This window comes from Haliotis rufescens, unplaced genomic scaffold, assembly GCF_023055435.1.
Source record: "Haliotis rufescens isolate VD_foot unplaced genomic scaffold, xgHalRufe1.0.p SCAF_14, whole genome shotgun sequence".
Lineage (NCBI taxonomy): Eukaryota > Metazoa > Mollusca > Gastropoda > Lepetellida > Haliotidae > Haliotis > Haliotis rufescens.
The window spans coordinates 28,985,670-29,198,503 of NW_025963824.1; the positions used below are offsets into that span (position 1 = coordinate 28,985,670).

General features: G+C 43.9%; 6 protein-coding genes and 1 long non-coding RNA gene across 9 annotated transcripts; 2 read left to right on the plus strand and 5 right to left on the minus strand.

The window, feature by feature from the left end:
* Nucleotides 1-4,113: 4,113 nt before the first annotated feature.
* LOC124152659 lies at nucleotides 4,114-15,687 on the minus strand. Its single transcript, XM_046525690.2, has 3 exons — nucleotides 15,615-15,687; nucleotides 6,047-9,717; nucleotides 4,114-4,198 (listed from the first exon to the last, which is right to left on the minus strand). The coding sequence occupies exon 2, from the start codon at nucleotides 9,711-9,713 to the stop codon at nucleotides 6,054-6,056; it is 3,660 nt and encodes a 1,219-aa protein (XP_046381646.2). The 5' UTR covers nucleotides 9,714-9,717; nucleotides 15,615-15,687; the 3' UTR covers nucleotides 4,114-4,198; nucleotides 6,047-6,053.
* A 12,869-nt stretch (nucleotides 15,688-28,556) lies between these two features.
* On the minus strand, nucleotides 28,557-43,342 carry LOC124152705 (galactoside alpha-(1,2)-fucosyltransferase 1-like). 2 transcript variants are annotated; one of them, XM_046525739.2, is made up of 2 exons: nucleotides 43,230-43,342; nucleotides 28,557-29,873 (listed from the first exon to the last, which is right to left on the minus strand). In XM_046525739.2, exon 2 carries the CDS (start codon nucleotides 29,809-29,811, stop codon nucleotides 28,786-28,788), a length of 1,026 nt encoding a protein of 341 aa, XP_046381695.2. In that variant the 5' UTR covers nucleotides 29,812-29,873; nucleotides 43,230-43,342; the 3' UTR covers nucleotides 28,557-28,785. The 2 variants fall into 2 exon arrangements, with proteins under 2 accessions (XP_046381695.2, XP_046381693.2); XM_046525737.2 differs by lacking the exon at nucleotides 43,230-43,342 and adding an exon at nucleotides 33,818-33,921.
* Nucleotides 43,343-60,720: 17,378 nt separating this feature from the next.
* Nucleotides 60,721-88,335, minus strand: LOC124152681. The gene is made up of 8 exons (XM_046525712.2): nucleotides 88,214-88,335; nucleotides 85,807-85,845; nucleotides 73,722-73,901; nucleotides 72,294-72,500; nucleotides 69,395-69,545; nucleotides 65,293-65,420; nucleotides 61,879-62,035; nucleotides 60,721-60,919 (listed from the first exon to the last, which is right to left on the minus strand). The coding sequence occupies exons 1-8, from the start codon at nucleotides 88,251-88,253 to the stop codon at nucleotides 60,829-60,831; spliced, it is 993 nt and encodes a 330-aa protein (XP_046381668.2). The 5' UTR covers nucleotides 88,254-88,335; the 3' UTR covers nucleotides 60,721-60,828.
* Nucleotides 88,336-97,353: 9,018 nt separating this feature from the next.
* Nucleotides 97,354-112,402, plus strand: LOC124152697 (ras-related protein RHN1-like). Its single transcript, XM_048395245.1, has 7 exons — nucleotides 97,354-97,530; nucleotides 98,774-98,870; nucleotides 102,416-102,485; nucleotides 103,192-103,285; nucleotides 103,458-103,487; nucleotides 106,539-106,664; nucleotides 109,104-112,402. Exons 1-7 carry the CDS (start codon nucleotides 97,467-97,469, stop codon nucleotides 109,283-109,285), a joined length of 663 nt encoding a protein of 220 aa, XP_048251202.1. The 5' UTR covers nucleotides 97,354-97,466; the 3' UTR covers nucleotides 109,286-112,402.
* An 8,592-nt stretch (nucleotides 112,403-120,994) lies between these two features.
* Nucleotides 120,995-125,258, minus strand: LOC124152696 (40S ribosomal protein S27-like). Its single transcript, XM_046525725.2, has 4 exons — nucleotides 125,103-125,258; nucleotides 123,793-123,901; nucleotides 122,046-122,156; nucleotides 120,995-121,119 (listed from the first exon to the last, which is right to left on the minus strand). The coding sequence occupies exons 1-4, from the start codon at nucleotides 125,106-125,108 to the stop codon at nucleotides 121,091-121,093; spliced, it is 255 nt and encodes an 84-aa protein (XP_046381681.1). The 5' UTR covers nucleotides 125,109-125,258; the 3' UTR covers nucleotides 120,995-121,090.
* Nucleotides 125,259-130,832: 5,574 nt separating this feature from the next.
* LOC124152695 (ras-related protein Rab-8B-like) lies at nucleotides 130,833-154,972 on the plus strand. 2 transcript variants are annotated; one of them, XM_046525724.2, is made up of 7 exons: nucleotides 130,833-130,975; nucleotides 145,197-145,257; nucleotides 146,095-146,155; nucleotides 146,704-146,781; nucleotides 147,340-147,429; nucleotides 149,911-150,027; nucleotides 150,807-154,972. In XM_046525724.2, the coding sequence occupies exons 1-7, from the start codon at nucleotides 130,861-130,863 to the stop codon at nucleotides 150,897-150,899; spliced, it is 615 nt and encodes a 204-aa protein (XP_046381680.1). In that variant the 5' UTR covers nucleotides 130,833-130,860; the 3' UTR covers nucleotides 150,900-154,972. The 2 variants fall into 2 exon arrangements, with proteins under 2 accessions (XP_046381680.1, XP_046381679.1); XM_046525723.2 differs by lacking the exon at nucleotides 130,833-130,975 and adding an exon at nucleotides 139,304-139,467.
* Nucleotides 154,973-160,421: 5,449 nt separating this feature from the next.
* LOC124152694 lies at nucleotides 160,422-162,121 on the minus strand. The gene is made up of 2 exons (XR_007220628.1): nucleotides 161,984-162,121; nucleotides 160,422-161,751 (listed from the first exon to the last, which is right to left on the minus strand). It is a non-coding gene; the product is annotated as an uncharacterized LOC124152694 (long non-coding RNA).
* Between the last annotated feature and the right edge of the window lie 50,713 nt (nucleotides 162,122-212,834).

Consider the following 212,834-nt stretch of genomic DNA (forward strand, 5'->3'; position numbering starts at 1 on the left):
AGTGTTATAAAATGCTCAAAAAGAAAATAGACTAAGTGTCTGGCACCAGTGACCGATAAAATGTCCGGTTGTTAAAAACAATTTCTTATTGATTCAATTGACACTTCCAATTTTAATTTGGAAATGTGCTTCAAAAAATTCTCTTCAAAAAGAAGTAGGACATACTCAGAAATAACTTATAATTTCAAAAATGTTAAGAAAGGTTATTTTTTTGTAATGGTTGTATTATAAAAATGAACGAATTGGAACAAATTACCATCGATTGTGACTGGAGATTCTTAAGACGATCTTGAAGGACGCTAGGGGTAAGATGGGAAATTTCAAAGTTAACTTTTTTACATCAGTGGTGCGTAATATCGTCACGATTAGTCAAGCAATCATTCACTCGACGAGGTATATCATATACTGCGTATGAGTCTTCCTGTGGTAAACTGAGGGAGATTGTCCCACTTCTCTTGGAGCGCCTGGCCAAGTTCAGCCAACGAAGTCAGAGCCCTACACGTCTTCTTATCATGTCCCAGACCTGTTCAAAGGGGAAATGGTCTGGGTTCATTGCTACACATAGTATTCTATGGGTGTTGTGCTGCTGCATTGACGACTCGTGTCCTGAAAGACAAAACGTCGACCACCACGCCTTGCAAACGGTCCAACAAAGGTTGTCAGTATGCTGTTCCGATAGTTCTGTCCAGTGACCCTTCCTTGCACAAAAGAGAGTGGGGTTCGCTCAGTCATAGTGATGCCAAGCCACACCACAACCGATCAACCGCCAAATGTGTCATGAGGTCTCAGGTTGACAATGGATTGACCTTCATTTCGAAGTCGCCAAACACAACCACGTCTGACAAGGATTTTGGTTTGGTTTGGTTTGTTGTTTAACGCCGCACTCGGAAATATTTCAGCTATATGACGGCGTCTGTAAATAATCGAGTCCAGACAATCCAGTGATTGACATCATGAACATCGATCCACGCAATTGGAATTGATGACATGCTTCAACAAAGTCAGCGAGCCTGACCACCCGATCCCGTTAGTCGCCTTTTACGACAAGCATTGTCACCTTTTACGGCAAGCAAGGGTTGCTGAAGACCTATTCTACCCCGGATCTTCACGGGTCGCCTGTCAAGGAAGTGTTAAGTGGGTCTGAAAACATGGCACGTGAACAGCAGTTTCGGCGTTGTTTACACCAGTGACATCTGCTAGGAATCTGACCATTTGTAAGGGAGTGGACAACACCTGTCCGTCGGTCACGGAGATGAGCTGCATTGTCCTGAGAATCCATTATACATGTATATTTTCTTTTCATGAAGAATATATTAAACATATTTAGATTTCATGAAATGTATATTCCTACCATTTCATATATTATGTTGCTTGTGCAGCAATTGCCAGTGGTTGCACTGGCCAATTACCAACCTTTATATTGTCTGTATGTTAACCCTGGTAACCTCACAGCCAATGAAAGGCTGATGTTATTTAATTATAGCTAGGCTATTTGTCTCTTCAAGCAAAATGAATACAAATTGGTCAGTTTCCAGATCTAGAATGGGTGTGAAATGATCTGCCACGTCGGCGATATTTGAAACTTTAATTGTATATGCCATGTTGGCAATATGTGAACTTTGTTCAACAAATTGAGTACAATGAGTACCTGCCCCTCTCTTCAAAACAGTGTCTTTCTTTCAGAGGAGCATCCTCCATCGTATCCGCTCCCTGGTCAACTAATCCATGTCCAAGTCTACCCGCCCAACTCTTCAAAACAGTGTCTTCATTCAGAGGAGCATCTTCCGTCGTATCTGCGCCCTGGTCAACCAATCAATGATCACTTCTACCCGCCCCTCGGGTAGCCTAGTGGTTAAAGCGGTCGCTCGTCACGCTGAAGACCCAGGTTTGATTCCCGACATGGGTACAATGAGTGAAGCCCATTTCGGGTTTCCCCCGCCGTGATATTGCTGGAGTATTGCTAAAAGCGGCGTTAAACCCAACTCACTCACTCACTCTACCCGCCCATCTCTTCAAAACAGTGTCTTCGTTCAGAGGAGCATCCTCCATCGTAGCAGTGCCTTGGTCAACTAATCCATGTCCAATTCTACCCGCTCCTCCCTATACCTTTTCCCTCTCTTCACACTTGTTTATAGCAACAAAACCCTTTCCATATCCAATAGACACGTATATATATATACGTTTTTGCACTGGTTATTTGTAACGTAAACATCTGATAGTCTCTTTACGATAACAGTAATACCACAATTCCCGAATTAATATTCACATTCATAATCTCACATCAATAATGCACATTTATCAAATTTCATTATACATATTCAAGGGTTTGTCAGTATTTAATTTGATGCATGTGCAGTATAGGATCAGAGCTTGTTTCTATGTTATAATGCTGTCAAAATATCATTTGCTTGTGCTTTGATTGATCTGTTGTTAATGGAAAGTACACTGGTGCCAGTGGAACCTCACGGGGGCGGACGAGAAGACGGAACTTGTCATCATCGAAGGCAATCTCACAGCACAATGCTACATTGACAATATCTTGCGGCCAGTGGTTCTTCCTTTCATCCAGCGTCAACAACGGACAGTGTTCCAACAAGATAACGCCACACCCATAAAGCCCCCATTACTAGAGACTTCCTTAACGCCAACAACGTGACTGTCCTGCCGTGGCCAGCTCGACCACCAGATCTGTCACCCATAGAACATCTCTGGAACCAGCTGGGGCGTCGTTTTCGGAAACGTCAACATCCTCCCTTCACGAGACAAGCGTTGATCGTTGCCCTCCGTGAGGAATGGAATCGGATACCTGCAGTCGATGTGAGGACGCTTGTCTACTCAGTTCGACGCCGCATTTGAAGATGCATTGCTGCTCATGGAGGTCATATCCCGTATTGAACGGTCTGGGCCGTCGTCACCTTAAAGTTGTAACCAATGTTGTTGATCGAATACTGGACGAATGACCCCTTGTCAAGAAATGTCCCTGTTGGAGGTCAAGGACTTTGTTGTTGAATTAGTAAATTCGCATTTTACTGTTCTGAATGATGAATTTCTACCATACAATTGTTATTGCTGCTTCAAATTGCGTTGGTTATATTTAATCCTAGAAATATCGTTGGTAGCGTTTCTTTTGGCCGTCGGTTTAGTATGAATGCTGGTGCCTGCGTTTCTGTAGAGGGTTCATATGAATATAATACAAAATAATTCAGTAGGTGTATACAGTGACATTCTCAAAACGATAGATAATAGTACGCCATGTGTGTCCTACCGTGATATCTGTTGTAGTTACAACACAGACATTTGAATGAGAGGACAGTACACTGGTGAACGTAAACTGAGAGGATCACTGAATATCAGTTAAGACACCAGGTGTTCGCGAAAAGGGTAATCTGGTCATCTATTGTACCTGTCGTAGCCTTGAGTGACATCCACTGCATTGCCATCTTTGTTAATTTGGTTTCTATACACTTTAGCTCACCTGATTATATAATGTTCTTTTATCGAAAGCAATTAGCTCACCTGATTATATAATGTCGTTTTAACAAAAGCAATAGTAATTAGCTCACCTGATTATATACTGTTGTTTTAACAAAAGCAATAGTAAATATCTCCCCTGATTATGTAAAGTTGTTTTAACAAAGCAATTGTTATTAGCTCACCTGATTATATAATGTTTCAACTAAAGCAATAGTAATTAGCTCACCTGATTATGTAATGTTTTAACAAAAGCAACGGTTAATTGATTAATATCTCAATATCGACTCTCAATAAGGATTTATCTACACTGTTTTTAAATATATTACTCAAACAAAAAGCACACATTCGCTTTTTCATACATTTCAAGAGTTTTTAGGTGCGTAACTACAGATATTCCAAACATCAATTTCAGTTAATCTATCGTACAGAAACAACGGCCAAAACCATGTCAAATATTGTTTTTTAGCTCACACGGAATTGGGCAGATATATGTACTGTGACAACACCCCAGCGTTCAATGAGTGAGTGCGTTGGGTTTAATTCCGCTGTCAACGGTATTTCCTTATTCAATATATGTTACGTTTCTACAACCAAAACCGAAATAATTCGAATGAAGGAAAGAATAATACCAACCATTTATTGTGCACAATGCTTTATTGGGTAGATAATTCACTGTGAGCCCAATGTTTTGGGTTTTTTCTATTGCTGTTTGTCATCCATCATTCTGAAATAGAATAGAAATAGAAATTATATCCAAAGAGGACTGAGAAAATAGAGATAACGTTATGTTACGCTTCATGTCAATCTAAAACATGCCATCATTTGAACTGATCTCAAAATGGGAGGGCGTGGGATGATAATAGGGACGTATATAATGGTACTATATACGAACTGTACTATGGCCTGACGGGGCGGTCGGGTAGCCTAGTGGTTAAAGCGTTCGCTCGTCGCGACGAAGACCCGGGTTCGATTCCCGACATGGGTACAATGTGTGAAGCCCATTTCTGGTGTCCCCCGCCGTGATATTGCTGGAATATTGCTAAAAGCGGCGTAAAACCATACTCACTCACTCACTATGGCCTGACAAAGAAGGAGGTAGATACCACAAGCAGTGTTTAAAATACCCGCTTGCCCGACCGCCCAAGACAGCCTGTTTTGCTGACGGACTTTCAGTTTTGAAAAGTTGCACGCCGGATGATCGGGAGTTAAAGTTACTAAAATGACAATCCGACAGATAATTGTTAGTTTCTGAGAACTTACATTAAACAGTATTATTCTTATCTTTACTCCTTTGTTACTTGTGTTCTTTAGTGTAGAAAATACTGGACAGGCACTTATATTTTTTGGAATTTTATACACTGTCACAAGGCGATGCTACATGTTGCAGCCAGTGGGATAAAACCTAAAGAGGGACGCATAAAACCTCATGTACCCCGAGTGATCCTGCTACAACGATTTATCTTACCGACATTTTAAAAATACATGACATGCCAGAAGTATAACAAATTCAAAATTGATAGAAAACAGCTGTTTGATAGAACTGAGGTTAACGTGTGCTATGTCACGTGACTTTCATTGACTCGGAAAAAGCGTGCGGCTTTTTGTTTCGAAGCGAGGTTTAGTGGGATTTATTCTCCCTCTCAGGAGTCGAGGTACAGCATGTCTTCTTCGTGGCGGGGTATAAGAAATATATTCTCCCACTGAGAATTTTTTTTCCCTCCAAGGCGGGATACATAGTATTTTATCAAGATCACGCGGGCTAATCAGATCTCATCATTCTGACACGGAGGTATGGTAAAACGTTATATTACATCATGTTTATTTGTGTAGAAATACAGTCAACCAGGGACCTAATTAGTCCTACTACTATACATGAACGGCAGAAAGGTTCATACATTTTTAAAAATATACGATACATTTTCGCATAAAATACAATTTTCATTATTCACCTTGATTTCTAATTCTCAATATCACACAGACACAACAAGGATAATTAGCAAAAAGCCAAGGTAAACTTTTTCACATTGTTTGTAAGACAAACCTCAATCAACAATCTTGTGAGATGTTCATTATTTTACACCCAAGCCACATTTTAAATCATCCTCTTTTGGTATTTGCACCAAATAAGATAAGCATATTTGAAAAAACGTTGACTTTCATCACCTTAACATGGTTTGTAAATCTTTGTCAAAGCAACTTTGTAGATGTGTTCAAAGAAAATCAAAGTCTACTACAAGCGTGTGTGACCACTTTTCGTGGCGTGTTTCCGTTGGGTTTGTTTGTTTGTTGTTTAACGCCGCACTCTGGACCAGACAATCCAGTGATTGACACCATGAGCATCGATCTACGCCATTGGAATACGATAACATGCATCAACCAAATCAGCCAGTCTGATAACCCGATCCAGTGCGTCGCCTCTAACGACAAGCATAGTCACCTTTTACAGCAAGCATGGGTTGCTGAAGACCTATTCTACCCCTGATCTTCACGGGTATGATACAGTTGTCCCTGCAATGACGGCCGTCGAGAGACAACTCCAAGTCAACCCCAAGGATAAAGAACATCCAATTACCTTAGTGTTACGCTTTGTACACAAGATCGGCCATCTTGGCTACAACGTCCGTGTCAACAATTCCACCTCCATAGCCACCGTAGGCCTCTCTCTTTACCAAGGCAGCTTCGTGCACAGGATCGTCCACCATCTTGGCTACAACGTCTGTGTCAACAATTCCACCTCCAAAGCCACCGCCACTCGCTCTCTTTACCAAGGCAGCTTCGTGCACAGGATCGTCCACCATCTTGACTACAACGTCCGTGTCAACAATTCCACCTCCATAGCCATCGTAAGCCTCTCTCTTTACCAAGGCAGCTTCGTGCACAGGATCGTCCAGCATCTTGGCTACAACGTCCGTGTCAACAATTCCACCTCGAGAGCCACCGCTACCCTCTCTCTTTACCAAGGCAGCTTCGTGCACAGGATCGTCCAGCATCTTGGCTACAACGTCCGTGTCAACAATTCCACCTCGAGAGCCACCGCTACCCTCTCTCTTTACCAAGGCAGCTTCGCGCACAGGATCGTCCAGCATCTTGGCTACAACGTCCGTGTCAACAATTCCACCTCGAGAGCCACCGCTACCCTCTCTCTTTACCAAGGCAGCTTCGTGCACAGGATCGTCCAGCATCTTGGCTACAACGTCCGTGTCAACAATTCCACCTCGAGAGCCACCGCTACCCTCTCTCTTTACCAAGGCAGCTTCGTGCACAGGATCGTCCAGCATCTTGGCTACAACGTCCGTGTCAACAATTCCACCTCGAGAGCCACCGCTACCCTCTCTCTTTACCAAGGCAGCTTCGCGCACAGGATCGTCCAGCATCTTGGCTACAACGTCCGTGTCAACAATTCCACCTCGAGAGCCACCGCTACCCTCTCTCTTTACCAAGGCAGCTTCGTGCACAGGATCGTCCAGCATCTTGGCTACAACGTCCGTGTCAACAATTCCACCTCGAGAGCCACCGCTACCCTCTCTCTTTACCAAGGCAGCTTCGTGCACAGGATCGTCCAGCATCTTGGCTACAACGTCCGTGTCAACAATTCCACCTCGAGAGCCACCGCTACCCTCTCTCTTTACCAAGGCAGCTTCGTGCACAGGATCGTCCAGCATCTTGGCTACAACGTCCGTGTCAACAATTCCACCTCGAAAGCCACCGCTACCCTCTCTCTTTACCAAGGCAGCTTCGCGCACAGGATCGTCCACCATCTTGGCTACAACGTCCGTGTCAACAATTCCACCTCGAGAGCCACCGCTACCCTCTCTCTTTACCAAGGCAGCTTCGTGCACAGGATCGTCCAGCATCTTGGCTACAACGTCCGTGTCAACAATTCCACCTCGAGAGCCACCGCTACCCTCTCTCTTTACCAAGGCAGCTTCGTGCACAGGATCGTCCAGCATCTTGGCTACAACGTCCGTGTCAACAATTCCACCTCGAGAGCCACCGCTACCCTCTCTCTTTACCAAGGCAGCTTCGTGCACAGGATCGTCCAGCATCTTGGCTACAACGTCCGTGTCAACAATTCCACCTCGAGAGCCACCGCTACCCTCTCTCTTTACCAAGGCAGCTTCGCGCACAGGATCGTCCAGCATCTTGGCTACAACGTCCGTGTCAACAATTCCACCTCGAGAGCCACCGCTACCCTCTCTCTTTACCAAGGCAGCTTCGCGCACAGGATCGTCCAGCATCTTGGCTACAACGTCCGTGTCAACAATTCCACCTCGAGAGCCACCGCTACCCTCTCTCTTTACCAAGGCAGCTTCGTGCACAGGATCGTCCAGCATCTTGGCTACAACGTCCGTGTCAACAATTCCACCTCGAGAGCCACCGCTACCCTCTCTCTTTACCAAGGCAGCTTCGTGCACAGGATCGTCCAGCATCTTGGCTACAACGTCCGTGTCAACAATTCCACCTCGAGAGCCACCGCTACCCTCTCTCTTTACCAAGGCAGCTTCGCGCACAGGATCGTCCAGCATCTTGGCTACAACGTCCGTGTCAACAATTCCACCTCGAGAGCCACCGCTACCCTCTCTCTTTACCAAGGCAGCTTCGTGCACAGGATCGTCCAGCATCTTGGCTACAACGTCCGTGTCAACAATTCCACCTCGAGAGCCACCGCTACCCTCTCTCTTTACCAAGGCAGCTTCGTGCACAGGATCGTCCAGCATCTTGGCTACAACGTCCGTGTCAACAATTCCACCTCGAGAGCCACCGCTACCCTCTCTCTTTACCAAGGCAGCTTCGTGCACAGGATCGTCCAGCATCTTGGCTACAACGTCCGTGTCAACAATTCCACCTCGAGAGCCACCGCTACCCTCTCTCTTTACCAAGGCAGCTTCGCGCACAGGATCGTCCAGCATCTTGGCTACAACGTCCGTGTCAACAATTCCACCTCGAGAGCCACCGCTACCCTCTCTCTTTACCAAGGCAGCTTCGTGCACAGGATCGTCCAGCATCTTGGCTACAACGTCCGTGTCAACAATTCCACCTCGAGAGCCACCGCTACCCTCTCTCTTTACCAAGGCAGCTTCGTGCACAGGATCGTCCAGCATCTTGGCTACAACGTCCGTGTCAACAATTCCACCTCGAGAGCCACCGCTACCCTCTCTCTTTACCAAGGCAGCTTCGTGCACAGGATCGTCCAGCATCTTGGCTACAACGTCCGTGTCAACAATTCCACCTCGAGAGCCACCGCTACCCTCTCTCTTTACCAAGGCAGCTTCGCGCACAGGATCGTCCAGCATCTTGGCTACAACGTCCGTGTCAACAATTCCACCTCGAGAGCCACCGCTACCCTCTCTCTTTACCAAGGCAGCTTCGTGCACAGGATCGTCCAGCATCTTGGCTACAACGTCCGTGTCAACAATTCCACCTCGAGAGCCACCGCTACCCTCTCTCTTTACCAAGGCAGCTTCGTGCACAGGATCGTCCAGCATCTTGGCTACAACGTCCGTGTCAACAATTCCACCTCGAGAGCCACCGCTACCCTCTCTCTTTACCAAGGCAGCTTCGCGCACAGGATCGTCCAGCATCTTGGCTACAACGTCCGTGTCAACAATTCCACCTCGAGAGCCACCGCTACCCTCTCTCTTTACCAAGGCAGCTTCGTGCACAGGATCGTCCAGCATCTTGGCTACAACGTCCGTGTCAACAATTCCACCTCGAGAGCCACCGCTACCCTCTCTCTTTACCAAGGCAGCTTCGTGCACAGGATCGTCCAGCATCTTGGCTACAACGTCCGTGTCAACAATTCCACCTCGAGAGCCACCGCTACCCTCTCTCTTTACCAAGGCAGCTTCGTGCACAGGATCGTCCACCATCTTGGCTACAACGTCCGTGTCAACAATTCCACCTCGAGAGCCACCGCTACCCTCTCTCTTTACCAAGGCAGCTTTGTGCACAGGATCGTCCACCATCTTGGCTACAACGTCCGTGAGAACAATTCCACCTCGAGAGCCACCGCTACCCTCTCTCTTTACCAAGCCAGCTTCGTGCACAGGATCGTCCACCATCTTGGCTACAACGTCCGTGTCAACAATTCCACCTCGAGAGCCACCGCTACCCTCTCTCTTTACCAAGGCAGCTTCGTGCACAGGATCGTCCAGCATCTTGGCTACAACGTCCGTGTCAACCAATCTACCTGCTCGTCCACCGGCAATTACGATCACTATGAGTATAATGTATCGCATTTTGCTGAAAACAACAAACATCCGAGTTGTTAATCCTAGCATATCTTTTTATGATGTGCTATACACTGAAATAAATTAAAACAACAAAACAGTTCCAAAATTAAAAATCACGTCTAATGCTGAAAGCAGAGACCATCCTATGCTAAAAGCAGAGACCATCCTATGCTAAAAGCAGCGACCATCCTATGCTAAAAGCAGAGACCATCCTATGCTAAAAGCAGAGACCGACCTATGCTAAAAGCAGAGACCGACCTATGCTAAAAGCAGAGACCATCCTATGCTAAAAGCAGCGACCATCCTATGCTAAAAGCAGAGACCTTCCTATGCTAAAAGCAGAGACCATCCTATGCTAAAAGCAGCGACCATCCTATGCTAAAAGCAGAGACCATCCCATGCTAAAAGCAGCGACCATCCTATGCTAAAAGCAGCGACCATCCTATACTAAAAGCAGAGACCATCCTATGCTAAAAACAGCGACCATCCTATGCTAAAAGCAGAGACCATCCTATGATAAAAGCAGCGACCATCCTATGATAAAAGCAGCGACCATCCTATGCTAAAAGCAGAGACCATCCTATGCTAAAGGCAGCGACCATCCTATGCTAAAGCAGCGACCATCCTATGCTAAAAGCAGCGACCATCCTATGCTAAAAGCAGAGACCTTCCTATGCTAAAAGCAGAGACCATCCTATGCTAAAAGCAGCGACCATCCTATGCTAAAAGCAGAGACCATCCTATGCTAAAAGCAGAGACCATCCTATGCTAAAAGCAGAGACCTTCCTATGCTAAAAGCAGAGACCATCCTATGATAAAAGGAGCGACCATCCTATGCTAAAAGTAGAGACCATCCTATGCTAAAAGCAGCGACCATCCTATGCTAAAAGCAGAGACCATCCTATGCTAAAAGCAGCGACCATCCTATGCTAAAAGCAGCGACCATCCTATACTAAAAGCAGAGACCATCCTATGCTAAAAGCAGCGACCATCCTATGATAAAAGCAGAGACCATCCTATGATAAAAGCAGCGACCATCCTATGCTAAAGGCAGCGACCATCCTATGCTAAAGCAGCGACCATCCTATGCTAAAAGCAGCGACCATCCTATGCTAAAAGCAGACACCATTCTATGCTTAAAGCAGCGACCATCCTACGCTAAAAGCAGAGACCATCCTATGCTAAAAGCTGCGACCATCCTATGATAAAAGCAGCGACCATCCTATGCTAAAAGCAGAGACTATCCTATGCTAAAAGCAGAGACCATTCATGCTAAAAGCAGAGACCATCCTATGTTAAAAGCAGGACCATCCTATGCTAAAAGCAGCGACCATCCTATGCTAAAAGCAGAGACCATCCTATGCTAAAAGCAGCGACCATCCTATGCTAAAAGCAGAGACCTTCCTATGCTAAAAGCAGAGACCATCCTATGCTAAAAGCAGCGACCATCCTATGCTAAAAGCAGACACCATTCTATGCTTAAAGCAGCGACCATCCTATGCTAAAAGTAGCGACCATCCTATGCTAAAAGCAGAGACCATCCTATGCTAAAAGCAGCGACCATCCTATGCTAAAAGCAGAGACCATCCTATGCTAAAAGCAGCGACCATCCTATGCTAAAAGCAGAGACCATCCTATGATAAAAGCAGAGACCATCCTATGCTAAAAGCAGAGACCTTCCTATGCTAAAAGCAGAGACCATCCTATGCTAAAAGCAGCGACCATCCTATGCTAAAGCAGCGACTATCCTATGCTAAAAGCAGAGACCATCCTATGCTAAAAGCAGCGACCATCCTATGCTAAAGCAGCGACCATCCTGTGCTAAAAGCAGAGACCATCCTATGCTAAAAGCAGAGACCATACTATGCTAAAAGCAGAGACCATCCTATGCTAAAAGCAGAGACCATCCTATGCTAAAAGCAGCGACCATCCTATGCTAAAAGCAGAGACCATCCTATGCTAAAAGCAGCGACCATCCTATGCTAAAAGCAGCGACCATCCTATGCTAAAAGCAGAGACCATCCTATCCTAAAAGCAGAGACCATCCTATGCTAAAGCAGCGACCATCCTATGCTAAAAGCAGAGACAATCCTATGCTAAAGCAGCGACCATCCTATGCTAAAAGCAGAGACCATCCTATGCTAAAAGCAGCGACCACCCTATGCTAAAAGCAGCGACGATCCTATGCTAAAAGCAGCGACCATCCTATGCTAAAAGCAGCGACCATCCTATGCTAAAAGCAGCGACCATCCTATGCTAAAAGCAGCGACCATCCTATGCTAAAAGCAGAGACCATCCTATGCTTAAAGCAGACACCATTCTATGCTTAAAGCAGCGACCATCCTATGCTAAAAGCAGCGACCATCCTATGCTTAAAGCAGACACCATTCTATGCTTAAAGCAGACACCATTCTATGCTTAAAGCAGCGACCATCCTATGCTAAAAGCAGCGACCATCCTATGCTAAAAGCAGAGACCATCCTATGCTAAAAGCAGCGACCATCCTATGCTAAAAGCAGAGACAATCCTATGCTAAAGCAGCGACCATCCTATGCTAAAAGCAGAGACCATCCTATGCTAAAAGCAGCGACCACCCTATGCTAAAAGCAGCGACGATCCTATGCTAAAAGCAGCGACCATCCTATGCTAAAAGCAGCGACCATCCTATGCTAAAAGCAGAGACCATCCTATGCCTAAAAGCAGCGACCATCCTATGCTCAAAGCAGAGACCATCCTATGCTAAAAGCAGCGACCATCCTATGCTAAAAGCAGAGACCATCCTATGCTAAAAGCAGCGACCACCCTATGCTAAAGCAGCGACCATCCTGTGCTAAAAGCAGAGACCATCCTATGCTAAAAGCAGAGACCATACTATGCTAAAAGCAGAGACCGACCTATGCTAAAAGCAGAGACCATCCTATGCTAAAAGCAGCGACCATCCTATGCTAAAAGCAGAGACCATCCTATGCTAAAAGCAGCGACCATCCTATGCTAAAGCAGCGACCATCCTGTGCTAAAAGCAGAGACCATCCTATGCTAAAAGCAGAGACCATACTATGCTAAAAGCAGAGACCATCCTATGCTAAAAGCAGAGACCATCCTATGCTAAAAGCAGCGACCATCCTATGCTAAAAGCAGAGACCATCCTATGCTAAAAGCAGCGACCATCCTATGCTAAAAGCAGCGACCATCCTATGCTAAAAGCAGAGACCATCCTATCCTAAAAGCAGAGACCATCCTATGCTAAAGCAGCGACCATCCTATGCTAAAAGCAGAGACAATCCTATGCTAAAGCAGCGACCATCCTATGCTAAAAGCAGAGACCATCCTATGCTAAAAGCAGCGACCACCCTATGCTAAAAGCAGCGACGATCCTATGCTAAAAGCAGCGACCATCCTATGCTAAAAGCAGCGACCATCCTATGCTAAAAGCAGCGACCATCCTATGCTAAAAGCAGCGACCATCCTATGCTAAAAGCAGAGACCATCCTATGCTTAAAGCAGACACCATTCTATGCTTAAAGCAGCGACCATCCTATGCTAAAAGCAGCGACCATCCTATGCTTAAAGCAGACACCATTCTATGCTTAAAGCAGACACCATTCTATGCTTAAAGCAGCGACCATCCTATGCTAAAAGCAGCGACCATCCTATGCTAAAAGCAGAGACCATCCTATGCTAAAAGCAGCGACCATCCTATGCTAAAAGCAGAGACAATCCTATGCTAAAGCAGCGACCATCCTATGCTAAAAGCAGAGACCATCCTATGCTAAAAGCAGCGACCACCCTATGCTAAAAGCAGCGACGATCCTATGCTAAAAGCAGCGACCATCCTATGCTAAAAGCAGCGACCATCCTATGCTAAAAGCAGAGACCATCCTATGCCTAAAAGCAGCGACCATCCTATGCTCAAAGCAGAGACCATCCTATGCTAAAAGCAGCGACCATCCTATGCTAAAAGCAGAGACCATCCTATGCTAAAAGCAGCGACCACCCTATGCTAAAGCAGCGACCATCCTGTGCTAAAAGCAGAGACCATCCTATGCTAAAAGCAGAGACCATACTATGCTAAAAGCAGAGACCGACCTATGCTAAAAGCAGAGACCATCCTATGCTAAAAGCAGCGACCATCCTATGCTAAAAGCAGAGACCATCCTATGCTTAAAGCAGCGACCATCCTATGCTAAAAGCAGAGACGACCTATGCTAAAAGCAGAGACCATCCTATGCTTGAAGCAGAGACCATCCTATGCTTAAAGCAGAGACCGACCTATGCTAAAAGTAGAGACCACCCTATGCTAAAAGCAGCGACCATCCTATGCTAAAAGCAGAGACCATCCTATGCTAAAAGCAGAGACCATCCTATGCTAAAAGCAGAGACCATCCTATGCTAAAAGGGGGCGGTCGGGTAGCCTAGTGGTTGAAGCGTTCGCTCGTCACGCCGAAGACCCGGGTTCGATTCCCGACATGGGTACAATGTACATGGGTACAATGTGTGAAGCCGTGATATTGCTGGAATAATTGCTAAAAGCGGCGTAAAACCATATTCACTCACTCACTCACTATGTTAAAAGCAGAGACAATTGTACGATTTCGACAACATCATGAGAGTGTGTGTGGGCGGAAGGCCGAGACTGGTTGTTGTCTTGGGTTGACATTCTATATTTACTTGAACTGGGGCGATATTTCTGCTGGTGGACTAAAGTCCCGAGTTTTGTCATAATCTCAGTAGCATTTATCTATGCTACGTCAACTTAAAAAAAAATGGTTGGCCGAGACTTTAAAACTACGCCACACTGGGTTGCAAGACGAATATATTTCTTAACGGTTTCCTCTACTTGTAGTGAGTGAGTGAGTGAGTTTGGTTTTACGCCGCTTTTAGCAATATTCCAGCAATATCACGGCGGGGGACACCAGAAATGGGCTTCACACATTGTACCCATGTCGGGATTCGGACCCGTGTCTTCGGCGTGACGAGCGAACGCTTTAACCACTAGGCTACCCGACCGCCCCTCCTTTACTTATAAGCAGCAGAATCTCTGCACATGTAAAAAACATACGTAATTCACAATTAACGTATCGTTTTTGTTAGGTTCAACAAAATCAGTAAATGCACTATCGTTTCACTGGGTTTTCTGGTTCATCGATCACTTGATTGTCTGGTTTGTTTACAGGCCGCCGTCGGGTGTCAGGGGTCCTGCTGTGTTGCGTCAGGCAACAAATACTTACTTTTTTATGCAAGTTGTGTGATGTTTGTTTGTTTGTTGTTTAACGCCGCACTCAGCAATATTCCAGATATATGACGGCGGTCTGTAAATAATCGAGTCTGGACCAGACAATCCAGTGATTAAAATCATGAGCATCGATCCACGCAAATGGGACTGATGACATGTATCAACCAAGTCAACGAGCCTGACCACCCGATCCCGTTAGTCGCCTTTTACGACAAGCATAGTTGCCTTTTACGGCAAGCATGGGTTGCTGAAGACCTATTCTTCACGTGAACGACAGGTGATGTCGGTAGGGCAGGACATACGTACACCTGGTGACGTCACAAATTTTCAGTGGTCCATGCCCAGTTGGTTCAGTACACGTGTTCGTCATCACTTGTGTGCTATTTGTTATTCTTACTGAATATTTGGCTTCATCCAATTATCGGTATGCTACTTGTTAAATATTACCGGTTGTCTGTTACCTTAATCATTATGTTGATCTGCTGCTTATCACATTTCATGCAGATATGGGGCGGTCGGGTAGCCTAGTGGTTAAAGCGTTCGCTCGTCACGCCGAAAAACCAGGTTCGATTCCCGACAATGTGTGAAGCCCATTTCTGGTGTCCCCCGCCGTGATATTGCAGGAATATTGCTAAAAGCGGCGTAAAACCATACTCACTCACCTACTTACTCACCAACTCCTAGAATGCCAATCCAAACCTTGTTAGGTGATTGTAGTTCTTCAGAACGAAGAATAGTTTCCAGTAGTATTTATACATGGAACATGTAGTCTTTGATGTCATCATTACATGTTCACCTAACAACGTAGTACAACTTACGCTGTGGACATAACATTATTAAACTATTTACAGTCCACCAATGTTAATATTCATATCTGCAATCTCACATCACATTTTCAAACATATATACTCAACTTTGCTGGTTTTTCTTTTGATGAACTGCGATGTTTTCCATTTGAACGTCAAATCTTGTTTCGTCATTATTGATGTTTAATATTACCTATGCATGTTCTAAAGAACATTAAGATCATTATCAACGATGCATAATGAATGTTGAATATCAGATATATTATCTCTTGTGAAGTGCTTTAATGTCGTGATCTGATGTCACTATCATTATTATCATTCATTATCTTTATTATTAAAGAAATATGAATTAAGTACCTTTGATGGAATTCTGCAACCTGTGGCAACATTGTTGCAAAACTCTTTGCGTCATATAAACAAGGTACATATACATATATCTGCTATGCTTTTTCTGAATATTTTATGTATGCCTTTGTTACTGAATCCGTATATTTTGAAGTTTTGTCACAAAATAAAAAATGATGATATTGTACTAAAAAAGACTTTAAGAGTAATGTATACCCTGTTCTAACACCTAGTTTCTTTGATGTTTAATGGATTGAGTGAGAGAGATTAGACTTCCTTTGATCCATTGTTAATATAGCACTCCTCTTATAAAATGTAATGAAACATCAGAAATATTGATAAATCTATTATATAAAAGCGACAATATCCTTTCCATATTCATAAGAAGTCGTACGATTTCGGCTACATCATGAGCATGTGTTTATGAATCACTGTCAAACAGCGATGACACGAGGTATTCGCGGAAATGTGGGCGTATCCTGCACCACCAGTAGCACCTGTCCAATGCCATTATGGCTATTGCTAGGATTTGTTTGGCAGGGGATTTGGATAGGTTTTATCTCATGTTGATGTGAAACACGCCTGTTAAGCATATAATTCTATGAACAAAAATAGCACAAACATTAATTTAAACAACTAAGAATTGAACGTCAGTTTCCATAGGTTCATTGAAGTGTGAACGATTTCAAAGCGGATGTGAACCTCCGAGCTTGCGACTTTCAATTCTTATAATTTCCTACTTTGTAGTTTATTGGTCCCACAGAATAATATCGTAACAATGTTTGCTTTAAGTTAAGTTCTGGCATTGTGGTCTTGGAGTTTATCTAAATGTTATTAATAAAGACATTTCTGCACATTTTACAGTGTGTAATCAACTTGATAATGTAGCTCATTTTTTATTGCATTGCCAAAAGAATGTTAATCAGCGTAAGGCAATGGTGGAGGCACTAACAGTTCTCAATATTGACTTCTCATTGTCTGGTATTTTGTTCTAGGAATATTGTTCACCATGATGTTCAGAATGTCATTCTCGCTTATATTAAAGCGTGTACGTGGCAGTTTTGATACTTTATAAAATATCCAGGTACTTAGCAAACCTGTATTATGGTCAAGGTGTAAATGGGCCAAGTTGCCCTAATACCTATAAAACATTTTACTAATCAATCTGGTTTCGTGGAAGAACATTGCAACAATGTTGTTTTGTCGGTATTTGCCGACTCTCGGTCACATACGTTTCCATTCGTCAGCACTCGCCCCTTTCCGTCACCACTCGCCCCTTTCCGTCACCACTCGCCCCTTTCCGTAACCTGCAAGAAGACTCACCCACAGGAGTCCGTATCTAAAAATAGACACCCTCATGCATATTCATGACCATCTCCACACGCGAGCCCGAGGGTGTCTATTTTTAGATACGGACTCCTGTGACTCACCCCCCCCTCGATGAATGTTATGTGCGAAAATACGAAAAACCAATCAGAATGGGCGTACGATTTCAAGTTCCTCGTCAAAGAATCCCTCAGAAATATTTCTTTTTTCTACATATGTCTTGCATCTAAAAATATACCCAAGACACAGCTAAATGTGGTCAATCATACTGTATAATTCCGCATGTCCCGATGTGATTTAAATTGCATCTGAAATATATATAATATATGGGGAAATATATGTTTACCATTAGGCAACAGGTACATCGTAAATATCTCCATTCTTTTACATATTACTAATTCACTACTGACTACAGCATGTTTTGAAATCTAAATTTCGGATATTTACTCAGAGAAATGAGTTTCAAAAATAGCATATTATAGTGATCACGAGTATCTGTCTTTTATGAAATCACCAATGATCATTCCGATAACCCTAGAATCCTTCAGGAATGTTTTGGAAAATACGCAAACACGAACGCCGAAGTGAACTTTCCGCCATATTGGATAGTGTTTACAAAATCGTGTTTCAGGTACACCGGTTATGAGGCGCCTGTAACATCACGTATATTTCAAACTTAGCTGCGATACACACATCCTTGAATTCCTCATACATTTTAAAATCAAATGGCCAATGGTCTTTGACACAAGTATGAAGTGGCTAGATGAAATCAAGCAAAATAAGACTTAGTTAGGTGTGAAAACGAACGCTGTGCTCGAAAAACTGCACTTGTTTGAAATGTAAACAAAGCAAAATACAGATTTTACACAGTGTAGCATTTTCTCCTATTTTGAACTAACCATTCGTCTGTTAATTTGTTCAAGATATTGGCTCAACATTTTCAAAATATGCATGGGAAGAGAATTAGGGAATTTAAAATAGATACATTGCAATGATTTGATATTTTCAGCAGAACTTGTCAAAGTTACCGTCCTGTGTGACGCCATGACTGACGCAAAATCACGCACAACGACAACGGTATTTATAGAATTTCTGACGATTTCGGTTTGTTTCCATGAAAGTTATAACAACAAATAACAGTACATAGATTGTCAGAATGTTTCTGATTACTTACATGCCACATTTATGTATATATGATCCCTGAATAAACGAAAGTCCACTCGTAAATCCCGCGTACTGTGGACCGTGAACACGCCATTTTGTAAAAGTCGGTCACAGATAGTGATGTCATACGTCAACATTGTTGTACATATTTGGTAATTTCTTTGAGGTGAAGGTCGTTGAATGAGAGTGCACATGATCATTGTGTCATGCTGTTTACAGTTTCAGTTATGATGTAGATTTTGCATATCTTTTATACATTTTTTCACACAATTAATTTCACTTTAGATATTTGTCAATGTTCAAAATGATATACGTAAATATAGGCCACAACATGTATGAACGAACCTTTGATAATCTCCTGTTTGTTTGAACATTGATTACAATAACAATTGATAGTTTTTTAGTGTCGAATACGATATTTCTTTCCTTTGGACAAGTGTTACAAGATGAACTGTAAATGCAACTGCAGCATATTTTTTGGGATGTGTAATAATCAATATATATTATAAGTTCATATAACCAATGTCCATAAATAGCCGTTTAATTTTATTTCATAAGTAAAACTGAATATAACAATTACTTTAACAAAATGGATAATATTTTTCGTTAAAATATATGCACACATTTCTGAAAGAATTGTCTTGGTCTTGGAAAATATTTTTATGTCGTTTGATACACAGAACAGTGATATCTAACGATTCGCAATTTAAGGTGCGCTGTTACGACGTAAATTGTAATAAAAAGGTAAATTGTAATACTTGCAGCAAATTGTAATAATTTTGACGTAAATTGTAATAACAACGTAAATTGTAATAATATTTGACGTAAAGAGGAAACACGGAAAACCTGTCAATTTCTTTATGTGTCATTTGACAAAAATGCCAAAACCTATAACAACAACATAGACGGAATGTACAGAAGTCTTGTTTGTTAGAGAAAAAGTTAAGAAAAGAAGGTAAACTTTGAAAAGTACGATTGCTGTCACAGTGTCGGAATGAATGACCCGACTTGACCCAGATATGAGAAGGCCGAAACCAGGAATGCCAAGAGAACCGGCGTTACAGTTTAATCCGGACAACAAGTTTAATGAACATCGTGTGTGATTTGAGACAAGTGTCACTGATGGGAAACATGTGCATGTGGGATTTCAGGAGGATTTGTCAAACGCGGAGTGGACACAGTCAGATGACGGGAGTTTGTTGATATTTTGATGTGATTCATAGGCTAATGGTCGAATACCTGTTGATAGACTAACACGGTATCTGGAGACTTGGTGCTAAGCTGCCCGCAGTCACGGAGTTCATTTAGTTCAATATCGGACACAGGATCAGCTCGCTGGGGTAAGTTTTCTTTTCCTTGTATTTTTAATTTTTTTTGTTTTGATTTCAAAACCTCTCCGAGTTCAGCAAAGTGCATCGATTTCGCAACCAGATGCTGGTAATCATGTCGCTAAGGTAACACTCTATGCTACCCTTGATCTCCTTCAAAGTAGACAGTTCGAATTCTGAACTGTCTGATGTGCATGCCGAAATGATAAATTTGCAAATAATAGTGTTTAGTTGCACCTTTCCTGTGTCATTAACCCTCATAGTCATATGGTCCCCGGACATCAGTCAGCCTGCAGACGTCGCGGTTACGAAAAACGTATACATGCATTGTATAAAAAAGTGTCACGTTCTTATTTCTTCACACAACATTACAAAATTGTACGAAATAGTGTATCTTTATGATATCTTTCGGAAAGTCTAAATGTTGTGGCAAAATGAATTTGTTTTTATTCTCATGCCATCGTTGAAAGTGTGAGTAGTCATATTTTTCGTGTTTTTCTTAGCTGTATACATTTGTGAACTAAGTTCATGTCAACTTGTCAAGTTTAGTCTTTTTCATTGTGTTTTTATTTTCATTGGCAGTTATCGATGTCGTCATCGTTCACAAAGGCAAACCTGTCTATACAAAGTCCGGTTTTTGGATTCGGGTGGTCGAAAAATTCATCAAACAGCAAGCCCTCTAACACAGACGCAAACCAGGACTTGGTGGTGATGATCTCGGCGCCCTAGAAACAGTTTCGGGCAACATCACAATCTGAATCTTGGAACTTCAATCTGGCCATATGCAGTTTTGACAACAAAGACATTAAAATTGTTCAGAGGTTGAATTATACGAATAACTTTTCATGTCAGTCAGATCTCCGTCCGCTTTAACGAGGTCATTTACTTTGACAGGTCTCAAATGGCCAGCCATGTTTGTTTACAAACGGGGACGTAGTTTTGGTTTTTACTGTAAAATGAAAATCATGTGAAATAAATGAAAAAAATGATAATGTGAAATCATGTTGTTAATATGAAACTATGTGTCTTGTCTTAAAAATCTCGAATCAGTGAGATTGTAGCACGTAAAACATCTGAAGGGAAAGGCGTGGATTTGTGAATGAATCTGATGAGAAAAAAATAGTTCCGTTGTCCAATGAAAATTGATCTTTGTTCCACTGGCCAATCAGCTTCGAGAATCACTAATTGCACACTGTGCAAATATCAAAAAGTTATTAGACTGCATATTTGAGCCCATATGGGTAATAAACAGCTTTATTACACCTTGTGTAATACCAAAACGCGTGCTTATGTACTCTCGGAACACGTTTCACGAACAAATATTGAAAGCTCTCAACATCCCTTTGCGTATTCCACGACATTGTGTGTGGAGATGATAGATCACTGGGAGGAGCTTATGCACACTCGATGACCCCAGCAACCTTGTTGCTAGGCTGACGTCACATGGCATTGTTTCGCCGATGGATCTTGCAACAAAATTCAACAAATTACGTCATCGGGTATTGTGACGTGATTGTAAACTTTGAGGTGCAAGGCCCCGTTCCACAAGGCGATCGTACTCTAGCGCAACGACAGTCGTTAGTCTAAGTTAAATTATGTGAGTTGTGATAGCCCTAGCACTACGATCATTTTGTGGGACGAACGCCTGAATTCTAAAGGTGGACCATTGTATGATATTAAATTCATACGTTTCAACTTTTGACGTGTTTGAAGTATTATTCTGTTAAACTCAATTGGATTATGCCATGGATCGTATAGGTGTCAGCCTATTTACACTCAACAGTATAATTCTAAAAACATTATAAATGACAAGTAATAAATAAAATACTAAACTCGCTCTCGTGTAAAACCAATTTTATGAAACTCGTGAATAGTTGTGGTATCTGACTCGCTTTCGCTCGTCAGATACCAGAACTATTCACTCGTTTCATAAAATTGGTATTACACGGGAGCTCGTTTAGTATTCTATATTTACGTGAATAAGTATACAGTTGGGGAAAATATGTTTTTCTGACCACTCAGGTCATATTATTTCTTGTGAACAAGGATTTTGTCTGAAAATATGTACGTGTATGTGACATGGGTGCATAATCAAAATTCACCGTTATTCGCTTGGTGCTCAAACATGGCAGAAAAGGGCCGAGAAGAGCGGTAGCCACTTTACAAATCTCGCAATATTTCGCAATCCCTAGCATTGTATAAAGTATGAGTTACACGATGTTAAAGCTAAGATGATTGGGGTGATGATGGTTATAGTTTTGACTTTGCGCACTCAGTGTTTGATATCAAAATTTACAGTTTAAAAAGGGCATTTTCTCGGGACCATGTATGATCCCCTGGCACTATGCGGGTGTGAAAAGTGAGGGACCATATATGAGGGTTAACTTATACCAGTGTCATAAAACAAATAACAGGTTGTAATATGATAAATATGAAAGCATAACAAATGGGTTTCATTAACAATTATTTATTATGAAGATCATGTCACTGATTTGCTGACGTGGCAATTCATCTTGTACAGTGAGTGAGTATGGTTTTACGCCGCTTTTAGCAATATTCCAGCAATATCACGGCGGGGGACACCAGAATTGGGCTTCACACATTGTACCCATGTCGGGAATCGAACCTGGGTCTTTGGCGTGACAAGCGAACGCTTTAACCACTAGGCTACCCGACCGCCCTCATCGTGTACAGACAGCTTGCTATATCTTATCCGTAACTGCACCTCCTGAAATAGAAGACAGAATATTAATCAAACGACGGTTAAAGATAAAACACTGGTATGTCAATGTGGTCAATGTCTCCGATCGTACGGAACTTTATTGCATCGTGGCGATCTATGAACATGGTTTGTTTGTTGTTTTACACCGCACTCAGCAATATTCCTGCTCTTTGATGGTGGTGTGTAAATATTAGTGTCTGGACCAGACAATCCAGTGATTGGCATCATGAGCAGCGATTCACGCAATTGGGATCGATGACACGCATCATCCAAGTCAGCGAGCCTGACCACCCGATCCCGTTAGTCGCCTCTCACGACAAGCATAGTCGCCTTTTAGGTCAAGCATGGGTTGCTGAAGACCTATTCTATCCCGGGTCTTCACGGTGGTGTCAAGTACACAGGTGTTATGCAAATATAAGATAGCTACGCGATAAATCGCAAAGAATAAATAAGAACGAAGCGTGGTTTATGTCACGGAAAAACATTGTTCTTTCATAACGTCTTTTCAGGAGGGGGCACGGGTGGCCGAGTCGTCTAAAGCGCCGCGTGTGACCAACTCGTGTTATTCCGGGACAAGCCGAATAGCGACTCGTGCCCCTCTCATGGCCATTTTTACGACCGGGTTCCGTCTTAGCGCAAACGGGGATACCTAAAACAATTGTTTACTCGTTGCGTAATGGCGCACATATATTTCCCCATATATTATATATATTTCAGATGCAATTTAAAGCCCATCGGGACATGCGGAATTATACAGTATGATTGACCACATTTAACTGTGTCTTGGGTATATTTTCAGATGCAAGAAATATGTAAAATCAAAAAATATTTCTGAAGGATTCTTTGATCAACAACTTGAAATCATACGCGCATTCTGATTGGTTTGTCGTATTTTCGCACATAACATTCATCGATAGGGGGACGAGTCTTCTTGCAGGTTACGGAAAGGGGTGAGTGGAACAGTTCCGATACAAATAATTTAAAAACTCCGTGGAAGTGTGCCGGACTTCTGATTTTGTTGCCCAGAACAATGGTGCGGACATAATATAAATTCAGCTGATATATCAAAGAAACCGCAAAATTTAGAGTGACCGATTGTTTGTCCGATATGCAAAGCACGGCGCTAATTGACTTTTTTTATAGGCTACCATTGCATATTGTACTGCCACGCTATTGTGTACTGCCATTGTAATTGTCGTGCAGAAATTTGTATTGATTTGTAAACCTAGATAAATTTGTAATACATTAAAATTGTGTTGATTGTAAAACTCTTTTTGGTTGTTTCTTGGTTTCACACTAAATTCTTTTACGTACAGATTCCTGGGTTAACATATTATTCAATTTAGGGATCGAAACGTAAAATTAGCAATTATCCCAGTAGTTTATCCAGATTCCCTATGGTTAATTCTGACTCGATCGCCGAATGACAAGGGCGACGCCATGTTTGTAAAAACCTTTGATATTTGCATTTCTATCAGCATATGACCATAACGGATATCGTTTTTATCCGTTGGCTTTATCCTGCCGAGAAGCCTGCCCATTATATGATACATATGGAATATTAATTTAGATACAGCCTATTTAGATACTACTATTAAATAGAAATTGATAGTAAGCAGCTACCTTTGCAACATCGTAGAATACCTACAAGCTGAGCTGGCAAGGTCGGGATACGTGTGTCTCATGTATTCAAAATGAATATATATAACACATACGAAGACAACTCGCAAAAAGAGTGATTAGAGTCTCTAAAGTACATGAGACGTTTATTCATAAATAGGTAAAAGCATTGCATTGCATTGCATGAATCACAAGTAATTTGTTATAATATTCATACATATTCCAATTTTATCCAAGAAACCAATCGCAAATATTAAATGTCATTTTGATAATATAGATGTGTACCTTCCAAGAAACTGGCTGGAATGACAATACAAAGTAGACAAAGTAGACACAATTTATGGATAACAACTTCTTTAATACTGTAAAAAGCGACGTTTCCGTGTAGATCCTTATACCGTTGTCAAGAAGGACTCTTGAGTCTACACCGAAACGTCGCTTTTAACAGTTTTAAAGAAGTTGTTATCCATAAATTGTGTCTTCTTTATCATCCGTCAACTTCTAAGTAATACTTATCAAACAATTCATTTAATAGTCATGACAAAAGTGTGACAAAGACATCTTGACCAAATCCACTCAAATCTGACCGCTGGTACTGGACAATGGTAGCAAGAATTTGTCCACACGAAAACAAAACAAAAATTGAAGATGATGTCAGTGTGTTCCGAGAGAAAAAGAAATTAAATAAAAAACAATCATCAATCTCATATCTTAGTTCTCACTGCCGCTAAACAAACATCTGAGGACATCCCATTACGGGTCACGTCAGACCGGCCTTTTGCGAACCCTGACCGACCAATGGAATTACTGACAAGAAGTCGACATTAGCCAATCAGAAGGCAGCTTTCTCGTGCTTTACGGGACTAATTTCAAATTGGCGACTACGCTTCGAAACATATTTTGACAAATTCTCGCATCGCTTTTTTACAAATTTGAAACCTGAACAAAAGAACATTCCCGAATGGCTAATACATGGTCTAGATTGTATAGATTCAGTCGTTAAGATCGTAACTATCGTTCGGAATACCCCGTTTTAAAGTTTTCGAGGCTGCATGATGAGAAATCACATTCCGACTGTCGCTTTCATGATCTGGTAAGCGACGCTCCGATTGGTCGGATGAAAGGTCGTCCTGACGTGACCCCTAATGGGATGTCTTCAGATCTTTGTTTAGCAGTAGCGAGAACTAAGATCTGATTTTAATTAGATTGAACAATCATAAACAACAATAAGTTATAACAAGTTATTGCCAGGCAATAAGAAAATCGGATCTGGCGGCATTCTGATTTAGGATTAGTTTGACTTATACCATATGTTCTCGTGTGTTGCCAGGTGAAGAATTGCCTTGCTTTTTCATGTGTTTGTGACGTGTGCCACCGGTCGGGGGTACGCTCACCTTTTCCCGAACACCCAGTACCTCACCACATGATGGTGACACACGGACACACGATGGTGACACATGGACACTTGATGGTGACACATGGACACACGATGGTGACACATGGACACACGATGGTGACACATGGACACTTGATGTTGACACATGGACACACGATGGTGACACATGGACACATGATGTTGACACACGGACACACGATGGTGACACATGGACACTTGATGGTGACACATGGACACATGATGTTGACACACGGACACACGATGGTGACACATGGACACTTGATGGTGACACACGGACACACGATGGTGACACACGGACACACGATGGTGACACATGGACACTTGAAGGTGACACATGATATAGTAGGTATTGAACCACTGGTCTTCTATGAATATGTAATACGTCGCTATTATTTATATAACGGTAAACATAAACGTGAAAGGGGAACTAAGCATTCGGTTATAAAATAGGAGGGATTGTAATTTGGAAGGATAGTAATAACTGCATAGCAAATCCGTTAAGGCGAGATGTGACCCCCGCCTCATACGGCAGCGTGGAATGTATACTCCCCATGGAGCCGAGAATGACATATGACCGATCCAGGTAATAATAAGGTAGCTACATGACGGCAGTCTGTAATTAATCGAGTCTGGACCCGACATTCCGGTGATTGATATCATGAATATCGATCCACGCAATTGGTTTCCTTGTACCAATGCCGTCAAAAGTAAGGTACCCTAGTAATTGGCATTTGGGAAATGAAGTACATGTGCGAAGTCAGCGAAGCTGATCTCCCCATCCTTTTTGTCGCCTTTTACGGAAAGCAAGGGTTGCTTGAGACCTATTCTAACCCGGGTATTCACCGGTCCCATATATATGGAATAAAGGCTCGCGTAAAACCATTTTTACTTATAATATACGAAAATAGGAAAACACATTCAGCAAATAATCTCATTATCTGTCAGTGCAGTCTTCAGTATGAGAATGGTACTGCTTTACTGGAGGGCAAACATACTGTCCTACCATAAGAAGACCGGACAAGAGCAGCATGACTTCAGTCACAAGAATAGGTCCAGATGTTGGCAGCTTTCCTTCCCACCCGATCACTTTGCGCTTGGTTGTATAGACTACGCTGCGTTGTAACCAGCAGTATTAATGATATTATTGGCGTGAAAATTTAGGATTGAAACTTTTCTAGTCCAGACCCCAGTGCAAAGCGATCTTCGGCTCTCGTTTTGTTTGTTTGTCTTTGTTTGTGCTCATCAGTATACAAGCTATATGACAGCTGCCTGCAAATAATCCGATTATGGACCAGACAAACCAGTGATTGATATCGTTAGCAACATCTTACAATTCTAACTCGGAATCTCCGCGAGTGTACAACGACAGAGTCGTTAGGCCCAAATCGTAAGAGTGGCTGAGCGCTGAGATCGTTGCTCAAATTTGTGTCGTTGTTCCTCTTGGATAGGTTAATATTTTGGGACCTATTTGACTATTTGAGACACCCCTCGAAGATCCGCGTTAGAATTGGTCTTCAGCAACCTATGCTTGTACCCCCGTGAAGATCCGCGTTAGAATTGGTCTTCAGCAACCTATGCTTGTACCCCCGTGAAGATCCGCGTTAGAATTGGTCTTCAGCAACCTATGCTTGTACCCCCGTGAAGATCCGCATTAGAATTGGTCTTCAGCAACCTATGCTTGTACCCCCGTGAAGATCCGGGTTAGAATTGGTCTTCAGCAACCTATGCTTGTACCCCCGTGAAGATCCGCGTTAGAATTGGTCTTCAGCAACCTATGCTTGTACCCCCGTGAAGACCCGCGTTAGAATTGGTCTTCAGCAACCTATGCTTGTACCTCCGTGAAGATCCGCGTTAGAATTGGTCTTCAGCAACCTATGCTTGTACCTCCGTGAATATCCGGGTTAGAATTGGTCTTCAGCAACCTATGCTTGTACCCCCGTGAAGATCCGCGTTAGAATTGGTCTTCAGCAACCTATGCTTGTCCTAAGAAGCGCCCAGTGGGAACGGGTCGTCATGCACTCTGACTTAGTAGGTGCATGTTGCTGTATTCAAATGACGTAGATCGATGCTCATGATGTCAATCACTGGATTGTCTGGTCCAAACTCGATTATGTACAAGTCGCCGTCAAAGAGCTGGAATATTGCTGAGTGCTGCGTTAAACAACAAACAAACAAATAAATTGAAAACACATGTGTTATGTTTCGATAGTAACAGTTATCACGACAAGGATGTAGCTTCAGTATCAGATCACAAACTCTCGACCCATCTTCCCCCAATACATGTTCATGTTATGGGTAATTGCTCACTCCTGCTATGGGAACACGAGTCCACCACAGTTTCCAAGTTGCCGTAGTCTGCTATGCAGAGTTGCGTCCCTTTGTTTGTGCGACGATTTACAGATCATGGGTTGGAATTCAAGATTCATCCTGGTTTGTGACACTGGTACGTCAGCATCGTGGATTTAACTTGAAACAGAACCCAACTCGCAGCTTCCGTTTTTCCTCTCAAGCTAACACGCTGTGATAAAAACTGAAATACTGTTTAAAGGGTCATTAAAAGAAGTCACTCACTCACCCATCCACATTCCCTCACTCACTCAACCACTCACTCACCAACACTGACTGACTCACTCACTCACCCCCGCACCCTCACTCACTCAACCACTCACTCACTCACCCACTCTGAGAGGTGAGATGAAATGGGGTTTAACGTCGCGTCCAAGATTATTGCACTTATATAGCGACGTGCATGTACGTGTCTCTGTGTGTGTGGCTGCTTGCACTAGTCCGGACTGATGCCGATTTATAGTGCTAGCTCACTGAGATACCATGCCGCAGTTTAACATGAATACCCCACTCAGACACAGTATACTGACTCCGAGCCGACCAGTCCTTGTTTTAGCCCCTTAATGCCGAGCGCCAGACAGGGTAACAACAAGTACCATCTTTTAACGTCTTTTGGTATGACGCTCTCCAGGCGGACGCTCCACCACTAGACCACGGAGGCAGTCTTCACCCACTCTGACTCATTCACCAAAACTGACTGACAGACTCACTCAACCACTCAACCACTCACGCACCAACACCCCACGCTCGCTCACTCACTCACTCACTCACTCACTCCATCCCGATCCAGGACGGAGGGAAGTAATCAGAGGCTACATACTGAGTTGCCAACCACGTGCCATTTTTCGGAAAGTTCTTGTAATAGATCGTCTCCCCTCCGGCCAGCCACGCCCCCCACCACCCGTAGGTCCCCGTGGAGATGATGCTGTGGTTGCAGCTACTCAGCGTCGCCAGGTCGACGTTTTCATTCTTATGAAGAAACTCCACGTCCTTTTCCTTCCCAAACTGAGTCCTACCCCAATTTATATCATCAGAACACACAATGAATAAAGGGTCTTTCAACTTGCTTCTAAAATACGCCATTGCCTTTTTGAAATACGTCGCGGGGGCAACGGTATAACCCCTTTTGGCAGATACAGGAACTCCCATGTCACCACGCCGGATGTGAACTCCGACCTTTGGACGACCTTTACCTTTAGCCTCGAGTTGAGCAAAATAGTCTCTGACAGGTGTGCGAATGTTCTCCTTGAACGTAAACTCTTTTCTCACGATGTCGACGACGTCTGCAAAGTATCGCCACGACTGGTAATACCCACCGAGCCTCCAGCTCAAGTCTCTTCGCATTGTCTCGACGCAAGGGTCGTAGGAAGCAGCTGCCTTCTCAAAATACACCGGCAGGTTTGTGTATTGGGTTTGCGATATGTGCGACAGCTCGAATGTTTTCGCCAGGTTCTCGTTCTGAAACACATACGGCGTAAAACCATGCCGATGCGCCAAGCCCATCAATGCAGCATACTGGAACATCTTGTTGCCAAGACGACCGACACCGGCCAGCACCACAACCTTGGGTGACACATTCCCAGTAAGCGAGACGGAGACTGTACTGGTCAATATTGTCCTTGACGGGGATGGATCATTCAAAGTTTCATTGCTGCTGTCGGTCAGATTCCCAATGTTGCCCCCTGCGATGACCATGTGGGATTGGGGCAGACCGCGCATGAGCCAGAGAATCGGAAGTCCGGTGGAAAACAGGACCAGTGCGCATGTCATTCTCACCAGCAACTGTCTGACCTTCATCGTGACATTGACGGTATATCATGACCTTGACCTTAGGGTTGGCTCGTTCTTGTCAGGCGTACCTATTAAATACAAAACATGTGATAATATACCGAAAATAACACTTTGAATTAAAACATCCTCGAACACAAATGGTAGAGATATATTAGTTGGTTGGTTTGTTGTTTACGCCGCACTCAGCAATATTCCAGCTTATGACGGCGGTCTGTAAATAATCGAATCTGGACCAGACAATCCAGTGATTGACATCATGAGCATCGATCCACGCAATTGGGATCGTGACATGCATCAACCAAGTCAGCGAGCCTGACCACTCGATCCCGTTAGTCGCCTTTAACGACAAGCATAGTCTCCCTTTACGGCAAGAATGGGTTGCTATATTAAGTTGAGTGAAGTTTATGTCTTGGTTAATGTTTGTTTTCGATGCATTCAGGATACCAAGCCTCCGTTCCACGTAAAATCTATGTTAAAGTTACGTTGTGGTAGGGGGCCCAGCTACTTCTAAATACTCGACTCAGGGTCAGGCAAACGAGTGGCTGATGTCATGAACAACTTTCCACGCCATGCAATAAGAACCTTTAGTTTTACTATATAACTGATAGTGTTATTATGCAATAAATCGTTCCGATAAAATTGGTATCACGATCCGATAAGTATGCAAATGAGGTACCAATCAGAAACTACTTTAAAGATCCATACATTGAGGACGAACTCTCTACTTGTTCAATAACCCATTCACCAACAAGCTAAGTTTTACGCAGTTTTATAAATTCTGAAAAAATGAACCTTTTGCGATAATTACGGTCGTGGGGCACTGGGCTGACATCTCTCTTTGCAATCTAAGGGAGTTGTATGAATCTAGTACTCAATTGTCTACTCCATGGTGTAAAATGAAAGATCGATTTGAAATAAAGAAAGTTCTAAATGTTGTCTAAGTAAAGTTTTACTAACGACAAGTACTCCAATGTGTAGCCACTTTTTATCCTACACCGATATAAATACAGTAAACTACGGTTATAACGAACACGCTTATAACGAACTGACGGATATAACGAACTTACTTTTTTGGTCCCGACTGTTTGCTGTAGTTATGCTGTATATATGCTTATAACGAACTACGGTTATAACGAACTAAAATTAGCAGTCCCCTTGAGCTCGTTATAACCGTACTTTACTGTACGTGCGACGAAATGTTTTGTTTATCAGCTTTGTGGGAGCTGTGATCGAACAAAAGAATGCCTTTTTTCCTGAACGACAAAGCGTGCACAACCTCAATTCCGTATCCTCTGCCCTTCATTGTCGTAATTTGACACTTCTGATTGAGGTTATGTATTACGAGATTCTTTCGATACGAAAATTTACTTTTTGTATGTGGCGAAAATCAATTTTCCGCTCAATCTCATTAAAATCAGATCTTAGTTCTCGCTACCGCTAAACAAAGATCTGAGGACATCCCATTACGGGTCACGTCAGCACGACCTTTCATCCAACCAATCAGAGCGTGGCTTACCAGATCCTGAAAGTGACAGTCGGAATGGGTTTTCTAGTCATGCAACCTCGATATATTTATCACAGGGTATTCCGAACGACAGTTACGGGTTTTATGATTATATCCATACAATCTAGGCCATCTATAAGCCATCCCAGAATGTTGTTTTGGTCCGTTTTAATTTTTTTTAATCGAAAATACGTTAAAATATGTTTCGAAGCGTCGTCGCCAGTTTGAAACCAGTGCCGTAAAGCTCGAGATAGCTGCCTTCTGATTGGCAAATGTCGAATACTTATCAGTCATTTCATTGGTCATCTGTATCTCACAGTAAACACACAATCTCCACTACTCTCTATCTCACAGTAAACGCACAGTCTCCACTACTCTGTATCTCACAGTAAACACACAGTCTCCACTACTCTGTATCTCACAGTAAACACACAGTCCCCACTACTCTCTATCTCACAGTAAACACACAGTCTCCACTACTCTGTATCTCACAGTAAACACACAGTCTCCACTACTCTGTATCTCACAGTAAACACACAGTCTCCACTACTCTGTATCTCACAATAAACACACAGTCTCCACTACTCTGTATCTCACAGTAAACACACAGTCCCCACTACTCTGTATCTCACAGCAAACACACAGTCTCCACTACTCTGCATCACACGGTAAACACACAGTCCCCACTACTTTGTATCTCACAGTAACACGGTCTCCACTACTCTGTATCTCACAGCAAACACACAGTCTCCACTACTCTCTATCTCACAGTAAACACACAGTCTCCACTACTCTGTATCTCACAGCAAACACACAGTCCCACTACTCTGTATCTCACAGTAAACACACAGTCTCTACTACTCTGTATCTCACAGCAAACACACAGTCCCCACTACTCTGTATCTCACAGCAAACACAGTCTCTACTACTCTGTATCTCACAGCAAACACACAATCCCCACTACTCTGTATCTCACAGTAAACACACAGTCTCCACTACTCTTTATCTCACAGTAAACACACAGTCCCCACTACTCTCTATCTCACAGTAAACACACAGTCTCCACTACTCTGTATCTCACAGTAAACACACAGTCTCCACTACTCTGTATCTCACAGTAAACACACAGTCTCCACTACTCTGTATCTCACAGTAAACACACAGTCCCCACTACTCTGTATCTCACAGCAAACACACAGTCTCCACTACTCTGCATCACACGGTAAACACACAGTCCCCACTACTTTGTATCTCACAGTAACACAGTCTCCACTACTCTGTATCTCACAGCAAACACACAGTCTCCACTACTCTGTATCTCACAGTAAACACACAGTCTCCACTACTCTGTATCTCACAGCAAACACACAGTCCCACTACTCTGTATCTCACAGTAAACACACAGTCTCTACTACTCTGTATCTCACAGCAAACACAAAGTCCCCACTACTCTGTATCTCACAGCAAACACAGTCTCTACTACTCTGTATCTCACAGCAAACACACAGTCCCACTACTCTGTATCTCACAGTAAACACACAGTCGCCACTACTCTGTATCTCACAGCAAACACAGTCTCTACTACTATGTATCTCACAGCAAACACACAGTCCCCACTACTCTGTATCTCACAGCAAACACACAGTCGCCACTACTCTGTATCTCACAGCAAACACAGTCTCCACTACCCTGTATCTCACAGTAAACACACAGTCCCCACTACTCTGTATCTCACAGTAAACACACAGTCTCCACTACTCTGTATCTCACAGTAAACACACAATCCCCACTACTCTGTATCTCACAGTAAACACACAGTCGCCACTACTCTGTATCTCACAGCAAACACACAGTCGCCACTACTCTGTATCTCACAGCAAACACAGTCTCCACTACCCTGTATCTCACAGTAAACACACAGTCTCCACTACTCTGTATCTCACAGTAAACACACAGTCCCCACTACTCTGTATCTCACAGTAAACACACAATCCCCACTACTCTGTATCTCACAGCAAACACAGTCTCTACTACTATGTATCTCACAGTAAACACACAATCCCCACTACTCTGTATCTCACAGTAAACACACAGTCGCCACTACTCTGTATCTCACAGCAAACACAGTCTCTACTACTATGTATCTCACAGTAAACACACAATCCCCACTACTCTGTATCTCACAGTAAACACACAGTCCCCACTACTCTGTATCTCACAGTAAACACACAATCCCCACTACTCTGTATCTCACAGTAAACACGGTCTCCACTACTCATCCTGTCTCTGACTTAACTCCCAGCCGACTCTTGATTTCGTGACTGGTTTCGCTACCCCAATCCCGGATCCATCTGCCGCATGTACAGGCTGCAATGGACGCGGTCCTCGAGCAAATAACAGTTATCACGTGGTACACTTGGGCAGTTTTAAAACGAGCAAGTTTAACAGAAACACACACGGAGCAATAAAAATCACTTTAACACCAAGTTAAAATGTCGACACACATACCTTCTCCCTAGCCACCCGCACCCGACACCAACCCTGACCTCTCACACTGGCCTCTCCTGACAGGTAGGACTCCGTCTCACTGTTTATATTGCAAACGCTTCAGAGAGTTTCTATGCGGCTCTCTTTGCTTGGGTGCACAAAGAAGCTTATCAACTGGGAGCTCCGGTGAATGCTTTTTGAATTCGTCAACCACACGGGAAACCAGTTTTAAAAAGTCGCAAATGTTTACAATAATAGTCCAGGCGAAAGTTTGCGTCAGTAAATGTAACCCCACGAATGTGTAAACTCTTGAGTCGCACATTCCTAGATGGCAACGTTTTTTTATATATATTCTTTTCCAAATGTTGACAACAGATTTGTACAAATATTGACGAAGATTTTAGTGCGACCTCAAGTGTATGTGAACTTGCTGGTTGACTGGGCGGTATTGTCATCACACATTATAAGTAGTCTGTGTAAATTGTTAATTCATAAATATGCACCTTCCCATGTTAAGGGCGTTAACTGACAATACAAGTTTCCACGGACCCCATAGTGAGTTAAAGGGCAAGTTCACACGGAAATTAACCTATTAACCTAGAAGTGTCATAGACAAAAATATAAAAATATCACAATTAATTAACATATTTTTCGCATTAAAACGATTAATATTTTTCACATTTACCAAGTGTTCTATTTCCACAACAAAAACACCATGGCTTATGCCCCTTGCAATATGACGTCATTGGTGCCAATTGATAAACATTATGACGCCATCATGCTTTGTTAGAGCCGCTTCACGTGGTGTAGGTCTAGGTGTGTGATTCTAGCGTCTCAGATGCCAGCCAGCATAGTGTTATGCTGAGTCACCACTGCGCCGAAGTGTGTCGTAGGCCATGTTGTTTTACCGCAAACTTGTACTTGATATCTTTTGCGTTGAGAATAGACAGGGACCCAGTTGAATTGGCACCAATTACGTCATAATCTAAGGGGGATAACTCAGGCCTGTTTAGCTCGAAAAACGAAGGCCTCATAACGGCATATCATTTTCACACTATTGTGAGCTTCCTACTTTCACTGTGAAAAAAATGAGTGTATATTTTCAAACACAGATACCAAATTATTCTAAAATTGCGTTTTGTTTAGAAAAAGAAAGAAAGTGATTTTTGCGTGTACACTTCCCCTTTAACTCCCTTGTCTCGGAAAGGTGTTGAATATGCGACTTAATGTCATGATGTGCGTATACAGTAAACTACGGTTGTAACGAACACGCTTATAACGAAATGACGGATATAAGGAACTTACTTTTTTGGTCCCGACAATTTGCTGTATATATGCTTATAACGAACTACGGTTATAACAAACTAAAAATAGTAGTCCCTTTGATTTGTTTTAACCGTAGTTTACTGTTTAGGTTTTTGAAGGGCATTTAGAAGTGATACACATAAGGAAGAGAATATAAGGATGTCAAATTATATATTATAAGTAACTCATCGTTTCGGAGTATATGCTTACATTCACCTGATGAAGGAGTAAGCATATACTCCGAAACGTTGTGTCCCTCATAATAAAGAAGTTGACATCCATTTATTCTCTTCCTTATGTGCATATATAGACTTCGCCGAATTATGAATGGTATTTTATGTGTCTGTGAGTCTCAATTGCTGGTAATTAATGGAATGAATTCACAAGTTATATTGCGTGTATCGATGCTCATGATGTCAATCACTGGATTGGCTGGTCCAGACACGATAATTTACAGACCGCCGTCATATAGCTGGAATATTGCTGAGTGTGGCGTTAAACCAGAAACAGACAAACAAAACACAAGTTTTAACTCGGCTCCTGATATTTTTTCACACAATCCAGTGATTGACAGCATGCGCTCGATCCACGCAATTGGGATCGATGACTTGCATCATCCAAGTCAGCCAGCCTGACCACCCGATCCCGTTAGTCGCTTCTTACGACAAGCATAGTCGCCTTTTACGCCTACAAATGTTGGTAGTAAGAGTTCCGCCCTAACTTATAGACGCATGGAATCGAATCTTGTGAACGACTAGTTTCAAGGCGTGACTGTACGCTAAGATACGTTGTGGATACAGGTTCGGTCTGGACTGTGTGGACACCGAAACATTAATTCTACGTAATTAGCCTCGTTGTCATGGTGACCGATTTGAGACAGCCTCTGTCTGCATGACAAAAGGCTAATTACCATGCAGCCATGACATGTACATGTCTAGAATCACTTAATTTCCATTAATACAAAATGCTAATCCCATTTGTTAATCCCCATTGTATTTGTCCATTGACTCCAAGTCACCCTGAACGTGTTGTGAGGCTCTCTCATTATTACTGTTATAAATTAATCCTTTCCAGGTGACCTTGGCTATATTAGCCTTGGTCCTGAGACGACAATCTCATATCTCCAAGCAACGTCAGTCCCACACGCTATAGCCATGCCCGCAACACAAGGAGTTCAATTGACCTCACAATTGGCACCAGCAATCTCGCCTCACATTGCCAATGGCAAGTCCGTGATGACACTTTTGGAAGCAACCGCCTTCCTATAGTCAGCGACCGCCTCCGTGGTCTAGTGGTAGAGCGTCCGCCTGTAGAGCGGAAGGTCCGGGGTTCGATCCCCGGCCGCGTCATACCAAAAGACGTTAAAAGATGGGACTTGTTGTATCCCTGTCTGGCGCTCGGCATTAAGGGGCTAAAACAAGGACTGGTCGGCTCGGAGTCAGTATACTGTGTCTGAGAGGGGTACTCATGTTAAAACTGCGGCATGGTTTCTCAGTGAGCTAGCACTATAAATCGGCATCAGTCCGGACTAGTACAAGCAGCCTCACAAACACACACACGTACATGCACGTCGCTATATAAATATAATAATCTTGGACGCGACGTTAAACCCCAATTCACCTCACCTCCTATACTCACCTACATAGGTTGCCAACCTCAATTAGAGGAACAGCCCAATCCTCAGCCCACATGGGTCTATGCAAAGGCCGATTGGCCCAGATTCAGGAAGGAATGTATATCCTTCAAATCCTCAGTAATTGCCTCGGATAATCCCGATCGTTTTTGCCAAAATCTCACCTCAGCAATTAATGCCGCAGCTGAAAAATCAATTCCAAAAAAACACAAAACTGGCAAAACTCCGGTACCATGGTGGAACAGGGAAATAGCAAAAGCTAGGCGAGTGAGAAAGAAAGCCCTAAATAGGTCAAAAAGGGATACACCAGCCTTCGCCCCTGATCAGGTAGCCAGGATAAAAGTAAGACACCTCATAGACGATTCTCAAAAAGAGTCATGTCAGACCGACTGCAAATCTCTAAATGTAAAAAACAAAATGCTAAAACAGTCTGGAGCAAAATACACGGAATCGGGGTAAGTCTTAACCTATAAAAAATCCCAAGATAGAAACGCGCATACAGTCAAATAAAAGGCCAACATTCTAGCGGAGCACTTCTCATCTGTCAGCAGCAACAATAATTGCAGCAAAGAATTCAAACAGGAAAAAATTATTTTGCCTACGATATTAAAACAGCCACAAATCAAGCATCTGGTATACCGTATGCCATTTACTGGGACAGTTTGATGATGCAATACAACATAAAAAAAGGCACTGCACCTGGTCTTGACACAAGCAGTTACGAGATATGGAAAAACCTACCTGATCAAACCGAAAGCTTACTCACTTAGTTGTATAACTCGATATGGCCCAAAGAAGAAGTCCCAAAAGTATGGAAACATGCTGCAGTTATCCCGTTTCTAAAGCAAGTGAAAGATGAAGCCCTACTTAACTCTTAACGACCGAGGGGCGGTCGGGTAGCCTAGTGGTTAAAGCGTTCGCTCGTCACGCCGAAGACCCGGGTTCGATTCCCGACATGGGTACAATGTGTGAAGCCCATTTCTGGTGTCCCCCGTCGTGATATTGCTGGATTATTGCTAGAAGCGGCATAAAATCAAACTCACTCACTCACTTATCGACCGATCTCACTTCAAACATGTGCAAAGCTATTGAAGCCATGGCTACAAAGAGGCTCATGCATCACCTTGAAACTGGTAACCACATCAAACCTGACCAAAGTGGCTTCAGGATGGGACATTCGTGTCTAGATCATATCCTAAGACTGGCAAATGAAATAACCAAAGTTCAATTAAGCAGACAATACATAGCTTCTGAGCAAAGCCTTCGACATGGTATGGCATGACGGACTCCTCACAAAACTTGCTCAAAATGGAGTAGAAGGTAACATGGCAAACGTCATTGACAGCTTCCTGCACGACAGGTCGCTATCAGGTTAAACAGGGATCAATCAATCTGATCCTATGCCACAGGACAATGGCACGCCGCAAGGCAGCATTAAAAGCTCAATCCTGTTTAACAACATGATCAATGATCTATTAGATAATGTCAACTCTCCTACCCAAACTTCTCAATTCGCTGATGACGGAGCAATATGAGTAAAGCACAGAGATATTTCACAAATCCAAACAAAAACTCCAGTAAGTCCTGGACGGAGTAGATCAATGGTGCAATGACTGGGGTTAAACCCTTTTAAGTGAAAACAAACTGGGGGAGTTCTATTCAAATGCAGGGGGAAAGCGTGTTTAGATTCATTTCAAGTTAATTAAACAAAATTACATGAGTCTGATTTGTGATTTGCAAGTTTCGTAACAGGGTGAAAAATTCCAGTATTCTTATCAAGTATCGAGTAGCATTCATAGGACCCGTGAAGATCCGGGGTCTTCAGCAACCCATGCTTGCCGTAAAAGGCGGCTATGCTTGTCGTAAGAGGCGACAAACGGGATCGGGTGGTCAGGCTCGCTGACTTGGTTGATGCAAGTCATCGTATCTCAGTTGCGTGGATCGATGCTCGTGTTGTCAATATCTGGATTGTCTGGTCCAGACTCGATTATTGACAGACCGCCGTCATATAGCTTGAATATTGCTGAGTGCGGCGTTAAACAACAAACAAACAAACAAAACTTCCAAACATCCGCCAATATCAGATACTGTTTGTATGAGAACACTTCCAAACAATCAGTCTTCTTAGACATTCATGTACCGGCAATAAAGTCCATTTTGGGGATTCGCACCACGGACCTTCTGGTCGGAGGTCGAACGCCTTGTCCACATGGCCAAAGAAGCCAGCAAGCTGATGAGGTAGGGATGGTATCCCAAGTGGGAGGACACACGCGCCCTGCCTCACAGGGATATCCCTATCAAACATTGACAAGTATAGAACGACAACAGTGTCATTCCGACATGCAATCAAAGTCACACAGATCGCGTATCGCCATGTCGTGAGGGAGTTGATCGAGATGCAGCTGATATATGACCCACATTTCACGTCTCTGTCTCCCTACATTCATTGTGAAGTTCAGATTACAGGATCAAGTGCATGGACATGACTGTGAATTGTGAGACGCACTCACAAGGACGACGCCTATTAAGGGAACATCTCAAAAGTCCGATGCTGGATATATATCCTTTTCGTTTCGAGATTTACCCCGCAGATTCATAAAACTTACCTTTATTTTTATTCTAATGTGTATGTAAAAATGTGTTGTTATATTTAGAGTTTTTAACTAAGTAATTGGATTTGGTTAACACGGCTTCAAACAATGCTTCATAACATCCCGTATCAGAAGGATGCAGGAACAGACAGCCTCATCAGACGGAAGTCATGGACATTTGAACTCATTGTTTACTGGTACTTTAAAAATACATTTGAGGTCAAACACAATTGAGATGAACCTAGATTAACTCTTTTAATTATCTATATAAAAAACATGCTGTTTTATTCAACACGTCTTTTTATTGGAGGTTAAATTGTTTAACTTAAATGTAAGGCAGTGTTCGTTACCACTGAATGCGTCCCATCCAAGCCATTCCACATCCACATTGTTTTGTCTACAAACCAAACTTGTATGATGTGTTTGAGTGAGTGAGTTGGGTTAAACGCCGCTTTTAACAGTATTAGTTATTTCACGGCGTGGCTGCTTAATGTGGTGCAGGTCTCAGACGTTTACCACTTCGGTGAAACCCACGAGAACGGGATGGTGCTGACAAACCTAAAAACATAATCGTGGCGAACTGGGATTCGAACCCACAATCATAGGTTTCTGGCGAAGGGACGCAACTCTGCACAGCGAATCGCGGCGCCTTAGAAGACACATGGCGATCATCACCGAGGAACGTTGACGTCAAACGCATTATGACGTCACAGCACAGTTGTATCCTGGCCGGTCCCATTCCTCCTGGTGGGTCTCAATTATAGAATGTCACCGCCACAGAATAATCAGCCTCGATGATGCGCCGGAACAGATTCCATTTAACGAGACAAAATAGCGGTGACAATTATACGAATGGGTTAGACATGACACCAGGCATTCGCGAAATAAACCAATGAAGACGAAAGAATCTTCGATGAAACTACATCTGTATAATCTACAGCACCTGGAAGTATCACCGCCCTGTATTTTGTATAATCTACATCACCTGGAAGTATCACTGCCCTGTATTTTGTATAATCTACAGCACCTGGAAGTATCACCGCCCTGTATTTTGTATAATCTACAGCACCTGGACGTATCACTGCCCTGTATTTTGTATAATCTACAGCACCTGGAAGTATCACTGCCCTGTATTCTGTATAATCTACAGCACCTGGACGTATCACCGCCCTGTATTTTGTATATTCTACAGCACCTGGAAGTATCACTGCCCTGTATTCTGTATAATCTACAGCACCTGGGAGTATCACCGCCCTGTATTTTGTATATTCTACAGCACCTGGAAGTATCACCGCCCTGTATTCTGTATAATCTACAGCACCTGGGAGTATCACCGCCCTGTATTTTGTATATTCTACAGCACCTTGACGTATCACTGCCCTGTATTCTGTATATTCTACAGTACCTGGACGTATCACTGCCCTGTATTTTGTATATTCTACAGCACCTGGAAGTATCACTGTCCTGTATTCTGTATAATCTACAGCACCTGGACGTATCACCGCCCTGTATTCTGTATAATCTACAGTACCTTGACGTATCACTGCCCTGTATTCTGTATAATCTACAGCTTCTGGAAGTATCACTGCCCTGTATTCTGTATAATCTACAGCACCTGGAAGTATCACTGCCCTGTATTCTGTATAAGCTACAGCACCTGGACGTATCACTGCCCTGTATTCTGTATAATCTACAGCAACTGGACGTATCACTGCCCTGTATTCTGTATAATCTACAGCACCTGGATGTATCACTGCCCTGTATTCTGTATAATCTACAGCACCTGGACGTATCACTGCCCTGTATTCTGTATAATCTACAGCACCTGGGCGTATCACTGCCCTGTATTCTGTATAATCTACAGCACATGGACGTATCACTGCCCTGTATTCTGTATAATCTACAGTACCTGGACGTATCACTGCCCTGTATTCTGTATAATCTACAGCACCTGGACGTATCACTGCCCTGTATTCTGTATAATCTACAGCACATGGACGTATCACTGCCCTGTATTCTGCATAATCTACAGCACCTGGACGTATTACTGCCCTGTATTCTGTATAATCTACAGTACCTTGATGTATCACGGCCCTGTATTTTGTATATTCTACAGCACCTGGGCGTATTACTGCCCTGTATTCTGTATAATCTACAGCAGCGGGGGTGAGTGAATGAGTCAGTAAATGTAAGTGAGTGTTTGGGTGAGTAAGTGAGTGAGTGTTTTGGTGAGTGGTTGTTTGAGTGGACGGGTTAGTGAGTGGGTAAGAGGGTTTTGGGCTGGGTGGTTGGGTTGTCGAGTGAGTGAGTGAGTAAATAAGTGTAGTTTGTAGTTTGTATGAAGATGCTAACGGTTTGTCAGCACCACATCCGTGCTCGTGCGATTTAACCAAAGTGGTAAACGTTACAGAAGACCTGCATCACCTCGGGCTTTCCTCCCACATCAGGCTGACACGCCTTGACATACCATCTTCCCGAGGAAAGGGAGTTAACTGACTGTAAAAGTCCAGTTTCCACCCTTGCCGAACGAGGCTCGAATGCCGCAGATACATTTTGGCTGGACTAAAAAGTCTATGTATAGTCCAATCAAAATCTCCCGACGAATTAGACATCCGGTTCGTCAACAACGTGGAGTTTCGAGAGTTTCGAGATTTCGATCGACTGCAGAATTTGCAAAGCATGTGTTCCGTCATCTGGGTGTCGACAGATATTTTCCTTATCTTTTCATGTTTTTAATCAAAATGCACAAATGTTTTGATCACTTCGCGATTATCGATCAGATCGTCTTGACAGGGCACTGTCCTTTTTGTTTGAAGCAAATGCAAGTGATGTGAGAGGTGGAATCTGATTGGTCATTAGGAGGGACATAGAAGGGACATAACTCGTAATAGCGCTGGTGGCACTACGATCGAGCCACGAAATTCTAAAGGTGGAAACTGGACTTTTGTTGCCAGTTTACGCCCTTGCCTCGGGAAGATGTTAAAATACTGCGTAAAGCGACGTTAAACGCTCATTCACTCACTCATGACCGTCAATGTGTGATTATGATTGTATCCAAGGCCCGCATCGAAACTGGATTTGACCACGGCGCTATTGTAAACGATTAATGTGTCCGGGTCAAATAGTTTCCAGAGGAAAGAATATTCAGAAGGGAAAATATTCCAGTGTCAGTAAGATACTAGCTGTTGAAATAATACCCTTGGCAAATATTCCCAATAGATTTTTACCTAGGATATTGCTTTCCCTGGACAGAATCTCAAGTAGGGAATAAATATCCTATTACACTTAAATCCCCAGGCGTAAGCCAACGCCCCGAGATCTTAGGGTAGGTTGTTAACCGTATAACACATAGATGTAACAAGCCTTGGTTCACACTAAATAACCTTACCTAACCTATGGGCTAGATATGATATAACAATGGGGTATGTATCACACCATCAGTCGTTGGGCCGACAACCGCCTCCGTGGTCTAGTGGTAGAGCGTCCGCCTGTAGAGCGGAAGGTCCGGGGTTCGATCCCCGGCCGCGTCATACCAAAAGACGTTAAAAGATGGTACTTGTTGTTACCCTGTGTGGCGCTCGGCATTAAGGGGCTAAAACAAGGACTGGTCGGCTCGGAGTCAGTATACTGTGTCTGAGAGGGGTATTCATGTTAAACTGCGGCATGGTATCTCAGTGAGCTAGCACTCTAAATCGGCATCAGTCTGAACTAGTACAATCAGCCACACAAACACACACACGTACATGCACGTCGCTATATAAGTGCAATAATCTTGGACGCGACGTTAAACCCCATTTCACTTCACCGTTGGACCGACAACATGCACGGCTGAACCCTCGCGACGACGTGGTAGCGTCAGTATAAAATATCCACACACAAACTTTTAAACTGAAATAAGTCTTACCCCGACATGGCGTCACATCTCCACACTGCCCTGTTCCTCAACGTGTGATCATTTCCTTGTTTTAATAATACACCGGACATGACAGTCTGAACATGATCGGCACGTCACTTAATCACACAGACTTCAGGGGACGTAACTGCTGTAGGTGTGACTACACTGTTATAAGTCCTCGTGGTCTGCACAGCGTAACATCAGATCAGAAGAAGAGAGTAAGGACAAAAGAAAGGGATTATTTTGATCGTTTATAGAACGCAGTGTTGGCTCAGTGCTGGGCAGTGGTTTATTTTAGGTTTAATGTTTGAACTTGGGTATTGCGGCACGTATTCAGGTTGAGATACGCGCTCGCGGCCGCCCATTGTGTTGCAGTACCGTAGTGGCTGTAATAACACTGACGCTGAGTGAGTGAGTGAGTTGCTTTTAACGCCGCTTTCAACAGTACTCCAGTTATATCACGGCGTGTCAGCTTAATGTGGGAGGAAAGCCCGAAGTGATGCAGGCCTCAGACGTTTACCACTTCGGTGAACCCACGAGCACGGGTATGGTGCTGACACAACTAAAAACATAATCGGGTCGAACCGGGATTCGAACCAACAATCATAGGTTTCTGGCGTGCCCAAGAGACGCAACTCTGCACAGCGAATCGCGGTGCCTTGGACGACTTGGCCACCCTGCACCCTCACTGAGACTGAGTTTTACAAGTATTACAGCAAATATTTAGAATGTGAATCATGTTTAAAAAGTTATTTAATTGCGATCTAGTTTTAGAAATTACTACAGCCTCGAGCCTGCGGACGAATAAGGCGTTTCACAAAGAAATCCGAATATAAACCAGCAACGCTTCAACTACTGACAAACAATGGGGTTCTGTCGGATTGTTTGTTTGTTTGTTTGTTGTTTAACGCCGCACTCAGCAATATTCCAGCTATATGACGGCGGTCTGTAAATAATCGAGTCTGGACCAGACAATCCAGTGATTGATTTCATGAGCATCAATACACGCAACTGGGATCGATGACATGCATCAACCAAGTCACATATAAGTGTGAAGAGTGAGTGAGTATGGTTTTACACCGCTGTTAGCAATATTCCAGCAATATCACGGCGGGGGACACCAGAAATGGTCTTCACACATTTTACCCATGTCGGGATTCGAACCCGGGTCTACGGCGTGATGAGCGAACGCTTTAACCACTAGGCTACCCGACCGCCCCTTAAGTGTGAAGAGAAAATAGATACAAAAAGGGAAATATGTCCGCCCGTTGCATCTGCTTCACATGTTGCCCAGGTTAGGGCAACCTAACCCTAACATTAAGTCTTAGCGGTGTATCACGAAGCTATCCTATATACACAAATATAAGACAGCTGCGCGATAAATCGCAAAGAGCAATGAAGAACGAAGCGTGGTTTATTTCACTATAAAATAGTGTTCTATCATGACGTCTTTTCTGGAGATTGGAACATGCGCACGCAACGTGATGGCGTCGTATGTTTGACGACGTTTTATTTTAGAGGCGAGTGTCTTGTGAGTGGTTCGCCATAGATGTGGCAGGGCATCGCAGATAAACGCGATGGCAAAACGACCGCATCCAAAACCGGTATTGGGAGAAAAGGCATTGGTTATCGACATGAGGATTGTGAGACTATGCGGGACATACCCACAGGTGCATAAAATGGACTTGCCCGACGTTGCCGAAGTCGGATTCTATTGAGGGAATCAATAGCGCCACCCATGGTTTATTCTCCCTGCAGTGTCACACTCGTTATTAATTAAGTGGTATCTTGAATAAAATTTATATAATACATTGCAAACATGAGTCCAGATATACAATGAACACTTCTTATAAACAAATGTGAGGTGAGGTGAAATGGGGTTTAACGCTGCGTCCAAGATTATTACACTTATATAGCGACGTGCATGCACGTGTCTCTGTGTGTGTGGCTGCTTGTAATAATCCAGACTGATGCCGATTTATAGTGCTAGCTCACTGAGATACCATGCCGCAGTTTAACATGAATACCCCACTCAGACACAGTATACTGACTCCGAGCCGACCAGTCCTTGTTTTAAGCCCTTTAATGCCGAGCGCCAGACAGGGCCAGACAGGGTAACAACAAGTACCATTTTTAACTTTTGGTACCTTCCCCTCTCCGGGCGGACGCTCTACCATGGCCATTAGGCCACGGAGGCGGTCAATCAACACATGTAGTGTTATGACAGGACTTACTCTTTGCCGGTCAGGTCCATTCTCACATGGCCACGCGGATGATTTGTAAAATCCTACGATTTGGGGTTCGTGCTCATGGATTTCACCTCTGTGGTACATTTCTGAAACTTGCATCACTTCGGGCTTTCCTCCCACATCAATCTGACACGCCGTGATATAACTGGAATACTGTTCAAAACGGCGTTATAACTGTCCAAGAGCGTACGTTTTGCTCTCGAATGGTACCTCGGGGTCATGACGGAAGACAAAACTCAGGGGTGAAGTTTAAGACGACAGCAGCCATGTTTATTGTTGATGGGTTAAAATAAGTCGAATAATAATAACGTGACAGAACGCGACCCCGGCGAATGTTTCCGGAGCGGAGACCCGCTCTGTCACACAGGCAGGAAGTCGGACGGCGATTCTTCATCGTCGATGTAGTCGTCGGTGAGAAGGCGGCCGCAGCCAACGGCACGACCAGCCCTGCAATCCGTCCGCTTCTGACGATGACCTGGGCCCGTATACCTGGTTGACAAGGTCAGTCAGGTTTTGTAGATAGGTATAAGGTAGTAGTAGTCAGAGCTCCAGACAACGTTTTGAGCAATTGAGTTTTTACTCGAAGGTTTCTATTTTAATTGGGTTATTGCATTTTTCATTGGGTTACCAATATTTTTTCACTTATCTATTCATCATTCTATAAGGTTTTTCCCAAAATGAGTAAACATTTTTAGATTTAAAAGAAATAAAATGTTTTAGATGTATACAACGGTTCTAACTATAGGCTTGACTCGGAAAGTAAATTTGCTTCTAATATTGTTTCGGAAATTAGCTCTGTTGTACGCATGCTGAAAAAGCTCAATTGGGTATTTACGCGTGTTGTTTTTATACATTTGAGTTTTTCATTTAATGCATTCGTTTCTGTACGCAAGTTAATTGAAAATAATTGGGTTTTGAATATTTTTTTTATTTTTGATGGTGGTGGTGGTGGTTGATGGTTGTGTGTGTGTGTGTGTGTGTGGGGGGGGGGGTATTTTACGCAAATACGCAGCTAGCCCTGCAGTAAGTACTACACAATGTTGACTGTGCAGAGTTACGTCCCTTTGGCACGCCAGAAACTTATGATTGTGGGTTCGAATCCCGGTTTGCCCCGATTATGGTTCTAGGTTTGTCAGCACCATTCCCGTGCTCGTGGGTTTCACCGAAGTGGTAAACGTCTGAGACCTGCATCACTTCGAGCTTTCCTCCCACATTAAGCTGACACGCCGCGATATAACTGGAATATTGTTAAAAGCGGCGTTAAACCCAACTCACTCTTTCACTCACTACACAATGTGGGGTCAAGGTCAGTGACCTATGTAAGTGTACATACGTTATATCCAGCGACGTGAGTGGGTGTTAAATGACGTTTGTAGATAGCGCTGGGAAATAAGGGTCCTGTCCGGATGGGGCTTATGATTAGGGGGATACGCCGAATGTTTGCTGTATACATTAAACAGACAAAGGAGATAGAATTTCGGTACACTTTAAAAAAATATTGAAACAATTAGGTTCTTTAGATAATTAAGTTTCATATAAAAGTATTGATATGGTTTGCACTATAACGTTACCAACTGATTATCATATGGATAAAGTTCATGGTAGTATTGATATCTCATATAGATACCACGCGTACTTATATAATAGCACATGCAAAGGTGAGGTGAAATGGGGTCTAACGTTAAACGTCGCGTCCAAGGTTATTGCACTTAAAGCAACGTACATGCACGCGTGTGTGTGTGGATGCTTGTACTAGTCCGGACTGATGCCGGTTTACAGTGCTAGCTCACTGAGATACCAGTTTAACATGGATACCCCACTCAGACACAGTATACTGACAGTCCTTGTTTTAGCCCTTTAATGTCGCCATACAAGGTAACAACAAGTACCACCTTTTAACGTCTTTTGGTATGGATCGAGCCCCGGACCTTTCGCTCTCCGGGCGGACGCTCTACCATTAGTTCACGGAGGCGGTCCACATGCAAACCACACCTAAAGTACATAATTGGCATAGCGCGTGGGCAAGATGTGGATAACATGTGTATAGCACACTGGTGATAAACCAACTCGAAGTGTCCTGGATGACACATACACCAGGGGAAAGGTTGAGCACCGCATGAGATAATGAATTATATTATGTCACCGTTATTGCAGTGGTGATCACGAGAAGACCCGTGAAGATCCGGGATGGAATAGGTCTTCAGCAACCCATGCTTGCCGTAAAAGGCGACTATGCTTGTCGTAAGAGGCGACTAACGGGATCGGGTGGTCAGGCTCGCTGACTTGGTTGATGATGCATGTCATCGTATCTCAATTGTGTGGATTGATGCTTATGATGTCAATCACTGGATTGTCTGGTCCCGACTCGATTATTTACAGACCGCCGTCATATAGCTGGAATATTGCTGAGTGCGGCGTTAAACAACAAACCAACCAACTACATGCGTGGATCAATGGCATGTCATCAATCACTGGCTGTCTGGTCCAGACTCGATTATTTACAGACCGCCGTCACACAGCTGGAATATTGATGAGTGCAACAAACAAACAAACAAACAAAGGTTTCGTCTGGCATGGTGTTTATTACGACGGACTGTTAATCTGAGAACCTGGTGGAAACTCTATTGGTTCCTGCTAATGTCATGGATGGACGACCGAGGGTTTGGAGGCACAGGAATACGGCCTATACACCCAGAGATGGCTAACTGTTCCTGATGGGTTAGTTCTAGGGCTGGGGCGAGTCCAAATTTACTACCCAGGTACCCACCACCCTATTACCCGACCCTACCCGGGTACCCGCTGTAGATATTTAGAGATATGTACAAACTGTCCGATTTGGAAACGTTTGACCGCAGCACTGGCAAAATGTATTTAGATACACGTGTAAAACGATCTGGTCATGCATACACTGAGGTTTACTGAATGAAGTTTTATCTTTATTCAAACATATAGTCAGAAGGAATTGGTGCATTGTCAGAAAGAAATGGGAACATTAGTGACTTATAGTGTAACCATAGAGCTTTAGATAGCCTTTGTCATTAAACATTATATCACCTGACCAACCACGGGTCCGGGTAGTACTGTGGGTACCCGGGTCCTACTCAGGACCCACCCGACCCGAGTACCCGAGTTACCCGTCCAAGCCCTAATATTATCATATGTACTCAGACGCAGTGGATTCTCCCTCTCCTATCTCCCATTGGTGTGTTAGGTCCAGTGAGTGAGTGAGCATGGTTTTACGCCGACTTTAGCACTATTCCAGCAATATCGCGACTGGGGACACCAGAATTGGGCTTCACATATTGTACTCGAGAATCGAACCCGGGTCTTCGTCGTGACGAGCGAAAGCTTTAACCACTAGGCTACCCGACCGACCCTGATGGGTCAGCGCCAAAACATCATGATATACGAAGATGCAAATTCAGGATAACCTCGCCCTTAGTGTGTGGGGAACACCTGGCGTTATCACTGAGTGATTCATCCATATAATTGTCCCTGTTATTTTTGTGTTTAACGCACAATGAAATATGTTACGTCGGATAATAAAGACCATTACGTCAGAAACCTGATATTGTGGGTTCGAATCCCGGTTCGTCCCGAATATGTTTCTTGGTTTGTCAGCACCATAAACGTGCTTGTTGGTTTCACCAAAGTGGTAAACGTTAGATTAGCTTGGGCTTTCCTCCCCCAGTAAGCTGACACGCCGTTATATAACTGGAATAATGTTCAAATAGACGTTAAACCAAACTTACTCACTCACTCACTCACTCACCCCCCCCCCCCCCCCCCCCCCATCCACTCACTCACTGACTCACCCATCCATCCACCTACCCACTCACTCACTCACTCACCCACAACACCAAAAAACCACTCACTCACTCACTCACTCACTTTCTCACTCACACACACACACCCTCCACCCACTCACTCACTGACTCACCCATCCATCCACCTACCCACTCACTCACTCACTCACCCACAACACCAAAAAACCACTCACTCACCCACCCACCCACCCACCCACTCACTCACTCACTCACTCACTCACCCACCAACCCACCCACCCACTCACTCACTCACTCACTCACCCACCCAAACACCCACCCACCCACTCACTCACTCACTCACTCACTCACTCACCCAAACACCCACCCACCCACTCACTCACTCACTCAAACACCCACCCACCCACCCACTCACTCACTCACCCAAACTCACTCACTCACTCACTCACTCACTCACTCACTCACTCACTCACCAACCCACCAACCCACCAACCCACCAACCCACCCACTCACTCACTCACTCACTGCAAACCGGAGCTCGCTAAGCTGATAACGTACGGTATTTCTCACAGGAAGAGTGCGGGGCCAGATATACAGGTCTGAGTGTTTGTCGTGTTGTTGACACAGGGTTATCAACACGCACCACACACCGGTACAATCGACGTTAAGCGGCTAAATAACCTATAACCGGGTGTGTCCTCGGCTGACATAGGACCCAGCAACTGGCTGTGGAGATCGAACTGATAAATGAACAAATACATTTTTTCATCAACGAAATATTTGTTGTGAAGGCCTCGCCACCTGATTAGTGACATGCATGAATGGATTCACGAAATTCGCCCTGTCCCTGTCTGAGTTGGGGATGATGGTCCCGACGTCATATTGAAATAATATGGAATGGTTCATAGCTTAAGGTCTTGCTTGTTGACCACCTCCGCGGAAGGTCCGGGGTTCGATCCCCGACCGCGTCAAGACGTTAAAAGATGGTACTTGTTGTTACCCTGTCTGGCGTTCGGCATTAAGGGGCTTAAACAAGGACTGGTCGGCTCGGAGTCAGTATACTGTGTCTGAGTGGGGTATTCATGTTAAACTGCGGCATGGTATCTCAGTGGGCTAGCACTATAAATCGGCATCAGTCCGGACTAGTACAAGCAGCCACACACACATACACGTGCATGCACGTCGCTATATAAGTGCAATAATCTTGGACGCGACGTTAAACCCAATTTCACCTCACCTCACCTTCACCAAGAAAAAACTAAAAAACTGATAGTATGACACATGTTTGACTATTCAACACTACACAATACAGGTAAAGCCGTACTTGAAAGAGTAATTTTGATAGTTTATTCTTTGTACCTTCATTGGCGTCCCTCGTGGTTAAAGATCCCGTTAACCACGCACAACCTCCGGGTGGCCGTGGCCTGGTATGTCAGGGGGACATCACGCCCGGGGTATCGCGATACAATGCCCGTCTGTGACTTATGATGTTCTTAATATCTTTTTCAGGGGATGATACCTGTTTGTATGAGGATAAATGATCCGGACCCATTCACCAATATACCAACCAGTGACAACTTCAGCACAGGACCAGATAACATCGTTTTGGCCTGAAACCCGACAGGACAGCGTAGGGAAAGGGGACATGAGATATGGGTGTTAAAGGTGTGATCAACGTTGCGGGAGACACAGAGATCTGGGTGTTGCTATGGGCGTGGTCAACGTGGTGTTTATGTCTGCGTATGTGTGTTTGCCCTCCAGGCAGACGCACTATCCACTATCCCACATAGGCGACAAAGGGATCGAACTACCAACCTTCGACCCTCAAGGCAGACGCACTATCCACTATCCCACATAGGCGACCAAGGGATCGAACTACCAACTTTCCACCCTCAAGGCAGACGCACTATCCACTATCCCACTTAGGCGAACAAGGGATCGAACTACCAACCTCCCGTCCTCCAGGCAGACGCACTATCCACTATCACACATAGGCGACCAAGGGATCGAACTACCAACCTTCCGCCCTCCAGCCAGACGCACTATCCACTATCCACTATCCACTAGTACAATGCCTATACAACATGCAGCGCGTGTATCTAATGTTCATCGATTAACATAACAAAATAACTTCCGGGTTAGAATTGATTCCCAGTAACCTGAGCTTGTCGTACGAAGCTTGATGAATTGTTTGATCACGTGTCATCATAACCCGACGTCGTGGGTAGTTGCTCAGTATCATAGCATCAAAGACAAGATTGCCTGGTCCAGACTGGGGTATTTACAGCTGGAATAGAGCTGACTGCAGCGTTAATGAACAATCAAACCAAAATAGGTCACACAAAAGTACAAACGAAGACCCCTGCACACCTGTAACGTGATCACACAGCTGTCGCACATATGATATGACTAATGACTCTGAGTTAAGCTGCCGTCAGTTGTATGTGACACTGTGTAAACTAATAAATATGTGAGTTGTAATGGCTACATTACACTGAGATAAGATAAATTAATGTGGCAGAATTTCTACATTCAACAAGGACAACATAATAATACTTATTTTATTGATTTTAAATTAATTCTAAATGCCTTGATGGACCTGCTAGACACTTTCTCCGCGATTTTTACTTCAAGGGGCGTTAGGGGCGGTCGTGTAGCGTGGTTGTTAAAGCGTTCGCTCGTCATGCCGAAGACCCGGGTTCGATTCCCGACATGGGTACAATGTGTGAAGCCTATTTCCCCCGCCGTGATATTGCTGGAATATTGCTAAAAGCGGCGTAAAACCAAACTCAATCACTCACTCACTCACCCAAGGGACATTATGGTCGAGAATAATTATCATGATTTTCAAGAGAGGGGCAAATTCTTTGTTGATCTGTCACGCCAAAATTAATAGCATCTGCTGAAAGCTAAGATACGACTTGCCCTAAAAAGATGTATGTGTCACGTTGGTTCCATGTATTTGCGTTACTAAGCACATGTACACCTGGACAAAAGCTGAGCACCAGCCATTCAATGTTTTCCTATTTTCTGATCTTCCATGTAGCTTTGGAAAGTACAGTAAACTACGGTTAAAACGAACTCAAAGGGACCACTTTATTTTAGTTCGTTATAACCGTAGTTCGTTATCAGCAGATATACAGCATAACTACAGCAAATAGTCGGACAAAAAAGTTTGTTTTATCCGTCAGTTCGTTATAAGCGTGTTCGTTATAAACGTTGTTTACTGTATCTTATGACATTGGACTTGATATATCACCACTACCTGCTCACTAGTCAACACAAAACCGCTGCTCCCAGCTACCTCTGCGACCTGCTCCCTGCCTACCGTGTTCTGGAGAGCTTCTACTTGAAGTCCTCAGATGAACACTTAAACCATAGGGCGTCAGATATTTCAGCTCATGAACCTCCAGAGACGTTCCTCTTATCGCAAGAATGTCCCTTTGCCCCGGGAAAATGTCGTAATAAGGTTCCTTTGCCCCGGAAAATTATCGTAATAATGGCCCTTTGCCCCGGGAAATTAACGTAATAATGGCCCTTTGCCCCGGGAAATTATCGTAATAATGGCCCTTTGCCCCGGGAAATTAACGTAATAATTTTTCTTTTGCCCTGGGAAATTATCGTAATATTGTTCCTTTGCGCGGGAAATTATCGTAATAATGTCCCTTTGCCGCGGGAAATTATCGTAATAATGTCCCTCTGCCCTGGGATCTGTAGTAAACTGACGTCCACAAGAAACTTTACCAGAGTTTGAAATCACTCTTGCTCAAAAGCAACAAAACATACATGCATGAAGTAAAGTGTATTGAGAAGATCAATATATCAACATAATCAACAATGAAAATGACAACCATACCGCGACCGAGAATGACGTCAGAGCCCCCCAAAGTTTGGTGTGGTACAAAACTCGAGCTTTCAGAATCATGGACAATAGGCAGAGTACATAAACAATCGCTCACGTTCAATAACAAGTCATAAGTAGCGTGTGTGACCACCAAATGCCTCAATACACGCAAAACTCTTCGACGCACAGAAACAATCAGTCGTCTGATGAGGTCACACTCATACAGAATCGACTTTCGTCAGTGAAGACAACCCTCTGCCAGTCACGTCGTTGCCAACGTCGTACAGTCCGGGCCCATCTCAATCGCAGACGACGATGTTGCTGTCCTCTGTATAGTCTAAAAGCCCTGATTCCATGAGCCCTGAGTCTCCTGGCCACTGTCTGTCGACCTGTGACCTAAGGCATTTGTTGCCGATGACGTCACTGTCAGGAAGCGATTTCGGAGGTGCAAGGTACGCAAGTACCGGTCATCATGGGGGTGGTCACCCTGGGTCCTGCCTGTTCTTGGCCTGTCAGCGGTCCGCGCTGTCTGTCTGTAACGTTGCATCAAGTTGGTAACGGCAACACGGGAGCAACCGAAGGTTCGTGCAATATGGACGTGGGTGGCTCCCATCTATACCATACCCAAGGCTCGTTCACGTTGTTCGACTGTGAGTCGTGGCATTTCTTTTGTGTTTTTGTATCACTGTGGATGTCTGACTTGCCGTTGCAATCGTTTTATACCCTTACCCGCACGTGCATTTGCAATTGTCCTTGGTGCACGTGTTTTTACACTTTTTCGCGTGTTATTTCACAAACATCTCAATTAACATTTTCTGCATACACTATTGTTGTATTTAGGTTATGTGTTTTAGATAGACTTCATCGAAAAAAAATTTATACTTTGTCTTAAATTTATATTTTCAGTTGGTAAAGTTTCTTTTGGACGTCAGTTTATGTTCCTCTGTCAACGAATATCCTGTACAATGTTCCTAAATCATGTTTGTCTACAAATCGATCCATGGGCTATCCCCAGTATACCTCCAGGAACTCACTGCCCTTTAGCAACCTGGCCGAACACTGAGATCTGCAAACAAAATACAGCTTGCTGTTCCACCAACCAGCAGAACAACATATGGCGACAGAACCTTCCGAAAAGCAGGTGCAACTCTATGGAATGCATCTGCCAATTGATGTCAGGGGATCTGAAGATGTCAACACCTTTAGATATAAACTCAAGACCATCTTCTTCAAAAGATCATACGACTGAGCGCTCTTGAGCAGGCAGTATGTCTGGATAAGTAGCGCTATATAAATGCGTACTTTAATTAATTAATAATATAATTAAAAAGTTTTCTTACATGCCAGCTCTAAAATTAGGAACATTTTGCAGAATATCCTGTAGCACAGATGGACAAATAAAGCCGTAACGAATGAAGAATAAACATGTTTCCAAAGTTTATTAAAATTAGATACATTATTATCATGGTATGATGTACACTTTTTTCATATTATATTGAAATTGAACACGATCGGTCGAACTTTTGCAAGCCAAGACTTTCATACAGTTTTGGCCCTCACTCAGTGAAGGTTCATAATCACATATGGACCCTTGAAGATTCGGGGAAGAATAGATCTTCAGCAACCCATGCTTGCCGTAAAAGACGACTATGCTTGTCGTAAGAGGCGACTAACGGGATCGGGTGGCCAGGTTCGGTGCCTTGGTTGATGAATGTCATCATGCCCCAATTGCGTGGATCGATGCACATGATGTCAATCACTGGATTGTCTGGTCCCGACTCGATCATTTACAGACCGCCGTCATATAGATGGAATATTCATGAGTGCGGCACAGGATGCCACAGGGACATATATGTCCTTCCTCTACAACCCTCACTTTGAAGTCGAATAAAATTCAAAATACATCACCCACACAAATACACTTCACAGTTTTGAATAAGGTGGGAAATTCCCTGTTCTGTGTTATCATCCACTGCCATTTTAGGCCAAGCAAAATTATTGAAAATGACCTCTGAAAATTAGGTACATCGTAAATGTCGCCATTTTTTACACATTACTAAATCACCACTCACGGCGTTATTTACAGCATGTTTTGAAATCTAAATTTAGGATATTTACTCGGAGAAATGAATTTCAAAAATAGTATATTAGTGATCACGGGTATCTGTCTTTTATGAAATCACCAATGATCATTCCAAAACGTCTCCGATAACCCGAGAATCGTTTCGAATGTTTTGGAAAATAAGCAAAAACGAACGCCGAAGTGAACTTTCCGCCATATTGGCTAGTGTTTACAAAATCACGTTTCAGGTACACCGGTTATGAGGCGCCTGTAACATCGCGTATATTTCAAACTTAGCTGCCATACACACATCCTTGAATTCCTCATATATTTTAGAAACAAATGACCAATAGTCTTTGTCACCAATACAAAGTGGCTGGATGAAATCAAGCAAAATATGTTAGGTGTGAAAACGAACGCTGTGCTCGAAAAACTGCACTTGTTTGAAATGTAAACAAAGCAAAATACAGATTTTACACAGTGTAGCATTTTCTCCTATTTTGAGCTATCCATTCGTCTAATCTTTCAAGACATTGGCTCAACATTTTCAGAATATGCACGGGAAGAGAAAAGTAGGAAAAATTAGGGTATTCAAAATAGATACATTGCAATGATTTGATATTTTCAACAGATACTGTCAAAGTTACCGTCCTGTGTGACGCCATGACTGACGCAAAATCACGCACAACGACAACGGTATTTATCGGAATTTCTGCCTATTTCGGTTCTTTTCAATGAAGATTATAACAACAAATAACAGTACATAGATTGTCAGAATGTTTCTGACTACTTACATGTCACATTTATGTATATACGATCCCTGAATCAACGAAAGTCCCCTCGTAAAATCCCACGCACTGTTGACAGTGAACACGCCATTTTGTAAAAGTGGGTCACAGGTAGTGATGTCATACGTCAACATTGTTGTACATATTTGGTAATTTCTTTGAGGCGAAGGTCCTTGAATGAGAGTGCACACGATCATTGTAACATGCTTTTTACAGTTTCAGTTATGATGTAGATTTTGCATATGTTTTATACATTTTTTCACACAATTAATCTCCCTTTGGATATTTGTCAATGTTCAAAATGATATCATATGCAAATATAAGCCACAACATGTATGAACGAACCTTTGGTAATCTCCTGTTTGTTTGAACATTGTTTACATAACAATTGATAGGTTTTTAGTGTCGAATACGATATTTCTTTCCTTTGGACAAGTGTTACAAGATGAAGCGTAAAGGTAAACTGCAGCATGTACGTATTTCTTGGGATGTGTAATAGTCAATGTCATAAGTTCATACAACCAATGTCTTTGAAGAGCTGTTTCATTTTATTTTATAACTAAAACTGAATAGATCTATGTTACTTTAACAAAATGGATAATATTTTTCGTAAAAAGATATGCACACATTTCTGAAAGAATTGTCTTGGTCTTGGAATTTTTTTTTTTTTTTTTTTTTTGTCGTTTGATACACAGAGCCGCGATAGCTAACGATTCGCCAGGTGCGTGTTAGCCACAAACAATTTACGAATTATTCCTCTTGTTTTGCATTATATAATCAATGGGTTCATTCTTTTTTCAATATTATGATCACAGGATATAAAACTGTTCACTTTATTTCTCCAGGAATTGTAAAATGTATAAAATTAAACCCATGCCAAGTACCCTAGCTGTTGGTTCAACCGTATACGATTATCCTGATAATTCTATACCAATAGAGCTTTCTTCGCATCTTTTAGTGTGTAATTCTGAGACGAGGTGAAGAGAAATAATAACAATATCTGTCCAATATTGAATATAATTTGGTTGTTTTGAAATATTCTTTTGGGTATTTCATTACGTAAATTGATGCCAAACAGGTGCGTGTCTTGTCCAATTAAGACACACGATAAACTAGCTAATTGTTTACATATTCAAGACATTATTTAATTGGTGAAAGCAGTCATTTTATGTTGTGTAGAAAAAGCGTCAAATTACGTTTTACACATCGAGATTTTCCATATCTTGAACGAAAATTAGGGGAGATATATATTAATCAAAATACCAGAGTCATCTTTCTCCGAGTTTATCAAAGACATAAAAACAGCCATGACGTCAAATAGAACGGTGTTATTGTTTTGGGTTATTTCATTACATTTGATGATAAGGCTAGTGCTCCATTAATAATGGTGCAACATTAGTCAAATTACACTTACACATTCAGGAGAATGTTGGAATCTAAGGACTAAGTTATAGGTTAGATAGGGCCATCCATTTCTCTTTTACCACTTTTTTATGAAGCACGATTTCATCATTTCTTATGGGTTTTATTTTACAACTAAACGTATACAGTTTCTTTATCGATATTTGTGTTGGAATAGTTTGGTTCCTCGTGAACAAAACACCACGAAAATATATTATCCTTACCCACAGTTAATTCTCACCAAGTGACCTGAGTTACAATAAACTAGTGCTAAGCTTAGCGGAGTTATGCCCCCTTTTCTTTGTGCGTGTGTAACCTCTCTGTCGCCTTTTGACGTCATAGAGAAAAATCAGTTTTCGTCATTTACGGCAAGCTATTTTTGGCATTGCATGTTTGTCGTTATACATGCGCATATAACTCCATTTGGTATATAGTTATGCCGTTCAGATATTAGGCAGTATTTTGTTCGCTCACAGATTCCGTAAAGCTTGTAAATAAAAAAAATTCGTCGCACAGTACTTTTATCGGTGTACGATAAAAAGCGGAGAAATTTACTGTTTTTCAAGGTAGAAAAAATTCTCGGGCAACACTTAGAAGTGTATTTTTTTTAAAACCGGTTCAATATTTGCAGTTCACTTTACACCATCAAATAGGAAATTTAATATTCTCCACCTCTGCGTATTTTTATAGCCAGAGGTAGATCCAGTGCCGCGTGAGCGCAATTCTCGTACAACCTTCACTTTTCCGATCTTAGGAAAATGTGCGTCAGAAAAAAAACTCGGCATCCAGAGGGTTTAACAACAAACAAACAAAACATTACACTGGAGGGAATTCCCTTTAAGCTAACCAGTGTCATCGTGCCCAGGACCTTTTAGCACAATTCATGCATATTCGTCGTCCAAACCACCCTTCGAGGCCGAAAGCTAAGAAGGAATGAAACAGCAAACGCGCAGGCTCTCTCGCGTGTTTGTTTCGCTCGCCTGGGTTCTACAAATTTCATGGTTTTGGTTCTGGTTCGTTACAGTCTGGAGTTCAGACATCCGCCTTGCTGGTAGCACTTTTTTTGTTCTGTTTGTTGACACATTCATTTTGCATTACAACAGGGCGGCCACATGCTTCGTGAATGACAGCAATCCTGGTGACGTCGTGACCTATGACCTCCCACATGTGACCTATGACCTATGACATCAACACTATCGTAAACACCAGGTTGTAAAAACGTGACTGCTGTCGATCAACCAGAGCCCGAGAGGCGAGATTAGATCTCATCGCGTGGCCCTGGTTTCCCATATTTGTATGGAGAGTGGATATTGTTTTCTGCTACAGCTGCAAAACCAGATATTATAGCTAAAATGGATAGACTTATCATAAAAACGCCCGCATGTTATCAGAAATGAGCAGGCCACTGTCACTTGATAATGCCCTCATATTACTTGACGATGGGCCATTATCACGCCCGTTGCTAGGTGACGTCATAGGATAGGGAAAGGTGACGTAACGTTCAATAGTGATGTCATCTGGTTTGTTCTATGACGTTTCCATATTTGTAAAAGTGGATCAGTGACATTCGTGTTGATTGCAGTAAATGTTTCAAAATCGAAATTGTTGTTTCTTTTTATTTGATAACAAATTCTATCCATTTTAGCTATAATAACGGTAGACCTCGGTCTTTTCAACTGCCCTCCTTCGTCGGGCAGTTAATGGAAGACATCGGGCTTCTGCAATTGCTAACTGCCCTGAACCCTTATATTATTTAACTAAATCTAAGACCCTAAAGCCTCTTGCAACAATATATTTTTGTGGCAGACAATTCATTTCTAACCACCCCAAACGTAATTATTATTGTTAAGTATTTTCTCAGACTATTCATTTTTTCGACAAATGCCATGCATCAAGCACTATGAACACTAGTCATTCAGATAGCTGTAATTTGGTCTTGCATGTCTCAGAGTATCTGGTTATCCACAGCTCATATCCCTGGGGTGCCGAATATGTCTTCAGACAAGGTCAAGGTCAAGGCTGAAGGGATGCCCGTAGCTCCCTACTGGCCAACTCATATCCGTAGAGTGGCGAATATGTCTTCAGACAAGGACAGAAAAACAGGGATGCAGGTAGCTCCCAACTGGCCGACTCAGATATGGTTAAATCTCCTCTTTCATGATCAGCTATTTGTGACCCAACTGAATGGGAAGCTGTTATACTCCTCTTGCCCAGAGGACGTACATCAAACAAGACATTTCAGCTAATGGTGTGCCACTTGTCAGACCAGCCTTGCCTGCGAAAAAGTTATCAGACTACAGACATTATCATGAAGTACTCACATTAACCCTAACCCTAACCCTAACCCTAACCCTAACCCTAACAATGACCCTAGCCCTAACGATGACCCTCACTAAAATCCTAACCTTGACCGACATTATCATGAAGTGCTGGAGGGACGGAACCCAAAATCAGGACCAATCTATCCAAATAGGAACTGCAGTTACTCTCTTCACAGCACCTCTAGGAGAAGGATTTAACTTCCCAGCTGAATTTGCCCACAGTGGACCTGGCTATAGTGCTGTTATCACTGCGAGGAGTGCACTGTCACACACACACACACACACACACACACACACACACACACACACACACACACACACACACACACACACACACACACACACACACACACACACACACACGTTTATCTATGTTGAACGTGACAGTAAACCCCATTTAACCTCACCTCACCTCACCTCACCTCACCTCACCTCACCTCACCTCACCTCACCATATGGTTGAGACAGGCCGCCTTCCGCGGAGTCTACAGTCGTGTGCCACAAATGTCACAGATAAATCATACATTTCCGTAGAAAGTAGAATGTTTGAAAAATGGCACCCCAGACGTTTCTTATTATGGAAATGGTGGTCTATTGGTCACGGGAAGACACAGCCAAGTCACTGTACTGTAGACTGAGACAACAAGGTGAGTAATTCTGTGCCTAAAGTTTTGAGGTAACCCCTTTTGACGCCCCTCCGTGCATCTTTAAACAACGTCTTTATGTGGACATCTACAGTAAACTACGGTTATAACGAACTCAAAGGACCACTAATTTTAGTTCGTAATAACCGTAGTTCGTTATAGGCATATATAAAGCATTTATACAACACATGGTCGGGACTTAAAAATAAGTTCGTTATATAGGTCAGTTCGTTATAAGCGAGTTCGTTATAAACGTACTTTACTGTACATTAAGACGTAACTTTTGAGGTGTCATTTTTCAAACCATCTATGTGCGGACTAACCCCCGACCTTCCGCTCTCCGGGCGGCCGCTCAACCAAGGTCTCAACAATATTGGCAAAAATAAATATATTTTGAATGGATAAACTCTCTGAACGAGGTGGACGTTTATTCAAATGCAGGAAAAACGATGGTTACAGCTCATTGTGAACGGTCCATTCTTCTCGCTTTGCCGATTTTGCCGACGGAAATCGTTTAACACTTTCCATAAGGTTCGATGCTGAAGGCGGACCTGACTCCAAATGACTTTTCCAACGACCCGTCCAACAGTCTTATTTCGACCATGCTGCAAAGTAATAATAATGCGAGTTTATTCTGGTCTGTCTTTGATGAGCATCAGTGTTGACTGCAAATACTGGGTTAGTGAGAGAGTTGGGGTTAACGCCACTTTTATAAGTATTCCAGTTATATCACAGCATGTCAGCTTAACGTGGGAGGAAAGCCCGAAGTGATGCAGGTCTTAGACTTGTTTCTACTTCGGTGAAACCCACGGGCACGAGTATGGTGCTGACAAACCTAGAAACATAATCTGGGTGAAACGGGATACGGTTTCTGGCGTGACCAATTTATGCAACTCTGCAAATATGAATCACACTGATCCTGTATAATCCCAAAGTGACCCATGTATAAGCCAATTAGATGCTGTTATGGTTTGGTGTTGAGTTTTAATTCAAACCCGTTGTATACTGGTGTCGCAAACCCCTTTACAAGCGAACTAACACATCCAATAAAGAATCGGGCCGGGGAGGCCGGGATTTTGTCTGGAGATAGGATGCTATTTCAGCTGCAGCTGTAATACCAGATATTTTCTAATTAGTGCTATGAGCCTGAATGGGTTTTCTAAAAGAAAAACACGTTGCAACAATGACATTTGTGTGGCAGACTGTTGAAAAAAAGAAAGAAATAGTCTGCCACACAAATGTCATTGTTGCAACGTGTTTTTCATAATTATCTTTTTCAAGAATTTTCCGTGACGATATATTTTCTTCGATAAAATCACCTCTAGCAGGACCACTAGGTCTGTAAATGATCGAGTCGGGACAATCCAATGATTGACATCATGAGCATCGATCCACGCAATTGGGATACGATGACATGCATCAACAAAATCAGCGAGCCACCTGATCCCGATAGTTGCCTCTTACGACAAGCTTAGTCGCCTTTTACGGCAAGTATGGGTTGCTGAAGACCTATTCTACCCCGGGTCTTCACAGATCCCGTATAACAAGTACAGCGGCATCTTACCCGGCTCTGATGTCATAGATTTTGTTGTTGTAGGCACAAAGGGCTGTTACATAGGGAAAACCGGCCATGATCAGGCCCTCTTCCTCGTCGTGACCTTCCTCGTGGCCGATCTCATGCCTGTAGAGGCCAGAGATTGTGTTGTAAATCAGTTCATTCTCTGAAACAAAGGGAGCACATGTTATACCAGACAAAGTAGAACTATAGCGACCAAACCCTAGAAATGTATGCATAAAGCAGAGTCGATTGTACGATTCCGACTATATCATGAGCATGTGTTTATGAATCACTACAAAAAAGTCATGATACAAGTATTCGTGAATACGTGAGTGTATCCTGCTCGACCGGTGGCACCCGTAACAAACACATGCAAAGGCAAGTCACTTGTTCAGCTAAAAAAATGGGAACATATGGTACAAGTCAAAATAGGGAATTGCCCCGACATCATTTTTGTCACTGATGCGTCGAATTTGGAAACAAGAGTCGTATGGCGCTCTTTGAAATGCACACGCATGTGCTGGCATGGCTTCCTAGAAACAAGGTGACCTCATGTTGTATTGGACAAAGAAGACAAACAAGACCTACAACAGGACTGTGCTGGAATGGCTTCCTAGAAACAAGGTGACTGCATGTTGTATTGGACAAAGAAGACAAACAAGACCTACAAGAGGACTGTGCTGGCATTGCTTCCTAGAAACAAGGTGACTGCATGTTGTATTGAACAAAGAAGACAAACAAGACCTACAAGAGGACTGTGCTGGCATTGCTTCCTAGAAACAAGGGGACCTCATGTTGTATTGAACAAAGAAGACAAACAAGACCTACAACAGGACTGTGCTGGCATTGCTTCCTAGAAACAAGGTGACCTCATGTTGTATTGAACAAAGAAGACAAACAAGACCAACAACAGGACTGTGCTGACATTGCTTCCTAGAAACAAGGTGACCGCATGTTGTATTGGACAAAGAAGACAAACAAGACCTACAAGAGGACTGTGCTGGAATGGCTTCCTAGAAACAAGGTGACCGCATGTTGTATTGGACAAAGAAGACAAACAAGACCTACAAGAGGACTGTGCTGGCATTGTTTCCTAGAAACAAGGTGACCGCATGTTGTATTGGACAAAGAAGACAAACAAGACCTACAAGAGGACTGTGCTGACATGGCTTCCCTGAAACAAGATGACCGCATGTTGTATTGAACAAAGAAGACAAACAAGACCTACAAGATGGCTGTGCTGGCATTGCTTCCCTGGAACAAGGTGACCGCATGTTGTATTGGACAAAGAAGACAAACAAGACCTACAAGAGGACTGTGCTGGAATTGCCTCGATGAAACAAGGTGACCGCATGTTGTATTGGACAAAGAAGACAAACAAGACCTACAAGAGGACTGTGCTGGAATTGCCTCGATGAAACAAGGTGACTGCATGTTGTATTGGACAAAGAAGACAAACAAGACCTACAAGAGGACTGTGCTGGAATTGCCTCGATGAAACAAGGTGACCGCATGTTGTATTGGACAAAGAAGACAAACAAGACCAACAACAGGACTGTGCTGGAATTGCCTCGATGAAACAAGGTGACCGCATGTTGTATTGGACAAAGAAGACAAACAAGACCTACAAGAGGACTGTGCTGGAATTGCCTCGATGAAACAAGGTGACCGCATGTTATATTGGACAAAGAAGGCAAACAAGACCTACAAGAGGACTGTGCTGGAATTGCCTCGATGAAACAAGGTGACCGCATGTTGTATTGGACAAAGAAGACAAACAAGACCTACAAGAGGACTGTGCTGGAATTGCTTCCCTGAAACAAGGTGACTGCATGTTGTATTGGACAAAGAAGACAAACAAGACCTACAAGAGGACTGTGCTGACATTGCTTCCCTAGCACAAGGTGACCGCATGTTGTATTAGACAAAGAAGACAAACAAGACCTACACGATGGCTGTGCTGGAATTGCTTCACTGAAACAAGGTGACCGTATGTTGCATTGGACAAAGAAGACAAACAAGACCTACAAGAGGACTGTGCTGGCAGTGCTTCCTAGAAACAAGGTGACCGCATGTTGTATTGGACAAAGAAGACAAACAAGACCTATAAGGTGGCTGTGCTGGAATTGCTTCACTGAAACAAGATGACCGCATGTTGTATTGGACAAAGAAAACAAACAAGACCTACGCGATGGCTGTGCTGGAATTGCTTCCTAGAAACAAGGTGACTGCATGTTGTATTGGACAAAGAAGACAAACAAGACCTACAAGATGACTGTGCTGACATTGCTTCCTAGAAACAAGGTGACTGCATGTTGTATTGGACAAAGAAGACAAACAAGACCTAAAAGATGGCTGTGCTGGCATTGCTTCCCTGAAACAAGGTGACCGCATGTTGTATTGGACAAAGAAGACAAACAAGACCTACAAGAGGACTGTGCTGGAATTGCTTCCCTGAAACAAAGTGACAGCATGTTGTATTGGACAAAGAAAATAAACAAGACCTACAATATGACTGTGTTGCTTGAAAAGAAATGTTGATGGAAAAAATATGTTTGTAAGCCAACTAACAATCAATAAGTTTTGATTTTTTGTCATTAAATGATGAAGTTATATGTTTTGTTGTTTGCTCATAAGAATATGTGCCATGATATAACCATGCATTAACTGTGGAGGATTAGAATCAAGTACTGTTGGATTTTAAAATGTGCCTAGATTTTTAAAATAATGTTGCTTCATTGAGTTGGAAAAACAAATTTTCTGCCACAAAATTGACATTTTTGGAATAGTTTTACCTGTACCCGACTAAAAGTATGTAGGCTCCATACGAAATCCCAGGTAAACACATTCTATAATTATCAAAACAATATTTCCGCAATTGTACATTTTTTTATTTCAATACAACCCCAATTATATTTCTCTCTCTGTCAGAAGGTAATGAATGAAGCTGCTATAAAATGCAACCCAAAAGGTGTCCTTGGAAAGCTTGGGGTTTGCAGGGGACGAAAAGAATAGGCCATTCCTTTGCTAGTTTTTTTTTGTCAGGAGAAACGTCTGTCCAGTGAATAGCTATGACATTGATTAAAAATCTGGAGGGCCGAGTCATCTAAGGCGTCAGAAACCTATGACTGTGTTCGCCTCTGATTCTGTTTCTAGGTCTGTCAGCACCATACTCAGGGGTTTCGACGAAATGGGAAACGTCAAAGATCAGCACCACTTGGGGCTTTGCTCCCAAATCAGGTTGCTACGGAATACTGTTAAACCCAGCTCTCTCAGTCACTCCCTCACTCCAGATTATTGCCAGCTCAAAATCCGTTTGTTTCTCTTCTCCTCAAATGATCTGAGACCGCCATCGCAGACCTTGATATGATTTAAATTCGGTTCAAAGCGGCTGCGTTAACACGCTACCCACTCACTCACCATTAACGTTTAAGGCGAGGTGGTCGGGTGGCCCGTTAACTTCGATGCTGGACACAGTTATCGGGTCATCACTTGGGTTGAAGCTGTACACGGCATCCTCGCCATTGCCTACCAGGTAGTACAGCTGTCTGCAAAAGTAGAGGTTAACTGCATCAGACAGGGCAGCACTGTGTCAGCACTGTATCAGCACTGTATCAGTACTGTATCAGTACTGCATCAGACAAGGCAGCACTGTATCAGCACTGTATCAGCACTGTATCAGCATTGTATCAGCACTGTATCAACACTGTATCAGACAGGGCAGCACTGTATCGGCACTGTATCAGCACTGTATCAACACTGTATCAGACAGGGCAGCACTGTATCAGTACTGCATCAGACAAGGCAGCACTGTATCAGTACTGCATCAGACAGGGCAGCACTGTATCAGTACTGTATCAGCACTGTATCAGCACTGTATCAGTACTGTATCAGTACTGCATCAGACAAGGCAGCACTGTATCAGCGCTGTATCAGCACTGTATCAACACTGTATCAGACAGGGCAGCACTGTATCAGTACTGCATCAGACAAGGCAGCACTGTATCAGTACTGCATCAGACAGGGCAGCACTGTATCAGCACTGTATCAGCACTGTATCAGCACTGTATCAGTACTGTATCAGTACTGCATCAGACAAGGATGCACTGTATCAGCACTGTATCAACACTGAATCAGCACTGTATCAGACAGGGCAGCACTGTATCAGTACTGTATCAGTACTGTATCAGCACTGTATCAGCACTGTATCAACACTGTATCAGCACTGTATCAGTACTGTATCAGCACTGTATCAGCACTGCATCAACACTGTATCAGCACTGTATCAGTACTGTATCAGTACTGTATCAGCACTGTATCAGCACTGTATCAGCACTGTATCAACACTGTATCAGCACTGTATCAACACTGTATCAGCACTGTATCAGTACTGTATCAGCACTGTATCAGCACTTTATCAGCACTTTATCAGTACTGTATCAGCACTGTATCAGCACTGTATCAACACTGTATCAGCACTGTATCAGCACTGTATCAGCACTGTATCAGCACTGTATCAACACTGTATCAGCACTGTATCAACACTGTATCAGCATTGTATCAGTACTGTATCAGCACTGCATAAGACAGGGCAGCACTGTATCAGCACTGTATCAACACTGTATCAGCACTGTATCAACACTGTATCAGCATTGTATCAGTACTGTATCAGACAGGGCAGCACTGTATCAGCACTGTATCAGCACTGTATCAACACTGTATCAGCACTGTATCAACACTGTATCAGCATTGTATCAGCACTGTATCAGTACTGTATCAACACTGCATCAGACAGGGCAGCACTGTATCAGTACTGTATCAGCACTGTATCAGCACTTTATCAGCACTTTATCAGTACTGTATCAGCACTGTATCAGCACTGTATCAACACTGTATCAGCACTGTATCAGCACTGTATCAGCACTGTATCAGCACTGTATCAACACTGTATCAGCACTGTATCAACACTGTATCAGCACTGTATCAACACTGTATCAGCACTGTATCAGCACTGTATCAGCACTGTATCAACACTGTATCAGCACTGTATCAGCACTGTATCAGCACTGTATCAACACTGTATCAGCACTGTATCAACACTGTATCAACACTGTATCAGCATTGTATCAGTACTGTATCAGCACTGCATAAGACAGGGCAGCACTGTATCAGCACTGTATCAACACTGTATCAGCACTGTATCAACACTGTATCAGCATTGTATCAGCACTGTATCAGTACTGTATCAACACTGCATCAGACAGGGCAGCACTGTATCAGTACTGTATCAGCACTGTATCAGCACTTTATCAGCACTTTATCAGCACTGTATCAGCACTGTATCAGCATTGTATCAGCACTGTATCAGCACTGCATCAGACAGGGCAGCACTGTATCAGTACTGTATCAGCACTGTATCAGCACTGTATCAGCACTGTATCAGTACTGTATCAGTACTGTATCAGGACTGTATCAGCACTTTATCAGTACTGTATCAGTACTGTATCAGTACTGTATTAGTACTGTATCAGCACTGTATCAGCACTGTATCAGCACTGTATCAGCACTGTCAGCACTGTATCAGTACTGTATCAGTACTGTATTAGTACTGTATTAGTACTGTATCAGTACTGTATCAGCACTGTATCAGCACTGTGTCAGCACTGTATCAGTACTGTATTAGTACTTTATCAATCAATGTGTAAACTCCGTCAATGTGTGCAATGACTGAAATTTTCACTAAGGCAGTTTTCATAACGCCTAAATATTTCAGTCCGTCAACAATTATTTGTCCCTTTGTGATAGTATTATAACGAATTTCAAACTTTATTTTCTCTTTTTCATCAACCAGTGACGGAAAATGACAGGATTAAAATAAAAAGGAAGTCAGTGTATTCTTTTTTACTTGTATGTCTTCTAATCCGGCATATTTAGTCTATTGCTATACTTTTAGCCCATTGAACTTTAATAACATTTAGTCAATCTGACGGGAAAATATTTTACGCATTGACTGTAATATACCAAGTGGAAATTCAACGCTAGAATATGTCGACAGTAACATATGCTTGTCGTGCGAGGCGAGAAAATGGTTCATGTCCCGACTGCGTGGGACGTTGTTCATAATATCAACCACTATTCTGACCGGGGGCTGGGTGGCCCAGTAGTCTCAAGAGCCTTAACACGATCTCCTCAGTTGCTTCCCTTACCCGTGCTTGGATCCGCTGATTGTGGCTTCTGATTTACCAAAATCCTTCAATTTGGTCAATCAGCACGATGCTCGTGGGTTTCATCAACGTGATTTATACCACATAAACCATCCTCATATCGTATATATGGTATATAATACCTTGGTGAAACGCACGAGCATCACTTCACGTTTTCCTCTCACATAAAGCTGACAGGCTGCTATGGTTGAGGAAAGAGAGGAGTACACCTAACTCATTCACTTACCCCCCTAGAACGCCTCCGTGGTCTAATGGTGGAGCGTCCGCCCGGAGAGCGGAAGGTCCGGGGTTCGATCCCCGACCGCGTCATACAAAATGACGTTAAAAGATGGTACTTGTTGTTACCCTGTCTGGCGCTCGGCATTTACGGGCTTAAACAAGGACTGGTCGGCTCACCTCACCTCACCTTACCCCCCTAAGCCTTGAAGATGTTGGGGGCGGTCGGGTAGCCTAGTGGTTAAAGCGTTCGCTCGTCACGCCGAAGACCCGGGTTCGATTCCCGATATGGGTACAATGTGTGAAGCCCATTTCTGGTGTCACCCGCCGTGATATTGCTGGAATGTTGCTAAAGGCGGCGTAAAACCAAACTCACTCACTCACTCACTTGAAGATCTGGGTTAGAAATGGTCTTCAGAAACCCATTCTTGTAAGAGCCGACAAACGGGATCGGTTTGCCAGACTAGGTGACTTGGTTGATGCATGTCATCGTATCCCATTTGCATATGCCGTTGCTCATGATGTGAATCACTGGATTGTCAGGCCCAGGCTCGATTATTAAAAGACCGCAGTCACACAGCTGGGGCGCGTTGCAAGCCACGAACCGCTAAGAGAAAGCAAATTAATCGCTCATCCCGGTGTCTGCAGCAGTTCGAAGCGTTTGCGCACTGTTCCAAAATGGCGGCGCAACTAGCGCTTGGTTGCCTTGACGGAATGAAGAACGTAATGGAAGAGCCTCGATGACGAACTGATGGAATTTATGACTACTTTGAAGATGTAGAGCAGGCTGAGGATGATTGGCTGTTAGCTGCCTTTGAATCAAGAATTTCTTGTTCCGCTGTCAAAGTAAGCCGCCATATTGGTTTGAGAACGAAGCGACCTCAGCCAGCAATTGCTTCGCTTGCAAGCGTCTGAAAGTTAGCGCACTGTTGTAAGGCGAATCGCTGTACATCGCTTGCAAGTGATTGGCGCTTTGCAACGCACCCCTGGTGTATTGCTGAGGTTGGCGTTGAACAAACAAACAAACAAACAAACAAACACACAAACAAACAAACTTACTCACTCACTCTCAGTGGACTTACTTGTCGTTTGGATTGTAACGTATATCACGGATGGGGGCGGTTGCAGTAACTAGCAACTTGGTGGTTGCATTCACTCCATCCAGCTGATACACTTTATTGCCAGACACAAGAAATAGGTCCTCGCCCATCGCCATATAGTCGACATCAATACCTGGACATTAAGCAATCAGTGTTGAATAACAATGCTTTAATGGTAGATCTTGATCAAAGGTCGATTGTAAGAGTCATAAAAGCTAAAATGGATAGAATTACCATTAAACCGCCCGCATGTTATCAGAAATGAGCAGGCCACTGTAACTTGATAATGCCCTCATATTGCTTGACGATGGGCCATTATCACGCCCGTTGCTAGGTGACGTCATAGGAGAGGGATAGGTGACGTCTCGTTCGATAGTGACGCCATCTGGTTTGTTTTATGACGTTTCTATATTTGTAAAAGTGGGTCACTGACATTCGTGTTGATTGCAGTAAATGTTTCAAAACCGATATTGTTGGTTCATTTTATTTGGTAACAAATTCCATCCATTTTAGCTATAATAACGGTACCGCTATTTTTCAGGGCATTATTCTTTGCAGAAGCCCTCGGTCTTTTCAACCGCCCTCCTCGGCCTTCTGAACATGATAATAGCGTTACCCTCATCATATCGCTGGAGAAATTATCCTATATCTTCAAAGACCAATCAAAATACGAGGTGACAACTACAAACCAAATATTTGCCAAGTGATGTCCTTGTAAATGATTAGGTTTCTTATATGTTTTTTATATATTTTTATGTACAGCGCAATTAATTACCCTATTGGATCTAACTGAATAGAACAATTAGTAAAAAGAAATAGTTGGGCTGTACAACACCACGACCCTACATAGATCGGCTATACAACATCTACCCCCTACATAGATCGGCTCTACAACCTCTACCCCCTACTTAGATCGGCTACCCCCTACTTAGATCGGCTATACAACATCTACCCCCTACATAGATCGGCTATACAACATCTACTCCCTACATAGATCGGCTATACAACATCTACCCCTACTTAGATCGTCTACCCCCTACTTAGATCGGCTATACAACATCTACCCCTACTTAGATCGTCTACCCCCTACTTAGATCGGCTATACAACATCTACCCCCTACATAGATCGGCTATACAACATCTACCCCCTACTTAGATCGGCTATACAACATCTACCCCCTACATAGATCGGCTATACAACATCTACTCCCTACATAGATCGGCTATACAACATCTACTCCCTACATAGATCGGCTACCCCCTACTTAGATCGGCTATACAACACCTACCCCCTACATAGATCGGCTGTACAACATCTGCCCCCTACATAGATCGGCTGTACAGCATCTACCCCCTACTTAGATCGGCTATACAACCTCTACCGCCTACTTAGATCGGCTACCCCCTACTTAGATCGGCTATACAACATCTACCGCCTACATAGATCGGCTATACAACATCTACTCCCTACATAGATCGGCTACCCCCTACTTAGATCGGCTATACAACATCTACCCCCTACATAGATCGGCTATACAACATCTACCCCCTACTTAGATCGGCTATACAACATCTGCCCCCTACATAGTTCGGCTGTAAAACATCTACCCCCTACTTAGATCGGCTATACAACATCTACCCCCTACTTAGATCGGCTACCCCCTACTTAGATCGGCTATACAACATCTACCCCCTACTTAGATCGGCTATACAACATCTACCCCCTACTTAGATCGGCTATACAACATCTACCCCCTACTTAGATCGGCTACCCCCACTTAGATCGGCTGTACAACATCTACCCCCTACATAGATCGGCTACCCCCTACCTAGGTCGGCTATACAACATCTCCCCTCTACCTAGGTCGGCTATACAAGATCATGCCCCTACCTAGGTCGGCTATACAACATCACGCCCCTACCTAGGTCGGCTATACAAGATCACGCCCCTACCTAGGTCGGCTATACAACATCACGCCCCTACCTAGGTCGGCTATACAACATCATGCCCCTACCTAGGTCGGCTATACAACATCACGCCCCTACCTAGGTCGGCTATACAAGATCACGCCCCTACCTAGGTCGGCTATACAAGATCATGCCCCTACCTAGGTCGGCTATACAACATCACGCCCCTACCTAGGTCGGCTTTACAACATCACGCCCCTACCTAGGTCGGCTATATAACATCACGCCCCTACCTAGGTCGGCTATACAACACCTCCCCTCTACCTAGGTCGGCTATACAACATCTCGCCCCTACCTAGGTCGGCTATACAACATCACGCCCCTACCTAGGTCGGCTATACAAGATCACGCCCCTACCTGGGTCGGCTATACAACATCACGCCCCTACCTAGGTCGGCTATACAACATCACGCCCTACCTAGGTCGGCTATACAACATCATGCCCCTACCTAGGTCGGCTATTCAACATCAAGCCCCTACCTAGGTCGGCCATACAAGATCACGCCCCTACCTAGGTCGGCTATTCAACATCAAGCCCCTACCTAGGTCGGCCATACAAGATCACGCCCCTACCTGGGTCGGCTATACAAGATCATGCCCCTACCTAGGTCGGCTATATAACATCACGCCCCTACCTAGGTCGGCTATACAACATCACGCCCCTACCTAGGTCGGCTATACAACATCATGCCCCTACCTAGGTCGGCTATACAACATCATGTCCCTACCTAGTTCGGCTATACAACATCACGCCCCTACCTAGGTCGGCTATACAACATCTCCCCTCTACCTAGGTCGGCTATACACATCACGCCCTTACCTAGTTCGGCTATACAAGATCATGCCCCTACCTAGGTCGGCTATACAACACCTCCCCCCTACCTAGGTCGGCTATACAACATCATGCCCCTACCTAGGTCGGCTATCAGATCCACCTCTGTTCCGTTTGAGTTACTATCTTTCACGGTTGACTCGCCGGCAAATACAAGTCGATCCATGAACGGATCAAACACTGTTGCTGAGACCTGAGGCTCGACGTTCAGCAGATGCCCTCCGCTCGTGTCGTACAGCGCGAGGTCGAACCCAGTCACAGCGATAGTGCAGGGGATATTGGAAGATTCTGTAAGAAATACAACAAAGATATAAGGAAATGTCCGTTTGATTACCTAGGGGAAAGGGGGGGGGGGGGGGGGGGGGGGGGGATCTGGTTAGGAGGCGAGATATTTTTTCAGCTTAATCTGATAAACAGATAACTTTTAATTAAACACATCATTAATTAACTATGACCCTACATCTTTTTACACAACCCTTGAACAATATCATCCCCAGACACATGTATCGAATGTATCATTAAGAGATGACACGTTACATAGGTGATATTATACTTCTGCTCATGTCATACTATGTTTACTACACGAGTGTCTAAATTCCAGCCGAGAGCGAGGGAAATACCGGAATTTAGGCACGCGTGTCGTAAACATAGGATGGCATGAACACGAATATAATGTTCGATTTATTACCTGAAGATATCTACATACAGATTCGAATTTCAGTGTTTACCTATGAGGACAGTAAGTCGAAACAGCAGTGGAACCACAATGTGTCGAATGACTTCAGCTATGACGTCGTTTCTGGTGTGACGTCATTCCGACCTCACGTCACAATAAGATTCGAATGACGTCACCAATGCCGTCCGGATGACGGAAACAATACATTGTTATCTCGTGACGAGATTTGACCAGAGGGCACATATGATTTTTATGAGCCCCGATATGTTTGCCCTCGCAGGTAATAAATAGAGGATATTGTATGAGCTTTCAAGTCATACTTTGTTTACGACACGAGTGTCGGTATTTCGCGAGCGAGAGCGAGTGAAATACTCGAATTTAGGCACGGGTGTCATTAGAATTCTTTTTATTACCTACGAGGGAAAACATATCGGGGTTCATAAAAATCATATGTGCCCCTACGTCATATATTACGCCCATAATATAGTTTGTTTTTAATTTTCCAAAATACAATTATTATGAGCCTATTTTATTATGGAACCAAATATAAAAATTAATATTCCCATGTTTAACACATACGTGCATTGACCTAATGATATATAAAACACTGACAAAAATACGGTCAAACAATATCAACGAATTCATTAGTTTAAATAACACAACAGTGACGAGACATAATTAATAAAAAACAATGTAATACCCACCCCCGCACACCCGCACACCCGCACACCCGCACTTCCCCCGTCCCCACTTACAGACCGCCCTCAAGGAGCTGGAATATTGCAGAGAGAGTGCGGCGATAAACAACATACAAAACACTATCCACAACTCACCAGGCATGCACGAGTAGTCAATGCAGGACTCCGTGGACTGTTGCCAAACCTTGGGACAGGGGCACCTTTTGACCACGTGGTAGGTCTCATAACACTCGTAGTACAGCGTGCAGTCAGCGTCGTCCGATTGCGAGAGGACTCCGTCTCCGTTATGGTCAGTGGCTCGGACGCAATGTGACTCTGTAGATATGACGTCATTACTAAATCATTAAGGTATCCCAAGCAGGACAATATGCTCACATTTGTAGTTTCCTGAATTTTAATTCAATTTGTATTCAGTTTTTTAAACATCTGTGCTTCGCGCTTCCTTGCAAACCTTTATTTTCTCTGAAAGAGTGACTGAGTGAGTGAGTAAGTTGGGTTTAACGCCGCTTTTAACAGTATTCCAGTTATATCACGGTGTGTCAGCTTAATGTGGGAGGAAAGCCCGAAGTGATGCAGGTCACACACGTTTACCACTTCGGTGAAACCCACGAGCACGGGTATGGTGCTGGCAAATCAAGAAACATAATCGGGGCGAACCGGGATTCGAACCCACAATCATTGGTTTCTGGCGTGCCCAAGGGACGCAACTCTGCACAGCGAATCGCGACGCCTTAAATGACTGGGTCACCTTCTCTTAAAGAAGGAGCGACATATTTTGGATAAACAACATCAGCATGGTTACTCAACGATAGACTTCTTGTGTATACCATGAGAACAATCTATTTTATGATTTTGTCATGTCACTTTATATACCCCATGATAAAACACATACAGTACACTATGTTTATAACGAACATGATTATAACGAACTGACGGATATAACGAAACATATTTTTGGTCCCGGCCATTTGCTGTATATGTTGTATATATGCTTATAACGAACTACGGTTATAACGAATTAAAACTGGTACTCCAGTTTATTGTATATCCGGTGACACTGTACACGTATGATGATACAATGCATCTACCATAGCATTTTATATCTCATGACACTATATATATCTTTCATGACGATACACGTGATACCATACTTATTGATGTACTGTCCTTTGTTGACAGGTTTTATATAAATCGTTGATGCGAGATGAGTATTTGTTATTTTTTGCCATTGTTATAATTGCTTTTAGATGTCTGAGATGCGAGGTGTCTGAGATGCGACGTGTCTGAGATCGGAGGTGTCTGAGATGCCATTTGTCTGAGAGGCGATGTATCTGAAATGCGACGTGTCTTAGGTGCCACGTGACTGAGATGCGAGGTGTCTGAGATGCGACGTGACTAAGTTGCGACGTGTCTGAGATGTCAGGTGTCTGAGGTACCAGGTGTCTGAGATGCGAGGTGTCTGTGATGCGAGGTGTCTGAGATGTCAGGTGTCTGAGATATCAGGTGTCCGAGATGCGACGTGTCTGAGATGCGACGTGTCTGAGATGCGACGTGTCTGAGATGCGACGTGACTGAGATGCGACGTGTCTGAGATGCGACGTGTCTGAGATGCGACGTGTCTGAGATGCGACGAGATTGAGATGCGACGTGACTGAGATGCGAGGTGACTGAGATGCGACGTGTCTGAGATGCGACGTGACTGAGATGCGACGTGTCTGAGATGCGACGTGACTGAGATGCGACGTGACTGAGATGCGATGTGACTGAGATGCGACGTGTCTGAGATGCGACGTGTCTGAGATGCGACGTGTCTGAGATGCGACGAGATTGAGATGCGACGTGACTGAGATGCGACGTGACTGAGATGCGACGTGACTGAGATGCGACGTGACTGAGATGCGACGTGACTGAGATGCGACGAGACTCAGATGCGACGTGACTGAGATGCGACGTGACTGAGATGCGACGTGTCTGAGAAGCGACGAGACTGAGATGCGATGTGACTGAGATGCGACGTGACTGAGATGCGACGTGTCTGAGATGCGACGTGACTGAGATGCGACGAGACTGAGATGCGACGAGACTGTGATGCGACGAGACTGAGATGCGATGTGACTGAGATGCGATGTGACTGAGATGCGACGTGACTGTGATGCGAGGTGTCTGAGATGCGACGTGTCTGAGATGCGACGAGACTGAGATGCGATGTGACTAAGATGCGACGTGACTGAGATGCGACGTGACTGAGATGCGACGAGACTGAGATGCGACGTGTCTGAGATGCGACGTGACTGAGATGCGACGTGACTGAGATGCGACGTGACTGAGATGCGACGTGACTGAGATGCGACGAGACTGAGATGCGACGTGACTGAGATGCGACGAGACTGAGATGCGACGTGACTGAGATGCGACGTGACTGAGATGCGACGTGTCTGAGATGCGACGAGACTGAGATGCGACGTGACTGAGATGCGACGTGACTGAGATGCGACGAGATTGAGATGCGACGTGACTGAGATGCGACGTGACTGAGATGCGACGTGTCTGAGATGCGACATGTCTGAGATGCGACGTGACTGAGATGCGACGTGACTGAGATGCGACGTGACTGAGATGCGACGTGTCTGACGTGTGACGTATCTCTCATTCTAGGTGTCTGAGATGCCAGGTGTCCGAGATGCCAGGTGTCTGGGATGCCAGGTGTCTGAGGTGCGACGTGTCTAAGATGCGACGTGACTAAGATGCGACGTGTTTGAGATGCAAGGTGTCGGAGATGTCAGGTGTCTGAGGTGTGACGTATCTGAGGTGCGAGGTGTTTAAGATGCCAGGTGTCTGATGTGCAAGCTGTCTGAGGAGCCATGTGTCTGTGATTTCAGATGTCTGAGGTGCAAGGTGTCTGAGATGCCAGATTTCTGATATGCCAGGTGTCTCAGATGCCAGGTGTCTGAGGTTCAAGGTGTCTGAGATGCCAGGTTTCTGACTTGCCGGGTGTCATTGATGCCAGGTGTCTGTGATGACAGATATCTGAGATGCGACGTGACTGAGATGCGACGTGTCTGAGATGCGACGTGACTGAGATGCGACGAGACTGAGATGCGACGAGACTGTGATGCGACGAGACTGAGATGCGATGTGACTGAGATGCGATGTGACTGAGATGCGACGTGACTGTGATGCGAGGTGTCTGAGATGCGACGTGTCTGAGATGCGACGAGACTGAGATGCGATGTGACTAAGATGCGACGTGACTGAGATGCGACGTGACTGAGATGCGACGAGACTGAGATGCGACGTGTCTGAGATGCGACGTGACTGAGATGCGACGTGACTGAGATGCGACGTGACTGAGATGCGACGTGACTGAGATGCGACGAGACTGAGATGCGACGTGACTGAGATGCGACGAGACTGAGATGCGACGTGACTGAGATGCGACGTGACTGAGATGCGACGTGTCTGAGATGCGACGAGACTGAGATGCGACGTGACTGAGATGCGACGTGACTGAGATGCGACGAGATTGAGATGCGACGTGACTGAGATGCGACGTGACTGAGATGCGACGTGTCTGAGATGCGACATGTCTGAGATGCGACGTGACTGAGATGCGACGTGACTGAGATGCGACGTGACTGAGATGCGACGTGTCTGACGTGTGACGTATCTCTCATTCTAGGTGTCTGAGATGCCAGGTGTCCGAGATGCCAGGTGTCTGGGATGCCAGGTGTCTGAGGTGCGACGTGTCTAAGATGCGACGTGACTAAGATGCGACGTGTTTGAGATGCAAGGTGTCGGAGATGTCAGGTGTCTGAGGTGTGACGTATCTGAGGTGCGAGGTGTTTAAGATGCCAGGTGTCTGATGTGCAAGCTGTCTGAGGAGCCATGTGTCTGTGATTTCAGATGTCTGAGGTGCAAGGTGTCTGAGATGCCAGATTTCTGATATGCCAGGTGTCTCAGATGCCAGGTGTCTGAGGTTCAAGGTGTCTGAGATGCCAGGTTTCTGACTTGCCGGGTGTCATTGATGCCAGGTGTCTGTGATGACAGATATCTGAGATGCGATGTGTCTGAGATTCCAGGTGTCTAAGATGCCAGATGTCTGAGAAGCGACGTATCCGAGGTGCGAGGTGTCTGGGGTGCCGGGTGTCTGAGATGCCAGGTTCCTGAGGTTCAAGGTGTCTTTGATGACAGATGTCTGAGGTGCCAGATGTGTGAGGTGCCAGGTGTCAGAGATGTCAGATGTCTGTGATGTCTGAGGGACAAGGTGTCTGATATACCAGGTGTCTGAGATGCCAGGTGTCTGCGGTACCAGGTGTCTGTGATGCCAGGTGTCTTTGATGCCAGGTGTCTGAGATGCCAGGTGTCTGTGATGCCAGGTGTCTGATATACGATATTTCTGAGATACCAGGTGTCTGAGGTTCAAGGTGTCTGAGATGCCAGGTGTCTGAGATGCCAGGTGTCTGATATACGAGGTTTCTGAGATGTAAGGTGTCTGATATGTCAGGTGTCTGATATACAAGGTTTCTGAGATGTCAGGTGTCTGATATGTCAGGTGTCTGATATGTCAGGTGTCTGATATACGAGGTTTCTGAGATGGCAGGTGTCTGAGATGTCAGGGGTCAGATGTCAAATGTTTGAGATTCCAGGTGTCAGATGCCAGGTGCCTGATACGCCAGGTGTCTGAGATGCCAGGTGTCAGATGCCAGGTGTCTGAGATTCGACGTGTCTCAGATGCCAAGTGTCCCAATTTTAGAACAAATGTCATAGATATCATACCATCAGGCACATGTTAGGGACCAGTTCAAAAGTCCGATGTCGGAGAAAAATCTGAATTCCAAAATCAATTTACCTGATTTCTCAATGTTTCATAAAGAACTAAACTGAGCGAAAACGCCTATTTTATCACGTGATCGTTAACGCCATCTGGGAAGCTGACAGAAAAAAGCAGTCAACTCGGACCCCATGGTGATGGGAACTAAAACGCAATAAGATTCGCCAGGCATACCGTATTCGACGTAATAAGCGCCCAGTGCGCTCTCAAAATTAGAAATTGGGGGCTCTTATTAGAATATTATTTTGGTGAAAAAAACAGAGTTGAAAGATAAATTTCGTGTTTTATGGTGACAGCCTGAAATGTTTATGTACGACAGATATATTTTCCCAGAATTTAATTGCCCATAATTAAGGGTGCATATAACACACGAGTGTGTATTATACGCGTTTAAATAAGTCTTGTGTACATTGATCAATCGGAAGGGGTGCTAATTTGGATTCTTCACCAGCCTATATATCTGCAAATATCGCCGTGGGCGCTTATTATAGCGGGGCGCTTATTACGTCGAATACGGTATGTTGTTTGGAGTTATCATGAAATAAATCCGTATCTCTCCGCGAGATAGTTTTTTTTTCATCGCCATGACTTCGTGGCAGCGTGTTTTGGTGTATTACAAGGAATTCAACGTTTTCATAAATAAGTTTTTTTGGAGAGAAATTCATAGTAGTGGGGTGGGATTTATGTCTGAAACAATTACCTACAATATCAGAGCTACAGATAAGCTGCGTATTTGCGTGAAATACTCCCCAAAAATATTCAAAACCCAATTACTTTCAATTATCTTGCGTACAAAAACGCGTGCATTAAAGAAAAAACTCAAATGTATAAAAAAAAAAAAACGCATATATACCCAATAAAGCTTTTTCAGCATGCGTACAACGGAGCTAATTTCCGAAACACAATTATGAGCTAATTTACTTTCTGAGTCAAGCCTATATATTTAGAACAGTTATATACATCTAAAACATTATTTCATTTTTTTATCTTAAAATGTTTACTAATTTTGGGAAACCCCAATAGAGTGATGAATGGATGAGTGAAATAATATTGGTTACGCAATGCAAAATGTTATAACCCAATTAAAATAGAAACCCTAGAGTAAAAACTCAGTTGCTCAAAAAGTTATCTGGAACTCTGCCTACATTTAAGTTCTGAGATGGTCCCTCATGTATTCATTCTTGCTTCTTTTTATCGTGAAACGTTGAGTAACGAACAGTGGCCCAGTAGAGTAGGAGAAATGCAAATAAATATAGCTATGACTTATGTGAACACTTAGTAGACTGATGTAAAACAACCCTGCAAATATTGTAAATAAATAATATTTTTGGTTATTTATATACATTTCAATATTATGTGCAGGGTATTGTCCACGTGGGGACATGTCAGTGTTGTCCGTGTGGGGTGTTGTCCGTGTGGGGGTAACGTCCTACACTCTTACACAAGAGGTAATTACAGGCAAATTATTCTGAAATGAGCAGATACATTTGTCCTTAAACCTTATTACATATTATCGAAAAAGGTTTTTAATAATTTTATTTATTTATTATTGTTATTTTGACATGCTGAGACAGAAATGAAAAGTCTACAAATTTATTTATAAAATGACAAGCTTCTAGCATTATGGTAAAGCAAGGGATACATGATTCAGTCAATTATTATTAATTTCAAAATAGCATTATGACAAATGGGAGTTTGTATTTAATTTACTAATGGAATACAGTAAACTACGGTGAAAACGAACTCAAAGGGACCACTAATTTTAGTTCGTTATAACCGTAGTTGGTTATAAGCATTTATACAGCATAACGACAGCAAATAGTTGGGACAAAAAAAATAGGTTCGTTATATCCGTCAGTTCGTTATAAGCGTGTTCGTTATAAACGTATTTATTTAATGCATAAAAATTATAAGTATATGGATTGGATATTATTTATGAGCCAAAGGTTTATATAAAATGCCCATTCCTTCAAAGAATTTTCATTATTACATTTTATGAATAAATATATTTCAGTGATTATTTTATCGTGCATAAAAAGTAATAGAGCTTTCAAGTTTTGACGTATAAATGAAGTATTAGAAACTATATATTTAGCCTATTTAAAGGTTTGGATAGGTAATTAATACAGTATACAAAAAGTACAAGGGGTGTGCACCTGCACTTGAAATCTAGAAGAACTGTTGTTTAATTTAATTATGTCTGTTTAACCATCTCTCATTCCTCCCAAAAGAAATAAAAGTAATTTGTGGCCGAGTAATTTTGTGTAAAACTAAATTGGTTCAATGAAGACTTTGGTAAGAAATGAATTTGCAACAACATGACCCCTACCATGTTTAAATAGATGTAAATGTGTGCCGAAAAAATTAAATTCATTGATTTTTCAAAGATACGATGTCCAAAAGATATATACCCATCAGCGTTTAAATTTCTATAAGCTATATTTTAAAAATTAAAACCATACAGTACAGTTCATATTTTGGATAATATCGCTAACTTAACCAAACCGAAATTAGATATAATTTTAAAACTACTTACAAACATATATTCAATCGAGAAAGTTATTGCTATAAAAAAAAGGATGACAAAAATAACTTTAACAAAACATGGTCACCTTTATTCTCAGCATTTTATTCTTAGCTCCCTGTTGATACATGATATGTTTGAATCTGATTGTGTGTTGCAACCGTTTTGGTTTGAAATAGGACAATGTTTGTTTCAAACCCTTTAATTTTTTAAAGAGAGTATTGTGTCATTCCATGCAATCCGAAATATGTATTTGACGGAATACTGTATTTTTCTACAACTCTACAACAATAAAAAAAGTTTTTAAAAAATCAAAAATCCAATTGACAATCAGACATTTGATAAAATCAACTTCGTTCCTCAGTTACTTCAGAAAGTTTCATATTAAGTGTCCACATATCTAATCCAGGATGCCGCACACGAGTCAGCTGATCCCCAGCTCATCCAGGTGTTGTTATGAATCAATGAATGCGACATATGTACGCAGCGTGAACAGATCAAAGGACAGAGAGTGACACATAGACTTAGTGCCACTATTTGACAGTATATACGTTACACTTACGTTTTACTTCCATGTGAACATGTTAACTCAAATCTGTTGAGGTATCCTCATCTTGAGTCGAATTTAGCAAGTGATTATAAACTGACGAGCAAGGAAATCTCAGTTGACTTTATACGTTTGATTTTTAATAAATTGAAAATAGCTCGGGTCGGTGATGATTATACATGTATGATGTTATATACAGACATTAACTGTTATGGCGCTTAAACATCGCTCAAGATTACTTCTACATGTTATCAATTTTAAAAATATATAATTTGAATAAAAAAAAAATACACAATTTGTTTTTTGCCTAATACACAACTGCTGATGGAATCTTGCTTTTCTCGGCACAAATTTACATCAAATTTACATTTCAAACATAGTGGGGTTCATGTTGGAGCAAAAACACGTAGTAGGGGTCACGTGGTTGCATTTCATACCCAGTCTCCATTGAACGAATATACCAAAATTACCCTGCCACAGATTACTTTTTACAAACTGTTGCAGGAATGAGGGATGGTTAAATTAACAACAAATTTAACATTTTTTTCAATTTTCAATTACATAAAAACAGTATACTATGTTCCGTTCCCCAGTTTATGTGTATCCCTTGATTTAAATCTAAATTGCTACAACCAAATATACCAAGAAATGTAGACAGGGAACCACAGTTGAACTCTTGAAATAAATGTTTAATAAAGCCTCAGAATGATTTCAAAAAGTCAGAACTCGTAAACATTTATTTTTCTACCCTCAATATAGTTGTACTGTTGACAGAAAACGCGATGTATATAATATTCAGTACATTATGAATGTGTTGCGGCCGAAAGACTCCATGACCTGGATGTAGAGAAATATATGACGTTATTGAGAGGACACTGGCGCTCTTCAGACATGGGATATCTCTCTAGCAGGAACACACAGATGGAATTGTGCAAGGTGTGTTTGTTTGTTTGTTGTTTAAAGCCGCACTCAGCAATATTCCAGCTATATGACGGCGGTTGTAAATAATCGAGTCTGGACCTGACAATCCAGTGATTGACATCATGGAAATTATTGAGTGATAATTTGACTATCTCTTGATTAAAAGCTGACTTTCTCATAAAAAAGTATCATTTATTTTATTATGCGATTATGTGCCTCACTCTGGCAATGTGGGTTCGAATCCCGGATGGGACTCAACCCTCAAAAAGTACTAGAATCTGTACTTTACTTAGAAAGTGGTATCCCAAATATAACATTTTGTGTTACAATTGAACACTTTCTAAATGGCATTGTGTGTTCAATATGCACAGGGTATAACACCTGGTCCCACTTGCACAAAGCAATCTTAGCGCTAAGACTATCTTAAGCCTATGTTAATGAATGGGAGTTACGATCATCTTAGCGCTAAGATCGCTTTGTGCAAGTGGGCCCTGGTCCTGGTTTCCAAACGTTGAAACGGTTTGGTCTCGAGACTGAAACTGACCATTTCATAAATTAGACACCAGGGTTCCAACGCGATGTATATAATATTCAGTACATTATGAATGTGTTGCGGCCGAAAGACTCCATGACCTGGATGTAGAGAAATATATGACGTTATTTAGAGGACACTGGCGCTCTTCAGACATGGGATATCTCTCTAGCAGGAACACACAGATGGAATTGTGCAAGGTGTGTTTGTTTGTTTGTTGTTTAAAGCCGCACTCAGCAATATTCCAGCTATATGACGGCGGTTGTAAATAATCGAGTCTGGACCTGACAATCCAGTGATTGACATCATGGAAATTATTGAGTGATAATTTGACTATCTCTTGATTAAAAGCTGACTTTCTCATAAAAAAGTATCATTTATTTTATTATGCGATTATGTGCCTCACTCTGGCAATGTGGGTTCGAATCCCGGATGGGACTCAACCCTCAAAAAGTACTAGAATCTGTACTTTACTTAGAAAGTGGTATCCCAAATATAACATTTTGTGTTACAATTGAACACTTTCTAAATGGCATTGTGTGTTCAATATGCACAGGGTATAACACCTGGTCCCACTTGCACAAAGCAATCTTAGCGCTAAGACTATCTTAAGCCTATGTTAATGAATGGGAGTTACGATCATCTTAGCGCTAAGATCGCTTTGTGCAAGTGGGCCCTGGTCCTGGTTTCCAAACGTTGAAACGGTTTGGTCTCGAGACTGAAACTGACCATTTCATAAATTAGACACCAGGGTTCCAACGCGATGTATATAATATTCAGTACATTATGAATGTGTTGCGGCCGAAAGACTCCATGACCTGGATGTAGAGAAATATATGACGTTATTGAGAGGACACTGGCGCTCTTCAGACATGGGATATCTCTCTAGCAGGAACACACAGATGGAATTGTGCAAGGTGTGTTTGTTTGTTTGTTGTTTAAAGCCGCACTCAGCAATATTCCAGCTATATGACGGCGGTTGTAAATAATCGAGTCTGGACCTGACAATCCAGTGATTGACATCATGGAAATTATTGAGTGATAATTTGACTATCTCTGACTTTCTCATAAAAAAGTATCATTTATTTTATTATGCGATTATGTGCCTCACTCTGGCAATGTGGGTTCGAATCCCGGATGGGACTCAACCCTCAAAAAGTACTAGAATCTGTACTTTACTTAGAAAGTGGTATCCCAAATATAACATTTTGTGTTACAATTGAACACTTTCTAAATGGCATTGTGTGTTCAATATGCACAGGGTATAACACCTGGTCCCACTTGCACAAAGCAATCTTAGCGCTAAGACTATCTTAAGCCTATGTTAATGAATGGGAGTTACGATCATCTTAGCGCTAAGATCGCTTTGTGCAAGTGGGCCCTGGTCCTGGTTTCCAAACGTTGAAACGGTTTGGTCTCGAGACTGAAACTGACCATTTCATAAATTAGACACCAGGGTTCCAAAGGTCTAACTTATTTAAACCATACCCAACATGCAAAGAACCTTTGTACCTGAAACATTTAAATATGCTTTGATAACCATATCTGAACAGATATTATAACCCTACTGCCACTTTTGCCTATTGTATTGTAGGCATCTTTCTATCTCGTAATTACCTCTTGGGAGGTCTTACTTTTTCGATGTTTTACCTTTTTCAGGTAAGACCTGATGATTTGAGATGTAGATGGAATTTGGACTTAGTGTTTCAAACGTCCAATGTTCTAACACCGAAGCCAAGAAATAAAACTTTTTCATTGTAGACAACGGGAATCGAACCCGCATCCTCAAATGTCGTGTAACGTTTTGTAACCAACTCGATTCCCCACATGGGTACAGTGTGTGAAGCCCATTTCTGGTGTCCCCCGCAGTGATATTGCTGGAATATTGCTAAAAGTTGTGTAAAACCATACTCACTCACTCACTCACTCACTCACTCACTCACTCACTCACTGTAACCCACAGTGCCACCGAGGGTTTAATTTTAGATGTCATGATGTTGGTAATATGTCATTGGTAACCCCCCGACCCCCAATACCTCCCCCCCCTCCCACCACCTACCCGCCAACCCAACCACCCCTGTCACCAACACCTACCGACCTACCCACCTACACCCACTACCACCACCTACCCACCTACTCACCTACCCCTACCCCCTACCAACCTACCCCAACCACCTACCTACCTAACCCCACCACCGGCTACCAGCCTACCCACCCAACACCCACACCTAGCGACCTATCCCATTCCCACCCACCCCCACCCCCACCCCACCACCAACACCAACACCACCTACACGCCTACCCACCTACTCCCACCACCACCTACCAGCCTATACCAGCCTATACCAACCTACGCCCTCCGCAACCACCTACCGACCTATCCACCTAACCCCCACCACCCCCAACAACAACCTATTTACCCACCTACCCCCACCACCACCTATCCGTCTACCCCCCCCCCCCCCCCCCCCTCACCACCACCAACCCGCCTACCCGCATACCCCCACCACCATCTACCCGCTTACCTACCTACCTCAACCAACAGCTACCAGCCTACCCACCTACCCCCAACACCAACCGACTTATCCACCTATCCTCCCCCCCCCCCCCCCCCACCAACCACCACCTACCGACCTATCCACCTACACCCCCCCCCCCCCCCCCCACCACCACCACCACCACCATCACCTACCAGCCTACCCACCTACCCCCACCCCCACCACCTATCCACCTACCCCCACCCCCACCCCCATACACATACACCACCACCATCTTCCCACCTGTGTACTTCATAGACAACTCGACTGATTAAAGTATATAACTGTATATATAATGTATTCACTTTTCACCAGAAGGTCAACTCACCTGACCGCTTGCTGCGCCTCCCCGCTGACGTTCCGTACACTGTGTGCAGAAAAAAGGCATGATAGTTTAGTTGGAGCACATTAATCAACACCTGGATCTAAATACGCCTTATTATTTCACTTTACTCATTGGAACATTCTAGTGTCTTCACGATTTTCAAAGTGATTTAAAGTGCGTATTTTCAAATCAATTTTCCGTAAAAAAGAAACAGTACTTTAAACCACGAGCTGGATGTTGCCACAGCCGTTACAGTTTACAGTTACAGTTTTGTGTACAGCTGTAAATACAAAGTGTAACTTCAATTACAGTCAACTACGGTTATAACGCACACGTTTATAACGAACTGACCGATATAACAAACTTATTTTTTAGTCCCGGCCATTTGTTGTATATATGCTGAATATATGCTTATAACGAACTACGGTTATAAACGAACCAAATTTAGTGGTCCCTTTGAGTTCGTTATAACCGTAGTTTACTGTACTTGAATCTGTCATGGCAGCTTTAATGTAAAGGAACTTTTTTTCAGTTGTATACTCAAGACGCCAACACTCACACTTATTTTCAACTGACACATGCTTAATATCGGAAATGTAGAAATATTTAACTTGTTTTCATCAGTAGGAGTGAGTGAAGATGGATTTTAAAATGGCGTTCTATTTTATCAAGATGTTTGATTAACTCATTGGGTGAGTTAGTGAGTGAGTTCAGATGTAGTCACGTCAGCATTATTGTGACCTTGTGGCCTTGACTTGAATAATTTGTTCTCAGGTAATACACTAAAAAGCGAACCGTGAAGATCCGGGATAGAACAGGTCTTCAGCAACCCAAGCTTGCCGTAAATGTTAAGAATGCTTGTCGTAAGAGGCGACTAACGGGATCGGGTGGTCAGACTCGCTGACTTCGTTGATTGCATGTCAAATTATCCCAACTTGGTGGCTCGTTGCGCATGATGTCAGTCACTGGATTGTCTGATCCAGACTCGATTATTTACATGCCGCTGTCTTATAGCTGGAATAATGTTGAGTGCTGCGTTTAACAGCAAACTGACATCATAACCAGTCACATCTTTTCATTGTTTCCCTAAAATGGTCGTTTGTAGTTAGACCACATACTCTATGGCTTTTGCTGTGCATAAACGATCCATTTGCAAAGTTATGTTCAACATACAATTCCGATACCGATCCCGTTAGTTGCCTCTTAGGACAAGCACAGTCGCCACTTACGACAAGCACAGTCGCCTCTTACGGCAAGCATAGTCGCCTTTTACGGCAAGCACAGTCGCCTTTTACGACAAGCACGGTCGCCTTTTACGACAAGCATAGTCGCCTTTTACGGCAAGCACAGTCGCCTTTTACGACAAGCACGGTCGCCTTTTACGACAAGCACGGTCGCCTTTTACGGCAAGCACAGTCGCCTTTTACGACAAGCACGGTCGCCTTTTACGGCAAGCATAGTCGCCTCTTACGACAAGCACAGTCGCCTTTTACCGCAAGCATAGTCGCCTCTTACGACAAGCACAGTCGCCTTTAACGGCAAGCATGGGTTGCTGAAGACCTATTCTAACCCGGACTTCCTACATTTGTGAAATCAAAAAATGGCAGAATCATTAACCAAATAAGACAAAAAGACTAATAATAAGACGACTAAAAAAATGCTCATTTCACACATAATTTAAACTAACGTTATTTAGTGCTTCTTATAAGTTCAGTCCAGTTAAATTTGAACACATATTCATGGAAAGTAACCCCATACAATACAACAGATAATTCAGTACACTGCCGGGCAAAAGAAAGTATACACTCAAAGGTTATTCGATGGTGATGCATTTCATACGGGGATCTTAACTTTGAAATGTTTCGGCCACTGTTTTCAGCCTAGTGACGTTTGAGTAACCTTTGTAATTTTTGGGTCAAATTCATTTTATAAGAGTATGCTTTCGTTTGCCCGGAGGTTTAGTTTGGTCAAACATAAGATCCTTCTGTTTGAACCGTTGTGTTTGATGAGCTCGTCTACCATGTTGAGGGACACGTTAAGATCCGGGGTAGAATAGGTCCTCAGCAACCCATGCTTGCCGTAAGAGGCGATATGCTTGCCGTGAAAAAGTGGTCAGGCTCGCTGACTTGGTTGATGCATGTCATCGTATCCCAATCACGTGGATTGATGCTCATGATGTCAATCACTGGATTGTCTGGTCAAGACTCGATTATTTACAGACCGTTGTCATATAGCTGTCATATAATATTGCTGAGTGTGGCGTTAAACAACAAACAAACAAACAAAAAAACAAACAAAAAACCATCTGGGGGATACTCCTATATTCCGAAAACGTAGCACAACCTTTCATGTGACGGACTGACACAGACCAGGGATGTGCTGGATGACTAACAACGCGGCGTTCACTCACCTGTCAGGAGGATAAGGAAGATGCTGAAGGTAATATTCATGATGACGTTGTTACACTCAACACTGAGTGGAAACTGAATGAAGCAACGCTGTGTATGGGACACGGATACGGTGTCAGATGGAGCACCTGACGTGGTAGAATGTCGTGCTCCCAAGAACACCAATAGCTCTCACCAAAGCTGTTTCACATAAGGCCATAGAGTACAACCAGACCCAGGCCTTATGCTATCTCGAGTTTAACGGGTTCAATGTTGAGGCATGCAAACTTTAACAAATATTTCTTAAGGTGGTGATCATCTGTATGGAAACTGAAATTGTGGTGAGGTACAGAATAGGACCTTCACGCAGGGTGGTGAGGAACAGTATAGGATCTACACATACGGGGGTGAGGAACAGTAAAGGACCTTCACACACGGGGTGAGGAACAGTATAGGACCTTCACACGGGGGGTGAGGAACAGTATAGGACCTTCACACAGGGGGGTGAGGAACAGTATAGGACCTTCACACAGGGTGGTGAGGAACAGTATAGGACCTTCACACAGGGTAGATAGGAACAGTATAGGACCTTCACACAGGGTGGTGAGGAACAGTATAGGACCTTCACACAGGGTGGTGAGGAACAGTATAGGACCTTCACACAGGGTGGTGAGGAACAGTATAGGACCTTCACACAGGGTAGATAGGAACAGTATAGGACCTTCACACAGAGTGGTGAGGAACAGTATAGGACCTTCACACGAGGTGGTGAGGAACAGTATAGGACCTTCACACATTGTGGTGAGGAAAAGTATAGGACCTTCACACACGGGGGTGAGGAACAGTATAGGACCTTCACACAGGGTGGTGAGGAACAGTATAGGACCTTCACACAGGGGGGTGAGGAACAGTATAGGACCTTCACACAGAGTGGTGAGGAACAGTATAGGACCTTCACACAGGGTGGTGAGGAACAGTATAGGACCTTCACACATTGTGGTGAGGAACAGTATAGGACCTTCAGACAGAGTGGTGAGGAACAGTATAGGACCTGCACACAGGGTAGATAGGAACAGTATAGGACCTTCACACAGAGTGGTGAGGAACAGTATAGGACCTTCACACAGGGGGGTGAGGAACAGTATAGGACCTTCACACAGAGTGGTGAGGAACGGTATAGGACCTTCACACAGAGTGGTGAGGAACAGTATAGGACCTTCACACAGGGTGGTGAGGAACAGTATAGGACCTTCACACAGGGTGGTGAGGAACAGTATAGGACCTTCACACAGGGTGGTGAGGAACAGTATAGGACCTTCACACACGGTGGTGAGGAACAGTATAGGACCTTCACACAGAGTGGTGAGGAACAGTATAGGACCTTCACACAGGGGGGTGAGGAACGGTATAGGACCTTCACACAGAGTGGTGAGGAACAGTATAGGACCTTCACACAGGGTAGATAGGAACAGTATAGGACCTTCACACAGGGTGGTGAGGAACAGTATAGGACCTTCACACAGGGTGGTGAGGAACAGTATAGGACCTTCACACAGGGTAGATAGGAACAGTATAGGACCTTCACACAGAGGGGTGAGGAACAGTATAGGACCTTCACACAGCGGGCTGAGGAACAGTATAGGACCTTCACACAGGGTAGATAGGAACAGTAAAGGACCTTCACACAGGGGGGTGAGGAACAGTATAGGACCTTCACACAGGGTGGTGAGGAACAGTATAGGACCTTCACACAGGGGGTGAGGAACAGTATAGGACCTGCACACTAGGGGGTGAGGAACAATATAGGACCTGCACACTACGTGGTGAGGAACTGTATAGGACCTGCACATAGCAGGGTCAGGAACAGTATAGGACCTTCACACAGGGTAGATAGGAACAGTATAGGACCTTCACACAGGGGGGTGAGGAACAGTATAGGACCTTCACACAGGGTGGTGAGGAACAGTATAGGACCTTCACACAGGGTAGATAGGAACAGTATAGGACCTTCACACAGGGTGGTGAGGAACAGTATAGGACCTTCACACAGGGTAGATAGGAACAGTATAGGACCTTCACACAGCGGGGTGAGGAACAGTATAGGACCTTCACACAGCGGGCTGAGGAACAGTATAGGACCTTCACACAGGGTAGATAGGAACAGTATAGGACCTTCACACAGCGGGGTGAGGAACAGTATAGGACCTTCACACAGGGTGGTGAGGAACAGTATAGGACCTTCACACAGGGTAGATAGGAACAGTATAGGACCTTCACACAGGGGGTGAGGAACAGTATAGGACCTTCACACAGGGTAGATAGGAACAGTATAGGACCTTCACACAGCGGGGTGAGGAACAGTATAGGACCTTCACACAGCGGGCTGAGGAACAGTATAGGACCTTCACACAGGGTAGATAGGAACAGTATAGGACCTTCACACAGGGGGTGAGGAACAGTATAGGACCTGCACACTAGGGGGTGAGGAACAATATAGGACCTGCACACTACGTGGTGAGGAACTGTATAGGATCTGCACATAGCAGGGTCAGGAACAGTATAGGACAGTGTGAGAGTGTATGTGTGAGTGTGTGTGTGTGTGTTTGTGAATTTTATTTTTTGCATGTGTGTTTATTTGTGTTTGTTTGAATATATGTCTGAAAGTGTGTGTGTGAGTTTGTGTGAGTTTGTGTGAGTGTATTTGTTAGTGAGTGAGTGAGTGAGTCAGTGAGTGAGTGAGTGAGTGAGTGAGTGAGGTTATACATCTGTTTAAATAATTCTAGAAAATTAATTTAGATATATAAAAAGGATTGCAATAGTATTACAGGGGCACGATGCATGTGGAGTTGTTTGTTTACCGCCTTTGCAATGATGGTACAACTTTCATCCAATCGAAAATGTTACTATTCAGATTGTTTTTGTTTATAATCAATTATACCGAAAGTTGCTAATTTTTAGAAAATAAGGTACTTGGGTGTTTTCTTTTCATCAGTTAAAAACACACTTTACTCAGAAAGGGTTATCCCAAATATATAACATTTGTTACATTTTACCACTTTCTAAATGACATTGTGAGTTCATCATATATGGCCTCAAAATGTTCTCTGAATGCCATGCTTCCCCTACAGTGCAGTAATAATACGGGATGAGCCAGATAAAGAAAACTGTGAGCAGATACATCGCCATCACGCAACTGATCTGTTCCTCACACCCACTGGGGATCAGCTTGACGAATCGATACGTCAGATCGGCTTTTTTAAATGTATTGCTTCAGCAAGAGCACATGGAGTCTACACCTGGCACATCCATACCCCGGCGCGAAGCAGAGGGGGGCAATCAACTGTCGCTGATCAATAAGTTAGTTTCTGACAGGCAATCACACGGTCCTCAGTTGGTGTGTCACACGGTCCTCAGTTGGTGTATCACACGGTCCTCGGTTGGTGTGTTACACGATCCTCAGTTGGTGTATCACACAGTCCTCAGTTGGTGTATCACACGTTCCTCAGTTGGTGTGTTACACGGTCCTCTGTTGGTGTGTTACACGGTCCTCAGTTGGTGTGTCACACGGTCCTCTGTTGGTGTGTTACACGGTCCTCAGTTGGTGTGTTACACGGTCCTCAGTTGGTGTGTCAAACGGTCCTCAGTTGGTCCTCAGTTGGTGTGTCACACGGTCCTCAGTTGGTGTGTCACACGGTCCTCAGTTGGTGTATCACACGTTCCTCAGTTGGTGTGTTACACGGTCCTCTGTTGGTGTGTTACACGGTCCTCAGTTGGTGTGTCACACGGTCCTCAGTTGGTGTGTCACACGGTCCTCAAGTGGTGTGTCACACGGTCCTCTGTTGGTGTGTCACACGGTCCTCTGTTGGTGTGTTACACGGTCCTCAGTTGTCGTGTTACACGGTCCTCAGTTGGTGTGTCACACGGTCCTCAGTTGGTCCTCAGTTGGTGTATCACACGATCCTCTGTTGGTGTGTTACACGGTCCTCAGTTGGTGTGTTACACGGTCCTCAGTTGGTGTGTCACATGGTCCTCAGTTGGTCCTCAGTTGGTGTATCACACGGTTCTCAGTTGGTGTGTCACACGTTCTCAGTGTTGACTTTGTTCAACTAAACAAATCGCGAGTTAGGCCACGCCCCAAACGTGTCAAGCTGGTAAACAAAATATCAATGTCAGACAGTTTATATGCAATTCTCTAAAAATGTGATATTTTTACAAAGATTTATACATCTGTTTAAATAATTCTAGAAAATTAATTTAGATATATAAAAAGGATTGCAATAGTATTACAGGGGCACGATGCATGTGGAGTTGTTTGTTTACCGCCTTTGCAATGATGGTACAACTTTCATCCAATCGAAAATGTTACAATTCAGATTGTTTTTGTTTATAATCAATTATACCGAAAGTTGCTAATTTTTAGAAAATAAGGTACTTGGGTGTTTTCTTTTCATCAGTTAAAAACGAATTATAGCTGAATGTGATAAATGATAAAACTATAAAGAAAATATCGGACTGCATGCTGTTCAAGGTGAGGTGACAAAGGTCAATAATGGCCGTCTCTGTTATCTGGCCGTTATCTCGCAATGAATATTGCTAAAAACCAGATAACACCATGCTCGTTTACTTCGTAGGGGTATTTGTGTTTATTGAACTGAGATGTGCAATGGCTATTATTATTATCATTATTATAATCATCATCATCATCATTATTATTATGCCGGGGCGGGCGGGTAGCCTAGTGGTTAAAGCGTTCGCTCGTCACGCCGAAGACCCGGGGTTCGATTCCCGACATGGGTACAATGTGTGAAGCCCATTTCTGGTGTCTCCCGCTGTGATGTTGCTGGAATATTGCTAAAAACGGCGTAAAACCACACTCACTCACTCACTCACTATTATTATGCCTGGTGATTAAAATTGAGAGTCTCATCTAAAATCACAAGAGGCGAATAACAGGATCGATTGGTCAGGCTTGCTGAGTTGGTTGATGCATGCCATCGTATCCCAATTGAGTGTTTTTCCACATAGCACCAAGCACCATTACAAGATTGTGGAACCGTTACCAGGCACGCAGGACAACACGGGACCTTCCCAGATCCGGTCGATCACGTTTCACTACTGGAGCACAGAACAGATTCATACCTACGTCACTTACGTGAAAGAACCACCACGGCCACCTCGACAACTATCGCAAAAAATCACAACTCGTTTTTTGTGTAAATAAATAACTTAGCCTCCATCAGAAGTGGACAGGTTCGGTGGGGGTAGCGTTATGAGTATATTAGAATGTAACGCTAATTCATTTCTTTATTGCCTCTGAAATGATTTGCATAAATGCCATAGGAGGATATTTTAGGCCAAAACGGAGGCGATTCCATCCAAAAACACCAGATTCCATCCAAAAACACCATCGGGTACAAATTAAGCCGACTTGTGTTTTGAATCTGGATGGAGTGGTATTTGCCAAATGCCACTAGCACAGTCAAACACCCTAAAACAATTCAGCAGAGGTACTAGAGGTACAAATATAGGTTCGGTAACTGCATTGAGGCGTCTATAATCTACGGCAAAGCAGTAAGAGCCATCACGTTTTTTAACCTTGACAAAGGGAGAGTGCCATTGAGAAGAACTGGACTGAATGATATTGCCTTCAAACATTTCTTGCACCTGTCTGGAACATTCTTTCCTTATGAGGGGCGGTCGGGTAGCCTAGTGGTTAAAGCGTTTGATCATCACACCGAAGACCCGGGTTCGATTCCTGACATGGGTACATTGTGTGAAGCCAATTTCTGGTGTATATTGCTGGAATATTGCTAAAAGCGGCGTAAAACCACACTAACTTACTCTTTCCTAATGAATGCGTTTTGAAAAGGGAATCTAATCGGTCTGGTATCACCTGTTTCTATTGTGTGATAATGTAAGTGAGTGTGTCCTAATTTGGACCAATGTGAGGCAAACACTGATCTTTGTGATTGGAGAAATGCATTCTACTGTGTACTTGGCCTTTCAATATTTTAAAAATACTTTTGGGAACAAAAGCTCCACCACGTTCAGGGGTATTGTCATGGTGCATGGTTAGCCGTCGCCTCACCATGATGAAGTGATGTTTCCAGTCCACATCATCTTAGTAATTGGAGGTGGCCTTGTCGTCTAAGGCGCCGCGATTCGCTGTGCAGAGTTGCGTCCCCTGGACACGCCAGAAACCTATGATTGTGGGTTCGAATCCCGGTTTGCCCCGATTATGTTTCTAGGTTTGTCAGTGCCATACCCGTGCTCATGGGTTTCACCGAAGTGATAAACGTCTGAGACCTGCATAACTTCGGGCTCTCCTCCCACATTAAGCTGACACGCCGTGATATAACTGGAATACTGTCAAAAGCGGCGTAAAACCCAACTCACTCACTATGATTTATTTTCCCTCAGATATTGACTCAATCAGATGAGAAACCATGACTGTTTCAGTGCTGTTTCACTCACTTAGTAATTAAAAAGTACATTCCTCAGTAGGTGTGAGTACAAACATGTCAAGTTGACTGGGTTTTGCTACACATCGTGTTATAAACAAATTGTCTTTTTCATTTTTTTTATAAAATGCTTTATTATACGGCTTTTTTCATTGTTCTGCTTCAAAATCACTTACATCTGTACAGCTATTATGTTTTAGTGAATTGGCCAGACCGTCATGGGTGACGGTTGGTTGGTTGGTTGGTTTGTTGTTTAACGCCGCACTCAGCAATATTCCAGATATATGACGGCGGTCTGGAAATAATCGAGTCTGGACCAGACATTCCAGTGATTAATATCATGAGGATGGATCCACGCAATTGGGATCGATGACATGCATCAACCAAGTCAGCGAGCCTGACCACCCGATCCCGTAAGTCGCCTTTTACGACAAGCATAGTCACCTTTTACGGCAAGCATGGGATGCTGAAGACCTATTCTACCCCGGAGTCTTCACGGGTCTCATGGGTGACGGAGTAATCATCGGCCAAGGCTGGAGCCTGCTGTTACTAAACTACCTTCTGTTATCCAAGTACTAACATCAGCATGCACACACTGCTTGAAATATTCCAATAAAATAAGCTGTAATGAAATGCCTTACCAACATCCTTCGATTAAAAACACTGCCTGTCAACAGAGACTCTATTTCCCTAACAAAATCCATATATGTACCATCGCCCCTTTTCTCTGACTTTTTGCTGATTAATTTATCTTCTTTGTCGTTAATTACGGAAATGCGCCTAAGAGTGAGTGAGTTTGGTTTAACGCCGCTATTAGCAATATTCCAGCAATATCACGGCGGGGGACACCAGAAACGTTCTTCACACATTTTACCCATGTCGGGAATCGAACCCAGGTCTTCGGCGTGACGAGCGAACGCTTTACCCACTAGGCTACCCGACCGCCCCTTGCGCCAAGCAAATGTTTATTACCAGTACCCATGGCGGGTAGTAAAAATACTACAGACAAATGCATTTCCCTGATTGTGATGGTGTTTCTCATATAATTCTTGACACCCTGAATACCCGGGTTCGATTCCCGACATGGGTACAATGTGTGAAGCCCATTTCTGGTGTCCCCCGCCGTGATATTGCTAGAATATTGCTAAAAGCGGCGTAAAACCATGCTCACTCACTCACTATAATTCTTGACTGCATTCTTTACCAAAATGGGGGGTCTGGTAGCCTCGTGGTTAAAACGTTCGCTCGTCACGCCGAAGACCCGGGTTCGAGTCTCCACATGGGTACAATGTGTGAAGCCCGTTTCTGGTGCCCCCCGCCGTGATAATGCTGCAATATTCCTCACTCACTCCTCTTTACCACAGCATCTATTACATATTTAGCAGTGTAAACATAAGTAAAGCATGTAAAGACGGAACGCATGTACAAAGAATAGATAAATTAAGAATACAAAATGTTGCGCTAAATTTAAGACTGGGTACCTCCTGATCATGATAAGGGTTTTCTTAATATTATTGCCAACGACATAGAAATCGTATTTTGTATGTTGGCAATGGTCCCTGTGAATGGCTGGCCTCTTGATTTGTATTTCAATAGTTTCTCGCAGTTTCCTTTTGTGATTGATGTTGGTATAGAGAAAGCCCTCTTTATAGATTCGCTGATAGTATAGTTAAATGGAGACAATGACGTCATCCAGAAATCTCCAAACTCTTAACCATACGTTAAACTCCAAACCCTGCATGTGTTTTTTTCTTAAATACAAAGACAATGTCGCAAGTTTTATTTATTTTCGCACCTGTCGCAGTACCTTTGATCTTTTTGTAATGGTTTTCATCAAAGTAAAACGTATTGTTTTGAAGTATAAATATAATAACTCAGAAACAAATGATTTAGATATCCTTTCTTCATGCTGGCCTAACCAGTAGGAGGTGGCTTTAAGGTCTAAATCAGGCGGAATATTAGCATGAAGGTTTTACACATAACAAATTACAAGTTTGCTATTTCCTGGTTTGGTTTCCGGAAAATAATTTAGAAATACAAAAAGTCTATTTGGAAAATCTATTGTATCCTTGGTAAAATGTTTGACTGCAGATAACAGGATTCACAGAGTTTAACCGAGTCTGTATGCCGCCCAGGCTGTTCTTCAATTACAGGTCTAAGATTTATATCAGCTGCAAAATCATATATATATTTTAATTAAAACTATCATATTTTTTCAAAGGCATCTTGTAACTAGGTATTATTTTTTTGCAGACAATTTCTTTTCTCTTCAAAAGTCTGAAGCATAATTATTTTTTTCCAAGCATTTTCTGGGACAATGTTTTTATTTCGATAAAATCTTCATGATGCTCTTAAATAACAAAACGAAAATAACTATGACAAATACAATTCATGCATTAAAGGTGTTATTGTATGAATACAGTTGGCAGATTTAAATAAGAGAAGTTAAGAAATTGTGGCTTAAGGTGGTCCAGATATGGTTAATTCAGAAACGCTTGAAATTCATTCTGAGAGTTGTATCTTGACTGGGTTTCTGTCAACTGAAACGAATGAATCACAAAGCGCTAAGCTTGCAGTGTGAACCAACAAGTTGAACCAGTGTAAATGCACTCGAATCTAAACTGGTGTCTGTCTTTGTGCGAAACGTATAACGAAAACCAGTCTACTCTCTGCGATATTGAGTTCAAAGGTCAGAGTTCAGCTGCAACTTCCGTAACTTCCGGTGGCCAATGTTTACAGTTTTGATGATAAAGAACAAGCACGATAACACCTATTTTAACACGTGAAGTCTAATCAGAAAACCTTGACCTAGTCAATGGCAACTCCAGAGGAGAGCATGCGATCTTTAGAGGCGAAGGTGGTTGTTTTAGGCTCGCAAGGTAAGAAAATGGGCGACGAAGTGTAAACTGGTCTATTTCACTTCCGAGGTGTTCAAACGTCAAGACAAACATTTTGCACCTGCCTTGTCATACAACTTTCAAGCAGATGGTAATAACGGAAACTGTTTTAGAAAATTTGAACACCATTTATGATGTTACCTGATTCGACACGCCCTAACATATTTTGAGGCCATTGAGTGCACATACTACCTGAGCCTGGAGCCTGGGGCAGGTTAGCACCTATAAATAGACCCACTCTGACAGTGCATTGTTTTACTGTCGGATACTCACTGCTGACAACTGAAGTTGGCTAAAGTGTCATCTGTGTATACTAGATTGTGTTCTGTGTGACAGATGTAGATGACATCATTTTGTAAAATAATAGTGAGAGAGAGTGAGTATGGTTTTACCCTGCATTTAGCAATATTCCAGCAATATCACAGCGGGGGACACCAGAAATGGGCTTCACGCATTATACCCATGTCGGGTATTGAACCCGGGTCTTTGGCATGACAAGCAAATGCTTTTACCACTAGGCTACCCGACCGCCCCCTGTAAATAATACAGCTGATCGACACATCAAGATCATTTCCTTCCAAATCCAGAAGAATTAGCTCTCACTGTCTCAGATCTTCCCTCCTGTATTTGAAGCTGTGATTACCATATTCCCAGATCTGTTCATTATTTTAAATCAGTTTTTCAGTTTGTCACAACTGGGGGTGCTATGAATTGTTCCGCTAGAAAAGTCAATGAGTACACTTCTACATCACTAAATGGCTACCAGTCATAAACTATTTTTAAAATCTTTGTAACAATCTCTCCAATACTCACATGATGTCAAACTTCATTTCACCTCTCCGTTTTAGAATAGGTCGTCAGCAACCCATGCTTGCAGTAGAAGGTGTCTTTACTTGTTGTAAGAGGACTAACAGGATTGGTTGATACATGTCATCGATCCCAATTACGTGGATTGATGCTCCTGTATGTCAATCACTGGATTGTCTGGTCCAGACTTGATTATTTACAGACTGACGTTACATAGCTGGGCTATTGCTGAGTGCGGCGTTAAACAGCAAACAAACAAACACACAATAATAATGCCAAAATATATGTCAGGGCTTGAAGACTCAGAAGTATTTGGCTGAGACTCAAGGCCACAATTTTGTCCAGTAAATTAAGTGGTCCAGATTAGTCAGAGCCCTGTTTGGACAGATATTCCAGTGTATTCTATTGTGTGTTTCAGGTGTGGGAAAGACAAGTGTTGTGATCCGCTATGTCGGGGGAATGTTCAGCAAGGCTGTCAGTCCCACAATCGGTGCTTCCTTCTTCACATACAAGATGTAAGTAACCATGGTAACTGGAAGGTACAGTGAGAAGTGATTGAGTTCGTTTTAAACGTTGGGACACCCAGACGCTGATAATAGGCCTCATGTCTCGGCATCCAGTTTGTAAACAACATGGATCTCAACGTGCAGATTTCCGTCAACTGTAGGCTTTGCAAAGCATGTGTACCTTCAAATGACAGATATACCGTTGACAGATATTTTCCAAATCTTTTCATGTTTCTAATCAAGATGCTCAAATGATTTGATGCAAGGTAATAGCTGTTTTATTGCAGTATAGATTTTGATTATCGATCACGTTGTCATTTTGTTTGAAGTAATGCAAGTGATATGAGAGGTGGAATGTGATTGGTCAATAGGAGGCACATAGAAGGAACTATAGCCACTGGTTGTGCCACACATTTCCAGTCATGTGACAGCCTTGCCTCAGTAAGTTGCTGTGCACAAGAATAAGCAATCTGCCTAGTTCCTTAAGAACATGGATTCCATAATGACTTGACATGGGTTCCATAATGACTTGACATGGATTCCATAATCACTTGACATGGATTCCATAATGACTTGACATGGATTCCATAATCACTTGACATGGATTCCATAATCACTTGACATGGATTCCATAATGAGTTGACATGGATTCCATAATGACTTGACACGGATTCCATAATCACTTGACATGGGTTCCATAATGACTTGACATGGATTCCATAATGACTTGACATGGATTCCATAATCACTTGACATGGGTTCCATAATGACTTGACATGGATTCCATAATCACTTGACATGGGTTCCATAATGACTTGACATGGGTTCCATAATGACTTCACATGGATTCCATAATGACTTGACATGGGTTACAAAATGACTTGACATGGATTCCATAATGACTTGACATGGATTCCATAATGACTTGACATGGGTTCCATAATGACTTCACATGGATTCCATAATGACTTGACATGGGTTACAAAATGACTTGGCATGGATTCCATAATGACTTGACATGGATTCCATAATGACTTGACATGGGTTCCATAATGACTTGACATGGATTCCATAATGACTTGACATGGATTCCATAATGACTTGACAGGGATTCCATAATGAGTTGACATGGATTCCATAATGACTTGACACGGATTCCTTAATGACTTGACATGGATTCCATAATCACTTGACATGGATTCCATAATGACTTGACATGGATTCCATAATCACTTGACATGGGTTCCATAATGACTTGACATTGATTCCATAATGACTTGTTGCTCATCATAGGGCATTTAGCAAAACAACCACTGTTGCTCCTCCTCCGCCATGTTCGACCCATGGTGTCGCCATATCATGCCCTGGAGTGTCGATTCACGTCGGTTGCAGTATCATGTAGCTTGTCTTGTACATCATCACTGAAACTCATCTTGTACGTGGTCACAGAGACTCGTCTTGTACGTGATCACAGAGTCTTGTATGTGGCCACAGAGTCTTGTACGTGGCCATAGAGACTCGTCTTGTACATGGTCAGTGTTTTGTACGCACGTAGTCACAGAGATTAGTCTTGCACGTGGTCACAGAGACTTGTCTTGTACGTGGTCACAGAGACTCGTCTTTTACGTGGTCAGTGTTTTGTACGTACGTGGTCACAAGACAAGTCTTGTGCGTGGTCACAGAGACTAGTGTTGTTACGTGGTCACAGGGTCTTGTACGTGGTCACAGAGACTAGTCTTTTACGTGGTCAGTGTTTTGTACGTACATGGTCACAGAGACTAGTCTTTTACGTGGTCAGTGTTTTGTACGTACATGGTCACAGAGACTAGTCTTTTACGTGGTCAGTGTTTTGTACGTACATGGTCACAGAGACTAGTCTTTTACGTGGTCAGTGTTTTGTACGTACATGGTCACAGAGACTAGTCTTTTACGTGGTCAGTGTTTTGTACGTACATGGTCACAGAGACTAGTCTTTTACGTGGTCAGTGTTTTGTACGTACATGGTCACAGAGACTAGTCTTTTACGTGGTCAGTGTTTTGTACGTACATGGTCACAGAGACTTGTCTTGTACGTGGTCTGTGTTTTGTACGTACATGGTCACAGAGACTTGTCTTGTACGTGGTCTGTGTTTTGTACGTACATGGTCACAGAGACTTGTCTTGTACGTGGTCAGTGTTTTGTACGTACATGGTCACAGAGACTTGTCTTGTACGTGGTCTGTGTTTTGTACGTACGTGGTCACAAGACAAGTCTTGTGCGTGGTCACAGAGACTAGTCTTGTTATGTGGTCAGTGTTTTGTACATACGTGGTCACAGAGACTCACCTTGTATGTGGTCACAGAGACTCACCTTGTACATGGTCACAGAGACTAGTCTTTTATGTGGTCAGTGTTTTGTATGTACATGATCACAGAGACTCGTCTTGTATGTAGTCACAGGGTCTTGTACGTGGTCACAGAGACTAGTCTTTTATGTGGTCAGTGTTTTGTACGTACATGGTCACAGAGACTCGTCTTGTACGTGGTCACAAGGTCTTGTGCGTGGTCACAGAGACTAGTCTTTTATGTGGTCAGTGTTTTGTATGTACATGGTCACAGAGACTCGTCTTGTATGTAGTCACAGGGTCTTGTACGTGGTCACAGAGACTAGTCTTTTACATGGTCAGTGTTTTGTACGTACATGGTCACAGAGACTCGTCTTGTACGTAGTCACAGGGTCTTGTGCGTGGTCACAGAGACTAGTCTTTTACATGGTCAGTGTTTTGTACGTATGTGGTCACAAGACTAGTCTTGAGCATGGTCACAGTGACGTGTCTTGTACCTAGTCGCAGAGACCACGCTTCTACATGGTCACAGAGACTCACCTTGTATGTGGTCAGTGTTTTGTACGTATGTGGTCACAGAGACTAGTCTTGAACGTGGTCACAGAGACTCACCTTGTATGTGGTCACAGAGACTCACCTTGTACATGGTCACAGAGTCTTGTGGTCAGTGTTTTGTACGTATGTGGTCACAGAGACTAGTCTTGAACGTGGTCACAGAGACTCACCTTGTACATGGTCACAGAGACTCACCTTGTATGTGGTCAGTGTTTTGTACGTATGTGGTCGCAGAGACTCACCTTGTATGTGGTCACAGAGACTCACCTTGTACATGGTCACAGAGACTCACCTTGTATATGGTCAGTGTTTTGTACGTATGTGGTCGCAGAGACTCACCTTGTATGTGGTCACAGAGACTCACCTTGTACATGGTCAAAGAGACTCACCTTGTATGTGGTCACAGAGACTCACCTTGTGCATGGTCACAGAGACTCACCTTGTATGTGGTCAGTGTTTTGTACGTATGTGGTCGCAGAGACCCATCTTGTACATGGTCACAGAGACTCACCTTGTATGTGGTCACAGAGAATAGCCTTGTACACGGTAAGAAGAGTCTTGTACGTGGTCACTTGACTAGTCCTGTATTACTTGTTATTTTCCCGCATTTGTTCAAAGGCTGGTGGTTGTCTATGACTGAACAAGTTGGATGAATTGTGTCATTGTCTCTTGCAGGACGGTGGACAACTACCGAGTTAAACTGCAAGTGTGGGATACAGCAGGGCAAGAGAGATTTAGGTCAATGGTGAGTACTTTCAGCAGGGCAAGAGAGATTTAGGTCAATGGTGAGTACTTTCAGCAGGGCAAGAGAGATTTAGGTCAATGGTGAGTACTTTCAGCATGGCAAGAGAGATTCAGGTCAATGGTGAGTACTTTCAGAAGGGCAAGAGAGATTCAGGTCAATGGTGAGTACTTTCAGCAGGGCAGGAGAGATTAGGTCAATGGTAAGTACTTTCAGCATGGCAAGAGAGATTCAGGTCAACGGTGAGTACTTTCAGCAGGGCAGGAGAAATTCAGGTCAATGGTGAGTACTTTCAGCAGGGCAGGAGAGATTCAGGTCAATGGTGAGTACTTTCATCAGGGCAGGAGAGATTCAGGTCGATGGTGAGTACTTTCAGCATGGCAAGAGAGATTCAGGTCAATGGTGAGTACTTTCAGCAGGGCAGGAGAGATTCAGGTCAATGATGAGTACTTTCAGCATGGCAAGAGAGATTCAGGTCAATGGTGAGTACTTTCAGCATGGCAAGAGAGATTCAGGTCAGTGGTGAGTACTTTCATCAGGGCAAGAGAGATTCAGGTTGATAGCGAATACTTTCATCAGATACATGTGAGAATGTGAATTATCTGATGTTTAGTGTGAGATGTTTAGTTGTGAGAATGTGTCTTCACTGATGTTCAGTGTAAGATGTTTAGGTGTATGAATGGGACTTCAAGGATATTCAATGTTTCAGGCCCCGATGTACTACCGGAAGGCCAATGCTGCCATGTTGGTTTACGACATCACCTCCTCCGACAGTTTCTATGACATCAAGGACTGGGTCAAAGGTCAGACAGAGCTTGTTGAAGCTATTATTAAATATGCAGCTCATAGACCATTATTAGCTGTGTGCGTGATTTGAAAACTAAAAGGAAAATAATTATTAAGTATTGATGAAAACAGTAGAATGTCATCATGGTCAATTGAAAGGTCTAATTTCTCTTGTGTTGTTTTTTTCAGAACTGAAGAAAAATGTAGACACACCTATAGGTAGGTACACTGAAACTTTCTTCCTGTGTGTTCATGTGACTGTAGGAGTAGCTGGAGTCTCGGGACTTTCATGTGACTGTGTGGGAGTAGCTGGAGTCTCGAGACTTTCATGTGACTGCAGGAGTAGCTGGAGTCTCGGGACTTTCATGTGACTGTGTGGGAGTAGCTGGAGTCTCGGGACTTTCATGTGACTGTAGGAGTAGCTGGAGTCTCGGGACTTTCATGTGACTGTGTGGGAGTAGCTGGAGTCTCAGGACTTTCATGTGACTGTGTGGGAGTAGCTGGAGTCTCGGGACTTTCATGTGACTGTAGGAGTAGCTGGAGTCTCGGGACTTTCATGTGACTGTAGGAGTAGCTGGAGTCTCGATACTTTCATGTGACTGTAGGAGTAGCTGGAGTCTCGGGACTTTCATGTGACTGTAGGAGTAGCTGGAGTCTCGGGACTTTCATGTGACTGTAGGAGTAGCTGGAGTCTCGGGACTTTCATGTGACTGTAGGAGTAGCTGGAGTCTCGGGACTTTCATGTGACTGTAGGAGTAGCTGGAGTCTCGATACTTTCATGTGACTGTGTGGGAGTAGCTGGAGTCTCGAGACTTTCATGTGACTGTAGGAGTAGCTGGAGTCTCGATACTTTCATGTGACTGTGTAGGAGTAGCTGGAGTCTCGGGACTTTCATGTATCTGGGGGGAAGGGGGTTGGGGCGCTTCTATTAATTAATTACAGATTGGTCTAGAAGTTGGTCAGGGGGAATGCTTAAAGCACAAGAAATGTCAACATTGCAACTTTGCAGATTTTAATACTTTAGGACATACTTAATCACAAATGCATTACCAAAATTAAATTTATCAAACAGACATAACGTAAAACAGACAATAAAAATCGACAGAGGTAATCATCTCCCAAACAAAACATTTCGCCCACTGTGGGGACAAGAAAAAGTATTTCACTGTGGCAAATGCGCAGGTTGAGTTACAGGGTTTTTTTTCAATTCTAAGATGGGTCGGCACTTTTTATTCTGAATTCAACTTTATGGTTAAGACCAGACGTCAAACTTCCATTATCACCAAAGACTTTGTCACAAAGCACAAGGTGTCTCACTTAGCAGTAGGTTGACGCCAAGAAATCATCTCGAGGGCTGGCACCTAAATCTGTACAAATATTTATTGAGATACAGCAGGTTGAATTGGATAATACTGCCATCCCAATCAGTTAGTTGATGCCACTCAGAAAGAAGAAGTTTCAAAACCTAGACCATTCCCATGAGAGGGCAAAGAGACAATGTCTTAGCAACCAGAAGCCTGTTAACAATTATCACAATGCTGTTTCACATTTAGTTGGACTGTGAATTATGTAAATTTGAGAGGTCAATGAAAAACGAATCTGTTGTATTTTTTTGTCGCAAATCGTAATCTATGTGTTACAAGCATCCGCCATCCCCTTACAGTGTTTGATATGACGCACGATCGCGTACACATGTACACACGCACGCACAACACACAACAACAGACACACAAAACGCAGACACAAGCACAGACACACACACACTCAAACTCAGAGCTACAGATAAGCTGCGTATTTGCGTAAAATACCCCCCGAAAAAATATTCAAAACCCAATTACTTTCAATTAACTTGCGTACAGAAACGCATGCATTAAATGAAAAACTCAAATGTATAAAAACAGCCCGCATAAATACCCGATGAAGCATTTTCAGCATGCGTACAAAGGAGCTAATTTCCAAAACACAATTACGAGCTAATTACTTTCCGAGCCAAGCCAATATATTTAGAACAGTTATATACATCTAAAACATTATTTCATTTTTTTTAATCTTAAAATGCTCACTAATTTTGGGAAAAACCCAATAAAGTGATAAATAGATGAGTGAAAAAATATTGCTTACCCAATGAAAAATGTAATAACCCAATCAAAATAGAAATCCTAGTGTAAAAACTCAATTGCTCAAAAAGTTATCTGGAGCTCTGCAAACTCAAGCATACACACACTGGACAAGTAAGAAGTGACCGTTTATGGTACTGAACAGGGTAAATAATAAATTGCTAGTTACCATGGTTACAGATTGTTTATTGTTATTTTAATTACTCACAATATCAAGAACAAAGGTAATGTTTCACAAATTCAACATTTCAGTGTACATAATATTGATATTTTTATAGGAGTAACAGAAATAGCCGAAACAGTATATGTATAGCTGCTAAGAATCGCACATCAGCCAATGAAAACCTTTGTCTCGTACTGCTGCACTGCCGTGCTGATACCTTTAGGCCACGCCCATAGATAGGATTGTTTTGGGAGCCAATATCATGTTTTGTTTTTATTTCCATTTTTTTAAAAACCATAAAAATCCTAATACTTTAAACAATGCGATCCAATATAGCATGCAGTTGCTTCCCTTTACTGCACATCTCGTGGTATGATAATTGCGGCAATGGGAGTTTGTATTCTTGTTTATGTAGATTGGCCCTATCCAAGGTTGATGGAACTGTTTATTTGGTTAAATACTAGCTTGAACAAGCACTATATTTTTCAAAAGTCATTGCCTGAGAACCAACTCTTATATATTTTAAGCCTAATGTTATGATTTGTTTGGGGGCACGGGTGTCCCAGTCGTCTAAGGCGCCGCGATTCACTGTGCAGAGTTGCGTCCCTTTGGCACGCCAGAAACCTATGATTGTGGGTTCGAATCCCGGTTCGCCCCGATTATGTTTCTAGGTTTGTCAGCACCATACCCGTGCTCATGGGTTTCACCGAAGTGATAAACGTCTGAGACCTGCATCACTTCGGGCTTTCCTCCCACATTAAGCTGACACGCCGCGATACAACCGGAATACTGTTAAAAGCGGCGTTAAACCCAACTCACTCACTCACTCACTCACTCACTCACTCACTCACTCACTCACTCACTCACTCACTCACTCACTCACTCACTCACTCACTCACTCACTCACTCACTCACTCACTCACTCACTCACTAGGATTTATTTTCTCTCGGATACTGACTCAATCAGATGAGAAACCATGACTGTTTCAGTGATGTGTCTGATTGGAAACAAGGCCGACCTTGACAGTGGCAGGAAGGTCAGCGTGGCGGATGCCCAGGAGTATGCCGACTCCATTGATGCCCTCTTCGCTGAAACATCGGCTCTAAAAAACATTGGTAAGATTTCATTTCTTATTGTGATGAGAGATTCTGGAATGAAAATATGATAAATACATTTCCAAATGAGCATGTTGAGGGTTTTACCTAGGATTGCAAACCTCCCTTGGCAGGCAAATTAGGAGAAAATCATTATTTCCGTCCGTCACGTTTCGTTTCCGGAGCATAACTCAGAAACCATTCAATATCTTTTCATGAAACTTTGCAGGTCTGTCAAGTACATGCTGAACTGGTGCCTTTTGCTATTTAGAAATTTTAGAAGTTTTTATTTTTTACGTTTCCATGGCAACAAGATGGACTGTGAGGGTAGGGTTTGTTTCCGGAGCATAACTCATAAACCGTTCAATATTTTTTCATGAAACCTTGCAGGTCTGTCAAGTACATGCTGAACTGGTGCCTTTTGCCATTTAGACATTTTAGAAATTTTTATTTTTTACGTTTCCATGGCAACAAGATGGACTTAGGTTCTGTGAGGGTAGGGTTTCGTTTCCGGAGAATAACTCATAAACCGTTCAATATTTTTTCATGAAACTTTGCAGGTCTGTCAAGTACATGCTGAACTGGTGCCTTTTGCTACCGGGTATTTAGAAAGTTTATAAATTTATATTTTTTAAGTTTCAATGGCAACAAGATGGACTTAGGTTCAAAACTCTTCTTTTTTTTACAATTTCAATGACAAGTTCCACCTCGGTTAAAAAAGGCTTTAGATTTAATTACGTCATAAATTCTGCAACAGGGGCGGGGGATATAGCCACGTTAGTGGCAAACTCTTGTCTTAAATTCAGCTTTTACAACATTGCATCCAACACTACTTTTTGGTTGGTCCTGTGAGTCCCCTCAACGAAGCCATGAAATTAGTTATAGCTGTATCAACATGATCAACATGAATTAAGGTTGGATTTTTACTGACATTTGCTGCAGACTTGGGGCTGAATATCAGCCAATGAGCAGGCCAAGACAAATCCATGTAAATACTCGTCTTCTAGCTCACCAGGACTGTTTAAAGTTAACAAAGTTAGTGATTTCTATATCAGCAGTTTGATTAGGTGGGTTGGAGTCCTGTATGTTTGTTCCTATAGGATTAGAATGTGGTGACCCTCCCCCGACATCTTTAGCTTTTAACATCAGTGCTTTTAAAGGACGCATTGACTTTCATTCTTAGCTCCAAACACTGAATACGTGTCTCTAGTAAAGAGATTAGTTAACAAGTTTGTCTTGCGGGATAAGATGCACTGTTACCCTCTTACATCATTTGGACAAATTAATAAAACCATTTTTGATTTTGGAAATATGTCTCCAGTTAGGTTAAATACTCTAAATACGGACCAGCCAATATTCTACAATAGTGTTCAAAACACAGCCTTCTTATTCGGGACTGCCTCCGTGGTCTAGTGGTAGAGCGTCCACCCAGAGAGCGGAAGGTCCGGCGTTCCCCGGCCACGCCATAACAAAAGACGTCCAATCATATCACCACTCTTTATCTCGTATAGCTTTACAAAGATAGGCGACGACCTAGTCGATCAGATAACGAAAACATTCGCGATTTCATCCCTGACACAAAAACATAGGAAATCGTTGTGGGGTGTAAATAGATGAAAAAGACACATTCGTGTCAACAAAGACAGGCAGTGGCAAATCACTTTCATGCGAAGGTGTACCAGTTGTGGATGTTGATTTTGTGAAACTTTCTCTGATTGCAAGGTAGACTCAATTTTATGGATAACAACTTCTTTAATACTGTAAAAAGCAACGTTTCTGATAGATCCGAATCTTGCTTGACAACGGTATAAGGATCTATACCGAATCGTCGCTTTTTACAGTAATGCCTATCAAACAATTTGTTCTCTTATTAGACTATCGATATGTGCGATAGTTCAATCATATTTAGCACAGGAAAGTAGGCAAGGGTGGAAACAAGACTTTGATAAAAAGACTAGTGGACGCTCTTGCCTCTGTTGCATACAGTGTCGTGTGAGAAACATAATTTCTCACACGACATTGGAGGGCAGGGGTGGCCCAGTCGTCTAAAGCGCCGTGATTCGCTGTGCAGAGTTGCGTCCCTTGGTCGTGTCAGAAACCTATGATTGTGGGTTCAAATCCTGGTTCGCCCCGATTATGTTTCTAGGTTTGTCAGCACCATACCCGTGCTCGTGGGTTTCACTGAAATGGTAAACGTCTGAGACCTGCATCACTTGGGGCTTTCCTCCCACATTAAGCTGACACGCCGTGATATAACTGGAATACTGTTTAAAGCGGCGTTAAACCCAACTCACTCACTCACTCACATGACATTGTATGCCACATGTTCTCTACACAAAGATTCAATGTCGGTTTACAGTCATCGTCTATGTCTCCAAGTCTCACTTTTCCGTAAACCTACCCCAACTCCTGGATCGTGGATCGTGGATCGTGATCTTAAATTACCCGCCCTTGTTCCAGGTATCGAAGAGGCGTTCCTCCAGGTGGCGAAGCAGCTGATCCGGGTGTACGAGACTTACCCCAACTCCGGACTCGGCAACGCTGAGCCTGCTCCAAACCCAGACCTCTTCAGCACCGATGCCGTAAAACTCACAGAGAAACCAGCGCCAAAACATCAAGAGAACGATGGCTGCAGTTGCTGACACAAGCCTTAAAGGTCTTGCTCCATATCGCTTGCATCTTCAAGGGAGGGTCCACGAGGATGATGAACACTTCCAGCGAACAAGAGGCAATGGTTCCAGTTACAGGATCATGGCATGGCGTTGTCACTCCTTGTACTCCTGGGTTTAATGATTAGTGACGTTAAATCTTTACTTAAATATACTACTCAAAAGAAGTTAAGGATCACCAGATTATTTCATATTGGTAATGTTAATCTGTCATGGCATGAGAGATTAACTTTTGTAATATGAAAGAATCAGGTGATCCTTAACTTCTTTTGAGTAGTATATCAATTTAGTGTTCATGATATGCAGTGGCAGATCCAGGGTTGTTAGACACGGGTCATTCTTATTCAGGGAGGGGGTCAGAGGGAATTGGGAGGGTCAGCAAAAAATATGAGTTTCAAGATGAGTGAGTGAGTGAGTGAGTTGGGTTTTACGCCGCTTTTAACAGTATTCCAGTTATATCACTACGTGTCAGCTTAATGTGGGAGGAAAGCTTGAAGTGATGCAGCGCTCAGACGTTTACCACTTCGGTGAAACCCACGAGCACGGGTATGGGGCTGACAAACTTCAAGATGAGCATCCTAAAAAATAATGTATACATGTTATTGGATGAGGTTCATGAAAAAATGGACATTTTTATATTAAAAAAGAAAATACTTTTTGCATTTTGTCTTTTCAGGGTGGGTCATCCAAAACCATAACACGTTATTTTTTTCAGTACATTAGTGCATCAAAAACGTCAGGCCACACCACACCTGTAATAAATGGCCTGCTAATAGGGTATAAACTTAAAAAAACTTAAAAAAACTATTATTATGATTCTTCATTACAATCCACATGCCTCTTTAACTTGGCTGAAATGTGCTATGTCTTCATTGTGCATGGAGGGCGGTCGGGTAGCCTAGTGGTTAAAGCGTTTGTTCGTCACGCTGAAGACCCAGGTTCGATTCAGGACATGGGTACAATGTGTGAAGCCCATTTCTGGTGACCCCCACCGTGATATTGCTGGAATATTGCTAAAAGCGGCGTAAAACCATACTCACTCACTCATTGTGCATGGTCATAGGGAGTTATCCTTATCTTAGTAATCATTAGGGGAGCAGTCATTGTGCAGTGTGTGGATCTGTCACTGGTGTTTATATGTGTGTCATGCCATTCTACAAGGTGTTAAACCAACCAGGGATACATTTATCTGTATTCCCTCTGACCAGCTTGTACATGTCTGCTAACTTTTCTCAAGGACGTTGAGTGTCCTTTAAAAGCATCCTTTTAAGCGTGGTTCTTTAAGAGCATCCCTTTAAAAGTGTCCTTTTAAAAATAACCCTTTAAGAGCGTCCTTTAAGATTGTCCCTTTATAAAAGCTTCCTTTCAGATCATCGTTTTAAAAGCAACCATTTAAAGGCGTCCTTTATGATCGTCCCTTTAAGATCATCACCTTACGATTGTCGCTTTAAAAGCAACCATTTAAGAGTGTCCTTTAAGCTTGTCCCTTTAAAAGCTTCCTGCAAGAGTGTCCCTTTAAGAGTGTCCTTAAATCCTCCTTTGGTACAAATCACATGTATAAGATACCATTGGATATGTTATCAACTGCATTTCAATAGAGAGTAAGATAGTAAGATATGTAACGTTTATTTATTATAATATTTTTTTCAAGTTTTTTAGAGGAATCTAGCCAACATTTGGTAAGAAACTATTCAAATATTTTATATTTTTGATATAGCGGTTATTTCAAAAGTTTCTTCAGATATTTACATTAAGTTACCCTGTATATTGGTATAGTAAAATAAACCAAAATAACTTTATGTACTGCTGTGATAGAAACTGAATAACTTGGTAACCGAGAGTGATAATTCATGAAATTTGGCGAGCTAAACTTTTACAGAACTATCGCCTATTCTCTGTAGCTTGTCAGAACAAGTATCCAGGTTAGGTAGGAGTAAGATGGGTACCCGGTAGAACAACAGAACCTGCGCGATCTATTCCGAAGATAGCTAGATTCCATCTTTCACTCCACTTGACACTGATGTAATATTTACAAGAGGGAAAGAGAGCACATCACTGGCACCTGACCGATGGCAAGTCAACAGCCATTAAACTATGATCACCTCTCACCTCTATAAACTCACCTCTTTGGTAACTGTACAGGAGCATTGCTCACGAACCCGTTCTGTTTGGAAAGTAAGATAAAATAAAGCTTTTATAATAACTGTGTGATTGGCATTCTAGAATTTAGTGAGTAAATAAGAAAGCGTACAGCTTTATAGATGGCAGATTTCTGGTTAATTGCATATAGTGATGTTCCTGTGTGGATTATTTACAGTTATCGGGCGGTCGGGTAGCCTAGTGGTTAAAGCGTTCGCTCGTCACGCCGAGGACCCAGGTTCGATTCCTGACATGGGCACAATGTGTGAAGCCCATTTCTGGTGTCCCCCGCCGTGATATTGCTGAATATTGCTAAAAGCGGCGTAAAACCATACTCACTCACTCACTCACTCACTCTTTACCGTTATCAAGCTGGAGTGACAACAACCAACTGATAAGAGGTATATATGCATGATAGTTTGTGATAAGCAGATTAACAGTAAGAATCTACATCAAAACGTTGCTGTATGCATTAACCGGAAGTTGCTATCCATTAGGGGTGTGACGTTAAATCGAAATATTGCTATATTGCTATTGGTAAGCACTTAAATTCCATAAATCGATTGTTAAATCAGTGTCCGATCAATAGTGTCAATTTCAGTTAGGAATATCAATAGTTTTGATTGTATTTACCATATCATGCAATAGTGTCACCGAAACACGCTCGCGAATGCAGTGGAGTGAGGATTAGAGTTAACTGCCCTTGATGCTTAGCAACCGGTCTTGGGGGAGGTTGACAGTCAAGTAATTTACACATGGTAATTTGGAAGTTTCTTTTTCTTAAATTATCAGGGTAAAGAAAAACCAAATCAGTCATATGTCAAACTTTACTTTGTATTTGTTGTTATTGTTATCACATTCAAAGGAAACTTCAGTTCCAAGGTTTAATTCAAATCTAAAATCCATCTAAAATGATACACTGAAAACTATCGATATTTATCGCAATAGTTTCTTTCGATATCAATAGTTATCGCAATAGTTTCTTTCAATATCAATAGTTATCGCAATAGTTTCTTTCAATATCAATAGTTATCGCAATAGTTTCTTTCAATATCAATAGTTATCGCAATAGTGATTTCCAGACCAATAGTCACGTCTACTATTCATAAAGTTGTATGATTTCTTAGCTTTTAGAATTACCTAAGAAAAAGTAAGTGCTCAATTAATGAACAGACATCCTTGCCGTTGGTATGTGTCAGCTTATAAAATGGCCTAGTCTGAGTAAAGCTCCTGTAAGTCCTTATATGGTACTATCTGTATGCAATGGATAACAAGCCTTTTATTTCAGATTTAGACTAGATTCAGATTTTCATCATGTATCTTAATGAGTTTATGCAAGGTCGTTGACACCAACTAACATCAATATGAAACAAACGTGATGCTGATGTTTGATTTATTCTTTTTGATGTTAATATAATACTCATCTTTGGTTTAAACGTATAGAAAAAGCATCTTTTCACATGTTTATATGTTATGTCACGGATACGCAATCAGGCTAATATGTCACGTTCATTTATTGTTGTTTTGTGCATCAGTGACAGTTATATACTGTACCATACAAGATGAGGAATAGCCTGGGTTTTTTTAAATAATTTTTATGTGCTTGGTAGTAAACAAGCTCCTTCCCAGCGCATGACACCTTCGTTACACTCTCGGTAACATCGCTGCCACCAGTGTGGGCATAGCCTTTACAAGAATCTTGAAATTTGGCCTCTAACACTGAAAGTACTAACGTTATACTTCTGTTTAAGTCTTGGGAATGCTATAACAGTTAATTCTTAAAAGGTTTACAACTGACATTATGTCCCAGATGAATTTTACCTTTTTGTTTGTTTCATCAGATTGGTTCGAGATTGCAGACGAACGGCTTTGGTTTGGTTTGGTTTGTCGTTTAACGCCGCACTCAGCAATATTACAGCTATATGACGGCGGTCTGTAAGTAATTGAGTCTGGACCAGACAATCCAGTGATTGATTTTCCGTTAGTCTACAATCTCAAACCAATCTGATTAAGCAAACAAAAACATAAATTCATCTGGAAAACATGGTCAGTCGTAAACTTTTTCAAAATGAAACATGGTGGCATTCCCAAAGACATAAACAAAAGTACAAACGTTACTACATTTGGGGTTAGAGGGCAAATTTCAAGATCCTTGTAATGGCCGCGCCCACACTGGTAGCAGCGATGTTACCGAGAGTGTAACGAAGGTGTCACGCTGGGAAGGAGCTTGGGCGTTGTGCAAGAATGTTCACAACAGTGTAACAGTTGGGAGATAAGGAACTGTTTCTTTGCTAATGCCTGTTACTAACGACTGATAACATGGCTCCAAAGTTGGCCTCATCACTCTTGCTGGTGCTATTTTGTAGTTAGAGATATTTTGAGATAGGGAAGAACCACTCTTGACAACAGATAATGGAATGATTTGTGTAGGACGCAATAAACAAATACTAGGTTAGCTTGTGACTGCTGTGATAATGTCACACGTGTGATGTAAATCTGTGTATATTTGATACATTCCATGGTTTTACTGTTCATTGACATATCCTCAATGCTAAATATATTTTTACAGAGCTCCAGACATGCTGACACAGAAACAAAATAGTTGAGGTGTTACGACCTTCATGTGGCTGGCAATCCACTCATCCTTTTTCTGTTTTAAAGAGTGTTCCAAGTTCAAACATCAAGAGTCGACAGTGTGCAACATGTCAACAATTATGTCTCATAATTTCCAGGCAGTGGCAGCCAAGTGGTAGATCTATTTCCCCAGGGTCGATTCCCCACATGGGTACAGTGAGGCCATTTCTGGTGTCGTCTGCTGGAATATTGCTGGAATATTGCTAGAATATTGCTGGAATGTTTCTGGAATATTGCTGAAATATTGCTGGAATAGTGCAAGGATAGTGCTGGAATATTGCTGCAATATTGCTGCAATATTGCTGGAATATTGCTGGGATATTGCTGGAATGTTTCTGGAATATTGCTGGAATATTGCTAGAATATTGCTGGAATATTGCTGGAATATTGCTAGAATGCAAAAATAAAACCACCAGCCCTCATAATTCCAGAAACTCAATTCTCCTTCTAGGACCATTTGGGTTTTTTCTTTTCTTCTAGAAATTTCAAGATTCAACATTTTAAGTTGAAAGTTCAAGATTATAAGTTGAAACTTTAAGATTTTTGCTTGAAATTTCGAGATACTTAGTTGAAATTTCAAGATAATAAGTTGAAATTTCAAGATATTAACTTATTATCTTGAAATTTCAACTTAATAATTTGAAATTTCAACATATCATCTTGAAATTTCAAGTTAGCATCTTGTAGTATCAAGTTAGTATCTTGAAATTTTAAGAAAAAATATATATAAAAAATAGCCCTAAAAGTCTTCCGTATTCAATGAATAATTTCAATGTAACTTCCTGTATTCCCCTCAGTGATGTATATGTGTACACTTGCGACTCTAGCCACAATTCCGAAGCCAGAGTCAAGTACTATTCTTTTCTGGTCTAGTAAGCTCAGTCCATATGATGACACAAAAAGCTACTGAAAATGATGGCAAGATGAAGAGCTAGTTCGACTAGTACCCTTCACTTTATGGTATAGACTGTGTCTGGCATCCACATGCTTGCCTGAATTTACGTTTTAATTTTATATCTCGTGATAAAATATATATTTGCAAATATGAAATTGATATTTCAACCCCATTTTAATAACTTTGAATGATTTTAGTTGAAACTGCTGAAACTGCTCCAGTAGCTGAAGTCTGGATTGGGTAAAACAAGAAGTATACTGACAAAAACTATTTGAGTACATTAAAAAAAAATAGTCTAGGTCCTCAGGCACCGCCCGCATCATCATAAGGTTCGCTGCAGTTTCATTTTTATTTCTCATTTAAAAAAAACAAAAACAAAAAACAAAACAAAAAAAACAAGGGCAGTCTGGTAGCCTAATGGTTTGGTTCCTGTCATGGGTACAAAGTGTTAAGCCAATTTCTGTTGCCCCTCGCCCTGATATTGCTGGAATATTGCTAAAAGCGGTTTAAAACTCACTCACTAAAAACAACCAAAAAAGTCCTTAAATATTCCAAATCCTCAAGTACTCAAATACTGTATTCCAGTATGCTACCCATCAAAGAATACATTTCTGTAGTGAGGCCATGTCCCATGTTGATTGTACACAACTGTTTAATTGGTTACATACTTGTTTGAACAACAACAACAAAAACCACCGCCCGCTCTTACAATATTTTCAAAAGCCATTGCCTGAGAACCAAGTCTTTTATTTTATTAAGCCTTATGCGCACCATTATCTGGAGCTCTGACAGTAGTTAGTAAAAGTAGTGACAGTTATGCTTGTAGTGGAGCAGTGTCATCCTCGGTGATGCAGGGTATAATATCGCCATGGTAGGATAAACACCCTGTGCGGTGAGGTTTCAAGCTTATCATTAACTTCCCTGAGAACTTCTCTGTGTGCAACTTGAATTAATGTTTTTTCTGAGTAGGGCTGGGACGAGTCCAAATTTACTACCCGGGTACCGGACCCCGTTACCCGACCCTACCCAGGTACCTACTGAAGGTCTCAATAGTGGGGAACAAGATGTCTCATTGGGAATTTTGTTACCGCAGCACTGGCAAAAACTATTTAGATACATGTATCAAACAGTCAGATCATGCATACACTGAAGTTGACTGAAGCTTCATCTTTACTGAAACTATACAAGTCAGAAGGAATGTGCTTGATCAGAAAGAATTGTAAACAGATGTGACTTGTAGTGTAGCCACTGAGCTATAGTGAGTTTTTGTCATTAAACAATATATCACGTGACTAACCACGGGTCCTACTCAGGACCCACCCGACCTGAGTACCTGAGTTACCCGTCCCAGCCCTAGTTCAGAGTCATTTGAATCAGACATAATACAAAGATGTAACAGGCTAGGGTATTTAGTAGTTGGCATGTATACATAATACCCTGGCTCACCGTGGATGGAACAAGGTTAGAAGTTTTATTGTTCTTACTCAGTTGTAGTTGGGTTTCATTGTATGCAAAGAGAAATAATGTAATCATTTGATTTTATATGTTTATTTGATATGATCACGATGATTTTGTTGAAGATGCAAGATCCACCACACGGAAATTTGTTCCGCCTATGTTTCCCTTATGTTCCTCTTATGGTACATGGAAAGATTTCTGCCCGTAAGCCTTGCATCAAATTTTACCTTGGTTAGGAGAACCTAACCGGAACGTTAACCATAACCCTATTTATACCACGAGGATGCATGATCTTCATTGTTTCGGCAGGTCGTTATTCTTCGTAACAGCCCCAGCACCTGCAACACCAAAGTTGGCCGATTCAATTCAGACAAGCATGGCGCGAGTCTTGGTTCACAGTTTGTGTCTTGCGAAAACTGCATTGTGTTCAGGGCCACGTGGTATAATTTCGCGAGGCCCCAGCACGTGCAACACACCAAGGCTGGCCGATCCAATTTGGACGAACAGGAATCGAGCCTCAGTCCACGTGGTATAAATCGGTAATTTTTTTAATTACTTATGATTTTTTAAAGTTTCCAGGCAGGGGTTACGGGCGGAACTTTACCTGTTATTTTTATGTTATACCTATGTGATACGTTTACTATTTATTCGAAAACTTGGACTTGGAGTTCGTAATGTACAGGAAATTAAGAACATATCAGCAACTCATTCATATCTTGAGGCAACCCTGCATGCTGTTGTCACATTCCTACAGGCCAGTGTCCATAGCTTCAACTTTTGCCCTCATGGCCTGCAGTAAATTTACATGTCGATCCATTTGTCACAATAAACTGCAGCTTCTTGACTGAGAGTTCAGTCAGGGCCTGCAGCTTCTTGACTGAGAGTTCAGTCAGGGCCTGCAGCTTCTTGACTGAGAGTTCAGTCAGGGCCTGCAGCTTCTTGACTGAGAGTTCAGTCAGGGCCTGCAGCTTCTTGACTGAGAGTTCAGTCAGGCCCTGCAGCTTCTTGACTGAGAGTTCAGTCAGGGCCTGCAGCTTCTTGACTGAGAGTTCAGTCAGGGCCTGCAGCTTCTTGACTGAGAGTTCAGTCAGGGCCTGCAGCTTCTTGACTGAGAGTTCAGTCAGGGCCTGCAGCTTCTTGACTGAGAGTTCAGTCAGGGCCTGCAGCTTCTTGACTGAGAGTTCAGTCAGGCCCTGCAGCTTCTTGACTGAGAGTTCAGTCAGGGCCTGCAGCTTCTTGACTGAGAGTTCAGTCAGGGCCTGCAGCTTCTTGACTGAGAGTTCAGTCAGGGCCTGCAGCTTCTTGACTGAGAGTTCAGTCAGGGCCTGCAGCTTCTGAAGTCTGTGGGTCCTGGTGGCAGCCCGGCACTTCACTTTTCAAACATTGATTCAGGATTTATATCAGTGTCCACATACAGGTTCTCACAATTTGCCTTTGTACCAAGTGTGTTGTTTGACTGCCTTTGAACATCTAGGACTGGATGCTACACTGCTTGGTATTCCACCCCATGTTTTATATCAGTTGGAGTCACATGTTCCATCAACTGTAACAATGTTGTAGTATGAATGGGGAGAGGGGTGGGGGGTCATTCCAGATTATTTTTGCAAGTAATGAGCCACGGACATGAAGAACAAATACCTGCAGTTCTTTGGAGTATGCAGTGGTTACAGTGCCAGTTTAGTATATTGCAGCGGTTGCACGGACATGATCCTGTACAATATGTTGTTCCCCAGGTTGTGTGGAGTCGGTGTAGACAGGGTAGAGAGTAGAACTTGCAATGTTTTCAGAGCTGCCTTAAACAATGTGATACATGTGAATAGTTGATATGTTTTCGGAATAATGATGTTTTTATTTTTGTAAATACCAGTGGAGAGGCTGGGTGTAATTGTACATAGCATGAAATAAACCATACCACCATTGTTGTTTGTTTGTTTGTCAACTCCAGATTCAGCAAAATTCCTGCTCTTTGATGGCAGCTGTAATAATTGTGTCTGAACCAGACAATCTAGTGATTGACAGTATGTTTGTTTGTTGTTTAACGCCGCACTCAACAACATTCCAGCTATATGACGGCGATCTGTAAAATAATCGAGTCTGGATCAGACAATCCAGTGATTGACATCATGTGCATCGATCCATGCAATTGGGATCGATGACATGTATCAACCAAGCCAGCGAGTCTGACCACCTGATACCGTTAGTCGCCTCTTACGGCATGTATGGGTTGCTGAAAGCCTATTCTACCCCGGAATCTTCATGGGTCGATTGATAGTATGAGCAACACAGTCAGGTATGATGACGCACAACCAGCGAGCATTAAATATTGGCACTGGTCCTTGCCAAACTACCCAATAGTTAGGGTATCATAAGGACTAGTAGAAATTTGCCATTCTTAAGGGTTTTGCAATGTTATTACAAGGACAAGTGGACTGAAACTGTTAGTTTCTACCAACCAGACCACCTGATCCATTAGTCGTTTCTTCCAACCAGGAAATATTGCTTGGTCCTATTCTAATCTGGAGTTCCTATCAGTGGTTCGTGTGGTGGAGACAGGGACAAATTTCAACGCAGTCATGACCAACCTAAATTTATACCCATCAAAATGTTGGAATGACTTCAGGCTACAGCATACTTGTCTACACCTCGAGCTTACTTACCAGCTCTGGGGATATAGCCAGTACTGTGTCACGAGACTTCTGAGGAGACAGGGGCGGTCGGGTAGCCTAGTGGTTAAAGCGTTACCTCGTCACATCGAAGACCCGGGTTCGATTCCCTACATGGGTACAATGTGTGAAGCCCATTTCTGGTGTCCCCCGCCATGATATTGCTGGAATATTGCTAAAAGCGGCGTAAAACCCAGGTCTTCGGCGTGACGAGCGAACGCTTTAACCACTAGGCTACCCGACTGCCCCTACACTGCTTGTAAAGCTCAAAGGCATTTCTGGGCTGTTAATACCTGTCGGAGTATCTTGTTTGTACGTATCGTCTGCCTGAAGTACAGACCAACCAACTCTGTAGGTGGAGTATCCCAAGGGCAGTGACTCTGTCTATAGCTCTTAAAACTGAAACAGGACCATTGCACAAGTGAGTGCTTTAAAGACACAGATCACATTTACTCTGTGCATAGCTTAACATAAAGCAGACAATTTCTCAGATCTATTTTCATAGAAGGGTATTTTCTTAAAGTGTTGCTATTGTTCAACCACCCCCACTATTTGTTTGTTTGTTGTTAACACCGCACTGAGCAATATTCCAGCTATATCACGGCGGTCTATAAATAATTGAGTCTGGACCAGACAATCCAGTGATTGACATCATGACCATCGATCCACGCAATTGAGATCCATGACATACATCAACCAAGTCAGCAAGCCTGACCACCCAATCCCCACATGAAACCAAGCAAATCACTCTCGTCTTGCAGGCCTCACAAGGGAAGGCCAGGGTGAATACACTACCTTTGTTGTCAAACATTTTATGATCGCTTCACAGGGCTTGATTATTATTGCAAAGTGCAACCTAATATTTATGTCTACATGAACTCAAACTCCAAACTTTACGTACCATACATCACTGATCCATTTAAGGAGTGTTTTGTCATGCTTTCATGGGCTTGACTTCCCACTGTGTGTACTTCCAAGATTATGTGCACGTTCCTTTTTCGTTTAACAGCAAAATGTCATTAAGTTTATGTAAAATCAAGAGAGACATCAGAGACCTGAGATTTTTAGTAAATAAACTTTGATTGGGAATCTAAGGCCAGGCGTTTCATATTTTTCGGATTATAGACCCGCCGACTAATTTTTAGAAAACGTTTAAAAAAAAATCTGACTGCGTAGTCAGTTATTTTATTTGTTATCACCTTTTAGTTTACAATATATGAATTTACCGTTGTAAACTAGTAAAGAGATACATAATTATCTTTGTTGATCTAGAGCGAAACATGAATAGCTTCCCTTGACAATTGTCTTGTGTTGTAACCAGTAGAATTTGTATTGTTACTAGGGGCTTTATCGTCACAAATGGCAGTCTTTTGACACAGAATATGTTCATAAAGTATGCCAGAGGCATTCTGCATTAAAAAAAATGTATCTGGATTTTTTACTTTTTTTAACCCCTCCTCCAACCCTGGACTTGGGGCTGAAAAATCTGTAATCCTAAAAATAAAATAGGTTTATCAACCTTGATAAATAAATGGGACCAGTTGCAACATGGTTTTTATCTGGTGCAAATAGTTTTCAGGTCAACATACACCTCAAATTCCTTAAATCAGGTCCTGCTATATCATTGGTGCCTTAAGTAGGGCTGAGCATGTTCATATTAATTTTGAGCAAAATAAGTTTCCGTACCCACAATGTGGATATTCTATGCGCCTTCTGTTGAAGGGAGAGTATGAAGCAGATCGCGGTGTCATCCCACAGATGGCATCCTCACCATGTCCGCATGCTGACGGGGTTAACCTGATTGGTCAGGTGGACGAGGTGTCAGAAACTGTTGTACGAATCACATTACGTCTTGCTGTCCCAGTATAAAAAGATATAACACCAACGCCTGTGTATCCCAGAGGACGACGTAATGTTTATTTATATGTTAATTACAAGCCTGATAAACAGAACCTCTGGGGTTTTCCATTTTTTTCTTCTTTCTCCAACTTAGTGCTGCTTCCGGCGGAAAGAGCAACCTGTTGAGAGAAATTTCACATGAGAATGGAACATGACATGTCTTGCCGAAGGGCACACAGTTGGTCTAAAAAATCATGACAGGAACTTCAAAGGGTATTTAAAAGACATGAGAAATTTCACATGAGAATGGAACATGACATGTCTTGCCGAAGGGCACACAGTTGGTCTAAAAAATCATGACAGGAACTTCAAAGGGTATTTAAAAGACATGAAGAAAAATTTGAATATTCTAGCAATATGGTGGCAGCCTATAAACAATCGAGCAATATCCCACATTGTTGACAAACAATGATATCCAAATCAACCAAGTATACAAATCGGACCACACACTCCATGAAGTTTTGTTTGTTTAACGCCTCACTCAGCAAAATTCCAGCTATATGACGATGGTCTGTAAATGAAGTCTGAACCAGACAATCTAGTCAGCGAGCATGTTAGTCCCCTCTTACAAGCATGGGTTGCTGAACACAAATCCAAACCCATATTTTCAAGGGTAAATCCATCAAGTAGCGATCTACAATAACCCATAGTTGACATGGTGTAATCAGATACAAAAAATGCTGCTAATCGATAACACTTTTTGACAAATCACACAAACTGGACTGAGCAAAAACCACCCCACATTGCTTTTGTTTGTTGTGTAACGGAGCACTTGGCAACCCAGCTTTATGACGATGATCTGTAAATAATCGAGTCTGGACCAGACAATCCAGTGATTGACGTTATGAGCATCAATCCACGTAATTGGAATACGATGACATGCATCAACCAAACCAGCGAGTCTGACCACCCGATCCTTTCAGTCGCCTCTTATGACAAGCAAAGTGGCTTTTTACAGCAAGCATGGTTACTGAAGGCCTATTCTACTCCACATCTCTAGGGTTGCCCAGGGTGTAACCATGGTAACAGTCAAATGCATACAAACCTTCAGTTAGCCTAGCCTTGCCCCCTGTGGGTTGGCACAGCACTGTGGAGCAGCCCACGCACAGCACAACAGTCTGTGCATGACTGAATACAGTTGTAATCTTGTAGCAACCTGGAACAAAAGCAACTATACAGACTCCCAACTTCATCAACAGGCAATCACATCACATTTCTGACTTTTCAGTGCAATAGTGGATGGCATATACAGCAGTGTTTCCTTCATCAACAGGCAATCACATCACATTTCTGACTTGTCAGTGCAATAGTGGAGGCATATACAGCAGCGTTAGAAACAGTCAGTTTTCATCCACTAGTCCTTATAATGATAACATATAGCAAAACCCTTAAAAAGGGCAAATTTCTACAGGTCTTTATGATACCTTAACTATTGGGCAGTTTGGCAAGGACTATAGGACTAGTACAGTCACTAGTCGACTAAAATTTCCAATCATTGAAACCAGGGTTAGAAATTGGCACTAGTCCTAACGTCCTTGCCAAACTGCCCAATGGTAAAGGTATCATAAGGACTAGCAGAAAATTGCCATTTATAAGGGTTTTGCTATATGTTATCATTATAAGGACTAGTGGACGAAAACTGTTAGTTTCTAATGCTGGAAACCCCTATCATAACAGAACTACAGTAATGATTCATGAAAGTCAAACTCAAAAAGGTTGTTTGCCATGTAAATAAAGATAGACATTGTCAGCAACCATACACCATCAAAATATAATGATACACAATCTACAAAGTCACCGAGCCTGACCACTTCACTCATTACATTGCCTCTTCCCACAGGGTTTGCCCTAGCCTCTTAAAACTGGGGTACCGTGAAGATCCGGGGATCTTCAGCAACCCATTCTTGCCAGAAACAACAACTCAGCTTGTCATGTTCATGATGTCAATCACTGGATCGTCTGGTCCAGACTCGATTATTTACAGACAGCCGTCATATAGCTGTAATATTTAAATATGCTGACAACGAATGATATTGTTTATGCTGCACTCAGCGATATTCCACTTCCAGCCATATGATGGTGGTCTGTAAATAATCAAGTCTGGACCAGACAATCCAGTGATTGAAATCATGAACATTGATCCACACAATTGGGATACAATGACTGGCATCAACCAAGTCAGCGGGCCTGACCACCCGATCATGTTAGTCACCTGTTATGACAAGCATTGTCACCTTTTACGGCAAGAATGGGTTGCTGAAGACTTATTCCACCCAGGATCTTAACGAGTTTAACCGCACCTGTGTTCAAAGGACAGGGGTTCTGAGGTCCTTAGAGGTTTACTCGTACTTAAGTGAGTATGGTTTTCGCCCCTTTTAGCAATATTCCAGCAATATCACAACAGGGGACACCAGCTCAGAGGCTGATATTCGACCACAAGCCTGCAGTGAATGTCATAAAAAAAATTCCAAAATTGAATTTAAAGTTTCCCATTTAGGTTAATAGATTTTATGGCTTTGTGGAAATAAATTGTATTTCATCGATAACAGGACAAAAAAACTGACTTGACCCACTAGGACAATGAAAAGCTGGCCAGGCATTCCAATGAAGAATGCTCCATGGTGAATCAGTGTTCAAAACTGAGAATGAAAGTCAAGGGTGCTTGTCTTAACACCTTTTGATACCTTTAAGAGTAATGAAAATGCGTAGGCTAGCGAATACTGCTAATTTCTATCCCTGCCAACATGACCAAGGGCACCTTGTTTAGAATTCTAAATGCATGGAAAGCTTACCTGGACACTTGACGTCCATGAAATAGCTGTTGGGTGACTGCACCAAACGCTTCAGTTTACATTTTTGCTTTTCCTCCTCAAGGGAGGGGTGGAGAAGGTCTTTCGCGAGCTACAACAGAAAAATGGAAATAGTCAAGTGAACAGTTCGTAAATTGAACAAGATTAATTATCAATCAGTGGTTCCGTCAATTTTGGCATTAGAACAAACAGTTGCAGTGCAATTTGGGTGTAGATCGTAGCTTTGATTAATAATAAATACATAATTAACTCTTAAGACTTTTTTTAAATCGTTTCAACAGCACAATAAACACAATATGTCATATCTACTGCTATAAACTTGACTGCCCTTTATATCATTTGCAGACATTTTTAATCATTTGTGAAGCAGGGATGTTGACATCTTTGACTGTTGTTCGCCGGTGTACTCTTTAAAATAATGAACGTGAGTGAGTATGATTTTACGCCTTTTTCAGCAACATTTCAGGAACATCACATCGCAGGACACTAGAAATGGGCTTCACACCTACCCATGTGGGGAATCGAACCAGTGTCTTCCACGTGAACTGCCCACCTGACTAAGTTATCGTGTCTAAATATGGTAACGAAAACTTTCTAAATTTGGGACTTGTCCAATAATAGATCAACTTCATAAAACAGCACTGGGGCCACAGCACTTATCGGTTGCCATGGTTGGTGTCACCCAAGTTAAGTGTGAGAAATGTGTGTGGATTCTCTCCCCTTGTCAACGTCTTGGGTCTATTTTCTGTTTTGTTTCCCATAATACCATGTTGTTAAATATGGGGAAAGGATTGAACATCGAACTTTACAAAAATAAAACTCATAGTCTCCTCCAATGTAGTCAACACATTTCCATATTCCGATAATAACTCCATTCACTTCTTGCATAACATGTGGAAAGCATGGGATCCGCCATCTTTGTTTACAACTTGATTCGACCTCGACAGATTTCAGTTTTGTTATCCACTTGACAAAACCACAGCCCAATCCAAATTTCTTGTGAACTACGCCAATTAATCATCCTTACACGCAACCTTAACACACGTGATATTTTGCAGTGGAGATTTCGTGGAAATATATACACACGTCATTCACATGCTCACGTCTCGTAGAAAATACAATCATCGATCATGACCGATTTTACAGTCACACATACAAGAATTTGAAACACCTCCTGAAGGAAATACAACCATGGTCATCAAGATTTATGTTTCAAATTGAACACCTGCAAGTTAGAGAATTCAGTTTTGACATATAATAAAGAAATTGCAGTTTTGGTAAGAGCAACTCACTGGCATCTTGTTCAAAGCGAAGCCTGGTAGAAAAGGCCGAGCTGGGGCCTACAACTAATATAGCACGGGGGTCGCTTGCACCACTGTGGTGAAATCCGCCATAGTTTCGCAATCTGTCAGTAATAATGGAACATATTATTGATTGAGAAAAATAACAATTATGTAGAATCATATTCAAATTGCACCTGTGATCTCAGCACGTTGATTTGAAAAGGAACATTGATTAAAATAAGATATAAATACGATCAAGGGCAGGTAACTCACTTAAACTCTTATTGCGCACTTACAATTGTATACATGTTTTATTTTATACATAAGTACATGCTATAGAAAAGAGAGAATCGTGACATTATTCAATCATATTTTTAATTTGAAGTTAAATGCAACCAGAGGCTATGTAATTGTAGTCAGAGTGTGATCGCTTATGAAATAGAAAGTATGGCGGGTAAACAGTGCTAAGAAAGTTTTAACTTAATTTCTAACATTTGTAAAGTGACGTTTCATATAGATTTATAATTTCATATAGTTATGCCGAATATTCCCATAATCAATTCACCTTTTTTCACATCTCAACATAAATAATAGAGACGCAATAAAGACAATAGAGAAGATAATATTGCTAAAAGCGGCGTTACTCACACATACTCACTCACTCACACATCAAGCGGTTATCGGATTCTTTTCTCAAAGCCTTTAGCGGGTGTTCAAATGAGATATAAGAAAAACTTTTTAATTATATATATTTTTGTAAGAAGGGTGAGCGAAAAAATGAAATTCTTATTTGTTCTGTGCTACTTGTGAATTCTGACAGGAACTGTAAGTGTGTTAGAAGTGCACGGGAACATTGGTGAGTGAGTGAGTACGGTTTTACGCCGCTTTTAGCAATATTCCAGCAATATCACGGCGGGGGACACCAGAAATGGGCTTCACACATTGTACCCCTGTCGGGAATCGAACCCGGGTCTTCGGCGTGACGAGCGAACGCTTTAACCACTAGGCTACCCGACCGCCCCCACGGGAACATTAAAGCCACAGAGTACTTTGAGTACCCGTGAAACTATCAACAGTATTTCAGCGTACATTTAGCGTTTATCTGGCTGGGAAACAAGTTGTGATTTGTTTAAGAAGGGAAATTATCAGGCCCCACCCTCCCCAATATTTAAAGTGGAATATCTTTTTTTATAATACGGAAGCCTTTTAGGGCCATTTGTTTGTATATGTTTTCTTGAAATTTCAAGATACTAAGTTGGAATTTCAACTAAGCATCTTGAAATTTCAAGAAAATAATAAACAGATGGCCCTAAAAAGCTTCCGTATAATTTAAGTTAAATTTCAAGATGATATGTTGAAATTCAAGATGATAAGTTGAAATTCCAAGATACGTTAGTTGAAATTCCAAGATACGTAAGTTGAAATTTCAAGATGTTATGTTGAAATTCAAGATATATAAGTTGAAATTTCAGGATATTAATATAACTTGAAATTTCAAATTCTTATCTTGAAATTTCAACTTAGTATCTTGAAATTTCAACTTGGTATCTTTAAATTTCAAGAAAAACATAAAGAAACCAAATGACCGTAAAAGCTTCCGTAATTTTAAAACGTTTATGAACCCAAAATATTTAAACTAAGGAAACGAAGACGATTATTGAACGACTTATCAAAACCGATGATGGTGGGCCGATTAGGGAAGAACGTTCAATACCTATGATGCAGACCCGATTAGGGAAGAACGTTCAATACCGATGATGGTGGGCCGATTAGGGAACAACTTTCGATACCGATGGCGGTGGGCCGATTAGGGAACGACTTTCGATACCGATGATGCTGGGCCGATTAGGGAACAACGTTCAATACCGATGATGCAGACCCGATTAGGGAAGAACGTTCAATACCGATGATGCTGGGCCGATTAGGGAAGAACGTTCAATACCGATGTTGCTGGGCCGATTAGGGAACGACTTTCGATACCGATGATGCTGGGCCGAGTAGGGAAGAACGTTCAATACCGATGTTGCTGGGCCGATTAGGGAACGACTTTCGATACCGATGATGCTGGGCCGAGTAGGGAACAACGTTCAATACCGATGATGGTGGGCCGATTAGGGAACAACGTTCAATACCGATGATGCAGACCCGATTAGGGAAGAACGTTCAATACCGATGATGCTGGGCCGATTAGGGAACAACGTTCAATACCGATGATGCTGGGCCGATTAGGGAAGAACGTTCAATACCGATGTTGCTGGGCCGATTAGGGAACGACTTTCGATACCGATGATGCTGGGCCGAGTAGGGAAGAACGTTCAATACCGATGTTGCTGGGCCGATTAGGGAACGACTTTCGATACCGATGATGCTGGGCCGATTAGGGAACAACTTTCGATACCGATGATGCTGGGCCGAGTAGGGAAGAACGTTCAATACCGATGTTGCTGGGCCGATTAGGGAACGACTTTCGATACCGATGTTGCTGGGCCGATTAGGGAACGACTTTCGATACCGATGTTGCTGGGCCGATTAGGGAACGACTTTCGATACCGATGATGCTGGGCCGAGTAGGGAACAACGTTCAATACCAATGATGGTGAGCCGAGTAGGGAAGGGTAGGTGAGTGAGTGAGTGAGTATGGTTTTACGACGCTTTTAGCAATATTCCAGCAATATCACGGCGGGGGACACCAGAAATGGGCTTCACACATTGTACCCATGTCAGGAATCGAACCCGGGTCTTCGGCGTGACGAGCGAACGCTTTAACCACCAGGCTACCCGACCGCCCCTGATTAGGGAAGAACATTTAATACCAATAATGTTTGGAGGAAGTCAACATTCAAAATACCAATAAAAATATTGAGTTGTGCCCGCTTTGAACAGTATTTCAGAGGGGAAAGTTGAGTTTTACGTCGCGTTCAAAATTCTTGCTGTTTGTACCAGTCAGGGCTTATTCCGGTTTTACAGTGCTAGCCCTCTAAGATACAGGGATACCATGCTGCAGTTTTACATGGATGCCCCACTCATACACAGCGTACTGACTCCGAGCTGACAAGTACTTTCTTCCCCTTGATGCCAATCGCCAGGCAGGGTAACAACAAATACCATCTTTTGTTAAGACGCGGCCAGGGATCGAACCACCGACCTTCTACTCCCCGGACAGACAGACCATCTATCCACTCGGCCACGGAGGCGGTCGTTATATATCACGACGTGCTAGTCTATTATAATGCTTAGGAAACAGGAAAGACGTTTGTGTCTTGTGGGGTCAGCAGTATCAATATATAATCCTCCACGACCGTATCTGTTTTTCACATGTCAATCACTGGATTGTCTGGCCAAGACTCGATTATTTACAGACCGCCGTCATATAGATGGAATATTGCTGAGTGTGTCGTTAAACAACAAACAAACAAAACATGTCAATATAAGGCAATCCACATTTTTTTTTCTCATCTCCAACCCCAACCAGCAAGGGTTGTTGTTGTTTGTTTTTTAAATAAATAAAAAATAAATACTGTTTTTTACTAAAATTGTGCAACCTATTTTGAGATTTTAAAATGTAGAACACAGTAAAGTGACGCATGTCACCATAAGGTGCGAATGTGGGTTCTAGTCCCGCACGTGTCTCTACCCAAAAAGTATAGAATTTGTGCTTTACTATAAATAAATTGTCATCACAAATATAACATTGTTGCCTTGTGAAATATTCTTCACACTTTACAATGTCCTTGTTTGATGTTTGTTCGTTTGTTTGTTGTCTAACGCCGCACTCAGCCCATATGACGGTGGTTTGTAAATAATCGAGTCTTGGCCAGACAATCCAGTGATTGACATGTGAAAAACAGATACGGTCGTATCATTCCTAATCATGTTTAGATCTAAACATGTTTGGACTTTGTTTACAATCAAAACACATTTTGTTTACAGTGTAGGTAATTTACTTTGGCGTACATACAAACAAACCTGTGAAGATCCGGGGTAGAATAGGCCTTCAGCAACCCATGCTTGCCGTAAAAGGCGACTACGCTTGTCGTATGAGGCGACTAACGGCATCGGGTGGTCAGGCTCGTTGGCTTGGTTGATGCATGTCATCGTATGTCGATTGCGTGGATTGATGCTCATGATGTCAATCACTGGATTGTCTTGTCCAGACTCGATTATTTACAGACCGCCGTCATAAAGCGGGAATATTGCCGCGTACGGCGTTAAACAACAGACAAACACATGGCCAGGTCCATCGTCTAGCCACGCTCATCGGACGTGTTGAGTGACCTCGGATATACGTGCAATAGTATACGGATGCGTAGTATACGCCGCTTTTGATGAAAAGTCCTTCAATATCACAGTTGGTTTTACATAAAGTACACATGACGAGTTTCGGTGTGACCAGTTCGTAAACTGTCGCGCAGATTTCGGTCGATTGCAGGATTTGCAAAGCATGTGTACCGCCAACCCGTTGTAAACAGATATTTTCCAAATCTTTTCATGTTTTTTATCAAGATGCTCACGCGATTTCATGCACTTCGCGATGTAAGACGATGTGTTTTATCACAATATAGATCCTGATTATCGATCAGATCGTCTTGACTGGGCGCCGCCATTTTGTTTGAATCAAATGCAAGTGATACGAGAGGTGGAATCTGATTGGTCCATAGGAGAGGCATGGAAGGGACATAACTCGAAAACGTCACTGGTGGCGTTACGATCGAGCCCAGGAATTCCAGCCTAGATCGGCAAGGGTGGAAACTGGACTTTTACAGTCGGTTATAGAAAGCCCCAAGTTTCAAGCTTTCTGTGGTCCCTAACATTTGATATATACTTAGCACTAAGTCCAATAAAATCAAGACATCTGTTTGTGGCTAGTCGCCATCTTGAAAACCCATACAAGTCCGCGTTGCTCAGCTACATCTATGGCGAACAACTCACTGGACTCTAATCTGGCGGTTGGGGGTGGAGGATGATCAATATTTTCCTTGTGAAAATGTGTTGATAAAAAAACTTCGACGGGAAAAGGTGGGTAGGTCGGCCCCCCCTTGCTCCGCCCGGCTGCCACTCTCAGCCGATCAGTGAGGATTGGGTGGTCAGAATATGTGACCTGCAAGGCTGAATGTGGGTCACCCTACGGCGTTGGTCGCAGCTGCTGCAGCAATCAACCATACATTTTCATGAGCTTGACGTGATTGTTGATGGGCCGCTGTGACAACATAGCTCCAATATTGATTAACATAAAATATCGAGGTGAGGTGAGGTGAAATGGGGTTAAACGTCTCGTCCAAGATAATTGCACTTATATAGCGACGTGCATTAACGCGCGCGTGCGTGCGTGCGTGCGCGCGTGTGTCTGCTTGTACTTGTCCGGAATGATGCCGATTTTATAGTGCTGAGATACTATGCCATATAGTTAAACACGAATACCCCACTCAGACGCAGTATACTGACTCCGAGCTTACCAGTGCTTGTTTAAGCCCCTTAATGCCGAACAGCAGACAGGGTAACAACACGTGCCGTCATTTAACGCCTTTTGGTATGAAGCGGCCGGGAATCGAACCCCGAACGTTCCGCTCTCCGGGCGGACACTCTACCACTGGACCACGGAGGCGGTCACAAAGTATCAATGTGACCCTCCCATATGCATGTGGCGTGAATCAAACAGGCGTTTGATTTATTTTAGTTTGACTTTTAAGAGTACAGCGGTATGTACAATTTGGTCACCATGGTGACGAGGGGCCATTTAGGAGGACCAGACTTATTCACCACAGACAAGATGGACGCTGACGCGACCTTTGATAAACCCTATAAAATTTTATTGATCGGGGATTCGGATGTCGGCAAAGTGGAACTGATGCTTCACTTTGCTAAAGACGACGACACACCAACTGGTAAGTAAGAATGTAAGTTCCCTTGTTTGTGGAAGAGGTATTTGTGATCTATAACACATACTTTCTTCAACACGCTTGTAAACTGTCTGTTTGCTGCTGTAGGTAGACGAAACAAGGAGACGGTTAACCCAGTGTATATATTATATAGATTAAATATTTACAATGCTTGTCGTAAAAGGCGAATAACGGGATCGGGTGGTCAGGCTCGCTGACTTGGTTCATGCATGTCATCGATCCTAATTGCGTGGATCGATGCTCATGATATTAATCACTGGATAGTCTGGTTCAAACTCGATGATTTACGGACCGCCGTCATATAGCTGGAATATTGCTGAGTGCGGCCCCAAACAACAAACCAAACCAAACCAAAAATAAATATTTACATGGCGTTAAATCACAAGAAATTACGTTATACCACGTCTTTGAAAGGCAGTTAGAAGTGATACATATAAGGAAGAGAATTTATGGATGTCAACTTCTTTATTATGAGGAACACAACGTTTCGGAATATATGCTTGCTCCTTCATCAGGAAAATGAATGATACGAGGGCATGTATGTATGTATGTATGTATGTATGTATGTATGTATGTATGTATGTATGTGTGTGTGTGTGTGTGTGTGTGTATGTATGTATGTATGTATGTATGTATGTATGTATGTATGTATGTATGTATGTATGTATGTATGTATGTATGTATGTATGTATGAATGTATGTATGTATGTATGTATGTATGTACATGTATAAGAACAACAAAAGTAATAAGATAACAAAAGATGGAAACTTAACAAGGTGAGCCAACAGATAATTGGCGCTGATAGGCGATTATCACTAGACAATGGAAGCCACACTTTAAACACTTAGGTAAATGGTAACGGACAATTGGCAAACGACTTGCTGGGGGTAACTAGCACTGATATGTAAAGGACTAGAAAAAGCAATGGGCAAATAGAAGCCAGCTAGGAAATGGGCACCGACAAAGATCAAAGCAATAAGTCCCCAGCACCAGGCAGATAGGTTCCCTGGACCCACTTGCAAAAAGCGATCTTAGCGCTAAGATGATCATAACTCCCATACTTTAACATTGACTTACAATAGTCGTAGCGCTAAGATCGCTTTGTGCAAGTGGGCCCTAGTCACGGTTCATGGCCGGCTGGTGTCTCCTGATGTCAATGGCTTCTTGGAGTTTTCTTTGTCGCCAGTTGTTGTTGTTGTGGCAGACAGGACTTTGGTGACTTCCCACAGGATGTTATGGTCTTGGTTCTTGAGGATGTGTTCGGAAATAGCGGATTTCAGGTCTAGTTTGTTGACAGAGGTCTGATGTCCTTTGAGTCTGGTGTTTAGGGGTCTGAGGGTTTCTCCAATGAACTGGTGGCCGCAGTTGCAGGGGATCTGGTATATACATCCTCGGGGGTTGGGACATTCTTGTGCCTTTGCCATTTGGCTTGTAGATGGGTCTTGATGGACTTGCCGCTAGAGAAGGTGACATCTATGTTGGCTTTGTTCTTGATGAGGCGGGAAATCTGATGAGTGACGGGGCCTTGGTAGGGTATGGTGATTCTGATGGGCGACCACTGTGAGCAATGTGTTTGGATGTTAAAAACAAACCAAAGTACGTTCTTTGCCCCACAGTTTTGACGCGTTTAGGGTCTAAACATGCAGGATTGTGTTTCACAGCTAAACGTGTTTAGGGTCTAAACATGCAGGATTGTGCTTCACAGCTAAACGTGTTTAGGGTCTAAACATGCAGGATTGTGTTTCACAGCTAAACGTGTTGAGGGTCTAAACATGCAGGATTATGTTTTAACAGCTTGACGCGTTGATGGTCTAAACATGCAGGATTGTGTTTCACAGCTAAACGTGTTGAGGGTCTAAACATGCAGGATTGTGTTTCACAGCTAAACGCGTTTAGGGTCTAAACATGCAGGATTGTGTTTCACAGCTGAACGCGTTAAGGGTCTAAACATGCAGGATTGTGTTTCACAGCTGAACGCGTTTAGGGTCTAAACATGCAGGATTGTGTTTCACAGCTAAACGCGTTGAGGGTCTAAACATGCAGGATTGTGTTTCACAGCTAAACGTGTTTAGGGTCTAAACATGCAGGATTGTGTTTCACAGCTAAAGGTGTTTAGGGTCTAAACATGCAGGATTGTGTTTCACAGCTGAACGCGTTTAGGGTCTAAACATGCAGGATTGTGTTTCACAGCTGAACGTGTTAGGGTCTAAACATGCAGGATTGTGTTTCACAGCTAAACGTGTTGAGGGTCTAAACATGCAGGATTGTGTTTCACAGCTAAACGTGTTTAGGGTCTAAACATGCAGGATTGTGTTTCACAGCTAAACGTGTTGAGGGTCTAAACATGCAGGATTGTGTTTCACAGCTAAACGTGTTTAGGGTCTAAACATGCAGGATTGTGTTTCACAGCTAAACGTGTTTAGGGTCTAAACATGCAGGATTGTGTTTCACAGCTTAACGCGTTTAGGGTCTAAACATGCAGGATTGTGTTTCACAGCTAAACGTGTTTAGGGTTTAAATATGGAAATAGCCCGAACCCCCCACCCCACTGAAATTCATTGCATGAAATTTTAAAAAGGAGAGCTTTCTACGTGCTGTTTAAGGGTTTAATGGGTATATAGACGTATGGGGGATAACCTTAAAAAGTTAAGGGTCTACATAACGTAGTAATCAGGTATGCTTTCGTTGTCAGCTTCCGTTTCCTGTATGAGAGAAATACTATTAGTCATACAGCAGCAACACATTTATGAACAGAACACTCAGAAACCTCGGCTGGATGCGATGCAACAACCTCTTGATTTGAACCAAGACCGGTGCTGTTATCGTCACAAATGCCAATTTACCTAGGCACCATTGACTTGGTATATTTGTACATTTTTTATGTTAATATTGTACCAAGTTCGTTGTTTGTGTTGTTGTAGCGCTGTGTGGACGTGGTGTTTAGGCTGAGAAACGGTAGCTCATTTCAGGTGATAAGACCGTAAACGTGTTTAGATAGAACACACAAAAAGTGTACACCATTCAGGATTGAAACACATCCCTAAACATGTCTTGCATGTCTTTACATTCTGAACATTTTTTACAGTGTATAATTGTACGTTTTGCTTTTTTTGTTTTTGGTATGAGAAAGTTACACGGGGACGAGTATTAGTTGGAAAGATGTAAAAGCATTTTAAAAAGAAACCTTATCTTATCTCGCAGATGTCTTATGCTATGTGTACATACGAAATACTAAATGATTATGACAATATTTTAAAACCATTCCTAACTGTAAAGTATTACACTAAACAGGTTTGTATTCGTCGGGCGCAATGACCAAAGGGAGCCAAATGTGCGATGAAATGGGGTTAAACGTCGCGTCCAAGATTATTGCACGTGCATGCACGTGTGTGTATGCTTGTACTAGTCCGGTGATGCTGATTTATAGTGCTAGCACACTACCATGCAACAGTTTAACATGAATATCCCACTCAGACACAGTATACTGACTCCGAGTCGACCAGTCCTTGTTTTAGCCCCTTAATGTCAAGCGCCAGACAGGGTAACAACAAGTACCATCTTTTAACGTCTTTTGGTATGACGCGGTCGGGGATCGAACCCCGGACCTTCCGCTCTCCGGGCGGACGCTCTACCACTAGACCACGGAGGCGGTAATATTGCCGAGTGCGACGTTAAACGACAAATAAACAAACAAACAATAGATAGGTATGCTACAAAATTTCTTCGCGTCGCGTTGATCCTTCAGATCATATTTGGAAAAAGCTTATGCATAGCGTTGTTCAAGCTCCTCACAGCGATAGTACGTTCCCGGAGCTCTCTATACTATCGCTGCCACCAGTCAAAACTCCCCACTGTGAATAGGTGGCCACAACCATGCTTGGAGTTGAACTCGCAACCGAATGACCGTTATGTTTACAAACAAGTGACGACTGTCGTGACGCCGAATACACTTATCGATGCTAAATTACTCTCTTCGTTTGTCAATTTGAATTTCTGTTTCATTAAAACTATCGTATTATTGATGTAGTAAGAATGTAAGGGAGAAGTTGGTTGATTTTCCGTTAGTCTGCAATCTCGAACCAATCTGATTATCAAAACAAGAAAGTAAATTCATCTGGAAAACATTGTCAGTCGTAAACCTTTTCAAATTGAAATATCATGGCATTCCCAAAGACATAAACAAAAGTATAAACGTTACTACATATTGGGTTGGAGGGCAAATTTCAAGATTCTTGTAATGGCCGCGCCCACACTGGTGGCAGCGATGTTACCGAGAGTGTGTCACGCGCTGGGAAGGAGCTTGAGCGTTGTTGGCCGAGGGGAGACAATTCTGTCTAACTTTATATTTTCCGGAAGAGTCACTGCCCTTGACACAGAGCGTGATTGGTAGCTCGTTTCTGGTGGTTATGTGTGGTGGGGGGGGGGGGGGGGGGGGTGGGGGGGGGGGGGGGTGGGGGGGTGGGGGGGGGGGGTGGCCTGACTACAAATACCTGTCTCCGGGGACTAGTGGACAGAGGGTAACTGACAAGCGTGGCGACGAAGCAACTTTTGGCAGTGGGTATCAGTGTCGACAAGTAGGGAATTGCTCAGCTTAGTAAATCATGGTTGTCAACACTTAGGTACGGTGGCCCATAAGGGACATGGAGTCTGTTTTTTTCCATATTTTGATATTTCCACCGCGGTGATAATATTATCACTGCGATGGGAATATTATCACCGCGGTGGAAGTAGTTTTCTGTATTTTCATTTTAGTTTTTGACATTTTCGCTTTTGTTTTTGACCTTTTCGTTTTTGTTTTTGACATTTCCATTTTAGTTTTTGACATTTTCGCTTATAATTTCAGCGATTCAATAGCTACTTGAATGTACATTTTACAGTTGTTTTTCGGTTGTTTTTATGCATGATTTATCACATATTTGTATGACAAATTGTGTTAATTTGCAAAAGGTTACGATAAATGTAAGTGATATATCAAAATATTGAAAAACAGACTCCATGTCCATTATGGGCCACCGTACTTAGGGAACTGATAATGCCAATCAAAACAGCAGTATATGTAGTTGACAACTTGACAGTCTATATTCTTTGCACGTACATATTTTGTTTGTTGTTGTTTATCGCTGCACTCAACAATATTCCAGCTATATGACAGCGGTTCTGTAAATAATCGAATCTGGACCAGACAATCCAGTGATTGACACCATGATCATCGATTACGTGGGATCAATGACACGCAACAACAAGGTCAGCGAGCCTGACCATCCGATCCCGTTAGTCGCCTCTTACGACAGGCATCGTCGCCTTTTACAGCAAGCATTGGGTTGCTGAAGACCTATTCTACCCCAGATCTTCACGGGTAGTCCAGACAAGTACCAGCAGCCACACACACACACACACACACACACACACACACACACACACGAACTACTCTGGAACGCGGCGTTAAACCCCATTTCATCAATCTTCACCTGAGGACAAATTACATTTTTCCTGTGTGTTCTGGAGCCATTGTTTACATACCCCATCTACGTTAAATTACGGGCACAGCTTTGAACATTATTTCAGTTATATCACGACCTGTCAGCTTGATGATGGGTGAAAGCCCCACCATTTACATTGTGCAGCCTAGCTACTTCGTAATTAATCTATCATGAAGTGGGCACTTATAAAGATTTGTTATCAAGTCCTGCAAGGTTTAGTTATTATGACGTCACACCACATTTTTTAACAAGCTATATCACTAGTCAGATATAGAGAAGCACCCAAGCTGTCTGTTGGCCTGCAATTTGAAGCTGAGTTCTAGATATCGTTTATTTGCCTACAATATATCGCCAAACTCACTTTGGGTATTGTTGTAACCGCTCTGAGTTTGGTGGCGTATAATTTTTAATATCTCTATTTTAAAATGTCTTCATACTATGTGACAAAAAGGACATTTCTATCAATATTCATTTCCGCATCAAATCACCTGTTTTAATCAGGTGGAGATTTTTTAAAAATTAATGGAATACTCTAGAATGCTCAATAAAACTCGCAGATTGAAAACATGCAACGTCTATCTCCTGACTCTCAGCCAGTGTGGAGAAAAGAAAAACTGAGAAAAAAAACAGTATTTTTAGAATGTTGGGAGTTTTGTTTGAAATCAGTGAAGAGGCTGTTTTCAGAACTTTAATTTTGTTCCATATTTGAGAATTTCTCCAAGGAGTTGCAAACTGACGACTATAACACATATATGGATATTTCGTATATAAACAAACAAACATATAGTTACTACTAGACCCGTGAATGTCCGGGGTAGAATAGGTCTTCAGCAACCCATGCTTGCCGTAAAAGGCGACTATGCTTGCCGTAAAAGGCGACTAACGGGATCGGGTGGTCAGGCTCGCTGACTTGGTTGATACATGTCATCGATCCCAATTGGGTGAATCGATGCTCATGATATTAATCACTGGATTGTTTGGTCAAGACTATTATTTACAGACCACCGTCATACCGTCAAACCAATGCTACACCTGGGGTTTTCGGATGAGAAAAGAGTGTGTGTTTGTCGTTCGTGGATCGGATGGTCAGGACTTGGTGGATTGCGTGTCATCGTTCCCCGACGGCTTGGGGCGTTGTTCATACTATCAGTCACTGGTTTGTCTCGCCCAGTTGATCGGCATGTGTGTTGAATAACCCGAAATAATATAAAACAGTTTCTTCGATGATTCATTTTTTGTATCCCTAGAGTCGGTAAGATATCATTTATTAATCAAAATATTTCTTCTACTAGAAAAAATCTCTCAACTCTATAAATTAACACAATATGGCTTAGGTTAACCCTACGTATGTGAAAAAAAAATATTTGTTCAGGTTTACGAAGGCCTGTTAGGGTCCAAATATTATGGAAAAGACATGGGGGGGGGGGGGGGGGGGGGGGGGGGATTTTTTATAACGAAAATAAACTCGTTATTTCGACATTAATTAAATTCTTCACAACAGAAGAAAGATTAATTATTAAGGACAAAGATTCGTTGGAACGAAAATATATTTGTTACAACAAGATTATATCCGTTATAACGAAATTATTACGGAAGAAAATTCGGTTCACAGAAAAAAAAGTCGTCACGAAAGAAGATGCGTTATAACGAAAATATATTTGTTATAACGAAAATAAATGACATCCATCAGGCAAGAGCCTCGCATTCACAGACGCATGACAACACAGATCAATACTTGCAATAAGTAAGAATGCACCCGTGAACACCCGGGTTAGAACTTGTTTATCGCAAGAGGCGACTAACGGGATCGAGTGGGCGGGCCCACTGACTGGTTGATGCATGTCATCGTTTCCCAATTGCGTAGATCGATGTTTATGATGTCATTCTGGTCCAGACTCGATTATTTACAGACTGCCGTCATATAACTTGCTTATTGGTGATTGCAGCGTTAAACAACAAACAAAACTAAGAATGGGGACTTAGTTTAAATATCGATCTGTGTGTTTATTTGCGTTATAACACAATGTGTTTTCGTTATAGCGCATCTTTTTTCGAAATAACGAACCTTTTTCCGTAAACCTGAAATATTTCCGTTATTAAACTTATTTCCGTTATAACGAATTTTTGTTAACTCTAACAAATATATTTGGGTTATGACGCATCTTTTATCAGAAATGACAAATATATGTTTTCCGTTATACCGAATTTATTTTCTTAATAACGAATTTATTTTCATTATAACACATATTTTCCCCGGTAATGACGAAATGTTTTGCGTTTTCCATATTTCAATAAACAAACAACTAGCCTATGAAAACACTTCTTTTAAATAATTGTGATATATTGTTTTCGAAAGAACCTTTCCTCCTCTACTGTGGAAACAAAAAGTGGTTTTGTGGTTATTTTATTATTTATTTTACAAAAGAAATGTCGGGCTATAAAAGAAAACCAACTGCTGTTCATCTCACAATAATCACACAATTCAACACAATGTTTGTAAGGAAAACAAAAAAAGTCAGAAAGAATTTGGTAAAAGTATCTTTGTAAATATCAGGGCGTTGACTGTAAGGAGGTTTTCTCCGGAATAAAGTACAACAAAAAATGTTTTACATATAAATAAACACTGATTTGCACTCGCTGATCTGCCCTTATCATTGACAGTTTGAAACTTGGTAAAATCCTTTTTATCGTAACGGTATGCATTCAATATCTTATCTGAAACACGCGTTAACAATAAATAGACTCGCTTGCATACATTCACAATGAAAAGGCTCAGCTGACTCATCTGCGCGTGACCCTAGAAAACCGGAAGTGAACTTTCTTATACGTCACCGTCATTTATGCAAATGAGGGTGTTTCCTGTTCAGACAAAATGGCGAAGACTTACGACTATCTTTTCAAACTTTTACTGATTGGAGACTCCGGTGTAGGAAAAACGTGTTTATTATTCAGATTTTCAGAAGATGCCTTTAATTCTACATTTATATCAACGATAGGTGAGTCAGCATCAACGTCCACACATATGGTCCCTCGGTCTCAAAGTTTTGATGTCCGATGTCAGAAATTCTAAAAATTTCACGCTCTCCTCTGACATCGTCGAATTAGTCACACGTATGCTTATTCTACTTATATTCCATATGTCTTCCGTGATTACAGATTTTAAAAAACCGTGTTTCGTAGTCATATAGGCAGGCATGTTGATGTTATAGACCCTGTGTGACAAGTTATGGCCACTTGATCAGACCACGGACCAGTTGCATACCACTAGAAAATGACATATTTACCTTTAGTTGTTTGTTGGCGAGACGACAGGAATCCGAAGTTTCAAGAGTTGAGTTGAGATATAATAGCCATATTATGTACTTTATACTGAACTGTATACCATGTATAAAGGCATGTCGTATATCGGTAGGTATTTAGGAATTGGACTATCATAACTCAACTCACAGCTGAAACTTTTGACTCATGTTTTGAGAGTAGAGATCGAGACACACTGCCATTGCCGCATTGGGCCTATCTGCTCTATGTCATATTTGACTATGTTCCGTGTTATTCCAAGAAGGCAAACATATCACACGATGAAGCTTGTTGTTTTGAACAATTACTAGTTATGTTGATGATAGGCTGTTAGTGGTTTGGCATTAATCTATGACAATTTTTTACCAATATTTAATAGTCTAAAAAAAGACCTTTCTCACAATCTAAGTACAAGGTATGGAAGCTTTAAATTGTATTTTTTGTAAGGTTATTACCCCACTGTTTAGGGTCACAGGTTCTTGCTATCAATCAGTTTGTGTTCAATTAGCATGACTGGTTAATTTTACTCATTCAAGATATATTATGAACTAGCATAAGTCATTGTGTTTCATCATATGACAACCAGGCCAGTAACAAAGGTGAATAGACGCATCCCTAGAATACACAATCTATTATCGTGAATAATGACACACCAAGTTAATGTAGTATCTTTTATCATGAATAGTGACACTGCTTTTAGTTCTACACTGCATCTGTTGTTGTGAATAGAGACTCCACTTCGACACGCTGTATCTGTTGTTGTGAATAGTCACACCGCTAGCTCACACTGTATCTGTTGTTGTGAATAGTGACTCAGCTAGTACAGACTGCATCTGTTGTGAATAGTGACTCCGCTTGGACAGGCTGTATATGTTGTTATGAATAGAGACTCCACTTCGACACGCTGTATCTGTTGTTGTGAATAGAGACTCCACTTCAACATGCTGTATCTGTTGTTGTGAATAGAGACTCCACTTCGACACGCTGTATCTGTTGTTGTGAATAGAGACTCCACTTCGACACGCTGTATCTGTTTTTGTGAATAGAGACTCCACTTCGACACACTGTATATGTTGTTGTGAATATAGTCACACCGCTAGCTCACACTGTATCTGTTGTTGTGAATAGAGACTCCACTTCGACACGCTGTATCTGTTGTTGTGAATAGAGACTCCACTTCGACATGCTATATCTGTTGTTGTGAATATAGTCACACCGCTAGCTCACACTGTATCTGTTGTTGTGAATAGTGACTCCGCTTGGACAGGCTGTATATGTTGTTGTGAATAGAGACTCCACTTCGACACGCTATATCTGTTGTTGTGAATAGTCACACCGCTAGCTCACACTGTATCTGTTGTGAATAGTGACTCAGCTAGTACAGACTGCATCTGTTGCGAATAGTGACTCCGCTTGGACAGGCTGTATCTGTTGTGAATAGTGACCCCGCTAGCTCACGCTATATCTGTTGTTGTGAATAGTGACACCACTTTGGCACACGGTATCTGTTGTTGTGAATAGTCACACTGCCAGCTCATGCTGTATCTGTTGTTGTGAAAAGTGACTCCGCTTCGACACACTGCATCTGTTGTTGTGAATAGTGACCCCGCTAGCTCACGCTATATATGTTGTGAATAGTGACACCGCTTTGGCACACGGTATCTGTTGTTGTGAATAGTCACACTGGCTCTACACACTGTCTATTGTGAATAGTGACACTGTTTTGACACTGCATCTATTGATGTGAATCGTGACACTGCTTCACTGTCTGTTGTTGTGAATAGTGACACTGTTTTGACACTGCATCTATTGATGTGAATCGTGACACTGCTTCACTGTCTGTTGTTGTGAATAGTGACACCACTAGCATACAGTGATTCTGTTAACGTGGATGTCCAGTTTTCAGCAAATCCTTATGACCGATGGCAGGGCAGTTTTCGGAATGGGGGTTCAGGGTGGGGGTCTGTTCCTTGATGTCTTCTCACATCATGTCTAGTCTCCATTCAAAATTGCAGGTTTGTTTGATTTCGAGATTGACTATCTGATGCGCTGAATCCTTCATAATGAAACTTTGAGTCTCCATTCAAAGTTCAATTAACATGGCCATTTATTCAAAACAGACAGTTATTAATTAAAATCTACAGTCTGAGGGGACTAATCAACTGCAAAATTAACTGTTTATGTTATGAAAAATAATTTGATCCTCTGCATTATATATGCATATGATGAAGCCTATGTTTGCGCGTTTGGGTACCCTAGTACTTTAAACGTTCGCTCATCACACCGAAGATACAGGTTCGAATCCCCACATGGTAACAATCTGTGAAGCCCTTTTATGGTGCCCCCCTCCGTGATTTGCTTGAATATTGTTAAAAGCAGCGTAAAACCTCACTTACTCTCTCACTCACTGTGCTTATGTGACTGTAAATGGATGATTCTTTCATTTGTTCATTCATTAAAATGGACAGTTGTTCAGAATTGGCATAGTCTTTTAGAAGGATACAAGATCAAAATATTTATTGTCTATGTGTACGTAAGTCTCCCTATACACATGATAGACAAAGTGTGTGATATAGACAAAATGTAGTGGTTGGTTAGCTGCAGTAGAAACTAATATTTTTAGTCTGCTAGTCCTTATGATGATAACATATGATATAGCATAACCCTTAAAAATCACAAATGGCCACAGGTCCTTATGATACCTTAGCTAGTACGAGGCAGAGTCGCATAGGGCTGGCAAAAAAGATTGATAAATGGAAATATCGTCAACATGGTCAATGGAAAGAAATATTAATGATTATCGATATGAAAATTGTGTCATCAATACCATCTTACATAAACTATTGTGATGAAATAAAGTAATAGATTTACCAAAACAAACTTCTTATTGTCAATAATGTTAATTGCTGAAAACGGAAAGTAACTATTTTTGTTATGTCTCAAATGTCCACAAAGTAATCACTGCATAAATGTGCCAGCGCTCACCAATGGAGTGAAATATGTTGATTGTTTTCAGATTTTTGTTGTTGTGTATTTTCTCAAGTATTACTTCTCTGATATTTATTGATAATTGATCGAGATGTAGTCACTGATTATCGATCTCTGTGATCTGTATAGGGGCGGTCGGGTAGCCTAGTGGTTAAAGCATTCGCTCGTCACGCCGAAGACCCGGGTTCGATTCCCGACATGGGTACAATGTGTGAAGCCCATTTCTGGTGTCCCCCGCCGTGATATTGCTGGAATATTGCTAAAAGCGGCGTAAAACCATACTCACTCACTCACTCACTGTGATCTGTATCGATGGCCAGTCCTACTTTCGCAAGGACTAAAGGTCTAGTGCCACTTTATATCGCAAGAATTTTGTGGTTTGTTTCTTTCAGATGTGCCACAGCTCACTCTAATGTTTTGGAGTTAAAGATCACAAATAGTATAATAATTTTGGTCCATCTTGGAAATATTTTTGTGCGTATTTTGTACGTATGAAAGCAACTTAACATTGATTGGGTTACGGTGATTAAGTCAGTGTATTTCTTGCAAATATACAGCTTATCTGAAGCTCTGTGTATAATGTGTACAGTTAGAATGAGTTATCATGACGTCAGTACCGTGGACACAATTCTGACCCATCACTGTGGTCCTGGTATGTTGTATGATAACATCGGCTATCTGCTGATGATTAGACTGTTGAACCTATACTTCTGCTTTATGTTACTAGACTATGTCAGTAAATTAGTCATTGATCTGTTCATTGTCGTATAAGTGAGCAAGTATGGTTTTAGAGGTAACCGTAACCCATGCTTGCCATAAAAGGCGACCATGCCTGTCGTAAGAGGCGACTTACAGGATCAGTTGTCAGGCTCGCTTACTTGGTTGATGCATGTCATTGTATCCCAATAATTATAATGCTCATGATGTCAATCACTGGATTGTCTTGTCCAGACTCGATTATTTACAGACCACCGTCATGTAGCTGGAATATTGCTGTGTGCAAAACAACAAACAAACAATAAATCATAAATAATCGAGTCTGGACCAGACAATCCAGTTATTGACATCATCATGATCATGAGCATCGATCCACACGATATGGATACGATGACATGATTCAACCAAGTCAGTGAGCCTACCAATCCGATTCCGTTTGTCGCTTCTTAATGACAAGCATAGTCAATTTTATGGCAAGCATGGGTTGCTGAAGACCTACTGAGATTGGATTGGGCGGTCATGCATGGTGACTTGGTTGCTTAGTCAGGCTTAGTGACTTGGTTGCTTAGTCAATCCTAGTGACTTGGTTGCTTGGTCAGGCTTTGTGACTTGGTTGCTTGGTCAGGCTTAGTGACTTGGTTGCTTAGTCAGGCATGGTGACTTGGTTGCTTAGTCAGGCATGGTGACTTTGTTGCTTGGTCAGGATTAGTGACTTGGTTGCTTGGTCAGGCTTAGTGACTTGGTTGCTTAGTCAGGCTCAGTGACTTGGTTTCTTAGTCAGGCTTAGTGACTTGGTTGCTTGGTCAGGCTTTGTGACTTGGTTGCTTGGTCGGGCTTAGTGACTTGGTTGCTTAGTCAGGATTAGTGACTTGGTTGCTTGGTCAGGCTTAGTGACTTGGTTGCTTAGTCAGGCTCAGTGACTTGGTTTCTTAGTCAGGCTTAGTGACTTGGTTGCTTGGTCAGGCTTTGTGACTTGGTTGCTTGGTCAGGATTAGTGACTTGGTTGCTTAGTCAGACTTAGTGACCTTTTTACTTGGTCAGGCTTTGTGACTTGGTTGCTTAGTCAGGCATAGTGACTTGGTTGCTTGGTCAGGCTTAGTGACTTGGTTGATCATGTTGATTACGTGTGATCATACCATGGTCAGACTTGGTGACTTTGGTTCATTGTGTGTGATGGTACCTTGACAATGTGGGAAGTTGATCATTAAATCCGTAAGAAGATGGCTGGTTCAGACTTCATGTCTTATCAACAACCTTGATACAGCTGGAGCACTGTTTAGTGCGGGGGCGCAGTCGTCTAAGACGCCGCGATTTGCTAGGAAGAGTTGCGTCCCTTGGGCTCGCCAGAAACATATGATTATGGGTTCGAATCCCGGTTGGCCCCAATTATGTTTCTAGGTTTGGCAGCAGCATACCCGTGCTCGTGGGTTTCATGGAATTGGTAAACGTCTGAGACCTGCATCAATTTGGGCTTTGCTGACACGCCGCAATATAACTGGAATACTGTTATGAGTGGCGTTCACCCCAACTCACTCACTCACTCACTCACTCACTCACTCACTCACTCACTCACTCACTCACTCACTCACTCACTCACTCTTGAGTGCGGGATTCACTTACTCTCCGCTGCAGTTAATTCTTCATCTCGTATGTGATGTTTCAATGACGCCTGTACTAACAGTGTCTCACTCTTGTTTGTACCTGCTTTGTTTATGTATTTCAGGAATTGACTTCAAGATTCGAACTATCGAGCTTGATGGGAAAAAGATCAAGTTACAGATATGGTAAGTGTGCTTCCATGTTTAACCATGCTGCGTATTTACTAGGGGTGAAATGATAGAGTAAGCTCACGATACGATATGCATCATGATACACATATTAAGTCATATCGAGTGGAAACGTCTTGACTAAACTTATTTCAGAGCATGTTCAAAAGGAAAAGCTAGCTGTAGACACATTTTCGTAGCAGCTTTTTTATCAGTAATTTGGAATGCCAATTACAACACATTTTGCGATACTTGACTGACAGAATTGCTGGGTGGTCCTTAAGAGAGTAGTAAGTAGTTTATTTTAGCAAGTGTATCATCATGATTTGCGAATGAATTTCTGTATAGAGTTTAGGTTAAATGATATGAATTAAAAAATAATACTGAAACGTGCACAGTGGACAGTATACAGGTATACCGAAACAGAAAAATAAATTGCAATAGGCATACGCGTACACTCCTATATGCTAGACATAATATTTTTGGTATAATGCAGGGATGCAGCTTTCCCTGAAACATTGCCAGCCCGGTTTACAAGCCTTGTTACTATGATATGATTTGTTACTATGGCTACTATGATTCATAGCCAGTGAAGATCCGGGGTAGAATAGGTCTTTAGCAACCCATGCTTGCTGTAAGAGGCAACTAACAGGATCGGGTGGTCAGGCTCGCTGACTTAGTTGATGCATGACATCGATCCCAATTGCGTGGATCGATGCTCATGCTGTCAATCACTGGATTGTCTTGTCCAGGCTTGATTATTTACAGACCACTGTCATATAGCTGGAATGTTGCTGAGTGCGGCATTAAACAACAAACAAACAAACAAACAAAACTATGATTTTTCTGTTTCAGGGACACAGCTGGACAGGAGCGGTTCCGCACCATCACCACAGCATACTACCGAGGGGCTATGGTAAGCACACAGTAATGGGTGGGACCCGAAGACCCAGGTTCAATTCCCACATGGGTACAATGTGTGAAGCCAATTTCTGGTGTCCCCTGCCGTTATATTGCCGAAATATTGCGAAAAGCGGCGTAAACCATACTCATGTAGTAAAAATGTTGCGTCTGACACAATATCCTAATTGAGAAAGGATGCAAAACGTATATATATTGTGGGGTGGGTGGGGGGTTGCAATAAACAATGCTTGTCGTAAGTGGTGACTAACGGGATCGGGTGGTCAGGCATGCTGACTTGGTTGATGCATGTCATCATATCCCAATTGCGTAGATCGATGCTCATAATGTCAACCATTGGATTATCTGGTCCAGACTCGATTATTTACAGACTGCCGTCATACAGCTGGAATATTGCTAAAGGCGGCATAATACCATACTCACTCAAGCAGTGACAGAACTCCAGTTGCTTATGCATCGACAGAGCACTCCTGCGTATTTGACAAAATGCCTTGACAAAAAAAATTCACAATTTTATTTTCAATACATCGTTATGTGTTTCAGGGCATCATGCTGGTCTATGACATCACAAATGAGAAATCTTTTGAAAACATACGGAATTGGATCCGTAACATAGAGGAGGTAAGAGCTTAAACCATTCATTTCTGTCAGTCCGACACCCAACCAGACCTGTGAAGAGCCGGGGTGGAATAGCTCTTCAGCAACCCATGCTTGCCGTAAAAGGCGACTATGCTTGTCGTAAGAGACGACTAACGGGATTGGGTGGTCAGGCTCGCTGACTTGGTAGATGCATGTCATCGTATCTCAATAATGTAGATCGATGCTCATGATATTAATGACTGGATTGTCTGGTCCAGACTAGATTATTTACAGACCGCTGTCATATAGCTGGACTATTGCTGATTGCGACGTTAGAAACAAACAGACAAATAGAACCTTGCACTGATGGATGTTGTAAGAGGCGACTAATGGTCAGGCCTGCTGACTTGGTTGATGCATGTCATTGATCCCAATTGCGCAGTTTGATGCTCATGATATTAATGACTGGATTGTCTTGTCCAGACTCGATTAATTACCGACTGTCGTCATACAGCTGGAATATTGCTGATTGCGACATTAGAAACAAACAGACAAGTAGAACCTGGCACTGATGGATGTTGATGGTTGATGTGTTTTCAGCATGCATCGAAGGATGTGGAGAAGATGATCTTGGGCAACAAGTGTGATATGAATGACAGGCGACAGGTGTCGAAGGAGAAGGGCGAGCAGGTAGGGACTGGTTGTCAAGCCCTCTGGCGAGGATTGGTTACAGTGTTTATTGGGGATGTTATGATTCCCCAATACTGTTAATTAGGGCTGTTACGACTCACTCGCACATTCGAACTGTATACTTCATGAATTGAATTTGTTATTCGTGGTCACTAGAATTGAATATGTACGACTTTTTGGTAAACAGTGTTTTTTAACTTATCAAAGCGAGATATGCAAAATGAAATTTAAACAAGCAAGCAGTAGCGTAACTTGTGTCAGTGTGTCAAGGCACCTAATGGTGCTGTCAACCTAAACATTAGGCTATAGTATAAGCGTCATTGTTGCAATGTATTGCTTGTTTGCTTCACAAAAAATATCATCGAAATGTTCCAACCTAAGCAATGACATGACATACAATTATGTACATTTGTGTAAAATTCACGTTTTACACTGAGTCAATGTTTTTCCCCCAATGGAAAGACAATACCAGCTGATTACCGTGAGCATGTAACACCGGAAGTAACTTGTTATTGTATTCGTGAATAGATATTCGTATTCGTAACCCTATATTTATGATACGTATCATACTCGCCTCATAGTGTATCCACACTTACCTCTATCAATTCATATTTAACTTCTGTATTGATTCACACATGGAAAATTTGGAACAGCAGTGGAATTACTTTGTTGGCAAAATGGGTCCTATCTACATTCTAATTAACAATTTTATGATTATTAATTTATTCTATATTTACATTGTACAATGGACGTAGTTTTAAGACTTAAATTATGTTATTGTCTTTTTCTAACTGGTGTTGATTGAAATTTGTTTTCAAATATGAGACCAAATATTCAGGATTTTTTAAACCTTTTTAATAGTGTTTATACCCTATGGAATCTATAAATCAATGCAAAATTGCCCCACTCACTGCCTAATAAAAACACATACCATGGTTAATATCCTGCTCTGATCAACAAAACACAGGCAATGGTAATAAAACCCTCTCACTGACCACCAAATCACAAGTGATGGTAAATACCCTCTCACTGACCAACAGAACACAAGTGATGGTAAATACCCTCTCACTGACCAACAGAACACAAGTGATGGTAAATACCCTCTCACTGACCAACAGAACACAAGTGATGGTAAATACCCTCTCACTGACCAACAGAACCAAAGCGATGGTAAATACCCTCTCACTGACCAACAGAACACAGGCGATGGTAAATACCCTCTCACTGACCAACAGAACCAAAGCGATGGTAAATACCCTCTCACTGACCAACAGAACACAGGCGATGGTAAATACCCTCTCACTGACCAACAGAACACAAGTGATGGTAAATACCCTCTCACTGACCAACAGAACACAGGCGATGGTAAATACCCTCTCACTGACCAACAGAACACAAGTGATGGTAAATACCCTCTCACTGACCAACAGAACACAAGTGATGGTAAATACCCTCTCACTGACCAACAGAACACAAGTGATGGTAAATACCCTCTCACTGACCACCAATAACTATTCACTGACCACAAAAACACAGGCGATAGTTCCTACTAACTGACCAACAGAACACAGGCGATGGTATAAAAATACTCACTGCCAAACAAAACACGGGCGATGGTTCCCGCTAACTGACCACCTTAACACAGACGATGGTTCCCGCTTACTGACCACCTAAACACAGGCAATGGTTCCCGCTAACTGACCACCAAAACACAGTCAATGGCTCCCACTTACTGACCAACAAAACAGTCAATTGCTCCCACTTACTGACCAACAAAACACAGGCGATGGTTCCCGCTAACTGACCAACTAAACACAGGCGATGGTTCCCGCTAACTGACCACCAAAACACAGGTGATGGTTCCCGCTAACTGAACACCAAAACACAGGCGATGGTTCCCATTTACTGACCACCAAAACACAGGCGATGGTTCCCGCTAACTGACCACCAAAACACAGTCAATGGCTCCCACTTACTGACCACCAAAACAAAGACGATGGTTCCCACTTACTGACCAACAAAACACAGGCGATGGTTCCCGCTAACTGACCAACAAAACACAGGCGATGGTTCCTGCTAACTGACCAACAAAACACAGGCGATGGCTCCCACTTACCGAACACCAAAACACAGGCGATGGTTCCCGCTAACTGACCAACAAAACACAGGCGATTGCTCCCACTTACTGACCATCAAAACACAGGCGATGGTTCCCGCTAACTGACAACCAAAACACAGGTGATGGTTCCGCTAACTGACCACCAAAACACAGGCAATGGTTCCTGCTAACTGACCACCAAAACACAGGCGATGGTTCCCGCTAACTGACCACCAAAACACAGGCAATGGTTCCTGCTAACTGACCACCAAAACACAGGCGATGGTTCCCGCTAACTGACAACCAAAACACGGGCGATGGTTCCCGCTAACTGACCACCAAAACACAGGCGATGGTTCCGCTAACTGACCTGTCTGTTTCAGCTTGCTGTGGAACACGGGATCAAGTTCATGGAGACGAGTGCGAAGGCCAGCAACAACGTGGAGGAGGCCTTTTTCACACTAGCAAGAGACATTAAGCTCAAGATGGACAGGAAATCAGTAAGTAGAGGGACACAGTGCCCATAACAGGTGAAGTTAAGCAATGTCGGTCGCAGAGAGTCCTTGGATGGGTGACAGCATTTCGGCAGCTTGGCCCCTGAGAGTTTCCAAGGCTTCAGTCCTGCCCCGCTCTGAATCACACATAACACATGTGGCGTCTCATTGGGCAAGTGACTTTGTTCGAATATGGGCCTCTGTTCACCAAGCAGTGAATGGGTACCCGGTAGGATGAGATGGCAATGTGGTTGTTAACCTTCTAGCGCATGACAGGCAGCTTGGGATGTATACTCCCCAGGGGGCTGAGAATGATTCTTGAGTGCACATTGATCCAGTGGCTGGGGTGATAATAGCGCTTTGAGCATGCCCCTGAGTGGTGTGGAAATATGTGCAATGTAAATAGCCTATTATTATTATAACTGGGAAGGATTTTAGTTCCAATTGGGGAATTTTGCTGACTTGAGGCCGAATAGCAGCCTCTGAGCAGGTCAGTATAAACCCATGGTTGGCCACATACTAAGTTCTTCACTCTTTGTTGGCTGTTTACTGTGCACAGTTATGTCCCTTAGCTTTGCCAGGATCAGTTGATCTAGCTTAGAATGATTTTCTATGGTGACATTTAAACTGCAGGGTGTGCAGACTTGAACATTTGTGCTAATCATTAAATGTATTGTGTAGCCTGGATTTAGGTTATGTGAAAGCTCGCTGGTGAAAATGTGTGACTGCTGACCACGACTAAGTCCTCCCTTTCACTTACTCCCCCTTCTTCTTTGTCGTTGCAGGATGCCTCAGGTCAATCAAGCCGGGGAGGAGGCTACCAATTGAAGAAGGAAAACACCCCCAAGAAGTCTTTCTGGAGGTGTTCGATTCTCTGATTGGCAGAACCTTGTCATGTGATTGAACTAGTTTTGTTACTGACTGAACTGAAGGCTATACGTGCATATAATATTGGCCTTTGTGTACTCAATCGTAGGGTCGTTGTCATGGACACTATTGCGACCCTGGGCAGAAACTTGGTGCGTTCCCGCCACGATGCATAAAATCATGGACACTTACGAACAGAGCACAGACCAAGCTGACAGAAACCGGAGCCTACGTTCTGTGCTTCGCTGGCTTGTCCTGCTTGTTCTTCACTATCCTTTCAATGTTACTATGGTTACTATTCAAGATGGCAGCCCGGACAGTGGCTGTTGACAACTGCCATTGTCGTACAAAAGTTACTATGATTTTTAAACAACCTCCAGGATGTGTCATGAATGTAAATATTTGTGCTTTTGATGGTTCTGCAGCGTATCTGATCCGGATTGTTGATCCCGGGGGATATTGTCATCATCAGTGTTCAATACTAAATGTGAAAGTCAAGGGGTCCATCACCCTAAGAGTGTAAAATTGAGATTAGGACCAACTACTATAGGAAGAAACCTCAAGAAACCGGTCATTTACTTCAGGGGTGGGTGGGTGGGTCAGAGGTTTTTGGTGCAGAAAATGATTACCCTCCCCCAATGCTCGTCATATTTAGGATGACCCTTCTCATGTCTGTACATTTTTTTCATGACTCTCCCAGAACAGACAAAATGCAAAAGCGCTTTATATTTGATAATAAAATGTCCATTTATTCATGACCCTCCCCAAATATGTGTATTATTTTTTATGACCCTCCCCTAGAGACCCTCCTGATTCCCTCTGACCCACCCCACCCCACCCTATGATAAATGACCAGTGCCTTAAGGGAGATCTTTGGATTCCTTAGTTTGTTGACTGTTTTGCATTGAAACTTTCAGGGACCTTTCTGATGTACACAAAACACCTTCTTTCAGTGAGTGTTGGTGAGGGCTAAATAAACCATTGCAATCTCTGTACAGAGCGTTCTGGAAATTCATATGATTTGACATTTCGCCAGACAATGAAAAGGAAAAAGACCAAACAGAAAAGTCAGCGGTATTGTTGGTCACATGACCACAAGTAAGATTTGTGTTGGTTGTTCAGCAGAAGCTTTGGTCCACAATTAGTTGTTTATGCAGTTAGCTGACATACAGCCTTTCTTATGCCTGAAGGAGTTCATTGTAATGTTATTGGCACTTTCTGTTACGTTTATCAATCAGTCTTTTTCTAATAGCTGTGCAGTGTTATGGCCCATAGCAGTGCCAGGATCTGCTGATCTGGGCTTTGAATCCCTGGTTCGACTAAGAACCTTGGTGTTCCAGAATTGTACCATGCTTGTGGATTGCAGCAAAGTTGTAAGGGTCTACAGCCTACTCCTTTTATTTTCTGTGGTGCAACAGGGCAGTGGGGTAGCCTAGTGGTTAAAGCGTTGGCTCGTCACGCCGAAGACCCGGGTTCGATTCCCAACATGGGTACAATGTGTGAAGCCCATTTCTGGTGTCCCCCGCCGTGATATTGCTGGAATAATGCTAAAAGCGGCGTAAAACCATACTCACTCACTCACTCTGTGGTGCAACTGAGATCTGTAGCATGAGAGCCAACACTCACAGTTCAGCTGATCTTGCTATATATACTGTTGGGCTGGGGAGCCTATAGTAGCCCATATATAAAGGGCTTGGAGTCAGGGTGCTCCAGTGCTGCTTGGATCAGTAAAATGCCCTAGCATGACATTAGGCAGGCATTTATTACTGACAAAAGCTGAAAAATTCTGTTGGCATAGTTACCCACTTACTCTTGCCGTTAATTAGCCACAACCATTTTCAGCCTCTTTTATTCATCGCTTGGAAGTATTTTTGAGGCGCAAGAGTAACTTTACAGATTCTGTGTATATTTCTTTAAGTGATGAGGCATACTTCCCATGCTTGCCATACAAGTCGACTATGCTTGTTGTAAGTGGCGACTAACAGGATCGGGTGGTCAGGCTCACTAACTTGGTATGTCATCGTATCCCAATTGCGTAGATCGATGCTCATGATATCAATCACTGGATTGTCTGGCCCAGATTCAATAATTTACAGACTGCCATCATGTAGCTGGAATATTGCTGTGTGCGGCGTTAAATTACAAACAAACAAAAGCATACTACATTAAAGTTTTGTGTGTTCTTCACCTCCCTGCTGCAGAGTTGCGTCCCTTGGGCCAGAAACTATGGTCGGAATTAAGTTCTGCCTGATTAAGTTTCCATACCCGTGCTCGTGGGGTTCACCGAAGTCGTAAACGTCTGAGACCAGCAACACTCTGGCTTTACTCCCACATTAAGCTGACACACCATGATATAACTGGAATATTGTTAAGAGAGGCGTTATATACCCAACTCACTCACTCACTCACTCACTCACTCACCCATCTCCATGCTAACTCGTAGGCCTTAAGAAAATTAACATTAGAAATCTGCCTCTGGTCAGGAATTGATATGTTGTCCATTGTTTAAGATGTGCGCAAAATGTTTTGCAGTTTAATAACTATTTTGCTATGTTCAAGCAGTTGCTATATTGATGTTGAGAGTTTAAACTTTCATGGTCAGAGTTACCTCCCTTCTTCGCATAAGGTTAACATGAATTATGAATCGTTCAGTGAAATGGGAAGTTAATTAATTGTTGTTTCAAGGACGAGATACTAGCTATTGAAGTGAGCAAATGGGTGACAGGAGATGAGAAGCAAAGAATAAATCCAGATAGATTATACACTGTCTAAAACTGTGTTTGGGATGGCCTAATGGTACGGTGTTCTGGTCGGCCCTACCGTGCTGTATGTATTAGGTGTAGCCCTAAATCCCTGTGTTCTGGATGGCCCTATAGTGTATTCTGGAGCGTCCTATAGTCCTGTATTGTGGATGGCCTTATGTTTCTCCATACTGGATGGCGGATGGTACTGTATACTGGAGGGCCTCATGGTACTGTGTTCTGGATGGTCCTATAGTCCTGTATTGTGGATGCCTTATGGTTCTCCATACTGGATGGCCTCGTGGTACTCTATACTGGATGGCCTTATGGTACTCTATATAGGATGGCCTCATGGTACTCTATACAGGATGGCCTCGTGGTACTCTATACAGGATGGCCTCGTGGTACTCTATACAGGATGGCCTCGTGGTACTCTCTACTGGATGGCCTCATGATACTCTATACAGGATGGCCTCGTGGTACTCTATACAGGATGGCCTCGTGGTACTCTATACAAGATGGCCTCGTGGTACTCTATACAGGATGGCCTCGTGGTACTCTCTACTGGATGCCCTCATGGCACTCTATACAGGATGGCCTCGTGGTACTCTATACAGGATGGCCTCGTGGTACTCTACACAGGATGGCCTCGTGGTACTCTATACAGGATGGCCTCGTGGTACTCTATACAGGATGGCCTCGTGGTACTCTCTACAGGATGGCCTCGTGGCACTCTATACAGGATGGCCTCGTGGTACTCTATACAGGATGGCCTCGTGGTACTCTATACAGGATGGCCTCATGGAACTCTATACAGGATGGCCTCGTGGTACTCTATACAGGATGGCCTCGTGGTACTCTATACAGGATGGCCTCTTGGTACTCTATACAGGATGGCCTCGTGGTACTCTCATGGCACTCTATACAGGATGGCCTCGTGGTTCCTTATGGTACTGTATTCCATGTGCTTTATCAGTGTGTCCTCAGCTTGGTGTGTGCTCCTCCAGGCTAAGTTATTGTGTGGTACAAAGCATCATTCTGTACATATATGAGTTTTGCAATAAGAGACTATTGACCTGACATTTTGTACATATTTTTGACATGCTCTTACTGAAATATAGCTAGAGTTATAGGCTGGGCTTGTTATGTCTTTCATCTTGACAGCGACACTGTTATGCAATATAACACTTTCGTCTTCTGGTCTCCTTGAGCGTGGGCAGGCAAAGATTGCAAGGTCACAGTGTGGTTGGTTTTGGAGACATGTTCTGAGAGAAAATTACGCTGTTTCGGTGTATCTTTGAAAATTGCTTGAATATGGAATTAAATGATTTTTATCTCTGAAAGCTCTTTTGTTTTTGCAAATGTTGAAAACACAAAAGTATTTTTGGCAAAAGGGTGGCTACAATTTTTTCATTTTAATATTATCAACAGAATCTTTTTTAAATTGACCAGATTTAATGAAAAATAGAGGTATTTCACGTGTATGATGTTTTATCAAGTACAATAAACACATTGATGGAGAATATCTCACGTAGCTCACCTGAAATAGGTAAAAGTGAAAAAATACAATGATTGCAGTCCCCTGCTAAACTAACAGTAATCACCACCGACCCAGACTCTGCCCTTCCCCGCCCCTAATTTCCCCCTGCCACGCCCATCCTCCCATATGACCCATGTGTTGCGTTGTTTAATTGATGATTTATGTCCATTTCCAGTTGACAGAACAAAGATTACTTATATATATATTCAGAGCAAATTTGTGTCCCGTGAGATTGAACTGGATGCTGGTAAGGCTATGCAGTAAGGTGACCTGTATTTGTCCTCAAACAAAGTGCTAAGTGAGGTAGCATGGCACGAACTGCACCATCATCCTTGTAGGTTTTAATGGGTTCAGGGTTGTTTGCCAAAGAACTGAAAAATATATCCGTACCATTATTAGGGAAGTCACGATTCACCGATTGTAACGATGCATTGGTAGATAATTCTCATGATACGATACGAGATTCATGTAAATTTACACCGATAAGATATTTGATTGAAATCGGTATCCATTTGTTGATTGATTTTTCTTTTTGAATCGAAACGTCATAATATTTTCTGAATTTGGCACATACGAAAACTTGTTAGTGTCTGACACTTGATTGAATAAACAGAAACAAACTTTTCTAAGTATTATTGTTTTACAAAATAATCTACTGATAGTGATTAGATTAAAAAGTTTGCTTCTAAATTTATGCATAAAAGGTCGGTATTGCTGTATCAAGATACATATCGTATCTTGACCTCAAAATCGAGATACGTATCGTATCGTGAGGTACCTGTATCGTGACGGCCCTAACCTTTCCATGATTATCCAGTGTATTTGAACTCCATTTGATTGTGATACAGTCTGCCGGCATACGCTCTTTTTGAGTCTGGTAAAAATATGTCCATTTAAAGTACACAAATCACTTAGCTCTCATTCTTGGAATAAGCAGTGATACTACCAATGCTGGCATAACCTTATGTGCCGCCTGAAACAAAACCGTGACATTATAGCAAAAGGACTGTCCCTTTCCCCGTCTTAGAACTCAAGAAACAATCCTCCAGCAGTAACTTAACTTACAACAGTCTTCTGAATCGATGAAATATTTTCAGGGCTTGTTTGTACAAAGTGATCTATGCCAGTCATTCAGGAGATGGTTGTTGATGTTAAGTTCAGGAGAGACAGAATCCTGTGCTGAGTTAGAGCTTAGACACGTGCCTGGGCAAATCTAGAGGGGGAGTCCAGAGGGTCCGGACCCGTGAAGATCCGGGGTAGAATAGGTCCTCAGCAACCCATGCATGCCGTAAAGGGTGACTATGCTTGTCATAAAAGGCGACTAACGGGATCGGGTGGTCAGGCTCGCTGACTTGGTTGATGCATGTCATCGATCCCAATTGCGTGGTTCGATGCTCATGATATTAATCACTGGATTGTCTGGTCCTGACTCAATTATTTACAGACCGCTGTCATATTGCGGCGTTAAACAACAAACCAACCAACCGAACATCTCCCCTCAACACACACTTTTTGAAAACCAAATGTAGTATGTTGTAGGCAGTAAATTTGTCAGAGAGGATTTTGATATTTTGGACCCCTGTTTTAAAAATGCTGGGTCTGCCCTTGAGAATGGCTCCATGGTATATACCACTCAAAACAAGTTAAGGAACAATTGGAATGTTGTGTGTTGCAAGACCCACCAGCCATGTCAGATCAACTATGGTCATATGACAAAATAGGGTGTTCTTTAACTTCTTTTGAGTAGTATATACCAGGGTTAATGAAGTGTTGCATCATGTTAGGTGCATTGTTATAGTTGTCTTTACCTGGGCACCTTGATAAGTGTTGATGCATTCTGTTGGTGTCTCAAGGGAGATAACTCCATTTGTTTCACCCATCCTTGCATTTCCCATAAACAGTTTATATTTTTATTTAATTGGATCATGGGTTATTATTGTGAAAGTCAGAAGAGGGATTCATATTTTCTCTATTTTGACAACTGGATCACAAAATGTTTTTACAGACGTTACCTGTAGGAGAGATAAAAAGAAAGGAAATTCGCCATTTGTCACACATGTGATCCAACAAATAAGAAATAATGGCCTTAAATTTAGGGTAAGATTTTTGTTTTGCCTGCCCGTGCACACAAGTTATCCATTTTCAACTTGTACAGGTTCTCAGATCTGCATATTGTGACTAACAAAATGAACCTTTTTATTTCGAAAAAATCTTTTATTTCTGTATAAATTACCACCAAAGACAATAAATAGATCTTAATTGTGCATCCCCCCTTTTAAAAAAAGCTGTATCCGCCCATGTATAGTATGTGTTTATCAGTTTGTGAAAAATTTATTGCTTTGATATAATTTAGTAATTCCTTGTCAACACGTGCATTCAATCCCTGCAACAAGTGCTTTGTTTTCACACGGTCAGTTTTGACCATATATTGGCCATGTAATGTTTTGTTGCATCATAACAGGGGTTTATCTAGTTCAAAACTAAGTTCCCTTGGTCGACAAACTGGGAGAAAATAGTTTTGTTCAAAATAGATTTTTAATTATTTTATTTTTCTAAGTTCAGGTATTATCACATTGCATTTCAGATTGCAGTCAATGCACTCATGTAACTAGACATATAAGATCCTTTACTGATCAGTGAAATACATCCCATAACACAAGTCTACAAACCCATAACACAAGTTATTACTGTTCTGCAGTGGACATCATGTTCTTCTAATTTGTTTTTACTGACATTTGCCAGTTTTAGGCCCCCTGTGAGAAAGCAGGGGCAGTCGGGTAGCCTAGTGGTTAAAGCATTCGCTTGTCATGCCGAAGACATGGGTTGGATTCCCGACATGGGTACAATGTGTGAAGCCCATTTCTGGTGTCCCCCGCCGTGATATTGCTGGAATATTGCTAAAAGCGGCGTAAAACCATACTCACTCACTCACTCCTCTGAGAAAGGCTACATAAATCCCTGTTTGATCCATGCCGTATGTGAATGTTTTAAGGACAAGTTCGTGGGTAGCAGATATATCCATGTATGCCTTGTGCCATAGGGATGTTCTTGAAAACTACCCCTCCAGTAACTGAGATTAATCCACAAGGGGCCATCATGTCTTTCGTAGAGGTGGGTGGGGATTGTTTGTCATGACCCTGCACATGCCATGTGTGGAGGTTGGATGATTCAGTGAGAGGTTCACAGCTCTGCCTCCTCATAGAAATGCATCACGCTTGTGGCCCCACTCTCCTACCCAGAGTTCCATGCGACCAGCATAGTACCTCTGACACAGGCCAGCTTCATGTGACGATTCGTCACATCTTACAAAGTCTATTCAAGATATTGCATATGTTTTTCATCTGTTTCATTTTTGACAAATTTAGACATCTAGATAAACATATGTCATAGAATGGTTAACTTTCATTGAGAAAATATCCTAAATCTTGAAAAACTATTTCCATTTCTGTAGTTATCCTATGTTTACATTGGTTGTACGGCTCCATGTGCTGTCTCGAAGCCCTACGGAGAGCTAGCGATACGGTCACTTTGATGTGTAAATATATATTGTCATACAACTCACTGTCGCAGTTGTAGTAGCATATCTATATAATTATGCAAAACAATATGTAATGCACTCCCAAATACTTGCAAAAGTCTGTTTTGTTCTGATTTCTGAAAAAGCGCATTTGTTTACTAACAAGAGAAAGCCCGGTCACGTGATATGCAAATTAGCATGTGGAAGTGGTGTTATGCTGAGTCACCACTGCGTCGGAGTGTGTTGCGGCCTATTTGGCATAAGTTGGTGACATGAACTAAAGTCTCAGCTAAAGTTCCTATCACGAGCAGAGGAGGGCGCTAACTTATATTACAGCTAAAATGGATAGAATTATCATTTAAGTGCCCGCATGTTATCAGAAATGGGTGGGCCACTGTAACTTGATAATACCCTCATATTGTTTGACGACGGGCCATTATCACGCCCGTTGTTAGGTGACGTCATAGGGATAGGTGACGTCACATTCAATAGTGACGTCATCTGATTTGTTCTATGACTTTTCCATATTTGTAAAAGTGGGTCAGTGAAATTTGTGTTGATTGCAACTAAATATTTCAAAACTGATAATGTTGTTTATTTCTGTTTGATAACAAATTCTATCCATTTTAGCTATGGCTGCCTTTGTTGGGCAGTTAATTGAAGACCTCGGGCTTCTGCAAATGATAATGTCCTGAAAGATATACCTTTATACTAATAACTTGGGCTCTGTTTCTCAAGGCTTCTTGTTTCACGGTGCTTTGACTTGTATATGTCTTTGAAGGTGAATGATTTAGGACTCTCTATGGTATGTCTGTAAAGTGAAAGATTTAAGACTCTTCATGCTGTGATTGAACTGTGCAGCTGGTAGGGACGGTGTAGCATAGTGATATTCATCTTCCTGAGGCCAGTTTGTCCACTAGTTTATATCAAAGCCTAGTTTATACCCTTGCCACATCACGGCCCACTTTTCTTGTCTCGACCCTGGTGCCACCTCGATAGATCACTAGTTGTGCCCCTTGTAATGAAAACGCGATATCCAATCTGATCGCAGTTCTTATCTCGTATAGCTTCACAAAAATGGTGACTACCATTGGCGATGACCTAGTCGATCAGATAACGAAAACATTCACCATTTCATTCCTGACATAAAAACATGGGCAGTGAAAAAGACATTCGTGTCAACAAAGACAAGCAGTGGTAAATCACTTTCATACGAAGGTGTACCAGTCGTGGATGTTGATTTTGATTCTCTGATTGGACTATCGATAATTGCGATGGTCCAATCATATTTAGCACAGGAAAGTGGGCTTGATGTGGCAAGGGTGGAAACAAGACTTTAACGCTCTTGCCTCGGGAAGATGGGCGATATTGCACTGAGACTATTTCCATGAACACTGACTTGCATCAGTGTTATAGTCATTGATTATTGTCTTTGAGATTAGAGGGGAGAACCGTTACCCTCAAGGAAGTGCTTCAAAGGTTCAGTGTAGGACTTGAAACTGCAAAAATTCTTATTTTTTTAGAAATACCCCACAAAATAAACTTGGAAAAATAAGGAAAAGAATTTATGGATCTCAACTTCTTTGTAATGAGGAACACAATGTTTTGGAGTATGCTTATTCCTTCATCAGGTATTGGAAAAATGTTGGAATTCTGAAAGAGATTCTTTTGTCAAGCGAGTTCTGCTTTGCAATTTCATGTAGCTCTTTATTCTGTAGAAATTTTGGGGATGTCAACATATTTTTTCACTCTACTTTGTTTATAGCTGCTTCGGTTCATATTCAGCGTAAACTTATGAGTTTGAGTTATTTACTTACTTGGACTGTAAAAACCTGAAAGTTGAGTCTCTGATAAAAAACTTGTACACCTGAACAGGTGCTCTGACCATGAGTACTCTGATTACATCCCCGAGGTGGCAATATTCGACGTTTAACACATGCCACATCTTGATGGCCTCATTGCTCCAGGGCAGAAGGGTAGCCATGCGGTTAAAGCGTTGGCTTGTCACGCCGGAGACCCAGGTTTTATTCCAGACATGGGTTCGAAGTGTGGAGCCCATTTCCGGTGTCCCCGGGCGTGATATTGCTGGAATATAGCTAAAAGTGGCGTAAACCATACTCACTCACTCACTCCACATTGCTCCAGCATCAGGCAGTGGTAGGGTGGTTCTTGGCAGGGTTCATACGAGGTTCATGCACAGAGTTGGGGTCATTTCACTTCCATGATCGCTACAAGGCCACACTACTTGATGACCAGCCAGATGTATTTAGGGGTGATGGAGGAGGGTAATGTACATGTGTATAGTGTTGCCATTGGTAATGAAGCTGTTATCACATGTTGAACCCATAGTTCTGGACTGTTGTGTTCCACAGGCCTGCCAATGAAACCTAATATGTATCAAAACCAGATACAAAAGTGTTATTGTGTATCCTTTCACCGAAACTATCCAGATATGTATCACATCATGAGAAAATGTATTAACCTTCAGTCTTAGGCCTGTCAATACACTTTCTGGGTAAGGCTAAATAAGAATAAAAGAATTGGTTCTCAGGCAATGACTTTTGAAAATATAGTGCGGACGGGTGGTGATTTTTCTAAAAACATTTTTTGTGTTTTGGTTTCTTTGTTCAAACTAGTATGTAACCAAATAAACAATTGTGTAACCAAAAATTAGTTGTGTACAATCAACCCGGGAAAGGGCCTCCCTACATAAATGTATTCCTTCATGAGTAAAATACAGGAATACAATATTTGGCTTCAGTTGGATTTTTGTTGTTTATTTTAAAATGGAAATAAAAGCGAAACATGCTGCAAACTTTATGATGATGCGGGCGGTGCCTGAGAACCAAGACTATTATTTTTGTAGGTGAGAGGAAAGGTTTGCTTCCACTGGGTGGAAATCCTCAATCTTGGGGATGTTGTGACTTCTTTTCCACAAACAAAGATTCTCCCAATTCATGTGTTAAATCCTTTGTTGTGGGGGACGGTATCACTCATATTCCGCATGCGAAGGTTGTCCCATTTCATGTGTAATCCTTAATGTGGGGGACGTTATGACTCGTATTCTGCAATTGAAGATGTCCCATTTCATGTGCTTTATCATATTTATTTTGTTATGTTGAATATTTCAGCAAACTTTCATATATCCAATGATCTGATTAATTCATTTGCAGTTAGAGATTTTTAGAACATTTGCGACCACTTAACATTTGATTGTAGATGATTTTTGATGCCATTGTTAGTGCTTTAATTGTGTTTGTTAAAAGATGAGTAAGTCGAGGCATTGTTTTATCTTACCCATTCTGTTCACCTCTCTAGTAGCGGCATCTGTTCACCTATAATTCCTGGAAGTGAATGAACTTTTCTGACGAAACTGTAACGAGAGAAAACAAACAATAAATGGTTGTCTGATTTCACACAAGTCCTCTACGTTTGCTTTTTGTTTGTAGACCACTAATATATCGCCAACGATAACCACTAATTTCCATATTTAGCTCATCTGACCGAAAGTCAAGTGATCTTATGTCATCATGGTCATGGCCTGTTTGTCAGTACCAAATCTGTGCTAATGGGTTTCAACAAAGTGGAACATCCCTGCAGTCTTTTCTCCAACATCAAGATGACATGCCGTGGTATAACTGGAATACTGTTCAATGTGGCGTTAAACTCAGTCAGTCAGTCAGTCAGTCATAGCCAGATGTGTTGTTGGCCATCCATCTTAAACATCTTCTCAGACACCGCTGGACCACTGAAGCTGATACTTCACATGCTCATTCCCATCAATGGTGACGCACCAATTTTTCAAAGAGGTTTGAATCCTATTTACAGCTATTTCTCCAAGGCAGGCATATTGAGAATCCTGCTTATAGACAATTTATATAATCTCTTTTGCATAAAACAATATTTGTTCAAAATGTACTGAAATTTGGTATGTGTGTTGTCAGTAGTTGGGCTCAACATATAAATATATCTTCCGGGTCTTTTTGGCAATGTTTTATGTTTTAACCTTTACACTTCAACATTGCTGAAAATTTGTTTTTTTGGGGGGGGCACAACATGGTCATTTATTTTCAAAATGGAATGAAATGAACATTCTTAGTTGAAAATCGGGCTGAACATATGTTTTGTTTTTCATGACATTTTAGATATGAAGCTTTATTTAACCTTTGCACTTGAACTATGTTTCTCAATTCTCTCAAACAGCATTTCTTTGCACTGTAAACATTATATCAAAAACCACTAGACCAATGAATTGAATTTACATGTTTGTACCCACCATGAGGACACCCCAATCTGTCCAAGAGGTTTGCGGGGACACAAGTTGCCCTGTCGTCTCAGGCACCGCAATTGGCTGTGCAGAGTTGCATTCCTTGAGCACACCTGAATTCTATGTACAAGGGTTTGAATTAGTTGCCCAGTCGTCTAAGGCACTGCAATTGGCTTTGCAGAGTTGCGTTCCTTGAGCACACCTGAATTCTATGTTCATGGGATCGAATTAGTTGCCCAGTCGTCTAAGGCACCGCAATTGGCTGTGCAGTGTTGAGTGCCTTGAGCACACCTGAATTCTATGTTCATGGGATCGAACTAGTAGCCCAGTCGTCTAAGGCACCGCAATTGGCTGTGCAGAGTTGCGTTCCTTGAGCACACCTAAATTCTATGTTCATGGGATCGAATTAGTTGCCCAGTCGTCTAAGGCACCACAATTGGCTGTGCAGAGTTGCGTTCCTTGAGCACACCTGAATTCTATGTACAACAAGGGTTCGAATTAGTTGCCCAGTCGTCTAAGGCACCACAATTGGCTGTGCAGAGTTGCGTTCCTTGAGCACACCTGAATTCTATGTACAAGGGTTCGAATTAGTTGCCCAGTCGTCTAAGGCACCGCAATTGGCTGTGCAGAGTTGCGTTCCTTGAGCACACCTGAATTCTATGTACAATGGATCGAATTAGTTGCCCAGTCGTCTAAGGCACCGCAATTGGCTTGCAGAGTTGCGTTCCTTGAGCACACCTGAATTCTATGTTCATGGGATCGAACTAGTTGCCGAGTCGTCTGAGGCACCACAATTGGCTGTGCAGAGTTGCGTTCCTTAAGCACACCTGAATTCTATGTACAAGGGTTCGAATTAGTTGCCCAGTCGTCTAAGGCACCGCAATTGGCTGTGCAGAGTTGCGTTCCTTGAGCCCACCTGAATTCTATGTACAAGGGATCAAATTAGTTGCCCAGTCGTCTAAGGCACCACAACTGGCTGTGCAGAGTTGCATTCCTTGAGCACACCTGAATTCTATGTACAAGGGTTCGAATTAGTTGCCCAGTCGTCTAAGGCACCACAATTGGCTGTGCAGAGTTGCATTCCTTGAGCACACCTGAATTCTATGTTCATGGGATCGAACTAGTTGCCCAGTCGTCTAAGGCACCGCAATTGGCTGTGCAGAGTTGTGTTCCTTGAGCACACCTGAATTCTATGTACAAGGGATCAAATTAGTTGCCCAGTCGTCTAAGGCACCGCAATTGGCTGTGCAGAGTTGCGTTCATGGAGCACACCTGAATTCTATGTTCATGGGATCGAATCCCGGGTCACCCAATTGTTTCTAGGTTTGTCAGCACCAGACCCTCGTGGGCTTCACCAAAGTGGTAAATGTCTGAGAATGTATCACATCGAACTTTCCTCCCACAGCTGGCACGCTGTGATATAACTGAAATGCTGTTCAAAACTGTACTGAGCTCAAATTTGCTAACTTACTCAAGAGGTTCGAATCTCATCTACCTCATCAGCCATGTTGAAAAATCTGTGTATGGTCCTTACTGTGTCATTTGTGTTCAAAACGTAAGGGGCAGACGGATAGCCGAGTGGTTAAAGCGTTCGGTCGTCACGCCGAAGACCAGGGTTTGAATCCCGACATGGGTACAATGTGTGAAGCCCATTTCTGGTGTCCCCCGCCATGATATTGCTGGAATATTGCTAAAAGCGGTGTAAAACCCCACTCACTCACTGAGACTCACTCACTCTCGTCACGATATGGTTGAAATATTGCCGATGTTACGTTAAATATTAACTCACTCACTCACTTGCAATATTTTAGATCTTGACCTTGAACTGATCATCTGTTATCTTCATCAAGAGGGACCGCCTCTGTGGTCTAGTAGTAGAGCGTCCGACAGGAGAGCGGAAGGTCTGGGGTCTGATCCCCAGCCGCGTCATACCAAAAGACGTTTAAAGATAGTACTTGATGTTACCCTGTCTGGCGCTCGGCATTAAGTGGCTAAAACAAGGACTGGTCTGCTCAGAGTAAGTATACTGTGTCTGAGCGGGATATTCATGTAAGACTGCGGCATGGTGTCTCAGTGGACTAGCACTGTAAATTGGCATAGTACAAGCAGACACACATACACACACACTTGCATGCACATCGCTGTATAAATGCAATAATCTTGGACGTAACGTTAAACCCCATTTCACCTCACCTCTCCATTTTTAGTGTTAGAGTTTGGGCCACAGTATTAATGTTGATAACGTATTGATGTTGTTATCATTATGTCTTTCTTGAACATTTTACAGTTGATTACCTAATCCAGGTGAGCTACAGTGCCTAGGCGTTATTTTCTGGAGATATTAATGGAAAAATCACACCGTGAATATATATACTATTTATAGATATAATGTAATATAATGTGTCAGCTATGATCATGGTAATAACGTGACACTATGTAATACAGGTGGCCTGGTTGTGTGAGGATTGGAGTGGTTGTGAGGGTTGGAGTGGTTGTGGTTGTGGTTGTGCTGGTTGTGTGAGGGTTTGGGCTGGTTGTGTGAGGGTTAAGTGGTTGTGTGAGGGTTGGAGTGGTAAAATGCCTGTTCGGGCTGGTTCTGTGAGGGAGTGGTTGTGTGAGGATTGGAGTGGTTGTGAGGGTTGGAGTGGTTGTGGTTGTGCTGGTTGTGTTAGGGTTTGGGCTGGTTGTGTGAGGGTTAAGTGGTTGTGTGAGGGTGGGAGTGGTAAAATGCCCGTTGGGGCTGGTTTTGTGAGGGAGTGGTTGTGCGAGGGTTGGAGTGGTTGTGTGAGGGTTGGAGTGGTTGAGTGAGGGTTGGGGCTGGTTGTGTGAGGGTTGGTGTTGTTGTGGTTGTGGTGGTTGTGTGAGGGTTGGGGTGGTTGTGTGAGAGTTGGAGTGGTTGTGTGAGGTTTGGAGTGGTTGTGGTTGTGTGAGGATTTGAGTGGTTGTGTGAGGGTTGTGCTGGTTGTGTGAGGGTTAGGGCTGGTTGTGTGAGAGTTGGAGTGGTTGTGTGAGGGTTGGATTGGTTGTATGAGGGTTGGGGCTGGTTCTGGGAGGGAGTGGTTATGCGAGGGTTGGAGTGGTTGTGTGAGTGTTGGAGTGGTTTTGTGAGGTTTGGAGTGGTTGTGGTTGTGTGAGGATTGGAGTGGTTGTGTGAGGGTTGTGGTGGTTGTGGTGCTTGTGGTTGTGGTTTGTGAGGGTTGGAGTGTTTGTGTGATGGTTGGAGTGGATGTGTGAGGGTTGGAGTGGTAAATATCTGTTGGGGCTGGTTCTGTGAGGGAGTGGTTGTGTGAGGGTTGGAGTGGTTGTGTGAGTGTGGGGGCTGGTTCTGTGAGGGTTGGTGTGGTTGTGTGAGGGTTGGGGTGGTTGTGTGAGAGTTGGAGTGGTTGTGTGAGGTTTGGAGTGGTTGTGGTTGTGTGAGGTTTGGAGTGGTTGTGGTTGTGGTTGTGTGAGGATTGGAGTGGTTGTGTGAGGGTTGTGGTGGTTGTGGTTGTGTGAGGGTTGTGCTGGTTGTGTGAAGGTTGTGGCTGGTTGTGTGAGGGTTGTGGTGGTTTTGTGAGGGTTGTGGTGGTTGTGTGAAGGTTGTGGTGGTTGTGTGAGGGTTGTGGTGGTTTTGTGAGGGTTGGGGTGGTTGTGTGAAGGTTGTGGTGGTTGTGTGAGGGTTGGAGTGGTGGTTGTGTGCGGATTGGAGTGGTTGTGTGAGGGTTGTGGTGGTTGTGGTTGTGTGCGGGTTGTGGTGGTTGTGTGAGGATTGGAGTGGTTGTGTGAGGGTTGGAGTGGTTGTGGTTGTGTGAGGGTTGTGGTGGTTGTGGTTGTGTGCGGTTTGTGGTGGTTGTGTGAGGATTGGAGTGGTTGTGTGAGGGTTGAAGTGGTTGTGTGAGGTTTGGAGTGGTTGTGGTTGTGTGAGGATTTGAGTGGTTGTGTGAGGGTTGTGCTGGTTGTGTGAGAGTTAGGGCTGGTTGTGTGAGAGTTGGAGTGGTTGTGTGAGGGTTGGATTGGTTGTATGAGGGTTGGGGCTGGTTCTGGGAGGGAGTGGTTATGCGAGGGTTGGAGTGGTTGTGTGAGGGTTGGAGTGGTTTTGTGAGGTTTGGAGTGGTTGTTTGAGGTTTGGGGTGGTTGTGGTTGTGTGAGGATTGGAGTGGTTGTGTGAGGGTTGTGGTGGTTGTGGTGGTTGTGGTTTGTGAGGGTTGGAGTGTTTGTGTGACTGTTGGAGTGGATGTGTGAGGGTTGGAGTGGTAAATATCTGTTGGGGCTGGTTCTGTGAGGGAGTGGTTGTGTGAGGGTTGGAGTGGTTGTGTGAGTGTGGGGGCTGGTTCTGTGAGGGTTGGTGTGGTTGTGGTTGTGTGAGGGTTGGGGTGGTTGTGTGAGAGTTGGAGTGGTTGTGTGAGGTTTGGAGTGGTTGTGGTTGTGTGAGGATTGGAGTGGTTGTGTGAGGGTTGTGGTTGTGTGAGGGTTGTGCTGGTTGTGTGAAGGTTGTGGCTGGTTGTGTGAGGGTTGTGGTGGTGTTGTGAGGGTTGGGGTGGTTGTGTGAAGGATGTGGTGGTTGTGTGAAGGTTGTGGCTGGTTGTGTGAGGGTTGTGGTGGTTTTGTGAGGGTTGGGGTGGTTGTGTGAAGGTTGTGGTGGTTGTGTGAGGGTTGGAGTGGTGGTTGTGTGCGGATGGAGTGGTTGTGTGAGGGTTGTGGTGGTTGTGGTTGTGTGCGGTTTGTGGTGGTTGTGTGAGGATTGGAGTGGTTGTGTGAGGGTTGAAGTGGTTGTGTGAGGGTTGGAGTGGTTGTGGTTGTGTGAGGGTTGTGGTGGTTGTGTGAGGGTTAAAGTGGTTGTGTGATGGTTGGAGTGGTGAATGTCTGTTGGGGCTGGTTGTGTGAGGGAGTGGTTGTGTGAGGGTTGGGGCTGGTTGTGTGAGGGGTGGAGTGGTTGTGTGAGGGTTGAAGTGGTTGTGTGAGGGTTGGAGTGGTTGTGGTTGTGTGAGGGTTGTGGTGGTTGTGGTTGTTTGCGGTTTGTGGTGGTTGTGTGAGGATTGGAGTGGTTGTGTGAGGGTTGAAGTGGTTGTGTGAGGTTTGGAGTGGTTGTGGTTGTGTGAGGATTTGAGTGGTTGTGTGAGGGCTGTGCTGGTTGTGTGAGAGTTAGGGCTGGTTGTGTGAGAGTTGGAGTGGTTGTGTGAGGGTTGGATTGGTTGTATGAGGGTTGGGGCGGGTTCTGGGAGGGAGTGGTTATGCGAGGGTTGGAGTGGTTGTGTGAGGGTTGGAGTGGTTGTGTGAGGTTTGGAGTGGTTGTTTGAGGTTTGGGGTGGTTGTGGTTGTGTGAGGATTGGAGTGGTTGTGTGAGGGTTGTGGTGGTTGTGGTTGTGGTTTGTGAGGGTTGGAGTGTTTGTGTGATGGTTGGAGTGGATGTGTGAGGGTTGGAGTGGTAAATATCTGTTGGGGCTGGTTCTGTGAGGGAGTGGTTGTGTGAGGGTTGGAGTGGTTGTGTGAGTGTGGGGGCTGGTTCTGTGAGGGTTGGTGTGGTTGTGGTTGTGTGAGGGTTGGGGTGGTTGTGTGAGAGTTGGAGTGGTTGTGTGAGGTTTGGAGTGGTTGTGGTTGTGTGAGGATTGGAGTGGTTGTGTGAGGGTTGTGGTTGTGTGAGGGTTGTGCTGGTTGTGTGAAGGTTGTGGCTGGTTGTGTGAGGGTTGTGGTGGTGTTGTGAGGGTTGGGGTGGTTGTGTGAAGGATGTGGTGGTTGTGTGAAGGTTGTGGCTGGTTGTGTGAGGGTTGTGGTGGTTTTGTGAGGGTTGGGGTGGTTGTGTGAAGGTTGTGGTGGTTGTGTGAGGGTTGGAGTGGTGGTTGTGTGCGGATTGGAGTGGTTGTGTGAGGGTTGTGGTGGTTGTGGTTGTGTGCGGTTTGTGGTGGTTGTGTGAGGATTGGAGTGGTTGTGTGAGGGTTGAAGTGGTTGTGTGAGGGTTGGAGTGGTTGTGGTTGTGTGAGGGTTGTGGTGGTTGTGTGAGGGTTAAAGTGGTTGTGTGATGGTTGGAGTGGTGAATGTCTGTTGGGGCTGGTTGTGTGAGGGAGTGGTTGTGTGAGGGTTGGGGCTGGTTGTGTGAGGGGTGGAGTGGTTGTGTGAGGGTTGGGGCTGGTTGTGTGAGGGGTGGAGTGGTTGTCTGAGGGAGTGGTTGTGTGAGGGGTGGAGTGGTTGTGTGAGGGGTGGAGTGGTTGTGTGAAGGTTGAGGTGGAGTGGTTGTGTGAAGGTTGGGGTGGTTGTGTGAGTGTTGGAGTGGTTGTCTGATGGAGTGGTTGTGTGAGGGTTGGAGTGGTTGTGTGAGGGAGTGGTTGTGTGAAGGTTTGAGCGGTTGTGTGAGGGTTGGAGTGGTTGTCTGAGGGACTGGTTGTGTGAGGGGACAAGTAATTTTATGCACAGTTTCATTGCTTGTAAACATAGGAAAAGGGATAATGATAAACTGAAATAATATATCTTTAGTTAGAATAAATCAAATTTGAAACAAGGCTCTGGGTGTTTTTGTACAATGGATAATGTCCTAAAAATCTGTACTGCAGTATCTATTCTTCCTCATCATAGTTTTACCATTAATTTGAATTTTGATTTAATAAATGACATTTTAAATTGTCTTGTAATATATTTAGCATCAATTACCTTTGAAATAGTACATTTTTAAAATATTTTATTCAGTATTTCATCACAAATGTACATAATAAATTTCTTAACATGATAAGACTACTACAACCTTACTAAATGTGCAGTGATTATTGAGTGACATTGGCCTATTCTCTAAATTTTGGTCTCTAAATGTACTGGAATGTTACATTTCATCAAATAAATGTATAATGATTGAAAAAATAAAAACTTATAAAAAAAATAAAAAATGATAAGACTACCGTACCCCCCCCCCCCCCCCCCCCCCCCCCCACACACACACACACACACACACACACACAAGTCGGGGAAAAACTGTACGGTAGAAGCCTTTCCCGCAAAAACCTTAAAAATTAAGAATATATTACTAAGTTTTACCTTTACTCTCATGTAATTAATGTCTGCTAAATATAAACTAGTAATCATAGTCTCGATTCTGAAATCGCCATATCTCAAAATGAAACTGCGTGATTACACCTTTTAATCGATCGATACAGATACCATACATCGGTATAAGATTTCTGATCGATATATAGGCCTAGGTCTATGTAAGGTATCCAGGTAGATCTTGATAAAATTGCCCACACCTGTAATACACAGTGATTGTTTACAAAAAGAGCTGTCCTTTCATTTCGCCCTTTATCCAGAAAATGTTCAAAATTCGCAAGTAACTATGACATCAATTTCAAAAAAATAATTTATTTCAACTGTTTGGTGATCGAAAACCGAACTCGGCAGTGTAGCTCCGTTCATCGATCAGTAGGAATATTAGCTAGACCGCATGACATGCACAACGCAATGCTGAAAGTTTCCGAAAGCCTCGTTATGAATTTCATGTCCACTGCTTTTTGTGCTGACCGCAATCACAAAATTGACTTGTAAATTCGAGGTTGTAATTAATTTCCCAACCTCATCCATCCCCATACTTAACAAATACGACTGCGACAATGACAAATAAAGCAATGTTCATTCAAAAATACTAATGTAAGTAAAAGTTTGGCTATTTATTTGCTTGCCGCTGTAATACTCTCTCACCCCGAGATTGCGACTCGTTGGTTGAACATCGCTGAATCTACATGGAAATAAAACATATCTTGTCATGTTTTGTATTTGCCCTTGTCCCCGCGTTTTGCTAGAAATATGTATATGGTGTTTTAAAAATATAAATAGAGAATTTAGTGAGGATGCAGTGTCACGACATATTCTACGGATTTTGACACTGACGTAGAATTGACAGGAGTGTGTTTCTCGAACCTCCAAAACACATAGGCCTAGATTTCTCTACTCATGTTGACACTTATGAATGTACACTGTTTCTCGTTTCAATTGTAAGGTTTGAAAATGAAATAAACACCTCGTAAATACAGTAATGAAGTAAACACTTACCGCAAAATAGATTTTCCCTCAGCCCTCCGCGCATCATCCTTTCGTCGTCTGCTTGAAAAGACGCGCGTGAGTAACAGCGCCCTCTATAACAAGAGTAGCTTCCCTTGGAAACATGTTGTGAAAACGTTGGACCAACGTAACATAACCGCTCGCGATATTCCAAACATTTGCCAATATCATGTAATTTGCTGAATGAATTGTAAGATGTGACGAATCCCGTCTGTATCTTCTCTGTCTGTTGTATATGTGCAGCCAAAATGGTCAGTGAATGTGCTTGATCTATTTAATTTTAAAATTAAAAATAAAGTTAATATTTTGAGTTCGAATAGAATTATTGTATTATTCGTAAATATACTTGATCTATTATTTGTCACATTGTAATCGACAAATGTGTTTTTTTTCTTTTATGTTATCATAACAAGATCAAATCATATATCACGTTCAATGTCAGTGCCAATCACCAGCATTGGCCTGACAGCGGACCGCTGCAGTTTGCCGATGCCGATATTGCCGGCGGTTGCCGATGCAAAGCCAACGTCGGCTCGACGTTGGTGTGCTAGCTGGGATAATGTGTCAGCTATGATCATGGTAATAACGTGACACTATGTAATACAGGTGGCCTGGATCCTTAGGAGCAAGCTGTGTCCGTTTGTCACTCCATGAACCGTTCACTGTGGGTTTGAATTTCGGTTTATTGGTTTGTCTCTTCCCTTGCTCCTGGGTTGAAGATGGCCTTCATAAGGCCTTAAGTTGGACAGTTTAGCCTTCAAAAGGCCTTAAGTTGGGCAGTTTAGCCTTCAAAAGGCCTTAAGTTGGGCAGTCTAGCCTTCAAAAGGCCTTAAGTTGGGCAGTTTAGCCTTCATAAGGCCTTAAGTTGGGCAGTTTAGCCTTCAAAAGGCCTTAAGTTGGGCAGTTTAGCCTTCACAAGGCCTTAAGTTGGGCAGTTTAGCCTTCAAAAGGCCTTAAGTTGGGCAGTTTAGCCTTCACAAGGCCTTAAGTTGGGCAGTTTCACAAAACTGGTAACTGTCTGTTGGGGCTCGTTCTGTGAGCGAGTGGTTGTGTGAGTGTTGGGGCTCGATGCGTGAGGGTGGGATCGGTGAACGTCTGTTGGGGCTGGTTCTGTGAGGGAGTGGTTGTGTGAGGGTTTGAGTGGTTCTGTGAGGGAGTGGTTGTGTGAGTGTTGGGATGGTTGTGTGAGGGTTGGATCGATGAACGTCTGTTGGGGCTGGTTCTGTGAGGGAGTGGTTGTGTGAGGGTTGGAGTGGTTGTGTGTGGGGGTGGTTGTGTGAGGGCTGGGGTGGTTGTGTGAGGGTTGGGGTGGTTGTGTGAGGGTTGGGGTGGTTGTGTGAGGGTTGGAGTGGTTCTGTGAGGGAGCGGTTGTGTGAGGGTTGTGGGGTTTTTGTGAGGGTTGGGGTGGTTGTGTGAGGGTTGTGGTGGTTGCGTGAGGGTTGGGGTGGTTGTGTGAGGGTTGGATCGGTGAACGTCTGTTAGGGCCTGGTTGTGTGAGGGAGCGGTTGTGTGAGGGTTGGAGTGGTTGTGTGAGGGTTGGGGCTGGTTGTGTGAGGGTTAAAGTGCTTGTGTGAGGGTTAAAGTGCTTGTGTGAGGGAGCGGTTGTGTGATGGTTGGAGTGGTTGTGTGATGGTTGGGATGGTTGTTTGAGGGTTGGATTCGTAAACGTCTGTTGGGGCTGGTTTTGTGAGGGAGTGGTGTGAGGGTTGGGGCTGGTTGTGTGAAGTTTGGAGTGTTTCTGTGAGGGAGTGATTATGTTAGGGTTGGACGGGTTGTGTGAGGTTTGGGGGTGTGTGGGGTAGCAACAAGTACCATATTTTAACTTCTTTTGGCGTAAAAGGCGACTAACGGGATCGGGTGGTCAGGCTCGCTGACTTGGTTGATGCATGTCATCGACCCCAATTGCTTGGATCGATGCTCATGATATCAATCACTGGATTGTCTGGTCCAGACTCGATTATTTTACAGTCCGCCGTCAAATAGCTGGAATATTGCTGAGTGCGGCGTTAAACAACAAACAAACAAAACAAACAAACATTCTTAACATACATCAGAGTCATTATATATATCTATGTAGGTGTTTCTTACAGGGAATAATATAATGATATATTTTCTACACAAGCTGTTTGTATTTAATATCAACAGGCAACTGATGGATTGAACATATTACAGTGGCAACTATCATGAGAATAATAATAATAAAAACAATACAAAAACCAATAAAAAACCCGAATACAAACAGGTCATAACATGGTAGCCTCTAACTGTTCTTCATTTTCTTTCTTTGAATGAGTATTATTCCTGAATAACCTTCTCAAAGTTTGAAACATCTATTATCTGTTCCTTGGGAATGAAAGCTCAAAATCTTCCTATAGTGGGGTGGTTAAGGCTGGATTTTAGTGAAAATTGTGCACTTTGGGTTAAAAGCACCAAACTTGGCACACTTATACATTGAAACATTCGGAACATTTCTGGATATGGATCCACCTCAGCAGCGCCACCTGGTGGTAGAAAATCCAAGATGGCCGCCAAAATGGTTAAAATCTCTTATGACGTCAATTTATATTCAATATATCATCATTATTTTGTCAATTTTAGGCAATTATATAAAACTAATTGCGTCAATGTTGTATATTATTCAAATCTAATATGCAGCGCCCACTGGTGGCGAAGAAAATCCAAGATGGCCTCCAAAATGACTTAATCTTTAAACAATGCCAAATGTTTGTCCACAATATCAATATCATTTGCTCATTGCAATCATTTCAATCAAATCTGGTTTTAAAACAATTCCAAGTAATGCTTTACTGAATTTATAAGCTTTTGGTACTAAAATTCAGTCATTTGAAGCAAGATCTGTATTCTGTACGGCAGATCTGGGGAATACATTGGACTGCATGAACTTGGTTAAAATTCTGTAACTGAACTTGGAATGTGATAAAGATATTGGACCAGCACTGAAACATGCCTTTTTTTATTCTGAATCATTAAGGCTAACTAAACGAGCAACACTTATCCACGTGATGTAAGGTTGAAACAAACTTTCAGAGGAACATTTCCTTTTTACTACCATAAACGGTATGTACCTGCCTTTTTGAAAGCTCTAGTCAGTATGAAAATTGTAGGATATACCATATACACAGCAAATGGCTTGGACACAAAAAAACAGTTCCGCCAGTTCGTTATAAGCGTGTTCGTTATAAACATAGTTTACTGTATCTCAGAACATCTTGTTTTCAAAGCGTGATATGTTGGTGCACTAGCTCATCAACACAAAGACACCACTGAGACCGAGAAATACAAGTCCCAGTTTACTTGGTATAAAACAAGAAAACGTGATCTTGTTGACACATTTCAAAATATGGTGTATTTGAACAGATATAGCACAGTTTGTGGTGTTTATGAAGACGAAGGTGTGGTATACCCACCAACATTCTCAAAAGATAACATCTATCATAATCCCTTCTCTAAAGCAGCAACATGTCCACTTCATGGTCATCTATTTCACTATTGCAGCAGCGTTCATCAGCTGAAGACGAAGGAACATCACATTGTTCTTTTGGCTGAAGAAAGCACACAAACAAGGAAAAACATTTCCTAACAGCCGACAGTAGATACTAATGTATCCCCATCCTGTTTTCGCAAGATGAGTAATTATGTGCCTCAATTAAAATGACCTTTCACCCAGGATGTAGATAGTGTTAACACAATGCCTGACCATGAGTGAAACTGGTCATATCACATGAAGGAAGTACTGGGAAAACAAGACAACCATAGCCTCCAAAAACAATTGCCCATATGCCAATGTTCTAGAATGTGCACGCTCTGTTGCTATGATACAGCATTCAATTAATGTGGTAAAAAGGGTATTGTGCATTTGAATCCTGGTCATATGCATGTGCTTGCCTTGGATAAACCACTATACACACTTGCTAAAACAATCCAGTGGAACTGTCCTGAATTATATAATGAACTTCCTTATCATGTTTGGTAGATTTGCATAAAGAAATAGTTGCTGGTGTCTTTACTGGTGCACACAGGGGTGCTGCTACACACGTGGGCATTGCTGGTGTCTTTACTGGTGCACACAGGGGTGCTGCTGGTGTCTTTACTGGTGCACACAGGGGTGCTGCTACACACGTGGGCATTGCTGGTGTCTTTACTGGTGCACACAGGGGTGCTGCTACACACGTGGGCATTGCTGGTGTCTTTACTGGTGCACACAGGGGTGCTGCTACACACGTGGGCATTGCTGGTGTCTTTACTGGTGCACACAGGGGTGCTGCTACACACGTGGGCATTGCTGGTGTCTTTACTAGTGCACACAGGGGTGCTGCTACACACGTGGGCATTGCTGGTGTCTTTACTGGTGCACAAAGGGGTGCTGTTACACACGTGGGCATTGCTGGTGTCTTTACTGGTGCACACAGGGGTGCTGCTACACACGTGGGCATTGCTGGTGTCTTTACTGGTGCAGACAGGGGTGCTGCTACACACGTGGGCATTGCTGGTGTCTTTACTGGTGCACACAGGGGTGCTGCTACACACGTGGGCATTGCTGGTGTCTATACTGGTGCAGACAGGGGTGCTGCTACACACGTGGGCATTGCTGGTGTCTATACTGGTGCACACAGGGGTGCTGCTACACACGTGGGCATTGCTGGTGTCTATACTGGTGCAGACAGGGGTGCTGCTACACACGTGGGCATTGCTGGTGTCTATACTGGTGCAGACAGGGGTGCTGCTACACACGTGGGCATTGCTGGTGTCTATACTGGTGCAGACAAGGGTGCTGCTACACACGTGGGCATTGCTGTTGTCTATACTGGTGCAGACAGGGGTGCCGCTACACACGTGGGCATTGCTGGTGTCTATACTGGTGCACACAGGGGTGCTGCTACACACGTGGGCATTGCTTGTGTCTATACTGGTGCACACAGGGGTGCTGCTACACACGTGGGCATTGCTTGTGTCTATACTGGTGCAGAAAGGGGTGCTGCTACACACGTTGGTATTGATGGTGTGTATACTGGTGCAGACAGGGGTGCTGCTACACACGTGGGCATTGCTGGTGTCTATACTGGTGCACACAGGGGTGCTGCTACACACGTGGGTATTGATGGTGTGTATACTGGTGCAGACAGGGGTGCTGCTACACACGTGGGCATTGCTGGTGTCTATACTGGTGCACACAGGGGTGCTGCTACACACGTGGGCATTGCTGGTGTCTATACTGGTGCACACAGGGGTGCTGCTACACACGTGGGCATTGCTGGTGTCTTTACTGGTGCACACAGGGGTGCTGCTACACACGTGGGCATTGCTGGTGTCTTTACTGGTGCACACAGGGATGCTGCTACACACGTGGGCATTGCTGGTGTCTATACTGGTGCAGACAAGGGTGCTGCTACACACGTGGGCATTACTGGTGTCTTTACTGGTGCACACAGGGGTGCTGCTGGTGTCTTTACTGGTGCACACAGGGGTGCTGCTACACACGTGGGCATTGCTGGTGTCTTTACTGGTGCACACATGGGTGCTGCTACACATGTGGGCATTGCTGGTGTCTTTACTGGTGCACACAGGGGTGCTGCTACACACGTGGGCATTGCTGGTGTCTTTACTGGTGCACACAGGGGTGCTGCTACACACGTGGGCATTGCTGGTGTCTTTACTGGTGCACACAGGGGTGCTGCTACACACGTGGGCATTGCTGGTGTCTATACTGGTGCAGACAGGGGTGCTGCTACACACGTGGGCATTGCTGGTGTCTTTACTGGTGCACACAGGGGTGCTGCTACACACGTGGGCATTGCTGGTGTCTTTACTGGTGCAGACAGGGGTGCTGCTACACACGTGGGCATTGCTGGTGTCTTTACTGGTGCACACAGGGATGCTGCTACACACGTGGGCATTGCTGGTGTCTATACTGGTGCAGACAAGGGTGCTGCTACACACGTGGGCATTGCTGGTGTCTTTACTGGTGCACACAGGGGTGCTGCTACACACGTGGGCATTGCTGGTGTCTTTACTGGTGCACACATGGGTGCTGCTACACACGTGGGCATTGCTGGTGTCTTTACTGGTGCACACAGGGGTGCTGCTACACACGTGGGCATTGCTGGTGTCTTTACTGGTGCACACATGGGTGCTGCTACACACGTGGGCATTGCTGGTGTCTTTACTGGTGCACACAGGGGTGCTGCTACACACGTGGGCATTGCTGGTGTCTATACTGGTGCAGACAGGGGTGCTGCTACACACGTGGGCATTGCTGGTGTCTTTACTGGTGCACACAGGGGTGCTGCTACACACGTGGGCATTGCTGGTGTCTTTACTGGTGCAGACAGGGGTGCTGCTACACACGTGGGCATTGCTGGTGTCTATGCTGGTGCAGACAGGGGTGCTGCTACACACGTGGGCATTGCTGGTGTCTATACTGGTGCACACAGGGGTGCTGCTACACACGTGGGCATTGCTGGTGTCTATACTGGTGCACACAGGGGTGCTGCTACACACGTGGGCATTGCTGGTGTCTATACTGGTGCAGACAGGGGTGCTGCTACACACGTGGGCATTGCTGGTGTCTATACTGGTGCAGACAAGGGTGCTGCTACACACGTGGGCATTGCTGTTGTCTATACTGGTGCAGACAGGGGTGCCGCTTCACACGTGGGCATTGCTGGTGTCTATACTGGTGCACACAGGGATGCTGCTACACACGTGGGCATTGCTGGTGTCTATACTGGTGCAGACAAGGGTGCTGCTACACACGTGGGCATTGCTGGTGTCTTTACTGGTGCACACAGGGGTGCTGCTGGTGTCTTTACTGGTGCACACATGGGTGCTGCTACACACGTGGGTATTGCTGGTGTCTTTACTGGTGCACACATGGGTGCTGCTACACACGTGGGCATTGCTGGTGTCTTTACTGGTGCACACAGGGGTGCTGCTACACACGTGGGCATTGCTGGTGTCTATACTGGTGCAGACAGGGGTGCTGCTACACACGTGGGCATTGCTGGTGTCTTTACTGGTGCAGACAGGGGTGCTGCTACACACGTGGGCATTGCTGGTGTCTATACTGGTGCACACAGGGGTGCTGCTACACACGTGGGCATTGCTGGTGTCTATACTGGTGCACACAGGGGTGCTGCTACACACGTGGGCATTGCTGGTGTCTTTACTGGTGCACACAGGGGTGCTGCTACACACGTGGGCATTGCTGGTGTCTTTACTGGTGCACACAGGGATGCTGCTACACACGTGGGCATTGCTGGTGTCTATACTGGTGCAGACAAGGGTGCTGCTACACACGTGGGCATTGCTGGTGTCTTTACTGGTGCACACAGGGGTGCTGCTGGTGTCTTTACTGGTGCACACATGGGTGCTGCTACACATGTGGGCATTGCTGGTGTCTTTACTGGTGCACACAGGGGTGCTGCTACACACGTGGGCATTGCTGGTGTCTTTACTGGTGCACACAGGGGTGCTGCTACACACGTGGGCATTGCTGGTGTCTTTACTGGTGCACACAGGGGTGCTGCTACACACGTGGGCATTGCTGGTGTCTATACTGGTGCAGACAGGGGTGCTGCTACACACGTGGGCATTGCTGGTGTCTTTACTGGTGCACACAGGGGTGCTGCTACACACGTGGGCATTGCTGGTGTCTTTACTGGTGCAGACAGGGGTGCTGCTACACACGTGGGCATTGCTGGTGTCTTTACTGGTGCAGACAGGGGTGCTGCTACACACGTGGGCATTGCTGGTGTCTATACTGGTGCAGACAGGGGTGCTGCTACACACGTGGGCATTGCTGGTGTCTATACTGGTGCACACAGGGGTGCTGCTACACACGTGGGCATTGCTGGTGTCTATACTGGTGCACACAGGGGTGCTGCTACACACGTGGGCATTGCTGGTGTCTTTACTGGTGCACACAGGGGTGCTGCTACACACGTGGGCATTGCTGGTGTCTTTACTGGTGCACACAGGGGTGCTGCTACACACGTGGGCATTGCTGGTGTCTTTACTAGTGCAGACAGGGGTGCTGCTACACACGTGGGCATTGCTGGTGTCTTTACTGGTGCACACAGGGGTGCTGTTACACACGTGGGCATTGCTGGTGTCTTTACTGGTGCACACAGGGGTGCTATTACACACGTGGGCATTGCTGGTGTCTTTACTGGTGCACACAGGGGTGCTGCTACACACGTGGGCATTGCTGGTGTCTTTACTGGTGCACACAGGGGTGCTGCTACACACGTGGGCATTGCTGGTGTCTTTACTGGTGCACACAGGGATGCTGCTACACACGTGGGCATTGCTGGTGTCTATACTGGTGCAGACAAGGGTGCTGCTACACACGTGGGCATTGCTGGTGTCTTTACTGGTGCACACAGGGGTGCTGCTACACACGTGGGCATTGCTGGTGTCTTTACTGGTGCACACATGGGTGCTGCTACACACGTGGGCATTGCTGGTGTCTTTACTGGTGCACACAGGGGTGCTGCTACACACGTGGGCATTGCTGGTGTCTTTACTGGTGCACACATGGGTGCTGCTACACACGTGGGCATTGCTGGTGTCTTTACTGGTGCAGACAGGGGTGCTGCTACACACGTGGGCATTGCTGGTGTCTATACTGGTGCAGACAGGGGTGCTGCTACACACGTGGGCATTGCTGGTGTCTTTACTGGTGCACACAGGGGTGCTGCTACACACGTGGGCATTGCTGGTGTCTTTACTGGTGCAGACAGGGGTGCTGCTACACACGTGGGCATTGCTGGTGTCTATGCTGGTGCAGACAGGGGTGCTGCTACACACGTGGGCATTGCTGGTGTCTATACTGGTGCACACAGGGGTGCTGCTACACACGTGGGCATTGCTGGTGTCTATACTGGTGCACACAGGGGTGCTGCTACACACGTGGGCATTGCTGGTGTCTATACTGGTGCAGACAGGGGTGCTGCTACACACGTGGGCATTGCTGGTGTCTATACTGGTGCAGACAAGGGTGCTGCTACACACGTGGGCATTGCTGTTGTCTATACTGGTGCAGACAGGGGTGCCGCTTCACACGTGGGCATTGCTGGTGTCTATACTGGTGCACACAGGGATGCTGCTACACACGTGGGCATTGCTGGTGTCTATACTGGTGCAGACAAGGGTGCTGATACACACGTGGGCATTGCTGGTGTCTTTACTGGTGCACACAGGGGTGCTGCTGGTGTCTTTACTGGTGCACACATGGGTGCTGCTACACACGTGGGCATTGCTGGTGTCTTTACTGGTGCACACATGGGTGCTGCTACACACGTGGGCATTGCTGGTGTCTTTACTGGTGCACACAGGGGTGCTGCTACACACGTGGGCATTGCTGGTGTCTTTACTGGTGCACACATGGGTGCTGCTACACACGTGGGCATTGCTGGTGTCTTTACTGGTGCACACAGGGGTGCTGCTACACACGTGGGCATTGCTGGTGTCTATACTGGTGCAGACAGGGGTGCTGCTACACACGTGGGCATTGCTGGTGTCTTTACTGGTGCAGACAGGGGTGCTGCTACACACGTGGGCATTGCTGGTGTCTATACTGGTGCACACAGGGGTGCTGCTACACACGTGGGCATTGCTGGTGTCTATACTGGTGCACACAGGGGTGCTGCTACACACGTGGGCATTGCTGGTGTCTTTACTGGTGCACACAGGGGTGCTGCTACACACGTGGGCATTGCTGGTGTCTTTACTGGTGCACACAGGGATGCTGCTACACACGTGGGCATTGCTGGTGTCTATACTGGTGCAGACAAGGGTGCTGCTACACACGTGGGCATTGCTGGTGTCTTTACTGGTGCACACAGGGGTGCTGCTGGTGTCTTTACTGGTGCACACATGGGTGCTGCTACACACGTGGGCATTGCTGGTGTCTTTACTGGTGCACACATGGGTGCTGCTACACACGTGGGCATTGCTGGTGTCTTTACTGGTGCACACAGGGGTGCTGCTACACACGTGGGCATTGCTGGTGTCTTTACTGGTGCACACATGGGTGCTGCTACACACGTGGGCATTGCTGGTGTCTTTACTGGTGCACACAGGGGTGCTGCTACACACGTGGGCATTGCTGGTGTCTATACTGGTGCAGACAGGGGTGCTGCTACACACGTGGGCATTGCTGGTGTCTTTACTGGTGCAGACAGGGGTGCTGCTACACACGTGGGCATTGCTGGTGTCTATACTGGTGCACACAGGGGTGCTGCTACACACGTGGGCATTGCTGGTGTCTATACTGGTGCACACAGGGGTGCTGCTACACACGTGGGCATTGCTGGTGTCTTTACTGGTGCACACAGGGGTGCTGCTACACACGTGGGCATTGCTGGTGTCTTTACTGGTGCACACAGGGATGCTGCTACACACGTGGGCATTGCTGGTGTCTATACTGGTGCAGACAAGGGTGCTGCTACACACGTGGGCATTGCTGGTGTCTTTACTGGTGCACACAGGGGTGCTGCTGGTGTCTTTACTGGTGCACACAGGGGTGCTGCTACACACGTGGGCATTGCTGGTGTCTTTACTGGTGCACACATGGGTGCTGCTACACACGTGGGCATTGCTGGTGTCTTTACTGGTGCACACAGGGGTGCTGCTACACACGTGGGCATTGCTGGTGTCTTTACTGGTGCACACATGGGTGCTGCTACACACGTGGGCATTGCTGGTGTCTTTACTGGTGCACACATGGGTGCTGCTACACACGTGGGCATTGCTGGTGTCTTTACTGGTGCACACAGGGGTGCTGCTACACACGTGGGCATTGCTGGTGTCTTTACTGGTGCAGACAGGGGTGCTGCTACACACGTGGGCATTGCTGGTGTCTATACTGGTGCACACAGGGGTGCTGCTACACACGTGGGCATTGCTGGTGTCTATACTGGTGCACACAGGGGTGCTGCTACACACGTGGGCATTGCTGGTGTCTTTACTGGTGCACACAGGGGTGCTGCTACACACGTGGGCATTGCTGGTGTCTTTACTGGTGCACACAGGGATGCTGCTACACACGTGGGCATTGCTGGTGTCTATACTCGTGCAGACAAGGGTGCTGCTACACACGTGGGCATTGCTGGTGTCTTTACTGGTGCACACAGGGGTGCTGCTGGTGTCTTTACTGGTGCACACAGGGGTGCTGCTACACACGTGGGCATTGCTGGTGTCTATACTGGTGCACACATGGGTGCTGCTACACACGTGGGCATTGCTGGTGTCTATACTGGTGCACACAGGGGTGCTGCTACACACGTGGGCATTGCTGGTGTCTTTACTGGTGCCCACATGGGTGCTGCTACACACGTGGGCATTGATGGTGTCTTTACTGGTGCACACAGGGGTGCTGCTACACACGTGGGCATTGCTGGTGTCTATACTGGTGCAGACAGGGGTGCTGCTACACACGTGGGCATTGCTTGTGTCTTTACTGGTGCACACAGGGGTGCTGCTACACACGTGGGCATTGCTGGTGTCTTTACTGGTGCAGACAGGGGTGCTGCTACACACGTGGGCATTGCTGGTGTCTTTACTGGTGCAGACAGGGGTGCTGCTACACACGTGGGCATTGCTGGTGTCTATACTGGTGCAGACAGGGGTGCTGCTACACACGTGGGCATTGCTGGTGTCTATACTGGTGCACACAGGGGTGCTGCTACACACGTGGGCATTGCTGGTGTCTATACTGGTGCACACAGGGGTGCTGCTACACACGTGGGCATTGCTGGTGTCTATACTGGTGCACACAGGGGTGCTGCTACACACGTGGGCATTGCTGGTGTCTTTACTGGTGCACACAGGGGTGCTGCTACACACGTGGGCATTGCTGGTGTCTTTACTGGTGCACACATGGGTGCTGCTACACACGTGGGCATTGCTGGTGTCTTTACTGGTGCACACATGGGTGCTGCTACACACGTGGGCATTGCTGGTGTCTTTACTGGTGCACACAGGGGTGCTGCTACACACGTGGGCATTGCTGGTGTCTTTACTGGTGCAGACAGGGGTGCTGCTACACACGTGGGCATTGCTGGTGTCTATACTGGTGCACACAGGGGTGCTGCTACACACGTGGGCATTGCTGGTGTCTATACTGGTGCACACAGGGGTGCTGCTACACACGGGGGCATTGCTGGTGTCTTTACTGGTGCACACAGGGGTGCTGCTACACACGTGGGCATTGCTGGTGTCTTTACTGGTGCACACAGGGGTGCTGCTACACACGTGGGCATTGCTGGTGTCTATACTGGTGCAGACAGGGGTGCTGCTACACACGTGGGCATTGCTGGTGTCTTTACTGGTGCACACAGGGGTGCTGCTGGTGTCTTTACTGGTGCACACAGGGGTGCTGCTACACACGTGGGCATTGCTGGTGTCTTTACTGGTGCACACATGGGTGCTGCTACACACGTGGGCATTGCTGGTGTCTTTACTGGTGCACACAGGGGTGCTGCTACACACGTGGGCATTGCTGGTGTCTTTACTGGTGCACACATGGGTGCTGCTACACACGTGGGCATTGCTGGTGTCTTTACTGGTGCACACAGGGGTGCTGCTACACACGTGGGCATTGCTGGTGTCTATACTGGTGCAGACAGGGGTGCTGCTACACACGTGGGCAATGCTTGTGTCTTTACTGGTGCACACAGGGGTGCTGCTACACACGTGGGCATTGCTGGTGTCTTTACTGGTGCAGACAGGGGTGCTGCTACACACGTGGGCATTGCTGGTGTCTTTACTGGTCCAGACGTGGGTGCTGCTACACACGTGGGCATTGCTGGTGTCTATACTGGTGCAGACAGGGGTGCTGCTACACACGTGGGCATTGCTGGTGTCTATACTGGTGCACACAGGGGTGCTGCTACACACGTGGGCATTGCTGGTGTCTATACTGGTGCACACAGGGGTGCTGCTACACACGTGGGCATTGCTGGTGTCTTTACTGGTGCACACAGGGGTGCTGCTACACACGTGGGCATTGCTGGTGTCTTTACTGGTGCACACAGGGGTGCTGCTACACACGTGGGCATTGCTGGTGTCTTTACTAGTGCAGACAGGGGTGCTGCTACACACGTGGGCATTGCTGGTGTCTTTACTGGTGCACACAGGGGTGCTGTTACACACGTGGGCATTGCTGGTGTCTTTACTAGTGCACACAGGGGTGCTGTTACACACGTGGGCATTGCTGGTGTCTTTACTGGTGCACACAGGGGTGCTGCTACACACGTGGGTATTGCTGGTGTCTTTACTGGTGCACACATGGGTGCTGCTACACACGTGGGCATTGCTGGTGTCTTTACTGGTGCACACAGGGATGCTGCTACACACGTGGGCATTGCTGGTGTCTATACTGGTGCAGACAAGGGTGCTGCTACACACGTGGGCATTGCTGGTGTCTTTACTGGTGCACACAGGGGTGCTGCTACACACGTGGGCATTGCTGGTGTCTTTACTGGTGCACACAGGGGTGCTGCTACACACGTGGGCATTGCTGGTGTCTTTACTGGTGCACACATGGGTGCTGCTACACACGTGGGCATTGCTGGTGTCTTTACTGGTGCACACAGGGGTGCTGCTACACACGTGGGCATTGCTGGTGTCTATACTGGTGCAGACAGGGGTGCTGCTACACACGTGGGCATTGCTGGTGTCTTTACTGGTGCACACAGGGGTGCTGCTACACACGTGGGCATTGCTGGTGTCTTTACTGGTGCAGACAGGGGTGCTGCTACACACGTGGGCATTGCTGGTGTCTCTACTGGTGCAGACAGGGGTGCTGATACACACGTGGGCATTGCTGGTGTCTATGCTGGTGCAGACAGGGGTGCTGCTACACACGTGGGCATTGCTGGTGTCTTTACTGGTGCACACATGGGTGCTGCTACACACGTGGGCATTGCTGGTGTCTATGCTGGTGCACACAGGGATGCTGCTACACACGTGGGCATTGCTGGTGTCTATACTGGTGCAGACAGGGGTGCTGCTACACACGTGGGCATTGCTGGTGTCTATACTGGTGCACACAGGGGTGCTGCTACACACGTGGGCATTGCTGGTGTCTATACTGGTGCAGACAGGGGTGCTGCTACACACGTGGGCATTGCTGGTGTCTATACTGGTGCAGACAAGGGTGCTGCTACACACGTGGGCATTGCTGGTGTCTTTACTGGTGCACACAGGGGTGCTGCTACACACGTGGGCATTGCTGGTGTCTATACTGGTGCACACAGGGATGCTGCTACACACGTGGGCATTGCTGGTGTCTATACTGGTGCAGACAAGGGTGCTGCTACACACGTGGGCATTGCTGGTGTCTTTACTGGTGCACACAGGGGTGCTGCTGGTGTCTTTACTGGTGCACACAGGGGTGCTGCTACACACGTGGGCATTGCTGGTGTCTATACTGGTGCACACATGGGTGCTGCTACACACGTGGGCATTGCTGGTGTCTTTACTGGTGCACACAGGGGTGCTGCTACACACGTGGGCATTGCTGGTGTCTTTACTAGTGCACACATGGGTGCTGCTACACACGTGGGCATTGCTGGTGTCTTTACTGGTGCACACAGGGGTGCTGCTACACACGTGGGCATTGCTGGTGTCTATACTGGTGCAGACAGGGGTGCTGCTACACACGTGGGCATTGCTGGTGTCTTTACTGGTGCACACAGGGGTGCTGCTACACACGTGGGCATTGCTGGTGTCTTTACTGGTGCAGACAGGGGTGCTGCTACACACGTGGGCATTGCTGGTGTCTTTACTGGTGCAGACAGGGGTGCTGCTACACACGTGGGCATTGCTGGTGTCTATACTGGTGCAGACAGGGGTGCTGCTACACACGTGGGCATTGCTGGTGTCTATACTGGTGCACACATGGGTGCTGGTACACACGTGGGCATTGCTGGTGTCTATACTGGTGCACACAGGGGTGCTGCTACACACGTGGGCATTGCTGGTGTCTATACTGGTGCAGACAGGGGTGCTGCTACACACGTGGGCATTGCTGGTGTCTATACTGGTGCAGACAAGGGTGCTGCTACACACGTGGGCATTGCTGTTGTCTATACTGGTGCAGACAGGGGTGCCGCTTCACACGTGGGCATTGCTGGTGTCTATACTGGTGCACACAGGGGTGCTGCTACACACGTGGGCATTGCTGGTGTCTATACTGGTGCAGACAGGGGTGCTGCTACACACGTTGGTATTGATGGTGTTTATACTGGTGCAGACAGGGGTGCTGCTACACACGTGGGCATTGCTGGTATCTATACTGGTGCACACAGGGGTGCTGCTACACACGTGGGTATTGATGGTGTGTATACTTGTGCAGACATGGGTGCTGCTACACACGTGGGCATTGCTGGTGTCTATACTGGTGCACACAGGGGTGCTGCTACACACGTGGGCATTGCTGGTGTCTATACTGGTGCAGACAGGGGTGCTGCTACACACGTGGGCATTGCTGGTGTCTATACTGGTGCAGATATAGTGGGGCGGTTAAGGCTGGATTTTAGTCAAAATTGTGCACTTTGGGTTAAAAGCACCAATTGCCCATATGCGAATGTTCTAGAATGTGCACACTCTTTTGCTATGATACAGCATTCAATTAATGTGGTGAAAAGGGTATTGAGCATTTGAATCCTGGTCAGATGCATGTGCTTGCCTTGGATAAACCAATTCACAAATGCTAAAAACAATCCAGTGGAACTGTCCTGAATTATGTGATGAACTTCCTTATCATGTTTGGTAGATTTGCATATAGAAATAGTTGCTTTCAGGATTCCCAGAAACTGTACCGAAGGAAGTAGATTGAAAACAGCAACCTGCGCTGCTGGAATTGCCTCAGGCAGATTTGCTGATTCCTTCATCATGTGTACCCACCTTACTACAACATCAGACATATGTGCGATATAAGGAAACAGAAGCGAACACAGACGATCCTTTCAGAAACTGGTGTGCACCGTAGTAAGCTGCTCAGCCCGTTTCACTACTGGCCCCTTGTTCTTGAACAAGAACTTTGCATATTGTGCCTGGTGGGTGCAATTGAAAAAGCAGATTTCCCAAAGTTTGCAGCATCACTTGTCATATTAATGGCTTGCATTTCACAGATATGTCCCTCTTACAGTAGAGCACAAGCACCGCTGTACCTCGTATATTGTTCCGGTGGACATTCTCTTGTGTGGCACAAGGTCAGACACATGAACAATTCAATAGCCGTATGAAAGGAGATGGAGGTGCAGTTGGATTGACTGAAACAGCCGAGAGCTTTCTTCTAGAGGTCCACGGAATTCAAAGACATTGTCACTTCATCGGTTCATATGCTTGGGGAACGTGTCAAGTATTTCCTGAAGTCACCAATGCTCTCCCATCATCAGCAGATATCTATGACAACACAATGCAGATTCTTGAGCGGTTTGTCGTTCTCACTGGTTTATTTGGAAGGTCAATGAAAGGCAAAATCTCTGTTCATGAAGATCTCAGACAATTGACATTTCAACCCAAAGAGGCAGCTCTGAGACACTACAGAATCTTGTAGTCAGGGGTTGGGAGAGGACATGCAGTGATATAGATACCCAAGTGGACAACACTTGGTCAGGCACAAAGAAGTGTTATAAACTAACACTACATCTGTAAGAAGTCTTGCAAACCTTTGTAAACTCTACACTGCCGGTCTTGAGTACAGTGCTATGGGATACTTTGGAGGAAAGCGTTCACTGTAAGTGAATTACAGTACCGTAAACTCATACATTGAACCGATATTTCTGGTCCTACTTAAGTAGGAAGTAAGTTAATGTCGTAGGTCCATGGCAATAATGTTAATAATACCTTTACATACATTCATGTTTTTAAGATATGAATCCATAATATATATAATCCGTAATTTGCCGCAGCTTGTCAGATTCTATTCATGCCAGATATACAGCCAGATGTACGACTGAGGAAGGCGAGGGTTACGGAAACTGTTATCAACAGGATAAGTCAACAGCAGGTGGTACTCGTTATATCACGACAGTGTGCCAGCTGCCTTACTACATGTATTTCCATTTATCATAGACTCGTGAAGATTCCGGGGTAAAATAGGTCTTCAGCAACCCATGCTTGCCGTAAAAGGTGACTATGCTTGTCGTAAAAGGCGACTAACGGGATCGGGTGGTCAGGCTCGCTGACTTGGCTGATGCATGTCATCGATCCTAATTGCGTGGATCGATGCTCATGATATCAATCACTGGATTGTCTGGTCCAGATTCGATTATTTACAGACCGCCGTCATATAGCTGGAATATTGCTGAGTGCGGCGTTAAACAACAAACCAACCAACCAACCAACCATTTATCATATAATGGGTAGGTTTCTCGGCAGGATAAAGCCAACGGATAAAAAACGATATCCGTTGGGGTCATATGCGGATAGAGATGCAAATATCAAAGGTCAGGTAGGGACTACTTTCAGTGTTTACAAACAAACATGGCGTCGCCCTTGTCATTCGGCAATCGAGTCTGGATTAACCATCGGGAATCTGGATAAACTAAAGGGATAATTGCTATCATTATCAAAAGAACAGTCTAATATACTGAAAATCAGTGTCTAACTGTGATGTAGCTAGGGCATTTTATAACTTTTGGCAACTTTGGAGATATAAATTTCGAACCAATTTTGCGAGGGCACTGGGCCCAGCCAAGCGGGATCAGTAGCCATATCTGTGCTTGTCGACCTCTGCGGCTTGAAACTTGGATTTGGACGAAATATGTTTGAATTGTTACCTTGTTTCGTTTTGTCGCTCTGTGTACATCTGACAGTACTCAACGTTATATCAGGACAGACCGACTGTCAACAACGTCTGAATGTGGCCGTGATTTCTCATAGACTAGGGTTAGAGTAGCTTCCCTGTGACAAAGGGCAGTTACTCTAGCGGACAGACCGATGGATTACCGCGAAAGGCAAGTAAAAACAATTGTTGTTTTGCGTATATGTTGCTTCGCCACTGTGTAAGAAACAGATTTCAGTTGGAGCTATATTGGCTACTGTCACAGTCCATCTGACACATCACTAACCCTGTGACGTAATAAATATTAATGCGTGCATTCCAGGAACACTCGAAATATTTCGGTAATGTTTGTGAGAGAGGGAATGCTATTTTCAAGCCCAGAATTTAAGAATGACATTAAATGATAAAGAGGTTAACGCCGCACTCAGCAATATTCCAGCTATATGACGGAGGTCTGTAAATAATCGAGTCTGGACCAGACAATCAAGTGATTGATATCATGAGCATCGATCCACAAAATTGGGATCGATAACATGCATCAACCAAGTCAGCGAGCCTGACCACCCGATCTCGTTAGTCGCCTCTTACGACAAGCATGGGTTGCTGAAGACCTATTATTCCCCGGATCTTCACGGGTCTGCCAAAGACTGCAAAGTGAAGGTCTAAAACATAAGTATGATACCTCTATCAAATACATCACTATCGAATATCCATTTCATCTTTGTTTCAATTTTAGCCATCAACAAACATGGGTGTATACTTCCTTTTGTCTGGCTGTGTATGTTGCAAAAAAGATGCTGTCATATCCTACGATGTCGCTAACGCTTGTCTTTCACATCATGATAACGACGACGACGTTGCATCATAATACAATATACTGTAATACAAGCAACCTTTGGGAATCTGGGTAATAATTATGAGGAGACCTATTTGGTCGGGTGGACAAACTTTGTTTTTTGGTTGATAGTGTGTCATCGTACCCCGACGGCGTGGATCGAGGCTCACAATATCAGGCACACACTTTTCTTTCTTGGTTTGTTGCCTAACGCCGCACTCAGCAATATTCCAGCTTTTCCTTTTACGGGAAGCATGGGTTGCTGAAGACCTCCCTCTCTCTCCCCTCCTCTCTCTTTCTCTCCTCTCTCTCTCCTCCTCCCTCTCTCTCCTCTCTCTCTCCTCTCTCCCTCCCGCTCTCTCTCCCTTCTCCTTCCCTCTCTCTCCTCTCTCTCCCTCGCTCTCTTCCTCTCTCTCTCTACTCTCTCTCCCCTCTCTCTCTTCCTCTCTCCCTCCTTCTCTCTCTCCCCTCTCCCTCCCTCTCTCTCTCCTCTCTCTCTCCTCTCTCTCTCCCCTCCTCTCTCTCTCTCCTCTCTCTCTCCTCCTCCCTCTCTCTCCCCCCTCTCTCTCTCCTCTCTCTCTCCCTCTCTCTCTCCTCTCTCTCCTCTCACTCCCCTCTCTCTCTCCTCTCTCTCTCCCTCCCTCTCTCTTCCCCTCTCCCTCTATCTCTCTCCCCTCTCCCTCCCTCTCTCTCTCTCACACACACACGCACGAACACGCAGACACATATGCACATTCACACACACACACACTCACAGAGAAGACACGCTGAAATACAAACTTTTCTTTTACTTTGTTACCTCCAAGTTAAAAAGAAATTGCAAAAAAGGCATATTTATAGTGTACCCAATGCCTTATAATCCTCACGTCGCTATATAATCGTGGACGCGACGTCAAACCCCATTTCACCTCATTTCACCTCATCTCATTTTTTGGGGCGCAGCTCTTTACCTGAGCTCCAAGCAAAATTAATACTACAAATATCACCATTTGCAGCAAAGCTATTGAAACCATGCACACATGCAGCATTTGAGGGCTATGCGAAGCCACAACTTCTCCAACAATCAACGACACTAAAGACGTTCCAGCCAAGTCGGAGAAAACCACGACTGCGTAGACATTGTCATTGCCTGGTAAGTGTTCAACTCCCCAAGCAACTACAGAAGGGAATACAGGCGCGTAGAACAGCCCTAAAACATGAGACCCGCTCCACAGAAACACTGTACTCATTTCTGCAGTAAATAACAAAAGAAGGGACGAAGCTAGGACTCCAATCAAACATGTTATTACCAGACTTAACTGAGACATGATCAAACTCAGGAAGATCCCGCACACACGCCCTAACGCTGTCACCATATAAAACGATGACGTCATCAGTGCCATGGTGTGCCCAGGAATGCTCAGGCTGCAGTTGGTTCCATAGAGTAAGAGTATGGCACCATATACAAAATTGGTCGCTCCTCCTATTACCAAAAACAGGATGAGGCCTGATACTAAAGCAACTTTATATTTCCCCAGATTATATTTCGTTTCGGTCATCTTACATTTGACGTTTTCATCGTGTTTATCTTGCCTACAATTTATGATAATCAACCCACAAGTCAGAAGTATACCAAAGGCAGCAATTATCAGAAAGGCATAATAGATATCCGACTGTGATTGAGAACACTGGGCTCTCTGGTCAGCATCAAGAGAGGTATTGGAAGAGTTGCTATGCCTGTTGGTGCTCGTTAAGAAAGGGGAGACAATCAGTGGTCCAAAGATGTTTCCGGTGCAAAGCGCCATTCCAAGTAGGTGTAACGGAACTGCACTCTCTTGAGCGTAGGAGCCAATCTTGACCACTCTGCCTGAAACAAACAAATTTAAATTGTCAATGCATGGGAATAACCAATGTAGATTTCCTGCCAAAACAGATTCCACTTGGCGTAAAGGGAAAACAACTGTGGAAATTATATGATTTGTTTGTTGTTTAGCCTAACGGCGCACTCAGCAATATTCCAGCAATATGACGGCGGTCTGTAAATAATGGAGTCTGGACCAGACAATTCAGTGATTGACATCATGAGCATCGATCCACGCAATTTGGATACGATGACATGCATCAACCAAGTCAGCGAGACTGACTTCCCGATCCCGTTAGTCGCCTCTTACGACAAGCATTGTCGCCGTTTACGGCAAGCATAGGTTTAACCCTGATCTTCACGGATCGTAAAGTAGAAGGACATACACGTACCTGTATTGACGATGCCTTCTGTCAGCCCTAATACCGAGCTTGCTACGACCGCCGGGCAGAACAAGGGACAAATTGGTATGACCGCCACCACGCAGCTGCTGATGATGACACAGAGGGGGATCAGTGTGTTCTCCCCCAGGATGGTCTGGAGGGGGCTGTAGAGGAGGCAACCGGCTGTCTTGAAGCCAGCGTACATAGGGAACAGGATACTGATGGTCTGAACACTCACAGAGTAGATGCACCGAAGGTCGTGCAGGCTTGGCCCGAAGCAGCTGTCAATAACACCCTGTGAACAAGGTGAGGTGCGGTTGGGTGAGGAGCCGGACGGTGAGGTGAGGTGGGGTGAGGAGCGGGGCGGCGAGGTGGATGTGAGGTGAGGTGAGGTGGGGTGAGGAGCCGGACGGTGAGGTGAAGTGGGGTGAGGAGCGGGGCGGTGAGGTGTGGTTGGGTGAGGAGCCGGACGGTGAGGTGAAGTGGGGTGAGGAGCGGGGCGGCGAGGTGGAGGTGTGGTGAGGTGAGGTGAGGTAATGAGCGGGGCGATGAGGTGAGGTGCAGTAAGGTTAGGTGAGGTGAGGAGCGGGGCGGTGAGGTGCAGTGAGGTGTGATGAGGTGAGGCAAGGAGAGGGGCGGTGAGGTGAGGTAAGGAGCGGGGCGGTGAAGTGCAGTTAGGTGAGGTGTGGTGAGGTTAGGTGAGGTGAGGTGAGGTGAGGAGCGGGGCGTTGAGGTGCAGTGAGATGAGGTGTGGTGAGGTGTGGTGAGGTGAGCGGGGCGATGAGGTGCAGTGAGGTGAGGTGTGGTGAGGTGAGGAACGGGGCGTTGAGGTGTGGTGAGGTAAGGAGCGGGGCGGTGAGGTGCAGTGAGATGAGGTGTGGTGAGGTGAGGAACGGGGCGTTGAGGTGAGGTAAGGAGCGGGGCGGTGAGGTGTGGTGAGGAGCGAGGCGGTGAGGTGCAGTGAGGTGAGGTGTGGTGAGGTGAGGAACGGGGCGTTGAGGTGTGGTGAGGTAAGGAGCGGGGCGGTGAGGTGCAGTGAGGTGAGGCGTGGTGAGGTGAGGAACGGGGCGTTGAGGTGAGGTAAGGAGCGGGGCGGTGAGGTGTGGTGAGGTGAGGAGCGGGGCGGTGAGGTGCAGTGAGGTGTGGTGAGGAGCGGGGCGATGAGGTGCAGTGAGGTGTGGTGAGGTGAGGAACGGGGCGTTGAGGTGCAGTGAGGTGAGGTGTGGGGAGGTTAGGTGAGGAGCGGGGCGGTGAGGTGTGGTGAGGTGAGGAACGGGGCGTTGAGGTGAGGTAAGGAGCGGGGCGGTGAGGTGTGGTGAGGAGCGGGGCGGTGAGGTGCAGTGAGGTGAGGTGTGGTGAGGTAAGGAGCGGGGCGGTGAGGTGTGTTGAGGAGCGGGGCGGTGAGGTGCAGTGAGGTGAGGTGTGGTGGGAACGGGGCGTTGAGGTGAGGTAAGGAGCGGGGCGGTGAGGTGTGGTGAGGAGCGGGGCGGTGAGGTGCAGTGAGGTGAGGTGTGGTGAGGTAAGGAGCGGGGCGGTGAGGTGTGGTGAGGAGCGGGGCTGTGAGGTGTGGTGAGGTGAGGTGAGGTGAGGTTAGGAGCGGGCGGTGAGGTGCAGTGAGGTGTGGTTAGGTGAGGAGCGGGGCGTTGAGGTGAGGTAAGGAGCGGGCGGTGAGGTGAGTTAAGGAGCGGGGCGGTGAGGTGCAGTGAGGTGAGGTGAGGTGGTCCACTCACATCAAGCACTGTCAGCGCTAGCATCAGTGCGAGGACAACGAACGGCTGTGAAGCTGTCTTCCCGCAAACACCAATTCCTGAGTGGCCCATACTCTGGACCTAGAGGTCGCCCACGGGGCTTTGGAAGATGGAGAAACCTGCATTAGATTCAATCAATATTTTACTTCGTTACTTCTTGTGCTGCATTTATTAAGAATTGACCTTCGCTTTGTTCATTGGAGTATGAACCTTCATAGAGTTAGGGCCAAACTGGATGAACTTCGGAGCTTGCTTGCGATTGTTATTTCCTCAAAGGATGTAGGCCAAGATCTAAACACAATTTTATTTAGTACGTGTGATTTCATGTTTACACTGACAGCCATACAACAACCAGCTATATCGCGGAGTAAAATAGTTCCTAAAAAAGAGAGGTGACAGCGTATGGATGCACAACTTGCTCTTCAGAAACATCTTGCGCAACACATAAATAATATGTGTCCATTATAATATCACAATTAGATGAGAAAGGTCTGTAAAGAACTACCTCAGTAAGTCAGTCACAATGACCTCGTAATACATTTATATCAAGTACAAGACGTCAAAATGGCCGACACGATAAACGTGATGCAAGAGATTTATCGAAGTTGTTAATGAACCTGTGGCGGTTACATGTGTTAGTGAGTGAGTTAGTATGGTTTTACGCCGCTTTTAGCAATATTCCAGCAATATCACGGCGGGGGGACACCAGAAATGGGCTTCACGCATTGTACCCATGTCGGGAATCGAACCCGGGTCTTCGGCGTGACGAGCGAACGCTTTAACCACTAGGCTACCCGACCGCCTACATGTGTTAGTCATCATTGATCAACTGGCCGATCATTGAAAGGTGATTAAAGATGCTAAGGTAAATTCACAGATTGCTGAAGACGGCCAGTGTCAGCCTGGACACGGATCGATTCGATACTACGATAGTTAGGGACCGCCTCCGTGGTCTAGTGGTAGAGCGTCCGCCCGGAGAGCGGAAGGTCCAGGGTTCGATCCCGGGCCGCGTCATACAAAAAGACGTTAAAAGATTGTACTTGTTGTTACCCTGTCTGGCGCTCGGCATTAAGGGGCTAAAACAAGGACTGGTCGGCTCGGAGTCAGTATACTGTGTCTGAGTGGGGTATCCATGTTAAACTGCGGCATGGTATCTCAGTGAGCTAGCACTATAAATCGGCATCAGTCCGGACTAGTACAAGCAGCCACACACACACATACACGTGCATGCACGTCGCTATATAAGTGCAATAATCTTGGACGCGACGTTAAACCCAATTTCACCTCACCTCACTACGATAGTTAGGAGGCTCCTGGCTTGGGTAAAACAGCAAAGACCAGGACCAGTCAGCACACCAGCTCGCCAGCCGACGCCGTGCCTTCCCACGCCAGATTCAAACATTACTTCCCTGATTACGGTAAAACACAGTTGGAAAAATGCTATTTAGAAATGAAACCCGAAGACATGAAAGTTGAACCGAGGCGAGCGGGAAAAAAACAGGCGAGCGAGCCTGCACGTTTGCTGTTTCATTCCTTCTCGGCCTTCGGTTTCAAAGGGTAGTTTGGACAATGAATATGCATGAAAGTCGTTAAATGTCCTGTGAATGACGATACACGTGAGCAGAAAGGGAATTCCCTCGACTATAGTATTGGGATTCCCCGACATTCCGCAGTAATATAGGTAGTGCGCCTCGGTTGGAATGGCTATTTTTTTTTACATTCATGGGGAAATGAATGCAATAACACGTGACCAATTCAGCAAATCAGAATGCAGGAATTTCAATGAACACAACGAAAATTTAGTTATTTATCGATGAGCAAACAGTTCACAAGTTTCTGTCATTTGTTCACATTATTATGCTCTCAGGATCTGTCTTAGGACCTTCTCGAATTTCACCTCAACAATGTAACTTTCTCCATGGTACCAAAATAATCTCTCCTCCGTGACCTCTGCACCACGACCTTGTGTCTTCGACTACGGTTGACTACATACTTCTGGCGGGTCAGGCTTCGGTTCAACAAGGCTCAGGTGAACATTTGACTTGCCTTTCCATGTGTTTGTGACGGGTGTCGGAATCGTACAATGCATTCTGCGTAAGGTAGTGACTTCTTGGTATTATGGAAATAGTTTTGTAACCTTTACTTATACTCTTATATTGATTATGTCATGTTTTTCACGCTGGGGGCGGTGGGGTAGCCTAGTGGTTAAAGCGTTGGCTCGTCACGCCAAAGGCCCGAGTTCGATTCCCCACGTGGGTTCAATGTGTGAAGCCCATTTCTGGTTTCCCCGCCGTGATATTGCTGAAATGTTGCTAAAGACGGCGTAAAACGGGAATCGAACCCGGGTCTTAGACGTGACGAGCGAACGCTTTAACCACTAGGCTATCCGACCGCCCTCAAAATGGAAGACATAAGATCACTTGAAAGAGTCTGTCAAATAAACCTTACTTGTTGTAGAATCAGTTTACACAGCTTGTTGTTGTTAAGAATGTTCAGACCGACAAAGGATTGGTTTTCTTTTCGTTGTCATGAACTTGTGACTTTGAGGCGACTGACGAAACACTGTCGACGCGTGTTTTAATTTTGTGTTAACAATAATGCCCTGTCATTTTGATTTCATTGTGGTAGTTATACATAAATCAAAATGTATATTAATGGCCAAAATTCATCAATTGTGGAAGAATAATTATTAATGCCGCTCAAACGAACTATTTCGCATTCGCGGAATCTTAGTGTTGTGTGTACACTCTTTGTTATCAGGAAAAATTACCGAATTCAATGCGGTTTCACACGCGTATGAATATTCAAAAATGCGACTTCGCCTAACAGAAGAGCAAACTGTTTCTTATCATTTTATCTTCTTAATTAAAGCTGGGCGATTGGTAATGAAACTAATAAACTATTCGTGACGAGGAATGGCATATTATCTGTCAGTGTGAAATTAATGTTGAACAACTCTAATTTCGCTCTGACAAATAATCCGGCATTCCTCGTTACCTGTAAGTTATTTACATAATTTTTGCCCATTTACTGAACACAAAATGACGCAAATACCCCCTTATATATAGAATGGTCATAACATTATGAAATTTGGCATTAGACTTTGGTTAATTGGATGCATCAGGTAGCAGCTGTTTGTGCGTAGTTTCAAATTTATTGAGAACTTGACTACTTCCACTGGAGATAGTCGTAGCGCTAAGACTACAGTGTGGAACGGGTCCAGGACGAGGTAGGTACGATGACACATTTTATCATGTTAGAAAAAGCACATGTTGTATTTAGCCACATACTATTAGTATGGTTTTACGCCGCTTTTGGCAATATTCCAGCAATATCACGGCGGGGGACACCAGAAATGGGCTTCACATATTTTACCCATGTGGGGAATCGAACCCGGGTCTTCAGCGTGAGACCGTCTAGTGGTAGTGGTAGTCTTCAGCGTGAAACCGCTAGGAGAGCGGACGGTACGGGGATCGATCCCCGGCCGCGTCATACCAAAAGACGTTTAAAGAAGGTACTTATTGTTACCCTGCCTGGCGCTCGGCATTAAGGGGCCAAAACAAGGACTGGTCGGCTCGGAGTCAGTCGATTCCCCACATGTGTACCATGTGTAAAATTAATCTCTAGTGTCACTCACTTACTATTATGAATTCGATATTGACCCTGAAGCCAAATATACTTTCCACTACATTTCATCATTTGTTATATTGGATGGAATCAGATACACCCAGGACAGTTAAATACGTGTTACATGAACAATTTCTCAAAAACCGCTTTAGTGATTACTTCATGACTGTTGATAATAAACTCAACGTGAAGAGTGAGTGAGTATGGTTTTTACGCCGCTTTTAGCAATATTCCAGCAACACCGGGAAATGGGCTTCACACATTGTACCCATGTGGGGAATCGAACCCGGGATTTCGGCGTGACGAGCCAACGCTTTAACCACTAGGCTACCCCACCGACCCCATTAACCAGTGAAGTTACAGGATATCTGAAACAGCCAATCGTCATTAAGCTGCTGCTGTAACCCCCCTACATAGTGCCTCGACTAACTTCGCCTCATACTTATATTAATGCATGCATGCGTGCGTGCGTGCGTGCGTACATACATGCATGTATCCAGGATCTCCCCGACGTTTCACAACATTCAAAAACATCTACTCGAATTTCACCTCTACAATGTAACTTTCTCCATGCCAAATACACGATAAGATCCAGTGCAAGAACAAATTAAGATACGTTTTCTAGTAAAAATAATTATATTAATATGATTATAGATTTAATTAACATTTTTAATGAGTACTAGACATAAAATGGGAAATGAGAAAGAAACCAACTAAACAGTAATGTTTTGGATGATAACGCCAATGAATTGGAGTACACTCGCATGAATTCGTATTATACACTATATACACAATATGTACAGAAGGTAACACTTAAAGGTATAAAGGTAACATCTAACCAACTAAAGGCCCATTTTAAATAGAAAGGTGATGATATAATATAAAGTATGTTTCACATGATTCAATATGCTTTGCACACAATAAGTTATTGCTGTAAAGAGTCTGACCAAAAGACTGTAGCTTGTAGACAAACCTTTATGTATTTGCAAAAGAAAAACCTGAGTTTTGAGCAAAGGAAAATATTCTCACCCATGGACCTGCCAATCCTTTTCGCCCATGGGCGGAATATTTTTAACGCCACAAGTTAGTTGAGTTATGTTAAAATGAGTTGAATCGTGTGTCATGTTGCTTGTAGACACACCTTTATGTATTTGCAAAAGAAAAACATGAGTTTTGAGCAAAGGAAAATATTCTAGCCCATGAGCCACCAATGGGCGACATAGCTTAAATTTTGACTTTTCGAAAGATCTTTTTACATCTTCTTCCTTTTTATGTACCCATGAGAACATGCTTTATATAGAGACTGGCCACAGCATGGATAGTTTCTTGTTAAATGGGTTTCCAGAATATAAATGGGACGTGTTAAATTTATTTATTTAAAAACAAAATGTATAACATACCCATAATGCAAAAAATCTTATCTATTTTTTACGAGTATTGTTTATGCGTCTACATCCCCCGCACCTCTGTCTAGGCAACATATGCTGAACTTCCCAAGTTTAGGCATAATATAATTTTTGAAGGCGAAGTGTGGTTTTAGTTGCTGCGACAGGTCGGACAGAGAGGGACGTAGACTGGGTAAGTTACACCTAAATCATCCCTACTCACTCACCTGATCTAAAGATTGTGTTCTGGTGATTATTGGTGATGGTTTCTGCATATTGACATTTCTTTATTCACAAGTTTTTCGCGACTATGTTTGCCGTAAGAGACACTCTTTATTTCATGTGTAGCTACTTGTGCAATAAACCCGTGAACATCCGGGGTAGAATAGGTCTTCAGCAACCCATGCTTGCCGTAAAAGGCGACTATGCTTGTCATAAGAGGCGACTAACGGGATCGGGTGGTCAGACTCGCTGACTTGGTTTGATGCATGTTCATAATATTAATCACTGAATTGTCTGGTCCAGACTCGATTAATTACAGACCGCCGTCATATAGCCGGAATATTGCTGAGTATGGCGTTAGACAACAAACAAACAATGATCAAAAGATTGTGTTCTAGTGGTTATTGGTGATGGTTACTGTGGCGATGTACATATTGACATGTCGTCATTCACAAGTTTTTCGCGACTTGTCAGTTACTTCTATATTGATGAGGTTACTTACACACTGAACAAAGGATTGTGTCCTGGTGACGAGTCGATTATGGTGATGGTTGTTATGATCATGAAAGTTGTGATGATGATAATGATAGTGAGTGAGTGCGTTTGGTTTAACACTCCGAATAAAGAGGGAATTTTCAGATGCATAGTTTTATAACTACTCCCAACAGACCCGTGAAGATTCCGGGGTAGAATAGGTCTTCAGCAACCCATGCTTGTCGTAAAAGGCAACTAACAGGATCGATCGGATGGTCAGGCTCGCTGACTTGGTTGATGCGTTCATCGACCCCAGTTTGCGTGGATCTATGCTCATGATATCAATCACTGGATTGTCTGATCCAGACTCGATTATTTACAGACCGACGTCATATAGCTGGAATATTGCTGAGTGCGGCGTTAAACAACAAACAAACAAACCTTCATAAACGCTACCAGGCGATCCGACAGCTACGCTGTGACAAAAGAACACGTTTCGTTGGAGCTCAGCATGAATTACAGGGAATTAATTCTGAACCTCGGTTTTCGTTCGTTGCGCAACAACAAATTGTAAAGAACTACAGTTGTGAGTTACAACACGTCATGTTTGTATGATGAACAAGGCCGTATAAACTAGGTTTGTTTGTAGCTGAATAGATTGGGAACAGAACATTGATGGTTTGTAGATTCACGCCGTATTTGCATTGAAGTGCTGGTAAGGTGGGCCCACAGGAACCCTCAGTGACGGCCTGAAACATTCGCAGATGAGTTAGTGAATACATGCGTCGGTTGTACTCACCTCCCCTGCCCAGTCCGACCCGTGAAGATCCGGGGTAGACTAGGTCTTCAGCAACCCATCCTCGCTGTAAAAGGCGACTATGCTTGTCGTAAAAGGCAACTATGTTTGTCGTAAGAGGCGATTAACGTTGGATGGTTGGTTGTTTGTTTAACGCCGCGCTCAGCAATATTCCAGCTGTATGACGGCGATCTGTAAATAATCGAGTCTGGATCATGAGCATAGATCCACGCAATTGGGATGCGATGACATGCATCAATCAAGTTAGCGAGCCTGACCACCCGATCCCGTTAGTCGCCACTTACGTCAAGCATGGGTTGCTGAAGACCTGTTCTACGCCTCAGAGCATGTAACCATTGCAGCGATATTAGGAGGCTGAACGTTGTTCCAGGTTGCTTTTGCACACGACAGTGCAATATGTTGGCGTATATGTCAGGATGTTAAAGGATAGTTGTCAACACCTTTAATTAATTTAACGTTATTTGCGTTACATTTTTTTAGCGCTTTCAACAACCACTGTTGGTTAATGTTCAACAATGTAACAGTGGGAGTCGCAAGTGTGTGTGTGTGTGTGTGTGTGTGTGTGTGTGTGTGTGTGTGTGTGTGTGTGTGTGTGTGTGTGTGTGGCTGCTTGTACTAGTCCGGACAAGTCTATTGTATGACGCGGCCGAGAATCGAACCGGGCGGATGCTCTACCACTAGACTACGGAGGCGGTAATAACTAAGAGAGGTCACACAGCAATAACAATCTCCCAGTGAGAATACAGATCTTTTGAGCCACTAACAAGAATTAGGTATTTGATTTAGTTTATTTGTATGAAGCTATGTACTTATCAAGTTTGATGACTTCCTTATTATATTGCGTGTATGTAGGTATAAATGTAAAATCCGTTGTTACGTTTATTCCTCAAAAACCGCATAAATTAATTAAGTCAAATCTTAAACGTGCTTATTATTGCTCTTAATATCATCAACTAGAATTATGTTCAAATCGACGTTGAACCAAACTCACTCACTCACTCACTCCTGTATAAAAATCCTTTACATGATTTGAATGTTACTTCCTATAATGTCTGCGGGGGGCACGGGTGGCCAAGTCGTCTAAGGCGCCGCGATTCGCTGTGAAGAGTTGCGTCCCTTGGGCACGCCAGAAACCTATGATTGTGGGTTCGAATCCCGGTTCGCCCCGATTATGTTTCTAGGTTTGTCAGCACCATACCCGTACTCATGGGTTTCACCGAAGTGGTAAACGTCTGAGACCTGCATCACTTCGGGCTTTCCCCCAACATTAAGCTGACACGCCGCGATATAACTGGAATACTGTTAAAAGCGGCGTAAAACCCAACTCACTCACTCACTCCTATAATGTCTGCAATGTGTTGTTGCAGCAATGGAAAACTCCCCCAAATGTGCTGGAATCCACTCCACGTATCCCACCATCCTAATGGCCCTCCTTTTGGCGTTGTCATTCATGGATGTAAGTTCGTGTGATTTGTATTGACAAGTTGCTTTATTGTTTCCGTGTTTGTTGTTGTTGTATACTCCTCCGGGAGCTGAGAATGATTGTTGAGTGCACACTGATCCATTGACTGGGGTAATAACGTCGAAGCGTTTAGAGACACTTGCGCATGGAGTTCAGCGCCATATAAATGGATTGTTATTATTATTATTATTATTATTATTATTATTATTATTATGATGATGATTATGATGACGATTCTGGCACAGTCAGGCTGGTTAGGCTCATCATCAGCCCAGGGCCCTTCCCCCCTCTACACGCAGCCCAGACAGTGAATGGGACTCGATCACAATTTTAGTTTTAGATATATTAACATCCACTATCCAGATGACACAATAATCATTAAAAGAAGTTAAAACTGATTTTCTCGTGGTCATCGACCCGTGAAGATCCGGTGTAGAATAGGTCTTCAGCAACCCATGCTTGTCGCAAGAGGCGACTAACGGGATCGGGTGGTTGATGCATGTCATCGGTCCCAATTTTGTGGATCGATGCTCATGATATCAATCACTGGATTATCTAGTCCAGACTCGATTATTTACAGACCGCCGTCATAAAGCTGTAATATTGCTGAGTGCGGCGTTAAACAACAAACCAACCAGCCAAGTCCTGGTTATCCCCCAACAACTGTGCCATCTGGGTATAAGATAATGGTTAATCATAAACCAAAAGCAAAGCGCAATGAATTCATTATCTGTACATATAATATTGACCGCCAGAACCTTGGTTTAGACGATGACAGGGCAGGGGATGAACGTGGGAGAGGACGTGGACTGGGCAGGGGTTGGTTGGTTGGTTGGTTGGTTGGTTGGTTTGTTGTTTAACGGCGCACTCAGCTATATGACGGCGGTCTGTAAATAATCGAGTCTGAACCAGACAATCCAGTGATTGACATCATGAGCATCGATACACGCAATTGGGATACGATCCCGTTAGTCGCCTCTTACGACAAGCATAGTCGCTTTTTACAGCAAGGATGGGTTGCTGAAGACCTAGTCTACCCCGGATCTTAAGGGGTCGGACTGGGCAGGGGAGGTGAGTACAACCGACGCATGTATTCACTAACTCATCTGCGAATGTTTCAGGCCGTCACTGAGAGTTCCTATGGGCCCACCTTACCAGCACTTCAATGCAAATACGGCGTGAATCTACAAACCATCAATCTTCTGTTCCCAATTTATTCAGCTACCAAGACCGTGGGTAGTGTGTTACACATACCCATTAGGCGTATACTTGGGGGATACCAGCTCATATCAACCTGTGCCCTGATAGCCAGTGTTTTTCTTATCGCATTGCCTCTTTGCCCGACGTTTTGGTTGGCTGTGGGAACAAGTTCTGTTCTTGGCTTGTCCAGTGGCATAGGCACAAGTGGTAAGTGGAAAACGCTTGGATGTTTAAGTCGTTATGCCAGGTCTTCAGAAACCTTGACAAATGATGTCAGTTGGGGCAGAATGACAAAGGAGAGGACAAATAATGTGCGGACGTGGTTGCGATTCATGACGCGGCGTATTAACGCAGTGGTCTAGACCAAGAACAGGGGCAAGGGCTGGCAGTGGACGATGTGATAAAGGACAGGGACTGGGCGATAAAGGGCAAGTATAAGGATGGGTGTGAGTGAGAGGGCATTGACTGCGGTTGGAGGAATAGGGGTGAGGGACTGGGAGTGAAATGCATGGGCAATGAGTAGGGCGAGGGCGCGGGAGTGGAATAAATGGGGAAAGAGTAAGGGCGAGGGTGCGGGAGTGGAATGAATGGGGAAGGAGTAAGGGCGAGGGTGCTGGAGTGGAATGAATGGGGAAGGAGTAATGGGGGCGGTGCGGGAGTGGAATGAATGGGGAAGGAGTAAGGGTGGAGGTGCGGGAGTGGAATGAATGGGGAAAGAGTAAGGGTGGTGGTGCGGGAGTGGAATGAATGGGGAAGGAGTAAGGGTGGTGGTGCGGGAGTGGAATGAATGGGGAAAGAGTAAGGGTGGAGGTGCGGGAGTGGAATGAATGGGGAAAGAGTAAGGGCGAGGGTGCGGGAGTGGAATGAATGGGGAAAGAGTAAGGGTGGAGGTGCGGGAGTGGAATGAATGGGGAAGGAGTAAGGGCGAGGGTGCGGGAGTGGAATGAATGGGGAAAGAGTAAGGGTGGTGGTGCGGGAGTGGAATGAATGGGGAAGGAGTAAGGGTGGTGGTGCGGGAGTGGAATGAAAGGGGAAAGAGTAAGGGTGGTGGTGCGGGAGTGGAATGAATGGGGAAGGAGTAAGGGTGGTGGTGCGGGAGTGGAATGAATGGGGAAAGAGTAAGGGTGGAGGTGCGGGAGTGGAATGAATGGGGAAAGAGTAAGGGCGAGGGTGCGGGAGTGGAATGAATGGGGAAAGAGTAAGGGTGGAGGTGCGGGAGTGGAATGAATGGGGAAGGAGTAAGGGTGGTGGTGCGGGAGTGGAATGAATGGGGAAAGAGTAAGGGCGAGGGTGCGGGAGTGGAATGAATGGGGAAAGAGTTAGGATGGTAGTGCGGGAGTGGAACGAATGGGGAAAGAGTAAGGGCGAGGGTGCGGGAGTGGAATGAATGGGAAAAGAGTAAGGGGGTTGGTGCGGGAGTGGAATGAATGGGGAAAGAGTTAGGATGGTAGTGCGGGAGTGGAATGAATGGGGAAAGAATAAGGGGGTTGGTGCGGGAGTGGAATGAATGGGGAAAGAGTTAGGATGGTAGTGCGGGAGTGGAACGAATGGGGAAAGAGTAAGGGCGAGGGTGCGGGAGTGGAATGGATGGGAAAAGAGTAAGGGGGTTGGTGCGGGAGTGGAATGAATGGGGAAGGAGTAAGGGCGAGGGTCCGGGAGTGGAATGAATGGGGAAAGAGTAATGGGGGCGGTGCGAGAGTGGAATGAATGGGGAAGGAGTAGGGCGAGGGTACGGTAGTGGAATGAATGGGGAAGGAGTAATGGCGAGGGTGCGGGAGTGGAATGAATGGGGAAAGAGTAAGGGCGAGGGTGCGGTAGTGGAATGAATGGGGAAAGAGTTAGGATGGTAGTGCGGGAGTGGAACGAATGGGGAAAGAGTAAGGGCGAGGGTGCGGGAGTGGAATGGATGGGAAAAGAGTAAGGGGGTTGGTGCGGGAGTGGAATGAATGGGGAAAGAGTAAGGGCGAGGGTGCGGGAGTGGAATGAATGGGGAAAGAGTTAGGATGGTAGTGCGGGAGTGGAACGAATGGGGAAAGAGTAAGGGCGAGGGTGCGGTAGTGGAATGAATGGGGAAAGAGTTAGGATGGTAGTGCGGGAGTGGAACGAATGGGGAAAGAGTAAGGGCGAGGGTGCGGGAGTGGAATGAATGGGAAAAGAGTAAGGGGGTTGGTGCGGGAGTGGAATGAATGGGGAAGGAGTAAGGGCGAGGGTCCGGGAGTGGAATGAATGGGGAAAGAGTAATGGGGGCGGTGCGAGAGTGGAATGAATGGGGAAGGAGTAGGGCGAGGGTACGGTAGTGGAATGAATGGGGAAGGAGTAATGGCGAGGGTGCGGGAGTGGAATGAATGGGGAAAGAGTAAGGGCGAGGGTGCGGTAGTGGAATGAATGGGGAAAGAGTTAGGATGGTAGTGCGGGAGTGGAACGAATGGGGAAAGAGTAAGGGCGAGGGTGCGGGAGTGGAATGAATGGGAAAAGAGTAAGGGGGTTGGTGCGGGAGTGGAATGAATGGGGAAAGAGTAAGGGCGAGGGTGCGAGAGTTGAATGAATGGGGAAGGAGTAAGGGTGGTGGTGCGGGAGTGGAATGAATGGGGAAAGAGTAAGGGCGAGGTCGCTGGAGTGGAATGAATGGAGAAAGAGTAGGGGCGAGGGTGCGGGAGTGGAATGAATGGGGAAAGAGTAAGGGCGAGGGTGCGGGAGTGGAATGAATGGGGAAGGAGTAATGACGAGGGTGCGGGAGTGGAATGAATGGGGAAAGAGTAAGGGCGAGGGTGCGGTAGTGGAATGAATGGGGAAAGAGTAAAGGCGAGGGTGCGGGAGTGGAATGAATGGGGAAAGAGTAATAGGGGCGGTGCGGGAGTGGAATGAATGGGGAAAGAGTAAGGGCGAGGGCGCGGGAGTGGAATAAATGGGGAAGGAGTAGGGCGAGGGTACGGTAGTGGAATGAATGGGGAAGGAGTAGGGCGAGGGTACGGGAGTAGAATGAATGGGGAAGGAGTAAGGGTGAGGGCGAGGGCGCGGGAGTGGAATGAATTTGGGAAAGAGTAAGGGCGAGGGCGCGGGAGTGGAATGAATGGAGAAAGAGTAAGGGCGAGGGTACGGGAGTAGAATGAATGGGGAAAGAGTAAGGGCGAGGGCGAGGGCGAGGGCGCGGGAGTGGAATGAATGGGGAAAGAGTAAGGGCGAGGTTGCGGGAGTGGAATGAATGGGGAAAGAGTAAGGGCGAGGGCGCGGGAGTGGAATGAATGGGGAAAGAGTAAGGGCGAGGGCGAGGGCGAGGGTGCGGGAGTGGAATGAATGGGGAAAGAGTAAGGGCGAGGGCGCGGGAGTGGAATGAATGGGGAAAGAGTAAGGGCGAGGGCGAGGGCGAGGGTGCGGGAGTGGAATGAATGGGGAAAGAGTAAGGGCGAGGGCGCGGGAGTGGAATGAATGGGGAAAGAGTAAGGGCGAGGGTGCGGGAGTGGAATGAATGGGGAAAGAGTAAGGGCGAGGGCGCGGGAGTGGAATGAATGGGGAAAGAGTAAGGGCGAGGGCGAGGGCGAGGGTGCGGGAGTGGAATGAATGGGGAAAGAGTAAGGGCGAGGTTGCGGGAGTGGAATGAATGGGGAAAGAGTAAGGGCGAGGGCGCGGGAGTGGAATGAATGGGGAAAGAGTAAGGGCGAGGGCGAGGGCGAGGGTGCGGGAGTGGAATGAATGGGGAAAGAGTAAGGGCGAGGTTGCGGGAGTGGAATGAATGGGGAAAGAGTAAGGGCGAGGGCGAGGGCGCGGGAGTGGAATGAATTTGGGAAAGAGTAAGGGCGAGGGCGCGGGAGTTGAATAAATGGGGAAGGAGTAGGGCGAGGGTAAGGTAGTGGAATGAATGGGGAAGGAGTAGGGCGAGGGTACGGGAGTAGAATGAATGGGGAAGGAGTAAGGGCGAGGGCGAGGGCGCGGGAGTGGAATGAATTTGGGAAAGAGTAAGGGCGAGGGCGCGGGAGTGGAATGAATGGGGAAAGAGTAAGGGCGAGGGCGCGGGAGTGGAATGAATGGGGAAGGAGTAAGGGCGAGGGCGAGGGCGAGGGCGCGGGAGTGGAATGAATGGGGAAGGAGTAAGGGCGAGGGTGCGGTAGTGGAATGAATTTGGGAAAGAGTAAGGTCGAGGGTGCGGGAGTGGAATGCATAGGGAAGAGGCAAGGCCGTTGACTGGATAGGAGCGTGGGTTTGAGGTGAAGACGAGGACACGGGTGATGGACAGTATGATGGCGAGGGCACTGAGAAATAAGAGGATGTGACAACGTGACAAAGTAGAGAACAAGTAGAGAAAGTACGAGGTCTGTGGTCGATCCAAAATGGCAAAACCTGTCTGTGCATCTCTGAAATACAAAGTACACGAAATCACACAGATATGTATTAAGTATTCTTTTACCACACTTTCTCATTTCAGCCAGAATAGCAAAGATAGGCGAATCCGGTGATAACAATGCTATTCATCTTCACCTGCTAATGTTGTCCATCTGTGTCGGCGACGCGAGTGGACCTCTGTTCATCGCCCCCTTCCTCGGAAATACATTTTGCGGCAACGAAACACACAACAGAAACGCGCCTTCCGTCGTCGGAGAAAAATCAGACTCAAACCTCCATTATGCCTTTCTAGGTTTTGGGATAGTTGGTGTGACATTCTCAGTTGCCTTGGCTGTCCTCCAGAGCCGTCTGAAGCACGAGTCGAAACCGGAAGTGTCACATGACCCCACAGATATCAAACAATTTGGATACTCTACACGGAGTTTTGTTCTCACGCTTATGTTATTTATTTTTGTGGGTGGATCTACCAGCTTTGTGTATTCAACTCTCCTGTCCTTATATGGAACTCACAGCGTCCTTCAAATCTCTGAACAGACCATGGCGTTGATGACGTCTTCATTCGCCGCCATGATGGTAATTGGTCGAGCGGGGGGAGCAGTGCTGACTCTCGTCCTGTCCCAGTTCCGTCTGACGGTGGTGTGTTTGAATGGTCTGGTTGCCTCAGCAATGTTGTTGCTGGCAGCGGAACATAGTGTGGTGTTTCTGTGGACGGCGTCCTTGATGCTGGCGCTATGGACAGCTCCGTTGTTTGCCTCGGTGATGGCGTGGGCGACCGTACACGTCAAAATGACCGACACGTTGTATGCTGTTGTCATGTTTGCTGACCAAGCAGGTATTGCGACTGAAGCACTGGTCATTGGACAATTAATGGCGGACTATGAACCTAGAATGCTTCTTTTCTGCGTATTAGCACTTGCTTTATTGCAGACCATCTTCTTTGTGGTCCTTGCTCTGAAGGGTCGAGTACTCAAGAGGAATTATACACTGGTGAATACTGACTAAGGTTTGTGATGTGCGGGCTGAACAATTCCAGATGGCATTGGCTAAAAGGTAAATACAGTAAAGTACGGTTAAAACGAACTCACAGGGACCACTATTTTTAGTTCGCAATAACCGTAGTTCGGTATAAGCATATTTACAGCATATAAACAGCAAATGGCCGGAAGTAAAAAATAAGTTCGTTATAAGCGTGTTCGTTATACACGTAGTTTACTGTACCTTAAAAACTTTGTTTATTTGCAAACCACAATGTCTCAGTAGAACACATGGGACGTGTCAACATGAGACCGACACCGTGCATAGGCACCACGCGGTGGGGCATAGCTTACAGTGAAAATTGCTGTTTTCTTTTTTGTATCCTGTCGAAGAGAGTCCTGTTCTTACTATGTCAGTATTAAATCATGTCTGAACCAGATAAACCAGTGTTTCACATTAAGAGCAACGTCACACGCCGTCGAGGTCACCGAGCCTGGCCACCTGATCTAATTTATCCTCTTGGTTTTGTTTGTTTGTTGTTAAACGCCGCACTCAGCAATATTCCAGCTATATGACGGCGGTCTGTAAATAATCGAGTCTGGACGAGACCATCCAGTGATTGACATCATGAAAATCGATCCACGCAATTGGGTTGGTTGGTTGGTTGGTTGTTTTACGCCGCACTCAGCAATATTCCAGCTATATGATGGCGGTCTGTAAATAATCGAGTCTGGACCAGACCATCCAGTGATTAACATCATGAAAATCGATCCACGCAATTGGGTTGGTTGGTTGGTTTGTTGTTTTACGCCGCACTCAGCTATATTCCAGCTATATGACGGCGGTCTGTAAATAATCGAGTCTGGACCAGACAATCCAGTGATTGGTATCATGAGCATCGATCCACGCAAATATGATCGATGCCATTCTTCAACCAAGTAAGCGAGCCTGACGCAATTGGGATACGATGACATGTATCCTCTTATGATGCAGGAGCCAACCTATTGAGTGTTGTGGAACTAGAGTTCCACATGCCAGGTCCCAACTGGATTGTTTGTTTGAATTTTACGATCTGTGAGCAAACACATGTTACATGTACAGTATTGATAAAATACTTTTATCCTGTATTTCCTTTGTGGACCGCCTCCGTGGTCTAGTGGTAGAGCGTCCGCCCGGAGAGCGGAAGGTTCGGGGTTCGATCCCCGGCCGCGTCATACCAAAAGACGTTAAAAGATGGCACTTGTTGTTACCCTGTCTGACGCTCGGCATTAAGGGGCTTAAACAAGGACTGGTCGGCTCGGAGTCAGTATACTGTGTCTGAGTGGGGTATTCATGTTAAACTGCGGCATGGTATCTCAGTGAGCTAGCACTTTAAATCGGCATCAGTCCGGACTAGTACAAGCAGCCACACACACACACACACACACACACACGTGCATGCACGTCGCTATATAAGTGCAATAATCTTGGACGCGACGTTAAACCTAATTTCACCTCACCTATTGCCTTGGAAATGAATCTGTAAACCTTCCGTCTTATTAACTTTGCTTATTTTATTTATGTTCGATTTTATTTATGTTTTAGCCGTATCAAAATAATACATGATTTGACAGACAAACAGTACACTTGATAACAATTTCACCACGTTTGTGATATGGTCTGATGTATAAGTGAGTGAGTGAGTGAGTGAGTGAGTGAGTGAGTGAGAGTGCTTTACGTCACATCGGCAATATTTCAGCCATGTCGTGACGAGAAATTATACATTAAAGCGCCGAAAAGCGCCTTAAAACCATACACACTCACTCAAAGCCATTCAAAGGTTTGGGGAAATCCTACCTTACGCTCTGTCTGCCGGTCTGTCCATGGGATTAGATGAGTCATTTGTGAAATCATATTAGTTTAAATGTGTTTCTGTCAGTTCCAGTTTGTGATATTGCAACAACGCATGTAATTGTCTATTGTATTAACAATTGACTCTAATCCCACCTTGATACATCTGGAAGCAGCTGTGTCTACTCAAAGTGCCTGCAGCTGGGGTTGCCAACATTAGAATGATACACGTGACAATGCTACATTGTATGTATTATACAGTTAATTGGTTTGTTGTTTAATGCCGCGCTCAGCAATATTCCAGCTATGTGACGGCGGTCTGGAAATAATAGAGACTGGACCAGACAAGCCAGTGATTGATATCATGAGCATCGATCGACGCAATTGGGATCGATGACATACATCAACCAAGTCAGCGAGCCTAACCACCCGATCCCGTTAGTCGCCTTTTACGACTAGCATAGTCGCATTTTATGGCAAGCATTGGTTGCTGAAGACCTTTTCTACCCCGGATGTTCACGGGTCATTTGTTAAACAGATCATGTGGGAAACAGAGGCATGTTAAAATTTGAAAGTAATTAAGGATGCCCAAAAGATGTGTGCTTGGAAAAATTGAAGGAAATGAGCTCTTATATTTATAACATGAACGTTTGCCAAATAATGCTGGGTTATTTGACTAATCTGCCAGAACGACCTCATCCTAACGGGCGACTAACGGGATCGGGTGGTCAGGCTCGCTGAAGTGGTTGATGCATGTCATCGATCCCAATTGCGTGGATCGATGCTCATGATATCAATATACTGACTGGATTGTCTGGTCCTGACTCGATTATTTAAAGACTGCCGTCATATAGCTGGACTATTGCTGAGTGCGGCGTAAACAACAAACAAACAAACTAACCAATCATCTTGAACTCCGCTGGCCACCTCTTCACGGGACTAAAGGAAGCAGCGTCATCCTCTAATGTTGCCACACGGACAATGGTGAGCCATTTTAGTACAGTGAACTACGGTTATAACGAACACGCTTATAACGAACTGACGGATATAACGAACTTATTTTTTGGTCCCGACTATTTGCTGTAGTTATGTTGTATATATGCTTATAACGAACTACAGTTATAACGAACTAAAATTAGTAGTCCCTTTGAGTTCGTTATAACCGTAGTTTACTGTAATTTGATTACAAGGCGGAAGTCAGTTTGGACCATTGTCATCAACAGGGTGAGGTGAGGTGAAATGGGGTTTAACGTCGCGTCCAAGATTATTGCACTTATATAGCGACGTGCATGTAAGTGTGTGTGTTTGTGTGGCTGCTTGTACTAGTCCGGACTGATGCCGATTTATAGTGCTAGCTCACAGAGATACCATGCCGCAGTTTAAAATGAATATCCTCCTCAGACACAGTATACTGACTCCGAGCCGACCAGTCCTTGTTTTAGCCCCTTAATGCCGATCGCCAGACAGGGAAACAACAAGTACCATATTTTAACGTCTTTTGGTATGACACGGCCGGGGATCGAACCCCGGACCTTCCCCTCTCCGGGTGGACGCTCTACCACTAGACCACGGAGGCGGTCTTCATCAACAGGGAATACCCATTAACGTGATTGAGTGAGTGAGTGAGTGAAAGACACTGAGTGAGTGAGTTTTGGTGGGTGAGTGAGTGAGTGAGTGAGTGCGAGCGTGCGTGTTTTTTTAACTATTAACACCACGTTGAACAATATCTTATTTATATTGTAACGTCATCAGATTGACGCGGGCGGTGCCCTCAAAGTGACGTAGGTTTAAAAAGTGAAGCCCACGAAAACGGATATGGTGCTGACAAACTTGGAAATCTCATCATGGAGAAGCTTGGATTCTAAACAACGATCTTAGTGACTCAACTCTTCACTGGGGATTAGATACGACTGACGCCGCCTACTGGTAGTAGGGAGACAATTTGATACAATAGCATGGGTGGAACAGCTGCCGCCCGATAGTTCCTGTAGATTCTACTGCGGCTGTGATGGGCAGGTGTTACACATATTGGTATGTTTGAAAAGTGGTGCCATGGAGCTAGTCATACAACGCCGTCTTCAGATCTGCTTCATGGCAGTGCTGTCGATGTTAGACGTAAGTATCTTAAGACTTTGGAGAATCTATAGACTCACCTCACCTCAGCAATATCCCAGCTATATGACGGCGGTCTGTAAATAATCGAGTCTGGACCAGACAATCCAGTGATTGTTGTCATGAGCATCTATCCACGCAACTTGGATAAGGATACATGCATCAACCAAGTCAGCGAGCCTGACCACCCGATCCCGTTAGTCGCCTCTTACGACAAGCATAGTCGCCTTTTACGGCAAGCATGGGTTGTTGAAGACCTATTCGTAAAAGGCGACTATGCTTGTCGTTAGAGGCGACTAACGGGATCGGGTGGTCGGGCTTGCTGACTTGGTTGATGCATGTCATCGTATCCAAATTGCGTGGATCGATGTCAATCACTTGATTGTCTGGTCCAAACTCGATTATTTACAGACCGCCATCATGTGGCTGTAATATTGCTGAGTGCGGCGTTAAACAACAAATAAACAAACAAACAACACAAAATGTAAATACCGGGCAGCCGATTGGTCAGATGACGTAATGTAATCAATTTGAACAAGGTTAGGTGTGGTTAAATGGGGTTTAACGTCGCGTCCAAGATTATTGCACTTATAGCGACGTGTGTGTGTGTGTGTGCGTGCGCGCGCCAGTCCGGACTGATGCCAATTTAAAGTGCTATCCCACTGAGATACCATGCCGCAGTTTAACATAAATACCCCACTCAGACACAGTATACTGACTCCGAGCCGACCAGTCCTTCTTTTACACCCTTAATGCTCAGCGCCAGACAAGGTAACAACAAGTGCCATATTTTAACGTC

What these genes read in the sequence shown, in the direction of transcription:
- LOC124152659 (XM_046525690.2), bottom strand. Translation starts at nt 9,713, where the DNA reads ATGCGATACATTATACTCATAGTGATCGTAATTGCCGGTGGACGAGCA.
- LOC124152705 (XM_046525739.2), bottom strand. Translation starts at nt 29,811, where the DNA reads ATGAAGGTCAGACAGTTGCTGGTGAGAATGACATGCGCACTGGTCCTG.
- LOC124152681 (XM_046525712.2), bottom strand. Translation starts at nt 88,253, where the DNA reads ATGAATATTACCTTCAGCATCTTCCTTATCCTCCTGACAG. An exon ending in TGACTACTCGTGCATGCCTG is followed by an intron (nt 72,501 to 73,721) that starts GTGAGTTGTGGA and finishes TATTTCTTACAG; the next exon opens with AATCTTCCAATATCCCCTGC. An exon ending in GGATCTGATAGCCGACCTAG is followed by an intron (nt 69,546 to 72,293) that starts GTAGGGGCATGA and finishes CTTAATGTCCAG; the next exon opens with GTATTGATGTCGACTATATG.
- LOC124152697 (XM_048395245.1), top strand. Translation starts at nt 97,467, where the DNA reads ATGGCAACTCCAGAGGAGAGCATGCGATCTTTAGAGGCGAAGGTGGTT. An exon ending in AAATGTAGACACACCTATAG is followed by an intron (nt 103,488 to 106,538) that starts GTAGGTACACTG and finishes TGACTGTTTCAG; the next exon opens with TGATGTGTCTGATTGGAAAC. An exon ending in ATCGGCTCTAAAAAACATTG is followed by an intron (nt 106,665 to 109,103) that starts GTAAGATTTCAT and finishes CCCTTGTTCCAG; the next exon opens with GTATCGAAGAGGCGTTCCTC.
- LOC124152696 (XM_046525725.2), bottom strand. An exon ending in CATGGACGTCAAGTGTCCAG is followed by an intron (nt 122,157 to 123,792) that starts GTAAGCTTTCCA and finishes CTTTTGTTCCAG; the next exon opens with GTTGCTACAAGATTACAACT. An exon ending in CAAGGCTAGGCTAACTGAAG is followed by an intron (nt 121,120 to 122,045) that starts GTTTGTATGCAT and finishes TTCTCTCAACAG; the next exon opens with GTTGCTCTTTCCGCCGGAAG.
- LOC124152695 (XM_046525723.2), top strand. Translation starts at nt 139,344, where the DNA reads ATGGCGAAGACTTACGACTATCTTTTCAAACTTTTACTGATTGGAGAC. An exon ending in TACATTTATATCAACGATAG is followed by an intron (nt 139,468 to 145,196) that starts GTGAGTCAGCAT and finishes TATGTATTTCAG; the next exon opens with GAATTGACTTCAAGATTCGA. An exon ending in AAGATCAAGTTACAGATATG is followed by an intron (nt 145,258 to 146,094) that starts GTAAGTGTGCTT and finishes TTTCTGTTTCAG; the next exon opens with GGACACAGCTGGACAGGAGC.